We start from the raw sequence: 288,358 nt of genomic DNA, 5'->3' as shown, positions 1-288,358 counted from the left end.
ATAACTGCTAGTTTCCTCTTAGGACTTTAAATCTCACTTTCCGCCTAAGGGCAAGAAAACTTTTTTGCCACTAAACAATTATCCACAACTTGTTTGAGTTCAGCAATGAATTTATAGGAGAATTCTGTAAACTACATGAGTAAGAAATTTATTTCCCTTTTTTACAAAGCTGTTACTAATAGCTATGCAAAAATCCCAGTTGTTAGATTTGTCATTGTCTCCATGACTGAGAAAACTCCCAGTGTCCAACTTGCAAAGCAGCCTTCTGCATCACTGAGTAGGTTCGCCTTTTGCAGTGACTCTCGGTTTGGAGCTGATGACATGGTTCTTGTTAAGTTGGCTTTCCCAATATATTTGGGCTGTTAAATAAATATTCCTGGGCCAGTATCAGTGCTCCTGTGGGTATTACAAACCCTGTTACACATCAAGTAACCTAACTTCCACTGCTGTTTAAAAGCTGAGATCTTAAAAACATCAGCACGCTGCAGGTACTTCCAAGCTTTGCCTCTGCCTTGAGCTGTCACCAGCCACCTTACAAAGAGCTCCTCGGCAGACATAGGTGACACGAGTCCCCCTGCAAGGCTGCAGAGGACAGGACACGGGGAAGCAGTGCCAGCCACAGGCACCCATCCTCACTGCCCAGTGATGGCATCAGCTTTGGCCAGGAGCTCAGAGAGATGACAGTCTAGACTGGCTGGGAACTGATCTTCATACCTGCTCTGCTTTATGACTTTTCTTGCTACGGTAATTTTTTTCACATCACCAATATGTAGATGAACAGCTTTTCTCAAGGTTTTATCACTGTTATCAGTGTTGCTTTCTTTGCTTTGAAAAGCATTCATCTGATCCCTCACAATTGGTCTGAATAAAACCTGTATCATCTTAATAATTGCCAGCACAGGAAGCAAATGACAGAGTTGATAGCAAGCAGCTCCCAACTTCCTCTCTGCAGCTGCCTTAACAAGAAAAGAAAGAGAGAAAGAGAGAAATGTGGTGCACAGCTGCCAGGCAGATGCCCAGTCTGTGCCAAGCTCCTCACTCCCCAGGTACCACGCAGCCTAGAAATTTGGATTGACATGCTCACACCCAGCTGAGTTTCTAGCACTTGTCTTCTTGTAAATGCAAATGCAACCTTCAAATCTTTCTTTACTATACTGATACCTCAGAAACACCATTTTCTAGAACTCTTGTGGCCATTCCAGTGGAATCTTTTTTTTCCCTCCCATTTTTGCTCTTATTAGATGTGCTGTGCCTAACTAAGAGGGTGGCTCTTACTCCCACAGAAAATTCTTGACCCATAATATGTTTGCAGCAGCTAAACCTTGTAACACCAGTGACCACCCTGTTTTCATCCAAGACTGCCATTGCAATTGATGTGGAACTGAAACACCCAAGCCTCCTGAAACATTACACACTGCTTGAGCAAGAACAATCCAACATCCCCACTCCAGGTTTCTATAATATCAATGAAGAAAAAGTCTCATAAAAATTAAACACTTACCTATGTTCTCTGATCCCACACACAAGCAGGCAATTATTTTCTGGAAGTGATTTGCCAACCCTCTTAGTCTTTTCTTTCCAGAACGCCCATGCTTTGCAGGGAATCTGCTCCTGAAAGCTGCTGGTCACCTCTGAAATCTTTCCAACCAACCAGAAAGCCTGATTTGCCAGTCTTGTAAGACTTTTTCAGGTTGTTGCCTCAACAAAGCCTCTATCATCCCTCAGTCACTTGAGGAAAATTTCTAAGAATTGCTCCAATTCCTTTGCACAGCCTACAGCTCTTGAGCTAGGTTAGTCATCTCTATACCCATGAAGCCTTCCATTATTTGTTCTCAGTTGTACACGTCGTTTCTGCTAAAAAGAGAAAATGACAATGAAGCTACACATTTATTTCAGGCACTTCCACTTGAAGCTTAGATACAGTTGCAATGTCTTTCCTTATATTCCCAAACCTCTTTCCAGGGAGCAATCAATCCAAAAATTCTCTGAGAGCCACATCACCAGCGCTTTTATTGCCGTCTGTTCCTTTCTAACACCTCCACTTCTACCAAACAAAAATCAGCCTCTGGCACAGCTCTATCCGTACAGCTCAGCTTCTGTTCAGCATCTCACAAGGGCAGTGTTCTCACAACTAACTCAGTTTACTTTAAAAAAGAACTGCTTTTTATATTATTGTGACTGAAAGGTACTCATAGCACAGGCTCCCATAAAAATGTATCCTCCTCCTCCTACAGTTTAGTGATCAAGCAGAGACCAACAAAATTATTTTGATTTTTTTTTTAAGTGCATCCCAAGAACGTTAAAGGTACAATGATTTTAGCACCTTCAGTCTTAAAATCATGGCCTTGACTTTGCACTGCAGCGTTGTGACTAGCATGGGTGTAGGCCATGATCTGCTGCACCACTAGCACAATAGGAGTACCACACTGCTCTCCTGATATAAAGCTCAGATTAGGCAGTGGTCAACCAGTCTGTGTTTCCTGTATAACTAAAACTAGTTCCCTCAATTTTCCACACAAAGTTCAAGAAACCTCCGACAGCAGCATAGTGGAGGACTCAGATGTTGCCAGGAGTGGCCCCCATAAAGGCCTATAGGACATACCACCTCCAGGCAGCAGTTACCCAGGTCTATGACAATACAGTGAGTCAGGCTGTTAAATTCCGCTCAAGGAAATTGTGATCATTTCACTATTTCCCTTATAAATCAGTCCTCCTTTCTTATCCTCAGAAACAAAGAAGTTGATGATAAGAAGCCACCGTTCTCATGCAGAGATCTATTGTATCAAGTTTCATCCTAAAATGGCTCTTTGCATTCAAGGTGTGATAGATAATGTGTATATATAATGAATAATATATATATAATGGGAAATACTGATAAAATGCTTACCACAACTCCATGATCAGCCATTTTCTAATGCAGGATACAAACTGACTACTTGCATTCAATGGCTTAAAGAATGCAAAGAAAATCAAAAGTGTAATGGCTGTTACCTTACTAGGACAAAATTAAAGCACCTGAATACATAATTGATTGAAAATATTAAGGTATTCATTTTTAGAGTAAAAAAAAATCCTTAAATTAATGTGAAAATCTGGCTTTTAGGCAATATTTTCTGTCACTGAAGAGTTCTCTCTGCTGCAGGTTAACATTGTGGGGTTAGAAAACATAAACTAATCTTGATATAAAAGCCAATATGTGAAAATAGCTTGGAACAATAACTGCAAAATGCTATTAGCGTATTTACATTTCAAGCTCCCTTTATGTCTATAATTAAGGATATAAAGAACCATAATTCTTGCATAAGATAACATAACATTAAGTATATCTACAAAATATAAAAACAGAACAGAGCACAGGCAGCATTGCATGTGTTATGGACAAAGAAACAGGACAATAATACTTAATAATGCTGTAAGATATATGAAAGTTGATCCCAACAATTGCACTATTTCATAATATAAGCCATTTCAGTTTCAAACTCTGGCAGAAATACAGTATGTGCAACGTTTCATCATCTCACTTCAACGAACTATAACATTATTATGTTTCTATTTTCACAGATATGCTGAACAAATCAAGGGACACTAAGTTTTAAATCATCCATATGCAGGTTTTATTAAACTATTTCTAAAAGAAACAATGCAAACAAAGAAATTTCATTGTGAAAAATATTTTATTTGATGCTTATTACAGCTCTTCTGTGCATAATTTATTCTAATTGTGGTGTGTTTTGTGGGTCATTCACAGAAATAAGAGACAGTCATATTATTGTAAAATGAGATAAAACTACAGAAACATAAAAACAAGCCTTATTTACAAAATAATTAAACTTACTTTCGATTAGTTTTTTTAATCAATTATTTGAAATATTTTCACCTAAGAGTTTCAACAGTGTCCCATCTTCCCTGTAACAGAAAAAAAAAACAAATGGGGAGCAGGGCAGGAAGAAGGAATCATAATCTTAAATGAGATAGGTTAAGAAAAAAAAAAAAAAAGCTGTCAAATTCCCAATACTGATGATGCCCCCCATTAAAAGTATTTCCCCCATCTGGAACTTTGCATGACTTCCACTGAAGTCATGCAGTTCTGCTGAATGGTAGGCTGCTGCACAGCACATGCTGCTCATATGGGTTTGTTTTCAAGATGTGATAATAAAAACCCTTAACTATAAATAGCATGTATTAATACTATAAATAATGATTAATATCAATGATTAATACAGAAATTAATACAGAGTTTTATTCCTACTCCTCCCTCTACAAAGACATAAAGGTTTTTATCTCCAGACCTCGGTCACAAGGGAGAAATGGCTGTCAGTAATGATTCTTAAAAAAGACCAGACTAGAAAGCCTGTGGAAAGTCTGACTTCTGGTAGAACTGAGTAATTTAAGCTGTTAGCACTCGGATGTCCTTGTTTCCACAGACATCACTACTCTGCCGCAGTACTAGCGTATATATGTGGTATTATATGTATTGTATGTAACCTGATGTATTACATGCAATAGTAAAAATTAGCTGGATCTCATGCTGCCCTTTTGGTTACTTAGTTTACATGCACTGCACAAATGTAGTTATCTTCAAGTAGTTAGTCCTACTGCAACAGCTTTCATTGGGGCCTGATTTTCAAACTAAAGTATGGTTACATGGCTGTGCTGCCCATAAGGAAGCAGGAATATTTATACTACAAGATTTTTAAGTTTTCAATTCAACTCATGTCAGCTAAAATGAAGTTAATAACCCGAACGAAACAAAGTTCCAACAGCCTTGATGAAAACAGGTAGCAGGCAAAGAAAAAGCAACTGATACTTCAATCATTTATGCAGAGATCGCTACCGACATCAGACACTGGGAAACCCACCTGGGAAAGCACCATCATGAGTGTCTTGCCAATGAGAAAGGCTTCACGAGTGCTACTGTTTAGACACAAGTAAGTCCACAGGAGACAAGGCTTTACTAAATATGTTGTTCAAAGAATTGTTTATAATATAATATCCACAAGAAAGCTAGCTTCTTATTTGTTAAACCATGTTTTGTTTGTTTGTGGATTTCTTTTTCCTTGTCTGACTCCAATAGCTGTATACACTCCACTTACTTTTTAGACACTGATACATGTCCTCCTAACAATTCTCAGGAGCTTTGGCTTCGTTTCCCTGCGTTTTGTACTTCTGTGTCTGCTTCACTTCCTTTGGAGGGAGGAACATGCACTACAGTATGCATTTCGATGACTTTTGTGCCCCAGGGGCTCACAGGCTTGCCCATCTCTTTTAACAGTAAATGCAAACAAACCATCTGTTAACAGACAGCTGCAACATCCTTCCAAAAGAACAACCTTTAAAAATATTGTTTACTTGTCTGAACACAAGATATCTCCTACCCTTCAAAATAAGTGACTGATTGACGGGTAGGCAAAAGCATTTGCTTTGACAGAATCAGACTGACATCAGTTTTCATGTTCTTCTTTGCTGTCTGAACAGTATCACACTGATCAGATTTGTAATTCTTCTGAAGCACATCAAACCAAGCATAAAGACTGCATGCCTCTCCGGCACTGGACTTGTTGATTTGTTCAAAGAAAGTTAGTGAGTAACAAAGTCAACTGTGATAATGAAACTATGATTCCATTGTGTATACTGCTTTTTATAGCTCCTGAAATACAGAAATCATCTAGCTCGTTAGAACAACTCCATTTGGCAAAATGAGGTGCATAGATCAGAAGAGAGCTACAACTCACCCATTGTCACTTGTATTTTTGTTTGTTTGTTTGTTTGTTTTGTTTCAAACTGGCTGTTGCAGAATGCTAGCTCTGTCCAAACAGTTAACCAAGAAGGTATCAGGTAATAACATTCAAGAAAATACATGAGTTTATAACCAAGTGTGACTGGCAGCCACTTACCCTGCAAACGGCTTTTCTAAGGCAGCTAATTATAGTAGCATTTACAATAATGAGAAAAAAGTTGGAGAGTGTGCCTGAACTTGTAAGAAAGATGGCTGAAATTTATCTGTAGGTTCGTGCCCAGTGCGCCCCGCCAACAAGTACACAGAGTCAGAATCCACACAAACGTCTTTAATTAAATAATTAATTATCTAACTCTGCAGAGCTTGGGACTACACCACAACTGTATGCCTCAGTTACTTTTGCAGTCAAAGACAACTTGAGATCACAAGACTAGGTACACTATTCCATCCGATTCCCAAAATTAACAGAAAAAATATTCAACTGATTTAAATGCAAGTTAGATAAAGCCCCAGCTAGACTTATACAGCCACGATGTTGATATAGGTTGTGCCAAAGTACCTTGCAGTTCTCTTTCCAGAACACCAGAGGATTTTAAAGATCTGGCTGAGGACATATAATCCATCTGGCAAAACCTTAAAACATATAGATACGCAGAGAGGTACCAACTAGTTTTTCTTCTGATGTATATGCTTACGCCTTTTGTTGTTTCGATCTTCGCCAGATGTATCACATAGTGTAAGGAGAGAGCCTCTGCATCTTATCACAGCCTTCTACTCCACTAGTACACAATTTTTCAACACAGATCTTTTTAACTCAGAGTAACAGAATTCTGGAAACTGTAATTTAAAATCTTTGTTATTTTAATATTTTAAAGATACTTGTGTTTTATTCAGCTTTATAAATGTAAAAATTCATTTCCACATACTCTTAAAGTGATACAAGTTGTGCTTCCTTTCTCTCAGGGAGCTATTTCAAAATAATACAGAACAGATTTGTAAAACCTCTTTAACCCACACTGTTTTCTGCTGTGCCTGAAATGCTGTATGTACTACACATGAAAGGCTCATTAAGAAGAGATTTTGCTACTGTCTCATTAAATAAGCCTCAGTGAATAAACATGCAACATACGTGTTTGACACACTCCATATTGGGAAAATTACCCAACTCTAAAAACTTACATTCTGAAACAGTCTAGCCACATCCCTTTATGTATTTGATATCTCAAAGAATAAAAACAAAAAGATCTTACTAGTTTTCTTTAGTTGGTTTTCTAGTATACACAAAGAAAGAGGTATGATCTCATGGTCTGAGTATGAAACTGGAAGTAAAAACCTTTTACATAATGTACGTAATACACCACCCTTTGGAAACTAACCAAATAGGACTGGTCTTCCCCTGGTACAATGGAGAGAACATAATTTACACTGAATTGATCAGATCTGTTCTGTAAACACAGAACATGTGAGGCATTTGGCTGCTGGGAGTGAGTTTTAGAGAGCAGTAAAGCACATGTATAGCTATATGCTAAAACCAATTAAATGGCATTGCTAGTTACTGAAAAACTCATGACTTCAAACTTTTTACTCCTGGACAATTTATTTAGCCTTGCTAGAGGATGGCATAAGGTAAAACAGAAACCAGAGGACGCTCATAATTATAAGAAATAAGCAGTCAACTCTCCCTAAGCAAACAGAACTTGCACAAAATCATCTGTAAAAATGCTGTATGTAATTTTTAACACTGTACTGAAGTAAAACATAGACTAGTGACAAAAAAATTTGTAAGCTGGCCAAGGCTACTGACCTCAAAAAAATGCTACAGGTGGGTAAGTTTCAACAGGGACTTTTATCCTACCAGCTTTTAAATGACAGAAAACATAAGTCTTGAGAGACAGAAGACTGAAGTCTCTATATATACTGCTCTAACAGTTTAATTGAGTCAAGATATCTAAATAAGCAGTCAGTAAAACCGGAGTGCAAAAAGAAATCTGTAAACTACGAAAGAAAATACAATTGGCTTTACCTCAGAAGATATACATCATTTTAATCAATTTAAGTTCTCCACTTGAGTTGCTTTATACATTTTAGAATAACATTCAGAAAGACACTTCCAGTTTTTGTTTAGATCCCAAAAATCACATGAACTTTTTCTTGAAATCAGCACTCCAGTATTTACAGATTCAAGTAAATAAAGAATGAAAAGTTAGCAGATGAACACCTGACGGTTATTAAGTATATGCTGTCCTCTCGTATTCAAATCTGTTTTGCTATGCTTTTTAAAAAAATATATAAGCTTTCACAGTGAAATTAGTCATACTTTCTAGCAGGCCATTATGAAAGACCACTATCACAAAAGATAAAAAAGCAAAACACTGAAAACAGGGACTGAAAAACAGTTTAATTGAAAGACTTATTTTAACATGACTTCCTCCCATCTCTCATGTTTGCCATGCAAATATCACAATTAACTCCACATTCCTTTGAAAAAGTTATAATGCATAGAAGTCAGAAGATTATCAATTCATAATGTATGAGTTGCTTTCTCCTTATTGCAAAAAGGATACATGCTTCAGACATTTTTTTTCCAGAAAATCTTGTTTGTTAAATTAGTCTTTGTATTTTCCAGCAGCATCTGCAATCGACTGCTGCTTTGGTCAGAGTCCAGTGTTTTATTTTTACTTTAAGAGAGGAGGCACAAACTCAGAGAAGAGAGTCGCAAGTCCTGCAGTTTCAAATTCCTTTTGTAGCTCATCCAGTGTTGAATATTCTTTGACTTCAAACATCTGAAACCTACATTGTACAAGAGAAATTCATGAATATGCCTCGATTTGTCAGAATGTAATTATCTATTCAGTTACTTTTCTGTCCACAACAGTATTAAATTATACCTTTTATGCTGTGATTGTACTTTTGTCTCACACAGTACACTAATCATTTTCTCTTTGCATTTCTTTCCACTTGAGTCCACATCTACCTTAGAAGTTTTCTGAAGAATCAAGTACTCCTAAGTGACAAAAAGAACAAAATATTAAATGTCACCTACTATCTCTGAAGTTTAGTAAAATTCAAAAATCTATATGACACAAAGATCTTTTTTTCAGAACACAGAAATCAAATTTTGAAAGCGCCGATTCCAAAAAGCACATGCCTGTTTCAATTCATCAGCTTGAAGTTGAGCCCATTCTTAACTGACCCAGAGAACTTGAGTTTGAAAAATAAGAACATTCTACTCCAGTATCACCACAAAGGCCTGCCTAATGCAGCAAGAAAACGTAAGCACAGACAAGTTCCAATGTGCAGTAGGAGGGAGCACCAGGTGGCTTAAATGTCAAGGAAGGAGACAGTTAGGAATGAGCTACAAATAGTCTATTATTAATTTCTCATTACAACTGTTCTGTTTTCTGTAATATTTTCTGGAGTGTTTCAGAAATAGAGGAGGATGAATCTTACATATTCAGTCATATTACATATTCAGGCATATTACAGTCAGGAAACACAGGGAATAGAGGAGTATAATTCCAGTGGGAAGCAAAGGAATACGAGCCACATGCTTCACTGGTTTCTTTCTCACATAATAACTTCTATTTCTTAAATACAGAACAAAGTTGTTGGGCCTTCCTACTCTCCTAATGATCAATCTGCTTCCTAAATTGTTAATCTTAGAAAAACACACACAAAATATTCAGACACAGGTTTCAGTACTAAATCGATAGAACTAGTCAACATTCATTGTTCCTGCACCTTAATGTTGCTCCTGTCACCCTGAAGAAGAATCAATATTATCTTGCCCATGAACATCAGTCTTCCAGTCAGCCTTAGATCTGAAGCCCATTTTTCCACAGTTTTGACGTATTTTGCCTTTGCTCTCATGTGATCTAAATGCAAAAGGAGCATCCAGATAGCATCCCCTGTACTTTCTGCTTTTGACAAAGTAGTTTTTTCATTGCAAACTGTTGCTGGTTGCTTAATGACATATTTAAGATTCTCCTGTATCCAAAGAACCAGCTCATGCACCATGGGTTCAGAAAGATGTTTCTTTGCTTGTTCAAGTAATTTATCTTTCACATCCGTACACTGGGCCCTTGTAAGCTGGTCTGAGTTAACAGAAATTTCTGGTAGAGTTGATGGATAATTAACTGGCAAATGAAATAACAGCTTTAAAAGTATATCTGTATCCAGTAGTTCTTTCACGTTGATTTGAATTCTAAATGTGATTCCATGCGTTTCTGGAAAGCATAAAAAATAAACATTAATAGTTTGCTTAAAATGGAACTTAATAATATATGGTTTTCAACTATTTTCTTTATCAGTTCAACTCAAATGACTGCCATTCTATATTAAAAATTGTGTTTTCGGGCGGGGAGGGGGACACGACAGAGGATGGGTTTCAAACAATGCCTCAAGCTGTACTTGCAGGGAATCCTGAAATGAAACACTTCCATATCATATTAGAGGGAAAGTTATTTAACACATTCTATAAAGCATTCACACCTCTTGGCTCTTTTAAAGTCTAAACAAGCCAGTAATAAAGAATCGTCCTAGAAACACTTAAGCCAGCTTCTACAGGTCAATAGCAGTAGCAAGGACAACTGAAAATAGATGGACTCAGCAGTGCCCTAACTTTGCTCCCAGAAAAATCTGTAGGGCTTTTACCACCAACACCAGCACAAGGCAAACAGACTTATACTGAGTATTTTTGAAGATACAACCACTCAAAAGCAGTTCAACACTGAAAGCAGACACAGAAAGAAAAAACGTCATAGATTCTTTGTCCCTTACAACTTTCAGAGAAACTATATTTATTTCTTTTCTGTCAACTTCTCTGCATCTACATTTGGAATGAGAAAATTAAAACTTTGCTATTGTACATTTGACCTTAAATATGGGTCTTTAAATGACCTTAAATAATGGGTCCCTTACAACTTGGGATATTCTATGATTCTATGAAATACTATAAACATCCACATATACATATATGCATATTCATATATAAAATGTGTATATATATATATATGGATACGTACTGAAAATATGTTCTTGGTGTATTTCAGAATACAGTCATTTTCAGTGTGAAAAGTATATATACAGCATGTAGCATGAAGGACAAAAGACCACACTCTCCTGACAAATTACATAATCCAAGACACAATATGAAAGTTATGTACAGTAATTCCTGCAATAAAGTCCTTCTTGACTAAAACATGTTTCACAGAAAAACAATACAAAACTTCATAACGTGAAAAGAGGGGACAAAGACCTACCCTCTTCTACAACAAAAAAAAGGGTATCAGATAAAAGGTGAACTTCTTCAGATGTTCTCTGCTTCACCCTTTTGATGCATTCCAAACACTTCACCCTATTTCTTATTTTAAAAAAAAAAAAAAAAGAGCTACTGTCAGGTTGATTCATTCTATGAGGGCAGGAGAAGACAGATTTGAAAGGCAGATTAGAGCAGAGATGAGTTTCCGAGGAGCTCTTTTGAAGTGACTTGCCTTCCTCTCCCCCTACCTTATCTTCCTTTGCACGACAGTCATTCAAATTACGTTTGATTAGCATTGCTGACACTACTAGCCAACCTCAGTACTCTCTATGATTTTATATTTAAACCATATTAAATAAGTGAAAGAAACTAAAAGTGACCTGGACAGACAGAACTACTTTAGATTGCTTAGCCAAGGGTCTGTCTCCAAAATTCCTTCTTGGTTCACATGAAGAACACTCTAGGTCAGAGCCATCACAAAATAAGCAAACCCATCAAATATAAAAAGTAAACTCTAGCATTACAATAATGAAGCCTCAAACAACTACAGACCATCACTACGTAAATGGAGTCAGATCTGGTGCTGAAAGTAGGAGACGCAAATCCAGCGAATTAAATGAGATTACGCCCACTCGTGCCCATACCTCCAGGCACTAATGGTCAAAGACTCATTCCTTGCTGACAGAAGCTGCTCTCCAGCCTTCTAAGACCCTGCTAAAGATTCCAGACTGCTTTTAAGGCAATTTTATTCCAGAGAAGCACAGCAGCCCTGGAAGAGATTCAAGTCTCCAGAGCACCGGCCTGGCAGCGGGCACCACGCACAGCACTTGCTGATGGGCAGTAGCTAGGCCGGGGACCTCAAGCCTTCCCACTCCAGCCTCCATCTTCAGCTGAAACAGCCCTGATAAACGTTCCTTGCTGGCCACCAGCAATTATAGCTCCTCTGCCGTTATACTAGGCTCAGTACACGTAAGCACACACGCAAGAAGAAAAGCCTGCCTTGCAGCTCCCAGGACCCAAGTAAGTTCCCAGGCTGAGCACCATGCCTGACGGAGCGCTCCTTCCAGCGGCACGCTGCTGGCTGAAAGCAAGCGGTGTTTGGCTGAACACCATCAACATCCTCAGATTCCTGCCCAAGAGACGCCTTGTTTTAAACTAGGTTGCCAATAAATTTTGAGATGCACAGCCTATAGACGAGCTGAAGAACAATACGCTATTGCCAGCTTAATTACAGTGACAGAAAACCAAGTTACCTTTCTGACAATCCTGCTAGGATTTTTTCACTGACTTGTCACAACAGGTCTCACCAACTCAAATTAACTGAGGGACAGCCAGACAGGCCAATCTGCCCCTTCGGCAAGGGCCTCCTGCTGCCCTGATCGCATTTGTAAGGCTGCAACAATCTCACACCTTTCCCGGTGATGATGAACTAATCCAAAGGCAGCCACGCAGCCTCACATCCCAAGGTGTATCACTCTGAGCTGTCGCGAAAAGCCCAGCCACGCTCATTTACATCTGCTGCAGACTTACTTTTAAAAAGGAGAACTGGTTCAAAACATTCATGGGGCTACAATGTGTAAAGTTTATTTAAGCATCGCAGCATCCATGTTCTGCGCCAGCACTGCAGACTGCTGGCAGAACAAAGAGTGAGTGCTCGCCGTCCTTTGTAACTAGGCTCTAAAGAAATATTTCCTTTGTTTGCACACGCTACAAGGTCTGAGTTGCCTTCACAACAAAATGGTGATTATTCCTGAAATAAAGGGTTGGGTATGACCATTCTGTTGGCATTTAATGTGCTAATAAGGCTAAACTCAATACATTTTAACCTATTTTCCCCCATAGCGGCATGCTTATCAGTATATTTAGCTCTAGCATACTTCAGATTTTTTCTTATGTTCCATATCAACCAGACAGATATCCCCCTCCTCTCCTGCCCAAAGGCATTTTATGCAACACATGCGGTCTATTTTTAATTTCAGAAAATGGCACCTATTAAAGTACAAGCTTAGAATATATAAATATATTTTTATAGCAAACTGGGTGAGCAAACCAGAAGAGAACAGATTAACAAGTAAATTATGGATTTCTATCTGTAACACTAATCTTTCTAAATAGACATGCAAGGTAAGAAAGATACGCTGTAATTAGTTTACTTAAATTCATCAACACATTGGTTTGGATAAAAACATATTTTACATTCTGAATAGTTCACTATTAAATTCTGGGAAGCTGAAGTTTTTAGCATACCCAGAGATCTGCAAAAGCATTTTCTTACATTCCTCAAAACCATAAATCCCCAGTGGCCTCCTTTTTGATCCTGTGGATCTACATGCAAATTATTCTTTATATATTAGGGATAGCAGAACATAACAGTCTTACTGGAAGTTACCTCTGTGCACTGTTTGTCAATGACAATTTATACAGTTTGAAGAGACAAATCAAACAGAAGCTAGCGAATACAGCAAAACTTTATTTTATACTAACTTAGGGATTTTGTAGCAAATTAAAAGAGAAGTAAATTCCCAAAGTAAGAAAATTACCAACAATCAGTACTGTAAATGATATTCTCAATTCCAGCAGAAAACAATGGAAATAAGCCAGATATACATGATTCTAACACATCATGAAAACAATGTGGCCAATATAAATATAACCTGTTCCCATAGTGCACTCATGGCACATCACTTCATGTCCCAGGAAGGCCTCTAAGCCTTTTATGTCCTGGTAACTTATTAACACAAAAACATTTTGCTGTATATGAAGGACAGAAGGATGTGCATATATTTTTCTAACATACTCGGAGAAACAGGCATGCATATGCAATGCTCAGATATGATTACCTTTTTTTTTTTTTTTAAATGAACATCTGTTAAGCCTGGATACTGTATTTTCAAACTATGCCTGAAAAAAATATTTCTGAACTTTATGACTTTTAAGAAAATAAAACTCAGTTGAAACATTTCATCAATCATATTTTAAAAATATACCCTTAAATACCACTTGAAAAAATATCAGAACTACCTGCCTACACTAGAGCAAGAGGTGTGTCACACAGACCTAGACACAAAACAATTATACTTTTAGATTACCTCAGTTAATTGTTCTCCATGCAGACACTGATGTCTTCAGCCCTCTGAGGCTGTCTACATGTTCTCTTTTCAAATAGCTACCTGTTGTTTTCTGAGAATCTACTTCTACAACTATTTTAAAGTGAAAGTTTGGGTTTTATTCAATGAATTTCTTAGTAACCATGTAAAGTGAGTCACTTAAGAGAGCCACGTACAATTTCGCACCAAAGCAGCCAAAGCAGTTTTCACAGAAGGGCTGAGGTGGGCAGGGCCCCCTGGAGGGCATCTTGCCCAAGCCCCCGCTCAGGCAGGGCCAGGGGCCACAGGCAGATCTCCAAGGAGGGAAATGCCACAACCGCTCCGGACAACCCCTGCCGGTGCTCAGCCATTCTCACAGAAAAAGAAACAAAGTGTTTCCTTGTCCATCTCAGTACTCTGGGGCTGAGTACATATGCAGACAAGACCTCAAGGCAGGACATTTAATCGGGTTGTACCAGCCTTCTCCAGGTAACCTCTTTGCAGTGCACCCGGCAGGGAGCCACTGCTAGATTGTGGAGCTGGCCAGCATGCTACAACAGCGCCCATGACACCAGGGAAACTGCATATTATACAGAATCACCAAAAGTATACAGGACAGATGTCACATCTCTAGTAGGAACTGAGCAAAATCTGGATCTGAGCAGACATACACTGCTTGCACGTCCTGCCTGGTACAGCCTTCCTTACCTCCCGATAGTAACTGTGGGTGCACATCGGATCTACTGAGATTTACTGTCCCTTGCTGACGGGGCACCTCAGCACTACAGCAGCACAGACTGCTACAATTCATCTCTAAAAACTGTGCTCTGAACAATGGCCACCAAGGCTGGCACGGACCACGTGGAGTCACAGAACCTACAGGCACTGCGCTCCCATCCCACCGCACCCAGGAGCGGACGGCAGCAAGCACTCTCTCCTTCCCACCTAGGGCAAACCCGCAGCACCCCTGTAAAGCCCACACCCAAAGCGACGGGGCGCTGTACCGGCAGGCAGCGCCGGCAGCCGGCTCCCCAGGCAAGCCGGGTCCCTGCGCTGCCGCCGGGGGTGGGCAGCGGCCCCGCAGCGCCTCCTCTCGGGGCCGGGCCGGAAGAAGCGCCCCGAGCAGAGCCGCGGCGGCGCCCGCCGCTCCTAGGGGCCGAGGGCACCGGGGGAGCCCCGGAGGGCGGGCACGGGCCACCCCTGCCGAGCAGGGCCACCGCCGCAGGACCGCAGCCGGCGCGGCCGCCGTCACCTGAGACCGCCAGCACCTCGCAGGCGTCCGGCTCGCAGTAGATGGCGGCGAGCGCCGAGAGCTCCTCCAGCGCCTGCCCCGACATGGCCGCGCCTGCCCGCAGAGAGACGGCCCCGCCGCCGGCAGGGGGCAGCGCCGCGCCCCGGCCTGCGCCTGCAGCTGCCCCTCAGGGCGGTGGGAGCGGGGCCGGGCGGGTGCCTTCGGCTCCGGAGGGCGTGGGGGGCCGGGGCGCTGCCGCGGCGGGAGTGCGCGGAGCGAGGCGGGGGCAGGGGAAGGAGAAAGGGGCGCCCGGCGGGCAGCGCCGCCACGAAATGGCCGCCCGGCCCTGTCCCGGGTGTACCCGAGTACGTGTTACAACTGATTGCAAACGCAGCCCAGAACGATGTAAAACGGGACCTGCTGGGAGCATGAAACGCGCCAGCGCGATTCTTAACGGTGTTTTTTTATAAGCACTGTGCCCAGGTGTAAAAATTGGCATGACAATTCCTGGCCCATACTGGATGCCTTAAATAGAGCCATGCTGCATAAACGCACAGCGCTTGTAACAGAGGTGTTGGTCAAGTCGCAACCTGTGCAGCAAAGCAGCGGCCCATCCTTTCTGCTGAGGCACACACAGCAGCGTGGAGTTGGCCTTCACCGCCACAACACATTTCTTCAACGCAGCACGCAGTCACGATACAAGAAATACCCTCAGAACTGTGCTACAGCTACACATAGTAGCCCAAACCAAACTGATAGATACTGACGTGCACAGGTGCGTGCACAAGTACACATGAGCACATCGGCAGTGTCTGTATTCAGAGAAGGTTAAATTTGTGCTTCTCGGAGTCAACTGTGGTGGCTTTATGGACCTTTAGTGGTCATTTGACTGAGGTCTTCTACAGGCAATGTTATAATGCACAGGTCTAATCACCTCAAAGAGATATTATTCAATGTTTTCCATATTGTAAGACTCCCCAACTGGAAATACAACAGGAGGCTGAAAGATTAGACAGCAGTGGGCATACATCGCTGAAGTTTATTTATTACAAATCACTTTTAAAATCAAGGGATGAGGAGGGGCTTATTTTTTCAGGAAAGTATATCATTCTATTTTTAATGGCATAAGTTCTGTTGAAATACCAAGAAATACCAGAGTGCTGAGCTGGGAACAAGTGAAATAATGTGAACAGACGTAAGACTGGAGCTGTCAGAAGTCCTGTGAAGCAGCAGTCCATGCAGCTGTCAGAAGGCTTCGTGGAAATTAGCCTTAAAAGTGCCTTATTCTATTATTGAGAACTTTCTTGCCCCTGGTCTTTCCCCCTTCTCCTCATTCACTTTGCATATTCCATTTTACATGTTTAAATAAAAAAAGTCAGTGTAAATGTCTTTTAAATTGACACTATCACAAGACATTGAGGTCCCTATGAATAAGTTACTGCACTCTGACATTTGGAAGTCATCAAATGAGACAGTATAATGTCAGCTTGATATTTTTCACACTATGAAAATATCAGCTTCATGTCAAAGATCTAAATTCCATCTTAATGTAATAAATTTTCTTGTATTCGCAGACTAGTGAAAATGCTAAATATTTAAATTTGAAATGAACTTCTACAGTTACAATCTGGCCTTCATATTCCATTATTATTAAATTGGAAGTCAAGATCTATTTTCTCACTTTTTTTTTCTTCAAACATTGTCGTGTTTGATAGAAAAACATCAGCTATATTCATGTCTCTAAATGGCTGCTTTCCCATCAACACATGGCAAATAAAGTTCAAAAAAATCTCACTTTTTAGAGTTAACCTATATTAAAATACCTTCAGGATCCTGTCATAAATACCGCTGATACCAGTATTTTCCACTTTGTCTGACAAAGCAAACAGAATGCAACCTTTCATAGATCAATAAGATTATTCTCCCCAGTGTTATTTGCGGAAGTGGTATCTTTTCCTTTCCGATTACAATAATTATGACCCCCCCCCAATCAATCAGGTGTTGCATCGACAGCCAGAAGTGATTAGATATAAAAGTGTGCATTTAGACCTGTTCTCCCCTAAACTGAGTGGTGAATAACAGAGGAGTAGACAGACATTTGAAAAAAAATATTGATTTGGACCATCCATCTATATATACTTTTGCCATCATTTCCATGCCAGCCAACCTCCTGTCCCAGCTACCACAACTATATGCAGTCCTAAAAGTATGTATTCTAGAAGGCATTAAAGGCCCACTAAAAAGAGTAAAAATCACTTCAGTTGCCCATTCAAGGGTCACAGAGCAAACAGTAATGAGGAGCCCATAACCACGGCATGAGTCTGATGGCTAAGCTGATGATACTGCTGGGGAAGGGAGAGCTGGGAGATAGCATTTCTGCAAAGCTCATTAAAAAATCCATCCATTAAGGTCAAATTTGCCTGTTTACCCCTAAGTTTTGTGCTGATTCTTTACAGAACAGACAGTAGTTTCACCTGGAATAGATGCTGCTGCTTCCAAGACACAGATACTTTGGAAACTGATATACCTCCAGGGTTTGGTGCTGGGTCCAGGAACTTGCAAAGCTTTTACCTGAATATGCTTACATGGGTGAGAACATCGTATGAATAAGCTCAGGGCTAACCTGCCTCCACAGGTACACACATTACATAGGCATTTTTCTAAATTAGAAACATAACTAATTTGGAGGGTTTTCTCTTTTATATGACAGCATTCTAGAGCCCTATCAAATGAAACTTCAAGAATTCAAGAATAATACTCAAGTGACTAACATCATCTTTCATACTCCATGATAACAGTTTGTGTTGGTTATCAGGACAGAGTAAAATAATATATGCTTAATATATGCTATAATCTTACCTTTGGATAAAAAGAGAAATCACAAATTACCCTAATTCACCCAGCCTACTAATATGTCATTTACAACTTATGCTTAGAAATTAGCAGTTTGGAAGATTCTATTTAACAGTTTTAGAGTAAGCGTCATAACAAAAAGCACTACAACAATGTTACCTACATGAAAATGTTTATTACAGAGTGTAAAGAAAATACTATTTTAATTTAAACACCACTTAATACCTATCTCAGAGACATTAGGTGATGTAAACATTTTGATTAGAGAAAATCATTTAGCCGCAAAATTTAATTCTCAAACTTTTTAAGGGAACATTTAATTTCTCCTTTACAATTTCTTTATGTATTAATTCATCTATAAGTGCAATACAAATCACATCCATCTTTCAGTATTGCTATAGGACAGCTGCCACTACTATCTTCTGATACGCCAACATTAATAGTTCTAATGCAGACAACGTTACTTTTACCATCTAGAACTGTTCTTAACTGAGTTAAATAGCACTGATTTTTCAGATACCTAAGAAACTAAGACATTATTTCTCTAGTAACATCAGTAAGTGTTATCTCAATGGTGCCACTTTTCCCAAAAGTGGCTTGTACAAAAATTGCCAATAAAAAGCAACATAAAAACTTGCAAAAATCACTCAAAACGACCTAAAAGGTGAAAGTTGAAAGAAGGCAGAAGGAGAAGCAACCCTTCTAGTTGTGATAAAACATGAAGCGATGTTGTTCCTCAGTATTCTCAATTACGATGAGTAGAAAGGTTTTTGTTTGTTTGTTTTTTGGCCCAAAGCAGGTGGTTTTTGTTTTGTTTTGTGGTTTGGTTTTTTTTTTTGTTCGAAATAAATTCATGTAACTTAAAATTTACTTTGCAAATAAAACTGCCAAAATTTGAATCATTTCTTCTGAAGTAAAACTCAGCATTTTCATGACATTTTGCTCTTTACTTTTTGAAAAGTAGAGTTAATAAATTCTCATTGATATCTTTAAAAAGGCTTCTCCAATTTGAGAGACAAATATATATACATATATTGCTTTTCCTTTTAAGTATTTTAGAAGGAAATTTTTCAAGGATTTGTGGTCTAGCAGTGTTTTTTGAAGGCCCTTGCATTTATCCTCTATTAATCATACTGCTTCAAGTCAATTCCCTAAGACACTTAATCTTTTGGCAGATAGAAACTCATTTTGAAAGTCTACTAATGATCAATTAAAGCTTTAACTATCTCTATACAGAAGGTTTATGGGGTTGTGGTCTTCAGAAGCTGAAGGCAAGAGCAGCAGCTTGTAAGAAAAACTGCTAAAATGTGATGTAGTTACCACAGAATTGGCAAAACACTAGAAAACAAAAATCATGACTTAGTCCTTGATTTTCTTTTTACTAACTACACTGAAAACAAATGTGACAGTTTCTATTTTCTAATACAGGTTACGGTCCAAACTGCAATGTCACAGAGGAAACAGTGTATTATTTTAAATTTTTCAATGAGGCCTAAAAACAGTACCAATGCTTCCAATACTTTGATATTATCCTTTGAAAATTGAATTAATTCAGAGTCCAGTCATAAACATATGTATGCATGCTGCAAAGATGCAGTCATGTCTTGTGAGTAGCCCTGAACAGAATCAGCGGGACTGTTCAGGAGGGTAAATAACATGTTCTTTCACATGTGTTCAAGGCCACACATCTAGGTTTGGAGTCAAGACTAGTACTCTACCCACAAGTTTCTGCACAATTTGGCACACAAGTATTAAGACTAAATAGAAGCAACTGTCACATTCATAAAAGAATTTCAGATTCTTTCTCTAGGAGCTTGACAAGCCATTTTTTCTTGAAGATGCACATAAAAGTGATTCATCATCTAACACAAATAGGAAAGGATGCTTTTTACAAAATGACGTATCTAGTATGACCATAGATTCTTACTGACAATGCCAAAAGAATCAATGCTTACTTGACTCACTGCATATAGACCTTTGCCTGTAATTTACCTTGAACAAAGTTAAGACAGTGTAATAAATAGAATGTGTTTTCTTTCACTGAGAGTAAAAATGCATGCTGAAGTTGCCTGCTAAGTTTGTTTAAAAGTAGTCAGGTTCTGAACTTCTCTTTCAGCCTAACTGCGATTGGGAGCTTGACAGTGCTCGAAAATGCCCTGAAAGGGCCTGATCAGGATACTTCACCTTTTTTTTCATCATTTTTCGTATTTTTTTTTCATCAATGCTACATATCTTTCTAAACTTACATAAGAGGGATATAGATATATGTATTTTTACTTGCGCGCACACACGCACATGCACATTACCTTTCAGCAACCCTAGATAATAGTTTTACAGTTAAACCATCCCCCTGAAGGGTAAAAATTTAGTTTAAATCACTGTTTTCTAAGTTTTATATTTGAATTCCAATCACACTGACACCTATCTTAGAAATAGTGAATTGACAACATCATGCAAAGTAACCCAAACCTAAAAGGGAAAAATTGCATGTTTATTTCATTAAGTCTTAGAAAAGTCTTGTAGAAAGTATTTAATTTATATTCCAATGATTATTAAAAAAAAAAAAAAAAAACTTGAATTCCTCTCTTCTGAAGTTAGATGGACTGAGGATGAAAATAATTGTCATATGCTCTTATTCTGAAATCTGCTGGTTTGGTTGGCTATTACTTGAATTACTTTTTTTTTTTCTGTCTTCTCTTAAGTGTATGAGCAGTACATATTCAAAGATGTGTTGTAACAAACTATAAAAATTCACATGTAATACATAAAAGAGCTTATATTAATAATTCTTAAAGCTAGAAATATATACCGAATACCAACATTAAGAAAAGTATATTTATTTGATTCTCCTTTTTGTTTGAATGACAAAGAACTGCATTTTATTAATAGTTGAATGAATTCCAGAACAGAACAAATTCACAGAACAGAACAATTTTGAATCTAGGAAATGGGGAACATAAGATAGTAAACTCATGAAGTGGCATGAGATATCTTTTATCAGATTTAGCAGCAATTACAGTCTTTGTAACACACTTAATGTCAAGCTTCCAAAATCAACAGTACAGGTTAGTTTGAAGCTTCTGAAGCACTCCCTCTATTGTTGTACCTTTTCCATATTTATTTGTGAGAAATACAGAATCAGAATTCCATATATATTGTTACCAAATGCATACATAAAACAAAAAAACAATCAAAAAAAATCAAAAAGCTGTGGCCCTCAGTCTTTTCTGTTAGAACTGAGAGGAACATCTCTTTTATCAGATACAATGCTTCATACAAGCTCACACACTCCTCGTATCTAGTATATATATTGCCTACTCAGATTGAAGGTTACTTTTTTTTTTCTCCAAACTATTTTATTTATATATATATGGTTCACTGAAAAAGAGGGAAAAGGAATGTGAAAAAGTGGAAAGGGATAAGAATGAGGGTTAATTTTTTTTAGTATTTTTGACTTCTGGTTAAGATTTATTTCTACCTTGCAAGACAGTTGCCTCTGAAGTAAGAGCCATTTGTCTTTGCTGGTACTACAAGGTATGGTGGCTTCCCTGAATAATTTTCCTAAATGGGAAGAGCTACTTTACTGAAGTATGAAGGTGTTTTCCTGTCAGGAGGGAAAAAAAAAAAAAAAAGGCCTCTCTTGTCAGTTAAAAATAGCTACTTTCAGAAAATTATTGTACAGTTGATTCCCAGTTAAAAGTTTTGAAGTTTCATGAAGAAACTCTGACTTGAGAAGCTACAACATAATACTTGGTTATTCCTTCTATTCCCAAATGTTTTGCAGGGAGGTCTCATTCTCAACAGTAGGGTATGCTGAAAGGGAGGAATAAAGCTATTACACTGGAAGACTAAAAAAATGTTAGTTTCCCTTATTAAGCACAAACATCACTCAAACATTTAAGCCCCACAGCATTAACATGCATAAGTCTTAGAAAGCATTCAAATCACTCTTATTTCTTGGCACTTCGGATATTCTTTTAGCCAAATTATCTACACATCTGTAATATGCCTCACTATAATCACCATGCAGAAACATGACTACACAGTCATACACCGTTGTGCGACTCTGTATTATATATATAAAAACCACCATTCTGTAGTTGATGAAATTGAGATGCAAAATCCAGATGCAATACATGAAACATTCTTTAAATACGGCTTGTCTTGAACAAATTACAAGACATAATAAAGACAAAAATACTTAAGCATACTAAAATAATACAATTTTCTTACATCAGAAAACAAACCCTTTAAATACTCACATAAATATCCATTAAAGATCAACCCTATCTCCTTTTAGATTGTTTTAAAAGCAACTGATATACTAATTTCCTGCCTCTAAATCACCTGTTCTTCTGTTCAAGATAAATTGCAAATTAAAGCATGAGTATATTCTCCACGTTTTCAACTTAACATACCTTTAAAAATACTCATACTGTATTTCCTTTAACAGACTAGATCTGACTGAAATTTTCTGAGAAAATGCGTTTGAACAGGTAAAGTGCTCATGTAAAAACAATTATGTGGTTTTCTATAGTTAATAAACTATGCAGTTTGTAACAGACCAAATCTTTTATGCTTTAGCATCTGAGTATGTAAATAGTGTAACTATGTGAAACCATTCATGAAATTTCCAGTTTTCACTATTTTTCAAGTAATCCTCAAAACTCCAGTCAGAAGAACCAGAAACCTAATGTATTTGGCGCAGCACTGGAGGCATGAAATTAAAGAAAGAAAGCTTACACAGTATCTGTGACAAAAAAAAAAAACAAACAAATCCCAACTCTTAAGAAAATTAAGATACATGTTTTTGCTACTGTAACTTTATTATTTAATTCAATATGTATCATAGACCACTGGTGTACTTAACAAGGCATTTCCCCATACCCGTCACCCATCACATCCCCCCCAAAGAACAGTGGTGATGATGAAAATCACAGTTGCAGTCAACTTCTATTTCAAGTCCTACTGTCCACTTATCCGCAGTCTAAGAAGACAGTGGTTTCCTTTTTGATTACACGCAACAGGACTAGTGTAGTAGTTATGACGTCCACCTCCACCAAGCTACCTTCATTCTGTCCCATACAGCTGAGAGAGAATCAAATGCAGGCCGAACATCCAGGATAGTAAACTGGTAGTTTTTATCTACTGCTCCACCATCATAGTAATCAATAACATATCGCACTTCTTTTCCACATCGGTCAACAATCCAATCATGTCTGTCAAAGGGAAGTTCATATCTGGAAGACAGATAATAGACAGTGCAGACAGTTTAATGGGTAGATAGTAGTATGAAACTGGGAAAGGGAGTGGAAGTTGTATTTAAGAGAATTTATTTATCCAGATGCTGGTATAAGATCCCCCACTACTACATAAATCTTCTGGTAATTATAACTTGCAATTTTATTTGCATGACATCTTTAACTTACTTTTACACTATGTTTTCAGACATGTCTCTCTACTCTCCCACCTCACCAGAAGTCCTACTTTCATGCCCACGTACCCCATCCATGAACGTATTCTGGCTCTTGGTGAGTACTCCTTCGCTTTGCCTCCAAACCGCATCAGTGATGGTCCACACGGGCATTCCCTACAAACCCAATTAGAACAGAGAAAATGGTTTTTACCTTTAAAAAACAAGGTCTTATTTTAAGTGTTTAAACCACGACAGTAATTTATTTTAGTAAAAGAAAAATGGAATAGGAGAAATAGCAACAGTAAAAAATTAATTAGTGATCTAAGCCAGCTATTTTTTTAAGGTTTGAAAAGTCCCCCGGTTTTTGACAGCATTTAGTGATAAAGTACTTTTGATATGCTCCACACAACTGTTCTAACTCATCAACAGAGTAGTTATCCACAAATCTAATCCACAAATTTAATGGATTAGAGAATAGAAAATGATTAAAGAACAAAAAAACATAATCCAAACCACTCTGGAACAAAGGTCATAGAATTTCAGAAAACAATTTCTACATACATCACATTTAATTAGTCTGTGTCTTCTAGGAACAGGGACTATACTGACCTAGAAAGTGATGTAGTTTAAAAGTGACCAGTATAAAACAACATTTACATTCCTCATGTTCTTCATAACAAAGAGGGAAACTAAGTAGTCCTCAAATAAACATATGCAGTAAGAAGCTTTACTTCTCCAAATCCACATTATATACACACCACCAAAAGGCTGATCAGTTTTGTCACCATAATTGTTTAGTTCTAGTCAAGCTCTTCTGAATAATCTTCCTAACTGGCAATAAAAATGGGGGATCCTACAAGATCGTGATTTTTTAAATGTATCAGCACCAGAATATATTCACAAAAACTAGAAAGACATCCTACTTCCAAAGAGTACAAAAGCATGAGCTAAACCAAAGGACTTGCTTTTCATTTCATATGTACGTACACTGCATGAAGAGCTTCCCACTTCAAAATCTCCTTCCAAGCTTGCTCATTATTTTGATTGTGAATTTTAATGATGTTAGTCATGTCTTCACTTGTTATGTCATCATCTTTCCACCTCCACCTAAAAATAAAAATTTGAAAACAATTTACAACTGAGTAATTCCTCCACTTTCCTCATTTTATCTGATGGGCTTTTGAATCAAGAGATTTAAGGGTTTATGCAAAGACAGCGCTAGAACGGTAACTGCTCGCTCATCTGCTTAAGCATCTCGAGAACAACTTCATTTTCTGTGTAAATGCATAGTTGTCAATGTTATCATCACAGAGATACACAAACTGTAGTCAATAGATTAAGTTAACAGCTTTTCTGGATCAGAAAGTTATCAGAATGTAAAAACAATGCAATGATCCGTTAGATCTTGCCTACACTGAAGTTTTGTATAAACAGAAAACATCTACCAGTCAATTTTTATTTTCAATTTTTTAGCAATTTTACATAGTCAAAATAAAAGTTCTTGGATTCATAGAACTTTTCCTGTCAGTTTATAGGATTAGCCTGAAACCAAATGCATTTGAAAGCAGGCAGTCATACAAGGTTTTTTCCAAACCTATGCATGACTTTTAAGAACATTTTCTGACAGTGGCAGTTGCCTGACATTCTCTACCGTCTTGCAGATCACTGAAGAGGGTGTGGTCTTTGAGACCAGCTCACCCTTTATTTTAAAGCTGTTTATAGAAATGATTATTTTTAGAAATTCAATTGTTTGCTGCTTGGAATACGCTGCCACAAACTCTTAAATATTATTAATGAATAACAACTAATGATACTGTTTCATAAATCTCAGGATTACAGGCTCACACAGATTTCATCTGGTAATTCTGTGTATTTACCCTTTTCTTAGCATGGCATTCCAAAACATTTGCTCTGAAGGATAGACCCATTTCTTGTCAGAATGTGCTCTAGGAATGGAAGATTCTTCTCTAACAGTTGACAATGGAAATGGTTGACCTGGGGATGGCAGCTGATTAGGAGGAGGCATCTAGAAAACAAGGAGAATCATCTGAACAGGAACAACAATGAACTAGAAAAAGGGTGGTTTTTTTTAAGTGTTTGAGAAAAAAATAAGCATAATTAATCAGCTGCTACAAAGATCAAGAAGTTCAGCCTTTATAAGTCCACTGAAGTTACTTCTCTTTTTTTTGCAGAACTCTTTGCACAATTGTGTCAGCTGAAGACTAAAGGACACCATTTGTCTAAACATCTTTCAAATCAGCAGTGCTTTTTTGTAAATCAGAGAAAATCTCTGAGAGACCTAAATCAGAACTTATGCATACCAGTATTACACAGAACCTGGAAACCACTAATGTAATATAAAAACCATGCATGCAACTAACAAATAGAAATATGCGGCATAAAATACTTACAAACTGGAAAAACACCTTTTATCAAACAGACATAACTTTGAAGAAGAGAATGTTAAATAAGATCTAACATGTTTTTATCGAATATTTGGATATACAATCAGAAAAAGCAAATTAAAAATGAAAAAATAACATTAATTGCCAGTTTCCATCTTCACAGCAACACTTTTTACATTTTTGGGATAATATTTCAGGAGAAACAAGACTGAAGAAAACATGTGAACTAAGTGAAAGTTACCATATTGCTAGGATCTATGTCATCATTCCCTTGAGATGCACCAGACTTCACCGGACATGCTACGTATTCATACGCTCTTTCTTGATGTGCAGGAACATTATTTGTGTTCTCAGTCCTATGCTCAGGAGTCTTCATGTGCATTGGACAACCTGAAAGACAGGAAAAAAACAGTTTATGTTTTGCTACAAAATGAAGTCTCTAACATGACAGGACACGGGAAACAGTTCATTGAATACTAATGTAAATATTAAACTGGTATTTCAGTTTTTCTTTTGACCTTTATTACAGTTCCCAACTTTTCCTATTTTAAAACCCAACACCATGTTAAGATCTAAGCTTCTTACACAGTCCTTGAAAGCTTATATCCTGCTCCATGCTGGTCCCTACACTGAGCTGTTTGTAGCCAGAATTTCCATGGCAACGTTAACACAACGCGTGTTCATTTTGTCAACAAACAGCTGATTTCTCCTTATACTGACATTTATCTTATCTCACCCTTCTGCTGCCCTTTCCCAGATGCATGTTCTCCAGCGACAACCACCTGCTCCCAGCAACCATCCACAGTGACCTGGGCATTTTCCTGGTGGGTCTGCCCCCTCTGAAGCATGGCAAGCAGGAGCAATCCACAGGTTCTACAGCAGGCACCTCTTCTGGTGAACACCTGACCTCTTTTTATGAATGGTTACTTGCAAACTACTTGCAAGGTAGGGGAAAAACTCAAGTTTTTGTTGTAGAGTCATCTTCCTTTCTGAGAAATATTTGTCAGTGTTCAGTGTAAGGAGTTAGTTTCACTTAAGCTTCAGGCACAATTACCGCTCTTTTTCTCCTGGTGCATAGGGCACTCCGCAGGTGGCGACGCTGCCTGATGCTGCTTGGGCGGGTCAGTGGGTGGCTGGCCTGCAGCAGCTGGGGACGATGCAGACAAACCCATGGCCTCTGCACACCAGGCCTTTCTAGAGCAATTTTCTGAAAAAAAACAAAAAGCAAACATCTGTAGAACAAAACCCCAATGATTACTTACTACAGTACAAATACAGGTATATCGCTGCACCGCAGATTACTTACAAAACGTCCAAAAAAAAAACCAACGATTTAAGCAACAGCCTAACTGTAAGCCCGCAGCCTCCAGCAGGGCTCACAGCGAAGTAACTCCCGTAGGGCAGAGGGGGGCTCCGTCTCCTCGCGGGCGATACCCGGCTCTGCAGCCCGGTGCCCCCCGCGCACCCCTGTGCCCGGTACCACGCCGCGCCCGCCCGCGGGCAAGGTCAGGCCCGCCCCCGCCGCCGACCGGCCCCGCACGGCGGCCTGCGCCCGCCCTCCGCTCCCGCTGCCCGCCGCCGCGCGGCCCCGAGCGCCGCCGCTGCCTTGCCTCAGCCCGGCCCGGCCCTGCCGGTGCCCCCGCGGCAGCGCTCCCCGCGCGGGCCTGCCAGCAGCGCGGCGCCGCCGGCCCGCTCCGCGCCTGCGCCCAGCTGAGGGCCGCCGCCCGCCCGCTGCGAGGCCCCGCGGGCCGGGCCGGGCCGCGCCGCCTGAGCGGGGCCGCTCCCTGCCAGCGCCGCTCCGCGGCCCCGCTCCCACCCCAGCGCCCGCGGCGGGAGCAGCGGCCGGCGGCGAGCCGGGGGAAGAGGCGGGCTGTGCCTCGCACCTACACCGCCGTCGGTCCCGAGACAGGCGGTTCCGAGGGCACCCTCTACGTCTGAGGGCTTAACGTTCCGTTGCTAAGGCCGCGAAAGTTCTTCCAAGTGCCTGAATTAACGCAGAAATAGCTTTTATGCATTCTTCTCAAAGTTGAGTGCTTTTAAGAAAGCGTTCACATACCAGCTCTCAAAACAGGATCTTCCTTATTAAATAGGTCATTGCCACAGGCTGCGAGCACCACACGAGTATGAAGCTCTGTCAGATACTAGTCCTTTCACTCATTTTTGTGCTTTTGTAGTCTACTGTCAGAGGAAGTTGTTTCTAGTCTGCCTTTCTGCACATAGGAATTCACTAGCACAGCATAGTGAGAGCCTGGAGTTAGAAAAGTGGCACTATGTCTGTAACTGAGTTTCTATATGCCTTCAAAAACATTTTTTACCTCTGACGTTATCTGAGTTTTGGATTTGCTGAAACCTCTCAGTAGCAGCTGTGTAAACAGCACTGAACTAGATTTCGGTCTTCCCGTGCTGCACTTCACAAGGCAGCTGAATAAGAGCCTCTTGTAGACTAAGTGACATCTTTGCTCCCAAACATTTCAGGTTAGTGGCAGGAGGACTCTACCATAAAGCACATTTCTCCACGGACTCTCCACTTCTCTCGAAGTACAGTGTGTTGTTGACATCAGTAAGTTGGTGTCTCCCCAGTTTCCACCATCACACTCAACCAGGATCACAACCTCAGTGAAGCATACACTCTAAGTATATTACACTGTGGACTCATCTTCAGAAAAGCAGAGCAAAACCAGAATACACTCACAACAGAAGTGCACCATCTAAAAAATTAGATACCCACAGTGAAATTTAAGACAATAAAATAATAAACTAATTCAGAAGTATCACACCAATACAAATACTGAAAACAAAAGAAAGCTTTCAGCAAGAACACAAAAGACTGAAGAAAAAAAAAAAACACACACGAGGGAGAAAATGAAGAGCAGCTATGCCCCAAAACATTACATAGAAGTGGATACACAAGACACTTTCTGTATCTTAGGAGAGGTTTCTCAGACTTCAGGCAAGATTTGTTGAATTTTTCAAGTTAAGAATGCCTCAGAAAAAGGCATTCCTTGTTCCCAGCCACGTTCAGTCCTTCCTTTCTACCATTCAGTGGTAAAAGCCATCCGGTGCCAAACTAAAGCCTCCCACCAAGCCCCCATTGTCTGTTCTCAAAACAGTTGGAAATCTGACCTATATAGCATCTGACCCCAAATAAGGTTTCCAGATATTCCCAGCCTGAGTCACTTCCAGACAGATCGACTAGTTAATGAGTAATTTTCTACACTAACAGTGCAAAATTAGTACTCTAAGAATATAATTTACAAATGGCACAAAATTCCCCTTAGAATATGAGGGGGGAAAAAAGAGTAAAAGTCACTGCACTGCTTTGTATCTTCTTCTAGTAACTTAACCACTGCGTAATACAACAGAAAGCTTAGAGAAACACAAGCAATTCTTGTGTTTGGAAGTCAATGGCTAAGATATAAAACAGCAACTTCCTCTGAACATGCTAAGAGGAAGCTCCAAGCTTTACTATGCAATTAATGGTTCATAGGCACACACATAAAATCTAGAACTGCCATATTAAGGAGCTTAATTGCCTGTATTAGTATTTGGGAAAGGACTGTGCAATGCATCACATCTATAATACACAGATGACAGTAGCTCTTTATCCCAACAGCCTGCAGAAAAGTGTTTGGTTTATGTCCTGAAACGTGGTACTACAGTACAGTACAATACAATTATACTACCTGATACAAACGTAAGTTTTTCCTCAATATGCAGCATAATTTCAAGTTACATTCCTGGCCCCAGTGAGGTCCTACACAGAATTTCACTCTTCAGAAGTCCAGCCAGTCTGGCTCAGAGCTCATACTCACTCCCCACATTCTTCTAAAGAAATGAAGACGCAGCACACAGTTTCACGATACCCTAACGAGCCAGCTGCTTCTGAACTGAACCCAAGGTAAATTGTCCTTTTATGATCCATTTATTACTATAGGTACACAAACTACTACCATAGTAAGAAAGAAAAAAAATCACAAAATAAGAAACTGTTTCTTTCGTTTATTATGAAGTACCAATACCTTGCATACAACATGCAATTTATTGCTCATTGACATTATTGCATATATCAAAGGAAAAAAAAACAGCCGATTTAACTTCATGCGAGCTCCTAAATTGTTCAAACAAAATAAAGTGCTCTACAATATCACTGAAATGCAAACAAAATTCAGAACTTTTATAGTAAAAAGTAAATTCAAACCCATAATATTTAATCATTCACTTTACTACAACTGATTACATTTATAATCAACCTTCAGAATTATTATATTGCATTTTTAAAGTTTTTGTGCAGCGATAAGGATTGCTACTACAATCAGGCCACATTACTATTTTAGTTTAATAATGTGATCCTAATATTTTGTGACAGTATTAGTCTTTACTGCAAACCAGATTGTCATGACTTTCCAGAAATGAGTCCAGCAGAATTTTCACTCTTCATCCTTGCTCTGTGTATAAATTATCTATACCATATTTATAAAATTTCTTTTTAGACACAAGATTATATAAACATTTTTGAAGTACAGACTCCATTACTCATGCTTAAATGATAACTCATTTGTTCCCAACAGATTGTAATTTGTTTTTGTATCAGTTTTACTGTGCTTACACGTTAAATTATTCTCCATATATAGGTATCCATATATATTAAAGAAAACACTGTCTGGTACAAGCATGCTAGAAACCAACCCAGAATATTTGGATGTATGCATATTAAGTGTATAAAATATATATCAGAGCTCATGATTAGCCCTTGTCCTCCTTCCCCCTACCATATGATGGATTTCTCTTGTGAATCTGGAATAGTGTTATAACAAAAAAAAAAAAAAATATATTTTGCATTGCATTCAAAATGTTATGCTCCGTATTAGAGTTTAATATTAATATGTTGCTTTCAATCTAGCAAAAATTTTTAAATACCAAAATTTAACAACTTAGAAGACAATTTACATGCAACATGTTCCACTTGGGTGCAGATCCTCATACACTTAAATATTTATAGCCTCATAAAAGCATGTCCCATCCACAAGACAAGTACAATTTTTGACATCCCACGCTTAGATTAAAAATAAAGATACACTACAGAATACTTTATTTGCTTTTATATTTTCAATGACTAAGGAGTTATAAATAGCACACTGAATCATTATATGGTTGATACCAAGGCATGCTGAACTCTTCATAAATCACTCCCTTAAAGACATTTCCTTTACAACTAGATTAAAAATTTACGTACATTGTTATCATCAGATGCCCTCTCAGTGCAGGACACTACATGATGAAACTGATCTCAGAACTAATTTTGACAAAGTATTTCTTATACCAAAACAATACAAGTTATTCTTTATAGCTACCTTCCATTCTTTACTGAGCTATAAAGTGCTTGGTTATTATAAATAGAGTAAGAATGCCAAACGAGGTAGCTAGTAGAGATTTGTAATGGATAAGAAAACTTATCGAGTGTTACCATCTAAAGGTACTATTTGATGCTTAATCCCAGAGCTCTAAACATCCCAAGCAGCACATCTGTCTTTCTCTCTCCCATAAAAAGACCTTTCATCAAGTTGCTTTCAGAAAATCGTATGATCTTCACCTGTCCAACAGATTTCACCCGGGTTTGGATGAATGTTAAAGTTTGTAAATATTGATCGTTATTTCCATTTGACTGGTGCCAGATCTCAGCAATGAAGTACTGTTTTTTCTCCAGCTGTCAGATACATTCCGTATATAGAGACACTCTACAGAAACTCTGCCTTGTGAAGTTCCTTGTAACCGGCTAGCGAAATTGTACAGGAGGCTATTAAAAATATGAAAGAGGGCTGCACACACTTGTTGAAATCTTCTACATTTGCATTCATCATCTGACAATTCTAGTCCCTTTCTACATGCTTTATTGATGGCTTTCCCCAGCAGTGAACAGTGCAACAGATCCTAAGCTGGAGTAATTTTCAAGCAGCCCTTTATTTTCCTCTGAATGGCTCAGCAGAAGCATTACAAAACAATTTAACAAACTTCTCTATTAAATGATCTTTCACAGAAAGCTTGTATGTACATATACACACACGAGTCCATGAAGTCCTCTTCATACAGCAATCAACAATTTATAAGCTATTTTATACAGCTCAAAAATAAATTTTAAAGTTTCATTTTGCTCTGTGTACAGAGATATAGAAACACCTAACCCTTTCTGCTACCTATCGTTCTACCATTGTCTCAGCAACAGCAGCAGGAAGACATCTGGATTCCTGCACTGTGCGTTCTCAGTCTCCTCTGCCTCTCCTCTCTAAACTTGCTTGAACACATTTGCTCACTTGTGTGAGCTTTTACTTATAGGTTCACATTAATTTTACAGTATGACTAATCCTCTGCCATAACTTTTAATGTAAAGATGGAAATAATTCTCTTCCAGACACCAATTAATTTGATTTTTAATAAACTTTAATACAAAATTTGGAATTGTTAAGAATTTATATAAAAGTCAGCTCCTCTCATTTTTCCTGCTCATAGAATATTTTTCATTATTCAACAGATTCTGTTTTTTAAGCAATTAGGTTATGAAAGCATTGAGCTCACCCAAAATAGCATGTATTTATAGAGGTAGAGTAGGCTTCAGAGATGGAATTCGCATCACTGAAGTATGCGTACAGATACCCATTAAGCATCCCTGTAGTGTAAGGCTCTCAACTTCATTGAAATCCACTGGAACACTCACCACGAAGATGAGTATTTGTAGTACATTTCCACTCTGCAAGTTCTGCTTCCACAAATCAATTATAAAAGCAAAACCTGACCTATCATTCCCCTATAGTAGTTCTGAAAATCGTATTTATTCATCTTTTGATGAAAAGTAAAGCCATAAAAAGGGGGAACATATTCCTACACGTAGCCTTACTGGTACAAACAGACTCTCCCGTGGTCACCGTGCTCATTTAATGTCACCTGGTACTGAAGAAGATTAAAAAAAAAAAAAAAAGAAAAGAAAAACAGGATTTTTGAACATTTTACAAGATTAATTCCTTCCATTCAATATGTCCATGGCAAAGACCCCTGGTGACATACTAAGGGTCTGCTTTGCAACATAAATGTTAAAATAGAAGTTTTAAGCCACTAATAAAGTAATATTACATTCTAAAGATAGTGTTTATTACAATGCTACTAATCATGCACTTAGTTTTTTGCATAAAAAAGCAGAGAGACAAGTTTGCAACATTAAATGTTGTCAATATTTTAACAGTTTTTAACTAAGAAAGTGCAATTGAAAAATGGGTGCCAAGGCCATCTAATTTGCTGTATTATAAGCTTTTAACAGCAGGCAGCAGTGCCCTATGCTAATGTATTCATTACAGCACAATTTTGCAAACTGTTTACTACAATCCCCACAACAAAAGCAATAGTATTTAATATTGTTTTCCATTAGAAAGGTGCCTTCTGACACACAGTAGATGCATCAGAACATAACCATAATTCATTAAAATATCGAAATAGAAAATCGAAACCAAAAGTACTGCAAAATATTGTTTTAATTACACTAATTGTGTGCAGCATTCCAAAACGCTGCATGTTCCAAGATAATTATCCCACTACCCTTCCATTCTGGATTGTTGCCCAATGTGCATTATGCAGGGCAGTTGTTTTTTTCGTTGTTGTTGTTTGTTTCCCAATCTAGTTTTAGCACAATCTTCTTATAGCTTGACTTTTTCCTATGATACACAAATCTAACTAGAAGTGAAGAAAACTGACCATTTCAATTAATGTTCTACACTGAAAACAAAAAATAAGATACTGAAATATTAAAGATGAATGCAAAGAAAAGATGAATTTGAAAAGTTTTCATGAGTTATCATCATAAGAGCTGCTTCAGCTCATCTTCCTTATCAATATTTTTCATCCTACCTCCAGAATGAAAAAAGGATACTTCTACCTTCAAACATATTCTCCAAGATGTTTGAATTTTGTTAATTTGAAATTTATTTTAGAAAGGAACAAACTATTAAAAACAATGCCCTGATCTAGTGACTCTAACAGCACATGAAAAGGTATTCCATTTATGCCTTTAAATCATAAAGGTAATACAAACAGAATGTTTGTACGTATCCTAGGTTTTGCATTAGATACACCAAAACCACTATTTTAAAAGATACCATGTTCTGCAAATGAACATAAAGGGAGTCCGCTTCTTTCAGCAAAATGGGTCACAGAATCAATTCACAAAGACTACAAATTTATTGGTACCCAGATAAGGTTTTGCATTAGTTCATTAAAAAAAAAAAAAAGGCAGCTAAATAAATTAATTGCTAGCTTTCCCAAGGCATAAGCAGATTTTTGTTGACAGGTTTGTGAAGTATTATTAAAAACAGAACCCCCAAAATAGAGTTATTGGCAATCCTTGACATCTCCCTCAAGACAACAGTATTGGAAACAGTATGGGAAAATGCCCAGTGGGGGAAAAAAAAAAAAAAAAAAACACAGGCAGAAAAAAGCAAGTATTATGCTACCCCAAACAATACTCCCTGACATCATTGTCACTGGGAACTAAACTCAGCACAGCTGCCTTGGTTATAAGGCACGACATCCCACAGATTCCTGGGGGGGGTGGGGGGTACCACAACTCTGCTTCTCACCCAAAAGCATCATAGCATTGGTGCACTGACACCTTGGTCTGCAGAGGTAAGAGCTAACTATTTCACACAACTTTGTTGAAGGGAACAGGAGCAAAGGAAAACAAAATATCCTATGCATGGTAAATACCTTCTATCTTTGTTTAAACATAAGTTGCTTACACGGTCTGCTACAATAGTTGGTATGTGCACTAAAGTACTGAGTGAAAATGCATACTTCTGGCACACCTTACCAGATGATATAATAAATAAACTGATGTTCAAAAGTAGTAATAATAATTTTTAAAAAAGGAAACAAATCTAAGTTAATCAGTCACAGTTCAGATATGATTCAAATAAGCAAAACAAAACCAAAACTATACATAAATACAGTTCTAAATCATTTTTGAAAAATCCACTAATATTATAATTTAGATTCTGGAGCATTCCTAGATGGTAAGATTTTTCTCCAATGTCCTCCAAGCCTTTAGGTTTGCAGGAGAACAGAGTGAGTATCTATGACAAATACATAGTTCTGAAAAACGTGCCTACAGATGTGAACTATCATTGTACAGAATTATGTTACAGCTTTAAAGAAGTTTGGCACAGTTAATTCAAGAATATTTTTTAGTCAACAGCTCAGATGTGATTAGCAAGGAAAGCATGACAAAAAAAATCAGCAATCACATCAGATGGGTCACTTCTGTGATATAAGTCATACTGTACATTACATGGCACATATACAGAAGAATTTTATCTCTTTACAATTAAACTTCACATCCCAAAAGTCAATGGTTAAAAATACTCTCAGCAGAGTTGCAGTGTTTCTCAAAGGCAGCAGCAGCAAAGGAAAAAGCACTCCAGTAAGAATTATGCTGTTTCCAAACAACATTTCCTATATTAACTTACGAAATAATTTCCATGACTGATTTAGTAGATGTAGTCTAAAACAGCAAAAGTGAATCCTTTCCATAAAAAATCAGAGAATTTTAACCATTGTTAAGGTATCTTGTATAGTCTTATAATACAGCATTTTACATAAAATTATTTCATAAATTTCCCAAAATGGTTTGCATTCATACAAGGCAGAACAAAAAGCAGTAAAAGACTTCACAGAATCAAAGCTAGATTTTGTTTTCCTTGCAAAAATTAAAAAGTTTTCAAGAATGAAATCTTGATTGTTATGCCTGGAAGAAAACATAGAAACGTACCAGGAAAATTGCACCATATCAGAGTTTGGGGCATTTCGTTTCTGTTTTTTAAAAAAAGAGAGACGTCAATATTCACTAGTTTTATAAAACATTAATCTGAGAAACCTGAGTGAAACACTTCAAACACACTGGTGGACAACAACCAAGTAACCAGTCTGCTCCTTCCTCATGTCAGTAGTTTGTTAAGTGCTCAGAACACATGTAGCATTCATTTCTGTGAACTTTTGCTTCCATTCCTCACTGGGTAAGATCCTTAAAGCGTGGCCTTGGGTGCACAGGCAGTGTGGCTAGGGAAAGATAAGATCAGTACAGAGGTAATACCTTGTTTCCTTAACAGGAGCTTTTCATGGCAGAAATGTGCACTGGTTCAGTGAACCCAGATTATTTTCATAGCAGAAATTTCATTTTATGCATATGATCTCTAGTCAGATTTTCCGTTTTTGTGAGTTTTAGCTTCCTCCTGTCCAACAAGACAAATAACTTTGTAGCATCCTTTTGTAATTTTGACCATCCACATCAAGTTCATAATATCCAAGACAACACTTGAGATAATCCAGGCGCTCTGGGCTGCAAACCCTAATCTCTGGAAACCCTCAGATCCAAATGAAGAAATTACCCGGCTGTAATACATAGGTATGACGGCAATCCTCACCATGAAGAATACAACTGTCATCAGCACACCATTGATGATGTTGGCCTTTGAAGATTTGGGATATCCCAGTACTTCAAAAAACCACCTGCAAAAGAAGTGTACACACAGATGCCAGGCAGACTTAAAGCCATTTCAGCAAAAATTATTTTTATTTAATTAATCGTGTATTTTTAATTGCTTCTAGCTTGTATTTCTAAGTTATTGTTTGCAAATCGCACCTGTAGCAAGGTGGGGATCAGGCTCTTCTCCCATGCATCTAATGATAAGATGAGGGGAAATGGCCTGAAGTTGTGCCAGGGGAGGTTTAGATTGGATATTAGGAGAAATTTCTTTAATGAAATGGTTGTGTGGCATTAGAACAGGCTGCCCAGGGAAGTGGTTGAGTCACCATCCCTGGAGGTCTTCAAGAAATGCGTAAGTGTAAAATTTAGAAGCATGGTTTAGTGGTGGACTTGTCAGTACTAGGTTAAAGGAGGTGGTGACCTTAGAGGTCTCTAGATGACCTTAGAGGTCTCTAGATGACCTTAGAGGTCTCTTCCAACATGAATGATTTTATGAAATTCTTCTGCTTGGCTGCATTTTTTTCCCTAGTTGAGAACTGCACGATATTGAGAACATTACAGCAATAACATGTAGAAAATTCTGATTCAAACTGTAAACCAGTTCACAAGCAGTATGCATTTCAATGACTACCGTGTTATTACACTATAATGCAAATTTATTTTTAAAATGATAAATACAAACTTATTACTTGTTACTATAATTTGCACCAATAGGCAACTAGTGATATTTTAAAAGGTTTTTAAAATCTACAGCGATGTGCCAATATAGGTAACTGTTGGAGAAAAGGGTAACTGGACATCTGCTTAGTGATTTCCCCCCCCAGCAAATTCAAAAAGATAGAAGTCAGTAAATCACAGTGATCATGAACATTTTACCCATCCCAGTTCACAATTAATTACATAAATGCTGACACTAACATAAAAAGATCTGAATGTTTGGCATGGAGACAACCTCCAATTAGATAACCCTAACAACACAGACAGAAAATACGAGGAAAATACTTCAGCTCTGGGATCAGAATATCATTCGATATGTTAATATTGGGTCTTTTTTGGTAACACTAAGAATGCAAACAAAAAACATAATGTAAATCATTATCCACAACTTGCTGTCTTATGGATCTGGTTCTCTTCAAATTCAAAGAAAAAAAAATCATGCACTAATGAGAGGACATCCCTTAGTGCAATGGACTTTATCATCTCCTACAGAGATTTCCATTTTTCTCAGAAAGCGGTAAATGTGGGTTTTCAAGGACACGGTCTCACCACAGGCACTTTATAACATATTGCTTTTAATTAATCTGAAAGGTTAGCAGCTGTATAGGTACCACTTCAACACTTCCAAGATGAAATCTATCTTAATAAGACAGTTTGGAGAACACTGACTGGGACATGAGTGTCAATATAGAAATCTATAGGATAATACTCCCTTCAGATTACAAGGACATCTTCCCCCCCCCCTCCCACCTCCCGCCCCATTTTCTTACTCTCCTCTTCATTGTATCACTAAAATACGCTTAAAAGAAGCCATGTCTCTTCTTTTCCTGACCCACAATATTGAAGAAAAACCCTACCGAAATCGCTGGCTTCTACCATAATAACTGACTAAACACCCACGCTAATAAACAATATTGAATTTATGAATTTTTGTCATTCTGTAGTTTCACGAAAAGTTAGCATTTGATATGAAGGATGGTCTACTCTAAAAAGGAACTCAAGAGCGAATACACCAGTTACACTGTTTGCAGCTATAGCAGCTAAAAGTTTTCATAGCAAAAAGGACTTCCAGGTAGTAATCCTTAGTTGTGTAAGTTCCCTTTTAGCAGATGTTCAACGACAAAAATCTTTCTAAGTGAGAGAAATAACCATACCGAACAGAATTTTAAGAACTGTGTAAAAAATTCCACAACTGCTTACCGCTGATTGACAAACGGAGTGGAGAACTCTGCAAGCAGACGGAAGTTTCCAAAATAGGCCAACAGACCTTTGCTCTAGTTAGGCAAAGACAAAACAGACACAGAAAAATCAACAATCTAGCAGATAAACCTTGATTAAAGCCTCCAAGTATACACAGTGATAAAATGTCTCAACTGCTTTATTAAAACTGACAGTAAGCAAGTTCGATAGCTGGGGCAAACTTCCTTGAAATTTCAAAATTAAGTTTTCTACAGAAGATGCAACTGTCCTTCAGGTATCTTAAAGAGTAGTTTTTTATTTTAAATAAATCTTTAAAAGACTTACAGATAAGTGGTAAAGGAAATCTAGAGAAGGCTATCTAGAGAAGACTGGCACAAGTTGTCATAGGTTATAACTATAATGGCACTGCCCAAGAGGATTATAAATATTTTGGATTTCTCATGTTTAAACAAACCCAAACAGAAACACTAAATGGAAGAAAAACATCCCTGCATTGTTTTAGAAATGAGATTTGCCAACATGAAGATGAATTGCTGGCTCTTATTTGGCAGCAGAAAGAGCACACAAAGCCCTTAATTCTTCTCTCCCCTCATCTCAGGGAAAACCTATTCCACCGGTTCTGTTGTAGTCCCTGCCATATCCCCTGGGTTGGAAGAAGAGCATGTCTTTTTTTTTTTTTTTTATGCTGGTATCTGGATAACAGCATGGTACTTTTACACTGATACACGTTGCAACTGAACACTTCCCTCCAAGTGACAAAGTACAGAATCTTCTGTCTTATCTTTTGGTTGGGCTATGTGCTGGAAATAGTATCGCATTGCATAATGACTAGGTAAGCACTACTTGGCAGGTAGAGAGATAAAAACATTTAAAAAACAAACACAAACAAAACCCCTCAGCCATACCACTGAACAACCCACAGCATATGTCATCGTTGCTTTTTCCCCCATTGAAGGGGTTACCACCCACTATTTCAGGCATTTCACATAAGTTAGCACCACAGCAAACAGAAAAACTGTGTTCATAATCAAATTCTGTCCTAACTGCAAGAGCAATTTTCTAAATAAGATACATACGAGTAACAGAATGAGAGTAAGGCATAGACATCCAAGGGCAGAGTTACACACAAATAACAACTACTTTAAAAAAAGTTTATACTAACACTACAGTATTAACTCCAGAAACAACTACTGAATTTTCTGCATTAGGGACTACCCCTGGTAGTGATATTTTCATTTCTCTAATATTCAGCTCTAATTCAGTTTCATCCACGATAACAGTAGCAGATCTTATTATTTTTAACTAGAAACAGAGTATTTACTTGTCAGTGTACTTCATTCCCTTTAAACCGCTACATGGAAAATCTGACAGTAATCTGATGTCTTGACGCATTTCTAATACTGTAAGTGTAGGATTCGTGAAGTAGGTAGGGAAAGAAGTATTGTAAGTGATATAAATGGTATTTTATAGCATTTCTTTATTTATTGAATGAGCTTTTCAGAAGAAATTCAGCAGTCTTACTCTGGAGTTCAGTGGGATTTCTACCAAATCACATAGGCATCTTTGAGAAATGCCAGCAGGAAAGCAGCAGAGTAACTAAGTTAGTCTTCAGCCTAGAACAGTACCCTTCTCTTTCCCTCTTCTCATTAATGTACGCCACAGATATTTAGGGACATAAAGAGTTAATAATCATCAACTGCTTCCCCAACAAAGCAAGTTTAAAAAAGAAGTCCCAGAAAGTCAACAGCAATCTTTATAAAAAATACTTAATGAGAAATCTCAGTTATAACAAAATTTAAAGTTAGCCTATACTAAACAATGGATATGGTCCCTTTATCAGATACTCATGAACTTCATATAATAGTACATTTTTCAGGTCAGTGTACTAATATTACATATTAACATGTCAGCTGTTCAATAACTCAAAGTGGAATACATTTCAGAACCCTACCTACCATAACAGTAAAGTGTTTGTGTCTGGGTGACAAAACTGTGTGTAATAACATTTTTTTTATTTTTCTTTTTAAATAAAAAGAAAAACCCACTGAAAAAAACACATCCAGCTGACCAGAGTTAGAGGTCACTGACCTATGGCCTTACAAATACAGAAACGAGCAGAACATTACCCATTGAAACCATCTTCTTCTGATTTTCTAAATAAATGTTCAGATTTGTGGTTTTATTTGAGACCCCTTTCCGTAACCATGTAAAAGCCCCTCTCTAAGTCTCTCCACAGCAAAAACTGAGAAGAGCTTCCAAATGACTGATAAAACCATTTATAAAGTAATGATAATTGAAAATATAAATATGCCTTTCAGAGGTAATATACCAACCAGTGAAGAACTTTTTTAAACATTAAGCAAATGAGATTCATAAAAGCATTGTCTTCAATCTCATCTGCTTGTTATGTTGCTAGAAAATACAGTACTCACCAGTACAAAATAGTAAGCATACAGAGCCGCCAAGTGATGTATTACAAAAAATTTGTCACCAATCGCCCTCCAGTAGTAAATAATAAGCAACAAATCTACAAGAAAAAAGGAATCATGTTAAAGAACAAGTTAGTATACTACCATTTAACTGAGAATAATGTTTCTTTAAGTTTTTAGAGGTATGAATGCAAATATATGGTACCAGTAATTAGTTATCTCTGAAGAGAACACCTTTATCCCAAAGGCTTTCCTTTATGTAGTAAAAGTTCTGACAAAGCATTAAGCAACAATGTTCTTCCAACAGTTGCCATGAATTATTTTCTGTATCAGTGGAAGTACAGGAGCAATACCTTTAGCTGAAATATTCTGGAAGGAAAAAGTGGATCCAAAATCTCATAGCAAGACTTCACACTTATGAATTCACAAATTTGGAAGAAGTGACCCCAAAAAAAATAAGGGGGGTGGGGAGGGAAGGGGCATAGCCAATGTACAAATGCATACAATAAATGCAGGGGAACTTGTGAATCAAAAAATTGTATTAGCAAACAGGGAACCATTAACCAAAATATTTTGCAAGAGACACTTGGAACGAGAAGCATGTTCAACTTAATCAGACTTTTCCAATTACTGCAAAAGTGATATTGTGGACCTGAGCTAATGGTGTAAAGAAAGCTTTGACAACCAAGTTTTTCTTGCCCTGGGCATAATTCAGAAGATTTTCTGTTCTAAACTGGAATAAGCAATTTCTGCCTCTACTTTCTCCAAATAAACAAACACTTGGTACTTTGAATGGAATACTAGCGATCAAGGTTCAAAATCAAAGACCTTACCCCTATGCTTTTCTTAACTCCAGTGAATGCCTTGATCTCTTTTAGATTGGCTGTCCTCAGGCAGGACTCTATATTATCTGATACAGCTGTTCCATTTCCTATTAATAATTTAACTATGTAAGGAAGTAAAAGAGAATGAGTGGCCAGGTTCAGGTCTCTGTTCAAAGGCATTAATTAATTCATAATGAAACTCTGGTGTGTAATTATTCAGAAATAGACACCAATGAATTTAAACACAGAAGATGAAGTTCCTTTCACAGACAAATCAGAGACTTAAAAAAAAGCCACACTTTAACAGAGTGTGCTGATTACCAGATTATCAATTCCATTACAGTGAGAAACCTAGTGTGTAAGATAATCAAGTGTACAGGCCAGCCTCTGATCAAAGGCTTCATCCAAGTACGCAGTTTTCCCTGAAAATAGTCCAAGTTACAAAGTTTTCACTTTGGTAAGTCAGTATTCCCCAGACACAATTCAAGTTCCAAGTAATTTTGTAACAAAATTCCCATGACAATTTTAGTTGACAGTAAACAATTAAGAACTCTAACATATCTAAGGGTTAATGCAGTATTAAGAAATAATTAAAATTTTGAAGTTTTATACACAATTAAATTTTGTCTTAAAATGAGACTAGAAGGTGGGCAGGTGAGATCCTACGACATCATTTGCCTCAGCTTGTATTAAGGGTTATTAAAATTCCTCTGCCAGTATTTGCAGGTCATAAGAAGGAACACACAATAAAAGTGCTCTAAGTTCTAGGCACTCTGAGCGAGTGAAGGGCAACCACTTTAACACCTTCTGAACTGGCTGAAGTACAAAAAATTAGTTGGAGTTGGTGGCTATGTATCAAACTATCACAAAGCCACACTATGGCACTTCCTTAGGGCTTGGGGAGACATCATTCCCATCTTGCACATCCACAGGCAAGATCCTGTGATTTCACCACAACCCACAACCCCATTACAATACAGTTTCTGCTGTGGCTTTTAAAATTGCTATATACATATCACATCTCCAGCATAGTGACTTAATATAAATATATAGGTTAAGTGCATTATACAGACATTGCATAATTACCAGAAATGAGGTAGCCTGTGGTAATAGCAATATTCAGTTGCACAATTGAAGGGTCACCCCTGTAAACACACCAAAAATGCAGTTATAGCCTTTATAACAAGCTAATTTGCAGAGAACATATGGATATCAAGCATCATTACGTCCAACAGGTCACATAATATTTGGCCCCACAGTAAAACATTATGACTTTTGGCTAAAGATCATTCTCGTCACAAAAATGGATTCCTTTTTCACCCAGATATAAGACATCTATCTACTAGCTACCCTAATTGGGACTACCCCTGGCCTTGGGGTAGAGACTCCAATAGCCTTGCTGGAGACTAGAACCTAGCAAGTACCCTGAGCTGGCTTCTCCGGCCAAAGTGAATAAAAGCATACAGCCCAGGCAGTGTCTCTTAGCACTTCAACTGACACTCTACATCTCCATTTTTGTTCTTCTGCCAGTATTAAAACTTTGTTGCGGATGACAAAAATAACTCGCTCAGCTGATGCTTTTCACATTTGTAAGAGGATGGATGCTTATAGAAATAAACAGAATATAAAGAGACATGAAAGGAATTATGTGCCTGCTCTTTGAAGCCAAGGAACCTTCCAGCAGAAATGTTTCTGGCGTAGTTTCCCACCTCCTGTACCTTCCATTTTGGTGCCAAACATTCAGCAGGCAAAGCTCTTAGTAGCAAACATACAACTTCAGTTCCTCTAGGATGTTCAACAAACCCAAACTTGTGAACACTGCTCAAGGGGAGGAAGCATTCACATCACAGTAAATAACTTTTTTGTTCTTTCTTCCATTGTCCTCCATGCGTTCCTACTTTGAGGAGTTTGGTAAGCAATTCTCTTTTTCTCTCCGTAAAGATATGCATATATGCACACATATATATATTAAACTAAGTTGTGTATCTAATCTAGATGTGTTTTGTGTACGTATGAATTGAGCTTCAAGGGACAGATCTACAGATTTATAGAAAGTGGGCTGCCCAGGACAGGCTATGAAAGCAATCTTTGTTGCAAACCTTTTAAGAAAAAAAAAAAAAAAAAAAAAAAGGAAGATAAATGTGTTTAAATCAACCTTCAATACAAACTCCAGCCCAGCTAGAAAGCAGTAAAATGCTATTACTTAGCTATTACTTCTTAATCCTACCGGAATGAAACAATGGGAGAGACTTCCAGTAGTATTACAATCTCTTCTCTACATCTCAAGTCTTTCTCGGTGTCTACAACTAATTGGTTGCTTGAGTGAGAGGGTAGCTTACAAGAAAATGGAAGGACTCACAACAACAGAATTTTGCCATAAGCTGAGGAGAAACATTACCAGGAGAGCCTGGAGCTGTGTCCAGCTCTTAACAGAGGCCATACAACAGGCGCTCTTAACTACAGTCTGAGACAGGAGCATTTTTCACAGGCTTCAAAACCTGGTTTCATGTAGGCTGTGGGCTAAGTGCTTCTTCAGATGTAACTCTTCAGAAAGTCACAGCTAGATGCAGAGCACAGACAGATGTGCTCTCACAACTTCAGGCAGTGCTTGAATAGTTCCAGCCCTTTGTTAGAACTCCAAGCTGCAGCAGTGGCAACACCAAGCCATAACTTGCATGCACACCCAGATCAATTCAGCACAATCACCCAGATTGAGCCTGCACTCAATATCCTTCATTTTCTTATCCAGAGAAGACACAAAGGTCTGAGCGTATGAAATTGGTTCCCCGATACTGGTAAACAAGACTTAACTGGAAGAGACACCTCCCTTCAGCCTTTCCGTGAGAATGCTCACCTTGCAACAAGCCCTCTCTAGGCTTGCTAAATCACCTCAACGACGTACACTGCTGAACTACCCATTTGTCACCTTCCAATACCTTCAAGAAAAGTCAGTCCATGTCAGATTGCCAATTAATCTCAATTAATGGAAAATGCAGAATTTAGTCTAAAATTTTCTGGATTCCTGATATGTTTGAATGGGAAGTGCAACAGAGCTTATGAGCCTTGATGTTTGCAGCCAAGTTTTGATGCGAGTGCCAGGAATGACAAGCAGGGAGTGACCTGAACAAGAAGAGAAGAGCTCTCTCGCTTGCGATTGCTAAGGAGGTGTGCATGACAAATGAGTACACAGGAACATGCACAGGCAGATATAATGAACAAAAGTCCACATGACCAACTTTCTTCGAACTTTTCTGCAAATACGATCATGCTAGATAAAAACAAAATGCTAATTGAACATCAGACCTCACAAAGTTTAATGATTTTAAAGTGGACAGTTGCATGAAAAAACCTGCCTTTTTGTGAAGCTACAACTCAATTCACTTATTTACACCGTCTCCCTCTCCTTATCTAATCTCTGCCACCTCCACATTTTCTACCATGTTATTCCCATCACCTCAAAAACAATTTCTACATCACCTATGTTACCAACTCTGTGTTACATACAGAAAACAAGGCAAAGTGTTACAGGAAGTCCTAGACCATCAAAAAAGGTGTGCATACACAAGGCTAATGAGTCTCTCTAATTTATGGATGCTCTAGTCTTTATTATCCTTTGTTAGGATCTACAGTATCTAGTTTCAGGCATTACCTCAGAGCAATAGCACGTGCTCTCTGCATTGCACCCAAAGCCTTAGCAGGAGTCCTGATCCTTTTCCAGACCTACATCAGCAGCATACATTTAAGCTTCATATGAGCTCTGAAGTTGGGCTGACAGGTTGAGACTCAGAACCTGTGATTTTCCATTATAGGTAGAGATAGATATAAGCCCTGCAGAGAATAACTGGACATGGTCATACAGTCAACGACTGCACAAAGATGGTGGCAATAGCTACAGGGAAAGTGTGCCCATATCAAAACCTTCCCAGCAGTCTAACGTTGGAGAACCTGAGTAATGTTCTCAGGCTACATGAGTGCAAGTGAGCTGCATCAAGGATTCCTGGGCATTTACTCAAAAACTAGAGTTTACTCCATAAACAATAAGCTTTCAGATCAGAATACAAAAATATCTAACATAACTTTTCTCAAACTTTGAAAAAAAAAAGCTTGAAATGAAAAAAAAAAAGTTAGTTTTCTATTTAATTTGATTTTTTACTGGATTTATACCAGCATAATTTAGTAAGTATGAAGACTTTATCGTCACAAAGTGGTTTTCGTTTCTGCCATTCATGATTTCTTTTGTACTGCTTAGAACAAAGCCTACTCAAACAAACCATGATAAAAGCTTGTATCTGATAAAGCTTACCACAACACATACACTGAGCAAGTTATAACAGCCTCCTTTTCATCATGGTTAACAGATCTCGTAAGATATTCAGTGTATTTGGTTTCTCTAAAGATACTAGTATATAAAGAAAAAAATCCAAGACAGCCAGCAATTTAATCCTGTTTCACTACATACGTGAGAGGCCAATGTTATTAAATTTGTGTTATGAATTAGTGCTGCATTTATGAAAGCCACATAACAAGTCAGTGGCAGAGATATGATCAGAATTCGTAGCTTCAAGTATCCAATTCTGTCTAGTCCACACTGCATTTCCATTAGTTTGCAATATCAAAAGAGCAGAACAAGCATCAGATGTTACATTTATCTAAGTTTAAACTGACTCATAATACAGTCCTTTGACAAGGTTAAAAACAGCAGCCTCTGACAGACATATAAAATTAAACTTAAAGTAGGTAATCACTCTTCAGGAAAAATACGGCCTCTTCCTTCCAGGGGGTAAGAGTTTTCAGAGGGTAGAGTGAGATGTCAAAATACCAACTGCAATCTATAATTAACTAACACAAGAGGCATCTTATATCCCCCCCCCCTCAAAAATAAGCATGAAGAAAAAAAACAATGTAACTCAATATAACTAGAAATCACTAAAAGATTAAGCTGAAAATAGAGTATTTTATAACTAGAGAAAATGTTAGAAATTTATTAAACAATCCAACTCCTTGTGAAAATAGCATTATTTTCATCTTCTTTTTCTTAAACAAATATTGGTAGAAGCTTTTTGAGAGGCTGAAATACAAACATCTTAACTCATCACTTTCTACATATATTTTAAAATATATAGTAGGCCCCACCAGCGTCTTTTTTTTTCCAAGACTACCAACAGCATTTCAATTTTGCTTTAAAATGATTATACTAAACAGCATAGTTTCAGTCTTGTCAGCTTACACTTACACACTCAGTTTCATGGATTAGTAATGCAATTTGCTATTCCAAATCAATTGCCTCTCTGTGAAGTGGCATAGAAACAATAAAGACAATAAACTAAGGGATTAGCACTGACAAGTAATTTGGAATTATCATGTAGTACAGACAAAAACGGACGCATCACAACTGCGTATTTTAACAGAAAATAAAGCAATTATTTCAGTAATTAATAAACAGCAAAACTGTTTTCCATTCTCAGTCATGTTATTTTATTGCATAAGTGCAACATATATGTAAAATGTCTTACCAGAGATGGTCAGCGTTAACAGCGTCATCGTACAACAAAATATACAGACAAAACCCACCAACCACCAAGGCATGGAATGTGGACACTGTCCTGAAAAAGAGATCACAGTCACAAGGAGATACTGCCATTCACAACTTCCCATACTGTACTTCATGTAGGATACATCCAAAGTCATGCTCAATTGCATCTCTTCTTTATGCTACTACCAACGACTCATTTGATGTCAGGTGGGAAAGACAGTCAAAAAGCAGAAAATATCTATTAAATAAAGGGGGGGGATGACAAAGGAAGGGATGTGTTGAACAGAAAGTGGGGTCTTAAAGTACAGTAACTGAGATCTACATTTTTTCCCCCTGATTATCCCATATATTAATGAGTCCTTACAGACAATATGACATCCAGTTCTCAAATAAATACTTAGTGCATTGCACCACTTGCTGGAAAAACTAGAGGAAAGCACCTTGCATTTTATATTCAGATTGGCCCATGAGTGCCACAGCAGCTGGCTTCTCCGTCCTGGCACTAAGTTAACAGATGGCCCAACACACATCTCCTGAGACCACATTTTGGAAAGAGGGGCATTAAATTAAAAGTCCTATCAATGAAAGTTTCAGAAAGAATTGCCAGAGCACTTGAAGTAGACTCCGGCCCTCCAAGAGAAAACTCATGTAACCACAAGCTATAGCTGCACATGTGATGTGTAACAGCTGCAGGTTCTTACAGCCAGCAGCTTGCAGCCTTCCTTGCGCTGTTTTACACTCCTCTTCTCTTACACAGAATTGCAGTAGTCAGGGTTGCCTGCCCCATGCTCTAGTACTAAATACCCATGTCCAAAGACATCAACATTGAGCATACAGGCTGCAGGTGTAACGCAGATAAACACCGAAGGCCAACACGCCTGGAGAACTGCCTGTCCTGGGGCACAGGAGGGCTCCTGCCGGCACAGGGCCAGGGCCATGCCGCCCCTGTGCAGCCCCAATGTATTCTTGGAAGGCAGAACAATGCGGTGGGCGCTGGTCCAGCACAGGAGCCTCGTTCCTCTGGCCCGGGGTTGAACACTGCTATAAGCTGCACTTAAGTGTGCAGCTACAGACTGCTTTCCCGCTTTCTAAGCGTGACTAGGAAGAAAAAATGAAGCGCAGAAGTATTTTTACTGAATGATGGATGGTCTTTGAAAGATGAGAACTCTGAGTTAGGGCTGAGCGATCAGAAACGCCTTCGCACCACATTCACAGCAATACGTACACACAAACGTACAGCTGCTGTTAGTTACTAGTCTTGTCTTTGTATGTACTGAATAAATGTATTTTGAAGTTATTCATAGTTTAAATGTGCGTAAATCACTCTCCAGAGTCTCGACACTACCACGCAAGATATAAAAAACACCTCAATTCCCGTAGAAGACTTTCCAAAGAAAGAAGGGTTTATAACCCTTAGTCTATTTCCAGGGGGCGTATTATCTTCTCCTGGCATTAGAAGATTCTATCACTTTTCATGAAAGAAGTCTGCGTTTACAATTTGCTTAAAGAGTGTATCACGCTATTTTCAGCAGCTTTTTCAGAAGTGTTCCAAAAACTGAATGGAGATTAATACAATATGAATATCCACGTGTAGCATGCTGGATGAAAACATTTACTAACCATTATAGCACAGGATTTTTTCTTTTCTTTTCCCCCGAAGAAAGAAAATTATGTTATCAGAACCTTAATGATAATTAATAGTATAATTAAAATGTCAACTCTTGCAACACAGAATTAAAAAAGGCTAGGAACTTTGTATCCTTGTTTAACATATCCTTTGCTTTAACAAAGCATGGCATATAAGATTAGTATTTAAGAAATAGCCGAGGTTTTTGAACTTTAGGAGAGGAAATGCTGAAAGAAGTAAAATTTGCCCTAGCAGATAGTTTATTAGTTTGCAGTTGCAGTTTGTCTTAGGAGTGGCTGTTTATTCAAACCTTAGTTTGGATAAGCTTACAACCCATACACAAACACAGCACTTAAAGAGGAAAAAAAAAAGAGAGAGAGAGAGAGAGAGAGAGAAAGAAAGAGAGAGAAAGAAAGGAAGGAAGGAAGGAAGGAAGAAAAAAGAAGAAAGCAGATTTCCTCCTTAACTTTGCACTTTGAAGTTTCTCCACAGAAGAGACAGAAGGGAAACAGTGCAACACTCCATTCTAACATGGAATCTAGGTCAAGCTATCAAGCTCAGTACATCTCCTTGAAATTACTGTCAAAGCTTGCATCCTTTAACTCCTCATTAAACTGAAAAGGAAAAAAAAAGTTACACTGGTAAGTTGTATGCTTATTCCTTTACTACCAAATATACATATTTTTACAACTGCATAATAGCAATACAAATAAGTATTGTAGAAGGGGTGACAGGAATTTATGCTCAACAAACAAGAAAGTTATACTACATCTGTGTCAAACTATAACTTCTAACTCAGTTTGAGAATCTGCATACTTAAGATCCCATACTCAGTTACTTATTGGCTCTTAATTCTTGGAAGGGCAGAATGAACAAATCCACAGCATGGAAAACATAAACCAGAGCTGCAGTTCAAATGCTTAATTCAAAAAAGCCCTCCAAACTAACAATATATTTTCAATGCTACAGCTCATTTCAGACAGATGCCCTGCTCCAGACCCAGCTGAGCTGATAAAAATGCAGAACCATCCTCTGTGCCAGTTTCCTTCAGGACTGCCAACAGAACCATTTGTGTGAGCGCTCCCTACATCAGTTCAGTGTAAGACAAAAGAGCAAACACCTACTTTTAAATCACTTAAGCTAACCTTTGGTTAGCTGATTTTAACAGGAGATAGTTAACTTTCTCCACCTGCATAGCTATATACAGAATACATACGCATCCATCTATATTCTGTGAATACACAGAATACCCCTAGGGGCATCTTCTGATTTAAGTGAAACGCTGGAGCGATGAAGCAGTTTGACAAAACACCGCATTTGGTTAGCAGAGTTAACAGTCCATCTCTTATAGAAACACAAGCACCATTAGCTGTTGTTTCACTTCATACCCTCCTCAGGTATAAAATCAACAAGCTGCTGATGAACCATGCTCTGCGTTTCATGCCTTCTAACTCCAGAACTCAGTGTGGCTCTGGACCATGACTCATCTCTGTGCTAACATCTACATCCTGCTACAAATTCCAAGCAAAATTGCAGAAAGAAGTAAAAAAGGGTACAGCCCAAGGTGCTTTACCAACTTGAGTAGTTAAACACCTTACTGCAAAGTAGCCCAGAGATTGCAGAACAGCTTATTTCCAGCAGACTTGTGATCTGTGAAACAATTTGTATGTTGTTATGCAAAGCACTGCAACTTAGCATCGTGCTACCAGGCATGGGATATGTCCTCAGAAACCCTATTATGCAATTCAAGGGTCACTTGATGTGGCTTTGCGACAAAGGTTCAGCTCCAACATGATAAAAGTTTAGTTTAGTTTCCTTGTCAACCTTTATTATTGATTTTGAACACAGAGATTAACCTAAGCTTGCACTGATATCATGAACTGGCAACCTAAAAGAGATGTTCTAGCAGATAAACAATTATTCAAAGATCGAACTGAAATTAAGATGGTGCCTCTAAAAGCACTGCAAGTGGACATTTGCCAAATGGAAGGACAAGACTACTTGAGTTACTAATGCTTCATAGACCAGTGGAAGTAACTTTAAAAGTATCTACCTGATAATGCCTCTGAATGGCACAGGGGAGGAAGAGTACAAGACTAATGCATTTTGAATGCAGTTACAGCAGTGCAATACAAAATTTTGAGCTCAGAAATTGAGAAACACCTGAAAAACATATGAACATTATAATAGGCTACTCAAGCATGAAGTTATACTATATCAATTCCTTTCAACTGTAGAAGCTTGTGTACTATATATGTATAACCTTTCAGAGTAGCGTATTGCAAACACAACCTCAGCGACCTGTTTGCAATTACTACCCTATACTTCCTCTATGGCTTAAAAGTGAGGAAAGCACCCATCCCGAAAAGATTCACAGGACTGAACAAGCTGCTACCAGCGCTCTGTCTGAAGGACAAGTGTAATACACCAGGATATACCCCAGTGACAGGACTGAAGAAACACAAAGGGAATGGGGAAGGGTTTTAGAGCAAGTTTCCACAACTCCTTTCCAAACACTTACCCAGTGTCTCGTAATGTCCTCCTCCTCTTCTCGCAGTCCCCCTCCCCACCAAAATACCCACGTAGCTGTCCTGTAACTATAGCATAACGCTGCCTCACCGCAATACTACACTGATGACTCAGCAAATTTCTTTGAGAACCCTAACTTACCGAAAGCAGGTTGTAGTAGTAGCTCTGGGAGAACAGAGAGCAACTTGCATTTAGATCACAGAATAAATTGAAACACATTTAATTTTCATTTATGTTTGGGGAAAAGGAATTCTGTACTTCTCTAACTAGAAGCATCAGAGAGAAACCATTTAAAATTAATCCACATTAGCTTAATATCTGTCAGCGGTCACTGTTTTCTTTTTTAAACTTATTTTGTCATTTGTGTATCACTGTCTAAAGAAGCGTTTATCATACAAGTGTTAATGCTCTGTGCCTAAGCAGGGGCCTCAGCATTTTACCAGCAGAACTTGTCATGTGTGTAGAACTGTCCCGCTGATCATTGAGCACATTTAACTAAATGACATTATGAGCAGTTTTAGACATATAAACACACAGTGGTTCAAATGTTGAAAAGAGCAGATAGTTCATTAGCTGTAGTTTGTTTTGAACACTTTACCTTGAATTCCATTCGATCTTCCTTTTTTGGCTGAGATTGTTAAAACCAGGTGTTATCTGTGTTGATAGCCAAGAACTTAAAACGTGGAACAGGAGCTGAAACGTGGTAAAACTGGCAAGAGCAATACCAATAGTCAGGTTGCTGAAGGAAGCCATTGTTCTTCAGCCTGCAAAGAGAATCATCAGGTAATTTCAGTCCATTGTCCGTTTAACTGTTTTAATCAGGCACAGTGTGTTACTGACAGCTAACTTACCAACAGAAATACTATTCACTAAAAATATAGAAGTATCCCCAAACTTTTTTTTTTTTTACTGTAGAAGTTGTGGTGTTGTGGATTTTTGTTTATCTTTGTATGGTATGCATCCAACTCGAGCTTCCCAGTTTCTGCTACTGGATCCTCCCTGCCCTGAACAATGGAAGTGCTGGCTCAGTAGCCTCTGCTCCTGTCCCAAGAAGCTCCGAAGTTAAAACCCATCTCACTCTTAACAGATTGACGGCTATCAACAGGATTTTGAAAGCAACAATGAAATCACATAAGCATAGTAGAGAGATTTCTAGGTCAGCTGAGAAGGCTTCAGGAAGTACTAACCTCACTGCAGCTTTGTTTTTGTACTTTATAGGGACAGGAGCTCTCACTACACTTTTGTTCACAGCTGAGGGCTTCTCCTTGCCATATCATGGCATTTGAGCTTTTTTCTTTATATGGAAAGCTAAACTTTGTGCAATTTCTGAGCACACTGAAAAGCTTCCTATCATCAGGGCTAATGCATTTTTCAGATCTGTATTGTTTAGCTACTTTATGAGGCCTAAATCAATAGCTGAACAATTCCAAACACAAATAACAGTCTGTAAATACTTGAAGTCATTTCTCAGAAGCCTCCAGTACTTTGCAAGGCAACATGGTATTTTCCCAGAAGTCACAAACTTCTGACATATATCTCTGGTTTGATGGTGTGGAGAAGTGTTTTATATTCCATGACTGACAAAGGTCACAAACTCATAAAAAGTCAATTTCTATTAAGTTGAACAGAAAAGGGGAAGAAAGCCACAAACAAATGGTTTGCTCTAAAATAATAATTTTAGTTAAATAACAATATAACTACTGTCACTCCTTTGATTTTTTTTCTGAAGAAAACATCTAAAAATAGAATGAAGACTTAGAGGCTAGCATAATTTGATGTTATTACAACAATTAGTGGTAGCAAAAACTGATACAATAATACAGTACACTTATGTCCACATTCAGTTCACATGCATTATACAACACGGGAATGTGTATTAGAGTTTTAAAACTATAACTGCATTGCAGATAGAAAGAAACTTGAGCTTCAGGGAGAGACAAAAAGAAATAAAAGTCCATTATTTACAATAATAGCTTCTAAAAAAAAATAAGTGCAATAGCGTAGGCATGTGGGGTACTTGGTGAGTGAGTGTATGGAAACGTTTTGCATTTAAACTGAAAACTTTACACGTGTACTATCTATAAATAGGAGCTAAACAATAAGGAAGAATGCACTTTTGTCTTCAAAGTTTTAGAAGTAGAAGGTTCAATTGTCTCAAAATACCCCCCTTCTCTTTTTTCAAAAAAAAGTGAATTACCTAAAACATTCTCAGAGCAACACCTACCATAAAAGCTACAGCTGTGTGAGCAGAGTGCAGCTCAGACATAAGCAGATCTCTCGAGTGAAACCCACACCCATATCATATGGATTTCAGGAGTGTACCTCAGCCCAGCTTTAATCCAGTCCTAGGGACCCCACACTTGTTAGATTGCATTCGATGTGCTCTCTGGGTGCATCTTCCTGCTTAGAGCAATGCAGAAGAAAACCTGCCTACAAGCTCTGGGACTACTATGCAACACAAACCAAAAGGCAGTAAGTGGGCACGATGCAAAGATTCAGTTTGTGAAGAGCACTTTTACTCCACATTAAGATTTGAAAGTACACACACTGCAATGCACTGCAACGAAGTTTGGTTCATTCCAGTTGTTTATCTGATGACCTGTTCTAGTTTAGCAGCATACCAGCCTTTTGTACGTTTTAATGCTAGTCTACCTGAAACTTTCAATTTCAAATACCATCTGAAAGTATCCAAATATATTTCAAATACTATCCTGAAAGTTCTGCAGTCTCTCGATTATGTTTATAGAGTTCTCCCCATACTTCTCCATTTGCCTCCACTGGCCAAGAGGACACAAAATACACTGCAATGCAGTTTTTAGTACTGGAGACAAGGGTTCAAAGTCTCATTTTCTAAAAACTTTTCAATTTGAAGGAATAAAACAATCAGTTAAGTTTTATAACCTCCAATTTAAGCCCACTGAAAAACATCGCATGGTGCCCATTCCAGAAGCTGCGCCTGGGGCCAGAACTTTGTTGTTACATCTTTAATTTGTAGTAATAAAGTCCTCTCCTGGACCACTTAAAGAAAAAGTAAGTCTGCTTGATTTCCAACATGTGTGAAAGAAGCCAAAATGCATGTTGAAGCCGAATCTCCTCAGAAAAATATCAAAGGCAGTGAACACAAAACACACCTACTTTATCCTTTTGACCAGAATATTAACAATTCTCATGCCACCAATTTTATTCATCTGCCATGACTACACTAGTACCTCTGACTTTGAAAGACACTAACAATTTCTTGGACAAAAGAAACACGTTCTCTTTTGTTCCCTTAGCACCAGAAGATTTTATTAAGTAAGTAGTATTTCAGTGCATGGCAGATGCTCATTTCAGTACAGGAGATTAGGGAGTTACACACCAAAAAAAAAAAACAAAAAAAAAACACCACACCTCCCAACCATCCCTTGCAAGAAATGAATTAAAAGAGTTGCTTTTTCTTCTATGGAGATTGTACATGGAATTTGTTTTAAGAAAAAGCACTTGTGTGGAAAGTACATGATCTGACTTTCAGAAGTATTATGTGCATACACCTCTCAGCACTTTTAGTAGCAAGTACAGAAAGAACCACGATGCCAGCAAGGGAGGAAGGTATGGCAGCAAAGAAAGTGGTCACCCAGCCCCTACGGTTGGTCTGACAGGTACTAAGAAGAGTTTTGCAATACTGATTTCAGAAGGGGATTTCATACATGCTTTATCAACACACTGTTCATGCACATAAAGTGCCAAAGTCCAGGAATAATTTCATATTTTACTTTGGCAAATTAAGAGTGCTGCATTTTAATTCAATTCAAGAACCAGGTTTTAGGACACGATGTTTTATATGAGATGAAAGAACAGTTCAACTATAAACATTTTCTCATATTTCTAAGTTGTTTTCAGCTATATCCTGTTGAACATCAAAATCAACTGCTGCTTACCAGATTTCATTTTTAAATAAGCAAAGTCATTCACTTTGCTGAACTAAACTTTATCATTTAAAAGTAACATAATATGCTTCTGATTACATATGATTTCTTTGTTCTGACGAAAAAATCACTAACGTAAGTCAAAAGTGGGTTTCAACTATGCTGTGTTTTTCTGCCCCAGTATCTTCTCATGGCTGTCCAGCAAAGTCCAGTCTAGATACAGAACTTCATGGATTATATATGAGCTGACACTTTATCCCACAAACTGCATAGTCATCGATTACCATTCAGTCAGCGGATGCGGTTTTTGAGCTACTGGAAGGTGGGGAAGGGGGTGTTAGTGTAACTACTTTGTAGTTCAGCAAAAAAGTAATGTATCAGGCTTGGTTTTTCACCATTAGCTATTTAACAGCAGACTTTCCCTTCCTAACCCAAAATTGCTGTCTTAACCATTCAGCTAGACAGTAAGTACAAGTGGTCCGAACTTCACTCTTGCATCTTTTCAATGTAGTCTTCATGTAAATAAACATCACCAAATGCTTGAAACTAAGAAATTTCAGCAAGGTATTAGTTACAAGTGTCTAGCACAGTATCGGATTGCTCTGTTGACCCCACTAATTTTGAAAAAGCTAATAACAGAGCTTTTCAATAGTATTCAGAAAGCACTGAAAACGAAGTCTTTTCATCCGGTATTAACATTCTGTGGTTTTCCTGAGATTCTGTTTCTACTTTAGGATAAATAAATAAATAAGAGCACTAAAATTACGTATATGCATACGACAACTCAAAATTCATTCACCCAAGTGTGAAACCATTACAAACTTCTAATAGAAAGAAGTCAGCACTTAGTGAGAGTATAAAGGAGCAGAAGAGTTACCAAGCGTTTGTACCATCCATGGCATTTGGTGTTTACGTTTTCCCTGCTGATATCAATCTTTCACAACGCAAACGTAAGACATGCTATTGTATAACCACAAGACATAGTATGGAGGTGCAGAGCAAGGTGCGTGGCCCACAGCCCCTATTTTCTTTACGACTAGGGTGATCAATTCCCAGCCGGTATTAGGTGGTGAAGCCGCTAGCGATATCAGGACATCCCATCCCATCCAGCCCTAAGTTCTCCTGATCTGCTTAAAACTGAAAGCTAAACCCAATCTTCGTAAAAAAACTTGCCACGATAATATCCATCAACTCGGTACTAGCAACTGTCGGCTCGTTTTACAGCAAACCTAATAACACAACACCTGCAACGCTCCAGTGTTGCCACGTTGCCGGTCCCCACCAGCAGCTCCCGCCGCCCCAGTCACGTTGGTCGCACCGCACTCGTTCTGTGCCTCGGCTCCGGAACAAGCGCAGGACGACTCCCCAGCACGGCACGGCAGCCCCACGGAGACACCGAGACAAATGACAGCCACCACAGCCTAAGCCATCCCCTCCTCTCCTCCGCAAGGATAGCAGCGCCCCGAGCTCCGCCGGGATCCCGGAGCACCGAAGCGACGCCGGCGGCCACCCGCCGGCCCGGGCAGCTCCGCGCTGCGGCGCCGCTCCCCGGACCAGCCGGCTCCCGGGAGGGCACGGAGGGGCAGGGGGCAGCCCCGGGCGGCCCGTTACCTGCTCCTGGGGCAGCCCCGCGGGCAGGGGCCGCCGCACAGCTCCGCGCACCGGGGCCGGACCGAGGGAGGGGAGGGGAGGGCAGAGGAGAGCCGGAGGCCGCCGGCCCGCCCTCCGCGCCCGGCAGCGGGGCCGCCGGGGCCGCCCCCGCCGTGCCTCCCCGCTGGATGCTCCGCCGGCGGCGGCGGGGCTCGGGTTACGGCAGGCGGGGCCTTAAAGCGGCCGAGCCGCCGCCGCCACCGGCTGCCGGGCCCCGGGCGGCCCCGCGGGGCCGGGGGCTGCCGCTGCCCCCCCGGGAGCCCACTCACCGCCCGCTGCAGCTGCCGGGGCCGCCCGTGCACCGCGCTGGACTCCGGACCCCAAATCCTGCCACATGCGGGCGGCTGAGAAGGGCTGGCGTGTCGGGGGGGCTGCTGCGGGCAGCGCGCCGCCTGCACCCCCCGCGGCGCTCCCGCCTCCGGGGCCCCGCGGCCCGAAACGCCGGCCGGGGGCAGGCTGCCCCGTACCGCTGTACGGGGGGCGCAGCTCCTCCGGCAGCGGGCTGCCCGGGGAACTGCCGCTGCTGACACTCGCTACTGCTGACACCAAACGCCGGGCTGTTTCTGGCGAATTCATTTTACATTTTTGAATTGTCACGTATTTACAAAACCAAGCAAAATTCTGCTAACGCAATGAAATACTGTGACGATCAATGGGCTTATTTAACTTTTTCCAGGAAATGGCAAATTTTATGAACTAGGAAGCGTAACGCTCATCATTCCATTTCTTTTTGTATAATTCTACTATCATATGCATCCCAAACCACTTCAGCTTCCATTTTCCATTAAGGATGCCTGATCTTCAAGAATGTCTAAGTTCTCTTCTCTAAAACAATTAACATTAAAGGTATTCAGATACACCTTGCAATGAAACAAGCTGCACATGCCCAAGAAACCATCTCCCCCAACTGCATACACTGATCTCTCTTGCGAGATGTCCCCCACGGCAGGAATGCAAAGGCTTAAATCCCGAGCAGAAACTGATGCTGCCTTACCGCCGCCGGCTGGAATGCAGGTATGGATATTGAGCCATTGAGCTCTGTGGAAACGGCAACCTGTAGGAGGTGGGCAGGGCACACCCCCAGCATTTGTCATTGTTTCAGGCTACTTCAGCTTAATCCATTGCTAAACATATAAATCATCTGCCAGATAAATATTTGTGTAAAGATGAGAACTACTGAAGTTTGACTTCCAATGGACTTGTGTCATATGGCTGACTGACTTTTCTGAACCACGAGGCACACTCAGCTGAGTAAAGCAGGAGATCCTGATCCTGCTCCCAAATTCTTCCATTCCAGAAACAAACAGATGGATAAAGACAGCAATAGAATATAAACACAACTTCTTAATGAAATTGGGATAAAATCCTCATCTTTTACTCTGATGTCCTATCATTTCATTCTTCATATAACGAAAAGATTTCAACCTACTTTCTTTTATGTATGTCTGCAGTTTCTGGCGAAACAGAACAGTCATTACAACCTAAGAACAGCATGGTGGAATCATAAACCACTTCCAAGATGACAAACTAGAATGTTTTAAGAGAGTGTTTTCTTCAACAGTTCACCTTCCAAAGAGCAGGCCTCACTTCTTGTTTAGTCTAATATCACCAAATTTAAAATGTCTTTATACGTACTTCTTGCTCTCTCAAGCCATAACAACTGTAACAACCATCTTCCACGTGAACAAGCAGGAGCCCCTGGGGATGACAGAGGGCCTGTGGTGCCAGGGAAGGCTGCAATGGCTGTTCTCAGGCCCGCAGGTACACTGGGACAGGCAGGCACCGGCAAGGACTCTTTCTGCTCGCAATTCAGAGCCAGAGGCTCTGACCAACAAGCTCTGGCACATTCAGCAACCTTGTTTTAGGATGTTCTTTCTCCCAACTGCCTGAGGTCATGATCGTTCCAGCAGAGCACAACAATTAAGTAGGCAATTTTTTAATACACCTGTTTATGACCTGGAGCCTCTACCTTAGAAGCATGGTTGTACCTAGCAGCAGGGTAAAGCAGGCAGTTAAGAGTGGTAATGTCTTAAACTGAACGGATAACTGTCAGAGCTCTAAGCTTCAGAATAACCCATCACCATTATGCAATTACAAGGCTAGGAAGCATCCAGAAGACAAACCAGATTCTTCCCAAACCTCTGCATCAGGCCAGCATAGCACGCTTCTTACCAAATAATTCCTCTGGCCCAGCATGCTGCGTGGGTGAAAGAAACTAGTTTGACCTGCCTCACTACTCTCACCTTGGCCCTTGATAAGCACGTTGTTGAGCACGCAGCAGATGATGACCAGAGGCAATACTGTCTCTCAACAGCCCAACAACACGTGCTCGGTTGAGCAAAGCTAAGGAAAGCTGAGAGATGGTGATGTGCTGAGAATTTCTGGCTGGTAGCTGCTCTCCATGTGCATATAGTGGGATCTCTCTCAGCTTTTTGATAAGGAGAGAACTTGCAGATAAAAGAGAACTGGCTAAGGAGGTACAAAGGCATCGTAGTAGAAGGCTGTGGACATGTTTAAATACAGCTACCTTAAGCCCAGGTTGTCTTTGTCTGTCCTCTTTTCCAGCCAGAAATGTTCTCCAGGAGGATTTTGAGCACTGCCTATATATCTGGGATTGTTTGTATCTAGTAATCCTACCAGATTGGATGCTACTGCATAAGTGTGGCAGCTTCAACTTGGATGTCTTACGTCCAGCAAAGCCAAAGAGGTCTCAGCACAAACACACTATGCCAATGTTGCATGGGCAAAGAAATTCCAATGAAATCAAGAGTGTTCTCATACTCTTATATGGTGCTGCATGAATCACAGAATATCCTGAGTTGGAACGGACCCACAATGATCATCAAGTCCAATTCCTGGCTCCACACAGGGCCATCCCAAAATCAAACCACACCTCTGAGAGTGTTGTCCCAATGCTCCTTGGACTCCGGCAGGCCCAGTGCTGTGATCACTTCCCAGGGGAGCCTGTCCCAGTGCCCGACCACCCTCTCAGTGAAGAACCTTTCCGTAACACCCAGCCTGACCCTCCCGTCTCAGCTCCATGCTGTTCCCTCGGGTCCTGTCGCTGTCCCCAGAGAGCAGAGCTCAGCGCCTGCCCCTCTGCTTCCCTCGTGAGGGAAGCTGAAGGCTGCCATGAGGCCTCCCCTCAGCCTGCTCTGCTCTGGGCTGAACAAACCAAGAGACCTCATCTGCTCCTCATAAATCTCCTCCATACCCTTTACCACCTTTGTGGCCCTCCTTTCAAGGCTTCCTAATAGTTTTATGTCGTCTTTATACTGGCGGTACCCAAGGCTGCACACAGTACTTGAGGTGAGGTCGCGCCAGCACTGCGCAGAGTGGGACAATCCCTTCCCTCAACCAGCTGGCAATGCCGTGCCTGATGCACCCCAGGGTATGGCTGGCCCTTTTGGCTGTCGGGGCACACTGTTACTCATATTTAACCTGCCATCAAACAGAGCCCCCGGGTCCCTTTCCACAGGGCTGTTCTCCAGTCTCTGTACATATAGCCAGGGTTGCCCTGTCCTAGGTGCAGAATCTGGCACTTTTTCTTGTTGAAATTCATGCAGCTGGTGATTACCCAGTCCTCTAACTTGGCAAGATTTCTCTGCAAGGCCTCTCTACCGTTAAGGGAGTCAACAGCTCCTCACAATTCAGCATCAGCCACAAACTTACTTCTTAGTGTACCATTGAGCCCTGCATCCAAGTCACTTACGAACTTACCATACAATTACTTTCAGCATTTACAGTAAGTCCTAAAAGTATGAGGCTTATTGATGTATCTTGTGCACCTAACCTTTGCACTGAAAATACAGTAGCCCAAGGGTGGGGTAAGCAATAACCAGAGTAGTAACACAGCCAATTGGTTGCTATACAGCAACCATGGTTCAGCTTTCACAGCTTATGCACCTTTTCCTCACTCCCTTGTGATGTGCAGCCATCATTCTCAAGCCGTTGTAAAGAAGAGTTGCCACCAATAAATAGGAACCGTCAAGAAGTTCCCCAGTAACAAATACAGCTTCTGGAGACAAGCTTCAGAAGGGAAGGGCAACAGGGTTTCTATGGTGAGATGTAAAACAAAGACACAGGAACACGGGGGAAATATGTGTGTGTGTGTATATATATATATATATACACACACACACACATGTTGATAAAAGGGCAGATATGCTGAGAGAGCACAGGGGGGACATGGAGGTACTACAGTACATTTGCAGATAACAGCATAATTCTGGTGGCTTCAGTTGGATCATCTTATTTACACTATGTAAGAGAAAACTGCGCTCTGCCTTTCATCTACACTTTAATTACAATGAAAATTCTTGACTATATTGATAATTTTAAGCTTCATGCCAAGTAGGCCCAAATATTCCATAAATGAGGAACAAAGCTGGATGAAATGGAGTGGGTCTGCTAAGATGGGGGGGTAAAGAGAAGGCAGTCCAACGTAAGTTGAAGTCTGTAGTAACCCATCCTCAGCCAAGTTGCACACACCTGTTCCATATCCTTCTCCTTCTGTAATTGACTTTCAGGGTAGCATTTCAGACATGGTAAAAATTTCTTGTCAGATGACTGCTTGTAACTCCTACTAAAATCTGTGAGAGAGGTGACCACAAATAGAAAACTACATGGCACCCTTTTCTAAGTATGCCTGTTATTTCAGAACTGTGCTTTCTCAGAACTGAACTTACCTCTGCCAAGAATCAAACTTTTATGATGGTTGCTGTACTGAAAAGTGAGGCATATGTGAGAAAGCAAAATACTTCTAGAGAAGTCAAAAATATTTTGGTTGCAGCTTTGAACTTAAAACATAACTAACCTTTCTGTCTGAATTTACCAACTGTATAAAGAATAGAATCTTAATGTTTAAAGAACAACCTAATCAGTTTATGAAACAAATTATATAACATTGTGCTGTAGCAACAGTGGATTGAAATCAGTGACCTAAAAAGTGCTCTAATTTATTTCCACCTTAGAAAGTTCCTATGTTTACCTGTCAGCAGCAGGAGATATTCCCAGAAAATCAATTATACATGTAGGCAAAAATATCATGGAGAAGAAGGAATGTATGAAAGAGAAAGCACAATTCTCCTTTCACAATGTTGTGAATCAAGAGCAACTCCACTGAAGCCAACAGTTACACTGGTGTGAGTGAGAAAAGAGCCAGCTCCATTGTCTGAAAATTGCTCATGCCACCCCTGGAGTCCAATCACAGGAAGTGTAGGCAGCTAGTATTACAGCATTTAATTCAGACAACCCATGACTGAAAAGACACTGAAAAGAAAGGATCTGAATTTGGTGTTAGCCAAAATAGCTGAAAAATAGCAAGGAAGTAGTGAATGGAAAAAGAAAAAAAGAAAAACAAAAAACCCACTGCATTTTAAAAAAAATCCCTTCCCCCCAAAAAAAAATTTGCATTAAAAAAATGACTGTTTCTGCATGCTTTTTGTTTGTTTGTATGTTTTTTTTGTTTTTGTTTTTTTTTTTAAACACTCTGCATGCTCCCAGTTAATAACTGTTGAGTTGTATGTTTGCCTGAAGGAAAAGTGTAATCCTCACTTTCCCACTTTTTGTATGTTGATACATACTTTGTTATACCTACTCAGACTGAGTGCTATAGAATGTGAATCTTACCTTTTCAGCACAGGTCACTATATCATACCTTGTCACATTTTCAGGTAACAGTGCACTAAATATCTTAATTTCCCCGTGTTAGTTTACTTCCTCCAAACACACCCTCCTTTTTTTCATGTCAGATCGGTTAGTTGAGCTTTCTCAGCTCCTGTCACCTCCCCATTTGAAACAGCATTTCTGACAGCAGTACTTACTCTCAGTGATCAAACAAAGGCTTGTTCTGGAAAGCTGTCTGGTCACTAACCTCTTCCCGTATCTCAGCCTCCCTTCTTCAGTTTTCTTCCAGCTTTTCTGTCTTCTCTTCTCCATTTCTCTCTCATCACACGCTCTTTCATCTAGTTACACCTCACCTGCAGCATTACCCTCTCTGTTGGTGTTATTGTCCTGATTATAACCATCCAGAAGCTATTGAGGACCTGTAAAACTGCACATTGTGAGTTTATTATTCTGCATTACAAACATTACACTGATGCACCTTGTCAGCATTATGACAAAACATCAAACTGCATTAAGACAAATGCGCTGAATGTGATCTACAGAACTTTCAAGAATAACACTTTTTTTTTTCCGTTTCCAGGTCACTCTTTTTTGCCTTTTTTTGCCTTTCCTACTTTATTCTCTATTTTCTTAGCACCTTTCCCTTTTATGTCACATTTTTTTCCTCCTCACAGTCATCCTTCCCGGCTTCCTTGACTGGCCACCTCACACTCCTGCATGCATTTTCTTTCCTCTGATGCGCCCATACAAAGGGCTGTATTAAAGGCAGTACTGCAGCTTTGTTAAATGTGTCCTTTGCTCTTTCATAAACAATGCTGCACCTGGGTGCATCCTTGGGATCTGCAAACTGAGGGTCTAGAAAGCATTCCATTCCCAAAGGCTTAAACCAGACAGCTCCAAGAGTAACATGACTTCTCGGTTCCCTGATGTGTGAGATGGAGCACACCAAAAACAGCAGGAGGAAGCCTGAAATAATACAAGACTTTTTTAATCACATGCACAGATCTCCTTTTGCATTGTGGCAGTTGAGACTCTTAACAACAAGAGCCCTGTAGAATTGGGTAGTGACTAAAATTTGGTAATGTCAGAGCAGCAGAAAATGAAAGAAGATGTACTTTGTAAAGGCATACAACTGAAAAGCATTAAATTGGTGCCAAACTGTACTAAAACCAAATTATTTCCCAAATATTCAATGTGCGAAGGACCAGAAAGCAATATCTGTTTATTGACTGTCAATTAAAAATTAGCATAATTTAAATAGTGAACAAAATAGCGTACATTGACTCCAGTTTTTTTTTTGTTTTACGCGTCAGCATCAGATTTTCAGAAGCAGCACATCAGGTAACAAGACAGAATGCACACTTAGGAGTGTATCACTCATCTGTATGCTAAAGACAGCTTCCAAGCCTTGCTTAGATCAGTCTAAACTTTGGCACACGCCATAGCAGCTGCACAGCATTCAACTATGCCTCTTTCAGAATGTACCATGGTGCAGAAAGAATGGTTTATTTAGATATTTGAATGTCAGATATATTAATTCGAAAAGGTTACGTAGTTTCCTCAGACAATATAGTTTGCTATGAATGTCTCTGTCAATTTTCAAGATTTTACAAAAATTTATCTATCACTTTTAGTGATTTTTCCCTCCTTTGCTGCTCTGTGAAAGTTTTGAGGAAACAAGGAAGGAAAATTAGTGGCACAAAGAAACAATGAAACCTCCTGCACGCTCACATCATGTATGTCTAATTACTGTTGAAATCCATTTGAAAAATCTTGAGTAAGAAAATAAAATCGTTTTCCACACAGTTCCCAAATACAGTACTCATTAATATTTGCAACAACGATATATTTTTCAGAGAACAACATGATTTTTACATTGTTCTCTCTTAAATACTAAAACTTTTAAATTTCATATTTTGGGGTAGATATTAAAGTGGTATAATTTATCTGCTTAGGAGCCTCAGAATGAACTATTCTTCCTTGCTAAAAGATATTATCAATAAAATAAAGACCCTGCTTTTAGAAGTGCTAATTGTTAATACTGTAATTTATTTAAAATTTTTGTATTGGCACTCTTACCAATTACTAACTTCTTACCTAGAGTTTAATTCTTAGTTTCTGTTGTTATCAGCAGGTCTAGTGATTTTGCCCCTCTCTAAAGCCTTGATCTGCACATTATTTCATACAAGCCTCCACACAATTCTAGTTGTTCGAAGGAGATCACGTTCTGTCCTGTAACTTGCAAACCTATTATCTAAACAGCAGTCCTGGTAAGAAAGATTTAAAAGAGAAAAAAAACTCTTTTTACATCCATTGGGGCTAAAACACAGAACTAAAGGTTGCCTTTCAGATCAAGTGGAGAATTTTTTTAGGTATCTTTTTCACACCAACACTAGTCAACGCCAGATATATTTTTACAGACATGCAACACTCACTCTGATCGACTTACTCAAATGTCTACAAAGATTAGGGAAATAATATAAAACCCACAGATAATTAAAAATAAGTTCAGAAAAATGCAAAAATAAACCTAATCGTCTATCTAATATATATGAAAAAATGCTAAGGTAGAACTTTCACCATAAAAATATATCATGCAAACGTTATAAATGAGTTTGAAAAGTCTCTTTGTGAATTGCAACAAATACACTGTATAAATGCAATTTTTCTGGAATTGGATATTTACTAATTACAACAGCTTGATCTCTTTCCAGCGCTGCACATTTATTTTGTTGTTCATGTACATTTTGCTATAATAATTCTACTGGAACTTCTTAAAGAACTTCTTAAAGAAATTCAGCATTCGTTCATTTGATTTGCTGAATTATGGATATTACACATCTGGAGTTCCTCTGGAGATGTCCTCTTTTTAAGTGGAAATTATGCCTCAGCAGAAACAAGAGCTTCCCCACTGAAAGCAGGAACCTTCAGATTCAAGGTATTTGGGGCAGCAGCGCTGCGCGTACGCAGACCCAGTCCTGTGGTCCGTGTGCTGTGCTCTGCTATGCACAAGTCAGGTACGTTCTGGCCGTACCGTGCTCCACGTGCATGCACGGAGTGTTGGGCTGGCCATCTCTGACTCACTGGATGTGCCAGACTTACCATGCAGCAAGTTCACAAGTTTCACAATTCAGCAAATCCAATGCTTACGTATACAGGCCATCTGGGCGCTGAACAAACTTATTTGTCAGGTTATCCTAGGGAAAAACATGAAACCAGGTTCCAGGGCAGGCAATGCTCTGCACCTTGCATAATTAATCTATCTTAAACAAAAAATACTCCTTAAAATGGGACAGTCTTTTCACCTTTCTTTTATATTGTGCCTGTCCCAAAGTATTCCCGTGTCCCATAACAATAAAAAACAATCCAGAAAAGAACACAGTACTTCTTCCCCTTGTAACCACTGTGGAAGCTGCAGGAATACAAGCTTCTCATGATCTGATTCTTAACCACCAAAATAAACAATGTAGGGAGAAGGTAACAAGTACAGGGCCAGTAACTTTTCGTGTCATTTTGAACAAACTATTTTTTCTTTCTATGGACAGAACCTCCTAACTGAAATTGCAGCTTTCCTTGCAGTTTCTCAGTTAGATGCAAATAAATATATCAACGCATATATGCACTCTTGGTGTGACTATTTCCTGCTTAAGAACTGCTTGTACCTACAATCATACCAGCCCTCCCGATACAAAGGTCCAGTCAAAAAGACAACATAGCTTGTCTTCAAAGTATTTAAAAAAAAAAAAAAAACCAGGAAATCACTTTTAAGATCTCTATTTGGAAACTCTATTTTTTACTTGTCTTTGGTCCAGCATTAGTAAATCAGAAACTACCATGAAATCTCGTGTTTTCACATGCATAAATTTTTATTCTTTTCACTAATACATTCATCATCAGTCAGCAAAATACTTGATACCATAACTTAACTCTAAGCAATTGTCTCATCATCGTTTAATTCACGACAGGAACTGACCAACTCCTCATGACACCTTAACAATGCATTTAACTCACACCAGCTGATGCAAATCATGTATTTTTTCCTAAAGTTCGTTTTATCAGAGAGAGAACAGTGTTGCACATTACCTGAAGTTGATGAAAAAAAGGTGAGGGGGTATCTGCCTTTAAATTGTACATGATCACGCAATTGAGGACTTTTAAAATGTAGTGCAGAAGGTGAGCCATTGGGTTCTATCTAGACTGTTAGCTGTGAGACCTTTTTATTACCAGTTTGCTGCATTTCACATTATACATATTTGTAACAAACCAGATAAAAGCAATAGAAGGAATGTCAGATTTCAATTTTTTAATATATTGTCTTGCAAGGGTTATGCGCAAATTTACACAAATTAAAATACTGACATAACTTGACCAGTCCTTGCAAACTCTACAAACAATTCAATTTATCTGCATTGAGAGTTAGTGGAGCTGTAAGATTCAGCTGCCTTTAATAGGATTTTGACAAATCCCCAGACCTGGCAGTATCCCCAAAACAATAGTCAATAAATGACATTTTAAAATATTACTGCAAAAGACACAAGGAAAAAGGGAGGAAAGGAAAAGCAAATGAAGGACAGCGTAGAGCAAAACCAGAGTATACCATCAACTCCAGCATTTCACTAACTCAATGCTAGATCTTCAGAAACCTGAACAGCTCAGAAAACTGTACTCACTTTCAACTCAGGAGCCCATCTTTACTGGAGAAGATATCACATATGTTGTATCCTCATAAGGAGGGGATGGAGAGAGCAAAAAAGGGTGAGGCATTTTTCTTAAGCCTAAAAACGCTAAGGGTGGAGTACTGAAACCTAGAAAAAGACCCGTGATGCCAGCAGCATCACCCCAAGTGCCTGATTTCCAGTCTGAAAGAAGAGGAATGTGCTGATAGATGAGACAAGGCTGTCTCCCTTCACAAGGAGCATTTGCCCTGGCCAGTTTTCTCCTGGCAGCAGGGATCAGGGAAGGCCAAGCAAATGCTGCATGTCTCCACAGTCTCCTTCCAGATCCAGGGAAAGCTCAGGAAATCCCTGTCTTAGTGAAGCAGTAAATATGTACAGAACACCACAACTTGACCCCCAAGTACATTGCAAAATTTCATCTTGCATTATAAGCAGATTTGAAAACATATTTTCAGGAAGATAATATCAGACTCCAAAGCTAAAAAGCCTTATTTTTACAGGCTGAGCAGCCAGAGGCACCCAGTGACCTCCAGGTTGCTCACTACTTTTAAGTTATGAAACAAGTCTCTTTCTCCTGGCTTTTGGAATAGATGAGAACATGAGTTTACATTATGTTACAGGGACTGCTCTCTAAGCATGCTACCTGGTAATTAGAGCAAATAGCAATATGTAATTTTGGTGTTGCCTACTATAAACGTTCTTGCTTCATAAAATTGCAATCAGAATGCGTCCAAACTGTTACAAAGCATTGTGTCATCAAAGCAAGGCGGGCTGGCTCTCTGATGTAGCAGGCTGAAGCAACATCTGCTCAGTGCAGCTCATGCCTATGAGAGAAAAATGTCTTCCCTACAAATTGCTACTGATTGTAAATTGATACACTGCACTTAGACCAAGATGGATTTCTGAAAACAACCTCTTCCCTCCTCCTCCACTTCCTCAGACTATATACAGAGAATTTATCATGGCCAGAAAGACAGAAATCTTTAGGCAGTTGTAGGGAAGGCTACCTTATTTCTTTGGCTGGTGTAAACTAACGACCACTTTGCTCTCCGTCACTTAGGGCAGAGTTACACACCAAAGCACACCAGTGAAAATTAAAGTGGAAAGAATAGCAAGTGTAATTGGGAGAATTAATACAACCTTAATGGAGAACAAATCCCATTATTTGGGGAATTGGTTCCAGCTTTTCAGTTATTTAGGACAAGCACTGTTCAAGTGTTTGCAAATGTTGTATCTTTGTGTTTAAACAAACAAGACCCATCTTAAATATATATGAGAAGTGCCGTTATGCTAGGAAACACGGCACTAACTGTAATGTTAACATAAATATTACAAATGTTATTGATTACAGATACAAATCAGGGCTTCTAAGACTGCATTTCTGTAATTGCAATGACAGCATCTTTTGTAAGTTCCTGACTCATGAAGAAATAAAACTGCACTTAGCCCAAACAAAGCAATCCAAAGTAACTGCTGCGAAAAAGGACAAATTTTGCCACAGACTGGCTCTGACATATCCCAATTCTGCCATCAAGTGAGATCAGCCAACAGCTTGTACGCTGATCAGGTGCCTGCTCCATCTTGTCCCCAGCTGGTCCAAAATGGTCTAGTCCACTGCTTTAATTTAAAAGCCCTTTTCCTCCCAACAGCAGAGCTTTTTACAACATCTGTGATGATGTTATTGTTCTGAAGTCTTCCAGATGCAACTTGAATTTCTATTATTAAAGAATAAGCATTAGAAGCCCAGTCAGAAGCCTTCTAATTAGAGGTTTCCTCTAATCAGAGAACATATCACTTCTCTTTATGTTTCGAAGAACAATTGGAAGCACATAAAAAGTGTTTTCTGCAGAAATCACATTTACTTATGTAACATTTTATTTTCCAAATCACTTCTCTTATAAAAAGATCTTGCAGAAACTAAGAAAAATAGTTAGATGCATTTAATATATAACTGGCGTTTTAACATCGCAAACAGTTCCACAGTACAATTTTTCCAGTAGCAAAGACTGGCTAAGAGGTTCCTATCCTTTTCCTCACCCCTTCTCGTACCATTTTGCTAGTTCACCCCACGGTTGTGCTGATGCAGCAGTTTGGGGAAGTCCAAACAAGGCAAAATGACCTCACTTAAGAAAACAACAAGTTCAAAAAGTATGGGGTGCAAGTGTCTTGGGGTTAGCAGGAATCTCTTAAACAAGGTCTCTAATGTGAGAATTTGTAATGTAATGTAATTAAACTCTGGGAATGCTTGCATGGAGGCTTTATCCAGAATAGATAGCTTTACGTAAACTTACACCTTAAGTTATTTTGGAGTAAAAATCCTAGACTGACAAACGTGAACAAACCTCATCAAATGGATCTAGAATTTAAAAATTGTTTATCATCTAGAAAGCCAACAAAAGCAAAACATTATCTGAAAAGCACAAGTACTTAATTTTCCTATTGGTTTTTAAACTTTCATATTAATAGCTTTATGTCTACTTCTAGAATTCATAATTAGAAGAAGAAGAAAAAAGTAATTATTCAAAGTTCCAGTTAAGAAATTGTGAATATAAGGTATAGCTTAGTTACATGGAACGAGTTTCTTTTTTAACAGTTAAAATTAGATCACTTAAAAATTGAACGTCAGAAAGTTAGTGACTATTGGATAGTCAAATCTGCCTACATTTTTTTTTCAAGAAAAAAATACTTTTGTTTACAGTCTATTTGCAGCCTTTCCTACTGAAGACAGAAAAAAAATGAAACTAGATAGCGAGTTTTCAATTCAATTTAATACTCACCAGTGTAACTTTCAAAGGAGACATGCACCAGATGTACTAGTTTGCTTCCACAGAGAATAGTCACATATAAAAAGGACAGCAGCAGTTTTTTCTTCAGAGCATTGTCTTACAAATGGTAAATGGAAAAAATACTATACCATTTTACATTAAAAAAAAAAAAAACTATTTTTTTCCTATTCAAGAGTTTAATAGTTTTCTTTTGAACAACAGTGACCAATTGCTCGGAATGAGGGTGGTTTATTTCTCCTTCAGTGAAGCAGTTCAAAGGTACTTCCTGCATAAGCAGCACAGGTACCAGGGACAGCCCTTGTAATTACTGCACTGACATCACTTTCTGTCAAATGACTCAGGGCAAGTGCACTGTTTCCTCTCAAACAAATAGGTTCTACATTCACTGGCAGCACATGGCATCTTTGTGGGCTAACTCTACTCAACTTTTAAAACAAAAAGAAATAATGAAAACACCTTGAAAAGCTTCAGGTTTGCAGGTTGCATATTGTCACTTCAGTCTTTAAGAAATTCCTTTAACCAGCCTCACCAAACTCTGAAGCTTCCCTCCAGCCTTGCAATTGGCTGTGGATACTCCTTGGAAGCTATATTCCTTATTCAAGCAAAATTCCCAATGATTAGGACTTCCAGCACTTGTTCTAGGAGATTATGAGGCAAACTCACTGGTCAGCTTTCTAGACGCCTTGAAAGTCGGGACCTTTGCTTTGAACGGTCAGCTTGTCAGTTTCGTAGTCCAAGGAACACATATTTCACTGAAGAACATTTAAGAGGGATGGATACCACTGCAGACAAAATTAGTAGTTACATTGCCTACAGAGCTTACTAACTTGTTTTAACACAGTAGTTTATTTTCTGAAAAAGGACTGTGGTGCTTTCTTCCTCTTCTGTAATTTAGGAGCATGTATCTCTATTGTCCCTAATCATTAGTTTTATGTAGCTAATTAAGAGGAAAGCAAAACTAATTTTTGAGATTCGTGCATCATCAATGTAACTATTAATTAAAGCCTTGTTGCTTCCAAATGTCAGTAATGATTAAGTAGTGAGATATTTTTTGTGAGGCTGTCTACAAACAGGTTACTCACTTGGGTGGAAGACCTTACTATGGCAACACTTTTTAATAGTCTCTGCTTCAGACAACTGCCAATTTACATACCTCACTGACTTTAAAAAGAAGGACAGAGGATAACGTGTAGAACTGCAAGACATGAATTGGAAAAATTCACTTTACTTCAGATCCTAAGACGGCAAACGGTAGCTAGGAATTATACAATTTACTCATAAATTATGCAAGAATTACTTGAATCCATGGCTGACACAAGTTTTCATTAAAAATGAGAAAGAAATGTTCAGCTTCCAAGGCTGATGGGGATACAAAAACTTGCTAAGAATGAACAAGAAAAAAAAAATACAACAACCAGAGAAACCACAACAGACAGGTGCAGGCATCTGGTCTATTGTGTTTGTGAAGTCTCCAAGAAGTTCTCGAGCTCATCGATCCCCATTGCAAGGCCAATCGCTGAGCCTTCCTCCCTGGCAGGTGGCTTAAGGGCAGCGATGAACAGACACCACTGGAGTTTGCTCTTTCCTAACCATAAAGTGTGATATCACACAGTATCACAGTATCACAGACTTCTAGGTTGGAAGAGACCTCAAGATCATCGAGTCCAACCTCCGACCTAACACTAAGTACTCCACTAAACCATGTCGCTAAGCTCTACATCTAAACGTCTTTTAAAGACCTCCAGGGATGGTGACTCCACCACCTCCCTGGGCAGCCCATTCCAATGCTTAATAACCCTTTCGGTAAAGAAGTACTTCCTAACATCCAACCTAAAACTCCCCTGTCGCAACTTTCGCCCATTCCCCCTCGTCCTGTCACCAGGCACGTGGGAGAACAGACCAACCCCCACCTCTCTACAGCCTCCTTTAAGGTAACTGTAGAGAGCGATGAGGTCGCCCCTGAGCCTCCTCTTCTCCAGGCTGAACAAGCCCAGCTCCCTCAGCCGCTCCTCGTAAGACTTGTTCTCCAGACTCCTCACCAGCTTCGTTGCCCTTCTCTGGACTCTCTCGAGCACGTCCATGTCCTTCTTGTAGCGAGGGGCCCAAAATTGAACACAGTACTCGAGGTGCGGCCTCACCAGAGCCGAGTACAGGGGCACAATCACTTCCCTAGACCTGCTGGCCAAACTGCTTCTTATACAGGCCAGGATGCTGTTGGCCTTCTTGGCCACCTGGGCACACTGCTGGCTCATATTCAGCCGACTATCCACCAATACTCCCAGGTCCTTCTCGGCCAGGCAGCTTTCCAGCCACTCATCTCCCAGCCTGTAGCTCTGCTTGGGGTTGTTGCGCCCCAGGTGCAGGACCCGGCACTTGGCCTTGTTGAACTTCATGCAGTTGACCTCAGCCCATCGGTCCAGCCTATCCAGATCCTCCTGCAGAGCCTTCCTTCCCTCGAGCAGATCGACACACGCACTTAGCTTGGTGTCATCTGCAAACTTACTGAGGGTGCACTGGACGCCCTCATCCAGATCGTCAATAAAGATATTAAAGAGGGCTGGCCCCAGTACCGAGCCCTGGGGGACACCACTAGTGACCAGCCTCCAACCAGATCTCCTACTCTCTTACTCTCTCTTGATCTCCTACTCTCTTTTAGCAAACGCACACCTCATCTGAAATTAGTCCCAACGGCTGCACGATCACAACCTCCTCGCCAACGGCTGGCTGCTGACAGGGATGGAATGAATGCCGGTGTGGTGCTTCACGTTTCCTACTGGAATGAAAGGCTAAAGCGTTAGAAGAAATACAAACAGGGCTCGTGAGAGGCGGCAGAACACCGACGTTCCTGTGTCTATGCATCGTTGTACGGTATGTGAGCGGTAATTCCACGTACGCATACATACCTGGATAGGGGTCATGTCTGCGTGTGTTTGCAAACTCCCTCAAGACCCAGCGGAACCACGCGGGTATTTCGTACCGTATAACTTAATCACGGGGGCTACACCTCCTGCCGCACGGAGGGCCAGCGGCACAGAAGCCCTCACCTCACGCCGGTGTCTGCCTGCCCTGGGGCTGTGGGGGCTGCCGTGCCGGTGCCCGCGCTCCCGCCCAGCGGGGAGCTTTGAGCCGCGCCGGCCGCCGTAGGCCGGGAGGTGCCGCCCGCGGCCGCGCCATGGAGCCGCCGCTGCCCCTGCTGAGCGGCACCGCCGCCATCCTGCTCCTCCTCCTCCTCCTGCTCGTCCCCTTGGCGTTCCTGGCAAGGAGACGGCGTGGGCGGCGGGCGCCTCCCCTCAGCCTGCTGGTGGTGGCCGGCTCCGGTGAGTAGGGGTCGCCGCCAGCGGGTCGCGCGGCGGGGAGCCCGCGGAGGACGGCGGGAACTACAGCTCCCGGCATGCAGCGCGGAGCGAGGGCGACTGCGGGGTTCACTGGGCGTCCCGGTGCGTGCCGGGAGTTGTAGTCGCGGTGGAGCCGTAGCCCTGGGCTTCTTACACGCTGACCGGCGAGAAAATAATGCCGGTCTTTGTGCTGTTTGACGGCGTTTTTGTAACGTCAGGTGATTTTACTCCGGCCAGGACTGGTAATGTGCTTGTTTTTCTTCAGTCCTGTCAAATCTAGTTTGCACATATTAAAAAAATAAATAAAAAGGTTTCCCAGGTGAAGAAATTCATCAGTCGGTTAAGATTCACACAACGCTCAGACCCATTATTACAGACTTCTTTGAATGCTCAGACGACTTTATTAAAATCTGTGAAAGCTTCAACAAGCCATCGCTTACGAGAAAATCCCTCCAAAAATGTTTGAAAACTGGTGCATAAAATCATGTGGGGAGGGAGCAAATTCTTGCTCCTCGTCCAGCAGCGTCAGATCCTTGCTGGGCCGGGACACCTGGCTTCAATAGCAAAGGTCTCAGAGGAGGCTGATGAAAGCCGACAACAGGAGGCAGCAGGGATACGTCCAGCTCACTGTTCTGGTCTGCAACTTCCAGCAGCGCACAAAGCAACACATCCCATAAACGCTCGTGTACATACTTCGGGGTGCAGCCTGATGTTAGGCTGATCCAGCCCCAGGTGAGCAGACTTCCTTCTACACAGCCACACCGTCTTCCCCCTCCCCACTTCACCGTTATTCATATACCCCCAGTTCTAGAAACTAAACTGACAAAAAAAAAAAAAAAAAGAACATGCCCTTCTCTTCAGCCTACTGCCAGTTCAGCTCCCCGAACAAAGTGACCTTGCAGTTAAAAGCTCGACACCCATGCGAGGGCAGTAGGTGAGGCATTTTGGCTGGGGCTGGACTGTCTGGTGCGTGGCATTCAGCTTTTGCGCTGACCTAGCTGCAGAGTGAAATTGCTGCCTGCTCGTTTCCAGCATTACAAGCTGGGACGGCGCAGTCCCCGAATCTGGTCTCCCAGGCCATAGGCTGAACACTCGGGCGGGTCAGTGAGAGTTACACATCCAAGGTGCAGCTCCTATTCAGTTTTATTTTGACAGCTGGACTTGGGTATGGTCTCTGAATATGGACTGCAGTGTAACTCTACCCAATTATTTTTGCGTGTTATATAGGACATTAAACACAAATGTCTCACTTCTGTATGATCCTGTTTCAATCTCATTTAACTGAAGAACTTCCATCCATATAGCTTCAGTGGGACCTGAATTGCCATTATGTTACTTAAACAGTCTCAATCATCCTTTAATTGAATCTTCTCCTTTCAGAAGAGTGTGACTGATACTATTAGTACTAAAAAATTTTAAAAGGGAAAGCGACTAATTCAACTGAAGAAATGGAAAGTTACATAATATTTCATGTACTAACAGCAGTTTATTTTGTTTTTACAGGAGGGCACACAACAGAAATCCTGAGGTTACTTAGTTGTTTGTCAGAGTCATACTCGCCTAGACATTATATTTTTGCAGACTCAGATAAGATGAGTGAAGCTAAAATACGTTCTTTTGAACAAAAAAGGGCTGAAAAGTTCTCCAATTCCCAGGTAACTCGTTAAATATGCTCTTATAAGATAAATTGATCTCAACTTGACATTCTAATTCAAGGCAATTTAGAAGTGATTCTTTAAAAGGTTATTTTTAAGATCAGCATGTGCCTTTGATTTTCTAGCTATTGATAATCATTTTCACTAAAGTTCAGCTAAAGTGCCATTCTGTACATACTGGATTTTATGTTGCTAAAAGTGAGCTAAATAAATGAAATTGATTTATGTTGTACTAGAGAGACCCTGAAAATGCAAAGTACTTAAAAATAGCAAATGCCATTATCGCTTCCAATTTTCACTCCTACCTTCCTTACTTTCTTTTAAAATGGTCTTTACCACTGGTTACCATGCTAATCCATTTAAAACAATGGGGGAACATAATTGTAGCAAAAGTGACTGTAGAAAGAAGGCTATCTATTGCTTAAGAAAAGCACGCTGAAAAAAAACTCTCTTAATTCTGTAAACTAGTTAGTCACAGAAGCGTTACTTGTAGCTATAAAAAAATATTTGTATAGAAATATGGTGTGGGTTTTTTGTTTTTTTTTTTTTGGTGGTGTTATTTTATTTTTTACTTTGGCATTTCCCTCAGCGACATAAGTGTATATTTGAAAGGATTATTATCTAAGGTTTTATCTAAGAAAACCTTGATTGAAATTGTATTCCTTTTGTGTTTCTAGACTGTGTTTTACTTTGTTTTTAAAACTGAGCATTAGTTACACAAGTGTTTAAAAGTATTTAATGCATCTTAATGTCAGTAGTTTTCTGGTTGAAGACTGAGCAAACACTGAACTCCTAAAAATAATGAAAAATCATGAAAATATCCTGAGTATCTTTTTATCAAATGTTTTCTTGCTTTGAGCCAGTTGACTGTATCACTAACAGACCAGCAGTATGACTCTCTGCTGATGTAAAGTGCAATCTGATGTCCAGTGGAATTAGTAGAAAGATTACGTTTTTATTTAGAAAATGGAACAAGTACAATGGAAATTAGTGTTTCAATTACAAAAATCTTATTCCTTTTGAGCAAGCTGTACAACATGTCATAAATAACTTATTTATGTGACATTGATTTCTAATGGTGCACTTACAGTATTTCTGTTTTTTCAGCAACACTGATAGGACCGAAAACTAGGACTAAGTACTAATGATTTTCAGAATAGACACTTTCCTTGTAAAGCAACTGCTGCTAAGGTGAGCAACAAGCTCACTTAGGAATGAAGTTTTTAAGTTTGTCTACCCCACTTTCAACTCTAAAGGTGAAGGTTCCTTGCATTCCACAAATGGCTGAATCGAGTGGGGATGACTTCATTTACAATTCAGTGTGTCTGTCCCTTCTCTTGTTGTGTACTGAGGATGAGTTTAGTTAAGTGGCAGGAGGTATTTCATAATTCAGAGAAATCTTGTTTGGTAATTAGTCATTTGCATCAAGAACCATATTCACTTATCTGAAAAATGTCCAACCCTAAGTTATTAAATTTCTTAAAAAATACATATTTCAAGTATTAAAAAATGATGTATTTTTCACTAGTTCACTTAGTTTTGCTAAGCAACTTCCCTTTCCTACCCCCAGCCAACTGCTAACGCATCGTGTAGTTACATTTTCCTTGAGCACTGAAAGCCAGAGGAACGTACTTGGCTGCATCTGAGTTTGCTGTCTGGATAACAGATGCTCGCTTTACTTTGGCCATTCTTTTTCCACTGAGCAAAAATATTCAGAGTGAAATAGAAGATACATTTTGGAAAGTGAAGGTCACGTGCCTATAGCATATATTTGCCAACTTTCAGAGTATGCTTTCAACTAATGTGTGTTTTGGCACTGAGGGTGCTAGAGTACATACCCGTTTAAAAATCACGTTAGTGGCTTCTTGCAGCTTTGAATAAATGAAGGGGAAAACTCTGAAAGCTTCAATCCACAATCATTACCTTCCTCTTCTTGTCAAGGAAGTATATTTTACCAGAACTAAGGAATGGACAGAAGACAGATTAGAATAATGATCTAAGAGAAAATCAATGTATTTCTGTAGCAAATTACCATGTAAAAACCACAAATATAACCAATTTATCTTTCTGATATGTGGTTTAGCCCAGCTCTAAAAGCTGCAGTATTCAGGCAGAAGGAAAAGAAGCTAAAAGCAACATCTTGCTTACAAGAAACAAAATGCTGCACACCTACCCACCAAGTCTTCTGGAAAATAAAATCCAAAAAGCCTCCTAAGAGAAGCCCCTGGTCATCCTATCACTTTTATTATCTCTGGCTCCCAACCTGTAACCACAGTAATTCTACTTGGTTGCCCCCACAGCTGATAGTCAGGTTATCTTCTGCGCTCAGCACAGAGAACCTGCTTCAGCTCCTGCTGACTTAGTCTAGCAGCAGAAAGACAACTTACATATGTTGACTGAATAACACACATTCTTCAAGGGATCTTGTACCCCCATTCACCATGTCTAAGAGGACAAGCCAGATTAACTTGCCTTTACATAATGCTCACTTGACCACTTTCTTTTCCATTATGTTTCATGAAAGTTATCATGCTAGGAAATCCTGTTCGTCAGCATGAAAAAGGACTACATAAAACCAGTTTCTTTGGAAAAACTGCAGTATATTCAGTTGAGGATACTATAACAATTCACAGCAATGACAGTTTTCCATGATGCATGCATGCAATTTTTCCCTGCACGCTTGCAAAACTACGCTATTAAATAGGTAAGGACTACATCACTGGTTTTTAAAATTGCAGTACTCTGTCAACATCATAGAATTGCCAGTTTGGAACATTTGTCTTCAAATAATGAAAAGGTTTCTGATTCTGCTACAGCAGTAAGAAAAATAAATGCAACAGTATGAGACCATAGAAGGTAGGGAAGAGTTTGTCTGTTTCTGATATCAGACATATTATGCAGTTTTCCAACAAAAGATTCAGGAGGTGCCTTTGTCCAGAATACTAACAGTACTCCATTAGATGAGAGACTGGAAAAACACCTGGCAGTGGCTTTTAAACAAACAGAATTCTATTTTGTTCCCCAGCTAAACATTCAAGAGTCAATTGATGCATGGGCTGAAGTTCTAACATACGATACAGACGTCAGTGTGCGAAGTTTCAAGCATGTATTGTGAAGAATATAGTTTATATAGAACATAGATAAAACCAGTTTGATCTTTACTCCAATTCTACAACTAAATTTCTACTTCGATACTATTTGGGGTCCCTGCCAAATTTTGATGATTTTTTTTTTTTTAAATGATGGAGAAAATTACATGCAGTTCTTTGGCAAGAACTTTATTATTTAATACCATTCTTGCAGTGAAGGGAACATCCGAATACTTCTACTAAAACTTGATCTGCCTGAAACTACCTTGTCAATACATATTTCTTACAGGATGGCATACTATGAAAGAGTCTAAACTCCACTTACAGCATTTCTTTTTATCACCTGATCTCTTCCAAAGCTTTAAGAAATAGTGATAACCAGAATCCTGTTAAATGGGGAGCAGGGGGCACATTTGTTTTTCCATATTTTGTTATCAGACTAATGCAATCAGTTTCAACACCTTCAAATAAAATATAAAACAGCCAGTTTGTAACATCTGTTAATGCCTTCCAGTATTACAACAGTTAAAGAACCTTATTGCAATGAAACAAGATAATTTCAGTCAAGAAAATTAACTTAATATTGTGCATTTGTAAGGGTTCTTTTTTGTTTGTTTTAATTCTTTCCACTTCACATAAAAAAGACCTCAGTTACAGCTATTCAAGACTGATTCGTAGTTTGTATTTAATGTGCAACTATTGGTAACATCATCTTTCCTAGTCACAAATCACCAGGGCTAAATTGTGTCAGTCAGATATGGTGTAATTGAAGCAAATGGGGAATTTTCAATATGTATAATGATATTTAGAGTCCCTCACTCCCAATATGAATTCTGCCAGAATGTTAGTGATCTGGTGTCCCACATGAAGTTAGTGACCACTGTCCAGATCTAAACAATATATTAACATCACTGGACAATACAGTATACTTAATGTATTTCTTTTTCATCTCAACAATGACAAATTGAGCTGGCATCAGGACTGCCCTCGGCTGTAGCAATAATTCTTAGGTGTGGTTCCTCTATGTCAAAGACATCGGGGGAGAGTGCACGAAGCCTGATTACTGTTGGCTGCATACAGTGTTCTGAGACAAACAGAAAACATCCATATTTTGTTAATTTGATACCTTTTACACACATTGGATGATCTCTAATTTTGCCTAAGTAAAAAACAATGAATAGTATTTTTTTAACTTATTTTATGTTCTTTCCTGTTTTAAAATGCAAATATTTTGCATTTTGAGTATGTCTTGCATATTCTTCTGAATATTCATCGAGTACTCGCTTAAAGGAGAGTGATATTTGCTATTACATTTTTAATAGCATGCACTGGACATTAATTGAGAAATGTCGTTACATTTTCTGCAGTGTAAATCCACAACGAATTTAAGCAGGCAATAAAAAGAAGAGTCACCTTGTTTGGACTAGTTTATGAAACCTACAAATGTGTCTCGGTGACCACTAGGAGGGGCACTAAGTTAACATACAGCAGACGAAGTTGCTCCAGCTGAGTTGTTTTTAAATTTAGGAATGTTTTAAAGTAATATTGGAAACGATTTAAAAAATAAATATATAGTTTTAGTATTTCGTTTAACCTCATTCCAAAGAGTGCTAAGCATGATAGTGAATAAGGCATCTAAGAAAAGATTTCATACCCAAATATTTCCAACCTAGATTTATAAAAAAAAAAATGTTGGCACAGATAGGTCTAATAACTCTATAGAAGGAACAACAACATTCTTAGAAAAAATAACAATTCAGCTTTATCATGCTCTCTTACAGTTCACCCTTGATCGCATTCCCAGAAGCCGCGAGGTTAGACAATCTTGGACCTCCTCCGTGGTAACAACCCTGTACTCCATACTTTATTCCTTTCCTTTGACCTACAAACTGAAACCAGATTTGGTAGGTAAAGTAAATTTTAAAGTATTGAGAATTTGCTAATCTTCATTGTAGAAGCATTTGGAATATCGAGACATTGCAGACTGTATCACATATGTGTGCTTAGTTTTACAGTTCACAGGACATACATTTTTGAATATTAAAAGCTGAAAGAGATATTGTAGCAATACACCAAGAAACAGAATGGTTTCACGCAAGGGAATTAGACCAGCAAAACTAGTGTCCTTTCTCAAAGTTTTCAGGTAACATTAGGGAGTGAATGCCAGTAGAGCTACCACAAACAGGTTTGCAGGTTCTTGATAATATCTCTTCAGGATTGCGACAGCACAAACTATGCCTGAAAGCCTGGTTATCTTGTTGGCTGGTCTTGCTCCAGAAATGGTATGACCAGTCTGGAACAGACAGGTTCAGACCAGCAGAAATGTATACAAATTCAGTTCTTGTGCTTACATGGAATTTTCAGCTAGATACATATGTATTTAGTCTATGGCAGGCTAACAATTATCTGATGACAAAAAGCATCACTGCCAAAAGACCAACTAGAGCCTCTCACTTCTAGTAGCTTTTTCTAGCTGTTCACAAAACCGCAATCCCATGCTAATTACAACATGCATTTTAAAACATTCCACACATTTTATCAAGTCAGAAGCATTCAGGGTTGTCAGATTATAGAAATAAACAAAATAGTAAGACATATCTGATCAATAAAGATTTTTGTTAATGCAAGACTCAGAAGGTAGTGCATTGGACTCCCTGGTTTGACTCCTACCATTCTCTAAGAAAAATTTTGGTAAAATCTGACCTCTTGCTAGAGTTGTCATATTAAGGTATCAGATATCCAAACTTGGGATTTAAAAGACATTTTAGCAGAATTTCAAATTATTATTACTTTTAATATTTAAATGATACCTGTATAAACTTGTGCAGTTGCAAGTTATTTTTCATAATTTAGTAACAATGTATATACACCCACAGAGGATGTTTGTAAACAGACTTTTTTAGTTCTTGTTATGAACTGTATGGCTCATTCCAAAGAGGCTCAAATATATTTGTGTTATTTTGAACATTTAGAGAAGCTGCTGTGAATTGTATGATCTCATGGGCTTCAGTAGTACTTTTCAGTTCCTATTAGATCAAAAGCTACTTGCTTGCTGAAGTTTTCAGAACAGTTTAATGTGCAGAACAACACAGTTTCTTTTCAGTCCTTTTTTTCAAGCCTATTAAGTTGGGACGGAGGAGGGGATACTTTTCTTTCTACAGTGATTTTAATTTCGGGGGGAAATATTAATGGGTAGTTTACATGAAGCAGATATCTTACAGGAAAGGTATCAGATATTTAGGAATTACCTTGCTACACCACTGGTTTCATTTGATGTATATAGATTTTTAAACTAAATATTGCAAAAGAAACTGACTGGAAATCCCACTGTGTAGCTTAATATATTACCAAAAGTGTCAATAGGATACATTCTAGGAGAAGAGCAGCAAGTTACTAATTCCATGGTTCCTCTGTTTACAAGAGAAATTTAAAGTGATGGTGGGATTTACATGTAGAATTACCAGAAATGTGGTTGGAGTTGATAAACTATGATAAGATGTCAAAAGCTTAATGCTTTTGAAAAACACTTGTCCTCATAAAATTAAGAATACATTTTAGCAAGGCCTATAAGACCTTTGCAGTGTTTAAGGGAAACTCTAGTTCAAAATTCTATCCAAAGATTCCTTATCCATGATTAGAAAAGGGCTTGAGGGGAAGGAGTTCCCAAATATTTTTTGCCAGGTACTATCATTGGCCACGACATCAGCTGGTACTGCCACTGGCAGGAATATTTCTGGCTTTATGCCTAATCTTATACCACTTCAAAGTAGCTTTGCATACTACTTGCATACTATACTACTAGTTGTGTATGTATGTATCTCATAGCTTAGGAATTCTTCAAACACAGTAAGTCAGAGAGCTGTAAAGATTTTAAAGCACTTATCAAAGTAAAGCGGTATGGGGATTAAAATGCCCCGCATTGCCAGTGAAAAGATTCTGTGTGGTACGTGAAGCAACTGGTAATATTTAATTGCCTTTAGAGGAAAATGTTCTCAGTGAATTGCAACTCCCCCTACTCTTGGCAGAACATAAATTATTAGTAGTTTAAAGACCCCAAAAGGGTGGAACAAATGCTGGAGTTTACAGGATTAATCTATAACTTTTGGCATGGAAACGAACACCTGAATATAGAAGCAAGCACACTATTACATCATGCTGAGAGTTTCGTATTTTTGAACAGTAGAGCTTATGAGTAGAGTACCGTTTCAGCCTAGGCAATTGTTTTTGTTGAACTGCAAGAAGGAAAGACACATTTGAATTGCTTCTAAGTCATTTATACATACATGTGATCCCCAAATCTTTACACTTGCTTTTAGGCTTGTCACAAACTTGTTGTTTGAAGGAATACTAGCTATATCCTTTGAAGTCTTTTCCAGACACCCAAAAGCTAGAGAAAAGCAGATTTGTTGCAGTTTCACTTTAAGGAATGCGGGATAAGAGAAGTAGTGCAAAGGGAGACAGAAACCATTAGGTGGACAAAGGCAAGTTTGGAGCAGATAGGCTTAGGCTGGCATAACTCGCAAAACTATCCAGCCAAAATAGCTACAAGGGGAAAAACAACAAACCTAGCAGCACAGGAGTTACTTTATATGTACTTATTTACATGAGCACTGTGTCCCCTTTTCGTCTCACACTGATCTTCTGGCAAAGCTTCTTAGTTTACTTTACATGAGAAAGCAGTTTCATGTAACCCTTCTTCAAGACAGTGAGTTCAGAAAGAACTGAACAACTTCCAGGAGACCTTTACTGTCTTGCAGGACTTGACCCGCACTTAAAATGGGCCCCCAGAGAGTTTAAGAAATGTAAAAGTTAGTTGAGTTGTTCAGTTTGAGATCATATTCAAGAGGCCCATTTCTGAGTTATGAGCATCTGCACTGTGCAAAGTTAAATCCCTTTAGAGGTATTAAAGCAAGTAACAGAATTAAGACGTCAGAAGTGATGATTGTCTTGTGTTCTTATAGCCAAATACAGAATTATAGAAATATAGGTATCAAAATGTTTTGCAGGCACATCTATGCTGGGCAGTTTTTACAATATGTCAACCTTATATGGGCTTCCTATGCAGAGACCTAAAATTCCAGGAAAGCAAGGCTGGTGGCAGCACACTCTGTCTACACCTTCCTTCCCCCACAAAAAAAAAAAACAAACTTAACACCATCAGCTGCAGCCAGATTTAATATGCACTTATAGACTCAAAGACTACAAAATCCTACCATGAAAACAGGCAGCTGGTCAGAGAAAAGATTTTTATTGCCTTCATTGAGAGAAAAGTTGAGAAGAAACTTAAACCCAAAATAAAGTGTTAGAAGATCTGCTATCTAGGGAAAGATGCAAATCCTGCTTAGACAGATACAGAAAAATAGACGAGCTGCACAGAGATTTTCCCAAAGATAGAGAAAAGTTATTGAATCTTTTATATATTATTTGTTGTCCAAGAAGGCATAATGCTACAGCCTTTCTATAATGTGCTTAGAGGCAGTAGCTACAAGTTCAGAGGATCCTAGTCTTCAGTTTTCTTGCTCCTCACAGAGCTATTGTCTTTGTAGTCTCTGGGCCAATCTGCCAACCCTGAAACCAGGTCTTCAGGTGATCCAGCCCTTTGGCTGGATCACAATTACTCCAGGCATTCTGGCATACCGCAAAGTCAAGCTGAAAACAAAGGATACACACGCACCACACAATAGAAAAGCGTACAGAGATTGCATCCAGCCCTCATTTTCAGCCACAGATGGGATGTGTAATTGGGTCAGTGCTGGACTCTCCTTCAAAGCTCCGCAGCTCCATTCATTACTGCATCGTGCATCCTAAACTTTGGGGACGCTCCTCAGCAGTGTCTGTTGCTTCAGTGCTCTACAGAGCCTGAGATAAGCAGATATTTTCAGGCCACTGCTGTTTGGAAAAGCCAGGGTTAAATCAGGCAAAGAAGGCAGTCCTTCCACTTTAGAGCCTCCTTCCCGTGGGAAGTCTCCAGTAAGAAGTTTACATTTGCACAGCAAGTACAACAAGCTGTGCTGTCTCCCTCCCCACCAGCTGTCAGCTGAATAGGACTTTCCTTTTCAAACTTTTATAGAAGCCTGAAATCTGCACAGCTGATTATGCTCCTAGCAGCCTACCGATTCTCGTATGACTCATCTGAGGCCTGCACATCCCATTACACACGCTGGTCCCCAGGCTGGTTAAATTCACTACAGCAAGCTTCTGGAGTTGTTACAGAAGTATTCACAGCAAGCTATATGAAAGGAAATCATTATTTCATTTAGCTAAGATTTTCCATTCTTTGTACCCTGCCTAAAATGTCTGAAGTTCATAGCGCTTTGATAAATTGCTATGATGAATAATAAGCTATTGTCCCGTATATCACGATTCTTATTAGAACTTGGTGGAAAACTACAAAATCTGGGTGGTGACATTTTTTCCTCTATTCACTTCATAACAAGTGAACTTTGTATAATACAGTATTAAGACTAGCTGGTTCATTTTTTTTGTTTACTGAATCCTTCTCCCCTGCTTATAATTCTTTTGGATCAAATTGATTTTACAATGTCTGATCAACCGTTGTTCTTCTAAGATCAAAACGGTCAAAACAATGAGTGAGAACATCAGATTAAGACCAGTGATTTAAGTTGTATAGTCTAAAAAGAAAACAAAGTGAAGACATCCAAATTTGTGTTGTAACTTCCTAGTGTTAATGAAAATGAGTCATGTTTGCCCCTCCTCTACCTTGTATTTTGTGTGCTGTGCACAGCTACCCTGCGGCCACTATGTCAAATTACCCTCTGCTGACCAGAGATAAACATCTCAAGCCATTCAGGTTAGCAGCTTTAAAGCTAGCTTGGTAGCTGTGTCTTCTGTTACCACCAGTCAGACATGCCTCTAGATACCACATTTCAGAAGGGGGATCGCAATAGCAGTAAAGATTAACTGAGATCTTAGCTTAGATTTAAGTCCAATTTAAACTAAAGGCTGATCAGTCTTAACTCATTAGCTCTGTCATGAGCCTAATGCACACCCTGGTCACACTACTTCCACATACATCATACAGCCCTGTTTCAAGCGAGCAGTCTCACTAAACCTGACAGCTGAACCAGGCCCCTGCCATCCAGCGCAGACTGCTCACACCTCTAGGTTTTGCATTGTGAAGAAGTTTCAGGCAGGTATTTGATGCAGATTCTTGTTATAGCAACTACAGTTAGTATAGTAGTAGCCTCAAAAATGTTAATATACTACAAAATGTAAGTTTTAGCTAACCTAAAGTGCCTATTTAAAGTACTACTTAAATGAATGCTTGACTAATGAAAGACACATTGAGATTTGCAATTAAAGGCCCATTTCAAGTCACTGTTAGTATGTATGATTTAATTTAATCTTTGGATTTCATTTCTCCTTTCCTTCCAAGTAAAAGCAGGCTATTATAATAAGCATTACTTTTTGACATGAGGAGATGAGATGCTCTCTTACATTTAAACAGGCTCTAGAAGGTTTGATAGTATTTCTCGTGGCTCTCTGACCAAGCCCATTGTCAGGCTGACACTCAGGCAAGGTGACAGTAAGTGCAATAACAGCTTGCTGAAAGACATCCAGCACCTAGTGTTTGTAGCTGCAGGTGTGGTTTGGTAACTGCCATTCCATGTGCTTGGCACAGGCCCTTTGCTGAATTGCACTGTGACCAACTTTTTCATCTACACAATGTCAAATTTCTTTTACTTCCCACAAATTTAGAAGTGGCAGCAATAAAGAACAGGCCATTGGTACTCCATGGTAATGTAGGTAGGGAGTTAACTTATTCTCCAGCCTGCATCTGCCATGGTGAGCTTGTTCTTTTTTAAGCAACCTTTTATCCATCTCTGAGTTTTCTTACAAGGCTCACTCATGCCACTATTTCCTCACACAGATGTCTGGCAGAGACAATGATGCTTGGCTGGTCTCATTGACAGCCTGGGTGTTAAAGTTTTAATAACCAGCACCAACCTTCCAACAGACTTGAGTATTAGTACAGCTTTCTTGCCTGTCCTTCAGCATTGTTTTTGGCTGATTGGTTCTATGATTCTCATTTTACATTTGGTAGCTAGGCTGGGGAGAATGCTGAGCTCACATCCCCTTCTGCTTCCGTGTATCTGCAGCATCATTTATGGGGATGGAAACTATCACTCCAAAGACCTTTTCTTTCCAGTCACAGACCTGCTACCTTTTGCCTGATTACAGGGGCAGTTAAGTAGGGTAACTAAGGTTAGTTTAACCCCCCAAAAAAGTCAAACTTGCACATTTCTGTATGCATCCAAATCTAGATTTTCAAACTTACCTTCCTAAGCTGTTGCCTAACTCCTGAGACTTTTCATGACCCCAGTTATCTGTCTTTTCAACATGTAAGCCCTTAGGCATACCCAGAAACAGACTTGAGCTGTTTATGGCTTGATGGCATCAAGTAGCCACATTCCTGAACTCTGCTGAGGTCCAGAAACCAGGAGTTTCTCTACTACTACTTTGCACATGGAGACTGATGGATGGCACGTCAGCGGTGCTCCTTGCCTTATCTCTTACCTCTGAGGACAGTTGGCTAGTAACTCAGGGCCAGGCAACTAAGTGTCTAGAAGGCAGAAGTGACAATGCTTATTGCTGTTATGATTAAATCCAGTTGTATCTGGTCCCTAGTATTTTATGGAATTACTGTTTTCCACCTCTAGAAAAACCCACCAGGTAGGATTTTTGTCTCCCTCTCTCCAGCTTTTTTTTTTTTTTTTTTTAAAGTGAGAGCTAGGAAAATGAGGGATTTGATGATGCTTCCTAATACATTTTTATTCTTTAATGAAAATAATACTCCTATCGAAAGCAGAAAAAGGTAGTGCACATTAGGAAACCAACTGCACAGTTTTCTAATTTAAGTCATTGCTCTCCCACATCTCTCTTGCGTTCACTGTTCTTATTTACCCTTGTTGGGTAATCTGCCTTAGAACCACACAAGTCTCTGCTTGTTTTGAAGAGCACCTCACCCACTGTGGGTATTATGTGATAATAACAATGGAACTGTAGCAATAAAATGCCCAGGAGTGGACTAGAAATGTTTCATGGCAGTTCTACAAGCAGTAACTGGTGACTAGCGTGAACACAAGCTCCTGCTATAGAACACTGGAACTATTGTTTTGTACTCATGGTCATTCCAGGGCTTGGAGAGTAGAAGATAAAAGGGTATCTAGGTATGATTCAATTCTACCTTAACTACCTGATTTACATCAGACTACATATCTAGATTTTTTGTCCTGGCCTGAGAATGCAGGTATATTCAAGCAAGAAATAGTGTGAAGTTTTAGCTGTTTATACAGAGGTTTTAGAGGGAAATGAACTGGGCAAGATCTTTATTTTTCAAAAGGAATAGGCCAGTAGCTAGTTTAATGACCTTTATATTGTTCAACCTGACTTTCTTCTTCCTCCCCACCAATAACAACAATAACAGGGAATTGTTGGAGAAGGATCCTGCTTATTTTAAACATCAAAAAACACCAAAAATATTAAGGCGGTTCTCTGTTTGTTTTTTTTTTCTCCTGATTACCAAATGGACTTGTATTCCCTAGAATTCCTGATTTCTGTCACAACTGCAGTACCTCCATGTACACCGACAATTTATCTTTTGAAGCCTTTTAAATTTAGTTGCTATGAAAAAAGTCACAAATTTTCTGTGTTTGCCATCAATGCAAATGCATGCTAATAAAAGCAATACTCATCATACCTGGAGATCTTCACCGAGAAGGGTATACAGGAATCTTGATGCATCCCCTCTGAGCAGTAAATTACTGTTTTCCTGGTGTTAAAGTAGAAAATATTGATATGAGAGAAAATAAGTACCAGATCCCAAATCCCATGCTGACATCACAGCAGAGTCATGAATACAGCCTGGGTTTCTTGGCTCTCCATGCTTGCATCTTGATCATGAGCTCACAATGTAAATAAATTTCCAATTAAAGTTTGAGATATTTGTTCATCAATACTTTTTTGTTTGTTTAATTTTTCATTAGAAGAGTCTCCCATATTAAGAGAGCTGGTACCACAACTACAGGGCTGTAATGCTCACAGTTGTGTTTCTCGCAGACTGCAGGTGCTGCTTGGGATCCCCTGAGCTGAATCAGGTCCCTGAGAAGCTTGGGAAAAGACATGGTAACAGCTGAGACCAAGAAGCCCATTACACCTACCTTTGTAGCCACTCAGTACTTCTGTGGGTGAAAAAAAAAATTGTTCAACTGGATACTTCATTTTACAATGCATTAATGTGAAATTTTCATACAGTAAGATAATATTAAAAACAAGCAAGTGGAGATGAGCTCATGAGATGCTGTAATTTGCATGGTGGAATACAAATGAATTCATTGCAGATTCTCTCTTACTTCTCATGCCACAGAAAGGAATAACCCCCCCAGCAAAATACCCACAAAACACACAAATTCGTTATTGTACTCTGAAATCACAAAAGGCAATAAACTCCTGAAATGTTAAAAACCCTAGCTCCTACTTAACAAAAGCAGAAGTCCAAAAACAGCCCATGCATAAAAATGAGTATGTTATTATGGTTTTTCTTTTAATTGTCCTCTCCATGTCCAAGGACTTCTGCAGAGCTTTCACTAAATCTAGCTGTTCAGTTTCCCTGTCACCGTAACCATTCTCGGTTCCATTTCCCTTGTTTCTGAAATATCTTCAGGTTATTCAACGGTCAGATTTGTGGTTTCAGGAGTGAGGTTTCTTTGTATCAAGACAGCCTGTTCTGCTCCCTGTTAGTTTCTTGTTTATGTGTCATTGAATTGTGTTTGTTTACTGTTACTTTTACTGCTTTTGTGAAAGGCTTACTTTTTTGTCTGCCCTTTTTTGTAGAGTTTTCTAAAGCTATTTTTTTGTAAGGTTTCATACATTATAACTTGCTAGGGCATTTCTTTTTTGTTGTTGTTATGCAAGTCCAGCCACCAACAGCAGCACATTTGGGTCTGTCATTTTTAAATGCCCTCTCCTTTTCCTTTGCCTTCCTTAAAATATCAGAAACAGCTATTCAGATTTCCTTGGCCTTCCCGACAAACCTCAGAGATATCTTGTGGGCTTTCATAAGCTGAACAGTTACTTTTTTGTTCCCAAATGTTAATTAGCCATTGAAATGAAGTATTTATCAACAAAAGCTGAGTTTTAGCAGTCCAGCAAAAATATGAAGAAAATAAAATTTATAAGCAAGCATTTTAGGCTAGGAAGCAGAAAATACCTAATTGCTGCTTTTTTTTTTTTTTAACATTGTTAAACATTGTTTACTGGCATAGATAAACAAAGGTCACACAATTAACCCCATTTGGGTCAAACCCAATTTTGTATCATCCTGTTTTCCTTTACCTCTTTTAGCAGTTCTCTGCCCCCACCATCCTCTCCCTTATTCATGTCCCTGGCTGTTTAGCCCCGTGGGGAAGGGGCATTACCAGGGCAGCAGGGAGGCACGAGCAATGCCCTGACCCCGTGCCTGCCAGGAGCTAGCTGCAGGGCTGCTGAGCTGTAAGGTGTTGGGTTCAGGTGTGTGCGTTGCCCCACAGTCAGCATTACCATGCTACAAGCTGCCCAGCCCCAGGCTGTGAGGAGTTGCTCTGCTCTTGTCCAGGTGGTAAAGGCCAATCTCTGTGGAAATCATTACGAACAGCAGGTGTTAACAGTTTCTTATGCAAATCAAGTCTCACTTTTTTTTTTTTTTTTTTTTTTTTTTACTTTCTGACTAGGTTTAGAGGGACTGATGTTGCCCTCATTTGATTATCGTAATTTGGAAATGTAATCAGTACTCAAATACGTGTTCATTAAAGATTTACAGCAAATACATGTTTACATAGTTACAGGAAAATCTACAAGTTTTCTGCTTTTCTCACTTTTTGTTCTAACCAGTGGCTTGACATTTAGTCCCAGTGAATCTGTGAGCTATGGTTTCAGTGTTTGAGCTGGTAAATGTCACTCTGCTACAGTGCTGCATTCACCAACTCTAAAGCAGTTTTTATCAGCAATGGTGCCACGTGCCAGAGTTCCCTGTGTGCCAGACTGCTGGCTTAGCTTGTTTTCTTTCAATGGCTGTAGAAAATATCTGAAACACAAAGGCAAGAACTATTCCAGTTTTATGGGAAAGTGATTATTATGAAATTAGATTTGTAGAATCACTAAGCATAAATGTTTTATACTGATGCTTTACTTTCAAACCTCCATCAATAAGCAGATTGATTAGTTCACTGTTTAAAAGACAGCTTCCGTTGACTTGCTAGAGGATTTCAGTATGTAGGATTGAGCTTACAGGCCTCGCTGTGAAGACAGGCAGCCAGTTTAAGAGTTGTCTGGAAATTTCTTTGCATTAAAGCTGAACACAAAGGGTGTAAAGAGACCTGCTGTGCTGGTTTCTGGAATGATCCCTTACAGCTTGCTAGCAACAAAGTGAGATGGACCAGTGACCAAGAAAGTCCGTGGGCAGTTGCAGCAGAGGTCAGAAAGGCAACAACACAAAAATTGTCTTTGACACTTTTTTTTCGCCCTTTCTGCTGCTTCTTTGAGGAAGGCTGAACCAAATAAACCAGAAACCATCAGAAAAATATCTCATGCAAGGCAAATATGCTACAAGCAGCCTTGTAGCTAAAGTAAATAGACATTGGGAAACACTTACCCTAAATAGCCTGATCAACCTTGTAGAGGCCCTAGTCCTTTCTTGCCCAATAGATGCCTGCGTCTGCTGCATGGGGCACTAATAATTCCCACAAGATTCCCCAACAGATTCTGCTGGGGGGGAAAAAACAAAAGCCTTGATCTTTGCAAGACGGAAGACATCAATCATTCTCCAAAAGTTACTTTGGCACAGTGTTTTGAAATTCCCAAGAAGGAGAGCGTATCTTCTCTTACAAGCTTTGGGAAGGTTGCAGATCATTCAGCTCCTTTCCATCTTCACGAAAAGTTTGCTGGCTGGAAAGAAGTGAATGGCAGCGTTTCTAGCTTACAGGTCTGTAACAGGTCCTCGTCCTTAGGGCGTGCATGCTCCTTTCCTCAGAAGTTTCCCTTGTATCTCTTGATGAGTGTCTAGCGTTGCATTGCACGTGGTGGAAGCACTGCTGTCTCTTCCCAGTGACAGCGGGAGAGGGAGTGAGTAAGTAGGGCTGGTCAGACAAGATTTTTGGAGGGGAATTGCCCTAATAGTTCCAGGTATGACATGTCTCTAGACACGTACTGAAGGTTAACTGAAGGTTAATTTTTAATGATCAGAAAGGTTGATTAATAGTTCTGACTTAAAGATCACAACCCCAAATTCAGACAGGGATCTATTTGTCTGTTGGGTTCAGCAAGTTTGTACCAGAGTCTTTTTCAGGGCAGAATTCCTAAAACAGAGGATTTTAGAATGTGAACATCTATAGCCAGAGTATCTAGTGGACATTTTGAATACAGAGATCCCGTGGCGTCACATCTGCTGTCTCTCGTTTGAAGGGGTATGTGTGAAAGGGCATGAGTTATGATCAGATAATTTTTTTTAGAGATGCTTATTCCATAATTTTCCTGATCCTTTTTCCCCATGCAAGGAGTTTTCCATGAATCAAAGAGCATCTAAGAAGCAGATCACAAGTTATAAACAGCTAGTAGAAGGTATAAATTGAGTATGTCATATCTAAATCTGTATATAGTAAAGATGTTTTATTAGGATTTTATTTTTGATTATTGCTTTTCTGGCTTGTAGCTCAGCAAAGTAATAGCACCAACTCAGTGTGGCCTTTAGATCTATGTATATATTCACAAACAGACCAATTTAATATTATTTCATTACAGAATCTTTTGTGAGTACCTTTAGCTTGGAATTCATTCTAGCTGTGTGTTGCACCCAGTCAAAGTACTGAAAAGACTAGAGCTTTTAGCCAAGTTTAATGAAGGAGGGAAGTAGAACGAAGTATATGGCACAGTGGCTTGATAAACATCATGTTTATTATTAATTCAGCTTTTTATAAAACCTGTCGTACCATCCTCAGCTTCTGGGATGAGGAGAATGTTAGGATTTCTGTGCGACATAAATCTCATCAGTGATTGTTATTTTTTGTGTCAGACTGTAGAAGGTAAGGAAACGATGTGAAACTCTTCCCTTGCTTTAGCTAGCTGGGCTGAGCTTTCACAGGGGCTGGAGGCAAGAAGAATGCAGAGCCAGCGCGAGTCCAGAAGGAAGAGAGGTGGAAGTATGCCTGGGAATAGGGTAGCAGAAGGAGGAGAGTACTGAGAGCACAAAGATGAGGAAGGAGAGGATGGGTGGAGACCTCTCAGAAGGCTGGGCAGAGAGCAGAGAAACACTGAAATGGAAGACAATGAGGAAAGGACAAGGGAGGGGGATGGGACTCGAATGAAGCAGAAAAAGATCCTGGAGAGCAGTGAAAACGAGGCAGGCAGTACTTGTACTCCAGGTAGCTCTACTCAAGGAAAGGATAAAATAGAGTTTCTATTTAGCAGCAGCACACATTTTTATCTATCTAGTTAAAGTGGAATTTTGAAACTGAAAGCAGTAGTCAGACTGAATATTCAACTCACAAGAAAAAGCAGTAAATAATTGGGCTGTTTTGGTGCTTCTTATATGTTTGTCTGAAACACAGCAGGTTCTGCAGCAGATTTCCTGGTTGATTGTGTTTCTGTTTTTTTTTTTTCCCTGAAAACTTAGAAAAACACTCCAGGTTGATTCATACACCTATGTTTACACTACAGTAACAAATGCTATTACTAAACAGAGATAGACAAACATGCTTTAATTTAGGTATCAGGAACCATATACCAATAGCAGGATCACCATCAGTGCAAATTAATCAAGCTTGTCAGGAAATAGGGCAAAATGCATGGTTTAGTTAACAGGTATGGAAGTTTCTTTGAAATGCTAAAAGGCCAAGTGTGGTTGGCTTACATCCTTGCTTGCCAAGCCAAATATATAAAAAAACGGATTTTCATTCTCATCAGATTGTAGAGTAGGTTTTTAAGCCCCAGCATCGATTCACTTGAAAGAAAGTTCAACAGGAGGTTTGAAACCGGAGAATATGACTTTGATTTCAGAAATATCATATGCAAAGTGGATGTGTTCAGCTTAATCACTTCTTTGCTACGTAGTTGTTAACAAAAGAATTACGCTCTTGCAGTTTTCTTATACAAGTATTTCAAGACAAAACCAGTATACAGTATGTTGGTTCAAAGGGTCTGCCAGAAAACACCAGCAAGTTCTGGATAAATTAAATTAAGATAAACAGTAAAATCAGAATAACTTTACATATAATATCAAGTTTTGTGGATTCTGATAAGAAAGTATTACCTTATGGTCTTCACATCCCCAAACTAGATTTCTGGGTCCATTTTAGAGGCAAAGGACAGTGTACGTGAGCAGGTCAGTAACATCAAAAGCGTCTACTTTTAACCGAGGCAAGGTGCTGTCATCCAGCTTATAAGTGGGATCTCACCATGAAGCAGGGAAGGAAACATTCTGAAATGTTTGTTACAGCCCTGAAACAGAAACTCTATTTTTTTTTTCTCCTCCCCACCAATATAACGTTTTTCACAAGCTGTTGAACTTGGAACAAAAATGTAAGTTCATAGGATACAGGACCACGATTTTGTAAAAGAACTCTATTTCCATATAACCCCCAGCTGTGCAGAAAAGTGCTGATTACATGGTAGCAGTTAAATTTAGTAAGAAATTCCTTGCCTGAAACCAATTTTGATACTCAAGTAGTATGCCTGATACATACCCTGCTTTAAAGCTTTTAGTTTTAGGCAAGCTGTTTGTCAGTTTGTCAATGTCTAAGTTTGAAAGACCACTTTCTTTTGCTGTTAACATTTACATGTGAATTTGAGACCCTCTACTACAAGTATGCAACACATACATAGAAATAAGCCTACCTAAGGAAGGCATTTTGGTAAATACTAGTGTTTACTAAAATAAAAAGAATTCTGGTCATGCAGATCAGCTAGTAAGTTTTGATGAAAGTCCTAATTCGTCAGCACATTTTTGCTGAACTCTCAAGTGTTTTGCTGACTTAAGCCAAAGTTCAAGGGGTTTATAACTGAATCCAAGGTTTAGTAATCCTAATTAAACTTCTTTGGCCTTATTATGCTTTAATCTGTGCATAAATCTCATGAGTGATACAACACAAAGCTGTGATTGAGAATGGAAGCTGTTTTAGTTGTAAATCCAAGAGCCCAGGAGTCCTTTCTGCTTCCTTCTTAGGCAGACTGTACCATTTCAGAGCTCTTCTTCTCCTTGAAGAATGAAGTAATGATCTCTTTTGGCAGCTACTTTGAAATAATGTCTTGGGTTTGCCACCCCTTTTTTTTTTTTACATATTCAATTGCCTCTTCTGTTTAAAATATCTTTGTAATCTTTTTTCTTTTTTTGTGTGTAACATTTAATGTTACTAGAATATGTGCATTTTTAATTCTTTACTATATGAAAAAAACTCATGGTTTACTTCTATAAAATGTTTCTCTTTTAGATACTGTGCAATGGACCAGGAACATGTGTTCCTGTCTGTATATCTGCTCTTCTTCTTGGGCTTCTAGGAATAAAAAGAGCAGTCATTGTGTACGTAGAAAGCATCTGCCGCGTGGAAACTTTATCCCTGTCTGGAAAGATTCTTTACTACTTTTCAGATTACTTCATTGTTCAGTGGCCTGCTCTAAAGGAAAAATATCCCAAGTCGGTCTATCTTGGTCGAATAGTGTAACAACAGAAGACAGGCTTCACCTAAAATAAACTCTGAAAGCTCCTCACTGAAGAAATTCATTCATGTAACAATTTATTTTCAAGGATTCCTGTTAGAAAAAAAAATCGGCCATTACTGGAAAAGCAGACAATAATAAAGATCTCTCTACATTAAAGTACATTTTTGTGTAGTTGTATTTATTGGCATCATATAGGTCTGTTCACCAATACCCATAATGGCCTTAAGTCTATGCCATCTGTTTTCATCTAGTTTTCCTGCTATGTGAATAGCAATTTTTGTCTACAAATAAATATGGGAATTTGTATGAATTGTAACATTTCCTGTAAGGAAACTTTGTGTAGTTTTCTAAATTGTAAGAAACAAAGTCTTGTTCTAGCACAACAGACTTTATTTCCTGTATGCTAGCAGTGAAGTCCCTTGTGAATCCTTAGAGTATAAAAGAAACAGTTATATTAAGTTGGCTTCATGACAGTTTATACTCTGCAGTCTTCCAAACCCCCCAAAGCATTAAAGCAGTATCATTTTTCCTCTGGGCTTGTCAACACCATCCTTATAGTCTGTAGTACACTTTTTGAAATTTTTTGTTCAGTTCTTAAGATAAATAAGAAGGTGACAAGTGTCATGCACAGGCACAGTGTTTATAGATACAAGTGGTACATCCTTCAAAGCTTACATGCTTACCCTTATCGGGGTTACATCACAAAGAGCAAACTGTCACTCGGAAGAATTGAACTGGTTCACGCTCTAATATATAGAGGGGGAAAAAAAGCCTTACTGTCTGTTGTAGGGGAAGGAACAGAGATTCCCTTCTCTTTTCCCAATACAGGGACTTTGAGTTTCAGTATATCCTACCTTCTCATTTTGAGCACCTTACTTTCAGCATTATGATACACACTTAAGATTTTGTCATGGAAAACAGTATGCTATCCATAGGAACCATTTTAAAAAATCTGTTTTGTTGGAGCTAAGCATGTGAAGCCTACTTTAGTATTTCACATTCATCTGGCAAAATGTAACTCTACACACTGTTCCACCTCCAAAGCAATATAAACACATCTGTCATCTGCGCGCACACAGAGCTATGTGTCTGGCTACAGAAACATATACAAAGAAAAAAGCTCAAAGAAAAGTAGAAATACTTTACAGACATTGTGGTGAAGCCAACAGCAGCTCCTCGTGCTGCCACGGAAGGAGACTCGCACTCTAAAGCCTTTTCCTCAGTGTCAGATGTCAAAAAAGCTGCAGCAGTTATTCGGGTAGGGAACGGGGGATGGCATTCAGCTGAACAGAAACTGTGGGTCCTGCTGTTAGGAAACAGGAGTTAGAAGAATATTTTGCTTTTTGTAAAACATTAAGTGGAAAATGACTGTCATGCTATTGCGAGGCCCTGTGGGGAAACCAGCCGTTATAACCTGTCCAACAGGCTTAATAATCCTGAGCTATGGAGAGACACAATTAGAGTCCCTTGATGTGGTCACATGTGAGTTTGGAACAGACACTTTTTGTGGTTTTTACCCCAGATTGTGTCTGACATTAAAGAGCAGCTAATAGGTTAAGAATACGTGGGAAGGGATCTGTACAAAATATACTCGGGTCCTTGAAAATGACCTGAGTAAAGCAGTTCTGATCTGCTTAACAGCTTTTTTTTTTTTTTTTTCCTCCCTCAAAGTGGTGTGAGGACTATCTTATCAGGACTTTCTACACAGTCGCAGATAGTTCAGTAAATTGGAGATAGGCTGGACTTTATTATGGCTAGCCGCACGTTATTTTAGATCAGTGCTCTCTGAGCTGAACCTTGCTTTTAGTTTTACAAGGAAACTGGAGTAGAGGGGAAGGAGGACAGAGGCAGCCTCTTCCTCCGCTCCTGGTTAGGGGCAGCAGCACAGGATCACACCCTGAGGCTCACAGAAGCATGAGAAGAGAACGGCAATGAATGCTCCCATTCATGCACCGCATCCGTGCCTGAATCGCTTGCTGGCCCGGCAGCACGGCCACCTCCCAGGCCGCCCAGCGCATAAACACAGGCAAGGCTCCAACAGCACGGAGTTCACGTGCTGCTTCTGTTCAGAGCAAAGCAGAACGTATCCCATCCTTCATCCTGCTGTAGATTTATACCTTTGTGAAAGCATCTCTGGCTGCTCTGTTGCCCCTTACGGCCCTGCCCAGGGCTGGATTTAGGGGTTTGGTGTGCTTTCAAACTACGGGTTCATAAACTTTATGAGTTTGGCTCTGAATACCAGAGAGTTTCAAGAATGTTCTTCCATCTATCACCTGTGTAGTAACCACTGCTGCTGAAGGAAATCACTTGCCTGTTTAGACTTGTAACCCCACACATAAGTGCTCCGAAAGTAGCAGTTGATTTCTTTTCAAGAGACTGCTCTGAAAAACTGAGCTGCTCCAGGCCTTCTCATGTGGAAGAGTTTCATCTTCAAGGTCTTGGGAAGACTTTTTCCCCTTTACTTCCCTCCCAACCTTTGGGAGCAAGGCCAAAAGAATCTCTGCCTGTATTCCCCGAAAAGCATGTTCTTCACTAAATTTCCCAGATCAACCAAACTGAGTCAAAGCAGTGAATGCAAACTGTTTTGTGATCTGGATAATCAGTTAGGGTGTGAGCCCATAAGAGAGTGGGACAATACCCCAGTTCCTTGTATTTGAAGCTATTTTCCTTACTGCGTACTGGCTCAGGCATCAACTTGAGTTAAGGAAATTTACATTTTAGCAGTTTATAATCAGTCTTAGTAAGCGAAAACTTGGGTTAGAAATGACAGAAGTGTGTAAAGTTAAAGCAGCTAGAACTACTTAGGAGAGCTCAGAAATGAAGGATCACAGACTGACTTTGACCAAAGCCTTCAGCAAGAGACTGCATTTGTAACCATGCAGAGTACAGAAAAGAGTTCCTGGCTTAAACTCTGTTCAAGGAAGTTTTGTTATCAACCAGATTGACTTTTCCTTGAAAAGATTATCTCATGTAACTGCTAGTTCTCTCCAAAAGCGGTGGAGCCGAAGTCAACTATCGTTTTATTATTGACTAGCTCTTATCTTTTGTTTGTAGTAGGTGGGTACAGCCAAACTGTCATTGTTCTGAAGGAAAATTGCATTCTTCCTGCTCCCAGCAGTGAAATGTAAAAAAGTATCCTGACAATCTACCCCAAAGACTTAGAGTTCACTGACTAGATTCCTTCTGTTTAGCTTCTCGCATTTTGCTGTGTCTCATTCTTTTCCTTAAATATTAACATTGAAGCAAGCAGGTTTGTGTTGTATAAATTTTACTCCAAACCTCTGTCATATATTACCTCTTCTTTCTCCATGTCCAAAAGAGGAAAACAATATCTTATGGATTTAAAGAAAAATAGGGAATAAATATATTTTTTTCAAAGAAAATAAATATTACTTTATTGAAATACCATCATCAAAACTGGCAAAGAATCAAAAGAGAAGAGAAGGCATCCAAAAATTCCTTCATTTAGTCCTAGCCTGGAAATTAAAAATTAAAAATTTAAAATGAGTTTAAGTTATCAGATTGTTTTATCAAGATATGCATTAGTTGACAAGCATTAAATATTCAGAGTTGTTTCGCTTTTGACCTGGTTGTCTTCTAAGGGAAAACACATGGTGCATATACAATAAAAGCTGGTTAATTTTATTTAAAAGAAAGTACGGAAAATAAACGAGGAGTGCCAGTTGGACTGCAATAAAATAATGATATGGGAAGAGAACTGACGCTTGATAAAAACAGCTTAAGAGATTATTTCTACATTATGCCAGAAGAAATCTAAACAGGCTGATCTACTTTCAGCCAATAAAGCAGATAGCTTTTAACTTTCACACTAAGCATTTTAATAAGGTTATGCTGCTCTGTAGCATGTTACAAACCATTAATGATTTCAGGGGACAAACAAATTTCTTGGACAGTAAGTCAAAATCACAAAGGTAACTTCTGAGGTTGTTCTCACAGAAATCTATAGACACCTGTTTTTAGTGCAAGAACACTGTCATAACAATGACAGCCAGTTAGTGCCTTGAAACAAAAGATTGACCTATGCAAATAGCACACAGACCAATTTAGAGATGTTTACAAATCATGTTTGTAAAGCCAAAGATACTCTTGCATCTGTGCAAGGGGCCACAGAGCATAAACGAACCCAGCTTAGTCCTGTGAGACCATCTTTTCCTCCTTTCAGCCCCAAGTAAGCTTAACAGCATGCCTTAGCCATTGTGGTATCACAGATTGCATCCAAGAAGCAACCTTTTTTCCTTGGGACAATAGAGAAAATAGGTCGCTTACATGGAAGAGTGTCTGAGACAGCCAGCCACAGAGGCACACAAATCTCTGCTTGGTTCAATACCAACTAGCACAACCCAGCTGAACAGCTGTTTGCCCCACACTTAAGTCCTTTGCAAATAGCATGAACACCTCACGAACACCTCAACATTTCTCTTTAAAGACTGCATGCCCTCCATCTTCACAATGGAAATGAAGGCTACAGACCTGCGCTAGATACCGTAATGGTAGCTCAAACACATTATCTGCACAGTACCTGAATTCCCCCTCAAATCATCTGTTTACATTGTCTTTCCCTGTATTGATCGCATCTGAAACCAACAGTCAGGTTAGGGGGATAGGGAGCTACAGCAGTGTGCAGATACAAGCCGCTGATCTTACACAGATTTCATTTCTTCTTTAAAGGAACTTCTGCTCTCACAAACGGCGGCACTGGGAATGAACACAAATGCACAAGGACTGCAATGACAGCACTCTCACCTCACTTATGCTAGTTCAGTGCTGTGCTTTGTTAAAGCCTGGCAGACTACTATTAGGTCATACATTTCAGAAACATTGAAACTTTAAAAAGTCACTTTTTTCCTTTGCTTTACAACGTATTATGCAAATTAGAAACATAAAATAGCCAATGCTAGATAAAAATGTAAGGCATTATAGCAAGGATAAGCAATAATGTTTTCTTCATGAATATTTTCTACAATTGAATGCAGTACTGCTCTCAGGGCAGAGCAGTAATGTATTTGCTGTTAGTCTGGACATAGGTAGAGTCTTTCCTTTCAGTCAAAGAAAGGGACATCACCAGCTGTGATGTATGCAAGAGCTTTGATCATTGGAGTACGTATTAGATGTTTATCAGCACTAGGAATAGAGCATACAACATTTAATCTGCGTCTAGTTTCCTGAAATGAATCTGAATTTCATGAAAGTAATTACAAGCTGGCTGTTGAATGTCGTGTTTAAAATATCCATTCCCTAGGACATTACTTCTTAATTATAGTTTCAGCAAGCTCAGTCTTCCATTCACTTAATAAAGCTGTGTGAAAGAAGGACAGCTTACATGGGATGAACAAAGATCATTTCAGTGGAGCTTATTTGTCAGAGTATTGCACTGGCGAGTGTCTATTGTGGGACAGAACAAGTTCTACAGCAGAAAGCAAGACCTTTCAGAAAAACGTATTTTTAAACAAGACTGAGTTATATTTTTGTTTTAGACCTGACAGTCAAAAGTTAGAAGACCACTAGTACTGGTCACAGTCAGAGCACAAGCGAGTACCATGTAAAGTCTTTGAAGAAGCTCTTTGGCTCGTTCTGTTCTTTGATACTCCTGTCGTTAACCCCCACCAAGGCTGTGTGCACATTGTCCCAATAAGTGTCTGATAGTTCTGGGAGGTGAGGGAGAATCCAGGAAAGTAAGCATCAAGCCCTTCTTGTTCTCTGCAACTTTTTGAATTTAGATCTTCCTGAAACTTGGATGTGACTTGCTTTTTTATCACCATACTTCCTTATAGCATAACGATACTCTTATGACCAGTACTGTTAAAGTCAATAGGAATTACTTTGATGCAGAAGTCATCTTGCAGAAAACAGCTTTGTGAAGGACAGGAAAACCAGTAGCTTCCACTGCAATAGCTGCAGACAGTATTTTTCATCTGCATTACTGTTTCACGCTGCAATGGTAATGGATAACGAAGAGAAAGTGTCACATGCTACACAAAGATGAGCCTCTGCTGACACGTTTGTTTAAACTCAAGTGACTATCCTGCACAGTGCAAAATTTCTCATTTAATAGCTTCTATTCTTTTTTCTACATCCCCACTCCAGAAAGAGTTTAGCATGCTCTATATTACAGTTAGTGGGTCAGACAAATATGCATGAAACAAAAATAAGCAATTCCACATTTAGCTATGCCACTGATGGGCTTTAACCATGCACGTATCCAAAGATCTATTTGTTGATAACAGTTTTACACATGCCTTTTGCTATCGCTCATACCTGAAGAATAAAGCTAAATGAGATGTTTAAAATTTACTATCTAATCAGAGAGAGACTTGAGGCAAGAATAATATTTAACAGACAAAAATGGAGAAAGTAGGGGGGTCTCTGCAAGTGATGTTTGCTGTTTCAAACAAGCTATACCACTTCATCAATTAAGATATTATACACACTACACACTACCGTGAATTGATGCTTCATTAATGGTAGCACAGACACTACTCCAGTATTACCATATTCTCATCACTATTCCACCCCGAGGATTTCATCTGAGTTTTTCCAAGAACACAGATCAGATATTCATGACTGTGCAGCACTGCGGTCTTCCGGAACAGGGTTCAAGTACTCAATTTAGACTTAACTGTACAATTTTCAAGAGATTTTGTACAAATTTCATTCATAAAGAAAGGGAGAGAGAGTATTCGTAGATGAAGTTGTCCTTGCAGCATGCAGGAGGTAACACTAACTGTGTCATGACTTGTTTAATATATATATATATATATACACACACTTTTTTTTTTATATATAGAGATTAAGACTTAGGAAGTATTCTAATCCATGCAGTGAAGTTGCAGGTCAGAACAGTCATAAATAATTTCAGAGGAGGAACAGAAGAGAGTAGATAGCTAAAACTGTTTGCACTGTTGTGCCTGATTGTGCCTCTTCTATGCCTTGGCGCACAGTAGGTTTCTAAAAATCAACCCCCCTCTATTTCATTTAAGAAAGCATGGGTATTTGTAGTGTTGTATCAGTTGGATCTGCTCGGTTAGCGTTACTGTAAATTCTACTTTCAGTTGCTGGCAGTCTGGTAATTAGTGTTTCTTGCTGTATTGTTATATAGTGCAATTGAACACCCCTGCTTTTCATTTATGATCCAGCCTGGGTTGTCATCTGACACTGAAATGAATGTCCTAACCTCAAATCCAGTGGCTTAAAAGATATCTCCCTAACATTCATTGCCAAGATGAAGTCCAGAAATTACTATTCAGTAGAAGCAAACAAGGCCTGTTTTTGCAGGCAACCATTTGTATTAAAAAAAACAGCATGACAGCTGGGAATCACAGTTAATGGTTTTTTATATCTACACTGAAAAGCAAGATAAAAATAATGCTGCAATATTTGTAAAGCAGCACTTGAAATGATATCTTAGCTCTAAATTAAATACTTGTAAAAATTCTGTTAAAAAAAAAAATAGCATGGCTCTAAAAGGGTGCTATATCTGATTTTTCACTGTAGTTAGACACATAACAGATACTTTGGTAAATTATTGGTGTAAGTATTCTCTGCTCTTCTGTCATGGATTTACAAGTTTACCAGTACGATACAGAGATATGAGCATATTTTTAATTTCTCTCCAGGCAAGAGAGAATTCCTAAAAACCTTCATCTAACTTTTTCTTTAAGTAACAATAATGGGGGTGGAATAGGAAGGGTGAGGAAAGACAGAGCTGCTTCCATCTCCGAACTACTTTAGGAAAGATTTAACAATTCTAACAGGAAAGATATTATCACTGCTGCCTTGCCACCCTCCCCTCCCCCCAGTTCTTTTAGGTTTTTATTTTTTTGAAGATTCAGAATATAACATAGCAGTTAAGGTTCTTATACTGCGTAGGCTGAATTTACAGCCAGTCTGTAACACTGAACTGTGCTGGCTAGGATGTCGTGAGTATTTCTAGAATATCACGCTCATTTTCCAAGCTTTTTCCCTCTAAAGAGAGTTTATTATAGAATGCAGATACAAAATAAAGCTGTCTGTTTACTTAGCATTTTTAATCTCCATAAGCTTCCTTTGTAAACATTACCAGTAAACATTACCCGTACTTGCACTGAGTTCTCCCTCCCCACCCCTTTTTGGAGGCACGTCAACAGGCAAAATGCACAAGAGAACTTCATGTTCAGAACAGTAGCATCTCCAATACCGCATTTAATACTGAGTAAGCACACCTAGTACACACAGAGGACAAAGTATTACTATTACCTATTGTTTAAAACTCAGTATTCCTTTCATTAAAAGTTAGCAAATAACTACTTCAGATATTAAGCCTTTCTGCCAGTTTTGGAAAGAAAAGACTTCTCCACACTACACAGAAGAGGAAAAAAAAAAGAAAAAAAAAGAAAAAAGCCACCCACACTCAAGATCTTCTGGAAATTCTGAAGTTTTGTGGGATGCAACACAAGCATAAAGTGGACAAGATTAATGATCTGGGATGAAGCAGCTGAAAACCTCAGGATTCTGTATTCCGGTACGGTCTCAGTTATCTGAGCATCAGCTATTCCAAATTCCCTTTTCTCCCCCGAAGTCTGAATCACATCCTCCAACATCTACTGAAGTACATTAACAGTGACACCGATTATTTGAAACCTCTCTTATCCAAACAGATTTGAGATCCCTACTATTGTAATAACAGAGTCTCCTCTCTGTGGTAGCGAGCCCCTGGCTAAATGCCACTGTATCTCAGCCATTCACTCATCATGTGCAACACTCATCAGCCGTTTCTCCTTTGACTCAAATAATCTTATGAAGGATGCTGAATATCACTTATGTGTTGTTTTAAAGCTGCATTAACTTATTGTAAGTAAAGCTCTACAATTGAAATGTTGAAAGGAGGGTAATGAACTAAAGTTAACAAAAAAGCAAAAGATTTCCTCAAGCTTTTCAAGAGCACTGTGTCAGAGGTGGGAAACACTTCTGATTAGGAATCAGTCTCAGTTAGAAAATACAGCCTAGATAATTAAAATTGAAAGAAGTCGCTGAACTAGGCAGTAAGGGGAAAGTTTTCTATTCTTTTCCATATTCAGATTTTGAGAAGGAAAAGAACAGTATCACTGGATAATTAAGCAGCCATTTAAAATATCAGCACTGCTCAAGCATAGTCTTGTTTTCAATAAAAGGCATTCTGTATCAGAATTAACTGCTTACATCAGTTCATTTTTAGGTCTGCTCAGAGCAGAAGACAGGACACTTAAAACCAAGCCTCTATAGTTTTAAGGTGTTTGGCCAGCAGTGCCGTCCCGCTGGGCTGGAAGCGCCCCGTGGCTCTGGGCACACCGAGCCCCTCAGCTCTCCCTGCACCTGGCGCAGCTTGGTAAAGCAGAGCTTGTGCTCCTAGGATAGCCTCACCTGCTCGTATCCTTTCAAGACCACTCATTATTTCTCTTTGTCACTGATGCAGATACAGGACTGTAAGTGTGTGCACACATCCTCTGTCCTGTCACTGGGAGGAAGAGTTGTGGCGTATTCTCCTTGGTGGGTCCAGACCTCGGCTTTCTGATGCTGAGGGCTGCCAGCAAAGCTGCCTGGTGAACTTGGGGAGCAACAGTGGGACTGAAACAGAGCTTCAACTGGGAAATTTTTAGAGCTATCAGAAACAATTAAGGAAAAAGCCACCATTTCTTCAGGGTTTTAGTGTTCTCTTCAACAACAGCGTGAAGATACAGTGCCAAGTTATCTGCCTACCAAAGTCTGCCTTTAGTAGGTATGTGAAAGCCGAGTGCTTTTCCTTTTCTTCCTTTATGAAGAAGAAAAGAAGAAAAAGGAAGATACACTTCTGTCAACTCCTTCACAAGGATGATTGCTAGTAACATATACTGTCCATGCATGCATTGCCTTTGTGTGCTTTGTTACAGAGTTCTTGTAGATAAATATCAAAAATAAAGCAGATGTTTGTTAACATTCTTTGTTGACAAGTGGAATAAAACACTTGAGTACACACATGCTGGTGACAAAGATTGTCTGCAAGTGGTTTAGGTCCTACTGATAGAGAAATGAGGTTGCCAAATAGGAGGGAGAAGTGTATCTCTGCTACCTACTGCAAGCCAGCAATCTTACTTGTTGTTACTATGCTTGAGGAAGAAAACTGAAATCTCAGCCATTTTCCATAGCAAGTGATCTGAAGTCCTTGTTTGCCTTCTGTTTGTATATTAGTTATAGCAAGTTAAAAAACAATACCAGAAGCACACCTATCAATCATATTTGGGACAGGAGGGGAGGAAATCCATAACGTTAACCAGGCTGCAGGTAAGTTGTATTTTTTTAGTCTTTAATATAAAAGCTCTATCCAGGAATGTACTTTGGAATTGAACTGTTGTCTAGCTGTACTCCCACCAGTAAGAATTCAACTATCACATTTTAATAGGTGATGGATCTCAAAAATAAAAAAGCACAAATGTCCAAATGTCCATCTTAAGCTTATTTATCAACAGCTAGCCTCACGGGGGGGGGGGGGGGGCAGGGATTTTCATAGGAGAACAGAAAAGGATTTCAGCACTGGAGTCACTGAAGAAAATGGTGAATTAAGAAGTGAACATTTAGATATTGAAACAAAACTGGATACGTATGTGAAATAAAGCTTAGACTGCTACACATATGTATCTGTAGAGATTTTCACTTCAGGAAGTTATTTCGTCATCAATGTGAGTAACATTTACGTTGTAAAAATCTAAATACAAAGGGGAATCTTTCTCCAAAAGAAGACTAAAGCTCCCAGTCATAATTTCCAGAACTTGTGCTTAAAAACCCTTCCCACAACCAGAGATTTCCACTACCGCCACTTCTCAAGGATGGTCTTGGTTTATATTTATTTTTTTCTACTACAGTATTTTAGGCTTGGTCCTATGCAGTTCTCAGAGCATTTTGGCATTGCATGTGTCACTGAAATCTCCATATAAGGTTTTTTTTATTCAAACAATACAGGGAAAACACAGAACATAGATATCAGATAATTCCATCAAGGCTGAATCTGACCCCATATTTCAGTTTGTGGTATTTGTTAGAAGCACACATGCTTTGTTTTTCCAGATGTTGGTTTTTGAAACACTTGTAAATGCCAGCCTTTTAGGTAGAATTAATGACTGCCGAGAAAATACTGTCTTCTATAGTCTGCTTGAGAGGAGAGTGGAGTGGCTACAAACACCTCATACAATCTGTAATTGTTCTACAAGGCAAGAGAATCTCATGTAGGATGAGAATGGAGTCTGTTAATTTAGACACGGAAGCAATACCACATACATACAGTATGGCATGTCTCCTTAAAGCACAGAGGGGAGGACTGCACAGCCCCTGAAATCCCCCCACATTGTTACAATTAGTAGTATGAATATAGCAATGTTTTAAATAGATATTTGAGGTAACATATCAACAGATGTTACCTAAGTTTACCTAGGGAGACATCACTGATTATTTTCAAAAGGAATCTTAGTAAATGAAAAATCCAGGACATACATGAGTACTGGTAGGGTTCACCATTGCCTGTCCTGTACAGCTCTTTTTAGGCAGTTTTTTTAAATATTACTGTGTGCTATTCTAACATTTGTTCTGAACAGGAATCAACCAGCAGGGAGATGCAAGTCTTGCTGCAGACAGACTCACAAGCTGTACCTATCCTGCAGTTGGTTTAATAACTTTAGTCCCACACATCAGTTAATCAGGCTAAAACATTAGTGAGCAGCAGTGTCTCTAGCACCCTAGGACAGGCTATTTCACAGTGCCAGGACTAATTAACACACTGACGTGGGACAGGACTGCCCAGGAAAGGCACCACCAAGTTCAGAGGAAGTGCAAGAGGTCTTAGCTTCTTGCCTTTCAGCTGAAGTGCATCAGAGGGGAAACGAGCAGTACAGCCTTGTCCTTTGCCTCACCAGGTCAGTACTCACAGTATTCTCCCCCCAACCTCAATGCTCAGAAAAGGAACAGTTGTAACTGAGAAAGCTTAGAGTACCTTCCCTTCCTTAAGGCACCCTTCCTTTAGCCAGCTCCCCCATGGTTACTGCAGCCAGGTAGCACCATGAATCACAGAGCATGGGACTCCCCACACCAGTCACTGCTGCCTTTACCCTACGGGGGCATGGCCCCAGCTTCATCCTTCTTTTGTGCTGCAGCACAGCACCCCCCCCCCCCCCCCAGGAGCCCACTCCTCTGCTCCAGGCAGAGCTACACCCATATCTGCTACTACGAACACCTGGTGGCATCATCTCCCACCCAGCCCCAAGGCTGACAGCACCTCCTTACCCCCTGAGGAGCTCTGCTCCCCTCTCTAGACAAGCCCCCTCTCAGCAGAGCCCCCTTCTTATGTATCACCCTCTGGAGCCAGACTTGGCAAAGGAACTTCCTGAGCACAGTTTAGCTCTCCTAAACAAACTCTCTCCATCCTTCAGGGAAATCATCCAGCTCCTCCTCGGCTGAGCCAGATAATTAAACCAAGGCACTTTATCAGGATCAGATGGGTAGGCAAGAGAAGATGATCTGTCCCAGGCAGGGCTAGGCCCGAATCCACATGGACGACTTGCCAGTCACCCCGTTACATGGCTTCAATCACTGACGCTAAATAGGGCCTCCATCACAGAGTCAAAAATGAATAAAAGTGCGCGTTTGATAGTTTTCCATTGAGCCACATTAATTCTATAGATTACAGTGGAATTACACAAGGGATAATTTAGGCTTAGGGCATTTAATAGGACTACACATATGCTTACAATAATTCATGTGCAAGAATGTTTGTGAGATTATGGTCCATGTTTCCAAGAAAACAGATTGTGTCTCTTCATAGCTCTTTTTTCCTAGTTTCCAGCTGAAGTCATCAGCGCATGTTTATGATATTACATGTGGTTGCTGAAGAAGTTATTACAATGTCACAAAGAGGATTATGATTTCAGGTGGGGAATAATTCTTCTACAAATCCTCTTTCCATACAAACAGCCTTGGTAATAAGGAATGTGGAAAAATAGGGCAAAGATAAGAGATTTATAAATAATGAGCCAGATTGCCCAGTATGGTCCAGCTGCTTTGTATGGCACTGAGGGGTTTAAATTTGCTTTGTGTTGTCAGAGGGATGCAAAACAGAATGCATTTCTAACTATGCACAAATATTTCTCTCTTCTTGTTGTTGTTTTCCTGTAGGGTATAAGCATGATTCTGTGATATTACTGGTCACAGAATAAATAGCAGCAGTCACCCCAAGAGATCGGTAGCTTTCTTAATGGGTGTACAGTGTCAGAACAAAAACACCAAATGGCATTTGTGTCCTGATCAGATGAGGTAAAAAACAAAAATGCTAAGTGATTTATTTGAGCATTATTTAAACCTGATTGTTCAGCGAGAAAGTATTATCCCATATTTTTGTCTGCTACTAATCAGGAACATTTTGTTTCAAAATTGATGAAACATATAATTCATGGAGCTGAGAAAAGCATACCCACTGTAAATGTCTGAAGCTTCCCAAGCCACCGCGTACTGTAGCAGAAATGATTGAGCGCATTAAGTAGTAAGGTTCTGATCCAACATTTCTTAAGTCAATGGAAACATTTCCAAAGACTTCAGAGGATCTAACCCTAAATCATATGTTCCCCTGAGGTCACGAAAGATGAGTTTCTCCCAACGTTAATGTCTAAAAATTAATGAACTTTCATTATGTTTATGTGAGCCACCATTTCCCTCACCCCATTCTTTAGTTTCCTGCTTCTCCTGCAGTTTCCTTTTCCCAATGGGTAGCTCAGGCAGTTCTGCTTCCTTTAATTAAGAACAGCCTCGACTGTTTTCGTTAGAGGCTGAGTGGCGGAGTGGTTTGAGCTGAGGCAAGTCACACACCGCCATCTCAAACAGCCTCCTGGCTGCCCCGCGGTTCCCTCAACACTGTGGCAGCCTGACGGGGCTCCCACCCCGCGCCTCCTGCAAGAATCCCGCTGGTTTCAGCCGGAGCTGGGCCAGGCCTCACTCCTCGATTTTTGCTGCAAAATTCAAGTGCAGAGCAGTGGTTCCTGGGGGTGCAGGACAGGCAGTGAGGCAGGCCACCTCACAAACCACCATGCACCCACTACCCAACCCACCCCATCAACCGAGGGGCTGGTTTTCCCCACAAATATCTCGACGCCAAACTTGTTTATTTTTTCCAATATTTTTATTTGAAAGGACACCCCGCGTGTGGGGCAGGGCTGACAAGAAAGGCGTCCCTCCCGACTTTCCAGACGCTTCGCCGCCGCTGTCCTCGCTGCTCAGGGCAGCCCGCGAGGGGATCTCACACACCTGGGGGGCCCGGCCCGGGAGGGGAGCCCTGAGGGGCGGCAGCGGGGCCGGGTCCTCCCCGGCCGGGCTCTCCACGGAGCCCGGGTCCTCATCCCGGGGGATCCAGCGGTCGATGCCCTGTGCGGGAGGGCAGCGCTGCCCCCGCTGGCAGCGGATTCCTTCCCGTTGACGTCTCCCTCCCGCCCCTCTCCCCCTCAAGCGGCTCCCGGCGGCGGCGGCGGGGCGGTCCCGGCCTCTCCTCCTCCTCCCCCCCGGCCGGTCCGGGAGGGGCTCCGTGAGCCCGGCGCCGCGATTGGCGAGCGGGCGGCTCCGAGGGCCGCGGGGCCGGGCCGCGAGGGAGGGACTAGAACTTTCCGCGGCCGCGGGCGGACTCTTCCCTCGGCCCCGCCGCAGCGAGCGCCCGCCGCCAGCGCCCCCAGGCAGCGGGGAGACCGCGGACAATGACCCACTTCAACAAGGGGCCCTCGTACGGGCTCTCCGCCGAGGTCAAGAACAAGGTACGGGACGTGGCGGCGGGCAGCTCGCCGGGGCTTTGTCTGCACGGGGGTCGGAGCGCAGCAGCCGGCGGCTCCACGCGGTGCGGCGGGGCGGGAGGGAAGGATGCCCTCACACACCCCCGCGGCGAGGAGCGAAGCGCTGCCGGTGCCCGGGCTGCGAGACGGCGCCGCCGCGCCCCGGCTGCCGACACCTGCCCCCCCTCCCCTCCCCTCCGGTCCCGTCCCGCCGGGGCCGCGTGGGCGGGGCCGCGCCGCGCATTCCAGCCGCGTGACATCATGGGCACGGCCGGCGCGCGGCCAATCGGCGGGGGCGCCGCGCAGAGCGCGCCTCGCCCGCCCCGCCCCGCCCCGCCCCGCCCCGCCCGGGCACACAAAGGCGAGGGGGCGGCACGGGGGGGGTCGGCTCGGCCCTGAGGGCTGCGACAGAAAACAACGGAAAAATAAAAAAAGCGAGCACTGACGTCACCTGCGGCCGCCGCGCCGGGTCGCCGGTGTAGCTGGCGTCGGGCTCCTGCACGCCCCTGAAAGGGGGACGGAGGGGAGCGCGCTGTCAGCGCCGGGGCTCGTGCAAAAGGCGGCTGCAGCGGGAGCTGCCCGAAGGGACGCCGGCGCGTAGTCGGCTCCCCCGGGCGGCACCGTGCAGGGGCTCCCCCGCTGGCGGACCCAGAGCCCCGTGCGTGCCCGTGGGGCCCCTGCCCGAGCACGGCAGGAAGGACGGCACCACGCGTGCGGGGAGCGCTGCTGTGCTTCACAAACCCGGGGGCAGCGCGCAGGGCGAGGTGGAAGTGCTTTGTCCCTTCCATCAGTCTCTTATGGTCACCCGCTCCCGTGGGGCCCCTGAGAGGAGCTGTGTGAGCACACGCGTTAGCGGAGGGGCTGACGCCGGCGTGCTTCGCGCCCCTGAGGAAAGGCCACCTGCTCCCTCTCGCTGCAGCTCCGGCCCTTCGCTCACTCGCACTGCTTTCTCAATGCAGGTAGCGAGGAGGGAGGGAGGGAGGGAGGGGTGTTGTGCAGGCAGCCCCGCTTTCCTGGTGTGCAGATGTCTCCTGTGGTCCTGGGGAAACGTCGGAGCAGCGTGGCCATAAAAAGTTACTCAAATGCACTAAAGACAAATTAACTCCCATTTTTGTAAGAAAAAAAAAAAAGTCCAGCGAAAATACAGCTTTGAACTCTGAGAATGTTGTGCTTACTGCGAGAGATCAAATTTCAGAGCAATTCTGTTATGGACAGAAATGCTGCATCCCTCCTAGCCCGTATCTTGCATGGCTCCGTACATTAGATGCGTCTCTGTTTCCCTGTGATTCCAGAGGATCAGACAGGAATGGCTTTGTGAAGATGAGAAATTCCTTTTTCCAAATCCTCCTGTGTCATAAATGAAATGTTTAAAGATCAACACCCAGTTTCCAGCTCTCGGTGGACCATTTATTTGGTACTGATCTTAATCAGGCTTCCTAAAACACTGACCTTCACAGAAACCATTGTGTGTGTTTTTTAACGTGGCATTGGCGTAACGTTTGTCAGTAACTTCCCTGCTTGAATGATGCCGTATGTTAGATGCCCTTGTTTGAAATTTTCAGTGCTAATCCCCAAGCAGTTTTTTTCCTACAGAAAACAGACGTGTTGATAGCTGTGCTGCCTGAGGGCCCAGCTCTGCTGGATAGAAAAGTCTCTTGGTTTTGGTTTTTGTTCTTTATTTTCTCATTTGGCATTGTATTAGTGTTCAGAGAGACCCTTTGTTTGCTGTGGTATTTGAATAGATGAATATAACATGTCTTGGTGCTGCCTAAGAAATTTTTTGAAATTTATTTTCTAGATTCTGGCTCTAAGCTTCAAATCCGTATATAGTTCAGTTTGGTGTTCAGGGATGTATATTTTTTTTAATTTTCTTCTGAGGCCCCGCCCTTCTCTTGTTTTGCTCCTTACCTCAGTTGACCGATAAGGTACTTGCTCTCATTACTGATCTCCTTCCCCCTCTCAACCAATAAAGGATGGAATTTGGGTACTGGTTCCCAGCTAGAAGGAAACTTGTCTGCATGAGAAATGTGCAGGTAGTCAAACTAGCATAATCCCTTTGAAGTTGGTTCCCTGTTTACTTGAGATCATAGCCGATACTTGATCCAAAACAAATGTTCAGCGAGGAGCCTTTTAAGCTGATTTAAGCGGATAGTTTCTTCTGCAGGCAGTAAATTTTCTTCTTAAGAAGTGGGACGGTTTCTGCAGTGCACGACGTTAGCATAGCTTGAGACAATGATGGAATTAAATAAAGCTACAAGCTGGTGTTGCCTTGGTCTCTGACTTAGGACCAAGGTAGCAAGGTGTTAGCAGAAGCTTGTGCTCCGTTGTCTCATGGCATAGTGCGAGGGAAAAGCAGGAACAGGGATATGAGCCGAGCAGGCTCCGGGTCGCTCAGCTGCTTCCTCGCGGCTCCACCCTTCCCATGTCAGCCGCGTAGGGATGGGGCATTTATCTGTCTTCTCCCTCCTCCCAGCTTTGGTGCATTGCCGCTCCGTCTTAGCTGCGCATGGAAGGAGGATGGCAAAAGGGAGGTGTGGGTGGGGAGTCAAACTTTGCGTGGCCTTCGGCTGTCCCGCGTCTCGCCTCCAGTCTCCATCATTCCTCCCACACCGCCGCCCATGAGGGAGTTGGCCTCAGCCCAGACCATTTTCTGACATTTTATAAAAGACGGGGAGTACCTGGAGGGAGTCTGGCTGTCCCTGCAGCGGTGACCCTGAAAGGCCAAGCGCTGGCGACATGCAGGAGGCAGGGATGAACAAAACATCGCCTGGCATGAAGGTGTGCAGGAGGGCAGTGGTGCTTCCTGCTTTCATTCTCAAGGGCAAATATGAATTAATTAGCATGAAATCAAGTCTGTGCTGAATAAGACCAGCCAGACCTAGGTATGATTATTATGTTCCTCCTGAAACTGCTGAGGAGAAAATTCTTGTGCTGTATTTCACTTGCTACAGGCCAAATAAAAACAGATCTAATTTCTTCATCCAGAAATTACCTTTTCATGAATACTTTAACTGGGAACCAGATTCAAATTACTGCCTTTCAGACTTTTTACCTTTGTGATCCAGTTGGCTCAGGATCTACATGAAGTTTTGTCTGCCTGTAGCTGGCCTGCTGGGTCCTCTCCTTCCCCTTTCACGGTCTTCCTTTCAACATAAAGATAATAAATACCCTTTTCTTTTTAAAAAGTAACTTAAAAACAAACTGTTCCAACTGCACACTTTTTTCCCTTCTTTTCACACTTCCTATGTACTATTTTCCTTCAGCAAACCTTCAGGTTTGCTCACTGAGCGTTCTTTAGGAACCTTACATAAGAATTTTTGCTGCTGATGAAACATATTTCTACTAACATTTATCTATAATGACATAACAAAAATTAATAATAAGGCAATAATGAGGCTAAAGGCAATGAGAACTTAACGCTTTCAGAGCACAGGTGATGGTAACTGACAGTGCAGGATTTCTGCTTGCCCATTCTGTTGTACAGAGTAGTCTAACCTTTAAAGAAATATCTTTAATTTACAAGTTATGAATTAAACACAGGTGATTAGTTTAAAATAAAATCAGTCTCTGACCTTTCCCATGATACACGTCTTAACAGTTTGTTGCATGGAGAGTAAATTAAAAATGCAGTATTTTGATGCTGTCAGAAACATTACAATAGAAGTATTATACGCTGAGATTTTTCACAGGGAATTTCAGAAGCAGTAAAAGGGTTTTAAAGGATCAAGCGCTGAACTCCAGTTTGCCCCAATTAATTCATGCTTTCTGATAGTTGATCATTGGTCTTGAAGTTAACATTTACCAGCTAAATATAAGGTTCATTGTGCACAGGACTGATTTCTTTCTCTTCGTGTCTGAGTTATTTTTTTCCAAAGAACTGTGAATTTTTTCCAGCTGGATCCAGGCTTTAGTAACAGATCTGCCGTTCAAATGAACTACTCGTAACTTTGTCTTTTATATCAATTGTCTTCCAGAAATCTCAGAGCGCAAATCTTCAAGGATCTTATTTTTGTGATATATGTTCCCAAACCTCCTTTATAATTGTAATGTACAAAGATGAATGAAACAGTGAAAAAATTCCACTATAGACTTAGTTAAGAAGTCTGCCCACCAGATACATAGAATGCACCCGAGGTAAGAAGAGAATGGTACTTAGTGGTATGGTTCTGATAGCGGAGTCAGCACAAATCTGACCACAACCCACAAATGTTACAGTGGCTATTCCATAGCTAAACTAACGTTCAGTCTGTTTGGCACAACAGCTATGTGTACCACTTAAAATACATTACTGATGCAAACACAAGAAAACTTGCATTTTGTAAGTTAATCTTGAAATGCCAGATTTTTTATTGTATCAGCAACCTAGGTTACTTCTAAGTTACTTAAAATATGCTTGCTGGTTACTTGTTTCCGATGCTTAGTTTTACTTTGATAATACTAAGTTTCAGTAACTTAGGTGCAAGGTCACTTAGAAAATGGTCCTGCCACATGCTTCCATTCACGTCCAACTCATGTGTTGCTCCCTCTCTGGACAGAAGTCTCTTATGCTTCTGAGCATCCTGGGTGTGAAGATCCCTCACACCAATTCAAGTGGCATGCAGAAGCCTAATCAACAGCTACGCGTTTAGTTTAGATCTCTTTTTTAAAGGGGGAAGGTCTTCTGACAGCAGGGAACCTGAACTGCGGCATCTCCATCCGTTGCTGTCTGCTCCCTGCTCTGTCTCCGCGTGTCCGATCCGTTTTCTGTCACGCTGCTCACCATCTGAGGACAGGCCTGCTCTCCCGAGCGTCTCTCAAGCGCAGGTTTCCAGTTCAGTGGGCATTCCTTAGAAGCGTTAATACTAAAGCAGCAATAAGTGGACCTCCTAACAAGCTGATGGCAATGAAACCTGTGTAGCAGACACTTCATACTTAGAATACTTCTCTATGATAAGCAGAGACGCATATTTTGCCATGGAACCATTTCCCTTGCCAGCTAACGGAGATGTGAGCACCCTTCCCGCCCAAAACACAATCCTTGTTTCTGTGTGCTGAGCACTGCCCAGCCTGCACCCTTCCTGAGCTCACGGACCCTTCCTCAGCTGCCACCTGGGTAGGCCCATCCTGCGGCCACGGTCACTGCCGGGTAGCCCCACACAGCTGGGGGGAAGCACGCCACTGAAGGTGGCTGCCGGGAGGACGTTTGGCTGTCACTGCTGTCACCAGGGATGTGACAGGCCATTTCTTTACCACATTGTTTAAATCCCCAGTAAACCTTGGCATGTCCCTGTCAAGCTGACAGCTGTCTTTGGTAGTCCTGATGTGTTCCTAAACTGGCCTGGAGCAGCATCCAGCAGGAACTCCTGAACTGCGGGACTTGTATCGGCATCCTGTGTAAAGCCCTGCACGACGGGTGGAATCTCGGGTCCATCCCTTGGCTTACCCCATCTTTTCTGGGAGGAAGGTGATGATTGGCAGAGCTTAGCTGGGATCAGCTGCTGCTGCCCCGTGAATGCCTCTCTGAAAGCAGGGGTGGTGCGCTGGGCAGGCCCGCACGGCGTGGTGGTGTCTGAGATGCGAGGCTGGTTGCTCCGTGCTGGTTTTGTGGTTAACCTTGGGCAGCGCGTTGGCTGCACTTCCAATTCAGAGCTGTTAATTTATAAAGTGTGTTACAGAAACATTTCTGGTGGATTAATAAACTTTTCAGTAAAACTTTCACTGGTGATAGAAAAACATAAAACTCGAGGTTAGTGTTTAAGGGTGGGGAATAAGTACCAAGTTTTGCAGCCTTTATGTGCAAGCTAACAGTATACTTCCTGTAGCCAGAACACATTTGAGGAAAGCAAATTGAATTTACACAGTCGTGATGATTAAATAGGATTTGTAGTCTCAGAAAATAGAAAATGTAATTTGCACTTCAGTAATACTTGCGTGTTTCAAATGTTCGAATTTTTTTTGTGTGTGTTTATGTGTGGATTCAGAGTTAGACTTGGTTTAGAATTTGGAGAAAAGTACCTAATATATATATATATATATTCCTTTTGCTGAGTCAATACTCTTTAAAAGCTGATGGATGCGTGCACGCGTTGTTTCAGGATAATGGCACGAGTAATTTTTTTCATCTCAGCTTTCTTTGTAAGTATTAATTCAGAGGCTTTTTCCTGGGTTATAATTTACCTTGGAGAGTAAAGGATGGAAACTTCTCCGTGTCCAGGATTGCTAGCTTCGGTAGCTACGTAACACCGTATGCACTGTGCATCTGACACATCCTTTTAAGGAAAACTTTTTAGAGATTCCCATCCCCTATGGAACAGTACAGGAAAGGCCTTCAGTAAAAATGGGCCTGAGGCCAGGACACGTAGGGCAATTTGAAACAGATTTTTTCTAAGTGAGATCATGTGAAAATCCCTCTTTGTAAGAGGGACTCTTTTGCTTAGAAATGCTTTTTGTAAGTGTTTGATTCTACACAACTGTTAACTTGTATGGCTATATTCAGCAGCAAACCTTCTCTTTTGGGTAAATATTTTTGGTTTTGCAGTATTGCCTCAGTAACGTATGTTGTTTCTGTTTAATTGGATTGAATTACTTTGTGTTTTTCTCTACCGTTTTGACTTTCTTCAGGTGGGTGGTTCTATGTTCTTGTTTTCTTTTAAAAAATAAAAAAAAACAACCCTTCATTTTTTCTTAAACCAGTGCTGATTTTAGTAGATACTAGGAGGGGAGACATAGTGAAAATTCTTACTGCCTTTATAAAGCCATCTCTTCCCTGAAGCAGATGCGATTCTGGCGTTTCCTTGCTGCCCTGAAAGGTGTTCATGAGGGTGGGATCTGCTCTCCTGCATCAAGGACTGAAGAGTTACAGATCAATCCCAAATGAGCCTCCCTAGCTCGCCTTGCATGCTTGGACCATGGCTGTTCCCAGAGTGAAACCAGACATCACAACTATAAAAGCTTTACCTAGCTTTCCTGTTAAGAAAGCTCTCCTGTTATATTGCTTTCCTGTTGATATTTCCACTGCTACAGCCTCTTATTTATAGACAAATAGCCTGATCTTAGTACTCCTCGTTATGCTTGAGTAAGAGTGACTTAACTGAAAAGTGTTTTTCTGTTGTCCCTAATCCGTTGGCTAAATGCTCCCAAGTCTTGCCAGCAAAAGACAAGGCAGAAAGAACAAATGCGTACAGGAAGGCATTCGCTTATCCCCAGAGGCTCAGGGTCAGGGGCAGCTCTGACTTGGCCGTGAGCAGGGACCCCCGCGGAACATTTCCCGTCCGTGCTGAGTGGGGCCAGGCCGGGAGGAAGGCCCGCACACAGCCCCCAACCCTGCTCCGCAGCAGCTGGGTCTCGTGGCTGCCCGTCGGGGCTCCCGCTGCCTGGTGAGCGTTGAGCTGCCGCTACTATGGCTCTCTGTAACACCACGCTGCTCCTGTTCGAAGTGACCCAATGTATAGCACGTCTGGAAGTCAGTGCAGCGTTAACTTGATGGAGCAGATATAATTCAGACATCTATCACTAAATGTTCTTTGCATATTTTTGTAGGAGGCTGTCCCCTTACCTTGCTGAAATTCTTGTAGTAATCATGTCCAAATAAAAGTAAGTGGTTCAGGAAACTTTGTAAGAAAATAAAGACTGCTGCCTCTTCATTATGGCCTATTTTGAGAGCACCCTTTATCATTACTAAACGATGGCATGAAAATTTTTGCGATATGGATAAGTACCTGTCTTTTGAAATAATGAAGTGGTTTTAACAATAATTTTAAAAAGATCTGTAAGATTAAACATCGGAGAGAAAGAACTGGTCTTTTAATGGGTGGAAAAGAACTGGAACAAAACGTAGCTAACAAAGGCAGAGTTCAGTCAGGGCACCCCAGCACTTTGTTCTGCAGAAGAACGATGGAACTTTGAACACTTTAGGTCAGGGACCTCTCAGTTACACTTCGTTTGTAATACAGCATTGCCCTGCTCTTAGTTCACTTTGCATTTTACAAACTTACACTGCACACCTCAATTCATTGTAATGAGACTACAACTTATCTTGCAGTATCCAGAGTTTTGGATGCTGTGCATACATGCATCCCCTACCCACCCCTAGTGGTGCTGACTATTGGTAATAATCCTGTAGGATTATCAGGGTCTTTTACGATCTGTGCCATTCGCTATCTGGGCAAAAGGAGCTGGCAGGAAGTTTCCAGAAGACCAACCAAGACCTGTAAAATGAAATCTGTTGTATGGTAGGGGAAGACCAGTAACTGCCCCCTTTTTTTTTTGTTACGAACTATCTCTGCCCAAGGTGGATTTACATAAATTAGCAAGGAAGAAACTGCTGAAATAAATCAAGGAATGTGTTTTACCTGTAAAATGCAAACAAATCTATATGCACTTTCTGAAAGACTTTTCATTGGTTACTAACAGTAAAACCACAATCTTTAACTTTTTAACACTTTTGTAGTATATACCATTCACAAACATTTACATGTGATTAATTAAGCATGTGTATGGGTTACTCTCCGTTTGGATTTTTAACCAATTCCAACTCTCTTATACTGTATTCTGTACGTATGATGCGAGTACAGCTGGATTTGAATAGAGATGAAAATTCAGTTAGATGCCAGAATAGCAAATAAAGCAAGCGAATTAAAATAAACAAGTATACTTATGGTAGTTTTCTGTGTAGAATAGGTCATCTTAAGTTCCATGCTAAGAGTATGGTTGCACCAATGATGTAAATAAGCCATTTCAGATCAGTGTGTGCAGGATCCCATCTGCTGGGATCTTTGTCTTCGTACCAATTGGAAGACATAATTGAACTTACTTTCACCATTTTTTCATGTTAAAATAAATCAGTTACTGAAATGCTTTAGTTTGAAAAACTTACATGGAGAAATATCCTTCCAGTACTTGCTTAATTGCTGAAAAATCCTGGCTTAGAACTTACTACAGGGTGGTTAAATCAGAGCATCTTAGTGGTTTGACTGTCTTTAGTGCTTTAACAGTAGTACTTTCTTTCATACTAGTTATAAACCAGTATAGCAGGTTTGTGGCTTGATTTTCACATAACTTAGAATATAATTTAAATAAACAGTTGCTCCAAAAGTTCATCATAAACTTCTTAAAAATACCTATTCTACTGTCTGTTACAAAGATTTTATGATTTCTGTAGAACTGCATACAGGATCTGTGTAAACAGGGTAAGTGTCATGCTAAATTTCAAATAGTCTTAACATATGTTTTCTTAGACTTTCTTGAGTAATCTTCCAGATTTTGAATGGTAGACTTTTAAAGATGGATGTTATTACAAAATTAGGTAAACGTTTTCTAATATTTTTGTACTTTTTTTTTTTTTTAATATCACAGTAATTGCAGATCATATTCTTCTTGCAACTCTTTCTACGTGGTTAAAGCACAACTTGCCTGGGTGGCCATATCCAGAATATTCTTTGATGTTTCCTGGAATACGATCAACATTTTTTATCTCCTACTGGGACATTTTAAAAGCTGTTCTGCTGGGGGAGAAAAGTATGTAAACTTGAAAGAGCGCATGATTTCATGGATAGTTGTAGCAGCAGTAGAGAAGTACTCTCAAATAGATACAGTGATCCTTGGTGCTATTGCTTTCTGGCTGAAGGCTGTCTAGTCTTTGAGAACATCGTTCCACCAGCATTACCATAGGAGGAACCTCAGGAGACACTTTCTAGTTTGCTACTAGGGAAAATAGGACGTTCTCAGAATTTTTGTTTGATATTTGATGTTTATGTACCAGGTTGCTCAGTTAGATTTTGTTTTTCTCCCACCCATGAAACAAGCAATTAGATATCACTGGTCTTTCTGGATGGCACGGTAACAATATTTTCAGTGCATAGCTCAGCACTTTTCTTTCAGAAGTAGTCACTGCTGCTGATGGTGTGATCTGCACCCATCTGTTGTTGTACTGGAGTTCATTAATGTTGGGGAAGGGTTCAAAACCAAGTAAAACCTGTTCTCAGGAGGTAACAGGTCTTTGTGTATTGTGTGGGATCAGTACTGTCCTAACTGAGAAGAAACTTTACATTCTGGTGCTTTTTGTGCAGTGAAAACTGCCATGGTTTCAAATAATAGGTAGTGAATATTACTGAAACCATGTTCTGCAAAGAAATTCAAACTATTCAGAAATAGAATAAATAATACAATGCAAACAGATTCAATATCAAGAATAATAATGTACGGTGACAGGACCAGATCACAGAATCATGAAATGGTTCGGGTTGGAAAGGATCTTAAAGTCCACCTAGTTCCAACCCCCTGCCATGGGCAGGGACGCCTCCCACCAGACCAGGTTGCTCACAGTCCCATCCAGCCTGGCCTTGAACACCTCCAAGGATGGGGCATTCACAGCTTCTCTGGGCAGCCTGTGCCAGTGCCTCACCGCCCTCTGAGTGAAGAATTTCTTCCTAATACTATTTTAGTTTAAAGCTATTACTCCTTGTCCTATCATGTTGCTGCAGTTGGAAGTAGAAGCTGATCAATGAGGAGAACAGGAGTTACAAGCCAGAAAGCTCTGGCACCAAAAGCCCATCGTGACTACAGGTATCTTGTTTGTAAGATGACTTGGAAACTGTGAGGCATGGCTTATTCTTACTTCACAGGGCTTCAACTTGTGCAGGTGGAAACAATGCCAGGAAATTCGGATTAATTCTCATCCATTCCTCTTTTAAGGTTTGTGATCTAAATTATGATTTACAGAGAAAACAGTGAAACGTGGGTGAGTTACCAACTATGCTACAAATAACAACAACAAAAAAGTTTAATATTAAGCAAAATGGATACAGCTGTAAAAATTTTGTGCTAGATAGTGTATTGTGCTACAGTGAGCTCTTTTAACATTAGTGTTACACACAGTTTCCTGCCTTTCTGTACAACAGTCCATAATGACAGAAGAAAACTGTTCAAATAGCAGGGCATGCTTAATGGTGGCTTGCATTTTGTACTGTACCTTGCCATTTATTTTTCATCGGGCTTTCTGCATTTCTTTTTACATTTGGGTTTCTCACTGCACAAATATGCATCCCGTGACATCTGTTTTTGCATGGAGCCCTGGTCAACATACATAAAATTAACAGGGAATTTTAATTTGTCCTTATGGTGAAAGTTCATTGGGTTGGAAGCTCAAATGACAGAAGGCTCCACTTGATGGTGAGCTTGGTGCTGTCACTCCCTCTTCTGCCCCACCTTCAGTATAACCAAAGATTTGTAGTTTCCCACTGCCTAAGATTCTTTGTCTCATTTTAAAGGTTACACTCTTTATTTTATTCTACAACTAAACCACTTTGTTGACAGACTTACTTGCTCCATCTAGAAGCGTTGTGCTGAGAAATACTGATTATGTCCTTACGTTACTCTCCCTTAGCCCTGAAGTTTAGATATGTACAATGATCTATTTACACTTTCAACCACAAAGTTTTAACTCAGTTGTATAAAAAGTAAATCCAAACAACCTTAAAAAAAAAGTGGGAATTGAAAATGTGTTCTGGAACAACAGGCAATGAACACGACAGGGCAGTTCAGATGCAAGGAGCAGTAATGCTGCAGAATAGTTTGGGGTTAGCCTTGTAGTCTGCTTCACTCCCGCTTTGACAAGCACTTGCTCTTAGGGTTAAAACTTTTGACCAACGATCAGTTTTCCAGCTGTTTTCTGGTACTTCAAATACAGCGTGCTGCATGCTAAAGGCGTGACTCCTGCTGCGGGGGCGTGAGGCCTGAAGCGCAAGTCAAAAGTTCCAAAAGAAGGAAGAGTTGTTGGCAGATGTAACATGATAGGGAACTTTGAAAGTTTTATCTTTTATAACTGTTCTTTTTAACTTGCTAAATTCTGTGTTTGTTAGTCCCAGTGACTTGTAAAAAGGTATGCAGCGTGTTTAAACCTTTTCCTGAGATACCGTTACAGCATTTTTCCAGAGCAGCAGCAAGATAGCCGAACTCAAACTGGAGATTTGGCATACGTATAGCCTGTAACATGCAGTGCGTACCGTGTAATTTGGAAAAGATTAGTATAAATGGACAAATGAAAGTCCATATGAGATCATTTATGGTGTGAAATACTTGTTAACATTATCACTCAAACTCAGCACCCTACAGGCACATACAGTAACTTCGGTGATCTGCCTGTGTCCCTTTGGGTTGGCAAAGATAACTTCACATTTGTTTCAAGGAACCCATACACTTGATAAAAACAGTGATGATGATTTGTCTTGTACTAAGGATGGAGGAAGGTTTTTTTACACTGTAACAGGTCCCAAATGGGAAAGTACTACCTGAACAGAACAAGATGTGAGGATCAGAGAGAGTTCAAGAATCCTGAATTCTCTGTTTGCCAAGATAAGCATATTATAAGTAAGCATGGATAGCATGAAATGCTGCAACAAGTCTATCAATGTATACCATCACCAAAGAATATTTCATTGTACATCTAAGTATTGTGAAGTTTCCAGAGGAATCAAGTTTAACCCAAGGATTTTAGCCTAAGGCATATGCATTGGCATCAGGATGCCTAGTATTATATGCATGTGACATTCAAAGATGAAACTTGGCATTTAAAATGGGAATTGCTAGTAAAAGTAAGAGCTGACCTATTGGTACCCCAAGTTCTAAAGCCGAGTCTGCTCCTTCCACTCCAGAAAGACAAAACAAATCTAGGAAACAAAAGCTAAAAAAAAAAAAAAAAAAAACAAGCCTCCACCTTTAAGACTGAAATGCATCAGTTTTAGGTTATAAAGATAATGTGCTTTAAGTTATCTGTAATAGAAGATTACTATATGGAAGAGATTTTAGCTAAATTTCATACTGTGTTAGTAAAACTTTTTTTTTTCCTGTTTCTGTGCATCATTAATGAGGCAGTCTTCTATCCTGGCTCTATAAGACAAGATTGTATACAGGACAGACTCTGTACAGCAGCAGCAAATAAGCATCTGAAACAGCTTCTGATAAATTTAAATCCTTTAATAAAATGTTAACATTGTATGACTGCGTGTGAAGCTCAAGAAGACAAATTTAATGTCTGTGATCTCAACCGGTACAAAAGAGTCAAGCTCAAAATGTTCTTTTAAAGCATGGAGAAGTTTTCCAGATTTTGACCTCCTTCCCCAAAAATTCAGATAGAGATGGAATGTTTTGCAGAGATGCAACTAACTGAAGTATTTTATACAGCTCTATTTGAAAAGGAGTACATGGTGGGTTTTTTTTATTGTTTTTTTGTTTTTTTTTTAATGAAAAGAAGCCAGTCCTAAACGACAGTAAGATCCTAATTTTTCTGCAGCCTCCTCTTGTGACTTACAGTAGCAAAGTGAAACCTATTTAGTCTTCTGAAGATTACCTCTCTGGTAAAAGTATCATACTTCTCCTTACAGTTAATCAGAAAAGTTGTCTTCAATTGTCAAAGTATTTCTTCCGTGCTGAAAACGAAGCCAGCTCTTCCATATTATGAACTTTACTAACAGTCAGGAGCTTGTAAAAGGCAAGTAACATGTAGTTGTTTCCTCCCACTACCATAGATTTTCACCACTTGGGTAAGTTTAGTTTCCTTTCAGAGAGATTTCTTTGAAATCTGTATCTCAGAAGTAACAAGAGCAATAGGATTCATAGCTTTGTATCTTTCAAGAATTATCAGAACAAAGTAAAGAACTTATATTAATAGTTGGCTTCCTGCTGTTTTTAAACCAGGTTTTAAATTTTTATATCCATTGCTACAATTGGATCTTTTCTACAGTGTTCTGAATGGTACCTTTTTTCAATGGCACTGGTGATGAACACTTCGAATTAAGCTGCTTAGCTACTGCTATCATCTTCACTAGACAGTGCTTTCTTTTTTGTGAACATAAGTTTTAAGCATCTTCCATGAAAGTTAGTACTTTAAAAAGAATCAAATGTTGGCATGTTGATAAGCAGTAATGGAAAAAGCCATAAAGTTTTTATATTAAAGCTTCCAACTTTCCCCTCACAGATAGCAATCAAAGGAAAACTGGAACAACTGATGGTGATAGACATGTGGAAAATATGAAGTATTCACCAGTTTGGTGTTACATAACTTCTACTTGTGTGACTGGGAGTAAAAAAAGAGCTAACAATTCAAAGTAAACATAATACTTTGCTCCTGGTACCTGACCCAGGCTCTTCCTGCTTAACTCCTTCTTGTCACGTGTTTAAGCCAGATTCTAAAGTTTCCGTGTCTACCTTTCAGATAGGTAAAGTATAACTTTCAGAGAAACTATCACCCATCCTTACTTTCTGTAACCTAGTTGCCCACCAGTTCAAATACATCAAAACAAAACCTTTGCCGTATTTAAGTCAAACTGTACAGTACTTGCTGAAGACAATGCAGAAAATTTTCAGATTTAATAGTAATGCTTTTAATGCAAAAAATGCAGTTTCCTCACGTGTTTAAACATTTGTTTCCTATCTGCATTTAAGCACAGTAGCGATATCCCTGAGACACTTTAAAACCTCTTGAAAAACTGAAGATTTTAACACACATGAAAGTACTCCAACATAAAGTAAATATTTAAGAGACATGATAAAATTCCATCTGATTACTTCCAAGTTACCCAAGCAGTGGGGGTAGTGATTCAATATTAATATCAGTTGTAATCTCAAGTGTGGAATGTACTTTACATTAAATGAGGAAAAATGTTACCTTTCTTTTTCCTTTATATACTTGCAAAGAAAGACTGAAATAGCCACACATGTAGAAGTGTTTGGTGGTACTCTGTCTAGTAGTCTTTATTTATTGTAAATAGGGGGAAGGAGGAGTGATCTTTGAAGCGTGTCCCTTGATGGCACGATCACCAGCTTTTCTATAACCTCATTTACTTTCATGCACTGGCAATTTTTTTCTTCTTTTAAAAGGAAACTAAGTTGTAGAAAGACAACTCCAGTTGTACTCCAGACCCTTCCAGCTGCAGGATGGCTGACCTATCACTTAGCATCGCCTTTAAGCTACAGTGAAACAAACTGCCTGAATTTTGAAGTAGCATAATGTTTGTTAAATGTCTAAGTATAACTAAATAGTGGAAGAGAGCATAAACCCCTCTCTGTACCCATGTGCATGTTAGAGCTGAGATTTTCATGTCGTATGAACCGTCAACACAGAGGCAACCAGCCTGCACAGTTCACTCCCCTACCCAGGATATTGAACAGGCCGCGTTCTGGCCTCCGCTGAGCTGGGCATTTCGGTGTATTACCTACAGCATGTCTCGTCTGTACATCTAACTTCAGATTTTGTCTGTGCGCTTCAGTAAGGTCTTTGTAGGTTCTTTAACACGTAATAATGGGATGCTACATTTTAGTCTTCGGGAGTGTTTTGGGATCTTTCTCCTTTGCCCGAATACTTTGACACACACACACAAAATGATTGATTCAATTGTTTCTGAGATTGCAGCTCCTCTGTGAGTTTGGCACAACTCAAGCAGCTTGTTCAGATGTTACTAGGGAGACAGACCCAGGGTGTGATCACACAAGCCTGGTTTCCATAGGAATCAAAAATAGCCATGAAAAGTCGTTTGTAAGCTAACCACCAGGTCAGGAAGGAGAAAGACAATAACCAACTTCCTCATACACCATTTTCAAGACAATTAACCTTTCTGGTAGGCCTCCAAAAGGGGCTACCCTCCCCTTACTATTATTACAATCACTGAATAACGCGGTAGCACTGAGTCTTGGGCTAAACTTAAAAAAAAGGGCAAGAGGAGTACTTCTTAAAAAAGAAAAAAGAGAAAAATGTGGTGGCTTCCAACATGGAGCTGTGAACTTAGCAGCTAACTTTTCTAGTCCACTTCTCATCTTAGCTATGTAATATCTGAAAGTTATGATTAAAGAAAGTAATTTTCCTCACACTAAGCAGGATAACCTGAGCTTTCTTCCTTTTTTCTTCAATAAGAGAGAGCACTTGATTATTTTAGACCACCACTGGTCTAAGCACTGAGGTACTTACTTACTGTCTTGTGCAGAACACTGCGGAGTTTCATGTATTGATCAATAAGGGAATTATCCTGATCTGTAACTAAGGCACCAGAGCAGCACTATTACAAATAGTTTAAGGAAAATAACTATTACTCACCCTAGTTTCTGAAGTAAAGCCAGAGATACGGGAATTTTCCATTCCCCTTAGAAGAAAAATAGAGAACAACATACTGTAATTTTTTAGTTTGGTCAGTTTGGAGTTGGGGATTGCTAATGCTAGCCAAAGTGCAGTAATTTCCTCTCTCCCAGTAATTCAGATAGATTGGAATTATAATGTCCTGCACTATAAAACAGTTGCTAATACCTAGTCTTAGCCTTTCTGGGATGGAGTCTATATGCAAAAAGTATGAAAGTTACATTTTGGCCTGAACGTTAGTGGCTTTACCTGAATTTCCTGTTAGGAATCTGTAAGGGACTGGAGGCCAGCCGGCTGAGGTCTCAGTGAGGAGTGCTGCAGGCACCCCTGCGCTCACCCATCACTCACATTCGTTATGGCAACTCCCTCATCCCAGTCCTGCTCACTGACCCACGTGGGGCAACTTGTAATGCAGGTGGAAAAGTGTTGCCAACTGCCGCACTAGAGGAGGTTGGTTATGCCATAAAATCCTGTGCTCGGTTCACTTGTTCTGTTTGCAGAGAAAGTAGCAAGTTATAGTACTAAGGATTGCTTCCACTGAGGTAATCCCTTCTCTCCAGCTTGCCCCAGTGCTTTTCAGCATCACCTGTGAAGAGCAGGGATGGGGAGCCAAGGGCAGAGAGTAGAGCTTGCACCCTGCTGGCTGCGCAGTTGAAGTGTGCTGGTTCGCATCGACTTCTAGCGAGCGCGGCATAAACTGACACGCCGAGTGGTGAACTCTGAGTATCTGGAAAAGGCGTTTAAGTCACCTTGCTGACAACTCTTGGCCTCTGTTTGGTGCCTTGAGCTTCAAAGACCAGGCTTTCTCTCTCTACCATAATAGCGCACTAACTTTGCAATTAAGACATGAGATCACAGCTTATTCCATCCGAGTGTTCCAGCAAACCCAAAGAAAAGAGGAATAGCAGGGATACTGACTCGGGGGGGGGGGGAGGGAATGCCACACACAGCCCCCAGATTCCCTCGCGAGGTAGCTCTGAATGTTGTAGCAACAAGGGGAAAAGCTAACAAGCCATTTCCATTAGTCATAATCTAGGTAAAGAAGCAAATCCACCATAATCTTCTGGTAAATAACATCAGATCTATTATGCTAAAGTTCCCATCTGGAAGTCTGTGTTGGAGCAGTACTACTGATGCTGTGGCAGTTAAAAATTCTTACTTCCATAAAACACTATTTCACTTTTTACTTGCTGCTAAAGTACAACTTCGATGTAAAACAATTTTTCAAAAAAGTCCTTATTCCTCTGCAGCTATCAAAAGACTGTTCACAAGTTCTAGCAAATCTTACAGTAGGAGGAACTGTTAAAAGTGCTTTAAAGGACTATTTCCAAATAAACATTTAGTAAAGCCATTAGCATTATAGTAGAAGGAATAAAGACTTGTATCTGTAGCCTGATAACTAAAATACCGTACTAAATAAATGCTATGGCATACTCTTTGAAACAGATTTGGGAGAAAGACTTGCAGTTTTCTCTCGTGAAATAACTTTATAACTGCTTCTGTTACAGATAGCCCTCAAGTATGATCCCCAGATAGAAGAAGACCTGCGTAACTGGATAGAAGAAGTTACAGGACTGAGCATTGGTGCAAACTTTCAGCTGGGACTAAAAGACGGCATAATCTTATGCGAGTAAGCATTAAGTAACCTTATTTTTAGCAATTTTCCACATTTGCAGAACTAAAGAGGGACTTTCTGAAGATTCCCTTCAAACACATCAACAATGACAGTCAAAGATAGCAGACAGTAGGGTGGGAGACAGCTTTTTTGAAATTGTGGAGAAGAATGAGAAATCTCCTTTATACTTCAGCAAAGATATCTAACTATTTCTAAATTTAACAATGAAGATCTTTTCTATGATAATGAAATGGCACACAACAATAATGACTTATCTGTTAGACTTGTTAGACCTGAGGCACTCTGTATAAATCAAAAAACTAACCATTTTGATTAAACTAATGCAACTAATAAAGTATGAGTGAAAATATTATATGCCTGCACAGATGGTATAAGGATGAGATTTATTGTTTAAGCATTTCCCTTTTTTTCACCTCCCCAGGCTTATAAATAAGCTGCAGCCAGGATCAGTGAAGAAAATTAATCAATCAAAACTAAATTGGCACCAGGTAAAACAACAGAATAAAACCCCAAAACTACACCTCTAACCCCTCCAACCCCAAAACAGTTCTTTTGTATTAACAAATTTCCTCTGAATATCTACACCTTAAATCTTCATAGCATCAAGTTTTTTGTATGTGTAGCAAGATACACACACAGCAGTTGAGATTACCGCATACGTGGAAAGCACTCAACAGGAGAAATTCTAACAACTGAGATGTCTCATAAATGGCAGTTGACTACACATATTTAATAGTAACGCTTCAGCTGTTATATGAAGTTTTAAATGGAGAATGAACATAGAGCAATAGAGCAAGGCTTTTTCCAAGTTTAAAACCAACACCACCTGTCCTTGCATTTGTGTCTTCCCCCTGCCCCCCTCCCAAAAAAAAAAAAAAAAGAAAAAAACTTTTTAACCCAACAACACCTAGAGTATTCCATCCAGGCAGTGCTGTAAGGCCCTGAGGTCAACAGCTTGGCTGTACCTGGACATTTGAGGTCACCATACAAAGCATCCTCTTGAGAAGGCAGTTGGGAGACATAGGGGAGGGAAAGGACCCAAACAATCTCAGAGGAAGTAGTTGTGTAACAAAACTCAGAAAATACATGGTGCAAACTACAGTGTGTATCTGAGTTCAGTATATCCAGATTGGATTTTGTATGGGTGGTCTACCAAGCACTTTTTTTTTTTTTTTTTAATCCCCAAGAGACTATCAACACCACCATGCTTTTAGAGCAGGCATTGGAAAGGTTGCTGGTTAGAGTTGGCTGCCTTTACTGATGCTGGATCAAGCTCAACACTGCTGTGTCAGCCTCTTATTTTTATTGGTACCAAACACTAATAAATGCAGCGGAGGATTTTTTTATTTTTTATTTAAGTTTTAATCTCTTATGATTCCAAAAGGAAAGATGAGTTTCAGTCTTCGCTTATGTACTCCCTAGTACTTACTTGCCGTTCTCTACGGCACACAGTGCTAAAAACTAGCAGTAAAACCTAAAAGCTTGTCTGAATTTTTTCCAGTAGTTGATCAAGAGAATACTTTCAGACCAGGTTTAGTGTTCTTACTAACCACATAGTTACGTTTTTGATTCTTTTGCTCAAAATTATCAATTGCTAAAGTCAAGCAGCATCGACATTTAAGTAAATTCTTCCTATTTGAAGGTTTTGAATTTGGATTTCTCTTGGGACACAGTTGAATTTTGTCATTACAACCCCCCCCAACAGATATTCGCTGATAGAGAAATGCTAGACTAGACAAACCCTTAAACTGATTTCAGAAGTCAACATTAAAACCACAGAAAGTAATCTCAAACTCCCCGTTAGTCACTCTTAACCAGGCCAGCTGTTTTGACAAACTTCACAAGGCAAAGAACGTGTGTAAAGACAAAACCAACACCAAAAAGCTGTGAAGTTATGTAAACTAGTTACTTAGTTTCTGAACTGAAACACTGAACAAAAAAATGGCTTTTTTGTTTCTGTTTAGCTGGAGAACATTGGGAATTTTATCAAAGCCATTCAAGTCTACGGCATGAAGCCACATGATATTTTTGAAGCAAATGATCTTTTTGAAAATGGGAACATGACTCAAGTACAGACGACTCTCGTGGCACTAGCAGGTCTGGTAAGTATTTATACCCTTGGCAGTGGTAGAAATCCACATGCCAGTCAAGATACTCTCTTGCCACTCATTTAAATACAGAAAACAGCATCCAGCCTCTCAGGAGGGGATAGATACTATCTACTAGATAGTTGCTCTTGAGATGGCGCTGTGTCCTTCATTCCTTGAGCAAAGGCTGAGATGATGTTTTTTCCAGCGAGACCTTATAGTGGCCTTCCAGTAACCTAAAGGGGGCCTCCAGGAAAGCTGGGGGATGCTGTCAGGGAGCGTAGTCATAGGACAAGGAGTAATGGCTTTAAACTGAAACAGGGTAGATTTAGACTAGATATTAGGAAGAAATTCTTCACCCAGAGGGTGTTGAGGCACTGGTACAGGCTGCCCAGAGAAGCTGTGAATGCCCCATCCTTGGAGGTGTTCAAGGCCAGGCTGGATGGGGCTGTGAGCAACCTGGTCTGGTGGGAGGTGTCCCTGCCCATGGCAGGGGTTGGAACTAGGTGGGCTTTAAGGCCCCCTTCCAACCCCAACCATTCTATGTTCCTTGACTGCAGATACACAGAACCAGGGAACATCACAAGAGAACATTAATGCCTGCAGATTGTCCTTCTCACTCTGACAAAAGATACTTAGATAGCTTGGGAGTGCCACCTTCAACTGGTGATGGGAACTGTTATCTCCTCCCACCCACAATATAGAGTTTCTCATACAAGTTAATCCTGCTTGTGGCATCATTTGAGAGACCAGAGGATCAGGTACAGAGGCAGCCTGCCTTTCAGCCTAGGTCTCCATATAATAGTAACAATTTCAGTAGCAGAAACTATACTTAATACTCCTATATTCCTTCCCCCCTAAATAGGCAAAAACCAAAGGTTTTCATACTACAATTGATATTGGTGTCAAATATGCAGAGAAACAAGCACGAAGTTTTGATGCAGGAAAACTAAAAGCTGGTCAAAGTGTAATTGGCCTGCAGGTAAGTAAGAAATTCATGTTTGCAGATACTCTTGAGAACAGCTTTCTTGTTTTGATTAACTGATTTATTCTGTATGCAAAATAAATAAATAAATAAAAAAGCTGCAGTTAGAATATGTTCTTATCATGGAAGGAGGTGTAAGGTTTTAATTCCTGTAAGCAGTTGATTGCCTTTCTATGCTCATGTGACTGTCTGGAAGGTTTTTCTGCTTGTTCTAAATCTGCACTAAGGGGTAATGAAAAGAGTAGCTAATATTATCAGTATTATCTCTGTCCCCGACAGCGGCTTTAAAATTAGTAGGAGTCTGGATATCAAAAGCTCCTTAAATGGTAGAAGATTTTTTTTTCCTCCCCCCTCTCTCTCCACTTTCCATAATAGTCATAAAACCCAAAATAACTGACATAAAATCCTAAAATTCCTGTGGTAAACAAGTTGTGGCAGTGAAATTGAATCTTTACTGTCCAGAGTAGAAGCCAATTATTATATTTTGATGCATACATTCATTTCTAACTGCATATGCAGTTGGGCAAATGCCAGTCACTGAAACGCGTTAGGAGGACAGTTGCTTTATTTTATCTTTTGAAGCTCAGTATGGAGAAAGGGTAACTTATTACAGGTAGTGGTCAAGCTACATGAGAAAAGCATGCATTGAAATTACTTTTTCTGTCAGCCATCAATTACCAACTGTATGATTCCTTACAATGGTGCTTGCTGTACAAATAGATCTCTTACTCTGTCTACCTCTTCCTTCTTCCCATAAAGATGGGCACCAATAAGTGCGCCAGTCAGGCAGGCATGACTGCTTATGGAACTAGACGACACCTCTATGATCCAAAAATGCAAACTGACAAGCCATTTGACCAGACAACGATTAGCCTACAGATGGGCACTAACAAAGGAGCCAGTCAGGTAAGGAGGACTGCGTGTGGTATTTCTAGAACAGACAGAGCTCCCAAACTGGGAGAGTCTGCAGGATGGGCAAGTGAGTTCTGTGGAGTCATTTAGGAACTTCGATTTCTTATCATTTACCAGCGTGTTCTGTGCTGAAAAATCTTCAAGCATGAAGGTGACCTGACTCTTTTAGAATTTTCCGCTGGCTGTGTTGTATCAGGAGAAAGTAGCGACTTCACTTCCAGTACTAACTAGACAGATACAAAAAAGAAATTACTTCCTGGGCACTACCTCAGTTCAAACAGTATATTCTTATCAAAGAGGGAAAAGTCCCTTTCAGCAGAGACTTTCTTCCTAGACTTGCTTACTAGTGAACACATGCGCTGTTCTGTTGTACTTAAGTTTGTACTTCCTAGCACTTCCAGTAAGTCATACAAGTTGTAATCATAAACTCTGTAACCGCAGCTCTTGACCTTCTTATTGAACTTCTGCAATCCTGTTTCACTAGGCTGGTATGCTGGCACCAGGTACCAGAAGAGACATCTACGATCAGAAGCACATATTGCAACCTGTGGATAACTCAACTATTTCATTACAAATGGGTACCAACAAAGTAGCTTCACAGAAGGGAATGAGTGTGTATGGGCTTGGACGGCAAGTGTACGACCCCAAGTACTGCGCTGCACCCACAGAACCTGTCATTCATAATGGCAGCCAAGGAACAGGAACTAACGGGTCTGAAATCAGCGATAGCGATTATCAGGCAGAATACCCAGATGACTATCATGGAGAGTACCAAGATGACTATCAAAGAGATTACCATGGTCAGTACAGTGACCAAGGCATTGATTATTAGATTTGCATCAAAAGTTCAGCGTTAGTCCATTATTTTATTCAGTAAGAACGAAACTAGCCTTGTGGAATTGTTACTTGTCTTTCCTACACACTATGCTTAATGTACCTAAAGAAATACTGCCTTACGTACATTCCTTTTTCCTTTCTCTGCCCTTTCCCTGTCTAGTTGCCTTTAGTGCTGTAACAGTTGTAGTCTACAGCATAAACAATAACTGCATATGAAGTAAAAAGGAATACTGTGAAAGGGGGAGTGCTCTCGTACAGCCAGGCCTTCTAATAAGAAGCTATGCATTTTCACAATCTACTCAAGTAGGTTTACATACCACATTAAGCCTTCATTTGACATATTTACAGCTTTTCTGTTTTCCAGATGAGATAAAAGAATTTAATGCTTAAAATTAAATACGGTCTTTGCCAATTAAGTTTAAGACATCACACTAGTGATTTAAATATCATTACTATGTTTCTACGGTATTGTTTGCTAATGGTAAGTCCTGCATTAGACATAAGTGTGCATTTGTGATCGTGTATTCATTCCATTATCTACACTGACCAAACTCATAGAAATAGTTGTCTTACTAAAAAGGGAGCTTGTACAAAGTCTTGAGCCAACAGAAGTCCCATGTTTGATGGTGCATTTACCTTTTATTGTGCCATAATATATCCATGTAGAAATGCTTTTTCTTCCTTGAACTGTATTTATTGCCACTTCTCAAACTGATCCCAGTGTATTTTTATAAATAAATATTTTTTCTTAAAGGTATGTAGAAGATTCTGCCTCATTTGTTATGCTACCATTATTAAAGAACAGATGGCAAAAATTATTCCCAAATCACCATCACACGTGCCTCTGTTAAGGGCAATGTAAAACTGCTGTCTGTTGCAGCTAAGTTCTTTGTTTTCCATGGGATTTAATCTAACAACCTTGTAAAAATCTCATGTGAGTGAGTGACAGTGACTTAACAGGAAAGGAATGTAGCTCCTTTACAGCAGAGTTCACTTCCCCTCTACATTACTGTGAGATTACAACCAAAGATCCTTAGATGTTCACTAAATCCCTGCTCTTCTCTCAAGGCAAATAAGGAACTGCAGATACTTAACACTGCCTCTGCTTCAGCCTATAACCTTCCTTCATACCATCATTTTGAGAAATTAAAAGACACTTGCTTTAAAATATGAAATGAGATATCCAGATCTTCATTTCCGCTGGTCTGCAATCTGCATTCTTTAGGAATAAAGCTCTGATAATAGTAACTAAATTGAAAATGTTTTTGTCCTTAACATAGAGTACAGATAGGCTGTATTAATTTACCTGGGCTCCTTGCAACAGGAGAAAAAAGAGGTTTCTATCAAGGGTGGGGGGAATTTCACTGGTCCTAAATTCTGTGAATAAAGAAGGTATTTTAACATGTAAGTTTTGGACTTGTAAAAGATTCTTCCCTCAAGACAAAATTTTGTTCTTTGCTCCATTAAGTTTATCTTCAGGTCTGGTGATTTGACTTTCAACCGACTTATTTGTTGAAATAAATAAGCTTAAGACTGATTCATAGATTTTAAATTAGGAAGGACCTGTGGAGGTCATTGGTCCAAGCCCTGCATGCAGGGCAAGAGAATTACCAAGACGTCTGTTCAGACCTGCTCTTCCTGACCTACACTGTACTTCCCCCCTTCAAAATAATAGTATTTAACAATTTAGAACTAGGTTATTAAATGCTGAAAAGCAGTGCTATGATTGACAACAAAAGCTTTGCTATTTTCATAGTTTGGGTGAAGTTAGGATCTCTTTTGAAAGCCTGACCCATGCCTTCCTGCTATTTCTGAGGCCAAAAATTGTGTTAAACTGCTTGCACATATTTATTATGTATGTATTTGAAAGGAGGCCCAAAACAACATGCAAATTATTCTCAGCATGCCTGTTCCTTTCATGTACAGAGGTACACAATGGAATCATAACTAAATTGAGTTTGAAGACGACACCAAGCAAGACTAGATACAAACTTCCTCGCTTAAAACAATAAACAGTAATATGTAGCTATTTCCCAGTATGCAGAAACACCATCTAATCGTCCCCATCTCTTTTTTTTTTTTTTTTTAAGGGAAGTAGTTTCAAAAGTACCTTCCATTCCTCAGAATCCAGTCTTTTGTAGGTGCAGGAAATAGCATCAGTCAGTCCAGAAGGGTCCACGTGCTGTTGGGCTGCCTTGCAGGGCAGACATTGCAAACACGAATAGTGACTTGGACAAGTACCAGTACATGCAGTAGTAATAACTACACTCTCGCGAACTCTGCCTGCCTTCCTACACCAGCCCCTCCACCTACTCCAGCCTGCTTTACAGTTGTCTGACTAGGTATCCTGCAGGGGAGGACAGCAGTAACGAGCACTAAATAGCATCAGCTTCTCTAAGGGTGCTTTATCCTTTTTACTCAGGTGAAGATTCTTGCTACATTTGGAGGCTGTTGACATAATTACTAGAAGAATGTATATGATTAGGAAGTCTTGTGTTGCACCTGAAAGCTATAAAGCTATGCTTTCTGTACAAAATATAGTTAAAAGGTAAACATTCTGAACTGTTCTGTAAAATTATACCTGACTGAAAACATTCTGTTGTCACAGTTGTAACTTCTGGACTACAGGCAGTACAGCACTGCTTAAATGAAACACGCTCAAGTACAGTTTAACTGTGATTTTCAGTAACTTCCTTCTTTGAAATACAAACCGAACTTCCTAGTAAGCATCTAAAAGTCCTTTCTCCATCCAGTAACTGCACTGAAGGCAATGATACTGAATCGTAATTGCAATGAACTTCACCACAGAATCATTGAGACTGAAAGGTACCCCTGGAGGTCATCTAGAGATTGTCCAGCATAGGGACTGTCTGAAAATGGAGATACATTTATTGAAATGTCCCCTCCTTTCTTCCACCACTCGGTTGAGTTACCAAGTCAAGGGCCAAAACATGCAGTGTGAGTATCAAATACAAACCGGGGAAAAAATAATAATGCACAGTAACTGATTGTTCTAACTTCCAAGGCAATCAACTATGCTTTGTAAATTGCGAAACATCATTTTTACATTGTGCAGATGCTATAATTTGCAAACAATCTTACCGAGACCTGTGGAAGAAGAAAGTTTTTTTCCCTCTCTAAGTACTATATCTGCACACTTTCTCAATATTAGAGTGCTATTGCTTATTCGGTGTAATTTTCAGTTGCCACAGCATCCACAAACACAAGCACCAGAAGTACCCAAGTGTATAGTTTAAAATAATGAAGAGGTAGTGAGTCACAGCCAAGCAGATCATCAAGCTCACCTGCCAGCCAGGAAGTAATCTTTCTTTTCCCTTCTCATCATCCATCCCTTATCCTTCCACTTCTTGAAGTCGCTCATATGAAAGTAGACAGGTTATTTAAATGAGGAATAAGCAGCCACTGTTTCTGAGCATCCCCTGGCAAATAGCTCGTCTCCTTTCAGCAGCAGATCAGATAACAGTATTCAGATGAAAATAGATCTGGCATTCTGACCATCAATGAGCTTTACTATTCTGTATGTCACTTCTAAGCTGTGACTAATCAGAGGTTTAGCAATGTATTCTACGGGCCTTACTCGTTACAGCAGTTTCAGTCACTTAACTTGCAGTAATGTCTTGCTTCCTGATGTACTTGATGCATACTGTACTGAAATCCCTAGTTGGAGTCATCTTCCTACCTCAAACCTCTCTTCAAAGAGAGAAAGAATAAATTCATGTCCCACTAAATAAAATCTAAAACTAACCCCATACCCAGAACAAGGTGGACCGTGAAAGTGTTTTATAAACAGTCCAAGTATGAAGTTTAAACAGACCTCAAATCTGCTCACAAGAAAACACTGAGTTTTTCTTTTTAAACCGCATCTAAACTTACCTTCTCTCCCTCTTCTGATTTAAAGCCCTGTCAGTCACCTCTACATTCCTCCATGATACTGTGTATTTCACATCCACGTTTCAACTAACACTTCTTCATAAAGTATTATTTACATCATCCTTTTATCTCATTTCTGTTCAGCCACCACTTCTTTGTCAAGCTTTAAATCCAGCTACAGTTTGTATCTGCATTGTCTTTTCAATTGCAAAGAGAAGGTAGTTGTTTATTTACACACAAAAAAAGGCCATTCCTCATCTGCCCTTTGAAGAGGAGCCCATGGATGGTCTATGATACTGACTTGTAAAGACCATTCCCAATAGAGTCTAATTACAAGAATGACAGCTACCTCATAACTATTAATTATCTTGACTACAGAGAATTTCCATCAATGAGCTCAGTGCCGTTCCTGATGCGCTGGCTGTTCAGATATACTGAATAAATCGGGAAACAATCAGAGTGCCTCCTCTGCAAATGTTTCTACATTTTCTGACCCAGGCACAACCAGCCCAGAGAAGCATAATAAGAAAAAAAACCCACATGTTAAATGACATGCTACAAAGGTAAAAAGGACAGCTCTGTGACCTTGTAAACTCAGTATTTTTAGTTAGAGGACATAGAAACTTATAAGGAATTTGTTTATTAACAACTTTCATAGACTATCGTAACAAGTCTATTAATAAAAATAAGATATGCTGACATGAAATACATTATTCATACAAATAGATGGTCATTTTACCAGTGCAGACGGTACAACAGATTTAACAGAGATTTACAGAACTAATAGTTACTTTGTCCTGGGTTATTGGTAACCTTTACTTTTTTTCTGCAACTGTTTTTGCTATTGCTGGTTTGCCTTCATACTTCCTGGTGTACTTCACATTCAAGTCTACAAACAGAGAAAAAAGGAATCAAGCAATGTGTAGCACTGGTCCTGTTATTGCATTTATATGCCTGAAAAAGTAAACTGGGAAAATAATTACGGTTCTTTTGTGTCTTACATCTGCAGTCATCTCTTAGGGAACAGAAACCCCCCAGTTTCTGTGCTTGCCAAAATATTACTGAAGAACGCAGTAACAGACACACCCAGTGAAAAGAACAAGTATTATAAACTGAAGCAGTGCCCTCTAGCCCAACTGCCTATAGCAGAATGCCCACAAGACTGTGGAGGGTACCCTAGAGCCTGGGACCTCTTCAAAGTAGACCAAGAAGAATCACCACAATCTCTGCACCCCCGTAAGGAGTAGCTAGGACGCAAGACACTTGTAGTAATGTGGAGCAGGAGCTGGTGCCAGAGTAGCTGCTGCATCTTTCTCCAGCAGCCCTGGTATAGCCCCCTGGTGCTGGGGTAAAATCACCCCAGATTCTCAGCTGGCTGGGGCAGTTCCTCAGCTTGGGCAATGCGCAGACCTCAGATGGCACTTGGTGAGCTTTCACTCTCGGGATATTCCCATGCTTGGGTGTGCGAGAACATTCCCTTCTAGCATCTCAGCTTTTTTACCCCAGCATAAAACAGGGGCAAGAAATAATTACTGTAGAGAACACGCCAGGGTGCGGGGGGGGGAAAGGAGGGGTAGGCATCTAAGCTCTAACTTCACAGTTCCAGAAAGAGTTCACAAAATCAAACAGCCTGCTGCTGTTCTGACTTTCCTACAGCAGGCATGTGAAGGACTATCCAAAGAGGATTGCTCTCCCATCACCTTGCAATTGTCTGATTTTTCTCATCCTCTGCTGGGCACACTGGGGAATGGGAAGAAGGATGAGTATAAATATTTCATCCTTCCATTTTGTACCAGCAGAGGGTTTCCTGAGGAGTGAAAGCAATAGAAGGGAAATGTTTGTGGCTGTGAAACATCAGAAGACACAACAGTCTACATCTTTTCTTCTCAGGACATAAATGCAAACAGCAGCTGGCAGACAAGTTCACAGCCCATATTCCCTCCTCACCATAGGCTGGAGCTCTGTCCCATCTTCGTTGTCACATCTCATGGTTCTGTGTTTATGCCCTTCTGTTAAGTTGTTACTTTGATTCACAAACATCTACAAACAAAAAGCAGGGTGAGATCATTTGGGAATGCGAACCATTATGTAAATAAAATAGAAAAAAACATCCTTGTAAGGGAAGATAGTTAACCTGGGGCTATAAAACTAGCTGGTTCCTAGCTGGGTGACACTGAGTGATACTGGGAGGCACTCTGCAGGGTGATGAAAGCAGCTGAATAGGATGAAACAAGAATCCCTCTTACTTTCTCTACTGCAGCAATGAGAGCTCTGGCTGTCTGAAATCACTCACCCAGCTCTCCACCTATTGCCTCATATCATCCTGAGGGCCACAGAGCCTCCCTTCTACCCCCAGATGTTTATCACCCAGCTGTAACACAGATGCCACACATCAATGCCTTCATGTGTTGGGAAACTCCAAGTCCTTGTCTATGTGATGAAACATACTATTGGTCATGCAATGAGGAGGAGTTTGGATGTGCTGCCCCCAGTTTTTCCATACAAGGTTAGACTGCCTGCCCTGCCTGGATGACTCGCCCCTGTGGGAAGTCCTCTCTTCACCCCAGACCCCAGGGAATGGCTAACTACGAAGAATTACAAGTTAAACCAGAGTTAAAGAAAAACTACCACAAAGTTTGGAAGTGGAAAAAGGAAAGCCTCTGTTTGTTTCATGAAGGAGAATTGGCTTAAGAAGTATTCTAGCATTTGGCAAAACAGAGGAAGAAGAACAGAGGTCAAGGCTTCAGCGTTTTCCATTAAGTAACATATTCCTATTCAGGACATGTGCTTAAGTACTGTTCTGAATCAAGGCCAAAGAATAACCATCTGCTTTCTTCTGTAAAAAGGGTTAAGCCTATGTTTATGCTGCCTTTTTATTGTTTTTGTTTGTTTTCAACAAAATTCTAAGAACATTACAGGAAACAAACAAACAAACAAAACCAAAACCAACCAACCAACCAAACCAAAACAAAGCAAAAAAAAAAACAAACCAAACCAACCAAACAAAACAAAAACAGTTCTGACACTGTCCTGAAGAAATCCTTCCAGAAGATTCACATCATCTGAGCTAGTCTGGCTGGCTGTTAAGACTTTCTTTGTTGCATGGTTTATGAAAGAATGGACAGGACAGGCAAAAATAGTATGAAAGGAAAAAAAGCTTCCACATTTCCAATATTCATATGAAAGGGATGGCATGTATACATTCAAATGCTTCAGATGCAGCTGTTAACTAAAGCTCTCCATCACTATTAGCTATGCAGTGATTCTGCATGGAAAGCTTGCAGTTCAATACAGTAATTATCAGGGTAGAGACAGAACAGTCAGTCCAGAGACAGAAGGATTTAATCAAGAAACATAGGACAGTATTTTGGCAAAAGAATCTGTATATGTATGAAGGAAAGCAACTCAAGTTTGAATCAAGTTTGTTCAAAACTACAGCATCCATAAGACATATATGAATACCTGACCTGCTACAAGCTCCTTGTTCTTTAGTTTTGCTCCTTGCTGTACAGAAAGGAAAAATGGACATAAACATCTAATCTTAGGGCACACTGTGGATTGTACTGCAGCTAGCTCAGCTATTTATTTATATATTTACTAAGCCTTAAAAAATCAGCCATTGCCTACAGGGTATGATCTAAAACTAGGTAGCAGATCATAGCTAGAACGCAGGGGCCAGAGGGAGGAGTTCATTTATTTCAATTTTTAAACTCACTTTTTTAATTTGCATCTCTGAGCCCATCCTGTTCTAAGGGCTTGGAAAAGAAATCAGATGGATTAAGAGTTCAAATTACTAGGTCATGGGGAAAGAGAGTCCTCAAAAGCTTAGAATGGCTCAAATATTTTTGCTGTTATCACTGGGGCTTACCAGCAGTTCCTGATCTACAAAGTATGGCTTCTCTGCAGATCCATCATTTGTTTCCATATCAATAGCAAAGCAAAGGAACATGGCATCCAGCGTCACTTCAAACACAGACAGGAAGCTGTGGGACATCAGGTAGGCAAAAAATCCAACCAGCAACAGAGGAACTACCCAAGCTTGCAACTCCCGATGGTAGTTAAATGCCATCAATCCTCCAAAAACAGTAAAACATACAACAAACACCTATAAAGGGCATTGAGAGAGAAATGCAGCCTTATTAATCACATAATTTGTTTCTTTGTTTTCCTAAAACATAACAAAAAACTCCACCAAAATCCTCAGACAAATTACAGCTAATATTTTAAAAGAACATCTAATGTGAGAGATGGCTATGCAGTTTTTGGAAAACAGTTGCCACATTTTGCATTCAATTCAGTATGCAAATTTTGTAGGGCAGGAGCAATCTTCTACTATATATTTAGCAAAGACTCATTGCAACAGGAACTGCAAGAGTGGCACCAAGGACACTAACACAAATAAGTAACTCAGTAAAAGCTATGAAAAGGATTAAGTTCCTCAAACATTATCCTCTCTCCCAAATTCATTTTACAGCATTAACACCTAGTTTAACAATAATATTACCTTATTTAAGCTTAAAACCTTATTTACTTTTGGTACAAGAAACAGAATCATACTCTGATTATTCACTTCAGCCTTACGGAACAGTACCTTTTCTTACTCTTACCTTTCCTAGAAATATGATAAAATCTCCAAAACAACTAATGGATGCAAATTCAGCAGAACTCTTTGCCAAAATAAAGACAGCATCCTTTGCTGATGTACAAAAACTTGTCCCATTTATGGCAGTAGTTGTGTACACATGCTGAAATGAGAGAAGATAATGCAATGGGAGATGAAAGACCCTTTTAATCTAGATTTTACTTCAACAAAAATGAAAAGCTTTAAACATGATTTGGAAATGCTGACTTTGTGAATAAAAAAAGTTATTTTGCATAATATGACAATTTTATTTCAAGTGACTAGAGTAACTATGCTTCTAGTGTCAAATAGTTTTTTCTACATCATTTCCACCACTAGCAAATGCTAGAACAGGGATGAAGTAAGTTTCTAAATCCATCTTTATCCAATTTATTTTAAAATACCAAAGTTCTCTACCCTGATTTTTGTTAATTAATTTAACAAAGTTACCACAAAACACTTGCTTGAATCATGCTATTCGAACTTATTTTCCAGGTATCTACCTTCCACAACTGCTGGCAACCTATATATACAGTACAATCAAGCTATGTAGTGATCAAGTAATTTAAAAGTTGATGATTAAAAAAGTTTTATGCACTGCCTTTTTAGACTATTCATATGCTACTGAAATTCAAGCTTATGGCTACAGCCATAAAATAAAACCATTGCATGAAAAATGAAAACAATTACGACAGTGATTGTAAAAGAACAGCTAAAGGACTAGACCAGTGAAGAATCTTGTCACTAAAAATAATAATAATTTTAACAGACAGAAGGGGCAATCAAAGGTATCAGGAATATTATAAGATTTCTCTTTGTGGAAATTGGCCAATACATGTGGGATGGCCTTCTTGGACTGGAGTATTTTAGCACCTGTTCTGGATAACTTGACACACCTGTCCCATTTATGGAACTCCTCAATGAGGCTTTGAAACAACATCTAAAGTATCAGCTAGGAATAACAGCACTCAGGATACCTGAAATATTTGCTGAACTTTGCCAGCAAGTCTTATGAATAGTTTCCCTCTTCTCAAAATATTAGAAGGTGGATTATGTCGCAAGATATTAGTTACATCTGGTACATTCAGAAGAACCGCAGTGTGCAAGGGATTACTGTTTTGAAGGAATTTATATACCCGAACATGTTCTGAAGTGCTTAGATTACTTTCTGCTACACGTAGAAGCAGAAAAAAATGATTTGCTAAAAGTGAATTATATTGGCCTACTACAAAACAGTTCCTGTTCAAAAAATCTGTTTTTTCTTACAAATCAAAATATAAAACAGCTTCAGATATCTCAAGGCAGGGAAAATTATTTCTGCAGAGTCCAGTTTTATCCCAATTTCTGTAATAAACTGTAGTGTAGCAAAGCTATATTGACATTACTGTATCTTAAACTATTGCACAGAAAGAAATTAAACAGAAAGATCCTTTGTATCTTCATTTTTAATATTATTTATTTTATATATAGCAAAGGACTTATTTCCTCTGATTAGTAAGCAAAACAAAGAGTATACGCAAACAGTGACATCCTGTAAGCACTGTACTTATATGGTAGCTAACGCATCCATAGATGGAAAAAATACAACTAGAAACCATGGATTTATTGCCCACTATGAGGAAAAAAATAAATAAAATTAAAGATTCCCCTGAACTCTACAGAAACATGTAGACTATTTGCATAAAAATCTGTTTAAACAAGCAAGTTCTCTCCATTCCCAAATAAGAAAAAACGCTTTCGGTATAACTTTCATTTACACCGTCCTGCGGAGCGCTGCACTGGGGCCTGCAGGCAGCCTGCCCCTTGGCCCAGCCAGCTGTCATCTGTTCCTTGGGCTTCCCGGTTGCCCACGCCTCTGAAAGAGGCAGCCTCGTCCCACCTGCCTCACACAGCCTGGCCACTTGGCAAGGAAAGCAGACGGCCTGCCAGCTCGCCCACCCCAGGGTTGAAGGCAATCAGATCAGCAGGCCCAGGGCAGCCTCGCTGGGCCTCCCCCTGCCCAGGGCACTGGCACCAGGTTCAGGGAGGGCAGCCTCAAATCAGGCTCCCTCTCTGCCTTCTGTCTCTAGCTGTCACTGCATTTTTCAAACACGGATAATGCACCTATCTTTATAACATGCTGTGAATTAAGGCTGCTTCATCGTTCCCCTTAACAGACAGGAAACTGAAACACAAAGTGGAAAAATTGGTTTTGTAAGTTTGTTGCTGTCCCTTAAGAATTAAATTCACAGAGCAGATCCTGATCTGGTGAGGTCAGTATACATTTTGCCAATAAATTAAATACAGATTCTGTATTCATTATAAACTGAAAGAAAAAAAAAGTTCTGTTTTAAAAATTAAATAAGAATGCTGAAAATGCATGTGCACTTGTACAAACACTGTACCAAACCTTAAAATAAACAACCACTTGTTCACATTCTGGAATTAGCCACTTCGGTATCTGAGGAATGTGCCACGAAAAGAATTTCTGATATTTATTAACTTGAACAGTTTTCTTGGAAGAACTGGAAAACAATGCTAGAGACTGAATACTACCTGCATAGGCATTTGTGATGCTACAAACCAGTTAATAAGAAATGTAACTTACAACTATTACAACTTCAACAAATACAAGCATCAACTAGTCATAACACAAAAGCAAGAGAGACAGCCAGGTGGTAACCCAACATTACAGAAGAGGCACAGAAATGAATGGACTACTAGAAGGCTACAAAAGTAGTCATTGGCATGGGTGAAGTATGAATGTTACTAGTAAAAGCTGAAGACTGAGTCAAGCGATCTTTGGGGAAAAAATACATTTCCATCAAACTCAGAGTTGCACAGAAACTAGTTCAAATGATTTCGCATCCTTACCCACCAAAGAATAACTAATACACATAAGCTACTCCCAATATTTGCAAATGATTTTGGACTTCGGACTAAGAAGCTTAGCTCTCCCCTTTATTTTCTAGTTGCAGGGATTGCAACCCATTTCTTTTCAAAGAAAGGATAGTTGCGAAGGCTAAGACGGCAGACCACAGTCACATAAGAGCCTGCTATCATTTAGAAACAGACTATTCAAATGTGTTTTTTTTCCTACCGTTGTATTCTCTTTCCTAATGCACAAAAGCTTTAGTGGAATTGGAAATGTGTGAGAGAAGGGCAGCAGGAATGATCCAAAAGGTATGGAATGTCTTCTGTCTGGGGAACTACTGAGTGCACCAGACTCCACTGTCTGGAAAAGAGATGACTGAAGTAGGATGCGGTAAGAGGGCTACAAAAGCACGAGAAATATGGAGAGAGTAGGTATGATCAGATGCTTGCTGTTTTTTCTAATGCAAGGACTAGGCAGAGGGGGTAACCATATGAAGCAGCAGGAACCAAATTTGAAAACAGATGACAGTTCTTCTCACTGTATCCTGTAAGTCATGAGCTCCTGGCCAAAGGATGCTCTCTAGCCGCTAAAAGTTCCCGTGAGTTCAAGGGAGACAGGAGAAGTTCAGGGAAAAGGGATCCACTGAGAGATATTAACCACACAGAAACCACATACAGCTCAGGATGTTCCTAGGCGCAAAACAGATTCAGAAACAGCACTGGAGACAGGGAAACATACACTCTTTATGGCTTTGCAGCTACTCACAGCCACTGTTGGAGATGGGTCACCAACCTAGGCAGAGGTTCTGCCTGGCCCAATAAAGCTGTTATATACTTAAACTTTGCTTAATGCATTGATGTTTTACAGTGGTAGTCTCTGCTGCAGTGACAAGCAAGTACTAATAGCATTGATAGCGTACCGCGGATCAGCAAGCGTGGGAGACAGTGGGTAAGGAAGTGTCTTTATCCTTGCACCATCGAGTTGGTACTGTGTCACCAATTTTGTGAAGAACACAAGCCTCTTCTGGCTCGGAGCCTGGGAACTAGACACTGGTTTCTCAGTGTCAGGAGGAATAAATAAGGAATGTGAATGTTTACATATTTCCAAATACCATGCTATGCAAAAAAAAACTATTTAAAGAATACATCCTTCTATGCTTCACAACACAGAATGTCAAGGGTCTTGGAAAAACTGACCTGCCAGTTTCATGAGAAAGGCACTGTGGCTCAGATCCAGCCCATAAGTTCCCGGATTGTTGAGAATAATTGCTACTTTGTGTAACAGCTGAATTCAGTCTTCCATTCTAGGACTTGCTTTAATAAAATGAGCTTGGGGAAAGACTGGATTGCCATAGCAACAGAATCCTCTTAAAAAAGAAGCAGGAGACATGCTGGTCTCACATCCCATTTCAGCTTTTTCTGCTCTACTGATATTTTCAGCCTGATCCAATCTGCTTGTTGCTGCCAACTCCCTTGGGGGCTGCCCTGGCTATCTACACCCACTACAATGCCATGCAGCTCAGCCAGGGCTTTTAAATGTCCTAGCTTGCAAGTGCCACAGCTGCCATAGGAATTCCCTCAGAAAACACAATCTAGTGGTAGCAAGTGGAAGTGACGTTTCTGTGGCTGCTGTACAGGCCTTTAGTGACCCAGTGGGACAGCTGTATCATGACTCTCAGGTGGTGGGGGGAAATTAGAGCAGTGTGGGCCTGTGAGGCCCTGCTGAAGAGATGAAGACATGTAAAACTGGAACAGACGTTCAGCCACTCCAGTCCCTGGCTATTTCAAGCTATCATGCTACTCAATTTCTTCTATTAAGTGGAAAGGTCCCTCTTTAAACTACTTAGGGCTTTTCCCTCTCCCAGCCCTTGCATTTGGATCTATTCCAGACTGTTGTCCCTCTGGTCCTTAGGATCCTTCTTCCAATTTCCAGACAACTCCTGAACAGCCTACAACTACTCATTCTTCTGCTTATCTTGTGTTGGCTCTTACCTTTCCCTGCTGTTTCTTTTCCTGATACACTCAGAGATGGCAAATGTGCATGCTCTGACCCTTTACTTGTAAGGGTAGACACACCAGGATATTCCAGTCCCACCTGGTGAGGTAAGGCTGACTACCTAAAACCAGCAACCTGAACAAAGGCATTCATCCCTCTTTCTGGTGCAAGTATTTCATCCCATACCTTCTCCAGGACTGAATCTGCCACTTCTGCAGCCATCTCAATAACGAACTAACGGCTATTGCCCTGTGAAAGACAAACGCACGGAGCACATTCTCGTCCATCACTTCCCCAGTGAGCACACAGCTAATACAGAAACTGTTATTTTTGATTCTTAGGCTAATCACTATTTATAAGAAACTCGACAAAAGCCTCCTGATTTTTTTTACAAGCAGTCCAAAAAGCCCAGCTTTGCATTCCACCTTATATTTGCAATCTGGACTTGCTGGAAAATACCTTGTCCTTCAACTTGCCTTGTTTTCTACTCTGTCACATACTCCCTCCACAGGTGTCATCCAGCGGGTACGATCAACACAGCTTTCTCCTGAGAGGGTAGTTGGGTGTTCTCTCCTGTAGCATCTCACTGCTAGGACTCTTACTGCAGAGAACCTGCTCTAAGTGCCCATTGCATCATGATTACATTATTACTGGAGTCACTTAACTGTAGCTTCTGCAATACTAGTGTGACAGTGTTTCCATCAGGGAGTTCTGAAATAAAAACAAACTGAACATGGTCTGAGAGTTGTTCAGAATTGCCCTGCTTAAGAGCACTAAATTAGTGGTCAGTTGTTTCACTGCATCCCATCCCCCTCAATTTTTATTTATTTATCTTTTTTAAGTGGGAGAAGGGAGAGAAGAAAAGCATCAAAGCAAGAACAGGTCATTCTCATTCATCTCTATGCCCCACATAGTTCACCCTATGAAGCAAGGAAAGACCTGCAATATTTATCTCCTATTACTGCATATTTAAAAAGTCTTTAGAAGGAAAACAAACATTTAAAACAAGATTTCACTAAAGATTAATGTTTTAGCCAGTATTTTCAAGATGATTGAAAATTTAGCTTCACATCTAGAAGAAACTTTGCCAGTAACATTAAAGTGCAGTATTGGTTTTGGGAGGAAAAAAAAAAACTATTTGATGGTGTGAGGCACAATATGTTTGGCAGCGCACAGGAGAATTGTACTTACATTAGCATGCCTGAATTTGGGTTTTATCTAGGTCATTTCTCCAGAAGGCATTTAAGCACAGCCTCCTGATAGGCTTCCATCCAAAGTTTATGAGACAACTAACTACCATGGATATATGACCAACAGACAGACTTGCTTCTGTTTTTTCACACTAGACAGTTGCTGGCTTTCAGTGCCACTGAAGGGTCTCAGTACCAGCAAATGCAGGCGATCACACTGTGTCATTCACCAGTAATGGCTACCACAGGGCCCGGAAGGCTACACAGCACGAAGCTGTGCTGAGGAAAACAGAGAAACCACATACACTCAGCAGCTCCAGAAATCCATGTGCTGCACTGTGGAGCGGTTGCCTGCCAACTGGCTGCAGATGAACCCAGAGCAGACATAGAAAAGCAGAATTATCCTGAAATAGATATATTGTTTAAAAATGTCATTGCAACAAGGCTGTAAAGAAAAAAAGTGACTGCTTTGATGTATCAAAAGTTAAGACTTTGCCATAACAATTTAAGAGAGCAGGAGACAGACAGACCTTGTAGCTCCCAAACCACATAAAGAAAACAGTATATTCTTTTTACAGAAGAGAAATTTCGATCTCCCAGATTTTACTTGAGATGATTGGATATGTTTATCTGGAACATACTGAAACCATCAGAGCCAGAAGATGAAAACTCTGTGGTAATTCTGACAAGTGTTGGCAAACAGAACTGTCAAGTAAGGATAATGACTTTATATTCACAAAACACTTTTCATCCAGATAGAACCCAGAGTGCTTTACAATTGTTACTAATGGATTATACACACACATGAATCACTTTGCCCATGACTGAAATGGAACAGCTTAAGGAGTGAACTGTTTAACAGCACATAGCAACACTACACCACAGTTTAGCACAGGATCCAGTTGCATATCCAAAAGAAATTTAGGAAGGCAGAATGTAATTATCCACATTGCAATCTGAACAGGATACTGGTTTACATTATTCCTCCTGCAACAACCGCCACTGGAAATACAGCAACTGTCAGCATCAAGTGCAGCATCTGTCACGACAGGAAGATGACAGGGTACTTTTCTGGCCCTGTTCAACTTAAATTGCAAGAGAGCTGAACACAACTTAGCTGACCCTGGAGAGAAGGAATCTCTTCAGGAATACACACAACAATCAAAGTTAGTGTTACACCCCACCTGAAAGACAGCACATCAGCCCATTGACAACATAACAGGGCATTTGGTTCACACTGCACGGGAAGAAAGAAGCTCACACACTATCACCAATGTTACTTCCTCCAACACCTATATATCATCTGCAAGTTTCCCAGAGGGAAAACAAGGTGCTCTGCTTAATCTGATTATACTTGTGAATGAAAGAGCAAGAAAGTATTTAAAACATCTAAGCAATACAACAACAGGTTGAAGAAAATAATGCAGAAGTGATGGGGAAGGCTTTTTAAGTTTCCAGGTAATTATACACTTATTACAATGGTGAATGTAATAGTGGGATAAAAGGCAAAAGCACAGTAAGGAATGTTAATGAGCTTTGGACCGACTTTTATAACAGCTGTTCCGCATTTCTATAATTTCAACTCATAGAAAAATCAAAATCTAAACTTAAAAATACTTTCAAAACGTTAGATACATACGCATACGTACAAGCAATTTTTTTAAAGTCCCTAAAGTCCTACCCTTGAGTCCACGTTTAACAGCAATGTGAAATTTCAAGGCTGTACCCAACTTTCACAAATCTCAGTGAGCGCTCTTAAATTCAACACTTGTGTTAATCTAGCTGTATGTTAAGCTTCTTAAAACTATAGTTATTTTTTTCCACAAAGACTTTCAATCTTAGTCAACATTTATATTTTTAATAGGCTTGAATATATTCTTTATAGAAAAAAACATTAATTGCCCTATGAAATGCAATAATCTGAGAACACTACCCTTTCATACAGATAAAATTTCTATCAAAATCTTACAAAATGTTCTTGCTTTTGTTCTCCTCTGTCTCCCAAACTGCCCCAGATTTGGAGCTTGTGTAGCACCATCATCTTTGCTAAACTGATGTTCAAACAAACAATTATCTAACAGCAAACACAGTACTAAGATCATTAGGCTAAAAAACACAACTTGTATAGAAATAAATTTGCCTACAATAGATTAGGAAACAGGAAATCTTTTAAGGGAACAAGAGATACAATACAGCCTTCTGAAACAAAAGAAAGTACATTACTGTAATTAATTCTCCTTTTAACAAACACATACCATACAACAGCTGGAGAAAGTAAACACTATGATGCTGGCTATCTCTTTGAAAGGCAGGAAGCCAAAGGGAAAGGGTGACTACAAACGGGAAGCCTGGAGTTAAAATGAACTCTAAGATTCCTTGCCGAGTCAGTGACCATAAGATCTATCTAAAAAATGTAAGTCTGGAAAATTCATCGGTTAGAACCAGAGATTTTACTGCACAAGTATTTAATCTAAGGTGAATTAAGTGAAAAAATGTTCTTTTCATAGTTGTCCAGGATTAACCTTTATTTATGCAACTACTTTAGAATGAGAAGTCTGACCCTTTATCAGCATCGTCTTGTTTACTTCACTGCTGTTCTTAGCAATGAGAACAAAGAAAGAAACAGAGTTATGAATCAGCAAGAACATCTGATTCCTTGTCACATTGATAATATCACTGCCACCAGAGATAACAAAAGGCGACTGACAAAGAGAAAAATTAGCTATTTACAATGATGTACATGGAGCTTGGAGAAATATACATAAATTTGGAGAAAAGGATCAGGAAGGAAAGAGTATCAGAAAACCTGCTGCATGTCAGAAGTCATTCATTTCCAATAAAAGCACTTCTGAAACAAAACTGCTAACAAAACAAAGAAGTCCTTCAAATACAGAGAGTATTATATCATCTGGCTTTTTGATCATGGATTATATTCCCAGATATTTTGATAATGGAAATCAGCCAAGACTTCAGTTTTCTTTAATAGGGACTTTCAGGTGGAAAATACTGTATCTAGTTTAATGACGCATCCCCAGGTCTGTTTCTCACTTAATTTCTTCCTTCTACCTGGACATTTCAGTTGTCTCTCTGGCACAACTTAACAAGATGTTGTCCTCTTACCTTCAGAAATAGCAAGTGGCCCTCAGAAAGGGTCATCTCAAGCTGTATTAATAAGTTTTCTAAAATTTACACTCGGTTACCTTGCATGTTTGTCAACTCCCTGTTTCTTTACAACAATCTCTACCTACACTTGAAGAATTTTTTGTTTGTTTAGCTAGCCAGCAGGTAGCTTTGACTTATACGCACTGGGTATTGCTTTAGTCACGCTAAATGGAGGTAGCATACACACATGGTTTCTAAACTAGGTATGCAGATGGTTGAGTGGTGGAGATGACAGAGCGTACCTGGTTAAAGTAACTTAAGCAACCTTCCTGGCACCACAGCCAGCAGGAACAGCATTTCAACAGGCACTTTGCACATGCACTCTCCTGCAATAAAATGAAATGTTTGGTTATTGGACACAGAATTAGACTCAAAACTGCCATTTTAGAAAAGCACGCTTTACAGGTGACCGACTCTTCTAACAGAGTATTCAATTAGACAGCACATGCTTACTTTTGGATTATAGGACTTGTTTTTAATTCAGACCCTACAGTATTAATGACTGATGAGCTGAGCATATTTTTTTTCTTCCTGTAGATGGAAGATACTTCTCCAGGAAAGAAAGTAAGTGCTGTAAGCAGCTTTGTGAGCTAACAGCTGCACGGAGAACAAAACAGGCAGGCAAGTCAGTAACCCTTACAGTACTATGCAGTGTTTAGGGAGTATAATTTGGTGGGTTTTTTACGTTTAGTTTTAAACTTTTTTGTCATTTATCAAAAAACTTTCATAGTCCTGAAATGAGCAGTATCCTAATGGACGAAAATTAAAAAATGGGCAGGACTTGTGTGTTTGTGTTGATCCAGAGCATACGTTCACTTTCCAAGACATGAGGAAAAGAATTTTTTCTAGAACAGACTGCAGACCGTTGATCTATATTAATTTCATACTAAAAACAGAGAAGAAAACTCAGTGTTTTTTCTACCCCACACAGCCCCATCAAGAGCTCAGAACTCTTCATCACCAAAGATTTTATCAAGCAAGACAAGAAAAAGATATCTTGGTAACCCTGGTAGCCTTCCAATTTTAAATGGCTGTTTTTCTCAGCAAAAGGAATTTCAGTTCAGTGATATTTGAGTCTTTTTAACCTTATTTTTCCAGAGGCTAGAATGCTTTTGTTTTGGAAAGCAGATATCTTCCAGTTACTGTATGAAATACTCAGGTCCCACAGCTACCACGGAGTTATGTTGAAACCATGGGCCTCCCAACTTTTTTCCCCCAAGTTCTTGAAAATATTCCATGAATAATTCCTTTAGAATGGTGATTGTACATACAAACTCCTGATAGCAGAGAAATACTTTAATCCCGTCATGCTTTGCTGGAGAGATGATTTTACTACAACTGTGTTAATCTCATTAAGTACTGTTTATTAAAAACAGAGTAAGGGGCTTCAACTGCAATCTCCTTTCTGCTATTCGGCTTGAAGACTGCTGTGTAGGAAACACCAGTGAATTTACCTGCAAAGCTTGCAGACCCCTGACTTCTCCTCTTCTCAGAAAACAGGAGCTTATTTTGCAAAGGTGACAAATCTGGGTGAGCTCTACAAGAATGCAGCATCTCTTCTCCCTGTTTAGTACTTCTCCTGCCCTCTACCGAGAGAGCCTTGATGGAAAGGGGCCACAGCCCCTCCCCTCCTGCCATGGGAAGGAGCAAAGTTACTTTGTGGGGCATCCTTTTGTGGACTGAGCACTTCATAGCCTCTTTAGGAGCAATTATGGCAATGGGTCATGTCACATCCTAGCTAGATGATTGGCACCTGGACCAAAAGGAGTTTAAAGCACGCTACTATTGAAAAAAAAAGTAATCTTTCTTTCCCAGGTATTTCTATGAGTATTCAGATTACAAACAAGCATGCCCAACAAATCCATTGATTCTGCTTCCTCTAGATTCAGGCAATACTCTGTCTTCTTTCTAGCACAACTCAACCCACCTACCATCTTTAAACAAAATTCTTAATTGACCCAAATCACCAGGTTTTATAACCATCATATGCTTTAATATGAAAGTGATGGTAACCCAGACAACATCTCTTCTACATCTCTTGAGCATTGTATTAAGAAGGGCGTTTTTATCTGAGCATTCTCAAAGTATATCCATATACTTCTCAGAGGTACTAGGGATGCTCAAAACTATACCCTGTCAAAACTATATATAACTTGCTTCACGGTCAAGGCATTTTTTCTGGAGTAAAAGAGATGAATTCTAAGACCTACATTTAAAAACTTTGTCTAAATCTACCTCTGAAGTCAGAGCTGTGCAGTCACGAGAGCTCACTCCCTCCTTGCCGAAGTGCCAGAGCTAACCACACCGGTATGTTTTCAGCAGAAGGTAAGAGATGCAGAGTTGCATGAAAGACAGAAAGACTGCAAGCAACAACCACAACAGCCTAGCTGTATTTTTATATACCATAAAAGATGTGGTTTGGATCCTGTATAAATCTCTGGAATAGTTCTTATTTTACATATTCTTTCTATAAACACATATTATAAAACACATGAAATCTTTTCTATAAAAGGTATTTTATACTAAACAATATAATTCTTACTTATCTTCACTTTTTTCAATTTTTTCAATGTGAAAATTCTAAATAAAGCCTTCTGCCAAATCTGTATTTTTCCTTTATCTGTCATAAAAACATTTACACACAAAAACTAAATAAAGGTGTTTTTTCATGTTAGCATTTTCTCCTCGTATAAATATCTGAGTTGAGAGAAAAAAATGGAAGCACTTGAAAAAGGCTTTCTTCATGAAGAAAATGGGATAAAATAAAAATTCACATTATGTCATCCATTTTAAACAAAGTATATTCTTCACATTATTTTTCTTGAACCTCACCATTTAACTACTACTTTTATGTGTTACAGAATTATATACTTACCTTTTGTTTTAGGATATTATAAAGGTACAAGAGAACAATCCTTGGTATTCTCAGTATAGTAATTAAAAATGAGCCTTTTACAACAGTTCCTAGATGATAGCAGAAAAGAATTGAAATGGAAGACAGGACTGGGTGACGTGGTGGGCTATTTTTGTTTCTAGAAAGAAAAACAACATTTTAAAATGTTTTGGAAACTTATTTAAGGAGATATGCATAGTATCATTTTAGTATTTGGAGATTTAAGCATTTAAGCTGGTATACCCTTTCACACATAAAACTACTCCAATTTTCCTTCTGACTTCATCTGAACGTTCACCTTAGTACAAAGCAAAGTAGCCAAGTTTATAACTTTTATTAGATTTGTTTAATTCTTAAGCAATGAATATTTTTATATATTCACTAGTGGAAAAAATATCTAGAAAAAAAATCTATGGAAAAGAACAGAAGAGAACAACATCTGAGAATATTTCTTCAAATATCTCCCTCCAGTTTCTGTCACTTTTATCCTCTCAATCTTTTATTTGACTGTCTTTTCTGCAAGATTTTAGTCTGAAGGAATTAATTCACTATTTCTGCTTTAGTGGTAAAGCTAAAAACAGAAAAAATATGACAAGATCTCTTGTACAAAACTGAGATCTAGTGTCTACTTCCGCTGTTGCAACTTGACTAAATTTTGTTCAGATAATTAATGCTTTTTATTTTTCACTGAACAGGTTTTGTTTTAAAATGGAACACAGAAGAAAGGAATTTCAAATGTATGTTTAACATTATAATTTGGCCTAAAAATCTTTTAATTCCCCTGCAATCTGTGTCGTTTTGGGGAAATAATGTATTTCCCAAATTTCAAATGGAAAGAGAAAAAGTTAACCTCATACGACTGGCCTAAGAATCCCAAATACAGGTTTTATTTCCTTGCTTCCTTTATAGAGTTCAGTTTAATGTCAATCATTTACAGAGAATAGTATGACACAGCTCTCAAGAATTTATATGAAATCCAGGAAATGAACTTAAAGCCATTCCCCAACCCCTCTTCAAACACTGCAAGAAAAAAAAAAAATCAATTAGAGTAACACCATAAATACTTAAAAAAATATTTCAGAGTGTTCAAAAAGAAACAACAACAAAACCACCAATGATTAAGAGTCACAAACTATCCATCTGTAATGCAACTGTATGCAATAGTCCCAACCCTGAAAAATTTACTCAAGCAACAGAAACAGTGGTTAAGTAAAGATTCAGACATCATAAATACGATGTCCTATTTTCATAAGTGATTCCTTCAAAACATCTGTTACCTTGAAAAATTAATAGTTTGCAGAAGAAGCTAAAAAATAAAAAGGAAGTGATAAGAGAGAGTGACTGGTTGGGGCTAAACATCTACAAATATATTTTTGTTATATAAATACTTTTTAATTAAGTCTTCATATACACTACTTTATGATGGGTACCACAGTTCTGCAAGAATCCTGAAGGTATCACTGCAGTTCATTTAAAACACTAACTGCAGTTATATTTAAATATGTGAATATACCACATTATTTCAAATAGGAAATTCCAGCAATGCAGTTGCTGCATTTATTATTTTTGGTCTCACAACTAGAGGAACTGCTTGGGGATACTGAAATTTTATAATAAGTCTTTTTTTTTTTTTTTTCCAAGTTATCAGATTTCCATGTTGGAAACACGTACATCTCAATATAGAAAAGTCACTGTATTCATATAGCACTAGTGTTTACTTTTCCCTTTTACACTGTCCTACACATTACAGCCTCAGTCTAATCTCAGAATATAAAAGATTAAGTTTCTGCAAGTTAAAAGGTAATCACGGCTGAGAAATAAAAAAAGGACAAAGTTTACTTGATAATTTACTTGCTACCAAGGAGAAGAATAAAGAATGGCTTTCATACTTTTAACAGGTCTGATTAATGAGCAAAAATCTCAGAATTTGAAGTTTAGATAAATTTCTACACATTTGGAAGCTCTTCCACGTCTTCTTTTCCTAGCATAGGAATTCTCACAAGGACAGAGTCTGACAAAGTTTCTTGCTTTGCTTCCAAACAGATTGGGAAAAGAACAAACTTTTTCCCTATAATTCTGGCTCAGGGAAGGACACATAGGAAAATAGCTAGCCAAATGTAACAACAGGTGATGATGCTTGTGATTAATCAAGTTCAAGGCTGGCTCAATTATCCACGTACACCCAAGTACCCTCTAGGATGAAGTTTCATCCAGCTTTTTACATTATGCCTGCAATCCTGAAACAACTTTAGCACAAGCATGCAGTCAGCCACATGCATAAGATTTTGTGGAAAGTTTGTATTGTTCAGTGAATTCTGTGCATGTAGGCTCTTGGCATGGACGCAGTGCCTCAACATATGCCAGGTATCAGGAAAACAGGAAGATTCCTGATAGGACTGGTTACAAGACTGATTAGGCTTGATTTCCCTCTTCAGTATTCCTATTTTATGTCACCAAGGGATTGCTTGATTTATACAGAACACTACCATTCCAAAATCCTGTGAATCGTCCTCGATACTACATCATCTTTTAATCACTTTATTTCTTCAAGTGCTGCCAACTGTCTTTATTTTCTTATGAGCTCTGTGATATTTGATATCTTTCTTAACACTTAGTTCCTCGGATTGAATGATCACACAAGCATTTCAACTTTAATTTTAAAACCACTTTTTTGTGTGATGAAAAAATGCCATCTAGACTCACCCAAAAGTCTTAGATATTTGAAAGAAAAAAAAAAAACACTTCTCCTTTTCAGAGCTGTGCTTATAGTTTTCTTAGTCCTGCCTCACCTTTTTCAAAGCTTGCCTAAAAAGAGATTTACTGTAGAATACTTCAAAAGCATTAACAAATGAATCATACATTCTCAAAGTAAATATGAATTCCAGTTTTTAAAGAAGTACTAAAAATTTCAAGATTTGTAACAGAAGAGACATTATCAGGCTAACAGAAAACTCTCAGACTGTACTTAAAATTGCCCTTTTAGCTGCTCTCAGCATCACAGGGACAGGTTTGACTACATGCATGCTGATAACCCTTTTCATGAGGTAGGTCAGTAGGGTAAAGGATGCTCATAAATGCTACAGATGTACTGGAAAAGGGGAGAGGAATCCTTTACAAATTTGGTCCTAGTTCATGTCTCAATGACTTTGGTGCAAATCCATAAATCTCGATTGTAAATCCATAAACCTTGGTTTACTGGGAGATATATTTCACCTCTTACTGCGTCTACTGGAAGTTCGTGGTGCTGAGCACCTTAGAGTCAGGTTGAAAACTCCAGTCCTGCAAATGCTTATACACTTCCTGATCATCAACACTATGCAGTGACATACACACAAGATTTAGTTATTGGAGAAGCTCAAACATGGACAGGACCGTGATCGCTGTGACATAGGTCAAGTTACCATACCACCCTCCTTTAATCCCAGGGAAAGGAAAAACCTCATCTCATCTAAAAGGCAAATACGTATATAACCCCTAAGCACACCAAGGTGAAAATAAACCCTCATGTAGGACAGCAATACTAACAAAGAATATATATATATATATTTAGATTGAGCCTTCTTCACAAGTCATAAAAAGTAACCATTTAATCTATTTTATTGAATTAATAAATTATTTCACGAATTCATGTTTCATCTAAAACCAAAGAAGGCAAAATTAATTTGTGGTGGTGGTACTGCAGGTCAAACGTACATTACCTGTAAAGCTGACCCAGCTAAAACAACCACCCTGCCCTCCCTGCTCACAACCCTGCCGCGGCTGCCAGCTGCACAGCACATGGCTGCGTGTGCTGTGGAAGGAGATTTCCGCAAGGAAAGGCCATGCCATTTCCTCGGAGCACTCAGAAGCCAAGAAGAAAGCATCTCTGCGAGGTATCATAAACAAACTCTTGTGACATGCCTTTGCAATGCTGCCCCAGGGAATACATTAAAAACACATAGCAGGCAAGGCCTGAATTTCTGGAACAGCTTGAGATAACCCCTGCCCTCGACAGTGTGACTGCTCTTGTAGCTCACCATCCTCTCCCTGTCCCTTCCCTGCTCTCTGCAGGTCTGTGCTGACAGCCTAAAGACCAGGAAGAGGGGTCACCACCACACCAAACCTGCATTTCCTTTTCCAAGCACAAGTCACTCAAAACAGTATGTTTAACCTGGCAAGCAAGTGGAGGGCTCAAAAGTAGCAGTACAAAAATGATTTCAATACAAGTGGGTGCAGGAACCTTCTGTACTCCACAGCCAGTTCCTGCAGCAGTAGAAAATAGCTGGAAAGCGGAAGACCCTGACAGAGCAGCAGAAGTCACCACAACAGCTTCTACAGCTGCTTCCCTGCTCTGTATGAAGATATGGACAGTGTCTTTACCTTGGGGATTTAGATGGTGTATTGTCCAAATATGCACTGCAGCATGCAAAACAGTAAAAGGCAGCAAAACTTATTTTCTTTCCTGTGTTTTCCCAAGCAAACAATCTAAAAGAACACAGTGCCTCAGCACTCAGCTGCCAAAGCTAAATCAATTGCTAAAGCTTGAAGAACATAAAATTTGCTTAGGAGAAAAGAGCAGCCAGCTACCCACGGAACCACAGACATGCTAGTTACTTGCACTCAGAACCTCAATAGGGAAAAAGGAGATGACTTGAACTGTGAGCTCCTCCCTTATCAGGTCCTTTCACAGCATGTAAAGTAGCAGTGTCACTCAGCAGGTCTTAACCTTTTGAAAAACAGCATTTTAGGTTTTGTCAGCACTCTTACTAGCACCTATTCTGTGGAACGGCTGTTGGCTGCGTAGAGGATCCTAGCACAGAATTCGTAATGCACATGTTAAACAGTGCCCTGCCCTGGATTTCTGAATAGAATGACTAAACATTGCTTAAAACAAGAATGGCCACTGGCTGTTACACCTTCCAGCTTTGCTGGTACAGCTGGAGCACTCCTGCATGCAGGCCCTGTGCTGCTGTCTCTGCTGGGCCTAGTAGAAACCATTTGGAAACCTTTTGGAAGGAGGCTTTTCTCAGAAACTGAAACATCCAGGGATATGTTCTAAAGAGCATCAACAGAAACCTGCTACCTAGGTGTTGGTGAAGCCCAAAGTCTCCCTTCCCTGATCCCCAATCCCAGTTGTCCCATGCTGCTTTGGCTGAAGCTCCCTGGGCCCTCTCCTGCGACACTTGAGTTTTTCACAGACGGAAACCCTCATTGCTGGGAGTAGAGGAACAGAGCAATGAGGGGAAGAAAGCTCATGAAATATTTATGGAGAAAAATGCTTTCCAGATACTACTCTTCCCATTGTCAAAAAAAAAAAAAAAAAAAGCCCAGCAACTGTGAGATTTAAATCTCCCTCACAGTGACAGGGTAGCACCACACAGGTGCATGAAACCAGTTTAGTTTAATCTTACAATATTTTAAATGTAAAAAGCAGTACAAATTATGATAAGTAAGGATTTTTCCTCCACCTTTACCTTTCAATGTAGTATAAAATTCAAGGAAGTTTCTTTACACATCTCAAAATTCTTAACAGGGCTGTTAAAGCATTTACGGTTAACTGAAAATATCTGCACAGAATAAAAAAAGTGGAGCAGACTAGGCACTTATGCAGTCAGAACTGGAAACCCAGAGCAGGGATGAACACTTAGGAAGAGGTCAAACGGCCGATGAATACATGAAATTACGGTAGGGCTATATATTACATCCCCATTTGGAGCTAATGCAGTCTCCTGGAAAAGGGTCAAATGCAGCCTTGTGCCTTATGAATGTCAATTTCATCAGAGTCAACAGTCTCTTGGCTTGTATCATGGCTCAATTTGGCCCAATAACTCAAGTGGTAGGGGGTGAGTCATATTAAGATCACTCACACTGTAAAATCAAGAGCTTGCAACAAGCAACACTATTTTATATTAAACTGGATTCCAAAATATTGGCATAAACTGCAGTTCATTTGAGACTACCTTACGTAGAAAGAGACTGAAAGTAAATGCTGCTAAATCCCCAGAACTATAAGGGGGCAATTCAGCACTTACCTGTTGAAGTAGCAAGTAACCACTGCCCCAGCAATTGTCATTTGCTGACAGGCAAGAATGAATTCACTAGTCCAGATAAGGCCAACGAAATGGTACCATGCCATGTAGCAAATTCCAGACAGAGCTCTGTATTCTACTTGTCCTTCTGAAGTGGTCTGTGCAGTACCTGGGATTGGGATTATATCACCATATTAATATAATTCATTAGAGAAGAACAAGTAAGTATGTATGTAACCTTTTTCTTAACATTTATTCAGTGAAATTATAAAAAAATAAGTTCAAGCGCTATTTATTTCTATCCACTCCAACAAAACCAAAGAGCCAAAATTTTGTAATTGAAATAGAATTTTGAAAAATAAAATCTTGCAAAAAGTAAAATCTTGGGTTTAAATTTGGTCTAAAGCAGAGCTGCCAATAAAGTCAAGAGGAGAAATATAAATCAGTAAAGATTTCTACGAAAACATTACTCAATATTTTAGTAATCAAACGCTTCAGAAGCATCCTAAAAAAAACTTTGTTTTCTTTATTCAAATTTGAAATAAACTCGTAGTTATGAAATGTTTTAGATTTTCTCTATAAGGAGCAAAAGAGAAAAAGTACATAGAAATATTAAGGATGTATAACATTGCAACAAAACAAAATTACTATTTTTATGACTACTACTAATTAGAACAATGGCAACTCAGTTTGCATTCTCTATACTTTGCAATCTTTGTGCAAAATACAGGCATATAAGGAAAGCCTCTCCAAACCCAGTGCCAATAACGCAGACGTCTGTATGGTAGTAAGTGCTCCAGAGTGACTACATTGAGGAACATTGAAAAACGCACTTATTCAAGCTAAATAAAATTGTTTCCACTTCCATTAATAACAAAGAATTCATTCCATACTCAAAAGATAGCTTTTCACAGAAGGTAGGAATAACTCAGGCAACTTAGCAATCAGACCTTTCCCTATATAATCCAATTTATGACACTTCACTTTCGAGTCTAGTCATGGAATAACTGTATCAGAACATTCATTCCTAGTGAAAGGTCTCTAGGTCCATAACCTGTGGTTGTTTTTTTAATGTTTTGATCTTGCTTTTTTTCGTTTTATTTTGCCAAGCCTTTACTCCATTAATCTTCAAGATATACATGATCACAGAATAAAATGATCTCTGGAGGTGAGTGGTTAAGAACTCCAACTGCTTGAAAGAAGAGACAGAATTGTCTTTTACTGCTGGAGCAGCATTCTAATGCCAGCACTAATGTGCACCATCTGCAAGTTCAAAAATACCACAGATAGTAAGCTATGAAGTGGTTCACTTAATTCTGTCCTATTTTCTACAACAACAGAGTTCATACTCAAGAATAGCTAGAAGTAGAAACAATAAAGATTTGTTTTCAGCCATCAGGTTTAGACAAGCTTTACAAGCCTTCACAACCCAAGTCCATTTGCCTGTAAATTATGAAAAATATTAATCCACCCCACAGCAGCACAGCAAAATTATTTTAAAGTGCTTTGAAAGGACCAAAAATCACTATGCAGGTGCATAATCGTTACTATGTGGTTAGCTTAAATATGTGTCTGTATTTAAAAAATTGAATTATTTTACTCCTACAACATTAGCACTATAAGAAACTCATCCCTCTTAGATGCTCAGAGACGAACTATTTGCTATTGAAAGGCATGGAAAAAAGAACAAGTCTATGAATAGATTTATAGCCTACAAACTAAGCATTCTTCCCACAGGTGAGCCAATCTTGTTCTCAGCACTCTTGTAATCAAGACTCGCATCCATCAACACAACACAGCTGGCCCTCAAGGAGGTGTTTGTAGGTACTGTAGGTATCAGGCTTGTTCAGCAAGGCAACCTTTGCTGAAGTGCAAACACAGACACATTTTTTAAGTATTTTGTTTTCTGAAAGGTTATCAATTTTAACTGAACAGCTAAACTCTTTGCAGTGCTGTAAGGCTGATCATTCCCAGAAATATTGCTGCTTCCATTATATTCAAATGCATTTTAAGTCTGTGAAATGCAAGATGCTTGCTGTTGTGAAAAAGCTATTACTCTTACCTCAGATCCCTTATCACAAACTCTCAGCCATTCTTCCCCATTCCCTGGCTCCTTGTTTTTAAGTTTGGATACAAAAGTCATTTATCCTTTTTAGATTTTTTGAGAATAGATTCATCTACCTTGGCACATTAAAACAAGCTATGTGCTATATCTTTCCTTCTTGTTCTGAATCCAAGGGGGGGGGGGGGGGGGGGGGGTTCATCGCCCTTGCTTCTTCCAGGGGCTCTAGACTGCCAGTTTCCTGCAGCACACCCAACTAATTCCCCCCAAATATGCTCATTAACCATAGCCTATAGCCTTTTCTGAGGAATTTGGTCAAACGATAGGTCAATAAAATGCAAGGTCTCCTACCTCCCCATTTCTATGCAGAGACATTATGCCGTTTGGTAGCAGAATTAATCATGTTTTCCAGCATACAATCTACCTGAACATTTCTTTTTCAAAAAAAAGGCACATATCTGGTTTTGCTTCTCTAGCTTTGTCATGAGGATTGGAAAATATCTGCTTTGTAAACTAATTCCTTTTGCTTTTTTCCAGCCTACTAAAATAACTACCTGCAGTAACAACAGCAATGGTTTTGTTTCCTGGCCAACCTTTCACACGGCAGTGTGTACAGCACTGTACCCTGCTGCACAGGTTTTGTTACCTCACAGGAATCTGTTTACCAATGTAAATATCTATGCCTGACTGATACCCTGTCTGCTGGGCCTACTGTGCATATACAATGTTGTCAACAGAACTCCATGCAATGCTGTTTTTCATGTCAGTCCTAGCAGCACAGATAAGCTTTAATGCTACCTTAGATAGGCTTATGAGAGAAGTATACGCCTTTTTCCTCATTACTCCACTTTGATCTTACTGTTCACGTAAACTAAACTTCCTCAACAAAGCCTTGAAATACATTTTTAATTTGTCAGCAGAACATTTTTCCTCCAACTACATACTCACAGCAGAGTGCTGAAAACGAATCCTTCTGGTGTACTATATATACACTCCTAGCGGTAAGGCTAACAAGTCAGTAGTAAAGAGCTTACAGAACTAGAGTCCTCCAGCTGAATCACCAAATCTGAAAACCTCTGATCAGTACAAATGTTTATCTGCTGCAAATACTTCAAAGCAGTGCTGTTAACAATGCAAACAATCACAAGTGTTTGCAGCAGGATTCGGAACAGTTCCTCCACCTGGCTGTGCACTGACTGCAGCGCGGTGCCATGCCGTGACATTGTACCAGCCAGCCCAGCAGTGCAACAACAGGAAAGGCAGCGTGCAAAGGCAGCATCACCAGCTACACTCTAGTATTCTAAGACTTGGGTTAGATGTTCTTGTTCGGCAGCAGCTGCTGCAAGTTTTTGCTGATGCCCAAAGCAGCAGGCTGTTTTAAAGGGATGAAAATTCCTGGGAAGTCTAGTTTAGCAATTTCATTATCAGAACAAAAAACCACTGCCCAGAAAATACCGAGAGCCTGTTTATCAGTTCCTGTTAACATGAAAATACAATGTGCTCTTCCCACTGCTAAGTGAGGAAAGGTTCTGGCAGCATGCACTGAATCTTCATGCGTCCTCCAACAGAATTTATTGTGTAATTTTATTTATTTATTTTTTCCATGTAGTGGTATTTACAGCAAAGCTAGCCAACTGTAATTGGAATGTCAAGGACCCTGCAAGCAATAGGTTTTTATTGTTGGTTTAGCTACTGAACAACTTTATATAGCAGTTCTATTGCTCTTGCCTGTAGGATGCACCTTCACTACAGGAAAATCTCACGCTGCCTTCTCATCCTGCATTACGTACACAGTATTAATGCCACCTGGACTTCACAGCTCCCGCATGCTAGAAAGCTGAAAGACATGTTTTGCTGTGCCAGACAGCCACTTAAGTTCTGCAATGAAACACCACACAAATTTGCAAACAATAAGACTCAACAACCCTAAGACATGACAGCTTTTCCAAAGCACAACTGAATTCCATTCCTACCCGGCTAATGGTTCTAACTGGTGCCACTGTTTGCGCTGTCTCAAAGTCTTGTGGAGTCTGGCATTCTTCCTAGATCTCTAGGTCTGGAATTCACTCGCTCTCTGCTGCTCTTACAGACTCTGAATTACTGAAGTAGTTAAGCAGGTGCCTACCTTAAAATGCATAAGTAGTCCCACTGATTTTAATAGGATTATCAACGGTTTTCAAGCCAGTCATGTGCATAAGTACCTTTCCAAGGGCACCTATAGGTTTCTATAGCTCCCAAGAAGTTAGTATCTTCTCAGAGTAACACTAACTTTTGGAGAGGATGTAAATAAGGTGCCTGTGTGGTCACATAAAGATCAGGTGCATCACAGCTCAAGCGAGAATCCAGTGCTCCAGAGCTGTAAGATGCAGAGACGCTATAAACATTATATAACTAGCGAAGATCCGAGAAAAATGTTAAGAACAGGTGCAGCACAGTAGCAAGTCAATTTCATTTGCCCATCTCTTTGTATTATACAAAAGACTCATGTCTTTATAAAAATTTCAGTTTCTCAGCTTTCTTAATATATTTCCATTTAAGATACAGAAAATTTAAGATCCATTTAAGATCCAGAAAATACGTGCATGAGAAAAAAAGTCAAAGTGTCATAAACAAGACAAAACCTATATTTTATGTAGTGAATGCTGGCTAAGCAGCTATTTGTCAACAGAGAAAACAAATTGTTCAAAGAGAGCAGATCCTGGGAGATCTTCAGAAAAGATCTGTGAGCTTTTGCAAAAAGTCCCCAGAATTCAAAAAACAAAAGAAATGTCTTCCATCTACACGCTGATTACAGAAAACAAGTAAAAAATACAAAGCTGGTCTGCCAATGTATTATTAGCCAAACAGTACAGTATATATATATATATATATTTATGGGATGCTTAAATTTTAGCTGTTCTAAAAAACCAAAGCAACCAGCTACCTTACTGTGATCTGCTTTAACAGTCAGCATTTTGAGGACTCATATCTGGGTTGAAAATTTGAAATAAAATTTATAGGAATTTTCTCAATATCAAATCTAGCCTAGAGATCATTATCCTCGTTTTGAACTACAAAAGAAATCTAAGCTGTGGTTTACTGGGTAGAGTACAGGACTGGAACAACTATCATACTACTTGCTGACACCGACCTTCTGTGTCGCCTCATCAAAACCCCTTGATCTGTGAGCCAGATAAAAACAATCCTTTATTACCTCCCCAGATCATTAAAAGGCTAAAACTGCCTTTGTTGTCTTCGAGCTCCTCTCAGGAGGAGTTGTTCTGTAATCAGAGCAGCTGTAAACAACTGAGCACATTCAGAAATAAACCTTTCCTACATTACTTTATCGGCACCTAGTGGGCACTGAGGCTGCTGCAGGTCATTTACATGTTACTTACGTAGAAACACCTAAGCCCCTGGACTTTGCCAAAAACTCAGTTTACATCTGTTGGGTAACAACAGCCAACATTTAACATAGACATCGTAATAAAAAGCATACTTGCAAACAAATGATAAAACCAATGGATTCAAGTTTTAATCAGGTAAATTAATGAAACTCGTAGAGTGCATTTTCCTACCTGCATTCACGCTTAGGCTGTAACTTAGAATTGGTACAGATCCTTTATCAGATACACATTCCCTTCTAAGCATTAACATGCTATCTATTAGCAGAAAACTCATACAGGGATTGACACCTACACTAAAAATATCCTGGCAGATCTCAGTTAAAACATATGTTTTACTAGACTCCCTACATGAGCAATATATTGATAGTTAAGTGCCTGAAAATGACCTTCCATTCTTACGCTGTATCTTCAAGAAATCAATTCTTTCAAAACGGAGAGCATGCTAGAAATTTCAACATTGCTCTACTATGCAGCAAGATTATGCTGCCTTCCGTACTGCCATTTGTATCTTGGAGCACTAGCATTCCTATTATGCTAGGGAAAAAAACAAAAAGTAAAATACCTCTGAGCCAAGAGATGTCTGCTGCACTATGAATGTCAGAGCAGGTCACAAGCTATTTGAATTCTGTTCTCCAATATGGCAGGAAAAAAAGGCTGAATGGAAATGTCTAGCAGAAAACAAAGAACATAACCAATACGGGAAAATGGCACAACATGGAAAAATCATAAAGTCTCTCAAAGGCAGTTTTCACTGTTTTTTATTTCCCTGTGAATACATGTGGAATTTGCTTTCAGATGTGATGTGCAACTCACTGTTTTCCTGCAAATCTGTAAAAGCCTCCAGGAAGTATCTGACTAGTTCCCCATCCGGCACTTATCATCAAGCTGTTTCTGTCATATAAGCTAAAATATTTCTACTCTTTTAATGATTTCTGCATTTCCAAAAGCTTTTCAATATGACAGACTCGGCTGGCATTTTCTAAATTTAGATTTAACAAGGGCAAGCTTCACATCCCTACGTGTGCTTATTAAGAGTACCAATGAATATTCTTGTGGGTAATGTGTCAGCTCAGATAAAAATCAAGAATGTAATATTTTTTCTAATAGTTCTTGTTAATTATATATTTAGCAAATCTGTGCGTTATCATTCATTTTATTTACCTGCTGCTATTTTTACTATAGTTAATGTCTATTTTAAATTGCTTCTGATCCAAGCAGGTGCACGAAATGAACAGTTGGTTGATAGCCCAGGAGATGCTCCTTTCAATAAAGGACTGGTCTGAACCAGTGAAAAGGTACCCCCACAAATACAGTTTGAAAATTACTGCCACCTAGCTGCTACGGGCAAAAATGGGATGAAGACTACAGAAAAGCTAAAAAGGTATGTCTAGCACACGATACTGTCTCTGTAATGGGAAAACCCAACTCAGAGGAGTGTGGAAAAGAAATATCCATGACCCTTAAAGCAAAGTGAATCTGTCTGACTATTTAGTCAGGCAGGAACCACTCACAAAGAGACTGCAGGCTGGACATCTGGCCTTGCTAGGTCAGACTGTTTTGTAGAAGCAGGTCATCAGGCAGACAGTGCTTCAAGCAGCAATTTCTGATGGACATGAGCTACTGGGAAAATGGTAGCTGAAACAGAGAGATCCTTGCAAACCTGCATAACTCTCCAAGGAAAAATGGACGGAAACAGATCCTGGTCTAGCCTAAGCAGTGGCTGACTGATGCACGATACCAGTATAGACTCAGACAGATGGTGTCTCATGTTGCAGGTGAAGTGGGTTTTGTACATTGCATGATTTAACAGGGTGAGACTGAGATGGAAGCAGTTGTCATGGGAGAGGAGTGAGGTGCCTGACCCACAGAGGTGGGGAATACTGCCAGTTTTGGCAAATGGGCTCAGCTACCGAAAAGTTAGAGGCTTTTCTGACCTTGGAGGGATCTGCAAGCCTGTGCAGAGGAGTTACTACAGCCACAGGCCCAAGAAGTGGTGAAAGCATATGACAAAATAAAACACAAGCGTTAAAAGAGCTTGGCTGCATTTGCTTCTCCACACACATAGGACCGCAAAGATTCAGGAAAACAAAAACAAACAAACAACAACAAAACACACAAGAATAACGAAAGCTTCCATGACAAACAGCTGTCACTGCCTGCATCAATTCCGTACAAACTCCAACCCACAGGACAACATCTGACTCCTAGCAGTCACTGTAGAAATTCAAAATGAAAAACAAACAAAAAAACCCAACACTCAAATCATAATGATTCCCACGGACAAAAGCTGATATCTGCATGAAGAGTTATTCCCAGAGCTACACACGACCAGCTTAGCATCCTTCCTTCAGGTGATGTTTCACAAAAGGATAACCTTCCCCTCCCTCAGACAGTGATGCTGTGCCAAGGGACAGCATCCAAGTTAGCTACGGTTCAGTCAGTGACAAATCGTATAGCGGAATGCCCCTCAGTAATACCATTTCCATACTCATAATCTGTTCTTCTTACACATCTTTCACAGTGTGATTGACTTTCTCTACAGAGCACCTCTTCTACAATTGCAAGAGCCTCTGGATTGATCCAAATACTACTGTACCAACCTAAATAATTACAGCAGTTGTCAATAAAGTACTGCTCTAAAACAATGTGCTGCCTCCACGACAACTGGGCATTGTTTATAGTCAGAGGAGATTAACAGGAGAGAGAAGACAACTTTTAATGCAGTTATGAAATGAGAATGTTACTTTCCTCATTTAAATACATAAAGCATATACATATCTACCACGATGTAATCATAAATTAAGTAACTGAGAAAGAACAAACCTAAAGCCCACATCTAGGAGCAAAAAACCTTTCTCCTGTAGTGCTGACACACAGAAATATAGCAATGTCAAAGACTGTAGCAAGAGTTAAAAAAAAAAAAAGAATAAAACGGCTAAATAACATTGCTAGCCCATATGTTGCATACTAACAGCAGAAGGTCACATATTTAAGAACTGAACTTAGAAAGCAGATAATATTCATCAAAAACATGGAAAGCATATACTTACCTGCAGTTCCTAAGCTTAGTAGTACAGCAACCCAGAATATCCAGAAGACAATCAGAATCAGAAAGGTCCAAAGTGGTTGGAAAAGGAGGAAAGGGATTCTGCTTATTATTTTACCAACAATCTGAAAGAGTGGTACAGTGAACTGAAGCTTCTTTCTTAGCACAAGTATAAGGGAAAGCAGAACAATCTGTTACAAAAAAAGAAAACAAAAAATAGTTGGTTTTTTTTCTTTCCTTAAGAGAAGTAGGAGTTGTTGTCATATGTGAAATTTATATTCCACAAACACTGTGCACTGGAAATGCTTTCTAAGACACTGCCTATATTATCAAGGAGCCTGTGAATTAAAATCTTTAGTTTCATGAAATTAAATCTATGAAGTGTTACTATTGCTGCTTTAAAAAAAATAAGACTCAAAAAACTGCAGTTCACCCAATGGAAACAGTCTGTTTTGCTTTACAGCAACAAACATAAATGTATGTTTCGTGCTACACTTTCAGATATTCTGTATGTCATGAACATGTAAACTTCCTTCCTACTCAAGTCAGCTTGCCACCATTCACAATGGCAGGAGGTCCAGTCCTTTTCTGCAGAAAGTAACTGTAGCAAAACTAAATTGATTTAAGAGCTCTGTATACACTGAAGCAAAGCAGACATAAGATGAAACCTCCATTTAAATAATTCAGTTTTCCCAAAGTACAAAAACAAATTCAAAAAACAACAACAAGGTGTAAACACCACACCTCACAAGTTTTTTGTATTTGACAAGGAACTATGAACTACATTTAAAAGACAGGCTGGAATTCATAAAATAATAAATGCAACCAGTGGCAGTTGCTTCACCAGTTTTCTTGCCTGTTCTACAAAGATGCCACCAGCCATGAGAGAAGAACAATCTGCAGCAGACGTTCCCACTGTCCTATGAATGAAAGTCAGTTGCATACAAATAGACCTTCTCTTACCCTTTTGTTATCAACAGAAGTTAAAAGGTAAGTTCATAACTTACAGAGGATATGAAAAAAATCTGATCTGTAACATTTATATTTTCACTATAAACTCTTAGACTGTTCATATCCAGTGAATCCTAGTCTATGGACCTGCTTTAAGAAAACAGAAATACAAACATTTTGACAAATGTCTCATCAACTACAAACTGTACACTTGTATTGAACAATGACTCCTCTAACACTGCAACATCAGAGTGAAAAAAATGTCTTTAAAAGTTGAAGGCCAGAGTCAGGTTTTCTGTTGGAAAACAAGGTCAGTGAGAGAAAAGCAGAATTTAACCCTGTAACTTGAGGCCTACACACTGCTGCCTATGCTTCACCTACCCCTTTCATTTTCTGAAAGAGCCACCCCTCTCTACTTCTGACACGGTGGGCTGAATGCACAGATCTCATTCACGAGGAGCCAGAGCCTCTCTGTTCACTTGCCATGGTTCTCCAACTAGCTGATGCACAGAAGAATGGGGATGGAACGTTAACTCCTGCATTTCTACAAAACTGGTGCTAATGCTGCTTATACAAGTGTGACACAGCCCTGTGATGAAAAATGAAATTCACAGTGAAGATATAAAACTGTTTAAATGACTGTAAGCAGATCTCATCATTGATTCTCCTTTTCAAATTTGAAATGGATGAGGAATTATTCTTATTGCTGCAGAACCCCTGTAGTTCAAATTTTTTAGTTACAGCCTCCATCACTGCTTACTGTAAACTACTACTTACTGTAATTATTGTAGAGAAGATAGCGTATCCAAGTAGAAATTTTACATTCTCCTTTTCTGTTTCCAGTTCAGTGCTGGGATCATTTCTGTAGTCATAGTAGAGCCACCAGAGGACACCTGAGACAACTGCAGCAAACAAGCAGTGTGAAGGTGGGCAGTGCTCCCCAGGCTGCAGCATGCAGCCTCCCACCTCCCTCCTGATCCCCTCACCCTTCTGCCTACACGCAGCTCCACTCAGGAGCCGTCATGTACGAGAGGTACAGTATCCATGATCACAAAGAAAATTCACATCATGGTCTGTTAGTCTGAGGTACAAACCCAGAAGAAGGAGCTAGACTAAAACTCAGCCATATAATTTTGTTGAGGAAATAAGAAGCTAACTGTTATGGAATGACAAGCATTAGCTGGACACATTCCTACAGTTCTCCCTTTCCAAAGCAGGCAATATAAAATTTCACTAAACTTTCTGTGAAACAGCAGCATTTTCGTAACCGCGCTCATCTGCCAAAAGAAATGTCATTTCCAGGCATCTATAAATAACTAAATCTTATCATCACCCCAACACTCAGCAGCTGGAACAGCACAGCCAGATGTTGGCACCCCAAGGCAAGCAGGACTCAGTTTGGAAATGGCTGGGGTAAGCTTAAGGTTACTGAGGAGGGCCATGGAGAAAAGGGACAGCTGTTTGTTCAGCTGTCTCTCCTTCAGGTTAGTGAGATGAGTGCTTTAACTACGCATACACTAAAAGGTAAATATACTTACATAACAACCCAAACACAACCAACGCAATCAAAGTATGGACCAGAAGTGTCCGAATGAATCTGAAGGTTAAAACCACTATAAAACAGAAAGCTGAAAAATACACAAAGTTTATTATTAGTGTTACCAACCATTTAACTTAACTCTTATTTATGTTATAGTTAAGTTTAAGGTTCTTGTAGAATTTGGGCTTTTACTTTTAAAGGGTGGTCTCGAAAGCAACAGCATGTACTGAAGTTGGTTAACTTTTTAACATTTAAAACAGTTATCTATAACTTTCTAATAAAGAGTTTATAACTGAAATATTTCACCTTGGGAATAATTGGCTATTCAGTAATATTTTGTATAAAGACTAAAGTTAAAATCAAAATATTAAAGCTAATGCTATTATTCTTTTTATCAACAGTTTCTTAGTCCCATGAAAAAAGGTATATGATCATATCCAGGAACACAGAATCTGCTGTTTGCTAGCACTGAATTTCACCAGTCTATGCCTCCTGATAAGAAACAAGAACTCTTCCTTGAAAACAACTCTGCCCAGAAAATGTAAAAAAGGTCAGTACTTTTAAATAAAAAACTATAAAGGTCATAGAAACATTTTAAACCTCACATTCTAATTGAATATTATTCACTTTTTATTTATAACCTCATTTTTTGTTTGTAACCTTACCTAGTGCAAGGACACTCAGTCCTATCACAGTATCTCTTCCTGCCAATATTCCACTCAGAATTCGGTGAAAAACATCCATTTCATTAACCATACTTATTAAGACAGATGCATATTTGGAATAGCATTCAGGATGTTGTGGAACACACCGATTAAATAATGGAAAAGATTTACTGGAAGGTTAAAAAAAAAAAAAGATGATGAAAAATGTTTTCATTACTGGACAAACAGTTTCAAACTCACAGCAATCTATTCCACTGCTCCCTTTCAAGCCCTCTGCAGTGCCCTTCCAGCAGCCTCAATACACTTTTGCAGCAGCATCCAGACAATCTGCAACCTACCAGTTATCCTCCCTGCCTGGGAGAAAACCTTACACACAGAGTCTGACACAACAGGACATTGGGCATGGGAGTGGTCTGTTACAAGTGGCCAGACAGTAGTTCTATGCTCCATCTGCAAAATAAACTCTTGGCAGCACCATGCCTGTGTTGCTGTGCTAGAACATCCATTCAAGACCAACCTGGAGAATTACTATCTCAATCACCATCAGCATGTAGCTCCTATCCTGTTTCTAATCTGGCTTTGTCTGCTTTGCTCCTATGTGTTTATGTAAAACCTAAACTCCTGCTAGCATGGCTGTAAACTATGTTGTTGTAGAGAATTCTAGACCATGAACATTTTGCATCATTTTGAGGATATTTAAGTATTCTCAAAGCTGCTCCAAAACAACGTTTGTAATGTATAATTAACACCACCTAATATTTACATATAAAATTATCTGGCTTTCAGAGCCAGCTTATTGAATTTATTTATCATCCTGTTTTGGCAAGGCCACACTACAACAAAGAGACATCCCTACCTAAAAAGGAGAGGTCTGTTCATCAGCACTTTACAGCTTCTCTGACTACCTTTGTTGCCACTGTGAAATGTTACTGTGTGAGATGTATATGGTAAGTTCCTTGCCAAATAAAGGAAGGCTTAAAAAGTCAAAGAAATAAGTAAAATATGCCATATTTTTCATCATTTTACATGCCTTCCTTTGATCCATTGTATAATGCTTTTATGTGTCTCCTGCTCTCTTCTGTGTTTTTTTTTCCCCTCTATTTGCTCTTGTTCAGAGCTGTAGAGGACTTAGCTCTGCAGACATGGAGATTCCAATTCTTTGCTGTATCTTCACGACAGCGGAATTGAAAATCATGGGTTTAAGGATTCTGACTCACTAATTTGTAACAAATTAAACAATACAACTAAACTGACATCTGTACTTTTTACATGCTGCAGAATGTTAGATGCTGACATCCACAGACCTGTGGTTCAAGCCAGTTGGCTGTGAAATGATTCTGACAGAAAATTTCTGGGTTCAGGATAACATGCCAGGTCCGAGAGCACAGCTTGTTTTCCTTGGCATTGAGGGAGAGAGCAAAAGTCTGTGCAGGAGATAAGCTGCTCCTCATGCGGAGTGCCCTGACCCTGATCTGGAGAGGAAACATCTCTAAAGGGTGGAGGGATGATGAGAATGCAGTCCTTGTTCATTCTGTGGGACAGGACACAGGCGTGTTCACAGGCACACACAGCAACAAAATTTGGATTATAAAGCATCATGTCAGCTACAAAATGCGAGGAACTAAGAACCCTTAAGAAGCTGTTTGGACTCAAGGGTGTTGTAAAGTACCCATTAATTCTTACCTTGGTGGAACTGGCAGTGTGGGACACAACTCAGCTGCCTTTGGATTTAGTGTGTAGCTGGAAACGTTCAGGTTGTAAACACAAAGACAAGAACCTAAGAAATAAGAGAAATGGTAGCTTAATATTAGTTACAATTCTGGAAAAAAATACATTAAGTTTTGTTCGCACTTCTGCTTTAATCCCTTAGAAGGCCATATTCATCACTGATATTCTTGTAGGAATGTAGATTAGAATTAGTTACCCATTAGAATTAATGGGTAAATCTACAGCAACCTCTACAGGATCTTTTGTCTTCTACACTTAACTTCAATTACCATTTACAGATCTTCCTTGAGGGCAGGCACACTGTTTGTTCCATAGCACAATACTTCAGCTTTAAACTCTTGATCCTTTAGACAACAGAAAAACCTAAACTGACACAAGCTACAATAGAATCAGGTCCCTCATAATTTAGAACAGAATATATGTCTATCCAGAAGCTTAATACTTTCTGGACTCTGCCTAAATAGTGCCAGGTACTCCGCTAATAACACTCTGCTCCATTATATAATGCTTCTAGGAGGGAAATGCTGGTTGCATTCAAGCCATTCAAAATGCAACACTGCCCTCTCCCTTGAGATGCATATGCAAGCAGTTTTAGCATGTGGATGGAATTTCATGCCATTTTATTAAGTTACATTGAAATTACTTACACAATATCACAGGTGTTTACAGCTTTCTGTACATAACCAAATGATGACAAAATATCCCAAAATGAAATTAAAACAAATGTTGTCAATTTAAATAGAAACGCTTGACAAAAACTCAACAAAACCAAAAAGAACGGAATTCTGACCTCCAATAAATATAGCCACTAGTATCTGTATGGTCTACAGTTGATGCATACACTGTGGAATAAGGGTTAGGCCTCAGGTTATTTTACTTACATGTTGGAAATGAATAAAGTGGAGCTGCCTCTTTTGCACAATAGCTACTTCTGCCATCATATTCATCTTGAACAGTAGAAAAATTTAAAAAAAATCTAGGTAAAATAGCAAATTTGGGGCTCAAAAAAGGTAACACTGCCTATGTATATCTGGAATTAATAATTCCACCATGGTTTTAACCAAATTTAAAAGAAGCATTTAGGCAAGTTTCTTAAATAGCATGTAAGCTCTGTTCACATACAGGCATCCCCAACAAACCAATTTAGTTCATTCTCAGCAGCCAGTTTTCTGCTGGATAATCTCAGCATCGTGCAGGAACGAATCAACAGCTTTCAAATTTGCATAAGAGAGCTGTAACAATTCTAGAAACTATGGCTCTGAAATAAAGCAGAGACGAGGTTTTATTTTCTGTTGCCATGGACTGCTCAGGAAATTAATGGTAAGAAATGACTCCCTAGCGTAGCAAATAGAAGAATAATAAAGTGAAAGCTTCTCAACTGTTCTACAGATACATTAGATACTCATATTCCCTGTTGCACACCATTGTTCCTTGCAAAACTCTGGAGGTCTTCCAAAGAGTTGAGCTGCTCTTGTGGACAACTAGACACGCACAAGGAAACTGAACTGATTTTGAGGCTTTGCATTTCCAGGCTGCATGAATTCAGAAAGAACACATACCTAGAAAGACAAAAAGATCCTCGTTTCAAAAAACAAGCTTTCTGGTTTTCATAGGTTTAAATTCTGAGTCTTCTTTCCATCTTTTTAAAGTGCTACAAAGCAGATGAAACTTTTTCCACATACAATGAAAAAAAATGGAGTTTGAAGGCTAAAGTTAAGAAGCAATTTGAGAATATGCTATATTTTTACATTTCATTTTAGGTTCTTAAATGTGATCAGAAACTTCCAAGGTGGGTGCCGCTCTACAAGTGTTCTCTTGCACAGCAGTCAACAGAATGACTGGCAACTTCAGCTTTTTTTAAACTTCCATAAATTCAAACATTTGTCTGTGTAGAATGACTGCTGGTCTGTCTGAAGTCCTATTTAAGACCCTATCTAAGAAAAAAATCGGTATAAAGCATAATGATGTAGTACCTTTCCAAATTCCATCTTAAATTTTTAGTTTCCTTCACCATTTTGCACAATTCTTACACCTTATTTGCCTTTAAATTTAAGCATGTATTTATATATGTATGAAAATGATCGACAACTAGATGATGTATATCGTATGAAGTTATGCTCACTTCTCAAACATTAGATTTATTTAAACATTATCTGATGTACTTACTTTTTATTAGTCATGTCCTGTCCAGAAAGGGGTGCCCCTTTTACAGGAGTGTTCTTCCTACCACATATGTTCCCAAAGCTGTCATATCCAAGCACAAGTCTTTCTGCCGCACCAGCCATCACAGCATAGCCAGTTATAAACATCTATTAAAACATTTTTTTCATGTGAAATCACGCTATAATAGTCTTTCCCTCCCATTCAATAAATATTTCTTTTAACACATGCATTTTTGTCTTGTGAAGGCAAACAGTTAAATCTGAATTTCACCCCTCTGGACAAGGCCAGAGCAAGTCATATGGACAAGTTTAGCCCTGTTGTCTCCTTAGACCCTTCCTTTATCTTGCAGAAAGCGGACAGTACACAAATTAATTTAGCAGAACATCACAGGCAAAGAAAGACAGGGGCTCAGATTAAAATGATTGGAAAGAAGTAGCAAGGTGCTAAATCCTGCCTCTGCCAAAGTTCCTGTGTGTCCCTGGGCAAGGTCACTCAGGTGGTAATTTTCCATATGTAGCCACTGCTTCTCATATTTCAGAGTGCCGTTCAAGACACACCTGGGCACTATATCTGCTGAAATGTTGAGACATTGCAGCTGCTATTGAGGTGTATTTTAAAAACAAAGAATAATTAAAATTCAGGTTATCTTAAATTTCAGCAAGGTGCATTCTTTACCACATGTGAAAAACCTCAAGAGAACTACATTGCGAACTTAGGTGTCACTGCACTGAGCTTTAGGATGCTCTGTCGCTAAGCACCTCTGCTACCTGAGTAGCAGCAACACTTCATCAACGTAAGATGCTCTGCCTAGGAATGCAGCATATACCTGCTCGTGTACCCCATGAGGGCCAAAATGCCCTTTGAAGAGAACCTTTCTAAGTGCCAAGAAGCAGTAATTCTGTGAAGTCTTGAGCATTTTACCCAACAACTTATTTACAGCTCTCCAGCTGAGGAACTTGGTGATTTAATCATCTCCTCTGTCCCATGGGGTGTAAAACACATTTCGCATATATCAAGGACAAAACAGTTGGCTCTATGGCTGCACGCAAATTGTTGGCAGCAGCAAGTCTGCTCTGTCCCTCATTAACCACTGCTACTTCGCATAGAGTAGCTGAATATCAGCTGTGCTGGGGAGAGATGGCACGTATCAGATCCAGCGCAACTGCTTTATTAGTTAAGGTTTAGCGCCTTTGTTATTCTACTTTTAGCACTCCTGACTGAAGACAGGATCTGGGCAGAAACTTAGTCTCATACACAAACAAGTAAATGTGTCTCCTTAGTCCTCAGTGTAGTCTCATTTGTGCTTATGGGTTTGCACTGTAACTATTTAAATAATACTATTTAAATTATGCTCACATGTTAAGGTTGTCTTAACATGGAGAACTTTGTAGAGACTCCATAATTAAAGTTGGCATACTACTTGTGTGTGTGATGCTTGTTACAGTAACAAGTTATTTTCAGATCCAGTTATTTACAAAGCAAATACCTGTTAAAAATCTTTTGTGGTTTTTTTTTTTTTCAGGAGAAAAAGAAAAAAAGGAGCTGACACTGAAATATGCTTTAAAAAAAAATATCTGGTAAACCTAAAGATAGAAGTTACAGGGCCATTGCCATCAGTGCAGCAAGTACTGTGTGCACGTGAAGGATTTTTTTTTTTAAGGTACAGAATGCTGCATACAAGTCATATTGTTAAGCAATAGACAGCTGTATGACTGCTGGAGGGGTGTGTCATTCTCTACATATCAGTGATATGCGTTTCCACAGAGCCAATAGTGTGATTTTTTTTTTTCCCCACTATGTGAATAAATCAGTATTACTTTTTTTTTTTTCAAGTCTTTTAAAAATAAGATTAAACAAAACTATTTTACAGAAATTGAGCACTAAGAATAGTGGCAGAGAAAACAAACAAAAACCCTAAATCCTCACCGTTTGACAGGTTTAATATTTGGCATGCCTTACACTGGTTAAAACACCAAGCATAAGACAGCACATTTAAACAAACCAACCAACCAACCAACCAACCACCCTGATCACAAAGTTCTGCCTCAGCTTATGCAGCGTTCAAGATGTGTATATATTCTTCTGCATGAGCTTCCATTAAAGCACTTAATTAGGAATTGAATCTAAAACTGATTTAATAGCGTATTCATTCCTCAGTTGCCTCAGACACGTCGTGAGAACACACTCAGGCTTAAAGACAAAGCATGCTCCCCAAAGCTTGCGTGCTGTTCCAGGCACAGGGCAGAAAGCCAGCTGACAGACCAAGAGCGACATGTTGCAAGATAAAAAGGCTACAGGGAGTGAAATAAGTAGAAACAAGAGTCCTGTCGGAGCCTGACTAGCTTACAGAAAGTGGACTCCGAGTACCCCAGCCCTGCACAGACCCGGGATATGGACCGCAGGGGCAGGACCCGACGGTGTGAGCTGGCGGTGAGGTGCAGGAGCCCCCCGGGCAGCAGTGCCCCCGGCCCCGGCCCGCCGCGACCCGAGCACACCGCGCTGCGAGGCTGGGCTGCCTCCGGGCAGGGCACGCTTACCGAACCAGCCCAGAAAAGGAAGAAAAGGAGCAGCCACAGAGGGTCCGTGCACTTTCTATAAACGACCGGTCTCCACTCCCTCAGTTCAGCAACGCATTCTCCGGAATCCTAAAATGAAAGAAAACCAACTGTGAAATCAAAAACAAGTTCCCGACGCCTGAGATCCTCTGAAAGCACCTAAAATGCCGGACACCTGGCAGGTCGCCTGCCCCACGCCGGCCCCACACGGTCCCGGCCCCCCGGGCTCACCTGCCGCCGGCCCCCGGGCTGCGCCATGCTCCCTCCCTCACGCCGGGCCGGGCCGCTCGGGGGCGCCACCGGGGCCGAGGGCCGGGCCCTGCCGGGAGGAGCGCCCGGGCCGGGCAGCGGCACCGCGGTGGCTCCTCCTGCTGCCGGGGAAAGGGCGTTTTCCCTCCCCTCGCCGGGGCAGCCGCCGTCCAAGCCGTCGTTCCGGCGGCCTTACCGAAATACAGCCCGCCATGGGGCCCTGCCGGCTTACGCTGGGGGTGGCCGTGGGGCTTTGTGTTGTCTTTTTCTGTTCGTTTGTACAGTTACATTACACTGACACTGTAGATCGCACATGGATGTCCACATGAATTTAGCATGCGCAGAAATAACCACCGAGTTAGATCAGCACCTGTGACTGGAATGACCAGTGAATGCAGAAAGCACCGCCCGGCTGCAGCGAGCCCTTTTCTGTGCAATGCTGTCCCTGCTTTTTAGATATATGTTCACCACATCCAGCTCAATAAAGTAGAGAAAGCTAATATTACAAATGAAAAAGATAAAGTGTATTATTGTTCTCTACCTTGACAGTCAATGGAAAAATGTGCTTTTTCAGCAATACAAAATCAGCAACTGCAATAAAATGGAATTAAATTGAAGCTGTTGTGAAAATCTGTTTAAGAGTTGGTCTGTCTTGCACAGGAGGGAGAGGATAAGGCTGGCTTTGCTTAGAAGAAAGAACTTACCTCGGCGTTCAAATGCAAATACAGAATGAAATACTGGTGACAAACTAGCACAGATGGAAGTAAATTGCCAATACCAGAAACTCAGATTTAAAAAAAAAGAGAGAGAGAGAGAGAGAGAGAGAGAGAGGGAAAGAATATGAATCTCTGTCCCAGAGCATTTCAGGCTTCTTCTATGCTAACTGAAAATAAATACATTTTTCAAAGAAAAAAAAAAAAAGTTAACCTGTGCAATGTTTCTTAAATTAACTTTTTCTACTGATTTAATATGGCTCAGCACAATTCTGCCTTATATTTAACCCCCCTGCACAAGTGGTTCTGACCAAACATGACAGAAAGGGTTGCTAAAAACTGTTTTAAAAGGGGTTTCCTAAACCTTTTAATTTCCAGGCAACTCACAGCTGTCTTTATCAGCACTGTACCTTTTAATGTTCATGATTCATCAGTTTGTAGAGTTTTCATAATGTAGGAAATTTAGAATGAAGTTTTAAGATTTAATACATGTTGCACAAGTAATTTTGTGTCTGTAGAACCTAAATAGACAAATAACTTTTCCTGCACTTTTCTCTACTGCACTTTAAAAATACATGAAAAAAAATAAGTCATTTTCCATCAAAATACCAACGTGAAATTTCATGCGATGCTCAATTTTTTTTCTGTAAGAGAAATTTAGTATTTTGATTATATCAAGAAAAATAACAAAAATTATTAATAACTTGTAACTTGGACAGAAGGAGTAACCTCCTTGTCTGACTGAGAAAAATCATTCTGAAAGAACAATGCCAAGGATGAAGGCTAATACTAGAACTGATGGCTTGCTAATACTAGCTTTCATTGTTGATTTGCACCTTTCTGAATGATTCTCCTTAAGCTTTGCATTACATTCTTATTGTGAATAAAGGAAAGCAGCAAGAAGAGCAAAGGTTTTTAACAAATTCAGATTCCAGGCAGATGAAATTCATGGAAAACCACCAGAATCAAGTGTAAGGTCTGCTTTTACCAAATGGCATCAGAATTAGTGTATTCTTTTAATCAGTATGGGAAAGTTATCTTATACTCGACAGCAAATACTTCTGGATTAGAACAGGATTTAAAAAAATAATAATAATATTTTAATTTAATAGTGTTTTTGTTGTTGTTGTTGTTTTGTTTTGTTTTTCCTGAATTTTAAACATGCCCGAATCAAACCTTTATTGCATTTAGTAGTAGCAGGTGGGTAATTCTGTGGCGTGTCACCAGGTGGTGCTCTGCTCCTTGCTTAGAGTTACAGGACAGCATTCCGGACTTGTGCGAAGGGCCTTATGCAGACCACAGCAAATAATAACAAATGGGGATTTTCATGTTACAGTTGAAGAGGATACCCCTAAGCAAGGCTCAGATTTTATAAGGGTTTAAAAATCCACATCCAAAGTGTAATACTGAAAATTTTTTCTTGTTATTTGTCCAATCCTGCCAGTGCCCAAATGGCCTGGGTCCACTAATGACTTTGAAGTTTCTGCCCTACTGTGTTCAGGTATCCATACTGAGCTTTGGGGTGATGGCCGCCAGCGCCTCACCTTGCACAGGCCTAGTGGCCCTGAGGTGCCTCACAGCTGAACACAGCCAGGACTCGAGGGCTGGCACCCCTCAGCACAGGGGCTCACTTCAGAGCGTGTTCTCACTGCCACGTGCCTGCCCTGAACACCAGACGGGGTGAAGCCTGCAGAACTTGTACTGGTAGCTGCAAAGGTTTCTTGCTTTTGTAACAGCCGAATGGCTGGCGCTGGAGCAGTAAGGGACTGGGCTCTGTTCATGGTCTTTTTCTGCCCTGTATGTTACCTGGGGCAAAGAATTCTCTGTATCTCTTCAGTGTGAACGTTTCTATCAACAGAGAAAAGTTGAGTTTTAGAGGACTGGAAAGAGCCTGGTTCTGCAGCTCGGTAGTTCCAGCACTTAATGGGGAATGGGGATTTTTAGAATTGACAATTTGTGGCACTGATCCTCTTTAACCTAAGTAGAAACAAGATAAAATAGAGTTCTGGAAAAAGAGTACTGGATTCCAGAATTGTTCCTTTTCTGAGAGCACTAATGGCTTGGCTACAGAGGTGTACACTGACTTGTGCCCTCTGATGAGAAGCTTAACTTGGAGCCTTTGGTCTCCATCCCCTGGGCCACATGCACAAGACACTGACTTTTATAATATGCTACGTTTAAGTCTTGTATCCAACTACAGCCACTTTCCTGGGAGATTAGTATGATGTGTGTCTGCATTCTTCTAGGAGTCTTCACTGCTCTCTGGAGGATGCACTGCTCCCTGCAAAGACAAAAGCTACTTAAAATCCTAATGCTTCATACATTCTGCTGTAACCAGGAACTCATGGGCACTGTCCTCTGTTTTCGATTCACAAAGTCACTCAGAATATATATAGGAGAAAAACTCAAGCTTCCTGACTCCAAGCCTCTGCTTTAATCACAAGGTTCTTGTTATTACTTATGAGGGTGGTGGTTATTCACAGAGAATGAGTCCTGGTGCTGCCAGGACAGCATTCACAGCTCCTCATTCTTACCAGGAAACTTACCTGGTTAAAACTGGGGCAGGAATGTGGGTTGGCAGAAGGTTTTGAATGAGAGCATGGCAGTTCCTTGCTAGACTGGTTAAGTGAGATGACTACCCCTATGTGTATCCCCTTCGGGGTCAGAAAAGAAACAGAGACCAATTACTTTAATAGCAGGACACAGCAACTGAGAAAGTCAATCTAAAAGCAAATATTTTCTGCCTAAATAGAGAAGGTGCAGCTGGGTACAATTTCCATTACTCTCAAATAATCTTGCTTATGTACAGTAGTTTTGCAAGTAGGCACTATTCTCCATATGTAGCTATGTTACTTGGAATATCCTGAACTGAAACACCCAGAGACTGAACATAATGCCACCAATTATGTTCAGGCTGTTAGGTTTTCTGACAATTTCCACTCTAAAACCTGTTGTTTATGACCTTGCCTTACTCCAACCATTCAGCCTGAAATTTCTCATGGCAGGTGCTAACGATTTTTGGACAATTTCAACCCAAACTATTCAGTCATTTCTAAGAATGAAAGTAGAAAAGCAGACATTATGATATCTGTAGTAAATAAATGCAACACCTTTTTTGGGTATTAGTAAAGAAATTCTTACACATGTTTTGGATCAGAGATTGGCTGGAAAAGGAGAAGAAATTCTTTCTATTTCTTCTCATGTCTGAGAAACGTCATATGCGTTTGCCCAAATTACTTTGATAAATCACACTGTAGGGTCAGTCAACTTGCTAAGTTTCACAAAGAAGCTAAGGAGTCTGAAGACTGTGTCTGCATGGTATATTCCTGAGTCTGCTTGACACTGTTTGGACTACCCCGAAATGTGCTTCTGACCTGCCACATACTCACACTTTTTTATGTCTCAGTGACTGTCTTGATGGTGTCCAGGTACAGTAGTCAAAGAAAAATGCTGAGATGAATGTAAAGAAAAACAAAAGCAGTGATAGTTTTTGGCAAACAGCTTCTTGCAGTTGATAAGGAATACCTTGGTGAAAAAGGAAAGCAGGGCCTAGGAGCTCTCTGCAAGTGATCAGAAGATTCAAAAGGTCAGTATCAGGAGGGCTCATTAAAGCACCTAACATATAGCCCTACACAGTGAGTCGTTATGCCTCTGTTGAGCCGCAGTAGCTGTGACTGACTGACAGCCAGGAGTGGCTCAGCAAACACACTAGAAATAAGTCTTAGAGCAAAATGGGAGACAGTGATGGCAGGGGAATGACAGCCAGAGAGAGGAGCTGGACAGAGGGCCATCAGAGGGACAGCATGCAGGATTGGAGAAAGGAGTAGGAATGGATGTGAATGAGTCTGAAAGCCAGAAGGGAGACAGCTGGAAAAGTGAGGTGAAGATGGGACAAAGAAGGACACAGAGAGCAAAGACAGGTCAGCACTGGTTTAGGGAAGAGTACCACTGGCCAGGGAAGAAAAGGGTAGGTCTGAGAAGCATGAAAACTATGTGGGGATTAAGCAAGCAATAGCACAGGTCCTGAATGTGCATAAAAGATTAAGACTGTGGGGAATGAGTAAAAGAATCTGGGTCTGCTAACACCACTCCCTTTCACAGCCAGAGTATCACCTTTCCTCTGCTCTCAGCAACCATCCACAAAGCTCCCTTGGAAGTGTCCTGTTGCACTCCGGCCTGCCTAACAAGTCAGATCGCCCTCCCAAGGCTCTGATCAGCCTGCTAGTGCTGTCAGCTCCTCCACTGGATCAGCTGGCAGAGGTCTGTCCCACGTATCTAGGGAATCCAATCCTTTTGACGATTTGAATTAATGTCTTTATGATGCTCCATGTTAGCTTTTCTGTTTGCTCAGCTGCAAAGTCCCACCTGATAAAGCTATAAAAGAATATGCTTCCAGCTGGGAAACAAACTACTCTACATTATCCAGGTGATCGTGAAGGAAAATGCACAAAAGATGAAATAATATTTTTTCTAGTCATTTAATGTTTTTTTTTGAGATGTTTCACATCTTAGCCTTAAAAGTCACTCTAATTTAACAAGCTAATAGTCAGTCAATAAGCCAATAAGCCAAGTCCTCCGTTATTCCCAGCTTCCAATGAACATCAATCCCACCTTCTCATGGGTGTTTCCAGTGCATCCAGAGGCTCTATTTATTGTGTCAATTACACAGGAATTTAGAAGAACAGAGTGTACATCTCTTATAGCCCAACTACATTAGCTTCAGCTTGCTACTACTGAAGACCCCCTCCTGTGATTTACCAGTCATGTGAATCATTCAAGAAAGGAGTATAACATCACAAAGTTAGTTTGTTCCAGTTTCCACATGAGCAAGCAGAGATCTTCGCAAAGAGCCCTTTCGGCCTTGTCAATACCCAAGCTAGAGTACAATCTAACCCTAGCAAAGTTTTGAGTGTGCTTGCTGAGCTGAAGCTGATAATAAGCTCCAGAGCTGAGTCATTTCAAGGTCTTAGAACTGAGCAAGAGGATCAGTGTTTCAGGATTGCATGGTCTTTATACACAAGCCCAGACAAGAAACGGCACTAGAGTTGTACCTTTGTGGAATGTCACAATTACAGTGTACTTACTAAATGGTCTGAGTGGTAAATAGCATGGGTGCCATAAAAGGAATGAGCTTGATTTGGAAGTATATCTGCTATTTGGGACTGCTGCTGTCCCTCTCCATCCCAAAGAGTGGACATGCCAGTACATCCGTGTGCATCGATACACAGACCGAAGAAGTACGTATATTGCTCTTCGCAACACACAGCAAAAGCCAGGGAACAGAACTGGCTGAGTTTCAGAGAAATTGAAATCATTAAAGAGCAGTAAAGATCTGTTTTTGTAAGGCTGGAGAATACTGGTTTGTTCTATAAATTATGTAAATGGAAGGAAGGACACAAGGCACCCTAGAGAGCAGCAAAGGAAACAGGGAATATCTGGGATAAAACCAAGCCAAACAGGCAGTTAGCTAGCAAAAGGCATCAGTCAGTCCATGTGGAGCCTGTAGAGCTTTCTGTGACCGATACAGTCAGGTCTAGCTCTGAGTGCAAAGCATGAGAGCTTTTCATTAATTGGGTGGAGCCCACGGCAGCGTGGTTTTTATCAAGTAACGTATTCATTATGAGGACTAGAGGGAAGTCTTTTGTGCCAGCACAACATCCTTCATTGATAGGTCAGTCCTTGTAAGCTCAATTTATTTTAACGAGGTGGATTCAGCTATTGAACGTTTGCCAGTGAAAAGTAATGCCATTGAATCCCGACAGACGACTTGGTCTGTAGGCTTTTGGTTAGTCCCTTTCAGAAGCGCTGCTCCTGCGCAAGGTAAGGAGCTGCTGCTGTGGCGGATTTCCCCACAGGATGTCACTCTTGGGCAGCTTTGCCAGCCCTGGTCTTTGCCTTCAGCAGAGGAAGGATTATGAATTCCAGATGGCAAACGCATACACAGCACATCACTTTGTTTACAGTATCAGCTAAGTGGCCTAAGTGCAATTTTGTTGTTGATTTTAATTTTGGACTTTCTGGAACTGCTTCCCACTGGTTCCTTTAGTGACTAATTAAGAGTAATGTCATGGCTTTAGTATGTCTAGATATTTGTTGTACAGTTTTAAAAGCACGTACAAATCTATCTGTATTTTTATAGTTGTCTTTTTAAAACTAAACTTTTTACAGTATAGAGAGGCATAGACAGCAGCATATGTTTTTTCTTTTTACAAATAACAGCTTTTATACTGGGAAGACATTAGATCATCCAGTCCTTTCAAACTTACCCGGCCTAATGCTCGCAACCACAACACAGGCAGCCAGCAGAAAATCTACTCCAGTTACTGGGCCACTTTGTAGACTTCATTGTATTCTCTGCATATGTCTGGTCTCTTACTGCCATTACTATACATAGGAATAATCATTACGGTAGTGAGGAATTCCAGCATAAAGCTCTTCATGTGTAATGACATGCTTCTGTATAATTTTATAAAAATGAATGAGAATCAAAATTCCACCACAATGCACTTTAAAAGACTCAAAGACATGGCATCTTTGTTGCTTGAAAAGAGAATGCTGAACATCCTGCTTTGCTCAGCGTGTTAACAGCGGGAGGAAAGGTAACTATTTGCTCACTCGCAATATATTCGCCTTCCAAAGAACTGACAAACTACTTTATAAACATGGATGTTTGAACATCAAATTTAAAAAAACCTATATGCAAGTAGTTGTAGGAAGTCAGATAATGGCCAACAAGATGTCTGTTTTTTATCTGACTTATTCCTTATACTATCTCTATTTTACCTTCATGGTTTTATAGAGACACATTTTAATAGTCAGGACTTCTCATAAATTACCTGCTCAATTAAAGTTTCACCTTAATTACTCATGAAAAGAAAATCAACAGTGAGCAGAAGGCAGCCATGACTAGCAGTTAGCGATAGTTCTACAGAACGCTGATGGCATGAATTACGTATAAAGTTTATTCATCTTCACTAAAGTTATACTGAATCAGCACCGGGCCACTGATGAGAAACTCTCTCAGATGACAGGCTCTAACTCACAGAAGTTATGTAGTCATCCTTATAGGCGCAGCTGCTTTCAGGATGAGTCCAATAGCAGAAATATTTGCTGGGAACTATGGCCCAGTTCTGCGAATCCCAATTAAATGTAGTATAGCTAGAGAAATAATTACAACTGTATTAATAAGTGATTATATGCTACTGTTTCAGAAAAGAGAACCCTGAAACCTAAAGTCTTCTCCATGACATTTTAATTTTCCCCATTATCAAAAGTACCTATAAAATATCATTAAATGGTGTATGTCAGACTCTGTCTTGTAACATCCTATCAGGCATATATTCACGAAGTTCAGCTAGTTAGAGCAGCTGGATGCTAAAAACAGGAGCCTGGCAGCTCCATGTCATCGGTCAGCCATACTCTTCAGGGCTTCATCCATTTCCCTCTTGCTACTTAAGGTATCAATATATAGTTTCATTTAATTTTTAAGCACTTTGCAGCAATGTTTCCATTGATTGTTTAAGGTGAAAGAAGGAACCATTTTTCTATGATAGCAGTAAAACCAATATTTACTTATTTTGTAGTATCATCACTGAAGTTCATTATGTTCCATTTCTAAGATTAGGTTTAAGAAATGCATAAGAGAGACATGTGAGACTTCCTTTCAAGTAATAACACTGCTTCTGTAATAACAACTAATTTGCCATGGTCATAATGCTTATTACAGAATCCTGATGCAGCTTGTCAGCAATATTATTTTGTAAAATGCTTCTGTAGTGTTAGCTAAATGAGATACAGTATTACTGCTGTAGTAGACTTAGAGACCTATATGAAGAAAAATGTACATGAATGTCTAGATATTGTTGCAGTATTGATTTATTTTCATCATGTGCAGTTAAACCTAGGAGTGTTACAAGCTGTTGTGATTCAACAACAGAATAACAGTATCCCTAATCCATTACATCATCAGGAAAGTTATAGGATAGCTACTGTACTTTGTTCATTTTCATGCAGTAAAATAGTTATCACTTTAAGAGCTGTTCCTACAAGAGCTTTTTTTTTTTTTTTTTAGTAACTCTCATTACAGTGGAGTAAACTATTAGGTAATGTGTGATACAAACACACTTGATGTGAGGTAAAAATATCTTCTTTGAGCAGCTATTTCAGGAAACAACATTTTGCAGCAATCACTGCATGTTTAATAATGGAAAGATATTTTTTGAAAAGAGGATGTTGACCATCTTTCTAGTGACTAAAATTTGAAATGGTCTGAGCAATGACAGTATAATACAGTTTCCTGTTCACGTAACATGTTTGCACAACATAATGTTACTGATAATGCTAACTGTTTAGTAAAGCTTATAAAACACAAAGGATGTGCATGTGTCTGGGAATTCCCATGATCCTTCCTGTCTACCAGTAAGGGGGATCAGACAAAACTAACATCTATGGGCTAATCATGCAAAGGCTTATTCATACGAGTTGCCACTCTTCACCCTGCTGACCTATGAACTTTGTATCAAATTTCTGTATTTACGTAAGTCAGTTATGCAGCTAAAAGTAATCCCATTGTCCGTCAACACTTGGCTCAGAAAGTAACATGCCACAGCAAACAGGGATTTAAAATTTGATTCTATTCTGTGCATGTAACTATGGTAAGAGAGTTAGAGGCAAGGGGCAATCCTGCACTGTTTCTGGCTTTACTCTGAAACCATTGAAGTCTGTAGGCCAGGTAGTGGTCTTGCTACTACTGCTGAAAGCAGAGTATTTGAAGCACACCAGGACATAGCACCAAGTTGAACTCACAGTATGCTCCCATATGATTATTTGTTTGTAGTCGCTTGCTCATTCTTGCAGCAAAAAAATGCATAGGCTTGGGGTTATACGCAGAGATGTGACCTTTAGAGAGTTCCTCAGTTCTTCCTTACCTCACTAACTGCTGTCAGACAAGTATCTACCTCTGCTTGCCTCAGCCCTGCTCCTTGGTAAACTGCAAGCTGTGGTGCTTTCCTGCTCTTGTAAAGCACTCTCATATCTATCTACGTACAAGAAGTAAGCTATCTTTGCCACAAATGATTTTGTTTGTTCTATTAACCTGAGTATGGTCTGTTATGGATGAATGTAAATACAACAAACAGTAAAAGGAGAAAAATATGCATATCAGATTTAAGTTACAACATTGATATTATTCATGTAACAAGATGGTTGAAATTCTAAAAATAGTGGCCAGTGTACATCAGTTTTCTTACTCCCAGATGATATATTAAAAACAAAACAAAAACAACAAAAACAAACAAACAAAAAACCACCACCACCAACAACAACAACAAAATATTTGATTTTGTACCAGGAAAAGAGGCATCAAAACTAAATATATTTATTCGAGATGATGTAATCTGAACAAAAACATTCAACTGTGACATATTCCCCAGAGGAATCAGCTATCTGCAAAGAGGTTTCAACATTCACATCTGTGGGAGTCACAGTGAGAGCCTGATTTCCTTGAATGTATTTTTTTTGAAAATCACTCAAAAAAAAAAAGTTTCACATGCCAGCTTTCCACAGAACAGTGCAACTTCCATTCTCACTACAACATAGTCCCAGATAAGTATATATTGTATGTGTATGTGATGATCTGAAATGACAACAGCTATAATCCAAAGAATTATAGCATGTGTGGTCTGTATTATTTATCAGACTTAAAGAGGGTTATGAACCAAGAGATGGAGTCCAAGGTAAACAGGGCTTTAGCCATTGATAACAATGTGTGTCATTGATGTAGCCTGTTAAATGGCATCTGGTCAGATCTGTGGAAAGTAGCTGCAAGTTTTTAATGCATATTAACAAGCTGTACTCCATGGTTTGTGTCTTATTACTGCAGAGTGCCCTGAAGCTTTTGTTTAAAATTAGAAGCATGAAGATACTTATTTTCCAAACATCCTTAAGCTACCTGTGTGGACAAGGAGTCTTCATTCCCTTGTACCATATTTTTAAAGCTCTCCTGTTAATATGTTTGTAAATCAAGCCACTAGTCATACCTTTCCTGTTGCAGCTTGCTCTTTAGGCTTTTCCATGACACACGAAGGTGGTACTTTGGCACTCTAGAACACTTCAGATTTCTGGAAGTATCCGTAATACTTCCAGATAACTGAATAGGAAATTCTATTATTGCTCATACACGTTTGTTGTGAATTTTTATCATTTGGAAATCCTTACATGTAAATCTCACTTCCTTCCCTCTAGGGATCAGTGAAGGAGCTTTTTAATACTGACTGATAAAGCAAATTTGGTGGAATATAGAAAACAAAACAACTGATGTGGAGGAAGATACACTGATTGTTAATACTTGCTGTCCTTCCTAATGTTTCAAAACATTGATTCTGTAGCTGTCATGTCTCACGCCCAGACTTCTACAGGGATGGAAACACCTTTGTCAGAATGTCACAAATATTCTGGGGATTGTGTATATTGATTTGGGAACTTTGACTTAGGTACACTGTTATTTACCAATGCCATCCATTCTTCAATGGCTTTCTTTGTTTCTAATACAATCTTTTTGTATTTTGTGTTATTGCTTTTATCCCATTACACCAAATTTGGGAAAGAGAAAACATGAGATGTGGATAACAGAATAATTGGTAATAGAGGCTGACTCACCCCTATTCAGAGCCCTGTCAGATGAGGCTACGCTCATCAGGTGGACTAATGTGTGCTAGCCCTGTTGTTACAGCCTGTTGGATAGACATAAAATGGTTCTGGAACTGCCAGGCTGGAATCTTTAAAAGAGTTACAATTGACTGAAAATGGCTTTAATAAAATGTGGAGTGGAAAAATATCCTCAGTAAAATCTAGTAAAAATAAACTTTGTGTGTATGCCTGTACTTCAGGTTGAAATCTGGGCTGGCAGAAATCAGCCTGTGATTCAGGGACACAGCAGGTCTGCAAGCCATCAGGAGGTCATCTGCAAAATGACTGCAGAAGGACTGTTCCCCTGTCCCCCTCACACATGCACTGTTGTGCATGCAGCTGGCAGTTGTGTGAGTGCTTCCTAGCAAACACAGGCTGCTCACAGCCGCCGCTAGCCCCCAAATCCCAAAACATTTATATCCTTTGTATTTTTCATTAATGTGCTTAGAACAGCTAAACTGTAGTACTGTAAAGCAATAACATTGTGCTTACCTAGACAATAAGAATGTTACTGATTTATCTCCCCCTGGAAATACCAAATAATTGTGGAATCCATAATGGCTTTTCCTCTATGCAACCTGATTAGACCCTATTAGAAAAGGCTGCAAATACCATTCTAGGCTAAATTCTCTGCTCATCCATGTGATGATGGAGCACAATACACAGATGGTTGTACTCTCTGCTGCAGGAGACCTTCAGAGACAGAGAAGGGACTCCAGAATATGTTCCAGGACTTCATTTTGCCTCTCTTGTCTGAAGCAGATTACTTACACTCCATCTGCCCCAGGCCACAGTGCTTTAAAAGCGTAGGGTCTGGTCCAAAGTCTGGTGACCTTGGACTCTAACTGAATGTATGCTTCACAAACTGTATAAAATGAATTTGCCCTGTTACTTGATCTGCTCTGAGGCTTTAAGATGATGCCTAAATGAGCAGGCGGGAGGAAACCCTGCTGTCTCAAAGAAATATGTAATATGCTCCATGTCTGGTATCAATTATGTCATGGGAATCTCAGAAGCAAAAAATTTAACTGGTGAAATGGTCCCTTACTTCTTCACCAGAAACCCAGCACTTTTGTCTAAAGTTCAGCCAGGACCACTTTTGACTGAGGCAAGGGGGATCAGGCTTTCAGCACTTTCCCAGGGTATCTCTTTTATAGCTAAAATATTGTTCTGTCATTCCCCTTCAGATTATTCATGGTCTCTATAATTACCCTAGTAACATCTATTTTTCCTGTTCTTCTATTTACTGTTATGATACTGTTTCATTCCCAAAATTGTCAGTAATCATCTATCTCCCTCTGCTAGTTATTTGTTGAGTGATTTAGGAAATAGTGTAAGAATGTCTTAAGTGAATTGAGCTGTAAGACTGTAAATAATGCAGTAAGAAGCTATGCAGTATCTTCCAGGTTTTTAAGCACAATAAAAATATTTACTTAACAACCATCCCCAATGTATATTCTTTAGGAAATAGCTTTCCCCAACTATCTTCAGTGTTTGTGGCTTAAAACTAAAACAAAACAAAGTAAAACGAGAAAACTGAAAACATGAGATGTCATTAACTCTCCTTCATTTACACATACCAAGTCCAGCCTTGTTCAGTTTAACGCGAGTGTTTATTCCCTCTGGAAAAATCATGCTGTCAGAAGTAACAACTTAATGAACGATGATGAGCAGTAAATACAAAATATTTATATTATTATGATATGCATAGAGCCTTCAATGTCTTAAAATTGATTTATTGCCTTAGCTAATTTAATCCAACAATGAAGATGTCTCAGAGGGAGGAGGTGGTGCGATGGAAAAGATGGAATAATAACCATCAGATGGATCCCCTTTGCAGTCATACACTAAGAATGATCACAGTCATTATCTGTTTTGCTATTAGCAGAACATTGTTCTCTGAACACACTATGGGAAGTGAGGATTGAGGAACTGGGTGAAAGCGATGTTGGCTTCTGAGAAGTTGTATTTATCCAGCAAGGGCCAAACTGACAGGAGACACAGAGTCTGGAGGACTGGGGTGAGGCAGGTGTCAGCAGGGCTGCAGCACAGAGGTTCCAGGCCTGGGCTGAGAGAGGTGGCAGGACAGGCAGGGCAGCAATGAGGAGCTGTGGCCCCAGCACTGTTCTGGAGGCTGAGCAGACACGGAGCAGTAAGGCTTTGGGGCTGGGAGGATGATGGGAAGCAGGTGTGGTGAGAAGGCAGCTATCAGGGCAGGGTTCCAGGGGCAAGGCAGGCATGAAGGAGGGACACCTGGGGCAAGGGAGGACCATGAGAATGAGCCTAGAGCATAATGAGGAGGTGCAGCTCATGGCACCGCTTCAGATGTGGGACAGGCACAGAGGTATGGGCTTGGGGCTGAGGAGGGCCACCAGGATGGGCCAAGAAAACAGTGAGTCCCTGGCACAGCTTCAGAGAAGATAGCCTCTGGCAGCGCGTCTGACGTACGGGCATCTGCGGAGGCTCAGGTCTCAGGGGAGCGCTGCCAGGCCAGGCCCAGCGGATGGTAATGAGCTGGGCTGGGACAGGCACAGATGGGGACCTGGGTGTGGTGAGAAAATAGCAGCGGCACAGCTGAGAGGTTATGAAATGACAAAATGCCCAGACCTTGGCTGCATGCCCTGGTAAAATAATAAAAACGAAGGAGAAGGAAAGAAATCACTTGCTCTTGTAAGTCATCTGTGTCAAGACACAACAACATTTCTGAGGGGTCAAACACTGGCTTCGGTGTGTCATTGTCCAAGGCAACAGACTGTAGCCTGACGCTATGTTTTTCTTTGCAGCAAAGCTGATGAACAATTTACCATTCTCTCCTTCTCCAGGTTCTTGGCAGAAAAGAACCTTTACTACCAGCTCCACCATGGAAGGAATCACATTTCTGGTTTCTAAATTATTATAAACTTCAGAAGTGAAATAGTTCACACTATTGTCTTGTTATTATTGTTTTCCTTGTTTTTCTGAAAACTCTTTCTTCGGTTTAAAAAAGGAACATGAATGATATACACCCTGCAGCCAGCTAAAACTGAACATCTAAATCCCCAGAGAACTGAAAAAGGGTTGACTCATGTATAAGAAACTTGCTGAGTAATACTAACCCTTAAAAAAAACCTGCTCTGACTGTTGCAGACTATTTGCTATTCTTTCAGACCACATCCTCTACAAACAGAAGGTCATACTACTTCATGTTGCATAATGTCTGTGGCAGTTGTGCTTTCTATTAGCTTTATTGGTGCTTAATAAGAATACAACTATTTTCCAGTAATTTTGCTTGTTATGTCTCTATGTCTCTGTATGGTCATGCTAAATGCTGTGTCAGAAATTGCTATGAATAGAACTGCGACATTCCTTAGCACTGAGCAGTACTCCGACTTTAGAAAGAAGTATAACATAAACCAAGCATTTTTTTTCCGTGTGGTGCCACCTATGTATGTACATGTATATTTATACATAAGTATATATGTGACATGCATATATGCATATGTATATAGCAATACACATACTGCCACATACATGACGGAGTGTGGTATTTCTGAATGTTGATGTTCAAACGTCCTATCACCTAAATATAACTTCTTACACAGAAAAGACAGTACAACCAACCTGCATTACAGACAAATTTTAGAGTTTAAGGCCTACTGGTAACAAGACTTTCCTGAAAGCTTACCATGTGTTAATTCTGCATTCCTTGTGAACCCAAAATTCCCATTAAAGTTGATAAAGCACAGTAAGCTGAAATTTTGGATCTTAAAATCTATTCACACAGGTTTGTGAATGAATATTGACATGACTAAGACTGTTGTCTTTGGGAAATTAGAAGGAAGGGTTTAAAGTTTGTTTACCTCAGAAATGGATCTTACTGTAACAATAAGAATCTGCACACTGAGGTGATCTTCCAGATCTTATTTGTTTTGCTGGTTAAACATTTCCATGATTAAAGGTGTCCAGAAACACACAGTGAAATGTGGAAGCTATGGTAGTATGTTATTGAGTACACAACCTCTAAACACCCTAGAAATGGCAGGTAGGTATATAAAAATATGAAGTTAATTCTCTAACATTTATCAGAAACTACAATGAAATCTGCCCTACTGGAATATTAAACCACAACTAGGAGTTGGGTTATGTTCAGCTGTGACAATAAGAGAATACACTTTTCTATTTTAATAGATCACCTTTTGATGTCATATAGCCTTTAGTCACTGTCTCTTAAACGGACAGGATATATTTGTTTTGAGAGAAACTTCATCTAATCTCAACATCAACCTATATTTGTTGATTTCAGTCCATTTGCCAAAGACTTTTCTCCACTGACCCAGAAGTTTTGCTGATGGTGCACATCACTTTATGCCACTTTCTTTGATGCGTCTTTACAGTCATTTTACCATTGTAAGAAAAGATCGTGGTTCTCACAACTACATTTCAGCAAAGCAAACATGCAAAGATATGCACTATCCTTACAGAAAATACAAAGATATATGTTTATAAATATAAACAAAAGTGCCATAGCTCTCAGCAGAACTGAAGATTTAACACTGAGAGCTAAGGTTTGCAGGTGGCTTTGGCCAAGACACTTATCTCTCTGTGACCCAGTTTTCCCATTTGAGAATGAAAGACAGTATCACCAAGACCTCCAGCTTCCTTTTATAGCATTCCTCAGACAGTTTGCTTTATCCAAAACACCTTGAAATGTAAGTGCAATGTACTCCTTGTTAGTGAGTCTGGTAGTAGAGAAAGAATACTAAATACCCTTCTGTCTCATACTGCACACTATTATAATGAAGGAGTACTTTCATTAGTTTTAAAGGCATTTAACCATATCTTTGAACTCTTTGAACGTACCAAGATTTGAAAATGATGATGATGACTTCATGAGAAGTGATTATCTTCCCCAAAGCATTTCTGATTGCTTATACCTGTGGTGGAAACAACAGAAGCACGATATTTCCCAGGGAATGTCAATGCTTTTGGTTTTGATGCTGATCAGAAGTCTTAAGTCTCTGGTTTAGAAGACTCTTTAATTCCCTTTTGTAGCATGAGCAAATTCGGTCTGAGTTGGTGCAACTAAAACAAAATTGTGATAAACAAGATTTTCACCTTTGGAAGCTTGATTAAAATCTGGCTTTGATCAAATATGCAGGCAGTTTTAAGTTTAACACAGGAAGAAAATTCATGATTAGCAAATAATATAATGCATAACTATTCAGTGGTCACAATATGCAAAGAATAAGACACTGAACACTAAATTAGAGAGCAAATACTGTGTGTTCAGTTTGGCCAACATTACAGGCAGACATTTTGCACATTCAGTTTGTTGGTGGGAATTACATTGACTTCTCCTAGAGTGTGGTATCTATTAGGCATAAACATTTATCCACAAGTTCAGACTACTGTTTGATAACTCTGCTTATACAGTGTTTTAAACTGAAGTGTGAGTTTATATTGGGGCTAAAAGGTGTATCCGGTCTCTCTGAACATGAGTCTGTGGTCATACATGGGCTCTGGGTGAATTTGATAGCATTAGGAAGGGACTACTTGAGTGCCTTCTCCCTAAGCACAATCCTATTAGCAGCATGGCCATACATAGCTATTCCTGCTCAGCTCAAGTCTGCCACTGTTCATCCCGCAGCACCTTGCAGCAGCATCAGATGACACAGGTTGCTGTACTGTTCTGTGGTCCTCTCCGGGACTTGGTTTCACATGAAGTGCCTTATCAGAGAGATACGTAGCAAGACTATCTTAAGCCATGTGGGCATCTGGACTACAAGATCTAGGACAGATCAGGCTCTTAGCTTGCTTGGTCTTGGACTTATATTTCACCTACCAGCATAAAGGTAGACTACATACACAGAGTGCTAGCAGGCTGCTTCCTACATGTTTCCAAATAAAGAAACAGAAAGAGAGATCTTTCTGCATAAAAAACTTTGTAATTTTTTCCATAGATTTTGTTTTCAATTTTTTGTTTGTTTGTTTTGATAGTTTCCAAATACTCTGGCAGAACCAGAAATTCATTATTTAATGTCTTCTTGCAGGGTCTTGGAACAGACTGCTGGAGGGGGAGGTCTCCGACAGAGATCTATTTTCATGAGAATCAGACATTAAGAGCAAAGTTCCTTTGAGTTTGGAAAGATTTCAGCCATACATCTGACTTTAACAAAACATCTGTCTTTGTTCATTTCCAGCACATTTATTTATTTTGAGAAAAATAACCACCAGCAGCCTATTGGTGGGGCTTGGCTTCCTGAGTCAGTATCACTCTCTCCAGTGCTAGCTACAGCTTTTTTATTTTCTGAATTAAGATATTTATTTTTTTTCTCAGAATCAACCAGTGTAGTAGATTCAGAAGTAGAAAGCACAAGAAAAAGGAAGAAATTGTGTTGATGTAAACCTCACAGTCCAAGAAAAATCCTGTTGTACACTACATTGATGGAAAAGTGTTAGTAGAAGTCAATGAAGGCTCATCAGAACAAACACAAGTATAAAAGGTGAGAAGCCAGAACATTTTTTTCAGCAGTGGAGTTTAACAGTCCATCTACCTACTCCCAAATCTGTATTTGTACAGAGCATTTTAAGAAGTTGAAAAAAATATCATTGGATGTCAAAACTTTCATTTCTCAAAATAGTTTCTACTGCTGCACTATCTCCTCATTACTTATCTAGTTTCTGTTTGCAATATACCTGGCATCAGCACATTCCTGGGTCTACCTACTCACTGTTGTGGCTGAGCTAACAATGGTTAAGACAACTTAGTGAAAAAGAAAATAACAAGCTGAAGGGCTGGCCTCTTTAGCTATTCAAAGAAGAAATTAAATTGCTTTGTTCAGCTTTTAACCAGACTCTTTGCACTCATATTCATGAAAACACATTCTACAATAATAATTTTTCTGTCATTAAGTTTTTCCTTTTAACAGTGTGGGAAAATAAAATTATGTTCAGCTGGCTTCATTGCTGGATCCTCAAGTGTATCTATTTGATGCTGGGGAATCATTAGCTTTTATTTTTTTATAAACTGGAATTTTGTGTGCCAGGGAACAGAAAAAAATAATTAAATGTCTCATCTGTGAATGAATATATATGCCAAGAAAATGGCTGGAAAGTTTCTTAAATTAAAAGTCGTATTCTACAGACAGAAAATCCCTCTGTATCAAAACACATATGGTGTTTTATTTTGGTAATTGCACACTTTTGATTCAGAGACTATCTAATTCATTTTCAGAGATTAAAATATTATTAGTTTTAAAATTTAGCGTTTTTCAGCACATCTCTCAGTTCTCAAATGTTCTATACTTCTCTGCTTTATAAATCTGGAAAAGATTGATATAAAAGTGGGAGGCTGTGGAAAAGGAAGAACATCTGACTCATGCAATTAGAAATCAAGGCCAAACCACTCTGCAAGGAGGAGGTAGTAATATCCTGGGAAAACTGAAAACTAGCTGTTAAGAACAAGAAATGCCAATTACATTCAATAGGTCTATGTGAGCCTGTGTAATTGGTGCATTGCTCTGAACATGTAGTCAGCTACACACATTTAAAAGTAACGTGACAGAAACTGACACTAGTGAATTAATTCACTGACACAAGTGACAAGTGAATTAATGAAACCAATTAAAATAACTGCAAACTTACTGGGGCCTCTTTGTATTTCAGATAATAGTTTGGATATGTTTGCAATTCTAGTGTCATTGTATGTCGTAATTTAAGGATCAAAACCAAACTTTTTCTTAGCATTTTCTACTTTTCCTGAGATTCTATGGATTCTATGATATTTCTATATTAAAATTATTTGGGCATTTGTAAATATTAATACAAGACTGATCATCATGTAAACAAACCAAAAGTTTTATTCTGAATAAAAATCCTTTTTTTATTTTATTTTTTTTGCTCAAAAGTGATCACTGTCTAATTAAAAGTTTGTATACAAAGCCAGCCCTATTTTGGAACAGAAGAATCCCTTTTTTGATTGTTGGAACTGTTATAACAGACTGCTGTTACTGATTCACACGGACAGCTATCATCTTCTTCTTAGCACTAGACACCTGACTTTATGGCTTATTTGCCTTTATTGCATATATGGGAGCTCTGTTTTTAATGAGCAGAGGTTTATACAGAGATGTCCTCTCCTACATGGGTCAAGAACTAAGATTTCAAAATGTTTTTTCTGCACCTGAAAAATTAAATAACTCTAGCACTGAAGCTGCGGCAGGACATGTGGGATCTCTCTGGGTGCAGGAAAGCAGAGGCCTGGTGAGACAGGAGCAGCACAGGCACTGCCAAGAGCCGGCTAAGGCCCCAGTGCTCAGGGAGGGCCTCCTTCAGCTGTACCAGGAGCTATCCAAGAGGATACAGGGGCAGGCACGACGAATTGTTCTCTTCATATTAGACCTCAGATTGGCCCAGATGCCTAAAAAGATTTATCTTTTTTTTCATGCAATGGGCAGAATCACTTTTAGTTCCTTTTAGTTTGACTAGCAATAAAGTCAGAGAGCTTTTCTGTGGGAGCTGTGACAAACATCGCTTGGGCTGGGTTACCTGCGTGTAATGGCAAACATGAACAATACAGCCATGGGAAAATGGATCCAGAAGATGTGGTAAAGGGGAAGGAGCAGCAAAAACAACTATGGCAGATTCTGGTGAGGCAAAAAGTACAACCATTAACAACGAAGCCTATGAATAATTATTAAAACCCACTAATAACTACCAGCAAGGCCAACAGAAACTATAGGAAAACCAGTCCTGTTAGCAATGATAGCAATGCCTTGCATAACACTGCAGTTATCATAACAGCAATTCCAGGGAGAGAACTAACAGCAGTTTCTGTTCTGCCTGTGAACCCATGAGAACCAAAGTCCCAGTCATGGTGCTGGGAGACACTACAGGAAATAGGGAAGTCCTCCTAAGAATGGAGTGCTGTTAACTCAGAAGCCACTGCAAATATGTTTGAGATCAGTAACTGAGAAAGGGATGAAAGCCACCCACATAGATTCCCGTCCCTCTGGGGCATTCCACACAGTAAGCTTGAGGTGCAAGGCAGTGGAGCAAATCTCTTTATGCAGTCAATTCAGATAACCCTGGCCTGAGTAGGAACAATTACTGGTGGTGAACTCGAAACTACCCCAGAAATCCAACCTTGAGCAGTACCTTGATAGTTCACAGATTTATATATATATGGAGACTGAAAACTAAGGCACATTGCAAAGGTGGCGTGAAGCAAGGTGAACTAAACCAACTTGGCTGTATCCTTGAGAACGACCTTGGTACTACAAGCTGTTTGTATTTCAGGTACAAGAGGCAACATAACAAGAAAACTGACTTGAAAGCAGAACTGGGGTACCAGCTGAGAGCTGGGAGAGGGATGCACCTTGTAAGGGGCAAACCCAAATGTTCAGCCTTTGTTGGTGCAGTTGGGCGGAGGTTATCCTTCGTGTTGGCAACCAACATGAATACTTGTTAGCACTTACAAGAGGCACACCAAGGAAGAAAAAGAGGTCTTTTCATATTTTATCCTGTAATCAGGAGGTGACAAGAGCAGAGGCTATCCCTTTGTGTGGTGTCTCATTGTGTGCTTCAGGGACTAGGTAAGATCCACCAAATAATGCTGCTTGTCATGTCTGTGTGTGTATGTGAGCTGCCTATGATGATGTACATTTCTAGCCTGTGCATAGGAAAACAAGTATGGTGCTAACAGTTACTCAGCAATTATGGTACCTAGTAATATCAGCCTACGACTGGGATTCATGGGCCTCACTCCTGAAAACAGCCTTGGAACATCTAATGGAAAAATATTGTCCTTTTTCTGACCCTCAATTGTTGATCATTAGCCAGTATCCTGCTGAAAACAATGCTGAGACTGCAGGGAGATGTCTGTAGCCCAAAGGAACTTAAAAAAGCCTTGGAGTACAGTGTAGTACAGAAGTTCTGGTGAAATATCTTGGGAAGTGGGCTGCTCCCACAAACCCTCTGCAGCTGGCTGACATTCTCCTGTATCGAGACAGATTTTGTCTATGGTCAGAGAGCCCTGTTTTGTACGTGCTGTTCAGCAGATGGTTGATCAGCTTCCTTATACTGAAGTTTCCCGGGGATGATAATCCCCAACATGATGGCAGGTCAGGGGATTGAAAGCACCTGAAAAGAGACAATGCTTCTTTGGGCTTTCCACCATTTGAATGGCTGTATAGAAGGCAGCCCTGAAAAATACTGGACCTCTTCCAAGAATATGATCAGAGAGTCTATTTGTTCTTCTTTTGTCGCTGGTAATAAAAGCAGCAACCAAATCTTATGCTTATTTAATGTCTTGGATTAACAAAACAGCTGGAGGCTTAAGGAAACATGGTGTTACAGAACCACACCTGGCACAACACTAGCAAACAGCCCGAGCCCCAGAGCTCAGTCTTGCTGCACATCCTGGGCCCTGACAGGTTCAGTCTCCTGCTTACACTACACAGTCTCAATACAATTCCAGAAGCTGCTCTGGTTTCCAGGCAGGTGATACACCGTGGTGAACTCTGCCAACCACCTCCCTGGCATAGCTCTTGGAGAACATTCAAACTGCCCCGGAGTCTCCCTGTCAACTTGGTTAAATGTCAAGGCAGGCATAAATAGACAAAACATGTGAGGTGAAGCCTGAAAAATTAAGATGCCTGTCATCAAGAATTAAGAAAAGATAAACCCTTGTTTAGGTGTGGTAAATTTTTCACTGGAATCCCCTTTGTCTATTATTAAGCAACAGAGGATATCTTGGGGGATAGTTTTAATGATCCATTCAACAACCCCATTAGCTGGTTTACTAGGAGCAGAAAAGCAGAGTGCAATGCAGCACAGTGGAGGCCTGCATATCTGCCAAATACACAGCACCTGAGACTGTACTCTGTAAATGGGTGCTTCTGAACAGTGTTATTACTCCTGTGGGATTTAGGTTGCTACTCAGTGGCTGACATAATTAGTCACTACTTTGCTATGTTTTCGTAACAGAGTCAGTATAAACTCACTGATTAAAAAAATGAAAATGAAATTGTACTTAGCTCTTTAAAGATATAAATGTGATTTATTTGCTGCAGGTAGAAGATAGTTAATTTCTTGTGTTTTTCTTGGTGTTCTATTGCTTTTCAATTTATCAGTCAGCTCTGTTGAACAGGCTGCGGAGTTCACTGCTACACTGTGAACTTTTATTCTTTATCCCAAAGAATACACATGAGAATTAGGTTCTCTGATTGTATTTTGCTTGGAATGGTGCACACCGGCCAGAAACAGTATCTGCATGAAACCTCTGCATGCCTTTGCTTAGGGTTGTACACTTTCGTTCAGTCTTGCATACTGCTAAATAATGATATGAATCATAAAAACTACACCATTTAATGCAACGAGAAAGAAAGGAATACAGTCTAGTATAAAAAAATCTGTGTTATAGATATCCATGCTCACATCACTTAAACTTCATTTTAAGATTATCTATCTCATAGAGCTGCTCAAAGATTCTGGAGGGCTTATGGCAAAAGATTGTGGCCCTCACATTGCAAAGTGGATTATATAAAGTAGAGGCCCTTTTCAGCCCCTCAAAGGAAGAAGTCACAAGGAAACTCTCTCACTTCTGCCCTTTTCTGCCTTCCCATTTGAGACACAGAATTATATCCATGCTAAAATTCAAACTCCATCCTGTTGCTTTGTTCTGTGAAAAAATGCAGGAATTTTACTACAATTACATGCCTACATCTCACTGTATAACACCTGACTGGTGGCTCTTTTAGTAATATACTATGTGACTCAACTTTAATTATTAATACTTTTTTTGAGAGAGAGCTACAGGAACGTTGATGAAGGAAGGGGGGTGGGAAGGAAATGTTATCTTTTTAGTAAGGACTTTTCTAGCTGCATAGCTAGTCTTAAACATTAATTCAGTCCTGAACTGAAAAATTACTTTTGCAGATAATAAACTCTACATGTTATTAAATTATTAGCTACATTCTTGCGGTCTGTGGATAACTCCAGACTACCCAACTATTTCCCAAGCAATTGAAGCTCTTTTGCATCTTTTGCTTCTCTCCTGTACTTGCACATGCTCTAAGTGTGGCTCATCTGCTGGAAGTGGGGCAATTTCTGAAATTTCCGTATCTGCTCAGAGTCACTCATCATGTAACGCATGATGATATGGGAAAAAAGCAGAGCTTGGAAAAAGTCTTTTGAAATCAACTGTAGTCATTGTGGATATGGATTCATATCAACAGCAGCTATGTCATGAGGCACAAGAATCCTTCATTAGCTCTTCTCCCTGTTTATAATTATGTTTTAAATGAAGAGTTAAAAAGTCAAAACAGAATCTCACTACTAAAGCTCCCAAGTCTAACAGTCACTAAGCTACTTGACTGAAAAAGGGTGTCATAAATATCTGTTAAAAAGTACTACCAGCACAACATCATACTAAGTATAACTGTTCTTAGAGGGTGTTGTTTTTTTTTATTTTTAGAAATAGACTGAATTTGCGTAAGAAAGAAATTTTGCAGGAAAAAACAGCAATTTTCCCAGTGCTTTCTTATACCTGTTAGAGTAGTTCTGTGCAGTTCTGTGAAATCCACTCCCTGCTCTATTCAAGTCTTTTCTCTTATGTTATAGTAACTTGTAATAGCCTTGCGTAAATACAGGGAAAAAGAATCACACTGTTAACAGAGAAACATGATCAGGCAGAAAGGCAAGTAAAGACTTAAACAGAATTGGATTGATATTATCTGCTAAATGAACTTGAATTCTGTGAAGTGAATACAAGATACAGCACAAAATACAGCCAGCAGTCAGGCACTGAGTATCAGTTTGCTATTTCAGATGAAGATGCTGTCATCTTGAAGAAGTTTAAGTGTATAAATACTGGTAAATCCAGTGACGTGAATCCTGGAAATACATTAAATAACCCCCCATCACTGCTCACTGAACTTGAGTAAAATTGACATCTAAATGAAATGTTCTGTTTTGTCAGTTTTAGACAAAAATTTTGTATTGTCTAAATATAAAGAAAATGTGAAGCAAGTCCAAGGATAAAATATAATTAAAAGACTGAAAGTGATATCATTATAGAGCAGTTACTTATAGTTCAGCTTGGTTAGTGCAGTAATCATCCTGCTGTTGGGGTCTACTGTCTAGGGTATTTCTAATATTGTCTGATACAGGTATCTGGAGAAAACATACCTTGTACATTTTCAGGATGACACTGGGGTGTCTGAATTTCTCCCACTGTAGTTTTAGAAACCTGAACATAGAAGACAAGCCCCTGATTAATTTGTAACTGTTTGGAAAAGCACAGTCACATTTGACATGACATGTTAACTAGAGTGAATAAAGAAAAACACTGAAAACTGAGAAACACGGTCCTGGTAAAAATAAATGCAATTTCAAGCGACTAAGACAACCGACGTGGAAAAAATATAAAAATAAACAAACAAACAGGGAAAATATAAAGACGACAACACTACAGTAAATTGAATGGAGCAAAAGGAGTTTTTTTGTCACTGTTTTTTTTTTAATCTAGAAAAAGGTAATTTCTTCTGAGACTGACTTTGATCCATTTTGAACTACCAGATATAACCCTGAAGAATTCAACATGTTTACTCATGAAAGCGTAAAAGAACTTAACAGTGAGTTTTCACGAGTGAAATTTTGATTTATTTTTTTGCATTTTTCTCATGTCAAGAGAAAGAAAGTGGAATGTCATTTCTTTAGGGAGTAGCTTTTATATTTTATCCTCTAAAGCTCTTAATCTTTCAGAATAACAGAACTCTCATCTTCAACTCATTTGAGGTTGAGACACAGGAAAACCGCCCACGTATGGTCACAAGACTAAGTATCTAACTGTTTAAATGGGTACGGAGTAGAATAAAAACACATCTTTTTACCCTCAAATATTAATTGTCTAATACATTTTTCTGACTATAGATAGGATTTGAACATCATCTACTCTATCAATAATTCAAAAATTTTTTAAAAGAAATAAAATGGAAAGACACTTGTCTTTCCCTCCAAACTTTGAGAGCGCTAAACATCACCACTTCATGGACATTGCTACCACTTAAATTAAAAGAAACAAAGAAAAACACAATACTCAAAAGAAATACTGGGGAGTGTATGCTGCTTTTAAGATGGAGCAAACTAGACTGCAAGGTTAGCTGTAGTCTTTCACCCTCACATGAAAGCGTGACAAACTGAGAAATTTTGCCTGCTAGTCACCTGGACACCCTTAGAACCACATCTTCAGGAGAAAGTTCTTGCTTGGCACTTAAGACCATTAAGAGCTTTCCTGGCAGTCTAGTGATCTCCAACCCTGAAACAAATTATGTAGCAGCTGGTCTCCAGACGTGAAGCCCTATAAGCCGGAGCTCTGTAGCAGCAAATCGAGTGAATTGGAAAGGCAGCAGATAGGTCTTTGTAAGAAGGTACTGCATGGTATCAGAAGCCACTCAATACAGAGATATTCTTTGCCAAATATTTGTTTAAACAAATGACGGTTTTCTAGTGAAAACCTGCTTAGTAGAAAATTGGTGAGCAGCCCTACTTATCACCTTTTTATGAGGCCCCATTCACAAATGAAAGAAACAATCTATATCTTACAGAACCTGTACCATTGGACTACTCAAAATAAGACCTCGCAGATCCAACTAAAACTAAAAAGCTATAAAAAAAAAACATATTCAGATGAATGGAAAGGAATGGGAATCTCACATTCCATGTCCTCTTCCAATGCCATGAAACTAAAATCATCCATTATTTAGACTATTCATATATTTAACAGGTCATCTTTAATAGACATATGTTAAGAGCTGTGACATCTATCAATTTTAGAGCCATCATGCAAGGTATAAACCTCTGACACTGGTTTGTGCTCTACTTCAAGAATATAGACAAATTCTTTCAGTTCTAAAGCTTCTTTCAAACTGTTATGTCCCTAAACTCTGTGCTGCCAGAAAGACAAAACTTCCTACGAGGGTAGTATTCTAATAACATAATGTTCTCTTCTGAAAAGAAGTAGCATGTGATCATTGTAAAAGCAGCTCTTTTTTTGTGGCGAGGATTTGTGTGATCTGATGGCCTACAGATGTGCACTGAGAACTGCTTTCGGTCTCCTTCCTGTAGTCTACATGCTTAGTCACTACAGCTATAAATAGTCCCACTCCTACTAGTTTTTATTTTTTTTCCAAAAGAGCATTCATCAGCTCCCTTCACAGGAAGATTTCTCTCAAGGGGAAAACAAGAGCTTGGACACATGTATGGATGAAACAGTATTTGTTAAAATTTACAAAAAAAAAAAAAAAAAAAATCAAGTACATGGCATAGTTTCCTCAGAAAAAAATATTTGAAATTGCTGCCCTCAACTCCCACAAAAAAAATTTAGCTGTTAGTGGGCGGTGCAGGAGGAGCTGGTAGGAAGGAGCTGGTAACAATTACTAGTCAAAGTCTTGGTCCTTGTTGTAGTCTGCCTTCTGGGACTTGCCACATGTATTCTTTATTGCAAAAATCTGTTGGCAATTGTTACTCAGCTCCTCAGAAGGCAGCCTGAGAGTGATGTCAGCTTCCCAAGGTTTCTGCCGGGAACGGTTCTTAAAACAGCAGGAAGGAGTCTTTTCTACCCCTGTGTTTTGTTCATTATTCTCAGCATGTCGTCGATGATATCACACTTCTGTTATATTGGGCTTTTGCCAGAAAACCTTAAAGAAACTCAAAGAGGAGGTCTGGTCTAAAACTAATTGAAGAAATCACAGGGAAAAGACTTAACAACAACTTCAGAGAATTACTTCAATCCCCAAATATTCCTTTCACCATGAGGTGCATGACTCCTTCTTCTCTTTTACAAAGAATTGGGAATTTGAAAGGGGCCCAAACCTAAATTCCAGTCCCAAATTCTCCACATATTTTGAGGAAGTATTCATTAAGGTCTGAACTGTGCAGCTGACCCCACAGTAATGGATGAATGAAATGGTGAGTTACAAGCACCTGAAGGGCATAGGATGTTTATAACTTTTTTATTTTAAATTAACCTATTTGATTCCCATGCATGTAATTGTCCAGGCACCCCTCAAGCAGCACAAGTGAGGGGGAAGAAGAATTAACCTACCCATAAGCTATAAAATTTAACCAATGGCTTTCCTGAAAACTAAAAGCAGAAAATCTAAAGGTCAGTCACATTGCAGTTTTGGGTGCCTAAACCAAATTTCATTATAAATCTAAACATTTATGGTTTTCAGTTTATTTAAACGAAAACCTCAATTTAAGGCAAACTCTTCTTTCTCTCTTTTTTTTAAAAAAAAGAAAAAGTATTTTCCTGAGCAGGTTTTGTTAATGTTTAAACACCAGTTGGAATTTTATGGGGCTTGGTATTTTTTGCTACAAATGAAATAATATGCAAGATACCAGTTAAACGATCTTCAGAGTGACAGAGAAATAATTAATTTTTCATAAGATAGTTTTTATTCCCCTTAAATCCATTTCAATTTCTTAACTCCTCTCCCTAGGCATTACAGACCTGACTCACGTACTACGATGAGTAGTGGAAAGCACTCTCTGTACGCACAGATGCTTTCTGTGACACGTTGGAACTGGTATGAAATGCCTTATAAGGTATTGCACTGCTTTGGCCTCACACAAATTATTCTGAGATTTTTTGGCCTGAACTGTATGAACTAAAAAGTTAAGTAATCCAAAACCTGCAGATGTACAAGGAGGAAAAGCCTGGTGGGGATTAAGTGATGTGGGGTTTTAAACAGATACGTTATGCAATAATACGCAACCAGGGACATGGGTTAGACTGTTTCTTTGTGAGAGCTTCTCAAATCTTTACCTTTTCATTTAATTAAAGTAATAAAGATTTTAGGGAATAAACAGAGTAGGATCTCAGTCACGGGTTCCTAAGGGTAAAGCTACGTTCTGCTTCCTGCTTCATATTCTGGTCAGAGGAAGAAACCGCATGATGTCAGTAAAGAGGGCCTTCAAACTCCGGGCAAATGATCCCTGTTCAAAGAAACAAAGATGCACGGGCTGTAGATCTTACCTGTATTAGTAAGTACAGATACGATACTCAGGATAAAATACTTTCACAGAGTTTGTGCTTCTAAGGTATCCTACATGAACCATACTGCTATAAGATACTTTTGTTACACTCCTTGCTTGGAGCTTCAAGCCCCAAGGTTACCTGACAGTGAAAGTAAAATCAAAATCTTACTTCTAGCTTGCTTACATTACTGCATACAATCAAGGAAATCACAGAATCATCTAGGTTGGAAGAGACCTCAAGATCATCGAGTCCAACCTCTGACCTAACACTAACAAGTCCTCCACTAAACCATATCACTAAGCTCAACATCTAAACGTCTTTTAAAAACCTCCAGGGATGGTGCCTCAACCACTTCTCTGGGCAGCCTATTCCAATGCCTAACAACCCTTTCAGTAAAGAAGTTCTTCCTAATATCCAACCTAAATTATACGTGGAATCAGGGTTAAGTCTCATATAAGCATTTAGCCAAAAAACAACATGAATTTCTAGCTTCAACAAGCTGCCATATATGTTATATTTTTCAGTTCTGCTGAAATGCTGCTTCATCCAGGTCTAAAGTGTGAAATATGTTGAAAGATCATGGTAACATTTCATTGGGAATAACTGATGGATAGCTGAATTTGTTTTTCTATATTATCTGTATACATAGGTTCATCTGTTCCTAGACTATATAATTTCTACATTATTATTTCCTTTACTATAATACCTGAGTATATCAGTCAACACTAAGACCTCAGTGTGGTGGCTTCATACACGTAATAAGATGCCTCAGTTGCAAAAAGCTGAATAGATGAGACTGTGCAGAAAGGAGATAGTGTTCCCGCTGCAACACATAGGAAAATGAGATGAAAGAAGGTGCTGGTTTCAGTTTTTAGACTTCAGTATAGTTTAAGTGGAGCATTCAGTATTTCTCCTTCTCCCTGATTCTCTCTCGTCTCCTTTCCGAGTAGCATTTCATCCCTGCTTCTTAGCATTCATGAGCTGCCTTCTTGCTTCCTCTCCCGTATACTTTGTTCTTCCCCCTCTGTCCAAGCTCTCTCTAGCTTGTCTGCTCAGACAGTAAGTTCTTCAGAGCAAATACTGTTTTATTTCCTGTTTATATAGTACCTGTAGAACAACAACATCTCAACATCAACTATTCCACAAATATACACACCTGGTACAGAAGAACACATGAGTGATGTTAACCAGTGCCTTCATCTCTTCAAGGTAACAACTACTGAGCTGCATGGGTACATACCTACCACAGCCTTTGATTTCCCCTATAGCTTGCATTAAGAAAAAAAAAGCTCAATTTCTTTCTTAATAGGAATGCCTTGTTCACAAAGCAGCTTCTAGGCTGACATCATTATAGTGACTGATCATAGTAAGTCTAACTGCTAGAAAACCTGGTACTTCCACATACTTTAAAATTTAATACTGAGGTCCACATACTTTGTGTCTGTTTTTTTTTTTAGTTACTCACAAAGCCGCTGGTTAATAACATGCATACACAACTTATACGAAAGCGCTTGGTTGTGTATAAATTCGATGGGAAGACTCTCTCGTATTTTATACAACACATTCAAGAGAGACCCCAATAACCTTTTCTACCCTAGTCCCCCTGTCAGTAGAACTTGTTGCAGTTCCTATGGAGCACACTGATGTTCTCCAGGGATACCGGAAACTATGTGAAAAATGAAAGGGCAGTGCCCCATGGGGTTGTCAGGATTAATTTTGAATATAGGTGCACGTGTTCATCATTTACAGAGAAAAAGCTGTTAAATTTCTACATGCTAGTAGTTGCACACACTGGTAAATGGGACGGTTCCTGACTGGGAATTTGGAAAGCAAGTGCTCTTGTGACAGCATTTCACCTGAATGTGAGAATATACATATATAAAAAACTGTGACTGCTTCAACAATTCAGCACTTTGCCATTGTCATTGCCAGCACGTTTTTTATAGTGCTATGCTATTTCCTGCTCTCTACAAATGGCTGTGAAGCATTTTAGTCCTGACATTTTAAGCAGTAAATTAGAAAAGGTTGGATGAGGTTAAGATGAAAATGAAGATGAGTCCAAAGGACCCAGTGGGTCAGTCTTCACACCCCATGACTTGCTTATTTTCTTACTAGGGATCTTATCTAAACTAAACTTGTTAACTAAAAGACCCTGTGCCACTTTCAGCTTATTCAGCCAACTCACACCAGCATCGGAGCAGTAGTTTACAAAAAAGACATACAACTTAAGAGCAATATTTGCCTCCCTGTGTTAGAGGATCCAATGTTCCTCTGCTGTCTCAGACATGATTTTCTTCCCAGCTGCTCCCTCATTTCCTTGGGTGCAGTGAAACAAATAGGTTGCTCAATAGATTACTCTGATATAATGTTATTTCATGGATGTTTGTGTAAGAACAGCCAGTGGCTTCTAACCTTTCAGGCTGACTGATTTACTGCCCCTTTTTTTATAGGGAGAGGTGTTAGTCATTGTTTTGCACTATTCCGCTCAGGGGTGTGGCATCGCTAATTTAAAGTAACGCCAATTTTAGGAAGTTACAGTGCAATGTATAGGCCCCAAAACATTCTCCATCCCACATTTTTTGCAAAGAAAGCTCTATTATTTCCATTCTAGCCATCCCAGAAACAGGTACATGCAAAACTTGATTCTCTGCCCAACTCAGGAACCTCCACCACCAAAAAACTTATCAGTGCTTCCAGGGCAGGAACACCTGAACACCATGAGCTCACCTCTCACCTGACGGGAAGGTGTGTGACCAGCAGTACAACTACTTACTTTCTCTAAGTTTCTCAGAAACCACATGGTCCACACACATTTATTTTTTCCTCCAGTTTGTCTAGTTGCCAAGTGCAAAGCCCAGTGTCCCTCAAGAACATCACTGTACACTAAGTTACCATGTGTACTGAGAGGCATGTTGTACATTCTGATAAACAAGTCCTGGGGTGAGATAAAGAAAGGCTGCCTGTTTAACTGGGAAAGGAGAGCACTCCATCATGAGAGAAACTGAACATGCTCAGACTAACTATAAAAGTTCCTAGGGTACAGGGTCAGGCAGCCAGGAGGGAGACAGTAAGTGGGAAACTACAGATTGGGAGATTGCTGCGAGGAGGAGGGGGTTCGCCTGCTGTGGGGAGCAGATCTAGTGGCAGTATGACAGAGCTGAATAGAAGGCTGTGACTGCAATAACAAGGGAGGTAGGAGCAGACCTGCATGGCTGGTACTGCGTGCCGAATATCTGCAGTGTGATTAGGTCATTTTACTGCAGAAAAGTTCTGGTCCTGTAGCCAGAAAGTCCCGTAAGAAGTTGGAAGACATGCTATGTTCAGGGGAAAATCTTGTGCTTTAATTTCATCTGAAAGGTGCCAGTTTGCGTACTCAGATTGCTAGATAATATCTTTTCGTAACCATCAGGATGTGGCATGGTTAACTGAAAAGATAACACTGCAGTCTGTAACTGTGAAAGTGGATTTGTTTGTCACCTGGAGAATATATAGGAACAGTGCCCCAGTCATTCTGAGCTGCTATACACGTAACTACGTTCAAGATCTATTCCACTGCATTACCAAATTCGGAAACATGAAGAAAGTATTTTCTGTATTAATAATAAATTCCTGACCTTTATTGTGTAGTTAACCTCCTGCCATTCACTCTGTGATGTGATGATACAAGGAGGAAGTGAGAAATGGAAATCCTGGTAATGAAAGACAAGCTCAGAGCAGAATGAGAGGGAAGTGCCATTACTTTCTGATCATCTGAGAGGTGCATTACAGGAAAACAGCGTCTAAAATCTTCTTTGTGGATTCATACATGATGTAAAGAGAGATGCTTCTAATTGTACAAGACGAGCAGTAATTTATTTAGTTAGAAGAACGTAACTACATTTTCTAAGCTTTGAAATGAGTATGCGTTTACCTGATTCCATTTTTACAGTGCAACAACTTTGGCCGCTTTTTTAGATCTTAATCACTTTTGAAGAAAAGAGAAGAGAAGCGAACTGTATTGCAATTTAAAAGTTGAGTTTGTTATTAGTAGTAGATACACCTAGAAACCCACATGTAAACAATACATTTTAAAAGCGTCATGATTTTTAACTTTGTTCAAGATCTGAGATGTGCTAATGTGTTCCAGTTCTCCAAAACCAATTCTGCCTATGACTATAGAGAGATTAGTTTGTTTTCCAGTTTGAAAACAAGTCTTAGTGTCCTCTACAACCCCATGTCAAAAATTTTAATTAGCTTAGAATTGGAGTGCTAACACCCAAATTTTGGTTTCTCTTCTGCTGACACTGTGTCTTGTGCCTTTGCACTACCAGTTCAATCACAGGAATACAACAGGTGGGTTCTGAGGCAGCAAGTTTTGTGATCACTTTGTATAAATCTGTCTTGGAAATCCCAATTCAGTAGCAACTTCCTCCTCATGCTCTGCCACATTTTAAGAGTGACCCAAGCTCCTAACTCTAGAGTTTTCTGCAGTTCATGTGCATATTTCTGGGTGTACAATCATGACAAGTTTATCTTTCTGTAGGTCTATTCAAAGCAGAGCTTAAAACCTTTCTAAAGGCCTCTGACAATGAACAGCAGCACATGGTCATTATAGGGGACAAAGTGACACAGGAATATACTGAGAGGAGTTAACTGAACTTAAATCTAATTGTTCTTTCAACTCTACAGAAGTATTATTCTGCCTGGTACCTACCTGAATACTACCAGATGTCACCTGCCACCACTTCCTAAGAATGCAATAGAGCAAGTATATTCACACATGGCAAGGCATTTTAGGTAAAACTAGGCACTTAAAAAAGTTAAGTGATACAACAGGCAGTTGGGGTTTTATTTTTTCTTTTTTTTTCTCCCTCTTTTGCAATTTCCTTTGGGCTAAGACAGTGTTCATTGTTTGGGCTTACATTTGTTAAGCAAGCATATCTAGCTGCCAGAAAAATTTCAAAATATCAACTCCTTTGTGGTGTATATGGACTAACAGCACGATAAACTGTTTATTTTGGCATGAATTTAATGTGTATGGAAGTAGAACAGTATCTCAAAGACTGCATGGTATACCATGCAACTTTCAGCAACACACAGAAGTGTTGAGAGGGTACCTAAATATATAAGCTAAAGTCCCGAAGTTTTCTCAAAGGATACAAATACCTATTTTAGTTTAAGTTAATGAATAAGGATTTTCCAAAACCCTCATATGGCTTTGACCTGTAAATAATTTTTAAGGATCCCTGTAAGTATGGATTGAGAGATCTCCTGCACAGTGGCTTCTACGGTATTCTTTCTTAATTTGTTAGTTCTTGAGCAAAGTACCACGTTCTTTGCTTTACACTTTATGCTAGTGTCAATAATTAAGAGTGCTACAGACCAAATTAGAAGGCCAGCTACTTCTGGTAATCCTACTGTTGGCTTTATGCTGTCACAGATGCAAGCAACCGGAATTAGGGAAGAGTGCTTCTGGTAAAACACGGAACAGCTGTATCCAGCTTCTGCTTTTAGATGGTTGTGAAAAAGCAGTAAGATTCTCAGAGAGAAGAAGAAAAATCTAAGAGTCATGCTTAAAAGAGTCAGGAAATGCACTAAGTTTCTCTTTGGTAGAAAGAATTACATATTTTTCATGGTACCAGCCTTTTATAAATAAAAATATTTTTAGAATAAATTTTAATAAAGTTCATAAATCTTTATTTTTTTAACAAGCTCTTATAACAGACTTCATAACTGCATAATAAATTGTATAAAAAACATTTCTAAGAATATAAAGAATATGACTAGTGAACCTTTCTATCTTAATATTACCATGAAGACAAAGTTTTGTAGCCTTCCAAACTCTTGTGTTTAAGTCTTTCTTTGTGCTGCTGTTTAATAATATCAGCAAATATGGAAGAAGCTTGCTAATAACGTAATGACAGTTTTGTTTTCACTTCTTCATTGCACTGTGGCAACAAGAAGAAATTAATTAGATCTGTTTCTGCTTACTGTAATGAAGTACACGTCATCTTAGCAGAGATCCTGGCATGAATAACAGTTAAAGCCTGAATAATTTACTTCAGCAGAAATTAATTCATTGAAAGGGTTTGTGGTGAACAGTGTATGTTATGACACATTCACTGTAAAGATTTTCAGCAGCGGTGTTAAAGAATTAATTTGACCAAGGATATGAAACTTGACTTTGTTAAAAATGAAATCACAAGGGAAAACGTCATTTTCTGTCAATACATACATCAGTCATCAGTACGTGAACCTGATACAGCAAACAACTTCAAATGCAACTGAACTCTATAATCGCTTGAAAAATAAACCAGAATGAGCTCATCTGCATGTATAAACTAAATCCATTGGAGGTCAAGGAGTGTTCAACAGGAACAGTTATGCAAAAGGAACCCATTGTACCCACCGATGAGTAGGCACAGAAGCACGGAGTGTCTGGGACTTTTTCCAAAGTGTCAAGCAAAAGTGAACAGAGGAAAGAAAGGCAGCAAAGCATAACTAGGCCTTAACTTCTCTCTTTGGACAGGAAGAAGAGATTTCCAATAACTTCCCCTTCCTTTTTGGTTGGTGGGATTCAGGTTGTCCAGTCTAATTCCTGGTATTTATCCATGTGAGAACAGTGACAAACTACAAGGAAGAAGAAGCATTAATAAAGTCCGTATTAACACCATGTTTTCTAGAACAGGCAGCTGGAATGCTGTAAGGGCATTACAACTCTAATTCACTCATTTGTTGAGTTTTATTAGCTCAGGACTAAGCCTTTTTTGCTCAGTCTTGCGAAGTACAGACAACTACTACTAAATTACATTTCTTGGATATTGGTATTTATAATGAAGCTTTCAACAGCACAATCCACACTTCCTACAACGTTTTGACTGATTTGCCCATAAATTGTGAAGCCTTGTTATTTGAGCATAGTACCTTTACTCAAGCAACACTGGTTCCATTAGATGTATAGACAAAAGGCAAGAATACATGGCCAGAATTTTTTTCTTTAATCAGAGATTAATTTAGAAGGTATCACTAAAGCTAGTCTGAGTAGGGCAGAACTCCATCCATTTTATCCATTATTGTTCTGCAGCAGAAACAGACCAGACCAGTCCAAGAGGTTTTAAACTTGCAGCTTAAAGAAGTATCTGAGGATTAGTCTGCCTCAAAGACATTTTGTCTTGTGAAGAATCCTGTGTTATATAAACTATCATAATATGTACATATAATATTCTACTTTACAGTGACTGTTCAAAATTTGCATCTTATTTCTGATCAAGCTTCAGGGTCATCAAGCTTCAATTTCCAAGCATTAGCTGGCAATATGAGTGCCTCCCTAGACAGGAGAAACAGCTCTTCTGCAGACAGTTTCTTCTAGGCTAGCAGGAATTGTTTCTTTGTCTTCTCAAGTAAGCAGGTTGAATTAACTTATTATTGAACTAAGGAAGACTTTTTAAATTATTGTTCTAAATGATCCTGTTATTACACTAATAATTTCTGTTATTACAACAGCAAAAAAGAAACTAATTTTGTTTATATTATTTCTAAAAGTTACACTGGATAGTGACTAAAAATAAATGGGATAGTTGAGTAATTAGAAAAAGAATCAAAGTGAAACAATTGGAAAAGATAATCATTTTTCCGATTCTGTGAGTCAAATCAGTTAATGTGTCTAGCCAGGAAAGAGACTGAAAGTATTGCAAAACATATCGCTGTGTTCTTTTTTCCCTTTTACTCTTCACCTGGAAAGGAAAGACTACAATTACTTCTCCTGTAATCACTAGCCTTAATTATGCCTCTAGCGCAGTACCACAACATTTTAAATGTAAGTTGGTCCTACATGGTCTGACATATTGTAGCTCAAATGTGAGAGCTAGGCTAGTAGAAAACTATTACTACTTTTCCATACAAACAATATTCTGGCAGTTTTGCTGTAAAAACTGTTCTCCTAAAAGAGAATGTACAAATGTATGTGCCTTATCATGTGAAGGAATCAGGTCATAGCAGACGTTACATTGGCTGAAATCATTCTGGATCTGCACCTTCACTGTAGGATTGGTATTGAGCTGGTGCTACCAGCTTCTCCATTTAAAAACGTCTTAGGACTCTATTTACTCAGTGCAACAAGAACACCCTTGCAACTGACAATGACTTATGCTCAGTCTTCCAGGTTCCTTCCAGCAAAACAAAGACTGCAAACAAAACAGCTGGAGGTCTGGCAAATGATTAACTTAGCTTGTTGGTGTACTCACAGCAATGATGTGATAGGGACATAGGCATCAGAAACAACATAATCCTAGCACCTCGGAAACATTCAAAACTTCATAGGAAACCTAGGCCAAAATGACTTCTATGCCTGAAGAATGAGAGGCAACAGTCAACTTGGTGCTGGCAGCAAAGAAGATTCCAAGAATGAGTTGATGAGGAATTAATTAGTTGAGCTTAAACCATGTTGTTGAAGTAAACGGGGTCCTTGGAGTGTGCTTGGAGCTGTCAGAGAACTGATACAGGTCTGGGATTCCCACCTCAGCCTGACTGCCTCCCAACATCTTCCTTCCTTGCCTTTTTCTCTCCAGACCACAGTACAGGGTTCTTCCCAGCCCAGCCCCTTACCGGGATTGCCTCCTCTTTCCCATCCCAGCTCCCCCTACAGCACCCCACTTGTTGGTGCAGCACGCCTGGCCCAGCTGTGCTACTTGTTTACTCCTCTGCCTCCTGCCACCAGTAACAATGTAAGTGAGACATGAGGGGAAGCACAGATCTGTTACAACACCAAATTTTGTTATTTTATTTAGAATTACTATTTAAACCTAACTCAGGAAGGTCTACGCAATGCACAGTGCAACCTATTCAAAGAGGGGTCACATAACATTATTAGGAGAATAGGAGATACAGCATACATCTCTGGGATCCCACATGAGCATGCTTCCTAAAAAAACCCTCACGTGGCTTTCCTGCATGCTTTCAAAGGCCTATGCCACATGCCAACAGCTGCTTAGCCCCCAAAACACGCAGGGACAGAAAACCAAACAACACCAATGGTTTTTGCTGCCATTGTGTTTACACCATCCTCTTGTAGTTTAACAGCCGTGAGTGCCTGAGCCAGGGTACATAGGAGAGCCTTTCCAAGCTTTACACAGATGAAAACCTCATCACAAATCACAGAAAGACAAAGAAAAAAAAAACTAAGCTTGTCTGGCATTTATTTTTTTACTGACGTAGTCTGGGTTTCTACCCAAACTACCCACTAAAGAAAATACCATGCAAACTGTGCACAGCATCTGTGTACCGTATGTCAGCCTGGGCTTGGATCCAAATCATCCACTAAACAAAATACTACAGAAACTTACTGCACAGCATCTTGTATCATGTGTGCCATACTCTGAAATATTTATCTCCCATACAGTAGAAGGCTAAGAGTTCTTCCTCAGTTCTGCTGCTGCCATTAATATCCCCCTGTTCATTCACAGGTAAATAGACTCCTTTTTTGTTTTGTTTCTTTTTTGGTTTATTTTTTCTTTAACTAAAATAATCAGTGTTTTCAGATGTAACTATTTTATAGTATCATTTCTTATATTCTTACCTTGTATATTAGCATCATTAATTACAGTAGCAGTTGAGTCTGGAAAGGGCCAACAAGAAAGAGCAGCCAAAAAGTAAATGGTTTAGTAACAAGAATTTCAAAGGATTACTACAGAGCAATTCTGTATTTTTAGAGCCATTTTAAACTTAATATATTTGATTAAATTTTCAGCTTCTGTAAAGTTGTATAGTTGCTGAAGATAATGGCTTTAACATGCATTTAGTTCATCTGCGTATCAAGACCAATAATTATATGGGGAAAATAAACATTATTGGATCCAAAAAACCAACATGAAATCTGTTTTGAAACTGACACATTCCCAATTCCAAAATATTTTTGCTTGTATTGCTTTTATATGACAGAAAACTGATAGAAGAACGATATTTACATGAAAACATCTTTGCAGATTTCTAAGGAAGTTATGCAAATTTCCCCATTTAGAAAACGACGTGTCAGGCTTTGACAGTTCTATTCAGAGATGTAACTTCACTGACCCGGCAATCTCTGTGACATCATTAGTGGAACGACCGTTCCAGGAAAGTAAATTATTCTTTTTATTTTGGTCTTGGAAAGCTACCCACAGAGGAAATGCTTTCAGTGCTCAGAGACAACGTCATTATTGCCATGCTATTAATGTATGAAGTTGCACCAGTTACACCATTTACACGAGGTATAGAATTTATTTTCTGTTTTCAAAAAAAATGAATATCACTTCAGCAATACTGCTCTTTACATTTTCATTTGAAACATGAATTTGCTATATGAATGCACTTGCATATTCTTAAAACACTATAGGAAAAGAAATACTAAGATTCTAGATTGTTTTAAATAGAGGAAAATATTCTGGGCATTACAGGCATACTAACCTCTTTCACATCCTCCAGCCCCCACATATCAGTAGAACAGTTTGAAAAAAATATTGAAATTGGTAAATAAAATACTTAAACTCTTTTCATTTGCCACATTTGTTCACTAAAATAGCATTTTATAGTACTAACTGTAGGATCATAGAATCAGTAACTGAGTTGAATTTTGTGCTAAATCCTCTAGTTTTGTCTCCTCTACCTGACACCCACTGTGCTCATTAGACAGTCGCTGTACGTGACTTGCAACGGTGGCTATTTCTTAACTCCATGCAGTATTAGAAACACCACTTGCACCACGGTGCACTATGCACTTTCATAGCCCCATTTCTACTTGCCTCCAATCACTTTCAGCACTATCCCTCCTTTCTTACTGTATTCCAAGACTGAGTCAGTGAAATTTTACCCCTTCTCTTCATATTCTCGTCTTCATTAGGCAACGACTATTCCAGTTTACAGTGCAGTTTTCCATCATAACAAGTACCATCATAGCAAATTGCATCTTGCAGCAATAACCTGCCTACACTGTTTGCACAAGAATTTCAATAAAACCTTCCACAGTACTTTTCATAACAATAAGCTAAAGACAGTTGGCAGTGTTAGTAAATAAACCATTATCTGGCATGTATTCCTGACAGCCCTAATTGCACAGACTGCGCAGTTAAATTAGTTCCTTTGCAAGAGAACCAAGCTCACGTCACATCATCACAAAGCAAGAGCTGTTTCCTCTGCATCCTGCAAGCTTCCTGAAACCTCTTGCAGTTGTTCTCTCTCCCTCAATTCTGAAGCAATGATGTAATCATCATACTGATGGTAGATTGCAAACTGCAGAAGAACCAACTTATTTTAGCTTCAAATGTTTTTCAATGTACGTTATGTCTGTTCTCCAGGTAATGCCTATGGAAGCTCTAGAAGATAAGGATAGCAACTCCTCCTAAACACCTGCATCTATGAGAAAGTTCCAGGAATTTATGAAGACCTAGTGACAGTGATAACACCTTCTTTCGTACCTGAATAAGTTCTTTCTCAGGTACAGATAGGATTCAACTATTTAATACAGGACAAATGTATTTTAATTTTGACACTGAAAATTTAAGACCAAATTTCTGAATTCCTATCATGCTCTTTTCTCATGCCTCACAAGCCTAGCTGGCTACAGGGAACTGCACACAAAGGAAAGAAATCACACCTCATTCCCACTTGTCTGCCCTGCCTTAGATTACGAATAAAGTCAACATTGCAGTGCTAGCAAGTGGACTGAACAAACGTGTGTATATTTAGATTAATTAGTATTCAACTTTAGCCTAAATTATAAGGCTACTCTTTGTCATCTCCCTATGTAACCATTAATTTTACGTTAGTCTACTCCAGAGGGCCATTCAGAGCAAGGCCTGTTCTATCTCCACTGACTGAAAAGGGGGTGAGGTGAAACTGAAACTCCTAATCTCAGTATTTAAAGTTAAAAGTAGAAAGATAAGATACATGAATGCCCTCTTATCCTCATAACTGAGAAGAGCTCAGTATTTCTATTTATATTCCCTGTTCCACTTAATTTTCTACACATATTCTTTCTTCATTCAAAGTAGCCACCATATTTCAGCAGGTATTAAAGATACTCAAATCAGATTGGAAGTAATCACTAGTTTTATGTTCTTTATCTTACAGTTACCTGATCAGAAGCATTGGGTTTTGACTCACTGAACTATTATCTGAGTTTAAGTAATGTATTATAAGCAAGCTTAAAAAAACATCAAGACAAAAATCTCACATCTCTCACTTTTTTTGGGGGAGGAATCTACCGAGTCAATCTACATAAAATGGTAAACTGACAAGTACTAGCCATTAAGTCCTTTTTCAATATTTTGTAAGGTTTTAGAGCAGGCTGGAGAAAAGAAAAAACAAAGGTCTAATTAACCCCACACCACCAAACCCCCAAAATCTTCTGTCATAAAATAGAGCCTTATTGGAAACAAGTTGTAAGATGAACAAGTCCTGGGATATTAACTAATCACAGAATGGCTGTCAGACTGCTGCCAGTCTGAACAAGATATATGTGACTATGTTGCATTGGAAAAAGTTATTTCCAGCAGAGAAGTATGAGTGGCTTTGTGCATGTCTTCATCTGGATTACTGGAGAAATACGGGTCACCCACACTAATGAAAGGAAAACTCGAGGTTTTACAAGCACAAAAAGAGGCTAGTAGTTAAAGATCCCATCTGACAAAAAAAGAGGAGAAAGCTTAGCTTGTTTAACATTACAAGTGAGGATTCTGAAGTTCTGTTCTCCATACAGAGAAAAAACAAATGGAGGAAAAGAACTATTCAGGTTAAAAATTAACCTGGGCATTAGAACAGAAGTATACATGAGTATAAGGTTAGTAGCAGTACTTTTAAGCTGAATCTTAAAGGCAAGTTCCTATTAATCACACTTCAGAACAGTCTTACTGAATAATCTTTTGACAAGAAGATCCTCAAACACAAAAGGTAACTCACTAGGTACTGCAGACAATACTGACAGTGCAAATTAGAAATTAAACAGCAGAATTACATTAAGCCCTGTTTTGTTACTACTGGCCTGTTGAAGTTTTGGATTGGTGCTGCAGGACTCTATTTCAGGACAAATTCTGACTACCACTTTTAACCATCTTTTGTTTAATTCTAATGATTCAACAACCATCTGATTCATTGTTGTTATGTGTATCTACCAAGTGCCAGGCACTCTCAAGTACCTTAAAGAGAGGTGAGATGGGTACCCATTTTTTCCTTGCTGTATGACTCATTTAAAAGTTGTATTATCCAAAAATAAATCAATAAAAAAAACTTATCACAGGTATTCAACCTTCCATAACTGTAAAAGTCTGCGATCCATGAAATCCCAGTCATATTTGCATACCTCTATGAAACCAACTAAATAGTATCTATTGTGGTTAATCTGAATTACTAATACAGTAGAAGATACATAAGAAAACCATAACAGATGATAAGTTTTTGAAGTCATAATAGGCCCTTATCTTTTTTTCCCCCTCTCCCTCTATGGAAAATTGTTCCAAGGAAGGGCACACACACGACCAGCTGTATCAATTACAATACTTAAGATAAGAAATAGCAACACAGCATAAATCAAACCATTAACTATGGAGATCGCTGCCAAAACAAGCAACAAAACACACAATTCTGAAGAAATATGGAAAGGGATGGAGAGAGAACTGTACAACAAACCAACCACCAGGAAATAAACAGAGTGAATCTAAGTCAGCAAACCGCAGCCAGACAGTTTGGGCTAGACAGTACAGTTTACATGGAGACTTGTGTTGAGGGTGTGAAACAGCTGTAGTGTATCAAACAATTGTCCACAACACCCTCTGATAGATTTTTATAGACTTTTTGCTGCCATGAAACCAGCCCTTATTTCTCACCTAGCCCCCAAGATGAGGGGCACTGGGGCACAGGGACTTTGCCTAGTCTGCTTAGTAGTGTTACTGCTAGTGCACTGGAAGGAAAAGGTGCTCCTGAGTCCTCACACTGTGCTTTACAATACATCCTTATGTGAGTCATGAAACAAGACTGGAGAGAAACTCTGTATGTGCACCCACCCGGATATATTTCTGTAAGGGCCTGTTGTAATCTTTGCTGAAGCGCAAGGTAATATCTATGAGCGGATGCAGCACACGCAAACCGGGTCATTAAGCAATAAACAGACATTACTATCTCGATCGTTCTCTTCATTAGTGCCAAAAGCTTTTAGTCTCTTGGGTGGAAGGTGTGTTTATCATCACAGTACACACCCAAACGTGTCTCACTGAGCTTATGAATCCTAACTAGCATTACCTTACGTAAATACAAGTTTCTCTTATCTTACTAAGGTGGAACATTTCCTATTGGTCTATTGGCCTCAGTATTACAGCAGTGAGGTACTAGCCCTTCTACCATTCTACTTTGGTATTTTATAACTTCATTCCAGGTGAAGAGCAATGCCTTGATCCCACTTTAATCCCACCTGGGATGACTGGCTGCAATACATATATTTGGACTACAAATACATATTTGTGGTATTAAAATGAAAACATTTGGTTTTAGTCTTATTAACATGCAAAGTTTAGAGCTTCAGATATCACTGAGGTACAAGCTAGCTTAGATAACATTTAGATTTAACTGAAGTCAGCAAAATACCTGTAAATGTATTATTGATTGGGAGAATGTTTAGTTATCACTAGATTTAAATTTGTGACTTAACACAGTGAAGCAGTAAAAGTCATACTGACAAGACTGAGCCGTAACCTCTTAACTGTAAATTGAAGGTGGAGACAGTGCTAGTGGACCTTCAAAGGAAGAATACAAGATAGATTTTCTGTACAAAGAAAAAAGTGAAAATGCAGTACAGATTGGGAGCTAAGAAAAATTTGCCACTGATCTGCAGTCTGCTTTAGAAGCATGTGAGCTGACAGCGTGTCCTACCAGGAACAAGGAGTTTAGGTTCCTTGGTCCACAGCTCAGCCACAAACGCCCCAATTACACTGCATTTGACAAATAAAGGGCTTTCAGAAACGATGACAGATTTCAAGGAGAAGCATGACTGACATCATGGGGTCAAAACTTAGCACTGACTGCGTATGCGATGACTAAAGAAAAACAAAGTAAAAAGGGCAGTGAGAATAATAAAACCCTAAAATGGTAGTGGGATTATTTGGAAATGTCTAAAGAAATACTAGCATAAATAAATGAGAGAAACTAAAGAAAAATAATCTAGGTAAATACTATCTTTTCACCTAAAAAAGCTGCCTAAGGAAATCCTATATCCAGTAGCAATTATGTTTAAAAATGCCTCTTTTCCTTTCTGATACAAAGGGAAAGAAATATTAGTTGTGACTGCAAATTGTATATATTATTGTTGCTCTATTGCAGCAGTTGTGTACTAAGAAATAATGGATTTTGAAAAAAAACAAAAACAGTGTTTTACAAAAGTATAACATTAAACACAAGCAAAAAATATTTTTACAAGCGTAGTGATTTTAGCCTGTGTCAAAGCAAATATTTTTCTGTGATGTTACAGCTCTAGGACAGGTTAACATGGCTTGCCATTTAGACATCTAGTATTTTGCCTATATGTCATACTTGAGCATGTCCAGTGCTCCTATAAATAAGCTATCAAATAAAACTCTATTTATTTCTTAAGCAAAACAGATTTTGCAAAGGTCAGAATCCTTCCTTCCCCTTTTCCAAAATAGGTGCGGAGCAATAGTAGAACTGATCCGTGCCTAGCTCTGCTAATGACTGAGCAGGTGAATTGCAGCTCCCATGGAGTCTCACTGACTGACCTCGTTTGCCATGAATTATAAAGTCTAAACTGCTACAGTCCCTTTTAAATACACTGTTGCCTTCAGAGATTTCAGAGTATTTTCAGTCATGCCCTCACAGAAGGCTGAGTGATTTTTCTCTTCCAAGCCTGTTTGGGACGGGCAAGGAGAACAGCTTCTGTCCACGCACCCACATACACACTTTTTTACTAACCCATTACCATGCTTTATCAGGCTCATGAGACTCTCATTTTCTCATCCTAACTGCTAGGATAACATCCTAACATCAAGAATATAGTTTCTAGTTGAAATGTACACTCACACCCTTGTTTATCTTTGCTTGCAGTAACTGCATTTGAAACAAGCTTCTTCTCTGCGAAGCACTAGTAACAGCAGCTCCTGCAAACTCTCCAGACAGTTGCTGACTTAACAAGCTAGGTCCTCGTTAGGACCTACGTTAGGACAGGAGGTCCTTTCCCCACGATGCCATTATCTCTCTTCAGACTTGAAAGAACTACTTTCCTCCTTTGTTTGGCCAAGGTGCGGTGTGTTAATCCATGCCCGTGACTGTAGCTTGACAGCTCAAAACCTTGCAAGTCAGAGCAGCAAGATATTACATCTACCCTGGTCTCCAGGGTACCTCAGAGGCCCAACTTTTACCAGGAATACCCTTTGTATATTAAAGACAAAGTGTTATATAAATATTGTTTCAGAAGCTTGTCTATCTTGTAGCATTTACAATTTCAGCTAAAGATAGATTGCTTCTTTAAGTAGTACTGTGTGTAACTAACTAATATATCTACTATATAACAACTTCAGTACTGGGGCGGACTGTAACCTTTAAATGTCTGGCACATGTTGATGCCTAACTTCTAAGTTATTTAAGAAGAAACTCTGAAGTTCCCACTGCACATCTGGCAAGAATTCCTGCTTCAGGTAGATAAAAGACTTTGCCTTCCAGTGGGAGGGAAGTAGAGTAGCATCACTTCTTTACAGAAGTAGGTCCTTTGAAACAACAGTGAGCCTTAGTGCAAGAGCTGGTATTGTTCCCAGCTGCTGCTTTGTTGGGAAGAGCAGCCTCTGACTGTAAACATCACTTGTTCCTGTTCCCTGGGAAGCCTCATTAGTGGACTTTGAATGTTCTTAGAAAAAGATGGATTAAGACTTCTCAAAATCCTTTCCTATTCTGACTAGATTTCTTGGCAAAGGATTAATTCATCATGGCCTGACTACGGTCTGCTGATCTGAACATATTTACAGGATGGTAAATTTTTGCCCTGCATCCTGGTGGTTTTTTTAAGGAAGCAGCCAAGAATGTTGTACAATCATTATCCACAACCTGCGATGATAGGAAACCAAATAGGAGTTATGGGTGTTTTACCCTGACATTGCAGGTATCTTGGCAATACCGATTTTTGATATGGTGTGGATAAACAAAGTCTGAGGAATACCATAAGTGGAAATAAAAACATTTCTGTAGAATCAGAAGAAACAAATTTCAAGTGTTGACAACACTAAAAATTACTTGATGGTTAATAGTGGTAAGTGAAATTCACCTGACCAAAAAAAAAAAAACCACACCACTAAACCCACAGCATTTAAATTTTAATTACTGCCCTTATCTGCTTTCTTTATCACATCAATAAAAATAGTGGTATATCTTGAGCTTATATTTTTGTGTTTTGCATGCCTACTGCTCTGCTTCTCTGTTTTTATAGTGGGCTGTTAGGAATATTAAATGTTGATGTAATCATACATATCTGTTTGGCAAGCTTTTAAGTTACACACAGATTATATAAAGCCATTTATAAATCTAAGGTAGCTGCTGTGTAAACTTCACTCATTTCCCTAGTTTCTTGTTTGCCACCTTCCCCCCAAACTAAGGCACAATTCTAGGCCCTTTAGCAGCTTTATGCAGCTGTTCATACATATACTGAAGTGCTCTTCATTACATTCTTTCTGCAGAAAGCCACTTGCACTGTTAAACATCTCCTAGGCTACTAGGAAATTTCGATTATTATTGTTTAATTTTCTTAACTTACTGTATGCTTTTAGTTTCTTAACCTGTTTGCAGCACTGCTTAGGAATCATAATCACATACTAAGAATCATAAGGTCTATCTCACTGTATAATGTTACCTACCTACAAATACGAAAGAATTCGGAGTCTTGCTCCATAATTCAGCGTGAATTTCAAAAAGCACTTCTGTAAGTACTCGTGTTTGGCTCAGTCACCCCCGCCCACAGCAGAAGCCATCCCCTGACTATTGTGGGAGAAAAGCCAACACATAATACATTGCTTGTAAAGGTAAGTAAGGGTACCGAGACTGGTACTCCCACTGTTTTATAGGCACCATTTTCACAGCACAAAGACAATGCAAGACACCTTTTGTTGTATACGTCTTCATAAGACTATATTCCTAAGACTGATTATTCATAGGAACATATTTTAAGCTACGTTATTTGTGGACTGGAAGAATTTCATTATCCTTGTAAAAAGTAACATTATCACCCCTTTGTCTAATAAAGAGGTGGAAAATGCTTGCAAGATCACAAAGCCTTCCTGTAAGCTTTATCAACTATTACAGATTTCAGATTAAACCGTACAGGGGACTTTACTGATATGAAGACACCTGGAAGGCATTTTAGCATCATACCAGATAAAAAGTACTCTAGGGAGCCATCTCTCTTTTTAATGAGGTAACATCCCACTGATTTCAACATCTCCCTGTTTTGCACACCTTGTGTATTCTTCCTTTCCTTCCCCATTCAAACAATTTCTAATAGCTGCTCTCTTACAGAAAGAAGCTTCACTTCTTTCTGTCTGACAGCTATAAAATGTTTAGAAGCTGTTAGTGTGTTTTATATTGTTATGTAGATGATGGTAGGAAGTTGAAAATGCTATGGATGCCTCCAGATCCACTTAGACTTACTGTGCAAGCTGCTCATTTCATTCCAGAAGGTGCAGGAAACTGATGGAGGTGCCAGCATGTACTCAGACTGAGATACATCCTGCAGTGCAGTCTTCAGGTAAACAGTGTCAGGCAGATATATTGGGCTGACAGTGGAATATGGGTCTTTTGTAACATGAATTAGAGATCTCTGTTTATTGGGGGAGAGATTCTGTATCACCAGTTTCACCATTTCCTCCTTCTGAACTCAAGGCAGGCTCTGAAGTAGAGCAGAAAATTTTTATGAAGCCTTTCAGCAATGCTTCTTTAACAATTAAAGACTCTAAAACATTAAAGAATTCACTAGATGCTGCATGAATTTTCTGCATAAAGTCATGGTGTTGGATCGCAGAGACCAAGAGTCAGGTTACATATTAGCACCCTCCATTCAATAGCACCCCCAATACTGTCCCCTCCCATCAGCCGGGCCTAGAACACTACACAAATTTTAATCAAGTTCCACAAGAAATGGGTGAGATAAGGAAAATAACAGGTATCAACAGCTTATGAAAAATAAAAACAAATCTCATAAAAATTATGTCCCCAAAGATAAATAAACACTCTTGGGAAGAGCTAGAAGTTGTCATCCCAGATTCTTTCTCCATAAATTTAATTGGTAGATTATGCTGCCTTTTAATACATGAAATTAGTAAATACAGAAGATAAAAATAGTCCTTTTGAGGCTACGTTGGAAAACAAGAAAATAGAAACGATGTTTAAGCTTTTAACTAAGTAATGAAGTCTTCTTTACAGCTTTTTTATACAGGAAAATTTTTTCAGCATCTGACTTCAATTCAGAAAATTCTCCTAGGACTGAATACTTGCATCTACTAGAAACTTCAAAATACCTTTTTTTTTTTTTTTTTTTTTGGAACATACCATAAATTCTGAACATAAACACTCAGCCAAGAAATATGATAGAAACCATATACAGACAGGTCCCAAGCAGCTACAAAATTCCAGTTAGCAAGATCCCTCAAAATCTGAGCATATGCAAATGAAATTTCAACAAACCTTCATTCTCATCACTTCAAAACAAAGGAGGCACACAGGAGAGAAAAGGAGAGTAAGTTTCTGACAGAGACTTGAACCTCTTAGAAAGGCCTTTCCTCCCTTTATGAACTACTGCAAAACTACAGAAGAGAAGCATGCTGGTTCTTAGGGTGTTAATTGACAAAGTAAATGGGACTAACTACTCTTCCAGGTGGTCTTAACTTCTGTTAAGTAAAATCTAGTTTGACAACTAGAGCCTCAGAGTGATACCTATCACATATTTTATCATCATTAACTGACAATCATTAATGGAGTTCTGTAGACTTACATAAGCTTTTGTAAACAAAGGTTTAGAAGAACACTGAAGGTTTACTCAAATTGGTTCTTTAAAGAAAGATTTGCACTAAGGAACTGTATCTGGAAGAAAATTAAAGCTATCTGAGGCAAAAGCTGACTGAAAGGTTATAGGAAATACAGACAGAACGGTATAAGCATTATTATGCTTTGGATGTGGGTGTTTTTAAGTAATGCAGTGGAAAAAAAAAAAAGGTATAATCCCTGACCAACGTTCAGGTAAACTGGCTGTGAATATGAGGAATACGTGGGTTTACAGCTGAGACAATCTTTCTCACCAGGCTGCAGAAAACAGACCTCATCTTGGGCTAGAGGAGCCCAGGTGCCTGCCTCCCTGTTGATGGAGGCTGCCTGCCTTTGGTGACCTCAGCCTGGACCTCTTCTGGCTTGCCTCTCTCTTGCCTGCCCGGGGAATGCTCACTTCCACTTACATTCTAAATAAAAGCAAGCCTGTAGACAGAGAAGTCAGAAAATCAGGTTCCTGAGAAGGAACAAAGTCAGCAACAGCTGGGTCAGGTGTCTTAGTCCATCTGCAACTGTGCCAGCCCCTTAAGTCTTCATTCAGTTTGAATGCCATTCCTTCAAAAGATCCCCAGAAAATCTGAGAAGCAAAATGCTCAACAGCAAGGGACAACGTTATGTTGATTTTAACAGTAGTCTACTTTCCTGCAAGTCTGCTATAGTGGGAAGATGAGGCCCTTCTCTAGTCATACCACATTATTAAAAAGAGTTAATATTGAGAAATGTATAAAAACTCAGCATTTGGGCTGATTATACTCTTAAATTAGTTGCATGTGTCTCAGTTAGGTTTTATTTTTATAAAGACAGGGGGCAAATTTCCTAGTGGAAATTCCCAGTGATGGTTTTAGCTGTGTACTCCTTGGTATTAAGAGTTTTTTCTTCAAACCTATACACTAATAACAGCAGGATAACCTGGCTGGTTTTTGAAGCAGTAGAACATAAATATTTTCAAACCCTTAAAAATGAATAATTTGGCCCAGTGATTTAAAAACAAAATTTGTCTCAATACCAATAATTTTTAGCAAAACAAACAAACAAACAAAAAAACAAACAAACAAAAAAAACACCTTCTGAAAGAAGGACAGCTGCTTTTCCTGTATGGAAAATACAGAAGTATTCAGGCATGGCCTCAGCTACCAAGTTTTGAAGGCACTGTGCCGATGACACTGCTCGTAGAGAATAAGTCTGGAGAAGAGCTTAAGAACAAAAGCAGTGAGATCCATACACTGAGATTATAGAATCATAGAATCATTACGACTGGAAAAGGCCAGCAAGATCATCTGGTCCAACCACCCCCCTACCAACAGTATCACCCGCTAAACCGTGTCCCTAAGCACCACGTCCAACCTTGCCTTAACAACCCCAGGGACAATGACTCCAACACCTCCAGAGATGAACCATATCTCTAACAGTATTTTCTTAGTTTGCATTAATTAAATCAGAACAGGTCTGTGCAGGAGCCTCTTAGTTTAACATACAGTTCTATCCACCCTGCAATAAGAATGTGAAATTCCACTCTTGACAGTTTTCAGCTAAACAACATTGATTTCACATGTGGATTATGTCCCTGGTGGAGACAGTCCTGTAAATGTATACCATCAAATTAAATCAGTATATTTTTCTGTCTGGGAATACCCACATAAATCATGATGTAATTCACGGGGTTTTTTCATTTTTTATTTTTTAAAAAATACCTTGTTTAGGAAAAGAGAACAAGGATGTGACTAGTAGTTGTAAAGAGAAGTAAAATAAGGAAGGAATAAAATCATGCAGTAAATAAGTGACTTTTACAAATACAATAAATCCAATAAAATTTCAGTGATTTCATGGCCTGCTTCTATTCCTTCTCACTCAAGAGCAAAAATAAAGTAGTCCTATCTGAATTACTTAGATTCACTTTTTTTACTAATTTACAGAAGCCCTAATAAAACCAGAACCTCAAATCTTGTATAGCCATCTACACATTACCAAGTGGGTGTATGACACTACAGAATCAACTTAGTACATTTCATATTCAAAACTTATATTAATAAACAGTTTGCATATGTTGCGAACTATGTGTTTCTTGTTTGTTTTGTCTCAGTGTTTCAGCACTATGGTTCCTGAAAACATGGAGATTATGAGAGCGAATGGTAACAGGCATTTTTAAACATATAACAGTTTAAATTATGACCCAGCATAGCATTAGGACATGACAGATAGTGTCCAAATGTGCTAGAAAGCCACAACCCTTAAACTTCCCTCTTTCTGATGTTGTGTCATCTGCTTCTTTAAAAATCCCATGTCTGCCTCTCTCTTTTCACTCACTTCTCCAGATGAAAAAACATAACAAGCAACACTTCCACCCCAAAAAAAAAGCACAAAAAGGAAAAGTTCAGTTGATCTCAAATAAAGAGATTACATGGAAAGCAAAAACATAAGAGTTTTGCAACAAAAATCTAGCGCACAGTTATGGTGCTGATGACTAGCATAAGCTAGGGTCTGAGAACAAAAAAGCAAAATATTTTGGTTCTTCATATACATTAAAATATGTGCTGTATAATTTCAGAGTATATTTGAAATTGATGTTTTACAGAAAGCTCATCTGTCAAGCTGGATATAGCATTTGGGGATATCTCATTGCTCTCTATGTCAATAAGTACCCCTTTGAGAAAAGGGAAAGAAGTGGTCCTTGGACCAGTTTCTACCACAAAGTAAATGCAGACTCATAGTTAAACCCATATTTAATAAGGCCTAAAGATTCCTTCATTTTTACTAGCACCAGTGTATCCTTTAAGTGTGTATCCCATGTTACTGGTAGTGGCAAAAGTGCAAATGCACACACACATTTTCACCACATCAGAGGTACGTTAGTCAACACGAGCCTTGGAAAGTCTGCAACACACAGCCAGTGCTGTATGGATCTACCCTGTCGCTGCAGTGGTTAACAGCTGGGGGTGTAGTTGTTTCATACCTGGAAATTATGATGCTCTGAGAATTTAACTCTGGATGTCAGCAGGAAAGTTTTCTTTGGAATTTTAAACCAGAATTGCTGTGAAATACACTGAGCTGGCTGGCAGAAGATACCATTAGCTGATGATTGTTTCCTTTGCAGAGAGGGTCAGGTCTTATGGAGAAAACAAAGTTCCTGTATGAATCGTAGTTTTAAGCCCGCTGATGAAGAACGTACTACAGCTGACCGATGTAGGTCTCGCATGCATATCCATATCTCATATACCTTGAACCAGATTTTCTTTTCATTATCAAATTAACTTCATAAAGCTTAAGTTCTTATATAAGCAGTGCAAACAAAATTAGTATATATGTCCTTTTAGATATATGTCCTTAGAGTTGCGCGGCTATATAAAGTTTAAAAATAAATGCAAATGATTTGGAAGTAGGTGATTTAAAACCCAGTTCCAAGTTCCTCAGGTTCAAACTTGTTATAAGCCACATACCTTCAAATTATAAATGTGGCTTGTAATTGAAAACTCTTCTGAAAATCTCTTTCAGATCTGGAGACAAATTACGCTCTTTTAGGACCGGAAGGTGACTTTTGATCTGTTTCAGTAGTACAGGTTTTTGCACCCAGAGGTTAATGATGTGTAGGAAAGCTGTTCATTCAAGTAGCACATCAGGTATTGCTTACACGATATTACACCAACACTAAAGAAAATGTTTCCAGACATCAGATCTATCTTAAAAATTGAAAACAGAAACTGGGATTACAAAGCTAGTTTAGCTAGCAGTGTAGAAGGAAAATCTCTGAATTTGAATTAGGACAGAAGTAATTGAGATGACTATTATTTGCTGTCTTTCTTCTGAAAGCACTATTGAAGGCAACTTAGTCATAGACCCGGTCGCTCATCTTCAAATCTAAGACACTTGAAAGAAAAAGAAAAAAACAAAAAAAAATTATACTTTTTGTAATACTTCCAAGAGCAGTAACTCCAGTTATAAAGCTGGAGTTGAGTCTCTGGATATATTCAACTCAAATGTGTGTTTTGCAATTTAAAAATGTCATGAAATGTCATGAAGAGAAAATGAAGTCTCTAGACAGATTAATATTTTTAATGTGAAGATAAATTTACATTGGATTTTTTTTTTTTTTTTTGCTAATATAGTTAGACCTGTGAAACTTTCCTGGCCAAAAACTTTCTGTATAGTTGTTTGATGTTCCAGCTTTGCTTTTGTAGGACAGTTCACTTATTTAACACAAGTATTCTATATGGGGGAAAAAAAAAAAAAAAAGGTTATGAGGCATGTTTTTTCTTATATTAATTCCCCTTGCATCTAAAAGCAAATTATCATAAACATTTTCATCTGGAACTACTGTTCTGAAGGATATATGAACCTAAGGATACAAAAATAATCTACCATTAATTCTGTCAATTACAGGAACATTTAAAAAGTTATTTTATACTAACAAAATGTTTTAATTTTTATTAACTAAATTTTCTTCATTGTACTTCACAGTGTCAGTTACTTTCCACTTCTATACTGACAGAGAGAACCAGGGAGAGTTGAGGAAACAGTACTGAATGGAATTATAAAACCCAGCCGAGTAGGAGGCTATTAAAAACACAACTGAAAGGGGAATTAGTTGCTGAGCAAAAACTATGGAAATGTGTCAAACACAGGCCGTATTTGCCAAGTGATCAAGACAAAATGTAAAGCTTTTATAGATGCTATGTACCATGGCAGTTTAATTTAACAGCATTTTTATTTGCAACATTCCTTTTTATATAACTGACTTTTCTTTCAGGGTTAAATCAGGACAAGATATGAATGTCAGCTACAAGTGACAGAGAAAAGAGGGATGGCAGAAGAGACTAACAAAAGCTGCTCTCCTGCTTGCCCCTCTCGAATAGGAGTCTGTACCACTGATCACCGGCAAATAACCAGAGAGGCAGAAAAAAAATTGCCTCTGTTTCTTTCTTGGCAGAAAGAAAATGTGTTTCTGTGTATTTGTTAGTTTCTTTAGACTTCTAATTTCTTCTATGCCATCAAGGCTAAGACCAGAAAAGTGTCTGTCTCCATCCTTTCTTTCAAGTAGCTCATAAAGGCCTGCATGAATCTGGTATTATGTGTGTCAGATTCCTGGTTAGATTGAATCATTAAGCCTTAGTCAATTCATGGGTAAAGCAGCCCCTATTTATATTCAGAAAGTGTCTGTGTTCCAGTTCTTAGGGCTACCTCCTTTCTTTTCTAGAAGATGCAAGTATCGAAACCTTTATCATACATAGGAATTAGAACAAGCAATGAAAGAGGAAATCCTCACTGTGTGCTTAATCAAAACCTCAAGTTACAGATTCAAAACTGTTAGTGAGCTGTGCACCACTACACGACTTCCCATTTAATGCAGGAAGCCTTTCCAAGTAGAGTAATGAACTTGCTAAACTCTGAATGATTTCGGACAAGAACGTATAAAGTATTCAGAAACATTTAAGACAAAAGAACAGAGGGGCTGGAGACAATCTTAGATTTTGGGGACACAGTTTTGGATTGGACACAAGATAGCAAGACTGGATATAAGCAGAATTGTGCAGTGAGGGTTTAAGGCTATGTCAAAAGAGATTGGAAGCTGAAATCCAGCCAATTCGGGCCTCTCTTACTGGAATTTCACCTCCCTTTTAATTCCTGTCTCTGCCTGGCAGTACTAAGTGTTTGCAAAAGTAACACCTCAGGTTCAAAGGACTGCAGAATTCTTCCTGAGATTTTAAAATTCCAAGGTGATAGAAACTCAGCTCAAGCCTCTGTTGTGTATCAAGGATGCCTACGCCAAGCATGCCTCACAACAGGAGAGAGGCAAGAAAGGATCCTGTGAAATATTTTAAAAATGCAGTCCAAGATTTTCTTTGCCTATTTTACATTTTAATTGCAAGACCTGGAGACTCTTAAAATTCCAACCAGATTAAGAACAAAGGAAAGTAATATGTAAGATTAGAACTAGGTGCTATAAAATTTTATGCCTCTTTTTACTAAAGCATTTCAGGAAAATTTATCAGGGCTGATCATTATTAAAAAAAAAAAAAAAAAAAAAAAGGAAATGCTATCAAGGAAAGCAACAGTAGATCCACCACAGTCCCAATTTTAATTTTATTGGGACTGCTAATTATCAGCACACCATTATCTACCTTCAATACATGCTGCACAATACTGTATTTGATCAAGGAAATTATCAGCACAAATGCTACAGGATATTCATCAGGAAAGGCAAAGCTATCTCTACCAATCTAAATCTTTCCAAATCTTTTCATATCTATCAAAAACGAATGTGCTGGAGCTGCATAGAGTGAATGGAGTTGTTATCAAGTTGATAGCGTACACTCTGAGCTTTGTAAGCACAAAGGAAACTATGCAAGTTGGACAGTCAGGTTTTGCACTAAATTAGGACTTGCACTAAAGAATGGAACAACCTCCAAGCAGATTACCTGCTGGACGTACACGTATGGAATTCAGGAGCAGGTATATTGTGCTGTATCTGTGTATCTACAGGACTGTAAGTATGCTTCTCTATTATTATCAGATACAACTTGGTTCTATTTACTTCTTTTTTCTTAGGCTCTCTCCCCAAAAGCCAAAGGGAAAAAAATAAAAACAATAATTGTGCTGAATTGCAGGGGAAGAATATATTTGCTCTGCATATCATTTGAACATTAGTCTCAAAGAAGTTCTTCTAACTCTGAGAAGCTAAGTTAGAAGAGGAAACTTATAAGAAGTCCTGTTTTCAACCCTCTGTTTGAACAGTTGAAGTGCTGCTATTTTTAATGAATCGGACTTGATTACATAAGTACCAAATTCCATGTTAGTTTCATGAATGCCCCTCATGGGCCCATGAACTCAGCAACCTCTTTCTCAAGTGCTTAAGCATTATGTTTCTTAAGGTGTCCCTGATGGACAACAGTTTACAAAGATTCCACAGCTAACACTCACCTGATCACATTCTTTAGATAAGAAATAGTTTTTCTTCAAAACTTTGTCCCCAGCATCTTTGTGGGAGTTTCAGACGTATTTGTGCTGGTACTAAAGTAACTCCTAAGACCCTGCTTTATAAACCTGGAAAAGTCTAAAAGGATTTTGCCAAATCTTTGGGACTTCTTAGGTGACAATTCACAGCATTTGACTGTGGTACTGACCTATTTATGAACTGACAAGTTTTTGTCTCAAATTGCCTGTAAGTTAATGATTAACCACAAAACTCAGGGCATGTAGCATTTGAGATATGTTAAGGATTTTTCTTCTGAAGGAATCTTTGTTGCAGAATTGTTATCTGTTATAACGGTGCAACAGATGCTCTCTCTTTTATTTGTAGTTTATTGTGTCCTGTATGTTGTGTTCTGCTATTAAGAAAGGGAGAAAAAGAATGAGTGAGAGGCATAGAAAGCAGGAGCCTGCAATACAAGCAGAGACTGGGAGACTGCTGAGATCAGGGAAAAAACATACAGCTAGTTCTCCAAAAGGTTAAAAAAAAAAAAAAAAGTTTTTTTCTAGGGACCTAGAAGGACTCTATCAAGTGTATTGCAGCCCATGAAAGACTGGGGAAAAGTACAAGCCTAGAGGACAGGACTGTCTTTTGGAGGAAAGGAGGAGTCTAAATGCAAGTTTGTTTTGAGTTTACAAAACACTTTGGGTAGGCAATGTATGAAAAAGACCCAGGCAACTGTACTTCAAAATTTGCATTAACCTGTGGACTTGCTACCAGCAGAAATACAACGTCACCAAAGCTCTGAAGAGCCTAAGTTCGTAACTGGAAGCTTACAGGGTTGTTTTTATTTTTTGGCTGTCCAGGTGTCCTAGAGAGCCAAGGAGTATTTTCTCTTTATATGAAAGGTACTTTTCCTCCTACACTGACAATTGGTTTATCAACCAGTTACAACCAAGACAGACCAAATTAGGAGCTGGAGGGGAGGCACATAGTCCAAGATGTTCCTGCTAGTATCAGCAGAAGTCAGTATGGCCCAGTAGGGTTTAGATGATGCAGAATGATACCAGGAAATAAAAATTGATCTAATGTTATTTAGAAGTTAAGTATCACAGAGAAAGAACAATTATAATTGGGCTCCAAATAAAATCAGGTTTCCAATCTTAAAACAGGTATGCTGTCTCTAGCTGTTCAGAGAATCATTTGAAATCACACTTTTTTATGAGCAAAATCATTTGAACTTTCAGACTGATTAATACTATTCATTTTCAGTTTTTCTTTTTTCCAAGGCAAACATTCAGTTTAAGAACCATTTTCTTTACGATGTGCTTTACGTTCCATTCAAATACACCCACAAAGCTCCAAATGCAGCTAATCAAACTGCTATGTTTTGAAGGTAACACTTGGGAATGCCAGAATTAAGGCTCTACAAGAGATCATAACTTGCCTTCTATTGCATTAAAAGAATATAATAATACAGTTGTTTTAAATTTCTTGAGACTTTCGGGGTTCAACATTCAACACTTGGCTGCAAACCACAAAGATTTTCTAACTAAACACGGGTTACTGGAAGTTTCACTTCACCCCTTCTTTACTAACTCCTTAATCAACCCACACAGGTCAGTGAAGTGTACTGTTAGCCCTCTGATATAGTGAAAGAATGCATTTGGATGCTGGCCACTACAGGAGGATTGCTCCACACAGAGGAATGTGTTGCCTGAGTTCTTACCAGTTTTTGCTGTAATCAGCCAGTCTAGAGCTGGCTGAGTTAAAATTGGTTATGACTTTCAGACACAGACAACGAGTATGTCTGTCAAGACCAGTGCAGTGTATTGATATTCAAGAAAACCACTTCAGACTTTGTCCCTAGATCAGACCTATGATGGTTCTTACCCTTTGTATTGGACAGCTAAGAAGCTGGTTAGTAACAGTGATGTCCCCCCTACTCGGCATAGCTTGTTAGCAGAGCTTAAACTTTAAGATCCTTACAATGACTCTGTGATCTGAGCTGACAAATAGCCTAAAGGAGCAGAGAACATCTAATAGGTGATATGGTCTCTGCCAGTATTCTGACAATACTGACACCAGAGAACTCAAATCCTTCTTTCATTCTTTCTTTCTCCTTTTTTTTTTTTTTCTTCACTTCTTTCCACATCTTTCAGAAGATCTGGAAGGTAGACTTCACTCTTGTCATGATGATGACTTCTGAGCTCAAACCAATGGTGCACCATTAACCATTTAAGTTTTTTAACACTTTTTTTTTTGTTCCTATTTTAAGAAGGTTTCCAATCTGACTCTGAGGGACAAGTGCATTTATTTCACTAAATTGTATGCCTAATCTACATTGGTTTTGTATCATTTTAAAGTAATGTTTCTTTACAATAATATTTAATTATTCAGTAAATCGTAAGCAATTATGTCACATTAAATAGATATGCCTAGGATTTGGGTATTGTTCTTTCCATTAGTATTTTATTAAAGAAAAAGATAAGAAGATGAGTAAGAAGGTGAATATGAAGATAACAATAAGAATACTTCAGTTGTATTTTTCTGAAAAAATACCATTATTTATTTTCAAAATCTCTAAACAAAACACTTTTTTAATCACATAGGGTAACTAATATTATAAGTACATTTCTAACTACTACTGGCATGATTTGTTTTCTGAGGAAACAAGAATCATAAGGATACTAAATTCCAGTGATAACAAAAATATACTAAATTAGCTAAGTTAATTGCAATACAAACTTAAAAAGTGCAAAACAAAGATTGTACTGTGACAATCATTACAAATCAGCCATTTCCCATTGTGCAGGAAGCTTTCAAAACTTCAAGGACTACCTCTAACCAAGGAAGCAATCAGTGCTGGGTCTCGTAGTAACCTGTAGTACCATACAAACTTACCTAATGTTTTACAGGAAGGAGACAAATGCAGTATTTTGATGAAAGTATAGAAAGTATACAGAACATATATGAAAGTAAATAGAAAGATGACTGACAGGACACAGCAATCTACAGTCTGATACCTGGGGAAGAAAAGTGTATCTACCTAACGTCATCATTAGTGCACAGACTGTAATTCAAACACATGATAGTGAAAAAGTTGTCTATATATTCCTGGGCTAAACAGGAACTTGGGATACATCTTAAAAAGTCAAATCTATGTTTGATAATCTCATTGACTCTCCTTGGGTGTGAGACAGAAAAGCAGACTTGGGAAGTGGAGAAATCATTTCAGAAGGAAATCCCCTGAACTGTAGAAGGGACAAGCTACCAGTGGGAGTTACACTGGTGCAGCAGGCTAATTCTGTCTGATTATCAAATCCAGAATTAGTCTCCTGTAATAGCTAAGATGATCCATTCTCTAATTATCTTTAATCTATTCACCCCCAAATCAGCAGTAAAGGAAGCATCAACAGAGTACTGTAATGTCAAAGAACAGAGATACAGCATATTAAAGAAACTATCACTTTAATTTTGCAGGGTACTTTCCGTACAGATATGTTTTGTTCCTAGCAAGTAACTCGAAAAGAGAGCAATACAATAGCATTAAACATTATAACAGCCAAATCAAACAAGGTTCAGTTTACCTTTTCATCTCCCACAGTTCTTAAGAATGCATGTAATGACAGACTGGGAACCACACTTGTTCAAACTGAAGCTTGCCTGACCTTGAAGGCATGTTCACAACAATATTTTTAGAGCACAGAACTTGACTTCCATTTTCTTCATGGAGAAGTTGCGTATGCCACATCTAATATAAAAAGTCCGATTTTTTTTAACGATTGAGTGGGAAAGGAAATGATTTCCACTAGCAGCTATAAATAACTGCTTAGTAGAATTAATTTATTCCAGTTACTTCATTAAAAAGTCATGAGCTGAGACTGGATTTGACATGAAAATGGATTCATTAGTGGACATGCCTTCTGTTAAACAGGAACCTTGTCACTTAATACTGAAGTTGCTCACTTTTTTTTCTTTTTTCCCCAGTTTGGCCACTTATGTTTGGAAACCAAACCCAAAATAAATTGCAGGGAGAAAAAACGATTTTTTGTTTTTTTGACTCATGCATGAAGAATGTATACTGGCCTAGGTGAAAGAATGTTAAACCTTAATTTGACCTCACATATATTGAAATGTAACAGGAGTTCCTCTACTGTTGTCACTGGTGATGAAATTTGCAAAAGCAAGCTAGCTGGGATTAGGCATACTGGCTTTGCCAATGAGTATCCCTTCCTCATGAGCTCAGGCATGAAAAGAAAACATATGTAAATAAGGTCTGGGAGTTGCACCTGCGTCACGTCTATCATCATTTGGAAAATAAAATCTTACAAGAGAGATGCAAAAGAACTGCAAGATTAATTAATGTAATTAAGATACTCTGGGGTAAGGGAATTACTCTAAGAGTTCTCCACAACTGTGCTGGAACACAGGAGCGAAGGGAAGACAGACAGCATTGCAGTGCTGAACAATAGTGCAACCTCCTAACAGTTTGGTAAAGCTAACCAAAAACATCTAGGCACAGAAGGAATTGATACAATTCAGTGCTTTTTTCTGTCTCGACAGTTTCTGTTGTATTTCAGTGACATTAAATTGCTTGCCCTCTGGCAGGAGTGCCATAAACAAACACAGCTGTGTGCAGCGTCACACCAGCACCTTACTGCTCCTGACCACACACCTGTGGCATTGCCATAGTCACTCAGATGCACAGAAGAACAGATGCTGAGAAGACTTCCATGCATCAAACTAAGCAAAGAATAGTTTAAATTTTCATTTAGACAATCTCTTTTACTGCAAAGCATCCCCGAAGACAACAAAAATTAAATGTACACAAATCTGTATCTCGGGTTGCTCTTGGAGAAATAATGCTGTGAAACAATTTCTGAAAAGGATGGTAAATGCATCCCACACCATTCCATGAGCAGGAAACAGAAAAGCAGCCAGTAAGTTGGAATTAACACCAAAGACATGTCCACAGGATTTCCAGCATGCACACAGCTCACAGCCTCCCCCTGGCACGGCTCCCCAGCAGGCACCCTTCCACACAACCAGATCCCAGAGCCAGCGCAGACCCAAAAGCTCCCACAAGCTTTGTTCTTCTGCTAGTTTTCTGGTTTTCATGTATCAGTGTAAGTGAGAGAATGTGTGTACAATAAATGTGATAACAAAATTTAAAAGCACAGTATGAGAAACTCCTAAAAGATTTGCTTCAGGAATTCTAATATCGACCAGTAATTCCTATCGTACGTGGGATCTCACTTTGTGAAATACCTGTTTTGTTGATATCAGCTTAGCTCCTTCACCACACCTCATTCATCACGCCGCTCAGCAGCTATGTAAGCAGGCCAGCAGCAGTCGGAGCACTGCAGAGCAGTGCAGCGACCCGAGAACTGCTGACCAGTGCCCGACCCCACCAGCTCCCACGCCTGGGCTCACGGCCACCCGCGCTACCCTGGTGCAGGTCCTTCACACAAATCAGTTACTTAGCCTTTAGCCATATATGAAGTATCTAAATCCTGATATCAATTTTCTGTATTTTTCCTTTATCTTCACTAGAGACATTCCACAGATATATTTTTTTCTTTGCTTAATTAAAAAAAAAAAAAAAAAGGAAGCACAAGCCTGTGATTGTGGCATAAACCGCAGAAATCAGTATAAAATGAAGACATAGTACATTCCTGACTTCACCACGGGTTTTCAGCACGTCCATAGGAAAGCTGGGTAAATACAGTTTCCTTCCAGTGTATAAAATGGTTGGAATACAACTCATAACATGTAAATAAGCTAAGTTAATTGATCATTTTGAGGTATTTACATGCAGAGGAAAAAGCAGTGTTGATGTAAACTTGCTCTCATTTCAAGATTTTTGAATGGTCTTTTCCTTTTAGAAATTTGGTTGGAACTGAAAAAGATTGAAAGAACAACAAAGAACTATGCTGGGTACATACAGTGTATGTTATTGAATTTCACAGCCTATTTACTACCATAAAAGCAAACATATTGTAACTGGCAAGTATTTCCACTTACCAAATACAGTAATTATAGTACTGCTAAATCATGATGTTTAAAAGGCAGCAGTATTTGTAAGTCCATGTATGCCTTTCCAGTAGTGTACTTGATTGAGCAGCTCTGTGATATAAATGTTCAGGTATTTATAGAAGAAGGTACCAAAGTCACTGAATGCTCCCTAAACTTCTGTTTTATCTAAATAAATATATTTAATTGTATATGTAAATTCATTAGCCAGTAATATGCATTGCTGAGACACATTAAAGATAGATCTAAAAAGCCAAGTGAATGGAGCAAATATCATGAGAAATTTCATTTTCAAAAAAGCTCCCAGGGATTTCAAATCTTACTCACACAAGTAGATTTTTCACTACTGGGCATGAGAACATTGCTGAGTTTCATGTTAGCATGGAATGATGAATGTTCTATAGCATTACAAAATTTCAGAACTTTAATAAGTATTACAAAATCTTACCTAAAATGTTGCAAAACTACCAGCATAGGGAAACTGATCTTTTACTGATGTTATCTGAGGCATTCTACTTCAACATCAATAATTATATATGATAGTACACAAAATGTATGATGTTGAAATTGCTTTGCTAAGCAATAAAGTATTTCTTAGCTATCTCTAAGCTAACCAGTTTAGAGTTCTAGTAGATCACATAACAAAAATAAATACATGCATCTCTCTCCAGAAACCAGGAGTTTTCCAGATTTATTTCCCCTTTTCTCCTCACCTTTCCCATAAGCTATATGTGGTTTGGTTCCATGGTGTACATATCAAAGAATGAAAATCTGTTGTCTGCTCCTAATCCAACAAACTTTCCCAATGGTGAATAACCTTGATTCCACTAAGCTCATCAGAGGGACACACAAAGTGGAAAAGGTCATCTCGCTAGCCCAAGGCGTGCAGCCAAGCTTTTGCTCTTGTATGTTTCCCACACTTTCAGTAAAGTCAAGATCATGGGCTCTACCAACAGAAATCTCCTGTTTATTTCAATATTTAAGTGGACTGATCTGATTTGCGTTAGATGTCTGTACTAGGAAAACATGGACTTCACCTTAGGAGAGAATTTTTTCTCTGCTGACTCTAAAATGAGCAGAGGATGACTAAATCAGCTATAGACATATACACACTAGATGCTTACATTTTGACATTCCACTGTGGAAGCCAAATTCTAAATTTCCATAGAAATTGCTGGACGTCTAAGTCAGCATAATGCTTGCCTGCACGCAGCAACACATCTTTAAAATAAGGGGAATTTTTCTGTCTTAAACAGGCTGTTGAAATACCATTAAAGCGGACAGGAAATGTGACCCAGAGTGTCACCGCTAAGTCACCAGCTGCTGAGCAGGCTCCCGGCTCAGAGGCATTACCCCTTGTCAGGCAGTGCCGGGCTCCCCTTACCTCCCACGGTTTGGTGCCTGGAGTTGGGCAGCATGGTGACTCTTATCCTTCGGTCAAATCTGCACCAAGACTTGATGGAAGAGGAGGAAGAAAGCAGAGGCGGCAGCAGCGGCTTTCCTCGCCTCTGTGCTTCTCCCTTCTCTGTCATCCCTTTCCCCTGATGACTTCATACAGCCACTGTCCCCGGAGCACGCTGCCTTCCTCCCACAGCTATCAAATTTTCCCTCCGACTTCCTTCCCTCGCCACGCAAAGTTTCACTGCTTCCTCCAGCCTCACACCCAACCTCCCCTGCTAGATCCATACAGGCCCTTCTGTTCAGGCCCTGCTTCCCAGCGCCCTGGTGAACTGGCAGCCTGCTCCCCTCATCCTGCAGTGCCCAACAGCCTCTAAAAGCCTCGCACTACTCAACAGGGGATGGATATCTTGCTGGAATCTGGAACAAGGTAACACTGGTCGAGGTGGTTATTCCAGACAGTCCGGAAGGTTCCTCGCCTATCTCAGGTATGGGCGGTCACAACAGAGGAGATGGCAGTGAGGAGAGGATATTGAGACCGTCTCCGTAACACAGCTGGCCTGCTTTCCATCTTTTGTGACTAAACTGCCAGGAAATTTAACTGGAATTAGAGCTTAAAGGTGATTTACGGTTTTATATAAAACCTCTTTTCTTTAAGAAAATGAGTGTCATTTCTCTTTGTGAAGACCTTTGGAAATCAACTATGATTTTGTAAGATCACAATCTTGAAAATCTAGTCACACAAGATCAGGATTCTACACAGAGCTAAAGGCATGCGAGCCTTTGGGCTGATGTCATGCTAGCGTACAGCTGCATGGAGACAGCGTTGAAATTTGATGAGAAAAACCAAGGGAGGAGAGTCAGGTGTACAGGTGGATTTTCATTAAGGTATGCTGATAATTTAAAAACCCCTGGCTTTAGGCACACCTTGAAACACGCCATGTGATGGAGGCTGTGAAGTCGATGTAGTTTGGTCCATACATGTTTTACATGATGGGACAGAACCACTTGCTTGTATCTAAGCGTGCACCAAGCATGAAAGACAACTAAATGCGAAGCGTCCCTATTAGTCTTCTCCTACCCACACTTTCCAAGTATAAGTCTTTGTAAAGGCACCGAAACCCGAAGAAATGCCGGGTTAACACCGCAGGACGCACCTCCGGCGTGGGATCCCGTTTTGGGCGGGAGGCACAGCGCATTCGCCCCCCTACAGGCCGGGCGCGCGGCGCGGTCGCAGCTCCCTCCAGGGCCCCGAGGCTGCGCCGGGGCGTGAGGCCCGCGAGCAGGGGCCTTCGCAGAGCCCCTCGGAGCGGGATCCTCCGCTGCCCGTGGAGCCTTCCAACAGAGCCCTGTAGGGGAAGGGTCAACAGGTCCCCGGGTTATGAAGGAGGTGAGGGAGAGAACCCGAAACTTCGCCTGGCGCCTGTGCGGACAGGTGAGCCCCGGCACGCGTCGCTCAGGCGTGAGGACAGGGAGAGAGAACCGAGGAGCAGTGTCACAGCGCGGCCCTCCGGTGCCGTCTGGTGCGGCGAGGCGAGGGCTGGCACACGCCCCCGGCACTCCGGAACGTGCCGCCCGGCCCCAGCAGCGCCCGTCGCGTCCCGCGGCCCGGCAGCGGGGACACCGGGGAGCAAGGGGCACCCCGCTCCGCCTCCGCTGCCCTGCGCCCCGCCGCTCCCGTCCCCCGCGCTCCCGGCCTCCGCCGCTCCCACCGGCGAGGCGCCGGCAGTCCCCGCCTCTGTCCCATCAGATATAAGCCCGCGCTTCCCGCCCCTTCGCAGCTCACCGCCGATCCGCCCCTCGAAGATGCTGCGCACCCACGCCGGATCCCGGGCTCTGCTGCTCGGCGCCCTGCTGTGGCGCCTGGCCGCCGCCGGTGGGTATCAGCGGGCGGAGGGCGCGGGGCTCGGACCCTCTGAGAGGGCGGCCCCCCCCGGGGTGAGCCGCCCCGCGACGGCGGGGGCTCCGTCCCCGTCCCCGCTCCGGCTGCGGAGCGCTGGGGTGGCCTCGGGCCGGCTTCTGCTGAGGGGAGCCCTTTGGGTACCGGGGGCGCTGGGGCGGGGGTGAGGTCTGTTCGCCTCGGCCGCAGGGCTGAGCTTGCGGGGGGCAGAGCGGGCTGCGGGAGGTGATGAGGGTGTCGCCAAGCGCAGCGCCGGCCGCCCGGGGTCGCGGAGGTCGCGGCGCTTCCCGCGGCTCGGGGCTTCCCGGCCCGCTGCCCCACGCCGCTCTTGCCCGAAGCGGCGGCGGCGCCGCGGCCTGCTCGGCGGGGGCGGGCCGGGGGGCGCGGGGTGCGGGCGGCCGCTGCCCCAGGAGGGCTTTGTCCGCCTTCCCCGAGTATAAGGGCTTGTCTTCTCCAAGTAAATGAAGGGTTTGGCTTCCCCAGGTAAATCAAAGGGGGAGCGGGGCTCGTGTTTTCTGCAGAAGATACAGCTGGGGTGATTTTGAACTACACCGTATTTGCTTGGTTCTTGGACTTTGCCACAAGCGTCCGAGATTTTGTAAGTTCTTGGGGGGTCTTGGACCAAAAAGTAGAGGCAGCCTTAGACAAGACTCCGAATAAGTTACCTCAGCAACCTGGGAGTTAGAGGAAACAGGAAAGAAAATAATTTTGTTCTCATATTTCTCACCTCTGCCAGGACACATTCCTTCATGGAGTCAAGCATGAGCCCAAAGGGCAGGACCGAGCCTTTTTGCCCAAAATAACCTCTCTTAGCAATTAACAGCAACTGCCTCATTTAACAAAGCAGTGAATGCAGGGAGACAGGAATTACCTACAGTGCAACTGATGATGCTCTTTTCTGTTTTTAAAGGTAACACAGAACTACCAACAGCAGTTAATATAACTTGGTCTTCAATCAATTTTAAAACTATACTACAGTGGCAACCAAAACCGTCAGGCTACTTCTATACAGTAGAAATACATGGGTAAGTAAATAACACCATGGCATGTACCTTAATGGCAACTAGAGAAGACGCAGACAGAGCGTTTGATTATTTCTGAGACCGAATGTAACAGGAAAAGAGCTCAGGCAAGGGGTCTAGGAAAACTGCCAACCCAGCTGTTAATACTTCTTTATATCCAACTATAGCAATATCTGATTCAGGTTTCTGGCTTTGCCCACTTCAGAAATGATAAGTTGAGCTTTAGATCAGTATTTCAATTCTGAGGTTTGATGTGGGCCAGCTGCACTGGAGATGTAGGGCAGGGTACTCAGAAGTTGACACTCAATGTGACATACCATGTATTAGAGAGAATTTCACCTTTTTATGTCTTTCAAGGTGTCTGGACCAAGTCTTTGTTCTTCGGTCTTGGGAGGCGTCTGATAAATATGAGTCTGAATTTTATTCTAATCAGTGAATCACTATAAATGTATAATTAATCTTGCTGGGTAATACTAAAAATCCCCTTTATTTGTCTAGCTCCGTCAAGACTTCCCCTGTCGTAATGTTTTATAGAAGCTATAAAATACTGTGGACATAAAAAACAATCAGCTTATGTGAAGTGTCTAACACCTCTTTTAATACTGCACAAAAACTTCCGTGAAGTTCAGTAATAAATCTGTATGGTTCTTAGCTCCCATATTAATTCATAGACCATTATTAAACATGCCCTGAAGGGAAAACACATCATCAGCTCTCCCACATATTAATGAAAATATGATGCTGTAGTTTCTTCTGTGTATAAAAGTTGCCTAGAAATGAGAGCTCTCATGACTAATGGATGAAATACCAGTGCAGTGGTCTCATGTGCCCTTTTATTCTTTAATCTAAGGGAGCGATAAAACGAATAGACTTAAAAGCACATACTTAGCAGAATGGCACAACCTATCTTAGCAGCGTGATTCTACAAAAAGACATCAAAAGGACACAGAGCCTTATCTAGCACTGTGCACTTTGAAATGTTTTGTGAATCTGGAGTTTATTTCCAGACATTTTTGCTTGTGAAATACTGAAGCCTGTTTGCCCAAGATTCAGTGTAGAATCAAGTGTAGTTCTGATACAGAGGCACTTCTTCAGACAAGGTGTTCCCATGGATGAAATGCACTTAAATGTTTTCTTTCTCTTCCGTGTACTCTTACGAAAGTACATTTGATTGATCACCAAGATCAAATCTATTCTGTCCTGTTTCAAAGGAAGGATACTAAAACGAACAGATCTGTGACATAAGAAATCTAGTGAAGTGGGAAGGGACTTCTGGCAACTCTTAAATAAAGTTTGACCTACCAGGAGGAAAACTCACTTGTTAATTTCCAGTCATCGTTCTTTCTCTTTCAGCTAAGTTTACACAATTTTTCTTTTCCTTAATTCACCAACAAAAACAAGAAAAAGAATTGAAGCAGTAATATCAAATCTGTTTTTCTGTTCCTTCTTGCGAGAATGCAAAGTGAGCCATTAACACTTATTTTACCAGTTTATTCATTATTTCTCAAGAAAATGGACCCACCCTCAGCCCTTTAAAAACCAAGAGAATTAATGGGTCATGTTTTTTGTCAATATTTTTTCTTGTTTCTATAATGCAATTCTGCAATTAAAATTGCTGCTAGTGTCAAGTTCTTAGTGACATTTCTACCTGCATAGATGCAAACACAAGTGACATTAATGAGGAGACATTGTAAACGATTAATTTACGTGGCAGCTTCCTAGTACAACTAATGTTTCTTAAGGCAATAGTTTTCAGATGCATCAGTGATCAGGGAGAACGCTTTCTAAGTGATTTACACATCTTTTTTTTCATAAGTCAACAGAAGGAAAAACAAAATCAGAACTGCTTCTGGTTTCAGTTCAACTCATATAAGTTCATATTGTTAATTCATATGTGTATCCAATGACATCTTACTGTAATTACTATTGCTCATACTTTACTTACTTGATTCTACTTTGAGTTGTGAAATATACCTGTACAGAACTATGGTCAGGTTTGGTTTGGTTTTTCTTCTACTTTTCAGCCTATACCTGAAAGGTTGTTCCACTGACTGAGGGAAATCTATACAGTCTGAGGGGAAAAATGTTTTTAACATATATAAATAGCTTGTAAAAGCCTGCTTGGGAAGAGTTGACACTTTGTTCTTACTCTTTTCAGACAGACATCTGACACAAAAAAAAAATGCACACTGACCACGGAAACAGAGTGTGATGTTACTGATGCACTCAGGAATGTGAAAGAGACCTATACAGCACATATATTGTCTGTACAATCCACAGGGATGGATAACTTTGAAGAACCACCTTTTGCAAGCTCTGAAAAATTCACACCTTATAATCAGAGTGAGTAGTATTGCCAATTAAATCTTATCATAAACTTCATTTCAAAATGATTTCCACTGACTTAAGGTTTGTATTTGGCCTAAAGATTTTTCCTATAGATTCTTTTAGTAGCCCTACTGATATTTTAGAAGAAAACATACAGGTGTAAAGATTTCCCTGTTGCAGGGCAGTGTCTAAGATTTTATTTACGACTTGTTTCTCACTGCAGTAAATTGAACATTTTATTACCATTGTGTACTAGATACAGATATTTGTTAATAATCCTGTACTGCCTTGGCTCAGTAAACTTATAATTCATTTGAGGAGGGAAGGAATTAGAGGGAGGAAGAGAAAAAGAGCATATTATATAGAAAACAATAAAACCATAGAATAGCTGATATGGGGGGGGGGGGGAAGATAATAATAGTGTTTTAATCCTAAAAATGCTTTTTTAGCTGTTCTTGGAAAACCAGAGATCCAGCATTACACACAGGATTCCAAACTGAATATTGTGTTCCAAGATCCACTTACACCTTATATGTTTCCTAATGGAAGCTTTCAAAGTATTCGAGATATTTTCAAACATGACCTGGAATACAAACTCTATTACTGGAAAGATCAAAGTTCTGGAAAGGTAAGGTCTTGCTCTAGTTTTTATGTATTCCATAGCTATAGAATGCTGCATAATTTCTGTACCACCTTAAGAGCTAGCATTTTTGCAGAGAATATCTTCCTGATGTTTTTTTTCTTTACAGAAAGATGCAACTACAAAAAGCAATACTTTCGAAATAAGCGTTGACAACAAAAACAACTACTGCTTCTACATACAGGCAATCATTCCCTCTCGCAGAGAAAACCGTACTGGTCAAGAAAGCATGGTGCTTTGTACCAGTGTAGGAAGAACTATCTTAGATGGTATGTATCTCGTGAATTATGTCATGCTGTCTTTAGCATTGCAAGAAAAAAGTGCTTTGATTTTTGAATATATTTCGTACTTCCTTGAAGTGTGATGCCTAAGTTGTAGAATAAACTATTTGTTCTATAACCAAGGGGACACAGACAAATGTGGAAACTCACGGGAAGAACGCCATTAAGGAAAAAAGAGTCCAGCATCTTCAGCTGGATAGAATTGGTTTCAGGGTTTTGCTACACTGCTTTGTTTTAGTTTTAAATTGAGTTGATGGCTGGCCACCAACGTTTCAGATCTCATCACTGGCCTTCATCTTTGTGTTGTTGTTCCATTGTTTGCCTCAGATCCTTCCAGTACTGGGTCCCATAAGAAGTGATTGATTAGCAATCCAGAATAGGAGTGCTGGAAACCTGCATAACCGGCACTTCTGTTGACTTGCAGTTTGAACTAAACTTTAGTTACTATGTCAAAAGCAGATGAGATTTCTTTCTGAGACTTTCTTTACTGTTACAATGCCATGTCAGCCGACAAACTGACTTCTTTGCTGGTAAATAAGTTAGTGAGTGGTCAGTGAATCAGCCAGTTTAATTCCAAACAAACAATTTGGAAAACAACTTTCTTCAGTATAAAGCCATGATTATTTATTAAATAGTATCACATTACTATATCAGATGAGACTATCTCATCTGTAGGGGAAAAAAAAAGTAGAAAACCTTTCCCAGAATTGGCTGTCTCTAATTAACTTTCTTACCTAGATGTATACTTTCATATATCACAACAGTTTTGAATTCTAGTAAATTGAATAAAAATCTCTTCTATTGGTGTTTTCTAGCTTCTAGCCTAAAAAAAGAAATCCACTTGGACGTAGTTTCACAGAATTAATGCAGGGGTTTGGGGAGGTGCTTGGCCTAGTCTTGAAGTGGTAACATGGTATTTTAGTGTACTATCTAGTTTAAAACCTATTGTGGACCATGTGAAATATTACATGAGTTCAACAATTCCATTTTAAAATGAACTTAGTTCATGTTGAGGTGATCGTTCTAATTCTGTGATGCTGTTAAATATAGAAAGCAGTTTTTGAGTTCAGTCGGGTGGGTTCTAAGAATTTGTATTGTGACATGTCTCTGATAACTGAACGTTGGATTTTTTTCTCTATCCTACAGAATATGGAGCAGAAGTCTTTATCATCATAGCAGCGATAGCAATTGCAGTCATCACTCTTGCCATTGTTCTATCAGTGATCCTGTGTAAACGCAAAAAAGCAAAAGCTGCAAGAGAAAAAGAACCGTTTAATGGTATCTAAGGAAAAACTACTGTGGATACTCATGGCAGTTCCAAAGCAAAAAAAAAAAAAGTGAATTGGGTGAAACCTTTAGCCTCTCTGGTAAAGGAGTTTTGAAGCCAAAACCTTATGTGATTCGAAGATCTATTAGACAGTCACAGATGAAAAATCCCCAGATACCAGGAAGCCCTCGTGTCACTAGTGGCTGGAGGCTGGAAGAGTATTCTGATCTGTTACAGTATGATTACCCTGCACATATACTCTTCCCAAGCACCTTGTATTGTCCTGTTTGAAACAGGATTCTCAGCTAGAATCAAATGAGTCTTTGATTTGGCCAGGTATTCTAAAGTATAAGCCTTACTGAGCCAGACAACTTATGGTACTTGTGATGGGAAAAAACACTACTTTTGAAAAATACGTTTCTTTTACTAACTAAAAGGAACAATTTTCTGTTTCTGTGAAACAAAAACCTCTATTTATCTGACTTTCTTACAACATTATTAACTGGTGAAATGGTCTGTTAGTTCAGATGGGACAAAGATGCTACTATCATTTCTGCACTTCTTGGATAAAATTGGCTTGGTCTATTTATCTATGCATATATGCAATCAGTGGTAAACAAACTGAAACTAGTCTATTGGTGACTTTAATGAACACTCTTGAGGTAGATAGCTGCTAACCATATGGAAAGCATATCTGGATTACACTACACCTCTACTTGTACAAACAGGGTAGTCCGATGGTTCCAAGCAAGTGTTAGGGTAAATATTTTGCAGTTTGAGGCAATAATAACTCACCTCAGGCAAACACTGAGTAGGTAGCAGTATTTACTGCATTTTTAATTTTATTTTGTATTAAACGGTGAATCAGTAGGTTCTGTGGTACAGTATAGATTCAAATCATGTTGGTGATAGGTTTCGGAGGTACCTTTTGCTATGACTATTTTAATATTTATTTTATGAATGTCAATCTAATTTTTGTACTGGTGATATCTGTATTTATGATACTAATTTATACTTTATTAATTTATACTCTAGTGAAATAAAGGTGACTGGGAAAATAGGATTTTCTTTTGCCTTTTTTTTGACAAAGTACAATATTCATTCAAGAACTGAAGTTAAAAATATGTTTAGGAAACATATCTTGTGACAGCAGTTTAGAAAAGTTGTTGGAAGTCTAAACGGGACCAGGTAAAATAGACCATCAGGGCACATATCTGTAAGGATAAAAATAGAAGACATACTTCATGAACTGATAAAAGGTTTTGAAGAGTTCCAAGTTGTTCTTGGTTTGCTCTTGCTCTTGCCTTTTTCCAAGTTGCTTGTTTGAGTTATTATTCAGTATCAATTTCTCATTCTAATGGAAAGTATATTGGACACCCACCCGTTTGGATGTCTATTTAGGGATTCCCACACCGTTGCCTAAAGCAGTTGCGGTATTTGTGTTTATTCAAGGCACTATGGGGCATGGCCCAGAGATAAGAACTGCTGCAATTTGATACCTCTTGATGCTGCTAATGGTGGGGATAGGCACCAAAACAGGAAAGAAACAAACAGCAAAAAAAAAAGGAATGGGAAAAAATGAATCTTACAGTTTACACTAATTGGCTGTGTATCTCAAAACTTTATATGTGCCTTTAAAGAGAATATCCATTGTGTTTATGATAATAACCTATGAGTATCCCAACCTATCAATTTTTACAGAATTGTATTTGATATTTGTCATCCTTACTATACAATAGATACTTCTTTGTATGGATTAAGAGTCCTGTGAATATGCCAGTGTGATTTATGGTCATTTTCTTTGTCCTTGACTTCTGTTTTTCACAGGGTGGGAAAAAATTGTTTACATAATATTGTGCAATAACTGCTTGATGCATTTTCTGCTGATGCACAAACCTTGTAAGGAGGAATGTTACACCAGCAATCAAAAATATGAAGAGTGTGTGGGAGTAAATTTAAAAGCATTCCAAAGTTGTCACCATTACTCCCCTTGCCTCTGCTGTTCTACTTCAGTGGTTTCATTCAGTGCAAAGCTCAGTAAAGGGGAAAGTTCATAAGAAAATTAAAGCCCGTAGAAAACTGCACAGCATTCAATAAGCTATATCATGCATTTGATTATCGTCATCTACATAGAAAAATTATAGATCATGCTTCACTACTTAGGAGTTTTTCTTTTGTTCTGAATATGAAGGTTGTTTTTATTGAAAGAAAGGAAGAACACCCATAGATATGCAAACAGCACCTTAAACGGCATTAAGAATGACCCCTGCTGCACAAGTTTTGGAAAACTGTGGTGCTTCTGCTCCCTAGCTACAGTACTTTATTGCCTCATCAATAGTAAGTAACCAGAGTCACAGGGCCTACAGATCCAATTTCAAAAGTTTTATTGCTGTTTGTGGAGACAGTCAAGAATTGGGCTTTGGTGATTTCGGCCCCCCCCCCCCCCCCCCCCCCCCCAAAAAAAAAAAAAATCTGCAAGTATTATTCCTTGGATCGGTGTATACAGCCCAGGTGAACTGCTTTATGCAGAGATTCAACTTTCTCACAGTATCAGGGTGGAAAAAAGTTGTTGAATAGAGGTATTGTCACTAGGGAGAAATACTAGATCCCATCTACAGCACACACGTGGCCAGCTTTAGCACTGTAAAAATTGAAGACAGAGCCAGCAATCCAGGGAATCAATAGGAGAAATAGAAGGTTTTCCTACGTACCTACCTTCCCTGGCTTATCTCGTAAGCAGGTTTCTGTCACCAAGTGTTCCTACTGACAATCCTAATTCCCATCTGCTGATTTGCTCCTTGACATCTATTGTGGAAAAGGGTACCCACGGTATATACTTGTGTACCCTTCCTGTACAAATGAATGTGTGACACTGCATACTGTAACAAGCCACTACCATAATACTGCTTTAAAACCAAATTCTTCACACGAGTGAATGAAGGCTGATGTTGTGATGCTAGTTTTCTGCTAGTCCTAACATTACAGATGATAAAATTACTGCCATCACTTAAAATGAACTTTACAAGACTCCATAAACACATGACAAATAGCAGCAGACAGCTTAGCTAATCTGTTTCTAGCAGACTCAGCTTTTCATTGTGAGAAGGCTGCTGCTGAGAGGCATGTAATGATAAGAACGCGATTATAAGCTTAACTTGGATCATGGTCCATGTGGCAACTCAGGACAAACTTTCTACATAGAGGGAGCGAGAATGAACCGCTACAAAATACGTCCTTCTTGGTTCAGTTTTGCAATGCTAATTGTTTTCCAGGTTAGTAGTAATTGCTACACAGTATTATAACTTTAGAATACACAGGAACATGTGGGCTTTTGAAAGGACTTGAGAGTCAATTCAGTAACTGCAGTTCCTCAGTATTTACCCACATACACGTAACTGTGCTTTCTATCACCTAGGTTTGTTACTGAGAGAGAAGTCCCAGTGTGGTGGTTTGTTGTTGTTGATTTTATTTTTTGTTTGTTCAAACACAAAGGACAATCTGTTAGACAGGACAGAAACAGGAATTGGCCAGCTGAAAATCTTTCCAAAACCATTTGGTGTGGTGTTATTCACCATGCCATACTCTCTCTCTTGCTGTTCACCCACACTCTGAACAGAGAGACTCACAGAAAGCTGCCCTTCCCATATTTGTTGCTGTGTGTCCTCCAGTGCTTTACAGTGGGACACTTACAAAGCTCAGGGTATAATGACCAGGAAAGACGTGCTGCAAATCTCCTCTGCCCTCCACCCTATGGTGGGATACGTTCCCACCACCCAGATTGTTTTGTTTCTTCTGGCAAGGGCTCTAACCCAGCCCATGTCAGTATCTCCACAAGGACCCAGAAGGAACGACTTTTCCTGCAGTTCCCCAGCCCCTAACTGCAAGTGAATTAGGCAGTTTCAAAGGAAGATTTGCTTCAGGGGTGATTTCTTTCAGTAAAACCTGCCATTACCTGGGAATAAAGACACAACCTTATTGACTGCCTCCAGGGCTTTAATAGCCAGGTACTATTTGTAAATCCAGTTGCAGGGATTATGCCTGTTTCTCTTGTAAAAATGTGTGCCCTATTAGTGACATACTTCAGTGATTTGTTCCTATGAGATGTTCACAACTTTTCTATTCCTTACTCCCCCCAGCTCCGTTGTTGTTTCGATTCCTCCCATCCATCTCCTACTCATTTCCATGACATGTTCTTCCCCAAAGATGCACTTACCTTTTCTGCAAATGAGATCCTAACAACTTGTTAGGATCTCATTTAAACAAAAATAAAGCACCAGAATAAATATATATCCCTTAATCAACAACTAGGAATATACTGATAGCATGGCAGCGTTTTTTTTCATTCTCTACAGCTTCCCTTGGTCACCATAATTAGATCAATAACTTCCAGAGCATTTGCTAGCACTGTTCTGAATGTCTCAGTGCACCTACTTGCCATTACATAGACACATTTTTATTGACTTATTAACTAGCAATGAAATTATTAATCTGAACCCAAAGAACATTCACAGTTAAAGATCTCGGTAAGCCTCTACAATGCCTTTTCTTCTATTTTTATTTTCATATTTTTTACCATATTGCTTCAGGTCATATTTAAATAGCTAAGTAGTATTATATTCACAAAACTATTTCATCAAAAGAGTGGTTTAATTAAAAATCTCCTTCCTCTGAATAGAGACATTCTCCCAATGAGATCTTTCATTTTTTAGTTAGCTCTTCAGTAATCATATAACTCAATTAAAAATCTAGTGTAATAAATGACCTAGAATGACAAGAGAGATTTTAAAACCTACTCGAATAAGTAGTCCTTATTTCAGAAAAAAGTGGGGTTTTTTATTTGTTTTTTAATTTAATTAAAAGAGTACATTCTTGATTAACATAAAAGGTTTTCCCTCTGCTGCCTTCATACTTTACTATCCATTCACATCAAATACATATCTCCATAGAATTGATAGTCTTATCTTCCATCTTTCCACTCTATTCATGGGTTCTTTTGCTTCCATTAAGCATCAAGGTTGCAACCATACCATCATATGTCAGCTTCAGCTGTCACCACAGGAGTAGAACCACAAACACATCTACTCCTCCTTTACTCTTTGTACAGCTATGTTAAAACTGTGTAAGCAATCTATACTCTATGAGACATCTCTACAACATTAATCCTTCAACAGAATGTTTGCTCTTTCAGATGACTTAGGAAAGATGACCCCAAGTGGCAAAAAAGGGCATAATCAGTATGCTATCAGTGCAAATTTTCCTAAATGGCTAGTATGCTGATACACCACCCCACCCTCCACCCCCGTTTGAATAGATTTCACCAGAATTTGAAGGAAAAGTGCATGTGAAATTTGTTACATCTTCTTTTTCCTAGTAATGAAGAGCAACAGTTCATTAGAATAGTTTGAAGAGACCCAATGGGAAATGTGGGAGCAGCTCTCTCCCTGAACAGTTCCTGTATCTTTCATCGAGTCTGCATTTCACTCTGCCAGCTTCTCCAAGGATTTTCAGTTATAACATACCTTATCTTGTCCAGTTTTCAAGTGCCATTGGAAACACAGCCATACTCAACAATCCTTCAGTTAGCAGCAAGTACTTATTTACCCTGTGCTTGATGGTGTTAAATCTTCACAAAACCGTATTTCCTTCTCCTCTAGTCTCAGAAAACTCAGAAGTAGCTCAGTATCAAGAGATTTTCACAGAGAATGTTAAACTTACCAGACTTTCTTTCCTCAGTATGCCTCAAACAGTATGCCTCGCTGTCCTTTTAACTCTTGGAGGAGTGGACTGAGAACCTCTGAGAAGCAGCTAAGGTCTTCCAAGGAGCACTGGAAAATGTGTCAATACTGCACGTGACAAAAATTGTGCAGCGAAAGCTGTGTAAATTGAAGTACAAGTATGTTTGGAACTATGATAACATGCTCTCTGTCCAGTGACAAGTTAAAAAAAGGCACAAATAGGAAGAGACCAGCTGGAATGCAACTGCATTTGTAACAGGGGCTATTTCGGGTTTTACATGCTTTGAGTTCTACTGAGCTTGTCTCAAAAAAAGCAAGTCCCCAAAAACTTTTCAGGGAATGACCTTCCACCTTAGAGGCAAGACAGGCACAAGAAGTTGCCAGAGGAATAGGCCCCACGTGAGAGGCTGCTCATCAGTGCTGTTTCTTTGAGATAGATCACTACCTTATATACAATGCTGGGGAGAAAAACTTATAGGGTGTACACAGGAACTACCCCGTCCATCAGACTCACCAATGCAAGTTGGTCCTCACCAGCAGCATCCCCCTGGCACAGCACACCCCAGCACCTCAGAGGAGGTGCAGGGAAGTTTGCAGAATATATCCTAATCATTACAAGATTTTTGTGAAGAATAAAGCATTAACTTCAAGCAGCCTTTCCAAAATTCTTTACTTTGGACAACTAAAAATACAACTATTCCGTCACAGAAAATCTGCTTTAACTTTTTATTATATACCTAGCGTTTGCGGGTTAAAAAAGAACAGAATGCCAATGTGCAGATTTGACCTTGGCCCTTAATTCCTTATTATGCATGGAAAAAAATTTGCTAATAGCTCATGGCTTTCCAGAGAAGTCCTGTTGCAATGTATAAGATTGCACTGGGGTTTTAAGAAGCCTCTAGCACACATTTATTTTCTTTAACCATTGTTTCCCCAAAGCACTTCAGCTCACTGGCCCTTCTATAGACAGTTATCTTTCAATGTTGTACTAAGTCTGGCATATTAGCAGCTTCTGACACAGCTGTCTTGAGCTCTGTGGCTTTTGTGTCAACATATTCCTGCAGCTGCCACACCACAATAAAATAAATAAATAAAAGGCTGGTTTATTTTTGGGAGCATCTTCACACTACTTACATTGTCATGATTCACAAACTTTGAAAACAGTCAAATGTTTCTTAGCACCTGATTGCAATAAACCATTCCATCTCAGAAAATAAAGGGTATATTTGGTTACGTGGAAGAACATATGTGGTGTGGCTTTTCCAGAGCAGCATTCTTCAAACTTTCTATAATCAAGGTTTAAAAAAAAAAATTGATTTGTGCCAAACCCAAGTTTTTTTCATGTAGAAAATTTGCTCTGTCATGTAGGTGGAGTTCCTTATTTCTGCCCATGTAAACCATTCTCAGCAGCCTCAGTTTTGTCCAGACAGCACTGACTTCATTTTTCCAGTTCTGTTCTATTTTGGTGTGGCATCATGTGTGGACGCTGTGTTTCCCAGAATGGGATGGATGGGGAACAGGGATGGTGGTTTGTGGAAAAGCAGAGTGCGGAATGAGGCTGGGCACTATGGCACAATAGCTCCTCTTACCCCTAAAAGATGGTATTAAATCGTTACAATACAGACTTGACAAAGGTCACTGAGGGTGAGGTTTCTAACCAGAGTGAAAGAGTTTGTCATTGTTAGGTCGGGTTTGTTAAAGACATATTCCATATGCACAGGGTGTCAGAGGTTCCCCTTCTTTTGTATTCTGAAACGCCAATGATCATTCTTACGCCATTGCATTCCTCACAGAATTACTGACAAAGTGTCTTTAGTTTCTGAAGTCAAGCCCTATGGAATTTCAGCAGACATAGAGCATATTATTTTTTATGTAAATTTTGAGTCTATCCTGTTTTTTAAACTATTCCCTTCAGACAGTCTGTAGAGTTCCAGGCTGTTTATAATCTGGCTCTGGTTTTGCATGCAGGGCGAGAAAATGACGCAGCACTTCAAAGATGACGGTGCAACAATGAAGAAACATTCTTTTAAGGTTTTAACATAGAAGAAATTCCTTCTGCAGTAATCTAGCTTGGCTGTATTTTCTGTTTCAAGACAAAACCCATTTCATCTTGTGTATGAATGCACATGACAAGATGAGTTTCATCAGAATACACAAACACACATGTAGAAACCTTTACTGTACAATAATTCTAAAGTTTCAAGTTTAAGGCAATATATAATTGTATAATTATTAATTATAATAAACCTGACTGTAGCAGGAAGGAGCGGTGAGGGTGGCAGTCTGTTCCCCACTGAAGTCAGGGAATAAGATGCCTATTAATTAATAATAAACTAACCTAAGGACAGAATAGGCAGACTGACCCATAACTGTTAAAAGGATATCCTCAAAAAATTAAAAAGCAAGTATGCACACACACAAGAGCAAATACACTTCCTGCAGCACTCTATTTTAAAGTCTTCACTTTGTATACTCACACTCATTCTGGACCAGGGGGCACGGATTAGAATCCTGACATGCAACTTCCATGTTGACAGCTTGAAGAAGACTGAGATTAGACAATGCACTGCTACCTGTTGGGTCTGCAGAAGGCTGAATTCTATGGGGGAAAAAAGAAATCACTGAATTCTCTCTCCAGTGCTAAGCTATGGGATACTACACTTCTATATAGATTTAAGAAACACAGAGATCAAATCCCCAACTTTGCTAAGGTGTAATGACTCTTTTGTCAATTCCAATTATGATTTCATTTTAAAAGTCTGTCAAGTAAGCATCATGGTGGCACTCCATGAAGAGAACCACACTGCTGCTTCATTTCTCACTAATTAGCTTTCTCTTGTATACAGGACAGCTAGTGAAGTGGCAATGCCTCCAGACTTATCTTCATAGTACAAGTCACCCTCAAATGATGCTGAAGTAATTTTATACACGGGCTGTCTAGCCAGGTGTGTCTCCTCCACTGTGCATGCCTCTTTTGGGCAAGGAACATCCCTACAACATGAGTACTGGCCCAGATGGAGTTCACGCTGCCAACTTTTCCCAGATTAACTACAAGGGTCAGAAGGCAGCTGGATTTTTCTTACAAAAAAAAGGAAAAAAAAACATGCAGTGATGCATGCTTTGCTCTGGGGATGGAAGATGACAAGGCTGACAATGGTCTGTTCACCTTGCAGATCATTCCAGTCTTGTGCTTTATGTGTACCATCAACTCCCAAACAAGCAGTCTTTGTCAGGAAAGCTCAATTTTTGCTAAGACAGGACAGTAGCCTGGACATTTAGCAAACCATTCAGAAACACTGAACTAAGGGTATTGAACATCCTCAAAGGATTGTAGATTGATTATCAAAAATGAGTTTTAACACATTGCTCCACGATTTCAGTTGTACCATTACATAAACTGATGTTTTTCCTCTACATAAGGAAGAATTAGTGTTCAAGCATACAAAGCAAGGATTTGGAAACAAACTGGGTAGCAGAGTCCAGAACTGTACACATAGAAGACCACACTGCCCTAAATGTTAGAGTACTGAATATCACATTTATGACATAAAAGGTCATTTTTTTTCCATCCAGCTCATCAGCCAAGTAGAAAGATTTTTAGACTGAATCCCTAGTTGAGAAACTTCCTTCCAAAGGCAGCTCTACCCTTTAAGAATGCTACACAACACACTTGTTGCACACAATCTCAGTTAGAGAAGGAAAAAATAGTATTAACATTAGAAAGCACCAATTACAGGATAAGACCTTTAGTATCAGTTCATCTAAGTATATCTTGGTTTCACTCTTACACGACTGAGTTTCAAGTATCCTGACAGTAGTGATTAACCTATTTTTCCCCAAAGTACAAGGATTAGGAAGCACTCAAAATAATTACCACTTAAGTACTGCTGTTAATCTTATTCAGGCCTACACCCTTATAGTATCAGTAGCCTTGAGAGGAAAAGAAGTAGACAGTGGAGAAAAAGAAGAGAGATCAGAATCAGTGAAGATTTAAGATGGATTAATGCAGCTATAACCTGATTGATCTAAGAACAGATCTTCAAGTATTGAGTTCCTGTTTTTTTCTTAAGCCTACAACTGGATGGCATCATCTGGCTGATTCCAAGGGGAATTTCAGGCAGTACTGCTGACTTCGTAAGTTGAACGCAAGTCAATCAACTCATTAAGGAATTTGGTGTTTAACATGCACTCAACCATATGGATACAAAATTCCTAATCACATGAAGAAACATAAAAAGCCTAGATGTATTTTGTCTTTAGATTTATTATTTCAGAGGCACTTAATGTCTTACATTGATATAGCGCCGTTTCCCCCTCCAAAGCACTTTACAGTATTTACATACAGGAATGTTTCCCACCGCTGTTGAAATGCAGCCATCTGAATACTACTAGTACCATCTTCAAATCGCCAACAGTTTGGAACTGAAAATATTTATCAGTACTCTGCCTTACCGAGATTGATCAGAATTCCAATTTACAAACTTCCAACTTGTGCTATTAAAGAGACCTAAGAAATAAAATACAGCATCACAGTGCGATCCTGCAACGTAACTGGGACTTGATCATTTTCATTACATTTTAATAATCATTCATTAGACCAAGTCTACCTCAAAATACTTTAAGGCCTTTTAGAAATATCATTCTAAGTCATTTCTTGTACTTTCTTTATAAGCCTCTTACAATCAAGCATGGATTTTTTTTTTTCTTTCTGCCAGTATATTTAGAAAGACTAAATCCTGGCCCTAAGGAGACAGCAGCATCCTCTATGTCAATGAATTTCATGTCATCTACAAAGGCAAGCCTATTCCTCCTTGGTTACAGAATTGGACTTTGTTTTTTTTAGTTAAATCTGAGTTTACACAAAATTCTGTTATTAACCAGTTGAACTGTAAAGACACAACATTGGTTGCTGGGGTTCTATATAAAAGTATGCTGTGTGTGGTTTTGCTTGTGTTAGAAATATGTTACAGTATCTCAAGTCCATTACTCCACTGCCCTAGTCACAGGGACAATAACAACTTTCTCATTTTAAAGTGTTTTTGTTTTTTTCTTTATCTTTCTAAAAAGCTACTAAAACACCCCTTCCAATAAAAGAAGTTGCATTTGTGCTGACGACTTTCACAAAAAAAAATCTGGCATCCATATTTTCACAGTTACAATTAAAAATAAAAGATTACAACCTCACATACTGCATGCTGCTACCTGCTACATTATAAATTAGGCTGATATGAGAACCTGAGTGCACAAAAAAATTAGTAAAATGCAATTATGTATTTGTTATCATGTGGACCAAGCACAAAATTTTTTTCTGGCATCTTATCCTCCTGAATATGCTACACTTTGATTTTCATTGATGCATTGTAAAGTGAGTCTACTGTGATCACCGGATTCTTAAACTAGGTTAGCTGTTTGCATCTGAGTACTATGAAAGAACATTAGTAGTGATGGTTATGGCCTAGAACTATGATCAAAGCAAAAATACTAACAGGTAGCAATCTTAACATGAAATAGAGTGAAATTGGGTAAAGTTAACAGACAGCAGTACATCCAAGTTCACATCATTTTTATAAAAAGATATCTTTTTAAATCTAAACCTGTGATAAAAGATGCACAGAGCAGATTTATTGCATGTTTTATGCACGCCTTCATGTAGTGCATTCATATATTAAATCTTATGTGGAACAATAAAGAACTACTAGACCTTCACTGTACAACAGTTTTCTTGTTTGATTTAAAGCCTAAACAGTAATTCAGTTCAAGTTATACCTTCCTATTCCTCTATGACAAAAATCACTTTGCTGCATTTATTTTTGTACAAGTCACATGGCCACCACAGTAATCATTTGTATGGAGGGGAGAGGAAATAAGTTTGCAGTAAACTGTTTAAAGAATTTGGTTTCATCAAGGGGATTTGGCAGCTGGAATAAGAAAACCAGCAGCGACAAGCGATTCGTGGACAACAGCAAGAATCAATACTGAGTAATATCTATCAGAAATCAAGAAACCTCACAACAGAAATTAGAGAAAAATTTGAAGGACAAAACGTTGTTTTAGGCTTCACAGACTGGAAAAGTAATTATGAAGTACCCTTATCACTTACTTTCAAATTCAGATCTGAAGAGCAGCTAAAACTATTAGATCTGATTTTTTGAAGAGGGATAAAAGGAGGGACTCAGGAAAAGTAGCTGCTGTATCACAGGACTGAGCCCAGACATGACAGACATCTGCCTGCCATTTTCAGGTTAACATTATTTTTCAGAGGAATGAAGATCTGAGTCCATTCTAACTCCTACCGACTTCAAGAGGATGATTGGTGCCACACTTGACTTGTGGGAGCTATTTGCTTCCTCAGAGCTGAAACTGGCACCAAGTTTTTTTGATACATCACTTATCTTTTCCCTTTCTTTTTTTTGTAAGTCCCAACTCTTCATTGCCATAGTATTTCACTGACAGAAAAGGTGGGGCAGGGGGGAAGAAGAAAAGGGGTCTTGTTAAATTGGAAGAGAATGGTATTGGTGAGCAGCAAAGAGCTATGGACAGACAAATGTGAAAGGAATCCCAAACCCAGCACAGAACAAGCTTAATTTTCTTAGCAGAAGGAATTAGTTTCATCTTTTAGGTTCGGTTCATTCTTTATCAGCAAGGGCATATTGGCTACATCACGAGGCTTGGTCAAGGAAAAAGCTCTTTCATCAACCAAACAGGGCACAGATCTGAAGATGCGATAATGTCCTGCACAATGTTAGAACTCAGAAATATGCATAGAAGAGAGCAAAAAATCCAAGACTGCTTTGCAGGAACAAGAGAGGTAGCAACCCTAATTTTAACAGGGCTTTTCACTGAAGGGAAAGAAGGTCTACAAAAGTCAAATCAGCTGATTTCAAATGGTTTGCATCCCAGGATGAATCAGGTTACACTGATTTAAGCCCAATTTAATTCAGGCAGGTTTTTAAACCACAAGAATAAAGACATTCTTAGTACATATTAATAATTAAACCAACATATACACAATTAGCAATATCCTACATAATAGTAAACGCTTAACAGCTTGTTTTAGGTTACCCTAGTTAATTTGTTTAAAAACAAGCTGCGTAGTTTATTTGTACAATGTCTGCCATTCTACATGTTTCCAGTAATCAGTCTCTGTAGCAGTTCAGTTTATGAATTTTAAGATCCAAATTCAACTGTGTCTTCAGTTATCTTCTTGAACTCATAATTCCCTCTGCCATCCATGTGCAAGTAAAACTGAAAAAAAAAATACATTATCAACCCCTTAAAATTTTCCAGCTCAAAAATATAATTTACTTATGCATTTATAAAGCAGTTTACTCATCCCTGTGTATTAATTCAGTATTACTCCACAGTCATTTTATGTAAAAAGTGATCAGTAATATCTTCATTTGGAAGAAAAGATGTCCATGTATTAGAGATGGACCTATGCTTAGGTATATTGGCTATCTTTTGAAAGCAAAATCTCCGTGCTCTTTACTGGTTTCTGGTTAAAGTTCATTTGTTTTTTTGTTTGTTTTCAGGCTAAGAAGTCTAAGACTGTATTTCATGAGCCTATTATATTTTTCAAGCTACTTTTACAGACACTTACAGATTTTTGGTTATTTCACCTTTCATAAATTGTAAGTGTAAGAATATTTCAAATACTGCAACTGGATTATGAAAGAATTACCTTTTTAATAAAACACAATGTGATCTATTAGGAAGCAAAATATGAACACCCTGAATTTAGTAGAAAAAGTCAAACAACAAAACCTTAACCAACTACAGATATCTTTAGCAAAAGAAGAGACTACATACATCATGGTGTTTCCAGAGTGACTTTCTGTGGGAGACAGTAAAAAGAGTGATGCCAACCTACATGAAGAAGGAAGCACACACAATAAAACCATTAATTTCATTTTTCTAACGTGTTAAGATGTATTTATTTTTCAGCTTGTTAACAGCTGAACAGATTAAATTCATAAATACAAAATTCCAGACTACTGGAAGTTTTTATTTACTGTGACATAAAAAGAAAGGGCTCACCTTTCGGCAATGGCTGTAAATGTAGCCTTCTACGTCAACACTAACAGCACTTGTGCATTCATCCAGAATTGCAAACTGGGGCTTATGATAAAATAACCTTGCCATCTGAAATGCAAACCAAAACCATAATGTAGATACAGGACCAGAACCAGTACTGCAATGTGACAAGTTAAACTAAAAATCCGTGTCCAAAATTTGCCTGTTGCAATGCAATAGAATTTCCTTTAATTTGGCACTTACTGAAGCTTGGAAATTTGAGTACTGTATATTATCCTTATTATCCTTTTTTTGTAAAAAAAAAATTAGTTTATATAAACAAAATGTAAGGAGTCGTATAAGTTCAATGTTTCCTATTAAATTTGGAGCACAAGTAAGCCTTACTTTAACTAGTTTTCTCAGTATTCAGGTACTCCACATTTTGATGTTTTCTTCTTTCAGTAAAATATTATTATTTATTAAAAAAACTCTTAAAATTCAGACCGTATTTTCAACTTATACATCATATTTGTTAAGTGTTTATGCTTTTGTGACATACAGCCATTCTCTGTTTTTCTCCCCCGCTGAGTACATCCATCCAGTCCTGAACACTATCCCAGCCTCCTTCACGTTCCAAGATCTGACCAAGCTGGACATTATCCAAGTACTCCTTCAGCACCTTTATCAAACAGTAATAACAAAGCTTAAGTGAACTCGTTAAAAAAAAGTGACTGAAAAAAGGTTATGAAGTGTTACACTACTGTGCAGGTGTACAATAAACCACAACAAGCATTAGAAACATAATACATGCAGTGTTTTTAATAGCAACTTCAGTATTTTTTTAGTCTGAAGCATAACAATTTTTCTCACTTAAGATGAGTAAATGAACTGCTCATCATTACCTGGTCAGAAATCCCTTTCTTTCGTTGATCTTCTAAAGTATCTGGATATATAACTTGATCTCTGAGAGTTCCAAGAGTCATATATGGTCTCTGAGACAAAGTTACAAACAAAAAGATATGTCAAATGTTTATAAGCACAGTCAAAGGAGGAAGAAAGAACTCTATTGTCAATTAAAGTACTTTGCCTCACCTGGGGAACATAGAACAACTTTCCTCTTACAGGTTTTGTTAAACGTCCACCAAACAAAGGCCACAACTGCAACAAGAAAAAAGGTTTAAACTTGAGAAAAAAAGTTCAATCGCAATAGTGCTTTAGACTTTTCCCTGTTTATCTGAAAGTTTCCTCACCTCACCAAGAACACGAAACAGTGAGCTCTTCCCACACCCATTCGGCCCACAAATCAGAACATTTGCACCCGATCGAACCTAAAAACGCAAAGCCAACACATTAAAACAGTAGTTAGAAAGTACTGCTGTACACAGTAGTTATTGACATTAATGTGTGATTTCCAACACTAATTTTTTTCCCCAACTGGTTTAGCACCAACTGCAGCTGGAAGAAAACACGCTTCTAACAAGCATTTTTGTGAAAATAGCTTTTTGGTTTTTAAAATAACTTGCTGAATTTTGTTTAAATATTAAGCATGTCATATAAATACAGCTCTTCACATTGTTTGTTTGTTTTCTTTTTAACTCAGACCACCTCTGAAATTATCATTTTCACTTTAAAGCATTATATGAAGTGTAATATATGTTTCTATGTTTAAAAACTTACCTCAAAATTCAGGTCTTGAATCAAAACATCTCCATTAGGTGTCACCAATGGAACGTGATCAAACCTATTTGTATTGGGGTGTTAAAAAAAATATATCAAAATAAGACCAGCTGCCTAAAAGCAGCTAGCACTGCATGCTTACTCAAAGATTTCAGGATTAGGGCAAGAGTTCACCAGTATTTCATTCAGTACACTGTCCCACTTTCCTACTATCAATAGCTAAGGAAATTAAGGTACCATTTTTCAGGACTGTTTAATGAACCTCTTGAAACATTTTTTTTCCTTATTTGTTTTCTCTATCCTTCTAAATCTTTGGCCTCTAAAATATCCTATGGATATAAATGTACATTTATGGATGCACTTGATTTTAAACCTGGTAGTATATTCCATTAGTTCTAGGACATGGAATGAATGTCTTGTCTGCTGGCTTGTCTTTTTTTAAATAGGTCTATCACCTCTTTTCTTCTCCTGCCTGCCCTGCTCCCTTTCCCCTCTGCTCCACTATCTGCTTTGCACATTGACCAGATTGAGGCTATTTAATCTCTTGATTTGCCTTACTTTATACTTTGGTTTTAGTAGTACTACTACGTCAATACTATGTTTTTCAGGATGAAAAAAAGTATATTAAGAGCTCTATTAACCTTGGTAGAAGAAAAGACTAAGTAGTCAGATGTTATGTTAAAAATACCGAAGTCATGGCAACTTTGTAAACATACTTGATAAGGTTATCAGTGTTGATAATTTCTCCAGATCCAGGTATCAAAGGCAAAGTTGGCTTTTTATCTGCATCTTAAATTAAGAAAAAAAGTATTAGAAATTGGAGCACTATAAAGAGGCACAAGCATTGCATAGTATACATCCCATTTACCTTTTTCTTGCGATACCATAGTACGCTGGTATTTGCCACTGTTCAAGTCCTTCAGAACCTGCATTAATTCCGTAATTCGAGCTGTGAAACTAACGAAAATAAACAATCCTTAGTTTTGGAAATAAGCTCTAATGAATACTCTATTAGGATGCCAAAATGACAAAGTTCTCCAACCCGCAGAAAAAGAAGAGTTTACATTTTAGAGTTGCACTGAGTTTCTCCAACACTCACAATATTTGGAAGAACCTTTTCCTGTTTCAGCCAAGCATTTGATACTTTAGTGAATGACTTTTCTTAAAAGTCCCCAAATGTTTTTTGCAAAATAAGTAACACACAATTGATTTACATGTACTTGCCAATGTCTTTTCAACTAACCATTCAAACTGTATTCTGGTACTCTCCAGATAAAAAATTATTAGTGGAGATAATTAGCATATCTTCAAATACAATGTTTTTGTATAAAATGTTTTTAATTTCTAGATTTACTGCTCTGAACAAAGCACATGGCTCATTTTATTTTAATTCTACAGTTACTAGTATCTTAAAATGAGGCGAGAAACAGCCAAAACACAACTTTAAGAAAGATTATTTCATGCAACTACTATTAGGCTTACCCAGCCAATCTCGTCATTTCACGACCTGCTAGGACTATTCTGCCCAAAGCTTGAGACATTCTCAGTAACATTCTTCCACTTTGGTAGTAATCCTAGAGCAAAATAAAGTCTCTGTAGGTGAACTAACAAACTATACATTTGAGAAATTGTTTTAATTCTGTTCTGCTTACCTCCAGAAGTTCTGCATGGGTACTGTTCTGATGACGAGGATCAGCCAGGTTCAAAAATGGACGACTAACAACCAGGTAACCAACCACAGTGGCAAGGTCTGTAGTTTTTAAGGATAAATATTAAACAATATATTAATAGCTTCTATTAAACAATGTATTAATAGCTTCTATTAAACAATGTATTAATAGCTTCTATTAAAAACAGAATTCTCCTGTAAAAAGTTTACCACCTAGTTATTTATTACAGTCCATCAGCACTGGACAAACACTTACATTTGGCAATGATAGTATCAATGAAACCCATAGAGAACCGGAACAGGATGAAGTTATGTAAATGCTCCACCTGGCAAGTAACAGAAACAAAAATGTCAGTACTTGTTTTACTATTTACTATTTTATAGAAATTTGATTACAAGTATAGCTACTTCCCAGTAAGTCACGAATACCCCAACAATGCCTATGGCCTAACTGTGACAAGCTCTACATATGTCCCTGCTGACAAAGATCTACGTTCTAGATCAAGACGATCTACACCTGAAACAAAGCAGTGAGAAAACATTAATTGTGGTTGGTGGAAAAGAATTAAGCAGCAAGAGAAAGTCCATTCTGTCAGAAAACTACATTCGGCTTATAACCTACAAATCTATTTTTAAATTTGATGACTGTAGCAGCACAAACACCAAGCTACCTCCATTTAATATACACACCACGACCAAGGGAAGGGCTTGAAATAGAGTTCAAAATTAAACAACACATACAACAGAAGGAGAAAGAAAGCATAAAGTTGTGCAGCAAGAACAGAAAGAAGAGGAAAAGTGGACTAAGTATGGAAATATGGCAAAACAAAGAGCAGAAACAATTAAGGGAAAGATGGTAGAAGAACAAATAAATAAGAGGGTCCTTAAGTTCTGAACACACACTCTAAATGCATGAGAAGAGGAATCAAAGGCAAGATAGACCTACACACATAGAACGGCAAGACAAAACTGAGGAACGTTTTGATTTTTAATGCGCTGAACAGACAAAAATCAGTGTTAAAAATTAAAACTACAATTGAATTGGAAAATAAGACTTAATCAGGAGAATTATGAGTAGGGTTTGAATAACTATTTTTGCTGACACACACACTTTGGACATTTCCAATTTTCAACTTCTCCTTTATGTTCTCCACTTTCATTCCACTACATTTTTGTGTATTCAACAGTTACTCTGAATAGAATAAGAAATGCAAGTCTTTCAATACAGTTATTATTCAAACTCTTCCAGAAATTAGTATATGACAACTTTTCAAGAACTCATATACTACAGGTTTCGAAGATATTATCCATTTCTGTATTACACAGTTATCACCTTTCTTCTGACATGAACCTTAAAGACTACTTATGCAGCACATTTATAGCATAATAATTATTGTAGTTAAAATCACAGTACCAACTTGTACACAAAAATTCATTGAAGCAAAGTTGGCAATAATTGAAGTGATTTTAAGAGTGCGAGTATGTAATCAGCTGTTTCAATAAACTCAACTCAGACTTAGATAAACCTTTCTCTAGTCTTTATCCTTTCACAAATTCTGACGATATACAAAGGGAAAAAGAACTGAGAGAAAGTCAATGAAAAAATGGTAAATTAAACTTGGACTCACCATGATAAAATTACGCAAAGTTTTGCCTAAAATGTTTTAAAAGAAAAAAAAGTCTTACCAGTTTACGGAAAGTTCTGTGAATAGTCTGTTTTTCTCTCAAGTTTCCATTATAGAAAGCAATTTCTTCACTTTAAAGAAAGACACAAAGAATCAAACATTGTAATGGCAGTCTGAAAGTCAACTACAAAACACAAACAGCTGTTTTTACCTGAAATAAGAGTTTGTATCTTCTCACAATAGAACATAAACTGTAGCTGTAGTACAATAAACTTTTCTTTCAATTTAGAAATATAATGAAAATAGGAATTATTTAATAATAATCTGCATAAAGATGTAAACACTTTTGCTCAGAACTGATTGTGTCAGACTTTCAGACTATATTTTAATGTTTATAAGTGACCAAGTAATTCTGTGGCATATCTTGGTAACCAAGTAAATTTATACCTGTTTGTAATAAGCCGTGAGTTGACGTATCTGTACTCCCCTTCATACTTTTGTTCGATGATAGTCATCTTGCCAATTGGTCTCCTTAAACGTGTAAGGAAAAACCCTGAAACGATTAAGTATGCCATCATGCTAGCTGGACCCTGTAAATATGAAAAGAATAAAAACTTATCATCTACTGCTTTCAAGTGCAACATCCGTACCCAAAATGCACAGGAAAGCTTTAATTCCTTGATACTTTCCTCCCATGTGTCTGCATTACCAACCTCTTACAATTCCCAACATGCTCCTTCTCTTTTGTGCTGTAGATAATGCTTTCTTCCTCCTAATTCCCTGTCCCCAAATACCCTCCCCATCCCAGTCTTCTACTCAAGTTTTTATTATCACCCAGTGCAACCTTCCACTCCTGCTTTCCCTGCTAATTTCACTAATAATTTCCTGGTCCTTTCTCATTTCCACTCCTTCCATTTCTACCCTCTTCTTGTTCTCTGTTTTTACTACATTGCCACAGCAGTTGCTCGTTCAACCCCCTCTTCCTTTCTTTGATTTATACATCTCTAAAACATTTCCTGCTTCTCTTGAGCAGTCCTGGTAGGAGTCTCTTCTGGAACCTATGATTCAGGACACAAGGGCTCCCAAACAGCAAACTAAGTCTCTTACGCCATAACGCACTTGAACATTACTGAGTGTGGCATGGTATAAAGCCAAATATATACACTGAATTTGATGTAAACTGTGAAACTACCTATTATGGAAAGCAATGCAAAGACTGGAAAAGTTACCTAGGTTCAGCTAAGCCTTACTGCAATCCACTACTACGAAATCTACATCACGTGCCCAAGAGCTGCTACTTGTTGAAACCTTAAAAAAATGCATTATCAGAAATGTTAAGGTAAACAATAATTTTTGTAATGATTTGACTCATTAAAGGGAAAAAGATGACCTCCTAGTGATACAGGATTCAGTAACATTAGATTTTTATTATTACTTAAAATTGTTGTTTTAATTCAAGCTTTAGAACTTCAGTAACCTTGTAACACCAGGGAAAAACAATCTATTATTGCTCTTTGGCATTCTGTACATTTACCAAATGAAACAAAGTATGCTGGTTGGCAAAAATGCCGACTAGAATCCAAAGATAACAGATGTATTCCTCCCCCCATACACACATGAAAATTATTTTTTCTTATCTATTTAAAAGAAAGGGTTGCAGTTGTAGAAATGCTAGCTGAGAGCTTAACGATGTTGGCTGCAAGTCTGTAGACTGCAGTCTTAACAGAAACTGGTGTTTTGATTTTACAATTAAGTTTTGTGGATCACGTGCAATTTTTAAAATATCCTCATCTTAATATCCTTTCCCTACCTAAAATTATTTAGGTACAACATATAAGCTCAATTTAACAGATTACAGTAGTAAATTGCAGGGTTTTATAGACATTTTAATACATGGAATATGAAAGACATATATGAATGGAGCAAGCAAGGAAAGAAGAAACAGAGCTCCTGCCCAAGAGCATGACTCTTACAACTCTTCTCCTGTTGGAAAAGATTCCTAGCAAATTAAACACTGAATAGTTTACCAATTAAGAAACATTTTTAACAGTACAAGGTCTCTACTTGCTATCCTATTGCTGCTTCTTATGTTCCATCAGCAAGTGTATTAAGCTCGATGCAAGGAACAGCTCCCCTTTACAGAGGTTGCAAAGAAACAGGAAACTTCTTTTCTCCCTTTAATTAAAGTCATGCAAGATATAAGCAGTCAGGAAGAGTACTATACTAAAGGGATTCCCAAGTAGCTGCTAGAAGAAATTGAAGAACTTTCTTGGGTTTTATGATAGTTGACTGCCCACAAATTCTTTTTACCTTGCGTGCCTCAAGATAGAAAGCACTAAAGCATTCAAAACACTAAGCATAAATGAATATTTTAGTACATCCTTTCAAAAAATAGATCAATCTATAATTAACATCTAATGTTCTCCTCAGACTCCAAACAGGTACAATGCTATAACCAAAGGGAAAACTTAAAATGCTGAAAACTCTCAAGTTACCTGAGCTCCTATTGCACTCGTGAGCTTGAAGATATACAAAACTATATCCAAAAAGGGCTGTAACAGAAGCACAGTAAAAAAAACATTAGAACACCGATGTAATATGAATATAAAATGGTGCAGAAAATATTACCTCCCCAAGAATAGCTATAGCTCTGCATTAACAGCATAATACTGCAGTTAACCTATCACACAAAGTTAAAACAAAAGGAATTTCAACATATTCTCCTGACAACATTCATTCAAGAATTGAACATCATAGAATGGTTTGGGTTGGAAGGGACCTTAGAGATTACCTCGTTCCAATTCCCCCCTGGCAGTGGGGAAAGATACCTTCCACTAGATTGGGTTGCCCAAAGCCCCATCCAATTTGGCCTTGAACACTTCCAGGAATGGGGGCATCAGACAAAATACGTACTATATAAAAAAGTAGTTTGCTATTTTAAGTCTGTAATGACTTCTTCTCTGCTACCCAACTACGTAAAGTCGGACTATATCCTCCTCTTAACACAGATGATTGTGAGAAATAAAGTGGAAAAATAATGCCATATAGTTGGTCATGTACCTGATAGAAGCAATATTACAATTTGAAAGCAAAGTATTCCATGTCAAATCTAGAGCAGTTGATCTACAGATTTTGGAGCCAGAAGTTTCTGAAAACATTAACTTGTATTTTACTTTATACTTTACTTGTACAAACAATGTAGCATGAAACAATACTGTTGAATTTTTTAGAATTTTTTTTTTTATTTCGTTTTCTCAAAAACCAAAGGTTTACATGTGAAACACTGGGAAATGCTTGTTCAACCATACCTCTCCAGCCAAAATAATATTTGCATTTAATGAAAAATTAGCAATTGTTTTTTCTTCAAAAATCTGACTAGCTGAGAAAGTATACTCATCCCTGTTTAACTGCAAAAGAATGCATTAAGTTCCTTAAAACAAGATTTACGAAAAATTATTACGATCAACAACAGTGCTTTAGCAGAGATCACAGAAACTGCAGAAAGAAAGAAAAATTACAATATATTACCTTAAGCAGTTTTTTTTTCAGCACTATACCCCAGGCAAATACACATTTAAACACAAGCAATAGTTTTGAGCTCTGACATAAGGTTACAAGCATCCACAGCTATTACTCAAGGTTCTCTCTGAAAAGACTTACCTTACTAAGGTTTGAGTACAGGTCCACTACACTGTTACAGAATTTTTCTACATCCTGTGTAAGGAGTTGATCTGGATTAGCTATTCTGTTGTCCAGATTTCCCATTTTGTAGTATGTATAAGCTCTGAAACAAAACAATGGTTAGTTAAGAGGTAGGGAAAAAAATCAGTACCTTGGGATCTCAAATATTTGGAAACCTCTTACATCATACAATAAGGGGGAAAGCAGTGCAGACATTTAATGACTGTATGGAGTCAACATAGCTCATGCTTCTGTGTGAAGAGATCCACAATAAATCCTACAGAACTGTTTAGGCTCCCGGATGTTGTCTTGGTCGAAGCTCAGCTCCAGACTGCTCTATGCACTGGTGTTGCATTTAGAGTTAGAAAATCTTCATGAACCCTGCATCAGCATACCTGACAACCTAAACTCAGTGCTGAAGAATATAAGAAGCTACTGCATGCAGTTCATGCACCCAATCCAGTTTGCAGGATTATTACCACTAAATAAACTCCTGAAGTCCCTCGGTTACTTTCACCTACTAATAGAAGCAGTATGGTGCGTACTTTTTGTGTCCCATTGACAAACGCAGACTCTGCTGTGTTTTGTACCTGGTACCATATAAAACCTAGACGAACCACTTATCCTTAATTGTAATCAAAAGCCTCTTCTAAACAATATCGCTACTAAGCACCATGCTACTTTCTTACTATGGGCTTAAAATGATTTGTTTTGATTTTGATCAATTTAGTTAATATCTAATGCTTTTAGAACCAGGTGTTACTTACTTAAGATATTCCTCATAGAGGTATCTGGTGAGTCTTACTCGGAAGCAGAGTTTCAATTCATTTAGACCATATTTCAAGAAGTTATTCACTAAGGAAATCTATGAAGAGATAGCATTTCAATATTTAGGCAGGAAGATTTAATTTAGCTTGATCAGTTTGCAGCATAGATTATGCAAACACTATGAAGCAAGTAAATTGGCCCCTTAGAGTCAACAATACTGTTAACACCAGCCATACAGTGTCTGCAGGACCACTGATTTGTACCTACATTTTTGCCAACTCCAGTTCTCAGTGGGATTCACCACATCAAAAGATCTAATATAAACCAACGTTCAGTTAACATTTCTTTAGCTTGGATAAAGATACAATAAACATATCTTGATCATTTAACAATCATTACTGTAAAACGGTCAGTTCATTTTAAAATCTATTGTAAAGAAGGTACATTATCTATTCAGTAGTAACAATTACTTTTATGTGGTGGGAGTCAGATGTTGACGTGCTGAAGGAAAGATAGTGAGGAAAAAAATTAGAAAAAGCTGTAAGAAATTTAAAACTTGAAGACTAAAGAAATCATCTTCAATGGTATCAAAAGCATCCTAAAACTACATTGCTGAAACATCATCCAATCCACACAATGTTATTATGCAGAAAATGTCAGAAAATGAAATCTGTTTAATACAGATCTTCATGTAAAACAACAATTTCCCATTGATTCTGAGACACTTATTTTAGATCTTGTCCTCAAATTCTTAATTAACATTTAAAATATTTTCTACTAAAAGAATGACACAAGAAAAACACTTACAGCAGGCATTGCGGCAATGAAGTTGAACAAGTATTTCTTGAAATCTTTTCTGCTACGACCAATGATAGCACTGCAAACAACCATAAGCTAATCGTTATTTACAAAAGAAACTATAAACTAGTACTCCTTAGGTGAACAAATTCTCAGTGGACCACATAGCAGAGGGAAAAAAAACATGGTGAAGACATCTAGTAGGATCAAGTATGACAAACTTTGGTAAGTTAAGTGGTAACTGACCCACTGTAAGCAACTGCAAGGCCTTCTGTTCCTGCAGTAACTGCTTCCATTACGGGCTCAGAGATACGGGGTCACAGAATACCAGTTCCTTTCCTTCTTTGATCTGGTCAGGCTGGAGTGCTGCTGTAGCACTCATTTTTTGCAAGTTTAATAAATGTATAAAATTGAAGAAGGATGACAAAAACCCAGTAAATATATGCACGAGAAGAAAAAGGCAAAAAAAAAGGAAAATAGGGTAATAAGGAGCAAAACTGAGAACAGAGCGTACCAATTGCTGCATAGTGACCAGTCGTCAAATCCCTTTAACTGGACAGGAGATATAATACACAGCTAAACAACAACTACCTGTGACTAATTAAAAGAAAAAGGATTTTTTCAGCCTTATCTGCAAAGCATTCCCAAAGAAATGCAGCTGCGTGTTCATTTTCCTGTAAATTTTCAAGCTAAAATTAAAACACTAACACTTGAAAAAATAAATTTAGATATACTTTTTTTTTTTTTTTGCTTTTATAGAAGAAAAAATAAGAAGCAAAATGGTAGAGGGAAGAAGGCAGGGACAGGCACACAGAAGAGCATCACAGAAGAGAATCAATATCCATTCTACAAAGCTCTAAAAGTCTCTCCTGTAATACAATGTCATTTTGAACTTTAAAACTATGTAGTTCAAAAGGCCCAAAATTCTGTTTCAGATCTATAATGACCTGTATATTGACCTCACTGAAAATCTACTATACCACTATTCTAAAGTACCCTCTAGTCAGTGTACACAAAGTGACGAAAAGACTGAAAAATCATTTACTAAGAGGTAAATTTGGCTTAAAAAAATAAAATCAATTATTATTCTGCTATTGGGCACTTTCAAAAATGAATTATTTTTCCTTTTCAAAAATACAGAATTCTCTCCCCTTAAAATCATGACTATACCTGTTTCCAACTGCTTATAAAAGCAATAAGAAAGGAATAAAGTGTCTGGATCAGGCTACACTCCCTGTCGTACATGAGAAAAAATATTTTAAAGAAGTTTATGGATACCTTTCAATGACTGTTCCATTTTGAATCATCCAAATATCACAATATGTGCGGACTACCAGCATCACAGCAATAAGCAGCAAATAACCTGTCTAGTACAAAAATAGAAACATAACAGTTAAACAATGGATAAGAGTTACCACATTTTTTCTTAGCTGTCCATCAAATCTCTTGCTAGTTCTAATTCCTCATGAACTTTGACTTTCCAAACCCCATCCTTGCATGCCTAACATCTCCATGCTCTTTCTCAGTAGCCCATCCCTGCTTCCACATTCTTTGTGCTTCCTTTTCGTATGTGAGCTGTCAGAGCTCTCCCTTTTCATCCAGGTTGGATTTTTATTTTTTTTTAAAAAGCAAACTTAAGTGTTCTGGAAACCATGACTAGGATGCTGAGACAAACAGTCATATCATGCTAAGTTCTAGTTTGCATAGCTTTCCTGAAATGCTGTTAACAGACTCTCTTTGCAGGGACAATTTGACTTTGTGGTAAGATGGCCTACACATAAGTTACAAAAGCAAAGTTATGGACAAACAGCACACTATTTACAGATGTGAAGCACTTACAGGGAGAAGTGGACTACCTTGCATTGAATCAAGCAAAACCTGGATGCTCTTTTAAAACATATGCTACAGGCAGTAGTTGCTCGCTGACAGCCAATGGCTTACCTTGCAATTAAAACCAGAATGGAACTTTTAAAGTAATCTAACAACCAAACATGAATGTAGATTTTTGTATGTGTGTGTTATGTTGCTATTTTAAAATATATATTACAACTTGGTCCTATTCAAGCAAGATACATGTTTTCACTTAAAATCTAGTGTAATTGCAAGAGAAAACATGACTCCAGAACTACTCACTTTTATTTGTAACTGTAGGCAATGCTTACCTCTTTACAAAGTGCTCTAGGGACCATTATTTTCAGAATTCGACATATTCTTGCAACAAACACTCTGTCCACCATTGCTCGCTCCTTCTTTCCCTCTTTCTGTTCCACATAGAACAAGTAAAACAAAGTTTAAATGATGCAATACTTTCCCTATCCTCATTATTTACAGCTACTTTCTTTCTGCAGCATTTGCAATTTTTCCTGCCAATTTAAGACAAGTTAAATGAAACTTATGAATTAGGATTGTACACCTTAACAGCTACCAGAAATGTTAAGAACTAAGCCATCAGAACAAACTGCAATAGGAAATAGCTGCCATGATGCTAAATTATATTTATTTCAATTTTATGTTAAAAGTAATACACAAACATTGCAGACCACAGCATTAAAACATCCAAATATAGGCTACAATGCAATTTGCTATCTCTTAAAGTTGCGTGTCTCTGGAAGACATCATCTGCCAGTATTTTTAAAGATGTATTCCATCTTTTCTCTAGACCATCAACAGTTTAAACTCCTTGACTGTATAGCACTAACTTGCTTCAAGTGGATTGAGCATTTGTTATTCCTTCACTTCTCTGGGATTGCATTACACTGTTTTTGAGAAATAAATCTACTAGACTTAAACCACCCCCTCCCACACTCAAGTACCTCTTTTTTCATGTGTCAGTTACATTTTTAATCATATAGTCCTATCTCCTGTCTCAACTGAGTATTTTAACAAAGTAATGGTCCAGATATTTTCTTTCTTTTCTTCTACAGTTGTGATATAAGGATTCAGTCCTGAAAACAGACCAAAAGGGCATATGTGTGTACTTAAAACAAGTCCTGTTTTATTAATCTAATACCGCTGTCTTTGCTACCCAAGATGTGTGTGAAACAGAAATTATCAGTATCATATTATATTATCACATTAATACTGTAACGGTTAATCTGAAAGAAAAACCTAGAGAAACAGTATAGTGAAGAGTGAAGACAAGGAAAGTAGAAAGAAAAAGCTTCTGTTTCACCATTAGTCAATTTGGACAAAGCTATCAAGCACTCATCTTTTCTCTTCCCCCCCCCCCCCCCCCTCCAATTCCCAAGTATTATTAAACCCCAGAAGCTTGCACAGAGTGTCCAACTTAATCTCTTCACTTGCTGTTCTCATATGCAATGTGATGAGCAACAAGTGCAAGCTCTGAGCCCCAGCAAACACCAATTTACTCTTAATGCTCTGGGAATAAGCCTAAGCTTGTTTTCTATAGGAAGAAGAGAACCAGAGCTCTGTCCCTTTCAAACAAACATGTATGAATAGAAACTACAGATAAAAATTTTGTTCTGACAGGATGCTTTACGGTAGGTGGTAAAAATATTTTAACTAAGAATTTTTATGCAGAAATTCAAGCCAGTCCAAACAAAGACTACTGTCAAGGTTGTATGAAGCATGGCACTACAAAGTCACTTCTTTGTTTGGAACAGAAAAGACAAACATGGTATCTGATGTGCAACTTTCCTAGGAATACCTGGCTATACGTACCTGATGTTTGAGCTGAACTTATTCTCCTTCCTCTTTAATCATGTCTTCCCTGTTTCTACCTTTGTGTTGAACTTACACTAATTCCAGTATCTTCTTTCCCACAGGTACTTCCTTACACTGTTAATACCTCATTGAGTACAATTGCATCCAAGATGGTTAAGAATAACAGACAGCTAGTTAAGATTTGTAAAAATAGCTGTTGGTCTGTGAATCAATTTTTTATGGCAGATACTGCAGTAAAGGTCTGGCTAGAAGCTAACATGATGATACTTGCATACATCTTAGTATATATCCAGTGCAAGCCTCTTCTCAAGATTTCAACAAAGACTGAAGTATTTGGAATAGTTATCTATTCATACCATGACAGGACCCTATACTTCTAATCATGGGCTCTGCCCTTTGGGCTAACTGTTGTATTTTATTTTAACATGAAAAAAACTTGACTAAAAAGGGATACACCCTTTTGAAAATAAATGAACACACACAAATCAGGAAAATGCCAAACCCCCTATGAAGATTACTTTTAGAAATGGTCAGACTACATCACGTTGCATACTTTTTTTTCCCCTCTTAAATAGAAAGCAATTACAGATCCCACCAAATCTACAGGCAGCTATTTGTTGCTAAGCGTGTAGTCAAACTTACAAAACTAGTCCTTAAATGTTCATAAAGCGTGAAGAGATGAAAAAGCACATGGTACACATCAAGCTCTTATGCAAATTTCAGCCATATGTGATTCATCTCATTCCTCCACTTGTTTCACCAATGCAAGTCTGAAGGTATCATGCAAGCTACATTTGCATCATACCCATCCTACTGTCCAAAATAAAACTGTTGGGACTGAAAGTAAAAAAATATCAATAGCATTTAAAATTATTACAATAACAACACATGAAGGAATAATTACCTCATTGGTCTGCAGTGATTGTTTTCCACTTCTTTTACTGTAGAAGAAAAATAAAGTATTTTACTTTTTATTAGCACAGTTCTTAGTCTTGATCTCTACATGCAGGAGACAAAAACAAAAGCTTGCAATTATATCCCTATCTATTTATTTCAAAGCAGCACAGTGTCTTCACAGTACAACTACCCTTTGTGTCAAACTTACATGCTACTTTTATACTGTTTCCATGAAGTGCTACCCATTCTGCCAACTTGGTTTCATGCAGGAAAGCTACCTCTTTCATCTCCAAGTTTGGCTTTACCTTGTCTTTTGTAGCCTCAACGCCCAATGTTTTTATGCCTGTAACACATACTTCACAGATATGGCTATGAGGTTCCAGTGACTACAAATGAAATTACATGAATGCAGATTAAGCGATCCAACTTCAATGTTTCACACTACCTACACAAGCCAAACAGATTTGTTTTGCATGGTATTTTACTTTCAAGTAACTCATTTTACTACATGTAAAGATTATTTATTCATAAGCCTGTGCTGCAGGGGGAAGAAAAGCTAGATCCTGTGAAACCAGGGTTCTGTAAAGACGCGCAATGGAAGGGGAGCTGGTTTTCCTTCTGTCCTTTTTTCTTTCCCCGCATCTTCTAGAGCAATTAGAGGAAAAACATTTGTCAACTAGTACTAAACAATCATCCAAAAATACAATGGTATTCTTTTTCCCCTTTTATAAAAACGCAGGCTGGCATGTAATACAGTTATAGTTTGCCTTCCTTTCTGACCATTCGAGTATCAAATAAGCACATGAAGCCACGGGGAGAGTTTATGCATTACGGAGTTTAAAAGTGACAGCTACCCATATTACATTGTAAGCTGCCATATCATACAATACATTATCATTAGGCTGACCTCAAAACTGCAAAATTCATACAGTTGCAAGACAGCACCTAGGAAGTGACAGGGCAGCAGAAACCAAGAAAGGCACTGTGCTTCTGCCTACAACATCGAAACAACTGCAGGCTGCCCCGTGACCAGTTACCCCACACCTCTGCCAGCACCAGCACCTCGCACTGGTGCTTCAAAGCACCATGAAGGAAGTACCTAGGATGAAACTATGGCTAGTTTAATTTGCCATGATTAGACTACAGATCTGAATGCCATTGACCAATGAAGAAAAGTAACTTAATTAAAAGGAAGGAAGAGGCAAGGCAGCAGAATATAAGAAAAGAAGAGACCAGGAAAGCGAGAAGGAAGAGATGCCAGTTTAACGAGAACTTAATTAAAGGTAATGGTGAGACATAAGCCTGAGAGGAGAAGATAAAAATCTTGTAAGACTACTTGTGCAAAACACAGAGCAAAGAACATGACAGACAGTAGATGGCAGACAGGAGAGAAACAAAGCTTCAGAAGAGATGTGACACAATGGAAACGTCTGGAAATGGTAACAGCATGCAAAGCCTAAGGAACAGCTTAGTTAAGAGACTATGTCCTGGTGATGTCGGAGTGATGACTGCTGGTACAAGAAACTTCTTTCCTCCTCAACACATCTACTAATTTTTCAAGGTACAGAACAGTAACCTACTTTTAAAAATGCCGTAAGCATGGATCCGGTTAAGAGTCCAATCACATCTGGTTTGGGACAAAGAGAAAAGTAGTACTCTTAAGAGTTTATGATCAAACTAAGCGGGTATTTTTCTGGATGATTCATGACTTGCCGTAATGCATAAATCCTACCTTCGTTACTTCAAGGCTAGCCAATGTTTGAAGTCACAACATTCAATATACAACTATTGCACCTTTAAAAGCATCAGAAGTAAATACATCAAAACAGTAATATTAGGAACATGGGGCCCAGAACTGTTGTGGCAGTTAAAAACCTTTGATGTATTTATTAAAACACTTTTTCCTACAGTAGCCGTAGAGAAAAATTCAGTAGCTGAAGTGACTGAACTCATCTGAAACTGATTGTTCATTAAAGGAAAAGAATTGTCCAGAAATAGTCATATTTGTGAACTTACGCTTAATTAATTATCTTAAACTTTATAAATACAAACTCTAAGTACTTGTAAATTGAAAACCTGATGAAAATAGAGCTTTAACAGTGCTTTTCCTTTTTAAAAGATTTTGCAAGCTCAAAACAAGACTAATGCTTCAACAAGAAAGAAAACAAATCTTACATCTGATCTGTGGATTGTCTAGATGCAGAAAAATAACTGGCTACACAGCTCCATAAAGTTGTTCTCAATATTAACAAAATTAGTCCATTGTTACTTTAAAAAGTAAACTACTTTGCTTTCAATAAAAGACTCTGCCATAGCTCTGCCTCGAATAAACTGCAGAACTTTCCTTCCCAAAGTCTCACTTCTTCAGCGAGACCGAAAACTGGCGCTACTCCAGACCCCATTATACTATTGTACAAGTTTGTGTGAGAGAACTGTGGTTGCATTCCCATTGAATTTAAAGACCAAATTAGTCAGCAAGAATGCAACAAGACTATCTTGTTGCAGCAGAGAGCTTTGTCATTTGAATCGATGCAGCTCTCTATTACTCCAGCCCTCTCACTTTACTTGGTGCTGGAGCATCGCAAACCTTAGCGCTGAAGGAGGGTAACTGCTACGTGCTGTCCAAATCCTCTGCTGCAAGTAACTTCTCCAGTGCAGGGGTCATATTTGAGTAGCAAAGGCTGATTGGAATAGAAACATAATGCTGCTTTTTACTGCCAGGTTCATCTGAGAGATTACCCTATCCACACACACCACCCTCCAGTCCGAGTTAAACGGTGCTTTTCATTTGAGCTAATGGACCTGTCAGAGGTGGGCCTCAAAGCTCAAGTGCTGTTGATGCCTAGTGACGTGGCAGAGTAACAGATACGGGTACAGCTCAGGTTAGTACAGTTTGTCACATAATTATTCACTTAGTAGCTGCCTGAATTGTAGGAATAGCATTGAACTGCAGAAGAGCTCTACTTCCAAGCTGTAGCACAGCTGCTCTCACTCCACCACACGATACTGACATGAAACCCTTCCTGAGAGTGGACATCCTGAGGCTGACTGGCTGGTGTAACGAGAAATACCAAGAGCAACTTCCAGACAGTCTGGATTTAGCAGTGACACAACAAATGTCCCATAAGGAACACGCTTCAGTTCTCTTTACCTTGAGGTCTAAACCATGCAGTGACCTGTCACCGTTCATTTTCCACCCGCCCCCTCTACAACAGGAAGTCCCACACACACACTTTTTAAAAAACTCTAGAGAACAGTTCCCCTTGGACATTAGATTTTATCAAGCAGAATTCAACAGTTAGATTACAGAGAGCAGGAGAATACAAGACCTTGTTTTAGTCGACAAAAAAAATGTTAAGGTGACAGAATGAGGGTACAAGAATAAATACTTAAGAGCACCTACAGCAACAAAAATAAAGCCAAAACACTATGGCATATGCCATAAAACAATGACATACAGCAAAGTAAATTATTAAGTTTTTGAACTTATAAATGCCTAACTTTGCAGCTTAAAAACAATGCGATTTTTAAACTGAATCATGGCAGTTTACAGATGGAGAGGATATTTTGAAAGCACAAGTCAAACAAATTAATACAGTAACATTAGTCAAGATTACACAAAAATTTGTATATTGAAATGCCCTACTAATTTATTCCTCCAAAATAACAAACCCCATAGAAACATAAAGCCTAGCTTTTTTTCTGTCAGCATACAAGAGGAATAAAGACTTCTGTAGCAGAATTATTCCTTAATAAAACTTATCTCCAGTGGCTGCTTGCTCTTCTGTTTTCCCACCTGGAAGAGTTTCACATGAACTGAAACTAAGGGTACCGCTGGAGAGTTAAGAAAAAAAAGGCCTACCAGCACAGTAATGAAATAACTGGCTACACTAAGTAGCAAGTAGATGACAAGCAGACAAACTTCCAATGCAGAACTTGCTTTGAGCACACACTTGGATTAAGTGACACAGAAGTCTCTTCTACTCCGAATTATTCTGCAATTCATTCTATGTTTCTACAACTTAAAAAAAAAAAAAAAAAGAGAAGGCCAGAGATACAATGAGACATGTATCACACGAAGAAATTTCAGGGAAAGAAACATCCTGTATGTAGCCTGCTATCTGTTACTTAACTGCACAGAGCTTTTACAACAAATGTACATATGGCACGCCAAGGAAGCTATCAGCAGTACTGGGTTAACAGCTATGCCAAACTTGTCATTTATACATGCATGGTTACTGAATAAACAGCAACTCACTAAAAATAAGTAAATAGTTAAGTACTTACCTAATAAATAGCAGGTAGTAACAACAAAACACCTTTCCCCAACATCAAGAAACATGATGAGGTAAAAAAAATGCAAGATATTTTAAAGAAACTGATGTGGTTTCAGGACTGTGCACAGGCATTTGGCAGCTGATCCCACTTTAAGGGAAGCAGCAAAGCACAAAACTTGATGATGATAATACTGTGCAATTTCAACGTGCAAGTCAGTGTTGGTCACTTGGTTTTGTGTTTGCCTCTGTATTTCCTTATCAGAGGAACTATTCTTCCTAAAGAAACAGGCCGCAATGGTCGTTACTCAAAAAGGATCACTCTCAACACTACTGCAAAAGAAAGTGATTTGAGAAGCACTGGGAAAAGTCTTCCAGAGACTATCTAGTTACTGAAAGGTCTCAGGAGTACTAGTAGCTCCGTGGCATTTATTAGCAAACAGGAAAGTTAAAGAATTACAGCTCCTAGGATTATCCATCTGTTTCCAGAATAAAGTTCATTTAAATTCTGCAGAAGCAATGTACACCGAGCTAGGCACAACCACGTGGAATTGCAGACAACGAGATAAGCAAGTCTTCCAGTTTAATGATGGGTGAAAAGGAAATTTGGGGTTGAAAATGGTATGCTGCGTGGAACTGTGGAGAAAGTACAAAGTTCAGGTCATGCTACCTGCCTTCTGTGGAGTAGGCTGCCAAGCTTCTGCTCAATGCAGGACGAAGAAGTGTCTGTTATGGGGTAAAATGGAGCTTTTCAGACGGTCGTTACCCCTAAGCAACTCTTGTGTTTGTCTTTTGCAGACCATGCATGATTCTAGGTGCGGTTTTCAGTTCACTTCATAGTTGGAATACCACTCTGACATTGTAAAGGCAGAATACAACTCAAACAACTGAAGATTGCACGCACTGTTCAATTGCATGCACTGTTACAGCGTGAAGGAGTAACACGTGTTGAGAATCGCATAGCGCAAACCTCCCAGCACAGTCACTGGCAGGCAGCTTCACACTGTGCACAGCGCGAGAGGCAGCAACAGCGCAGTTACCTTGGGTCAAGGGCAGCGACCTTACTCAGAAGCACGGGCACACTCCGAAAGCACGCTCACTTACACAGGACACCCTGAGCATGCACAGAAACCAAGAGAAAATTTTCTTGGCTCTAGATTGCAGCATAACCAAAAATAATGTGAGAGAATGCATTCAGGCAAGCAGGACAGGGACTGAGAAGGTCACAGCTATGTAACTGCAAGCCGAGCGCTGACTCCTCGCTGCACTGGAAGTTTCTATATAGATTTTAGAAGGCAGCCAAGCAGCACTGTTCTAGAGAAAAATGTCCGTTTCAGTAGAAGCCTGCATCTCAGTAACAGAGTAACACGATGGAAAAAGGCAAAAGCTATTAGTTTTTCCATAAGCTTGTGCTTTGACCTAAGCTGTGGCTGTAGCTCTCGCTCATGTACAACAGTGGAAAAAGACTTGTAATTCATTTCCTACTTCCTGCAAAGTGGAGAAGAAATCTGCTTCACACTATTACACACTCTTACACTAGATTTGGCATTGAGAGCAGTCATTTTATGTGATTTAGTAAAAGAGAAACCACTAATTAACTACCCAGGCTCCAAACAAAGGCAGTTTGAATGCTAGTAGACCCGAGTCATCTGGTTTCTCCTGCCTCCTTAGCCTGCAGGTAAAAACAGGTTTCCTGAGCCCCAGGCAGTTGGTTTTTTTTCCTACAAGATTAGATTTTAGATGCTTTTTCTGGTAATCCTATCTCTATGTTTCAGCATGTGTGATGTTTTATTTTTTTATGTTTGGTTTTGTGCACATGTATAAAGTAGTGGACTGAACAGTCCCATTCCCATTCTGGACAGGCCTACCTTAATGTAGCTGCAGTTTTTCTTGACACCTTCTTAAACCTTTTCACAAAAAAGCACAGATTCTCCTTAAACCTTCTACATGCATGTAAGCTGTGTATTCATCCGCTGTAACGTAACCTCCCCCTTTTTGTCAAACAGCCATGGGGACTCCAAACCAGAACAGGCCCCTTTGTGCTAAGCACTCAAGTCAGGCTCTCCGAATCTAAAGAAACAAGGCATGCTAACAAAAGAGAATAACTCAAACATACAAACACAGAATTAAACAAAAGTGTGACTTGCTTTAAGTTACAACTGCCACTTGCTAGGTTTTAACTTCTGTAATTACATTTCCAAGCATTTGTACAAGTTTTTGTCACTTCTGGCTGTGCTTGTACCAAGTACCGCCAAGCTGACGGGCAGCCCCGCGGATGGCACCAGCAGCACACCCACTTCCACTGCCAGCGGCCCAGGGCTGGGAAGCCCAACGAGAGGCAAGCACATGGGCAACGCACCGCCTGAGATGACCTGCGTAAAGCCCTGTCTGATGCACACTGCCTCAGCAGCTCTGCTTATTCCTCTTAACACAAACGAGCCTCTCCCATTGTTTTAGGCAGACCTAAACTCTAAAGACCCAAGCAAACGTTTTTCTTCCCTTCTGCATTTTTTCCCCACACAGGAGGGACAGAAAACACCTAGATTTCAGAAGTTGAATTTATAGAAAACTAAATATCCATACTCTGGCATCCCCTTGAATTCTAATAGACATATTAGGTGATAGGGAAGGCCAGTGTGTCTAGGAGCAAATCTTAATGTTTTATTTTGGCACCTAGCCGTTTACTATAAATTCCTCCTATATTCTCATTTGTTAATCTTACAGTTCCAAACTCTTTACCTTAACCACCTCCTAGTACTCCTTTCAGTCCCTCTTCCAGCAGAAATCTGTAAGTGTTAAATACTTAATCTAAGTACATTCTCCATTTTTATAAGTACTTTATTTTAAACCACACAGAGATCAGGATCAATTCTTTCTGGGGGGGAATCACAGACAATGCCCAGCTTTTTTATGTAACACCAGAAATTTTATTTCTGAAGCAATCAAATCTTAAGCAAATATTCTGCTTCTTGTTCTAGGCAGTAATGTCTAGCATTCAAGACAAAGCTCATAGGACACGGGGTTAGACTTTCAGGGATGAAAGATAATATATTAACTTCATTCTATTTTACACCTTATACAGCACAGGCTCACTCCCCCCCACCCCTCCTTCCATTTTACAGTCCTATAATGTATAACCCTATTTCATCATTTACCATCTTTTTGACTGCTGATACCCACTAGGAACTTACTGTCTTTGTTGAAAGACGTAAAATGGTTGGGTGAACCGAACAGGAGAAGCAGAAAGATAAAGGTCGAGAAGCAGGGAGAAGGGCTGAAGAGGGGCTCAACATTTCAACCGTCTTGCTTGTTTTTAATGTCACACAAGCATGGATTACAAACCCCACTCATGCATTGTCCATAAGGTTGAAGCCAATTGCATTTCGTTAAAGTAGCAATTCATAGCAACAAACTGCAATCCATAGTAACAGCAGCTCTTAAAAAGGGAAACATTTGTTGTTTGATTTGCACACATCCAAACAGCACTTGTATTAGACCAGAATATGTGATCATTTAGAAAAATTGTAAAGATTAGTTCAAAGTTTTATTTCAGTACTTCCATTACGTAAAAAAATCAATTCCAAAACCCAATCTTCTCAGACCTTGCTCAGTGGCAAGGTCTTGGGCATTAAACTCTTTTTTTTTTTTTTTTTAAATCTTACAGAGGACAAAGTACAGACCTGATCTGACTTCGACTGGTTTTCCTTTGTTCTTTTACTTTTTAAATCTTTCTTCAATACTCAATAGTGAAAAAAATAGTACCACTAGTCTTTAAAACAGATTTTACAAGTAATTTCCCTAAACAGAATCAAGATTTTTCAATTGTCAGACACAGATGAGTACTGCAGCCACTTGTGCTTGCAGAAACAGATCAGGATTGACTAATGCCACAATTAATTTTCCCTGTTCCTGCATTATATACCCAGAATAACGCAGCTTCTCAAAAGAGAACTTCTTATAACTCTAAGAAGACTGCAAATACTACAACCGAGGCCATAACTGCATTTACACATAACTTCCCCTCTCCCAGGAAATGAAAGCTTTTCCAAGGAACCAGACTTTTTGAGGACAGCAACTCGAATGGAGAAACACTGCAGTTTTTATTTCTACGCTTTACTTGAGGAAGTAACATGAAATACTGGCAAGTTATTTACTACACGCAAACAGTTCTACATCATGCCATTTTGGAGGAATTTAGGAAGTTGTGGTTAAAATATATTGTAAATTGCAAGGGATGCCACCTCTCAGTCCTGCAAAACTGATGAGCAATGTAATAGGTACTACAGAAGAACAGCTGTGACTAATCTAACTAACACTAATTAAGTGATCTTTGACCTACTAAGGTAGGTTAGCATAACATACGGCTTAATTATTCATACATTACTACTTGATATGAGTTGTACTGGACCTTGCTCCTATTGTCTGACAGCAGAAATGTAAGTGGAAGTTGTCCCTTTTTCCTACTCTAATTTCTACAGTTGACTATTCCATATCACAATTAACACACACAACACAAAGTCTGCGCAAGATAAGTCTGTTCTTGATATGTTACAGATTTAACAGATATTTGATTTGCTAAAATATGGTATGTGTTTTTTTCATTTGCATTTTATATTTATATCACTTCTTAACTTTGGTCAGCAGTGATACTGAGCTATTGTCAGCCTGCCAGCAGACATGAAAAAAGAAGTTATTCTGGGAAAGCATGATATAATAGTGTATCTTATTCTGAATTTAAGTATTTATACTTACACATACTTAAGGTATATATATTTAAGCTATACTAGGAACAAATAAGTTTTGCAGGTAAAGTTTACAGTTGCACTAGAACCCTTACATGATTCACTTGAAAGTGAACAGCAAAACACTGGTCTGCAACATTTTCAAATTTCAAGTCTGCAACATTTACCTTTGCCTTTACTGGGCTCATAGTCACAACTTCACCTTTCTGAATTCAAGAAGCTGAAGTTCATCTCACACTGAACAAGCCAACGTTTTCTGGCATTATATACTAAGGTGAATGAAGGAATTCACACACGTAAAACTAAACTATCCCATAGGTTGCTACTATTCACATGCCTTTCTGAGCCAACCTCACGCTGCAGATACAATACAGTTCTTATCCAGACTACATAGATTGCCAGACAAAATCCTTCTCCTTTTGAAGAAGTAAATAAATTTAGGCCAGCCATACTCTCTCAACTTCTCTCTCTCTCTCTCAAAGACTCTGAGAAAGACGCAACACAAATTAGAGGGCATACTAGGCCCTGGAGATTTTTTATCATTACTGCATGATGGTTTACCACATTATTATATGCCAATACCATATACCAGCACAAGTATGCTGGAATACATAAAGATTTGGCACAATGACAGTCCTTCCCAAAAGTATGCTATAATTTATTAGCAACAAAGCATTAGGAAATGAATGATACATGAACTAATGAGACTAAAGGTGGACGTAAACCACATTACAGATTTCAGGGGTAGGGAGATGACTTTGGACAAGTTCTAGCCTACTCTATCAACTCAATACTAGCGCTTAGAGTATACTAAATGTACTTCAAAACTACACTTGACCTCCATCTACATTTGAAGATGTGTTCCAAACTGAATGTAATCTAGTGTGTGCTCCTCAACAAAGGGAAAGCAATCAGGAGGTTCTCTTTAAAAGCACACTCTTCATCTGAAGAATCTGAAGTAGATTCTCCCAGAATATCTGCTTGGCCTTGTCTTTCTTACAAACACCATTACCATACGCTAAGTGTGAAAATCTTGCATTACAGTACCAATAATATTCCCAGCTCATCACTTTCAAGCCCTTCTATATAGCTTTTCACCTTTTTACAGTGTTACTTCACTAACCTCAGCAGAGATACTTGAAAAAGACCATCCTTCCCTATGAGTTTGATAAAAGAGTAACTCTACTTGGGATCTCGCTTCTATTCTTATGGAAGCAACAAAACGTAGCAAATTCCGTAAAGGGTTATGCTACTGATCACTCGTGTGTTACATGACAAAGTTACTTAACTTCACAAAGCTCTAAAGATATCACGTACATGTAAGGAGTTAGGTAAAATAACACTGGATTGTTGCCTAACTGCAGGTATGTTATTACTTAAGTCTATTGGGTAAGCCCATTTCACCATCAAGATTTAGCACTGGGATAAGATTATAGCAACCACACAACATCTAACTGTACCACCGTAACACAGCAGGTCTTCTGTATATGATCAGCAAACTACATCCACAAAGACACTGAAATCATCAAAGGATTGAGTCAGGAGCACATCCTTGATCTGCCGCACGTTGTGGTAGCCAGGTGCTTCACAGAGGGCTGGCAAACAGACAGGAGCACACATGTACCTGTACAACACCCTCACGGGCACGAGAAGCAGCTACAAGCTCTTCATAAGGGCTGTCAGCGTACCCTACTGCCACCCGGCCGTGTTTGAGCAACAACTCGGCTCCACTACTTGCCTGTGCAGACAGCACGCACCTAAAAAGTCAGCTGCTCGTCACTGTTAGTCCACTGAGGGGAAAATGGAACAAACGAGGAGAATTTGAGCAACGAGGTGGCGGCGCTTGGATGCGCGGCCGCACCTAGAGGATGGGGAGCTCCGGAGCCTCCCTGCAGACCTCTCTCCCCGGGAGGAGGCCGGCAGCTGCCCCGGCTCGGGCCTCCGGGCCGAGGCCGGCCCCGGCCCCGGCCCCTGCCCCGGCTCCGGCTCCGTCCCCCCGGGGCCGCCCCCCACCCTCCCTGGCCCGGCTCGGCCCGGCCCGCTCACCCGTGCTGGGCGGCCGCCCGCCGCTTGTTGAGCAGGCAGAGCAGCGCGCAGGCGGCGGCCGTGGTGGCGCCGGCGATGGCGGAATGGCGCACGGTGAGGTACTTGCTGTAGGCGGCCATGGCGCGAGTGCAGGCGCGGAGCCCCGCCGAGCCGAGCCGAGCCGTGCCGAGGCGAGCGTGCGCTGGGAATGCCGGGACGAGGGGCGGGCCGCGGGCGGGTTGTGCAATGGGAGCGACGGCGAACGGATCCGTCCTCAGGCCCCGGCGGAGCGCCGGCCGCGGGCAGCGGGTGAAAGGCAAGGGGGAGGTTCCCCGGCCGCAGCCTCGCCCCGCCACCGGAGGCCGGGCCTCCTGAGGGGCCTCCCGGGGTCCCGGCCGCGCCCCTGGGTCGGGAGCCTGGGCCTGCGCTGTGGCCCCCCCGCCGCGCACGGGGTGGGCGCTGCCCGCCTGTGGAGGCAACACGAAATAAACCTTCCCGAGAGCTTTCTCGTGTGAGTTTTGCCCTGCTGTTTTTTAGGGCCATGCGAGCAGCTGCCAGGGTTAACGTTGAGAGGGCGGAACAAGCCGTCAGCTGTGTGAGTACGGGCAAACAATCCCTGACACCGTCAGTCGGAGCCACACCAGGTGCGGCCGTGCCAGCCAGCCCCTACAAAACCAGTTAGACTCGCGCAGTGCTTTTTCCCTCAGAGTCGATAACAGTTTGACACGTTGAGTTATCCCAACAAAACACCCATGCCAGCAGAACCGTGTTTAGATTAGATCATCCCCTCTGGGGACATAGCCCTCAAAAAGACACCTGATACTGCGATGAAGTGTCGGTACCTCATGCAGGTTCGGGTCGATCTTACGTTTAGAGCCTGTACTGGTGCAATGGTTGATGCTGGAATGACAATTACTCTGGTCAACCTTTTAAATGCAGAACACAATGCAGTTAAAATCAAGGTATCTGCTTTTAGTCTGAGAAAAGCTTTTCATAAAGGCTTTTAAAAATATTTAAATGCTTTTGAATGTTGCATTTTTGTCATTGTAGTATCAGATTGTGTGCATAGGTCAGTCCATTTCTCAAATATTCATATTTCTTTCAAATATGTATGCCAGGAGTAGCAGGGCTGAAGCTGCAGTTGGTTGAGAAATAATCTGTTTCTTCATAGTGAATCACCACATATACTTTTCTTTCTCATTCTCTCTCCACATCCTTGGTATCATCAGGCATTTGGGGGCAAGTTTATTTTTTGGAGCCAAAACTGGATTCTCAAAACATCAAATTGTTCACATTTTCTACAGCACTGGAGTCAGGGCTGTTTAATCTAGTTTTATGGCATTAATTTGTTGTGTAACCTCAAATTGGTAATCTCTCTGTTTTAAAGCATCATTTGTGTTTTAAGGGAAAAATCATAAACTATTGAAG

The 288,358-nt window shown here is 39.4% G+C and overlaps 8 protein-coding genes and 1 long non-coding RNA gene across 23 annotated transcripts; 4 read left to right on the top strand and 5 right to left on the bottom strand.

Annotated features, from left to right (window-relative positions):
- Nucleotides 1–6,050: 6,050 nt before the first annotated feature.
- Nucleotides 6,051–15,493, bottom strand: RWDD3 (RWD domain containing 3). 2 transcript variants are annotated; one of them, XM_048067274.2, is made up of 4 exons: nucleotides 15,336–15,493; nucleotides 9,479–9,963; nucleotides 8,626–8,741; nucleotides 6,051–8,527 (listed from the first exon to the last, which is right to left on the bottom strand). In XM_048067274.2, the coding sequence occupies exons 1-4, from the start codon at nucleotides 15,418–15,420 to the stop codon at nucleotides 8,413–8,415; spliced, it is 801 nt and encodes a 266-aa protein (XP_047923231.1). In that variant the 5' UTR covers nucleotides 15,421–15,493; the 3' UTR covers nucleotides 6,051–8,412. The 2 variants fall into 2 exon arrangements, with proteins under 2 accessions (XP_047923231.1, XP_066857718.1); XM_067001617.1 differs by lacking the exon at nucleotides 15,336–15,493 and adding an exon at nucleotides 10,999–14,058.
- Nucleotides 15,494–20,988: 5,495 nt separating this feature from the next.
- On the bottom strand, nucleotides 20,989–27,887 carry HCCS (holocytochrome c synthase). Of its 4 annotated transcripts, none has more exons than XM_013186577.3 (7): nucleotides 27,872–27,887; nucleotides 27,043–27,195; nucleotides 26,230–26,378; nucleotides 25,461–25,609; nucleotides 24,571–24,690; nucleotides 23,671–23,757; nucleotides 20,989–23,407 (listed from the first exon to the last, which is right to left on the bottom strand). In XM_013186577.3, the coding sequence occupies exons 2-7, from the start codon at nucleotides 27,158–27,160 to the stop codon at nucleotides 23,209–23,211; spliced, it is 822 nt and encodes a 273-aa protein (XP_013042031.3). In that variant the 5' UTR covers nucleotides 27,161–27,195; nucleotides 27,872–27,887; the 3' UTR covers nucleotides 20,989–23,208. The 4 variants fall into 4 exon arrangements, with proteins under 4 accessions (XP_013042031.3, XP_066857724.1, XP_013042032.3 ...); XM_067001623.1 differs by lacking the exon at nucleotides 27,872–27,887 and adding an exon at nucleotides 27,599–27,752; XM_013186578.3 differs by lacking the exon at nucleotides 27,872–27,887 and adding an exon at nucleotides 27,295–27,450.
- Nucleotides 27,888–29,972: 2,085 nt separating this feature from the next.
- Nucleotides 29,973–73,163, bottom strand: TLCD4 (TLC domain containing 4). 6 transcript variants are annotated; one of them, XM_067001625.1, is made up of 8 exons: nucleotides 72,915–73,050; nucleotides 62,797–65,746; nucleotides 51,965–52,130; nucleotides 47,191–47,280; nucleotides 42,764–42,822; nucleotides 40,857–40,951; nucleotides 38,425–38,498; nucleotides 29,973–36,530 (listed from the first exon to the last, which is right to left on the bottom strand). In XM_067001625.1, the coding sequence occupies exons 3-8, from the start codon at nucleotides 52,117–52,119 to the stop codon at nucleotides 36,215–36,217; spliced, it is 789 nt and encodes a 262-aa protein (XP_066857726.1). In that variant the 5' UTR covers nucleotides 52,120–52,130; nucleotides 62,797–65,746; nucleotides 72,915–73,050; the 3' UTR covers nucleotides 29,973–36,214. The 6 variants fall into 6 exon arrangements, with proteins under 6 accessions (XP_066857726.1, XP_066857727.1, XP_013042035.1 ...); XM_067001626.1 differs by lacking the exons at nucleotides 62,797–65,746; nucleotides 72,915–73,050 and adding an exon at nucleotides 73,056–73,163; XM_013186581.3 differs by lacking the exon at nucleotides 62,797–65,746 and having other exon boundaries at nucleotides 72,915–73,051.
- Nucleotides 73,164–73,183: 20 nt separating this feature from the next.
- ALG14 (ALG14 UDP-N-acetylglucosaminyltransferase subunit) lies at nucleotides 73,184–94,956 on the top strand. 2 transcript variants are annotated; one of them, XM_048067279.2, is made up of 4 exons: nucleotides 73,184–73,328; nucleotides 74,850–75,001; nucleotides 79,872–79,994; nucleotides 94,569–94,956. In XM_048067279.2, exons 1-4 carry the CDS (start codon nucleotides 73,184–73,186, stop codon nucleotides 94,797–94,799), a joined length of 651 nt encoding a protein of 216 aa, XP_047923236.1. In that variant the 3' UTR covers nucleotides 94,800–94,956. The 2 variants fall into 2 exon arrangements, with proteins under 2 accessions (XP_047923236.1, XP_066857728.1); XM_067001627.1 differs by lacking the exon at nucleotides 94,569–94,956 and adding an exon at nucleotides 94,304–94,554.
- A 14,453-nt stretch (nucleotides 94,957–109,409) lies between these two features.
- Nucleotides 109,410–132,917, top strand: CNN3 (calponin 3). Its single transcript, XM_048067268.2, has 7 exons — nucleotides 109,410–109,586; nucleotides 127,212–127,333; nucleotides 127,761–127,827; nucleotides 129,304–129,441; nucleotides 130,292–130,408; nucleotides 131,171–131,317; nucleotides 131,808–132,917. Exons 1-7 carry the CDS (start codon nucleotides 109,530–109,532, stop codon nucleotides 132,153–132,155), a joined length of 996 nt encoding a protein of 331 aa, XP_047923225.1. The 5' UTR covers nucleotides 109,410–109,529; the 3' UTR covers nucleotides 132,156–132,917.
- LOC125183168 (uncharacterized) lies at nucleotides 109,593–125,447 on the top strand. The gene is made up of 2 exons (XR_007164610.2): nucleotides 109,593–120,272; nucleotides 122,960–125,447. It is a non-coding gene; the product is annotated as an uncharacterized lncRNA (long non-coding RNA).
- Nucleotides 132,918–136,675: 3,758 nt separating the features above from the next.
- SLC44A3 (solute carrier family 44 member 3) lies at nucleotides 136,676–253,595 on the bottom strand. Of its 5 annotated transcripts, XM_067001616.1 has the most exons (16): nucleotides 237,742–237,798; nucleotides 176,853–176,960; nucleotides 174,319–174,461; nucleotides 173,575–173,711; nucleotides 172,108–172,201; nucleotides 170,425–170,594; nucleotides 169,758–169,847; nucleotides 168,997–169,121; nucleotides 167,273–167,459; nucleotides 158,778–158,943; nucleotides 152,749–152,905; nucleotides 150,116–150,199; nucleotides 140,659–140,796; nucleotides 139,920–140,156; nucleotides 137,999–138,091; nucleotides 136,676–136,940 (listed from the first exon to the last, which is right to left on the bottom strand). In XM_067001616.1, the coding sequence occupies exons 1-16, from the start codon at nucleotides 237,781–237,783 to the stop codon at nucleotides 136,935–136,937; spliced, it is 1,977 nt and encodes a 658-aa protein (XP_066857717.1). In that variant the 5' UTR covers nucleotides 237,784–237,798; the 3' UTR covers nucleotides 136,676–136,934. The 5 variants fall into 5 exon arrangements, with proteins under 5 accessions (XP_066857717.1, XP_047923222.1, XP_047923219.1 ...); XM_048067265.2 differs by lacking the exon at nucleotides 237,742–237,798 and adding an exon at nucleotides 253,058–253,595 and having other exon boundaries at nucleotides 136,676–138,091; XM_048067262.2 differs by having other exon boundaries at nucleotides 136,676–138,091.
- F3 (coagulation factor III, tissue factor) lies at nucleotides 241,624–248,402 on the top strand. The gene is made up of 6 exons (XM_048067269.2): nucleotides 241,624–241,780; nucleotides 242,715–242,829; nucleotides 244,985–245,169; nucleotides 245,604–245,782; nucleotides 245,904–246,063; nucleotides 247,222–248,402. Exons 1-6 carry the CDS (start codon nucleotides 241,711–241,713, stop codon nucleotides 247,359–247,361), a joined length of 849 nt encoding a protein of 282 aa, XP_047923226.2. The 5' UTR covers nucleotides 241,624–241,710; the 3' UTR covers nucleotides 247,362–248,402.
- A 3,726-nt stretch (nucleotides 253,596–257,321) lies between the features above and the next one.
- ABCD3 (ATP binding cassette subfamily D member 3) lies at nucleotides 257,322–287,239 on the bottom strand. The gene is made up of 23 exons (XM_048067267.2): nucleotides 286,952–287,239; nucleotides 275,897–275,933; nucleotides 273,471–273,569; nucleotides 272,587–272,675; nucleotides 271,318–271,387; nucleotides 270,510–270,607; nucleotides 269,722–269,845; nucleotides 268,557–268,613; nucleotides 266,509–266,651; nucleotides 266,123–266,192; nucleotides 264,693–264,762; nucleotides 264,420–264,517; nucleotides 264,250–264,341; nucleotides 263,636–263,724; nucleotides 263,484–263,556; nucleotides 262,768–262,831; nucleotides 262,341–262,418; nucleotides 262,183–262,248; nucleotides 261,993–262,082; nucleotides 261,650–261,769; nucleotides 261,115–261,219; nucleotides 260,887–260,943; nucleotides 257,322–260,322 (listed from the first exon to the last, which is right to left on the bottom strand). Exons 1-23 carry the CDS (start codon nucleotides 287,068–287,070, stop codon nucleotides 260,245–260,247), a joined length of 1,986 nt encoding a protein of 661 aa, XP_047923224.1. The 5' UTR covers nucleotides 287,071–287,239; the 3' UTR covers nucleotides 257,322–260,244.
- Nucleotides 287,240–288,358: the final 1,119 nt, after the last annotated feature.

Source organism: Anser cygnoides, chromosome 8 (assembly GCF_040182565.1).
Source record: "Anser cygnoides isolate HZ-2024a breed goose chromosome 8, Taihu_goose_T2T_genome, whole genome shotgun sequence".
Taxonomy (NCBI): Eukaryota; Metazoa; Chordata; class Aves; order Anseriformes; family Anatidae; genus Anser; species Anser cygnoides.
The sequence above is the reverse complement of the archived record's forward strand: the minus strand, read 5'-3'. Positions and strand labels throughout refer to the sequence as shown.

What these genes read in the sequence shown, in the direction of transcription:
- RWDD3 (XM_067001617.1), bottom strand. Translation starts at nt 11,293, where the DNA reads ATGCTAATCAAACGTAATTTGAATGACTGTCGTGCAAAGGAAGATAAG. An exon ending in TTTTTTTGTTGTAGAAGAGG is followed by an intron (nt 9,964 to 10,998) that starts GTAGGTCTTTGT and finishes TATGCTTTCCAG; the next exon opens with AAACGCATGGAATCACATTT. An exon ending in GTGACAGGAGCAACATTAAG is followed by an intron (nt 8,742 to 9,478) that starts GTGCAGGAACAA and finishes TTTGTCACTTAG; the next exon opens with GAGTACTTGATTCTTCAGAA.
- HCCS (XM_013186577.3), bottom strand. Translation starts at nt 27,160, where the DNA reads ATGGGTTTGTCTGCATCGTCCCCAGCTGCTGCAGGCCAGCCACCCACT. An exon ending in GCACCAGGAGAAAAAGAGCG is followed by an intron (nt 26,379 to 27,042) that starts GTAATTGTGCCT and finishes CCTGTCTTTCAG; the next exon opens with GTTGTCCAATGCACATGAAG. An exon ending in AATGCCATGCTAAGAAAAGG is followed by an intron (nt 24,691 to 25,460) that starts GTAAATACACAG and finishes TTTTATTTTTAG; the next exon opens with GTGGAGGTGGAAAGATGATG.
- TLCD4 (XM_067001626.1), bottom strand. Translation starts at nt 52,119, where the DNA reads ATGGCTTCCTTCAGCAACCTGACTATTGGTATTGCTCTTGCCAGTTTT. An exon ending in AAGATCGAATGGAATTCAAG is followed by an intron (nt 47,281 to 51,964) that starts GTAAAGTGTTCA and finishes TCTCTTTTTCAG; the next exon opens with GACAGTGTCCACATTCCATG. An exon ending in ATGCTTACTATTTTGTACTG is followed by an intron (nt 38,499 to 40,856) that starts GTGAGTACTGTA and finishes TTGCCTAACTAG; the next exon opens with AGCAAAGGTCTGTTGGCCTA.
- ALG14 (XM_048067279.2), top strand. Translation starts at nt 73,184, where the DNA reads ATGGAGCCGCCGCTGCCCCTGCTGAGCGGCACCGCCGCCATCCTGCTC. An exon ending in AAAAGTTCTCCAATTCCCAG is followed by an intron (nt 75,002 to 79,871) that starts GTAACTCGTTAA and finishes GCTCTCTTACAG; the next exon opens with TTCACCCTTGATCGCATTCC. An exon ending in ACAAACTGAAACCAGATTTG is followed by an intron (nt 79,995 to 94,568) that starts GTAGGTAAAGTA and finishes TTTCTCTTTTAG; the next exon opens with ATACTGTGCAATGGACCAGG.
- CNN3 (XM_048067268.2), top strand. Translation starts at nt 109,530, where the DNA reads ATGACCCACTTCAACAAGGGGCCCTCGTACGGGCTCTCCGCCGAGGTC. An exon ending in GACGGCATAATCTTATGCGA is followed by an intron (nt 127,334 to 127,760) that starts GTAAGCATTAAG and finishes TCACCTCCCCAG; the next exon opens with GCTTATAAATAAGCTGCAGC. An exon ending in TCGTGGCACTAGCAGGTCTG is followed by an intron (nt 129,442 to 130,291) that starts GTAAGTATTTAT and finishes CCCCCTAAATAG; the next exon opens with GCAAAAACCAAAGGTTTTCA.
- SLC44A3 (XM_048067262.2), bottom strand. Translation starts at nt 237,783, where the DNA reads ATGAGGTGTGGTGAAGGAGCTAAGCTGATATCAACAAAACAG. An exon ending in CAGGACATGACTAATAAAAA is followed by an intron (nt 173,712 to 174,318) that starts GTAAGTACATCA and finishes TTGTCTTTCTAG; the next exon opens with GTATGTGTTCTTTCTGAATT. An exon ending in ATAATATCCTAAAACAAAAG is followed by an intron (nt 150,200 to 152,748) that starts GTAAGTATATAA and finishes ATTTTATTGCAG; the next exon opens with GAGAGTGCATGTGCAAAGTG.
- F3 (XM_048067269.2), top strand. Translation starts at nt 241,711, where the DNA reads ATGCTGCGCACCCACGCCGGATCCCGGGCTCTGCTGCTCGGCGCCCTG. An exon ending in GTGGCGCCTGGCCGCCGCCG is followed by an intron (nt 241,781 to 242,714) that starts GTGGGTATCAGC and finishes CTGTTTTTAAAG; the next exon opens with GTAACACAGAACTACCAACA. An exon ending in AGGAAGAACTATCTTAGATG is followed by an intron (nt 246,064 to 247,221) that starts GTATGTATCTCG and finishes TCTATCCTACAG; the next exon opens with AATATGGAGCAGAAGTCTTT.
- ABCD3 (XM_048067267.2), bottom strand. Translation starts at nt 287,070, where the DNA reads ATGGCCGCCTACAGCAAGTACCTCACCGTGCGCCATTCCGCCATCGCC. An exon ending in ACAGAACTTTCCGTAAACTG is followed by an intron (nt 264,763 to 266,122) that starts GTAAGACTTTTT and finishes GTTACTTGCCAG; the next exon opens with GTGGAGCATTTACATAACTT. An exon ending in TTCAAGACCTGAATTTTGAG is followed by an intron (nt 262,419 to 262,767) that starts GTAAGTTTTTAA and finishes TTGCGTTTTTAG; the next exon opens with GTTCGATCGGGTGCAAATGT.